The 277,424-nt window shown below is 43.5% G+C and overlaps 2 protein-coding genes and 1 pseudogene across 6 annotated transcripts; 1 reads left to right on the top strand and 2 right to left on the bottom strand.

The window, feature by feature from the left end:
• Nucleotides 1–37,599: 37,599 nt before the first annotated feature.
• ARRB1 (arrestin beta 1) lies at nucleotides 37,600–163,928 on the top strand. Of its 5 annotated transcripts, XM_043993271.1 has the most exons (17): nucleotides 37,600–37,904; nucleotides 125,537–125,567; nucleotides 126,542–126,602; nucleotides 131,195–131,239; nucleotides 133,168–133,361; nucleotides 136,757–136,816; nucleotides 139,311–139,378; nucleotides 141,563–141,698; nucleotides 144,951–145,035; nucleotides 145,561–145,633; nucleotides 147,817–147,954; nucleotides 148,812–148,895; nucleotides 150,381–150,404; nucleotides 153,951–154,021; nucleotides 155,635–155,686; nucleotides 158,475–158,521; nucleotides 162,347–163,928. In XM_043993271.1, exons 1-17 carry the CDS (start codon nucleotides 37,615–37,617, stop codon nucleotides 162,364–162,366), a joined length of 1,479 nt encoding a protein of 492 aa, XP_043849206.1. In that variant the 5' UTR covers nucleotides 37,600–37,614; the 3' UTR covers nucleotides 162,367–163,928. The 5 variants fall into 5 exon arrangements, with proteins under 5 accessions (XP_043849206.1, XP_043849208.1, XP_043849205.1 ...); XM_043993273.1 differs by lacking the exon at nucleotides 155,635–155,686; XM_043993270.1 differs by lacking the exon at nucleotides 162,347–163,928 and having other exon boundaries at nucleotides 158,475–161,349.
• Nucleotides 163,929–174,406: 10,478 nt separating this feature from the next.
• Nucleotides 174,407–175,353, bottom strand: LOC122747051 (annotated as a pseudogene).
• Nucleotides 175,354–205,076: 29,723 nt separating this feature from the next.
• On the bottom strand, nucleotides 205,077–210,215 carry TPBGL (trophoblast glycoprotein like). Its single transcript, XM_043996284.1, has one exon. It carries the CDS (start codon nucleotides 210,005–210,007, stop codon nucleotides 208,664–208,666), a length of 1,344 nt encoding a protein of 447 aa, XP_043852219.1. The 5' UTR covers nucleotides 210,008–210,215; the 3' UTR covers nucleotides 205,077–208,663.
• Between the last annotated feature and the right edge of the window lie 67,209 nt (nucleotides 210,216–277,424).

Raw genomic sequence — 277,424 nt, 5'->3', positions numbered from 1 at the left:
CAGGTTTGAACTCAGGTCCTCCTGACTCCAGGGCCAGTGCTCTATCCACTGTGCCACCTAGATGTCCTTGGACTGAACCATTAAGAGATCACTGATAACTTTGGAAAGACCAGTTTTGGTTAAATGATGGGCTTAGAAGCCAGATTATAGAGAGTTAAGAAGAGAGTGAGAGAAAGAGACAGACTTCTCAAGGAGTTTAGCCACAAAAAGTCAGGAGATAGATGGGATGACTGCAGGAACTGAAAGATCAAGTGATGCTTGTTTGAGGGCAGGAGAGACCTGAGCATGTTGATAGGCAGTAGGGATGTAGGCAGTGGAGAGGACAAAATTGAATATGTCAAAGAGTGGGAAGGATAGAGGGGGCCATCTTCTAGGGGAAACAGGATGGAATGGGGTCACTTATGTAGGTGGAGGGGTTTGCTGTGGTAAGGAAAAGGGTCACCGCTTTGTGTAAGATATATGAAAGAGGAGATAGTGACAAAAGGCATGTTAGTGTTATGAGAAAAAGGGGAGTTCTTGGTGAATGGCCTAATTTTTTTCAATAAAATATGAGGCAAGGTTTTCAGCTGAGAGGGTGGAAGGAGGAAGAGCCATGGGAAGTTTGAGAAGAGATGTAAAGGTTAGGAAGAGCTGCTGTGGTGAATGGGGTAGTGAGTTAATTAAGGAGATACAGGATTGCCTAGCATCAGTGAGGACCCAGTTGAGGTTACATAACATAAATTTGTAGTGGTCTATTTGAAACCCTCTCCCTTTCCTATATGATATATTTTGTGTAAACCTTGCATAGGTCTTTGAATACTAGTGACTGAATTGGAAAATCCAGTGAGTTAGAAAATCAGAACATATATTTTATAAATATAGATATAGATATTCTGATTATATAACATGTGAATTTTGCTATGATAAGTGAGTTATTAGACCAAGGCATGATAAGTTAATTATTATACTGCCAGCACAATAACTCACTGATCATACATACATGTTATAACATGTGACATATTATACATGTCCTGATTATCCAAATCCTTGGATTGTCCAATCCAAATCACTACTGCTCAAAGCCTTGCCATGGTTTATACCAAATATATCCTATTACTTGGATGGAGGTGAGAAGGAGACTCCAAGGAAGAAGTACTAGGCAGGAAAAGCATGGAAGGAAATCACAGTACTGTCACACTTATTAAATTCCTGCTATAATGGCACCCACCTGACGCAAGGATGGAAGCATGTCCAAAAATAGTTTTTATTGTGGGGGCACCTAGGTGGCGCAGTAGATAGATCACTGGCCCTGGAGTCAGGAGGACCTGAGTTCAAATCCAGCCTCAGATACTTGACACTTCCTTGCTGTGTGACCCTGGGCAAGTCACTTAACCCCCATTGCCCCTCAAAAACAAAACAAAACAAAACCAGTTCTTATTGCTAGAGGAGTTTATGAACTAGGACTCTTAAACACTTAAAAAATATTTCTGAATACTTAATCTCTCCCTTCTCTCAATACCTAGAATATCCTGAGGCAGGATGATTGGTCTTTCCAAGCACCAAATCCCTGCAGATAACATTCAATACAAGGTCTCCATCTCTTCTCACAGAGTATCTCCTTTCACCCTTAGGAGTATTCACCAGAGGCATCCCCCTCTCACCACCAAAACAAGGCATCCCTTTTTTTGGCTCCTATTTTCAATCCCTCCCTCCACCTACTCAACCATTCTTCTGAAAACTCTTTTTCCTTAGAGACTACCTGACTAAAGTCACATTATGCACTCCCCTCTATCCTCTTCCTCCTATGCACCCTCCCATTTTGTAATTTCATCCCACAAAATAAAACAAAACACTGATCCCACTTAGGGTACCTTAAGGTTCTTCAGTCCATAATGCCCCAGGTGTGCCTCTCTTCTATTACCTCCACCCAACTTTTACCTCTACTCCTTTCTCCTTGTGTATGTTTAGAAAAAAGACTCTCACTGGTCTCTCGATGATGTCACTGTTGCTATTGTTGTCTTTGGTGGCTGCATTGATTCACTCATCCTGTATTTCCATTGTCTGTGAGTGTTCAAATAATCTCCTCAGGTGTAGTTTTCTTTCTAAGAATGTTTCAAATTCCTCTTTATTATTGAATATGCATCCTTTTTTATTAATTGTTAACCTCAGATTTACAGAGCAGGTCACCTTGGATTACATTTTGAGCTCTGTTGCTCTTTAGAACACATTATTCCTTTCCCTCCTGTGTTTTCTGGTGGGTGAAGAATAGACTTGTGGTTTTGAATTCCCTTTCTATTTGAGGATTTTTCTCTTGGTTGTTTGTAGAACTAGTTATTTCTCGATGCAGTTGATAAACTTAACCACTATGTGTCTTGGAGTTTGTAGCCTAAGGTTCCTTCCTCCCTGCCCCTCAAGGTGATCTATAGGTTCTTTCAATTGGAGATTCATTTTTCTGTGTTCAGTCAGTCAATAAATAGGTATTAAGCACTTACTATGTGCTAGGCACTATGCTAAGCACAAATAAGAAAAAGACTGTTTTTGTTCTCAAGGAGCTTACAGTCTAATGGAGGAAGACCATACACAAAAGGAAGTTGGAAAGTGAGGTCAGAAGGGCACCAGAAGGTACCTGGAAGCACTGGGGCATGATCCTGATGGAATCCACACCAAGCATCACAGCTGATGGGAAATGAAGAGTTGGTTGGAAATTCTGAGTTCTCTGTAAAAGGAAGCTTTGGGAGGAGTTTTTTGCTCCATCTTCCACACTTCCAATCAGAGGGCATAGGCAATTGAGAATACTGAGGAAGTGTTGAGTATCAAAGCTGAAGCAATCTCTATGATGATGAAATTTCCGGTGATGAATTTGTCCTGGGAGAAGACTAATTGTTCATGGAGTTGAAACCAATCAGAGCAGCTAACAGGAAATGTTCAGAAGTCTTGGGCAATTTTCTTGTATTATTTCTTGCATTATGGTATTTGGGTTTTCTTTTTTCCATTTGTTCTCTGGGAGGCCTATAATCCTTAAGTTGTATCTATGCACACTGTCTTCAATAGCAATATGCTTTGCATGTATGGAGAGCCTGTTGTCTTTTAATGCCTTTTGTTTTTCTTCTTCCAAAGGGTCCTTCACTCCTGTGTATTTGCATTTCCTATCAGTTGTCTTCTCTTTGGTGTCTTTGGTGACACCACCATGAATTCAAGTTTTTCTATTTTGCCAGTCATTTCAGGCCATAAATTCTGCTCTCAGAATTCTCATTTTTCTTTTAAACCACTCAAGAACAGTGTGTTGTGGTTCCATGCTATCCTCAAAATCCACAAGGTCCTTTGCCTCATCAGGTGCTGAATCATTTTCCTTTGTTTTAAAGTATTTATTCCTAGATCCTCATGTACACGGGTGTATATTTTCTCACTGGGTACTATGTTCCTCCAGGACATAGAGAGAAGGGATAAACACACACACACACACACACACACACACACACACACACACACACAGGGATTTCATGTGACCAAGGTACACGCAAAGGGAATCTGAGGCCAGGGAACACATGCATAGATGAGACAACTCACTTATCCAATGCTGTCATCACTGATGCCCTCTGGTGGTGTCATCAGGCAAACCACTTGCCTCACTGAGCTGCGGTCCTCTGTTGCTCTAATCTCTCTGCCACACCATTCTCTGCTCTGTTTCCACTAAGCTATTCCCTGTCATTTGCTCTTTGCTGGTGGCTATGCAGCTTCTTTGGGTCCTCTGCTGGTCTCTAATGCCATCTAATGAATATGCCTGTCATTATGGCCTCCCTACAGAGAAAAGGGCTAAACTTTCAGTTGCCACCAGAGGCTGTTGCAGCAAACATACCCAGACAGACAGACAAATACAGTTAGTTTAAGCTTAGATGGTTAGTTTTTTCAACTCCTTTTCTCCTAGTCACCTTGAATCCCATAATCTGGCCTATGCTTAGGATAAGTATCTCTCTACCTCTGCCTAACAGAATTCCTCACCAGCTTCAAGACAGCTAACCATACTAAATTCCAAATAATGGCTTTTCTGATCCTGGCTCTCCAGCTAATCCCTTCCCTCTCTAACTATCTTGAATTTATCCTGTCTTAATCATGTTCCTATCCCCAGCTACTACCACACTAGAACAGTGATGTCAATGCCAAATAGAAATTATTCCTGTTAGAAAATCACAAATTAACATTATCTTTGTTGTATTTTAATTATTTAAAAAATCTTTTTTATATTTTATTTTATTGTATATTTTATAATTATATTTTAATCTGATTTCATACTATAGAGTGAATTTGATGCCTTTGCACTAGAAATTTTGGGGAATTGACCTTTGGGTGAGATCCAAGACACTCTTGGTTGAGCTGAGTTATCATCCTCCCAATGGGAGACTTCATTCACTCTGCGTTGGATGGTATATTTTCATATGTATGTATGCCTTCTCTGATTTCTGTTTTTCTACTGACTTGGATAAATGAGCTATTCACTATGTGCATTTATTGCACAGTTGTCTTCTCTTTCGTATTTAGAGACTCAAGCCTTGAATATATATCTGGTGGTGCTCTTTCCCCATTAGAAATGGTGATTGGCAGGTCAGCTTGCACCTTAAAGTTATTTCCTGCAGACTAACAATATTTCTTTTTCTTTTTTTTTCTTTTGCAGGGCAATAAGGGTTAAGTGACTTGCCCAAGATCACACAGCTAGTAAGTGTCAAGAGTCTGAGGTCAGATTTGAACTCAGGTCCTCCTGAATCCAGGGCTGGTGCTTTATCCACTGTGCCACCTAGCTGCCCCTAGTCTAACAATATTTAAGGGGGCAGAGATGTATAATTCTAGTCTGGAATTCCTACCCCCTCCTAGGAGAGTTAGAGTGGCCAGCCTCTGGCCCCAACCTCCTGCTTTCCTCCCCTAGGAGGAATCAAAATCTCTCTTGGAGAAGAGTGAAGGGAGAAGGGCTATTGCTATTCATGCCTCCCAGAAGCCATATCTAGCCAGATCCATGTGGATAGATACACATAACCCACATAGGCAACACACACAGCATAGCATATCCCCTTTACCAGTTTCTCTGAATAGATCACATTTGTAATTTCTTACAATTGCATTATGTTCCTGTATCATAATTTGTTCAGCCATTCCCCAGTTGATCGGTATCTACTTTGCTTCCACTTCTCTGGAGGAAAGCTAAAAAATGACAGGATGCGAATATAATAGAATATTGTGCTATAAGGAAAAATGAACAGGAAGGATTAAAAGAAGCACTTCATTAACATGGGGAAGGAACTCTCAGATAAGGAAAATCCCTCTACCAATGTAGGTCAGAGTAGAGTCTTAGACAGTTGCTTAGGTGAGTACTGAGGGAGAGGTTATACACTTGTCCTTTCTACATCGTGACTTGTCCCCATTGCAGTTTCCATATATAGATATAAGAAATTAAATGGGAATTTTGGGGGAGTTTTGCAGAAACTGTGGAGGACATGTGAAGGCCAGCAAATGACACAGAAAATTTTTAGAAACTCAGAAATGCATAACATATATGTATAGTATTATGTAATATCAATACAAATTTTTAAGATAAGATACTATAAACACCCCATAAAGGAAAAAGAAAAAGTTTAGACTTCTTCTCTGGTACAAAGGGAGAGCCAAAAAAAAAACGAAGGCCAAAATATTTTACATGGAGTTTCCAGATCACAAGGGCACTGCACCCCTAACCTCCGCAATGTGGAAGGGATAACTATACATCCCTTATTTTATTATGTCATTTTTCCCTCCTTTATATTGTTATGTGCCTGGGTACTGTGAGAATTGGAATGGCACCCCTGCTGGAGAGAGACTGTAGGGAAGCTCCACCATGAGGAGAAAGCGTGATTTAGAGACCATGTGACTTTAGCATCTGGAAGTTACATCTATAGACCCACCTGTGGGACTTGTCAATCAGAGCTACCAGCCAATTAGCTTGGAGCTGTGTGTGTGGACAGCCCAGCTTCCTGTTTCACAGGTGGCTTCTGGGAGAAGCCGTTGAGGATCGGTCTCTTTTCATTCAGAAAACGAGTATGGTGGCAGATGGAGAACAGGGGGGTCCCCTCTTAGTTGTTCAGACACCGGCATGGTGGTGAGAGAGTTCACATGGGCTACTAGGAAAGAAAGTTGCTTTCTTTCTCTCTGGTTATGCTGAATTAGATCTGAGCTAGGATTTCCATGCTATAAAGAATCTGTTCTCAATCTCTCTCTCTTCATTAAGTTATAATATATATTTTAATAAATCTTTAAAAGCCTAAACTCTTGTTGAATTTATTAGTGATTTTAGCCAGCTTCCCCCCAAGACTTGGGGGGGGTGCAGATTAGAACCCACAATTTAGATTTTAAACAACACAGTATCTCATTTGAATGGGCTGGGGTGCCTGTGAGAATTGGAATGACACCCCCTGCTGCCATGAAAAGAAACCATTTGACTTTAGCGTCCGGAAGTTGCCCAGTGTCTGGAATTTACATCTATAGAACTGCCTGTTAGTTGTGTCAATCAAAGTTACCAGCCAATTAGCTTGGAGCTGTGTGTGTGTGGATGGCCCTGTTTCCTGTTGGACAGGAGGCTTCTGGGAGGAGGAAGGAGGAGTGAGGTCTTTTTGGGCCCTGGACCTCAGTTTGGCTAGAGGAGAAATGCTGGCTCTCTTAGATAGATAGATGAAGGTGTCTTTGCCTCTTTCTCTCTGATCACTAGCTTCTGATGCACTTTAATAAATGCTTAAAAGTCTAAACTCTTGCTAAAGCTTCTAATTTAAGGTGACCACTCATTAGATTTTAGACATCATAGCTAGAATTATAGCCCCTTACATACCTTAGAGGTTTTCTGGGATAAATCAAAGAACCTTCTCCTTAAGAAACTAAACCAAAGGACAGATACACCTAAAGAGATAAGTGGCACTGGACCAGGACTGAGTTAACTCCAGGACCATCACTCTGTATCGGTTCATGTAAATCTTTCCAAGTTTTTCTGAAATCATCCTACTTATCATTTCTTATAGCACAATAACATTCCATTACAATCATGTACCACAATTTGTTCCGCCATTCCCCAATTGATGGGCATCCCCTAGATTTCCAATTCTTAGCCACCACAAAAAGAGCAGCTACAAATATTTTCATACGAATAGGTTCTTTTTCTTTTTTAAAGATCTCTTTGGTATACAGACCTAGTAGTATAATCTGGATCAAAGGGGATGCACAGTTTGATAGCCTTTGGGGCATAGTTCCAAATTGCTCTCCAGAATGGTTTGATCGGTTCACAACTCCACTGATAATGCTTTAGTGTCCCAGTTTTCCCACATCCTCTCCAACATTTATAATTTTCCTTTTCTGTCATATTAGCCAATCTGATTGGTATGAGGTGGTATCTCAAGATTGTTTTAACTTGCGTTTCTCCAATCAATAGTGATTTAGAGCATTTTTCATGTGACTATAGATAGCTTTGATATCTTCATTTGAAAACTGCCTATTCATATCCTTTTGTTTTTTGTTTTTTTGCTTTTTGTGGGGCAAGGGGAGTTAAGTGACTTGCCCAGGGTCACACATCACACAGCTAGTAAGTGTCAAGTATCTGAGGCCGGATTTGAACTCAGATCCTCCTGAATCCAGGGCTGGTGCTTTATCCACTGCACCACCTAGCTGCCCCCCCATTCATATCTTTTGACCATTTATCCTGAAAAAGGATTCAACTCAGGCCTTCCTGTCTTGAAATACACCACCTAGATGTCACCTTTTTGGAGGTTTTCAGACAGAGGCTAGATGACCATTGTAGGGTATTTTATAAAGTATTGGAAATCCTTTGGTTGTATGGATTGCACTAGATAGCTATCATAGTTCCTTCTAACTCTCAAATTCTGTGGTTCTGCAATAACTTCCTAACAACAAAAAACTGGAAACAATCCATTTGCCCATTGATTGAAGAATGACTAAACAGTAGTAAATTAACAGAACAGAACACTGTTGAGTCAAAAGAAATTAAAAATATGTTGATTACAAAGAAATGTGGCAGATATGTTGCGAAGTAATCCAGAAGGAAGAAAACAAAACCATGTTTTGGCTGCTCAGTCTCCCATCCCTGAAGTGCACTCTATTCCTATCTTGGATTTCATACCCAATTCAATGATGACCTTCTACATGAAGCCTTTCCTGATTTCTCTAGATGCTAGTGCCCTTCCTGATAAGCTACCCTGTATTGGATTATTTTGTATACATTTGGATTTGTTCTGCATATACATACATAAACACATGGTGTCTTAGCCATTCACATATATGTATATAATAGAGATAAATATGGATATAGATATTTATAGAAATATATATAGACATAGGTATAGCTACAGCTATACATAGGCATATGGATATAGGCACAGACATGAATACAGACACAGACACAGACACAGTATATATACTTGTTCTTTCCTCCATTAGAATGTAATCTCCTTGATACCAGGCATTATTTCACTCATGGCACCTGAATCTCCAGCTCCCAGAATAGTGCCTGACACATGGTAGGTACATTGATTGTGTCAGGGGGGAAATAGGTGGTGGGGGTCCTTAGGTATTCCTCTATAAAGAATTACACTATCACACATAGGCCAATTAGGATTAAAATGGTCTTTTATTGGGGGCACTTTAGAAAGTGACCCAGAGGGGAGTCAAAGACTAAGCATCAAGGGGAGGAAATGGCTTAGAAACATCTTCCTCCCAGAACAAAAGAAAGGCAAAAGCTTTTATATAAGATAGATGGAGTAACCACCTGAAAATGGAAAGTTCCTGGGGGGTGGGGGGTGAAGATTCCTGAGAGGCAGGGGTATTTTAGATTTGGAATGAAGGTCCTGACCTCTGTGGTTATCTCTGTCTCCAGCACCAGTCAGGTGGTAGCCATGCCTAATTGACTTTCCTGCTATAAAATTTCATCTCCCCTTACTTCTTAGGTGTGTCAGTCCTGATATCTAGTTGCCCAAGCTAAACTTTAATAGTCCCTTAATTCCTTAATGTCTGTCCTGTTATCTGGTCACCTTTCGTTTTGCTTCTCAAAGGAGAAATTTCTTCTGAGTTATGTCAATGTCCTAATATCTTAATTTTGCCCTATATCAATTGGTTGATTGAAAAGAACACTGATTGCAGGGGAAATAATAACATCAGCAACAATGACAACAACAATTCAGAAATGGACATGTGAACATGACAGTTTTATTATTTGCTTGTTAAAATGAAAGCATGCACATACAAACCAAAGTTCCTATTTTTAAAATAACTATATTATAAATAAAGCATATTAATGGTTTCATTTACAAGTGTTTATGGCCTTTTAAAAATCTTTTTTGTTTGTTTGTTTTTATTCTGAAGTTCCATGGAAAAGAATGAGCATTTCCATAAACACAGTAGAACAAAAAAGATTGCATATGAAACAGTAAATCTCCATTTCATAGCACTTGCCTTTGAAAAAGTGCAGTTTGTTCCCAAAAGTCTTAGTGCAATTTTAATATCTCAAGAACTATGACTTTTAAGACACCCTATGCAACACGGAAACAGGTTAATTTCAAAACTTTCCCATGTTTCTCTTTCTTCTGAAATTCTCTCTGTTCTCTTCTATGCATTAAAAAAAAATTCAGCAGACCTCTTTTTTGCATTACTATCTCTAACTTCACCCTCCTCCAACTTTGTAAATAGTAAGATCTCAATCAATGATTATTGTTTGAGGTGTTGGTGAGAGGGGAGTTTGATTATATTAGAGAGGACTCAAGCTGGGAGAATGGGAGGGAAGCCCGACCCTGATGCATGGGACCCTGCCTCTCCCCCTACCCCATTTAGATTGTAGACAGCCCTGCAGGGCCTACTTCACAGCACATCTGTCCCCTTAAACACACACACACACACACACACACACACACACACACACACACACACAAAGATTGGAAGGGGTTGGAAAAGGGAGATCACACCAGGGCTACATCACCCCATGCTGGAACCACATCTGCCTAGGTAGGAGCCATGCCTCTGCCTCTGCCTCTATGGTCTCTTTGACCTCCATGGACTATGTCCCATTCTGTGCCTAGGAGTGACATCAATGGGTCAGGGCCATTTTCCTGACACTGTTTTGTCCTAGTTCTCCTTATACCTATCTGACCCTTTCTGTTCTGGGGATCATCATCATCCATGGTCAGTTCCCTCTGCAAAGGTGTATACCAGTCTTGGTCCTAGGCTCCCTTCTCTTCTTACCCTTTCTCTAATATTTCATCAGTTTTCATAGGTCTAGTTAGCAATCTCCATGCAGATGATTTTCATAGCCAGTCCTTCATTTTCTCTAGAGATCCTGTCCTTGAATCACCAATTGCTTGTTGTGAAAAACACTATGAATCACTGTTGATTAGAGAAATGTAAATGAATGGCTGAACAAGTTGTGGCATATGATTGTTGTAACGATTGGAATGACACCACCTGCTGGAGACTTACTGTAGAAGAGTTCCACCCATGAAACGAAGGTCTTTGAGGGCAAGACCAGGAGTCTTTTCTTTGGCGTCAGGAAGTGACGCGGACTAGTGGGAGGAGGAAGGAAGAGACTGGCGCTCGCTCTCACTCTCTTTCCTTTGGACTCTGGTGGAGAGCAGAGCTAGAAATGTGCTCTCCCTTTAATAGATAGGAATCTAGGCCTTTCTTCTCTCTTTATCAAATTCTTATTCTCCTTAATAAATGCTTAAAAGTCTAACTCTTGCTAAAGCTTATAATTTATTGGTGACCACTCACTAGATATTTTAGACAGTTTAGCTAGAATTTTAGCCCTTAACAGATGGCGACCACTAAGGGATAAGCTGAACCTCAGTCTTCTGATCTTCTGGTTGGGTAAGAAATTTTTTTACTTAGTATACAATTACTTTTGCGAAAAATCAGAACATATTTAAATACAAGTTAAATCACAACACAATCTCAAAGAAAACCTCTATGAAAATAAACCCATACCATTAATTTCAAAATGCATATGTAATAGCATAGCAATCCTATGTAACCTTTGAACTGATACTATTACTCTGGGTGAATTCAGAACACTTTTGATTCCGATATCTAAAATCCCCAACACTCATATCAATACCTTGCTGCTTACTTCTACATTTCTGTAAAATATATACCCTTCCATGGCAAAAGAAGAGGAGTCTTGAACTATGTTGATGATTGTCATGCTTATTCAGCTTAAGTTTTTCTTCTTTAACCCCTCTATATTGTCTGTTAGTCTTTTCACCATACAAATGCCTTATAAGATTACTAATTAAAGACAAAAACAGGTTAGCAAAATTATGAACAAAATGAGCATATCTGGAATTTAAAGGGTTTTCTAAGGTTGTCTTAGAAGCACAGCCAGGCTGGGGAAGGGCTAAGCCTGAAGCTGCAAATGTAGTTAGAGAAAGTTGAGCATGCGCATCAGATTTCTGGACTTCCCAGGCAGGGGAAGCAACGGGCTTGGCCATGGGAGGAGTAGAGGGTGGGGTTTGGAGAGGAGGGGAGGGACCAGTGCAATTAGAATCAGACTTGATTTTGAACTCAGGCCTGGATTCCTCTTCCCCTACTTTGCCTCCAGGTGCTAGGGGATTAAAAGCTTCTAGAGGGTGGGTCATTGCCTCCAGACATGCAAAATTAGAGCAACAATTAGTGTTAGAACTGGGAAAAGCTGCAGGAATCTCTTCAGGTTTCTCTGAAAAAGCATGGTTGGGAGAGGGAGAAATATTTCCTTGAGTGAGTACATTGCTGGCTCTTCTAACAAAAATAAAAAGAAAAATAGAAATTCCACAAAAACAAAGCATTAACATGATCTTATCCCCAATTTGTCTGGTTAAACAGACTAAAATCAAAAATAGGGTAATTAGGGAGTTTAAAAGGTCCAATTGAAAAAATTTAAAGGGAAAACACCCGGCAATTCAGCAGTACTTCGGATTTAAAGGAATAGGGTAGGGAAAATTTCTTACCCAACCAGAAGATCAGAAGACTGAGGTTCAGCTTATCCCTTAGTGGTCGCCATCTGTTAAGGGCTAAAATTCTAGCTAAACTGTCTAAAATATCTAGTGAGTGGTCACCAATAAATTATAAGCTTTAGCAAGAGTTAGACTTTTAAGCATTTATTAAGGAGAATAAGAATTTGATAAAGAGAGAAGAAAGGCCTAGATTCCTATCTATTAAAGGGAGAGCACATTTCTAGCTCTGCTCTCCACCAGAGTCCAAAGGAAAGAGAGTGAGAGCGAGCGCCAGTCTCTTCCTTCCTCCTCCCACTAGTCCGCGTCACTTCCTGACGCCAAAGAAAAGACTCCTGGTCTTGCCCTCAAAGACCTTCGTTTCATGGGTGGAACTCTTCTACAGTAAGTCTCCAGCAGGTGGTGTCATTCCAATCGTTACATTGTGATGGAGTATACTCTAAGAAATGACAAAGGGGGTAGTCTCAGAAAAACATGGGAAGACCTATAAGAACTGATACAAAGTGAACTAAGAACTAAATGACCACTGTGCACAGTAACAGCAATGTTGTAATGATAATCAACTATGAAAAATGTGGCTACTCTGATCAATACGATGATCCATGACAACTCCATAAGTCAGTCACTTAACCTCTCCCAGCTTCAGGTTACCTATCTGTAAAATGCAGATAACAATAGCACCTACCTGATGGGATTGTTGTGAGGATCAAAAGAAATTTAGCACTTTGCAAACTTTGAAGTTTTCTATGAATGTGGGCTATTATACCTTAAAGTGTACTATATAAATCCTGGCTATTACTATTATCATACCACTTCTCCAGAAATCCCATTACACTTTTGGCTAGCTCATATTAGGCCTTTTTAGGGAGGTCACTCCTACCTATAGCTACTGGTTCTGCTCTCTGGAACCAAATGGAACAATTCCTCTTCAAATATTTGAAGGTAGGGGCAACTAGGTGGGTCAGTGGATAAAGCACTGGCCCTGGATTCAGGAGGACCTGAGTTCAAATCCAGCCTCAGACACTTGACACTTACTAGCTGTGTGACCTTGGGCAAGTCACTTAACCCTCATTGCCCTGCAAAAACCAAAAACAAACAAACAAAAAATATTTGAAGGCAAATTGAGTCTTCTCAGACCCAGGTTAAAATTCTCCAATGCTTTCAACCCACAGTACTTTTTAATAATAATCTACCAATTGGTGCAATTGGTATGACCCTATAGCAATCAACCAATATGAATTCATTGTTGTTGTTGAGTCATTATAGTCTTTTCAAACTCTGTGACCCCATTTGGGGTTTTCTTGGTAAAGATGCTGGAGTGGTTTACCATCTCCTTCTCTAGCTCATTTTACAGATAAAGAAAGTGAGGCAAATAGGGTTAAGTGACTTATCCAGGGTCACAACTAGTAAGTGTCTGAGGCCAGATTTGAACTCAGGAAGATGAATCTCCCTGATTCTACACTGGACACTTTATCCACTATATGACCTAGTTGCCCCTATGAATTTATTAAGTTCATAATATGTTAGTACTACTTAACATTGTGTCTAACAGTGTCAGACTTGGTCAGGGGTGGTGGGGGGAGAGGGGAGACCCTGGCTTATTGCTCTGGATTATGAATTTTGCCCCCTGCCAGATCCCTTATCTCAGGCTGGTTTAGTGCTTTACATACTTGAGAGCTTGAAGAATTAGCTTCGTGTGAGGAAGGTGGTCAAAAGCTTTTTTTTTTTTTGGAGCCACAAATGCTTGCTTTCTTGAGTTTCTAATCTGGTGAATGAGGAAGGGGGATTGGATTTATTATTTTTTGATTGTGAGTTTTTACTGCCGTTTTAAATTGGATTTTATGGTTCATGACTGCATGTTGAAACTTTACCAAAACAAAAACAAACCCCTTGAACCTTCTAGACTAAGCCAAATTTAGGTTTAGACCACAATCACGAAGATGAAAGTGAAAGTTTCTGCCCTCAAGGAATTTACATTTCAATGTATGTTATCTACAGATAAGTCTCCCCCCTCCAGTAATAATAATAGCATAGTCAGATCATATTTTCTAGTAATATGATCACCTAGTCAAAGGTTATGAATGTATTAATAAAAGCTGTTAACCTTTCACCCATTTAATAATAAAACTATTAATTTTCCTCTGTGGAACCTTTTCCCTCTGGTGAGATCCTACAGGAACCTCCCATTTGGGAGGAAGAATTCAAGCCGGCCATCCTTTATTCTCCAGACTTGGACACTATTTTTCCCCTTCCCTTCTCTTCCTCTGCCTTTTCAGTTCCCTTTTATGTATTGTTTTTCCCTCCCATTAGAATATAAACTCCTTGAGGTCAGGGACTGTCTTTTTACTTATATCTGCATCCCTATGGCTCAAGGATCATGCTAAATACTTTGGATACAAAGAAAAACTGAAACTAGTCCCTGTCCTCTAGGAAGAAAAAGATTACATGTATATAAAATTACATGTATATAAAATTAATAGAAAACAGATACAAAGTATATACAAAGTAACCTTAGAAGGAATGGTACTAGTAGATTAAGGGTTGGGGATATTTTTACATGAAAAATATCTCCCACCAAGTTCATATGGTTGGTTATTATTGCTGAATAAATCTCTCACAATGCAGAAATTATAGAGGTAAAAGCCTAGGTTTTACTATACTTAAGCACAAATTCAGGAAGTAGAAAAAGAACCCTGAATAAAGATCAGCATTCTAACAAGGCTCTTTCTAGACAAAATTATGGGAGATAAAGTTTTTTACATATAGCAATTTCAAATGTCCTGTTAGGCCATAAATGTTGAACAAATTTAGTTAAACAGAATCATAATCTTATATGTCCCTTAAGGAAAATGACCTAGTTAAACAGATTCTATAGGTAAACTAAGTCAGGCTAAAGATTAAATTCCATTTAGAGGTTGGGCAATGGGATGATTGAGAGAAGAGATAGACATCCTTCAAAGATAACTACAGTCAGTGCTAGTTAAGATCTCTCCACAACTAAAGCAAGTCAAATTACTTCATGAAGCCTTGACTTCCTTTCTGGCTTCTTTACCTGAGGAATGTTTGAGGCCTTAAGTAAATTTTCATGTCCCATAGGATAGATTTTAGCCAGGCTCAATAACCTCCTAACTAGGAAAAATGGCCATAACCCAAATAATACAAACAATAAAAGGAAATAAAAAAGAAAACATTCTCACAACTAGTACAAACTGGGGAAGGATTCAGGCACCAGATGGCACTTGAATGAGTCTTATTTCCTTCTCTGAGACATTTTTTAAATTTATTTTTTTCAATGAATAAGTATTTGTTTTTTCTCATTATTCCTTCCCTAACTGAACCAAAAAAGAGAAACAAAACCCTTGAAACAAACATGTATGGTCAAGCAAAGTGAACTCCCTCAATGACCAGCTCCAAAGACGTCTTATACTAAATTTTGAGTCCAGCACCATTTTGGCAGGAGGTAAGTAGCTTGCTTCATCTTCAGTCCTTTGGACTTCTAGGTTGTCATTGCATTGACTGGAGTTCTAAAGTCTTTGAAAGCTGTTTTTCTTTATAATGTTGTCTTTTTTTTTCCCCAGGGCAACGGGGGTTAAGTGACTTGCCCAAGGTCACACAGCTAGTGTCAAGTGTCTGAGGCTGAATTTGAACTCAGGACCTCCTGAATCTAGGGCTGGTGCTTTATCCACTGAGCCACCTAGCTGCCCCCTATAATGTTGTCTTAATTCTTTTTCTATTTCTAATCACTTTACTCTGCACTACTTCATGCAGGCCTTCACAGTTTTCTCTGAAACTTATTTGTTTCATAATTTCTTTTTTTTTTTTAAGTGAGGCAATTGGGGTTAAGTGACTTGCCCAGGGCCACACAGCTAGTAAGTGTTAAGTGTCTGAGGCCAGATTTGAACTCAGGTACTCCTGACTCCAGGGCCGGTGCTCTATCCACTGCACCATCTAGCTGCCCCTCATAATTTCTTTTGACATAATAATATGCTATTACATTAATATACCATAATTTGTTTAGCCATTGATCATTAGGTGGGCATCCTTTTAGTTTCCAGTTTTTTGTTACTACAGAAAGAGATGCTTTAAATAAATACTTTTGTACATATGGTTCCTTTCCTCTTTGATCTCTTTGGGGGTACATGATTGGCAGTGGTATATCTTGGCAGTGGGTTATGCATACTTTACCAACTTTTAGAGCATAGTTCCAAATTTTTTCCATAATTGCTTTTCAGAATGGCAGGTCCAATTTACAGCGTCACCAACAATGCATTCGTGTTTCTTATTTCCCATAGCCCTTCCACATAAAGCCAAGTCATGAAGCAATTATTAAACACTTAATATGCAACAGGCACTGTGCTAAGTCCTAGAGAAACAAAGAAAGGGAAAACCAGAAGGTTACTGGGAAAAACTTCTTGTGGAGGGTGGGATTTTAGCTAAGACTTGAAAGAAGTCAGAAAATCCAGAAGTCCTAGAAGTAAGGAGGGAGAGCATACCATGCGTGGGAGATAGCTAGTGAAAGTTCAGTTAGAATATAATGCCTTGTATGAGGAACAGCAAGGAGGTATAACTAGAAGGGATAAAGTATACAAAGACTGGCAAGTAGGAAGGGACCAGGTTATGAAAATTTTTAAAAAATAATAAACTTTTTTATTTATAGTTTTGGGTTCTAATTTTTATCCCTCTTTCCCTCCCTCCCCCTTCCCTGAGGCATCAAACAATTAGATATGGGTTATACATATATGGTTATGTGAAACGTTACCATATTTGTCATTTTGTACAAGCAAACTTGATTAAAAGAAAAAAATGAAAGTGAAAAATAGCCTGCTTCAGTCTGTTCCATCAATATCAGTTCTTTCTTTGGAGGTGGATAGAACGTTTCCTTAGTGGTCCTTCGGGATTGTCTTGGATCATTGTATTGCTGAGAAAAGTCAAGTCATTCACAGTTCTTCATTGAACAATATTGCTGTCTCTGTGTACAAAGTTCTCTTGGTTCTGCTCACTTCATAATACATATGAAAGGCTTTAAAAGCTAAACAGAGGAATGGAGGCAATAGTCACCAGAGTTGACTGAGTGGGGAGGGGGGCACATGGTCAGATCTACACTTTAGAAAGATCACATTAATAGCTAAGAGGAGGATGAACTGGAGTGGGGAGAGGCTTGATGAAGGCAGACCCACTAGCTGACTACTTCAACAGTCCAGAAGTAAAGTGAAGGCCCTTCACCAGGTTGGCAGCAGTGTCAGATGAGAGAAGGAGGCATTTACTGGAGATACTGTGAAAGTCCAACCTAAGTAAGACTTGGTAACAGATTGGATGGAGAGAGGTTGGGAGCGGGGGAGTTGAAAATCAGCCCTAGATTGTGAGACCCAGTGACTGGTAGGATGGTGATGTTCTTAATAATAATAGAGATGTTAGGGAGAAGGGAAGGTTTGGAGTAAAGATAATGAGCTTAGTTATGGACATGTTGAGTTTAAGATGTTTATGGTACATCCAGTTTTAGATGTCTAATAGGCAGATGCAAGACTGGGGGTCATTAGAGAGGTTACGGTTGGATAAACAGATCTGAGAATCATTCCCATAGGGATTATAATTGAATCAGTGGGCAGGGAAGCTAGGTGGCCCAGTGGATAAAGCACCGGCCCTGGATTCAGGAAGACCTGAGTTCAAATCTGGTCTCAGATACTTGACACTTACCAGCTGTGTGACCTTGGGCAAGTCACTTAACCCTCATTGCCCTGCCCCCCAAAACAAAAACAAAAACAAAACATAATTGAATCAGTGGGGGAATGATGAAATCACCAAGCAAAAGGAGACCCAGGATCGAGTCTTAGGGGACATACATGGTTAGTGGAAATGACCTAGATAAAGATCCAGTAAAGGAGACTGTCAGACAGTCAAGAAGAGTAGTAGGAAAGAGTGGCGTCATGAAAATCCAGAGGGAAGATAATATCAAGAAGAGGGTGTTTGACAGTTTTAAAGGCTGCAGAGAGGCTAAGAAGGATGAGGAGTGAGAAAAAGGTAGCTTTGGAGAGAGCAGTTTCAGTTGAGCGATGGGATTGGAAGCCAGACTGCAGACTTTGATAATTGTGATTTGTCTTTTTTGTCTGTTTGTTTCTTTGCCAATCTGATGGTTATGAGGTAGAACTTTCAGAGTTGCTTTAATTTACATTTCTTTTATTATTAGTGATTTGGAACATTTTAAAATAATGGTTGTCAATAGCTTCTATTTCTTCCTTTGAAAGCTGCCTGTTCATATACTTTGACCATCACCTCGATTAATCTTGAAGAAAGTCAGGGATTTTTAGAGACAGAGATGAGAAGGAGCAGGGAGAAAAGCATTTTTCTCTTCATCTAAGTGTAAACACTTGTGTAACTCTCCTAGTCTCAGCCCCAAAGCAGGAGATGCTCATTCTACCCTTTACTCATCTACCTATAATAATAATGATAATAATGGCTAATATTTACATAGCATTTAGGGTTTCTAAAGTGCTTTACATATATTAATTCATTTGATCCTCACAACAACTCTATGGAGTAAGTACTATTACTATTCATTCCCATTTTGCAGCTAAGAAAACTTGAGACACAGAGGTTGAGTGATTTGCTCAGGGTCACACAGCTAGAGTCTGAGGAAAGATTGGGATTCAAGTCTTCACAACTCCAAGTCCCATGCTCTATCTGCCACACCGCCTAGTTGTCTCAATACATCCATGAGTCCACCAGTCTGACCCCAGGGGAATACTAGTTATTCAAACCTAGCTTCTGGTTCCAGGAATAATGTTGACCTGTCTTCAGAAGACACTGAAGTTGTCCATTCTGGCCACCAGAGGGTGCAGTGGAATGGGTTTGATTCTAATTTGAGAAGAATCACAGTCACAGAATATCAGAAGGGAAAGGAGGGATATTTATTTATTTCAACAATCATATATCAAACAGCTTCTGTGTGCCAGGTCTTGGGTCTACAAAGAGAAACAAAACCTAAAGGAGCTTACATTCTATCCAGGGGAAACTAGATATGTGTGTATGTGTATGTGTATGTGTATGTGTATGTGTATGTGTATGTGTATGTGTATGTGTATGTGCATGTGTATGTGTATGTGTATGCATGTATATGTATATGTATGTGTATGTGTGTTTGTGTATGTGTATGTACACACATATATACATACACACAAATATACAAAGGAGATATAAAGTAATTTGAGAGAAGGGCACTATTAAGAGGGGGGTGGAGCAGGTAGGTGGCGGTCAGAGCGTACAGAACACTGGGTCTAGAGTCAGGAAGACCTGAGTTCAAATTTAGCCTCAGACACTTGATAGCTGTGTGACCCTGAGTAAGTCACATCACCCTGTTTGACTCAGTTTCCCCATCTGTCAAATGAGCTGGAGAAGGAAATGGCAAACAACTCTTTGCCAAAAAAATCCCAAATAGAGGCACGAAGAGTCAGACATGACTGAAATGACTGAATAACAGAAATGGGGAGATCCTTTGTTTAGGAAGTGGCTTTTGATCTGAGTTTTAAAAGAAGCTAGAGATTCTAAGGGATAGAGTGAGGAAGGAAGGAATTCTAGGAAAAGAAAGATCTGTACTTTTGAGTGCCTGCTACATGTGTCCTTAATCAACCAAGAATTTATTAAGTACCTACTATGTGACAGGCTAGCTACTGAGGATACAAAGAAAGGAAAAAAATAACCAATGCTCTCATGGAACTCCTAGTCTAATGGGGAATTCAATATGAAACCAACTACATTCAAATCAGCTATAGACAGGATAAAAAAGAGATAATCAACAGAGGGAAGGATGAACACTAAGGGGGGCCAGGAAAAGCTTTCTGCAGAAGGTGGGATTTTAGCTGGGACTGGAAGGAAGCCAGGAGGTGGGGATGAGGAGGGAAAGTATTGCAGGCACAGAGGGTAGCCAATGAAAATGCACTGAGTCAAGAGATGGAGTGACTTGTGTGAGGAATAGCAAGGAGGCTGGTGTCACTGCACTGAAGAGTGTGTGTGACCAGCACTAACCAACCTTAGAATAAGGAAGTACCAGCTTAGTGCAGTACAGAAGTGGAAGTCCTGGGCCTCTTCTTCACTGGAGCTTCCAAGCAGAGGACGCATGGCCATTTGTTGGGGAGAGGGATTCTTGGTCAGGTGCAGGTTGGATGAAGAAGTCCCATCCAAACCTAAGAGCCTTCATTTTACAGAAGATCCATGCACCACTCATGGAGGAACTGAGGAACAGAGGAGGGAAGAGACCCTGTCAATATCCCAGAGTTCATAAATAGCAGAGGCTAAACCCTAACCCTTCTTGTCTTACTCTCCACCAAGGACTCTTCCCAACTACCCTCCCCATTGGGTTCCCTGTACTTCCAGCTCCCACTAAGTACCTCCTCTTCATCCTTTCAACCTCAGTCTATGGCTGCCAGACCTCCTTGGATGATGGGGAAAAGAGTGGAAGGAAACAAACAGTAGCGAGATAACTGGGGGTTCCCCAAGCCTCATTCCCTGGAGGCCAGCTTTGTACACTCAACTAGAGAGATCTCCATGGGGAGAGGGAAAATAACTTTTATTGAATCAGTTTTTTGTCCTCCTTGTCAAAGAAACTTGTTTTCTCCTTTCTTTTTCAGTCTGTCTCTCCCCATTACTTTCTCTTGTTACATCTCTTTCTTCCCTTTCAATTTTCCCTTTCTTATTCTCCCTTCTTGTCTCTCTTGCTTTCCTTCTATCATTGTCTCTCTTCTTTTCTTTTTTTGTGGAACAATGAGGGTTAAGCAACTTGCCCAGGGTCACACAGCTAGTGTCAAGTGTTTGAGGCCAGATTTGAACTCAGGTCTTCTTGAATCCAGGGTTGGTACTTTATCCACTGTACCACCTTGCTACCCCCTTGTTTCTTTTTTTTTGTTGTTGTTCCTGATTTCTGTATTTCTTATCCTATCCTTTTCTAACTCCCCTTTGCTTCTTCTTTTTTTTTTTTAATAGGGTTCTCTCTTTTATTTATTACCTCTGGGAAGTGACTGCCTCTTGATGGACCTCAATTTGTTTTTCATCTATAAAACAAGGATCTTGGACTAGATGGCCAAGATTCCATTTCAGTTCTAAATTCTAGGACCACATTATTTTTCTCTCTGTGTACCACTCTTTCTTCCCATTTCTTTATCTATCTGTCTCTTCTGCTTCCTTTTGTCTCACTGTTTTCTACCCATCTTCCTTTGTTTTCCTATTAAACTCTAATCAGAGTCCACATCATCTCTCAGGTTTCCATTTCCTTTCTGAAATCAAAGGAAAAAGCCAATCCAGGGGAAAGTCCAGTAGGAGAGCTCATTTCAGAGACCCCAGAACCTCCTCAGAGATCTGTACTTCCTCATAGCCCTAATGGGGCATTAGTGGGTTTCAAGTTCTTGGGAAGGAAAATTGAAAGACAGTAGCAAGATAGTTTTATCAAAAGGATATGTTCGGCAATTCAGGAACTCAGAGATAGAAGAGGAAACTCTGGTGAGTTGCCTTCTTAGCCTAATCACTTAGGGGCTTGTTTCCTTTGGGGAAGTATAGCATATGATAGAGAACGTTACAAGACTTGCCAAACACCATTATCTATTTTTGGTGTTTTATGGAGGCATGAATGATACTGCCCGAAGGGGTCTAGAAAACATTGCTAAATACCCTTTGACCCAGCAATACCACTACTAGGTCTATATCCCAAAGAGATCATAAAAAAGGGAAAAGGACCCACATGTTCAAAAATATTTATAGCAGTTCTCTTTGTGGTAGTAAAGAATTAGAAATTGAGGGGATGCCCATTAATTGGGGAATAGCTAAATAAGTTGTGGTATATTAATGTAATGGAATCCTATTGTGCAGTAAGAAATGATAAGTAGATGGATTTCAGAAAAACATGGAAAGATTTAAATGAATTGATGCTGAGTCAAATGAGCAGAACCAAGAGAACACTGTACACAGTATCAACGACATTGTGTGATGATCAACTGTGATAGACTTAACTCTTCTCAGCAATATAATGATCCAAGACAATATCAAAAGACTTATGGTAGAAAATGATCTCCATGTTCAGAGAAAGAACTATGAAGTCTGAATGCAGATTGAAGCATACTATTTTCACTTTTGTTGTTGCTTTTTTGTTTTGTTCTTGTTTATTCTTTTATGCATTTTTCCTTTTGTTCTGATTCTTCTCTTATAGCACGACTAATGTGGAAATATGTTTAGCATGATTGTAATAACCTATATGATTGTATAACCTATATCAAATTACTTCCTGGCCCTGGGAGGGGGGAGAGAAAGGAGGGCGGGAGAAAAATTTGGAACTCAAAAAATTTTCTTTACATGTAATTGGGAAAAAATTAAAAATTTAATTTAATTTTAAAAAAAGAAAAAGAAAACATTGCTAAAGATGATAAAGATTTGGGCAAGACCTTGGGAGTACAGGTGATACTTTTGTTGTTGTTTCCTACTAACGGCAAGACCCTCAAAAGAATGAATCAAATATGGGAAATAGAAGATGCACTCCAGTTCTCTCGGTAGATAGGTGGAGAACCATGGGTTTGGGATATTGTATGTACTTTTTGGCTGAGTTAGTCAATAAACATCTATTAAGCATCTACTATGTGCCAGACACTGGGAATACAAATAGAAAAAAGACAGTCCCAACTCTCAAGGAGCTTACAATCTAATGGGGGAAGATAATACATAAAAGGAAGCTGAAAAGGGGGAGAGTGCCAAGAAAGGAGAGGTCAGGCAAGGAAGGTGCCTGCTGTGGGGCATGATGGAGAAGCCCAAAGGTAGCTGGTGGGTTGAGAAATAAAGAGATGATTGACCTGGGTGCTCTCCTTAAATGGCAATCCTGGGAGGAGCCTTCCACCCTCCAATCAGAGGGAAGGGCCCCAAAGGCATACAGTAATGATGGCATATGAATCCAAGGGCTGAAGAAGGAAGAAGTTCCTTGAGCCATGATGGAGTCCAGAGGAGTACAGCTGGGTAGGAAATGAAGAACTAATCAACTTTATTTAATTGTTTTTCTTTGTTATAAGAGAGGGTTAGGGGGAGGATAATAGTATATGGGGAAATAACTGTGATATAAAAGAAAAAAAATACATCAATAAAACCTTAGTATATGAGAATGGCATTTGGATTTCAGTGCTGTGACTTAAAATTTAGGAATGATAAACTACTATCAAGGCAGCTGGGCAGTTCAATTGAATAGAGTGCTGGGCCTAGAGTTAGAAAGACCTGAGTTCAAATCCAGCCTCAGACACTCACTGGTTGTGTGACCCTGGGCAAGTCACTTAACCTCTGTCTACCTTAATCTACTGGGGAAGGAAAGGGCAAACCATTCCAGTATCTTTGCCAAGAAAACCCCATGGATATCATTGGCATACTATATACTACTAAGAATATATTTGTCTAGGCTCTACGGCTTTTCTGCCTTTTCATTAGTTGTTTCCCATGCATGGAATACTTTCTCTCCTTATTTCTTGCCCCCTTGGAATTTCTCAGTTTGTTCAAGATACAGCTCAAAATCTATTTTCTACACAAAGCCTTTCTTGAGTCCCCCAATTATTTATTTTTGGTTTTTGTGAGGCAATGGAGGTTAAGTGACTTGCCCAGGGTCACACAGCTAGTAAGTGTCAAGTGTCTGAGGCTGTATTTGAACTCAGGTCCTCCTGAATCCAGGGCCGGGCTTTATCCACTGCACCACCTAGCTGCCCTGAGTCCCCCAATTATTAATGCTTTTCCTATTGGAAATGACTTTATATAATTTTGATATTCATTTATCTGCATATATGTTGAGTTTCTCCACACTGTTCCACCCCCAACCCCGTAGCAATGTTTTCTGGATCCCTTCGGGCAGTATCATTCGTGCCCCCATAAGATATCAAAAATAGATAAAAGCGTTTGACAAGTTTTGAGACATTCTCTATCATAGCCTGTGGTCCCCTGCAGGAAGCAGCCCTTCAGTAACTATGTTAAGAAGGCAGCTGACCATAAGGTAAATTCCTTAAGGATGGGAAATAGGTGTTTTTTTTGGGGGGGTCCTTCATATTCCCAATGCCCAGCACAGTGCTTGGTACATAGCATGTGCTTAATAGATGTATATTGAATTATTAAACTGAGTTCCTGAAAACTGCAAGTCAGATGTCCCAATCTTCTAAAGCAGGAAAAGAATAGAATCTGAAAAGTATAGTATATATACTTGACTCTTTTCTGAACCCCCCCAAACTATATTATTACTATAATATCTATTACATAGTATATATACACAAACATGCATGCATTCACACATACATACACATACAGTATTACTAAAGGGTGGCTAGTGAGAATTTAGAAAAGGAAGTGGTAAACACAAGCCAACATGACTTCAGCAAGAACAGTTCACACTACCAGACCAAAGCTCATTTCCTCTTTTGATAGGGCTGCTTGATAAGTAGATCAAGGGATAGTTGTTGATATAGCTTGCCTAGATTTTAGTAAAGTAATTTATAATGTTCTAAATTAGTATTTTTTTTTTTTGTAGAAAAGATGGGAAGCTATGGATTAGACAAGAGTAACATTGGTTTGAAATTGGTTGACTGCCCAGGTCCAAAGGGTAATGGTTCAATGTCAACATGGAGGGAGGTTTTTAGTGGAATGCTCTAGGGAGCTGTCCTTTCCCCACATTGAACAATGTTGTCAATGACTTAAGTAAATGGCACGCTTGTTGACATTTTGAATTACACAAAGATGGGTATAACTAACACATCGAAAGACAGAGTCAAGATCCAAAATTATCTCAGTGGTCAAGAATATTGGACTGAATCAATTAAGGTGAAATTTAGTAGGACTAAAGGTAAAGTTTTAGTCTTGAGCTAAAAAAAAAAGCAATGCCACATCTACAAATTGGGGTGCATGTGGCTAGATTATCTGAAAAAGATCTTTGGGGGTGTTAGTAAACTGCAAGTTCATTAAAGGTCCATAGTGTGCTAGGGCAACAATTTAATACTGAACTACATTCAGTGGGGACATAATTCCCATAATCCCCTAGATTCTGATCTGGTCAGATCACACCTGGAGGATGGTGTTCCATTCTGGATGTCACATTTTAGGAAAGATATTGAAGAACTATCCAGAGGAAGACAAACAAGATGATGAAGAGCCTTACTGGGATATCTTTTTTTTTTTTTTTGTGGGGCAATGAGGGTTAAGTGACTTGTCCAGGGTCACACAGCTAGTAAGTGTCAAGTGTCTGGGGCCGGATTTGAACTCAGTTTCACCTGAATCCAGGGCCAGTGCTTTATCTACTGCACCACCTAGCTGCCCCCTACCGGGATGTCTTATAAAAATTGTTGGAAAGACAGGGACATTTAGTCTGGAGAAGAGAAGAATGTATTGGAATAATTGGTTTCTGAGGTCCATTTCAACTTTAATATTCTGTGATATACTATATATATATATGCACGTGTATGTACTTATACATGCATGTACAATATACATGTGTGTATATTATACTTCACACACATATGTATATACCCACACACCCATACATATATATCAATAAATTTAAATAGATGGATAAATAGATAAATAAAAACATAAATTTAAATATATATGCCTCTCACTCTTTAAAATTTATTATTTTTATTTAGAATATGATTTTTTTCCAAATTACATACAAACCCAATTTTTAGAACTTTGTGTTCCAAATTCTCTTCCTTCTTCCCTCCCCATCCCTCCCATTAAGAATGCAAGCAATTCAATATAAGTCATACATGTGTAGTCATGCAAAACATTTCCAGATTAGTCAGGTTGTGAAAGAAAATGGACAAAAATAAAACTTAAGAAAAAGGAAATAAAAAAAATTATGCTTCAATCTGTATTCAAATACCATCAGTTCTTTTTCTGGAAATGGATTGCATTTTTTGTAAGTCCCTAAGAGTTGTCTTGGATCATTGTATTGCTGAAAACAGCTAAGTCATTCACAACTGATCATCTTACAATATTGCTGTTACTTTGTATATAGTACATTTCACTTTGCATCAGTTCATGTAAGTCTTTCCAAGTTTTTCTGATAACATCCTGCTCATCATTTCTTTTTTTATATAAATATTTTATTATTTTCCAGTTACATTTAGAGATAGTTTTCAATATTTGTTTTTATAAGATTTCTAGTTTCAAATTTTTCTTCCTTCCTCCCCTCCCTCCCCCCTTCCCAAGACAGCAAGTAATCTGATATAGGTTATGTATGTACAATCACATTAAACATATTTCTGCATTAGTCATGTTTTGAGAGAAGAATCAGAGCAAAAAGGAAAAACCTCAAAAAAGAAAAACAACAACAAAAACAATAGAAATAGTATGGTTCAATCTGAATCTAGATTCCAGAGTTCTTTTTTTTCTGGATTTGGAGAACATTTGCCATCATGAGTCCTTTGGAACTATTTTGGACCATTGTATTGCTGAGAAGAATCAAGTCTATCACAGTTGATCCACACTTAATGTTGTTAATACTGTACACAGTTCTGCTCATCTCACTCATCATCAGTTCATCCAAGTCCTTCCAGGTTTTTCTGAAATCCAGCTGCTCATCGTTTCTTACAGTACAATAGTATTCCATTATATTCATATACCACAACTTGTTCAGCCATTCCCCAAATGATGGGCAACCCCTCAATTTCCAATTCCTTGCCACCACGAAAAGAGCAGCTATATATATTTTTGCAAAGGACCCACATGTGCAAAAATATTTCTAGCTGTTCTTTTCATGGCTACTCATAATTTCTTACAGCACAATAGTGTTCCATCATAATCTCATCCCACAATTTGTTTAGCCATTCCCCAATTGATGGGCATCTCCTCAATTTCAAATTCAACTTTTTGTTTTTTGTTTCTTTTTGAATACTGGCCTAGTAGTGGTATTACTAGATCAAAGAGCATACATGGTTTTATAGCCTTTTGGCCATAGTTCCAAATTGCTCTACAGAATGTTTGAATCAATTTACAACTTCACCAAGAGTGCATTAATGTCTCATTTCCCCCATATCCCCTACAACATTTGTCATTTCCCTCTGCTGTCTGATTATCCAATTCAATAGGTATGAGGTAGTACCCCAGAATTATTTTGACCTGTATCTTTCCAATCAATAGTGAGTTAGAACATTTTTTCACATGGCTATAGATAGCTTTGATCATTTCATCTGAAAACTTCATATCTTTTGATCATCTATCAATCGGGGAATGGCTCTTATTTTAACAAATTTAACTCAGTTCTCTATGTGTTTGAGAAATGAGGCCTGTCAGACAAACTTGCTTCAACATTTTTTTCACATTTACTATTGCTAACTGTATTTCTCTCTATCTTATTCCTCTCCATAACATTTACTCTATTTTCTCACTCTCTCTCACCCTCATCATCAAGCTGTTGCTAAAGCCTACTGATTTCACCTTTGCAGCATCTCTCAAGTATGCCCTCTTCTCTCCTCTGACACTGCCACCACTTTGGTGCCGGCCCTCATCACCTCATGCCTGGACTATTACAATAGTCTGCTGGTGGCTCTGGCTGCCACAAGTCTCTCTCCCTGCTCCAGCTCATCCTCTATTCAGTCACCAAGGTGCTTTTCCTAAAGTGCAGATCTGACTGGTCATCACCATATTCAAGTGGCTCCCTATCACCTCTAGGATCAAACACAAAATGATCTGTTTGGCATTCACAGCCCTTCAGGGGCAGCTAGGTGGCGCAGTGGATAAAGCACTGGCCCTGGATTCAGGAGGACCTGAGTTCAAATCCGACCTCAGACATTTGACACTTACTAGCTGTGTGACCCTGGGCAAGTCACTTAACCCTTACTGCCCGCCCCCCCAAAAAAAACCCAAAACAAAACAAAGCCCTTCATAACCTGCCCCCTCCCACCTTTCCAGTCTTCTTCCACCTTCCACCCTCCCCATCCCTCTTCAGGTCCTCTTCAATCCACTGACACCAGCCTCCTTGCTGTTCCTCACACAAGTCACTCTATCTGACTCTGGGCATTTTCATTCACTGTTCCCCATGGCCTGGAATGCTCTTTGTCCTCACAGCCACCTCCTGGCTTCCCTGGCTTCATTCAAGTCACTGCTAACATCCCCCCTTTTACAGGAAGGCTTTCTTAACTTGGCTAAATCCTCAGGTCTTCCCTTTGTTAGTTAGGTAGCAAGGTGGCTAGAACTTTGGCCCTGGAGTCATTAAGAACTGAATTCAAATCTGAACTCACATACTTACTAGGATGAGTGACCCTGGACAAGTCATCTTTGCCTTAGTTTCCTCAGCTATAAAATGGGAATGATAATAACACCTACCTCCCAGGGTTGCTGTGAGTAATCTTATTTTACTTACAATCACTTGAGCAAGTTAATATTTGTAAAGCCCAAGGCACACAGGAGACATTGAATAAATCCTTGTTTCCTTCTTTTCCTTCTATTGCAGTGGTGAACACCATCAGAGACTAAAACGCCTACGAAGAGGTTACTTAGGAGCTCTTCCTAAAAACAAGTGATTTTTGCTCACACCAAATCCAAAGTCAATTGAAGTGCAAATTATAAGCAGTAGCACTATCTGATTTTTTCTCAAAAAAGGGGCAAACAAAGAGACCTATTTTCTCCCTACATTAAAGTGAAATACTTTCTGTGTTTGATGCAGACGGGCAATCATCTGTAATTTACAGTCTTAGGTTATCCTGTTGGGACATCGGTAGGCTACGTTCAATTCAATTCAACAAACATTTATTAAGTGAGTGCTATGTTCCAAGTAGGTGGATTAACTTGCCAATGGTACACAGTTTGTTTGTAAGAGAGGCAGGTTTTGAACTTAAGTCGGCCTGATTCAAGGCCCAGCTATTTATTCACCATACCAAGCTGCTGCCCCAGTTTGTGTTTACAACATTTCTCTGATAATGCTGACTCATGGGTTTGTAGATTCAGAGATGAAAGGGATCTCAGAGGCCTTCTAGTTGTTTCCTTATTTTACAGTTGAGGAAACTGAGGCTCAGGGACCTCTTATTCTTTTTTTTTTAAAAGGAAATTGTAGTTGTTATACCCATATATATATATATACATACACATACACAGACATGCACATATGCATACACACAGACACACATACACACACACACACATCCATATATACATAAAACTACCTGAATTTCCCATTAATTCCTCTTCCTGGAGTACCATCCCTCAAAATAAAGAACAAAAAAAAAGAAAGAAAAAAAAACCCAACTAACATATTGAAAAAGTTATATGCGTGGGGGAATGGCTCCCCCTCTCTCCCATGTGTCATCTTATATTTCCTCTTTGGGGACAAATTTGATCATTATAATTTTGTGGCATTGCTTCTATCTTTATTCTTTGTTTGTTGGTTCTTTCCATCTCCTTTGCTGTAAGTCATTGTGGATATTGCTTTCCTGGTTCATTTTCTCCATATCTATCACATTTGCCATTTCTTATAGAGTGGTAGTGTTTCATGACATTGATGCACCATAATTTGTTTAGCCATTTCCCAATGGGGGCGGGCACCTACTTCATTCCCATCCTTACTTCTGCTGCCTTTGCTTCCTTTCAGACTTAACTCAAATCCTACCTTCTGCCAGGGGGACTTTCCTGGTTCCCTTTGGCCTTATGCCCTCTCTAGTCTAGGGTCATTCCTTCCAGGATTGCCTTCCATCTATTCTGTATATACCTGGTGTTTACCTAAGTAGTTTTCATGTTTCTCTTCTTCCCTCCTCATGTTGGATTGTAAACTTCCTGAGGGCAGTGACTGTTTTTGCCCCCCCCCCCCTTTTTGTATCCCTGGGATAAGCACAGTGCTTGGTACATAATAATTGATTAATAAATGCTTGTTGACTGACTGATGGACCTTGAGAGCTGGATTGTGTGGCTACTTTATAACACAGACCACACATTCAGAGCTGGAAGGGTCCTTGGAACAAAATGACAGCTCACATTTACAAACATTTTAAGGTTTGTTTTTTTTTGGTTTGTTTGTTTTTGCAGGGCAATGAGGGTTAAGTGACTTGCCCAGGGTCACACAGCCAGTAAGTGTCAAGTGGCTGAGGCCAGATTTGAACTCTGGGCCTCCTGAATCCAGGGCCAGTGCTTTATCCACTGCGCCACCTAGCTACCCCCAGCATTTTAAGTTTTTCAAAAGATTTTTTTATATTATGTTATTTGAACTTTCACCTTATCTGCTCTTCCCATGCCTTTCAGGCATCTCACCATGTAAGTACCCTTCTTACATCTATCCAATGCTATCCCTGCCCCCCATATGTGTTATCCTCCCCTATTAGAATATAAGGTCCTTGAGGGCAGGGCCTGTCTTGATTGCTTGTATTGTATCTCCAGCACATAGCATAGTAACTGGCACATATTAAGTATTTAATAAATGTTTTTTCATTCATTCATTCACTTATTTAGTCAGTCAGTCCTTGTAACAGATTTGTGGGGGGTAGGTACTATGATTATTCCCGGATTATGGATAAAGAAATTGAGGTGCAGAAAGATTAAGTGATTTGCCCAAAGTCACATAGTAGCTATCAGAGGCAGGATTTGAATCTGGGTCTTCCTAACTGAATTTACTACTCTGTTCTCATTGGATATGAGAGCTGGAAGGAACCTTAAGAGCTGGGAGGAACCTTAGAAAATAGAGAACATATAAAGTCAGAGGCTATCTAGTCTAGTCGGCTCATTTACCAATGAGGAAACTGAGGCACAGGGAGAAGAAATGATTTGCCCAAGGTCCCACAGTGCAGAATAGGGAGTCAAATTAAGTTTTTCTGCTTCCCATTCCAGGGCTCCTTCTATCACACCACTAAGCTTCCCTCAATTTGGAGTTGGAGTGAAAGCAAAGTCAGTCCATGAGTACGAGGTAGATGGCCCCAGGAGTCCCTCAAGTCTTGCAGCTCCTGTTTCAGCGGAATTCAAAGGCTCCCATATTTCCAAACTCACCAGCCAGAAGCCCCAGGCAGTTCCCCCTAAATCACCCAGCCTAGTCTCTCAGGACTCCAGCCTAAGTCAATGGAATCTATCCAATAAAAGTGGGTGCAACCCTGAACTGACCTCAGCCCAAGGAGGGATCACTTCCTAGCCTCGGGGAAGGCAAAGCCAAGAGATGTTTATGTCATCACAGTCCTCCCCCTGTTAAGTCAGAGTAGGACCACTCCTGGGCACTTTATAAACCCTCCTTTCTTTGTCTGAGCCCAGATGCCTCACCCCTAGTGCTCTCTAGGGTCCCCTCATTTCTTTTTCTGTTCCCTTGGTCTCCCTTTGTCTTTATCCCTTTCCTTCAGCATTTGGCTTGGGCTTTCTAGCCAATTCAATTCACTTTGCCAGAGTTATTCCCTCAAAAGAAATTCCACTCTACTAGGGAGATACAAGTATGAGACAGCATAGGGTGTGAAGGGGGAAAAAATCAGGAAAATCTTAGAGAGGCAGCATAATATAATGGAAAGATCCAGAGGACCCTGTTTCCAATCCTTGCTCTGTCATTTAATGCCACTTATATGACCTTGAGGGGCAGCTAGATTGCTGGGCCTAGAGTCAGGAAGACCTGAGTTCAAATATGACCTCAGATACTAGCTGTGTGACCCTGGACAATTCATTTAATCCTGTTTGCCTCAGTTTCCTCATCTGTAAAATGAGCTGGAGAAGGAAATGGCAAACCACTCCAGTATCTCTGCCAAGAAAATCCCCAAAGTGGATCACAAAGAATTGGACATGACTGGAATAACCAAACAAGTCCATTCACCTTCCTGGGCCTCATTTTCCTCATTTTCAAAAGGAGGGTACAGGACTAGATAGCTTCTGAGGTCCTTCCAGTTCTATGATCCCATGAATAATTGAGGAGACTAATGGCTGTGGACATCAGGGAGGGCTATACAGAGGAGGCAGCTGCTGAGCTAAGCCTTTAAACTGCCCTTCTCCTTTATGTTGAGCTAGGACGTGGTCCCTGCCTTCTCTCAAAGAGCTTATGGGTCTGTCCTCCTGCCCGTGTAGTGCCCAAGGCCTAGTTAGGATCTGGGGGCAGCAGGCAGCTATGGCCTGGGCAGCCAGCCACCCAGTTACAGAAACCCTTGCCTAGAAGAAGAGGAAGGAGCCAGGAGGACTCCTTCCTCTCCCCAACTTCCTGGTTCCCTGGTCAAGGTCTCAGGGTAAGTACGCTGCCCATGCTCTTCTCCTCCAGCCCACTGTTGCTATGACCACAAGGCAGTTTTTCTTCTCTGTACTCCCCACCCCTGTCTCCATCATAGTCCAATCCAAATAATGAAGGGACAAGAAAATAGGTCCAGCTGCTTCTGGGACCTTGGAATCTGGCTGCGAAAACAAAGAATGAGAAGAGCTGGAGTAACCCTTGACTATGGAATGTTATTCCTGAAAAGACCCTTGGAACACAGAACATAGGTCAGAGTGGGGCATTAGAACATAGACAGGGTTGGGTGGAAAAAGTGTTCAATTTGAGGACCTAGGCATGAGCCCTGTATCGGCTACTTGCCACCTAGTCAAGCCTGGGCAAGTCATAGCCTTTCTGGCTCAGTTTCCTCATTTGTCAAATGAGAAGGTTGAATTTGATGGTCTCAAATGTCCCTCCATCTTTAGAGCTAGTAGGAACCTTTCGATGTTGGTATGTCATTTTTCAGTTGTGTCTGACTCTCTGTGCCCCCATTTGGGGTTTTCCTGGCAGAGATACTGGAATGGTTTGTCATTTCCTTCTCCAGCTCATTTGACAGATGAGGAAACTGAGACAAACAGGGTGAAGTGACTTGTCCAGGGTCACACAACTAGTGAGAATCCAAAGCCAGATTTGAACCTCATGAAGAGGAGTCTTCTTGATTCCAGGACTGCCTGATATCAGGGACCTTATAGACAACCTAGTTCAACTGCTTCCTTTTACAAATGGGGAAACTGAGGCCAAGAGGATGGAAGGAACTTGTTCAAGGTCACACAAGTCAGTGGTAAAGCCAGAAATTTTTGAACCCACATCTCTTCATTCTTTTTTGGGGGGGTGGGGCAATGAGGGTTAAGTGACTTACCCAGGATCACACAGCTAGTGTCAAGTGTCTGAGGCTGAATTTGAACTCGGGTCCTCCTGAATCCAGGGCCAGTGCTTTATCTACTGCGCCACCTATCTGCCCTATCTCTTCATTCTTTGTTTGTTTGTTTGGTTTTTTTGTGAGGCAATTGGGGTTAAGTGACTTGCCCAGGGTCACACAACCAGTAAGTGTTAAGTGTCTGAGGCCGGATTTGAACTCAGGTATTCCTGACTCCAGGGCCCGTGCTCTATCCACTGCGCCATCTAGCTGCCCCTATCTCTTCATTCTTAATACAAAGTCTTCCATATTTTACTTGATGGCATCATGGACCACAAGTGGGGCCAGAGAAAGGTCACAAAGATTGAAATCCACACGACAAGAGCTCAGTGCTCTGGTCTGACCACTGGGACAGAGGTCCTGTTCCTCACTCCCCTCCTGTTCTCCCCATCTCACTGGGATCACATCCCTGATTGAATTAGCTGGCTCTATAGACAAGGAGCAGAGGTAACTGTATGTGAATGTAATTACAAATGATGTTTATTACCAAGCCCTAATCGCATCAGTCTAAATGATGGCTTCTCTTCCTCCAGCTAATAATGAGATATTAGGCACTAATCAGGGCCAATTAGCCAAATGCCTTTGGTGGGAAGGCCTGGTGGGAGATCTGCCCAGGGCCAGGATTGGAGCTGGGCCCTGGGCTTTCTCCCCATTCAGGGAGTGCTTTCCCATTAAGAGAGTCAAGTGCTTGCAGGAAACGATTTCTCCCCTCTTCTCCTCCCTTCTTTCTTCTCTTCTTTCCCTTTTCTCTCTGTCTTCTCTTTCCCTCCTGTTCTTCTCTTTCTTTCCTCTCTTCTTCTTCTCTTCCTCCCCTTCCTCCTCCCTTCCCAACCTTTTCTTTGTCTCTGCTCCTCTCTTCCATCCATCTTTCCCTTCCCCTCCAATCTTTTTGAAAACAATAATTCACTAAATGCTTACTATGTGCCTGGTACTGTGCTAAGGGCCTTACAAATATTACTTCATTTGATCTTCACTACAGCTCTGGTAGGTAGGTGCTATTGTGATTTACAGCTGAGGAAACTGAGGTAGACTGAGGTGAAGCGACTTGCTCAGGGTCACACAGCTAGTATGGATCTGAGGTTGGATTTGAACTCAGGACTTCCCGACTCCAAATCTAGGCCTCTATCCTCTCGGGCTGCCTTCTCCTTTGCTTTCTTCCTTTTCTCCCCTCCCTCCTTCCTTTTCTTTCCTTCTTCCCTTCTCCCCTGCTTCCCCCTTCCTCCGCATCTCCTGCTCTTACTTTTCTCCCACTCTTCCCCTCCTCATCCTGCTTTCTCTTCCCCTTTCTTCTTTCCCTCCCACTCTCTCCTCCCACTTATTTCTCTTACTCTAAGCTGAGGAATTCATAGAATGTCAGAGCTGAAAGAGCCCCATAGAGACATAATAATACTCAGCATTTCTATAGCTCTTTCAGGTTTTCAAAATGATTTACATATTAGGTATACTCATTTCATCCTTACACCAACCCTGTGAATTAGGTGCTAGATAATTGCCAGCAATTATGCTTCACAGTTTAAGGTTTGCAAAGCACTTTACAGATATTGTCTGATTTTATCTTTACAACAACCCTAAGAAGGAGGTGCTACTATAATCCCCGTTTCACAGATGAGGAAACTGAGGCAGAGGAACTGTGAAATGACTTGTTCAGTCGCATGGCTAGTAACAAAAGCAGGATTTGACTCCTGAGCCAGAGCTCTATCCACTGAGCTAGAGCAATCCTCTCTATTTTTAAAAAAAGGTATCATATACTTGAATCGCCTAACTTTAATCCAATTCACTTCAAGTCATAATGTCTGTCATGGTCCTCCTCTCTGAGAACAAAGGACAAACAACAACAATTTTATAGTGGAGAAAAGGCAGAGTAAGGACTAGGACCCAAGTATCATGATTCTTGGTCCATCATTTCTGACTATCCCACTGAGTTCCTGAGCATCTTCCTTATGGGCAGTCTGGTACAAAAAAGAGAGTGAGAGATTTGTCCTTCCATCCTTGCTTTCCCCATCATTTGGAGCCATGGGCACTTCCCTCACACATACCTCTCACCAATCAACTTTAAAGCAATTAGGTGCTCCCTATGGCTTGTTGTTCAGTCATGTCTGATTCTTTGTGACCCCATCTGGGCTTTAGTTGGCAAAGATATTGGAGTGGTTTGCCATTTCCTTCTACAGCTCATTTTTACAGAGGAGGAAACTGAGGCAAAACAGGGTGAAGTGATTCACCCAGGGTCATACAAATAGTAAGTGTCTGAGGCCAGATCTGAACCTCAGGAAGATGAGTCTTCCTGCCTCCAAGCCTGACACTCTGTCCACTCAGCCACCCGACGTTCAAATTCTTCTGGGCATTCAAAGCCCTCCACCTTTATCTTCTTAGTTTTATAGCCCTTTTCCACAAACTACTCCAGTCACACTGGACAACTTACTTCCTGCTGCTCCCAACACCAAATAGATCATGGCTGCCCATAGTTATTTGCATGTCATCTGGCCCTTGAGATTGGGAGTTCCTTGAGGGAAGGGACCAGGTTTTTGCTTTTTAAAAATTTTATTCCTAGTGCTTAGCACAGTGCCTGACACATAGTAAATGCTTAATAAATGTTTGTTGACTAAATAACTGCTGTCATTGCTCCCTCTTTCTGAAATGTTTTCAATCTTCTGATTTCTAATTTCACCTACTGAATTTCTGCCTATCCTGTCATGTTCAACTTTATTCACTTCTTTCATGAAACATTCTCTGATTATTCCAGGTGATAACACTTCCCTCCTTGGACCTCAGGAAGCCTTTTTGTACCTCTCTGATACACTTTTCAAGAGATGTGCATTATTGTTATCTTTTGTTAGTGTCTTATCTCACTGCTGTATTATTCCTGCAATGTATTCAATGTATTCCCCCAAGGCTCTACCCGTCCATTCCCTAGCCAGCCCCCTCCCAGTCTTCTGCACTCTCTGGATAGAGGACAGGAGATATAGTATCAGATTTGGAATGCTCACTCAATGATTCTCAATGCACATCTATTTCCTCCTTCTGTCCAGGTGGTTTTCAACATAGGCCTAGACAATATCGCTTCTGTTTAGCTCTCTGATCACTACCCAGATGATTACTACCTGATAGAGCCCTGTAATTAGCTCTGTCCTTTCCCTTCTGGTCAGTCCTGTAATTAGCTCCCCACGTCAACTTCAGTGTTTTTGTATATAGGCTTGGGGGAGGGGCTCAGGGGACTGTCAGCCCTAACCTGGGTGCAGTCCTACCGTTGTCCTGAGAAATGGGCCAGTCATTCCCCAGACAAGCCTGATCCCCAGCTGGGAACCAAAGGCATAGCTTTACTTTGAGGACACCCCCAACTGCCTTGGTTGAACTAGACCTATGAAGTACCATGAAGTAACACCAAGGGGCCCCCAAGCAAGGAGACAGCGACCACCTCAAACTGCTCCCCGACTCCCCAAACAAATGAACTCTAAATTAGTTATGGCCTTGCCTTTAGTTCTTGGATTTCTTTAGACGTATCTTCACAATTATCGATTGTTACAACTGCATCCCCTTACACACACACACACACACACACACACACACACACACACACACACATACACACACACACCCTTTTTATCTTTTGCTCCTTTGAATGAGGAATAGTTTTCTTATGGCATATTCCATTTGAGTCCCGTTCCAACAAGTGTCTGTAATTTCTCAGGAATACCTATGAGGTCTAGATGAAGTCAGTTCCCTGAGGTCAAGCAGCAAATCTGGCAAAGGTCTGATTAGAACTCAAGTCCTTGAACACCCCCCCCCCCCCCCCCCCCCCCGCGTCCGGTGTTTCATCCTCACATCACTTGTCTTTTCTCTTCCAGATCCCTCCCCAGTCTAACCCCAGGAAGGGGTAGGGGGTGACCTTAACCTCACTCCTCCCCTCCCAGGCTCCCTGTTCTTCCAAGTTCTCTCCCGTACTACACCTATACACACAAACTTACCCTGAAACGTTATCGATCTTCTGGGAGGGGGGTTATCTAGGGCCCTTTCCAGTCAGTCGGGCCAAATGAGGGCAGGGAGGGAGGCGGCCCCGGCGGGAAGAAACTCCCGAGCCTTGTCCCCGCCCCCCGGCCCCCGCCTCCGCCCTCCTTGGCCGGCCAAGCCTGCAATTGGCCGAGGGGAGGGCAGGGCAGGGGACCTTGGCTGGGCACCGGCCAGGGACAGTTTAGCCCCTGACTCTCCTGTTGTCTCGGCTGGTGAGCGAGTGATTGAGGAGCTTAATCACACTCTTCTTCAGTAATCCCAGGTGTACATACAACATACCTCCCCGAGGGTGCGGCGTACACCCAAGTAGATGCCTTCCCGTGTAACACAGCCGTTGCGCACACATACCCATGTACGAACACCTTGTGCACACACTCATGTACACCCGCGTACACACAATCTGCACCCCAAGGTGCACACTGCCCCCGTGCACATACGCACAGACTCGCGCACAGACAGACACACAGACACGCGGACAGGGCGCGCGCGCGCGCACACACACACACCCAGACCCAGACACACGCACACCCACGCACCCACGCATGCACGCTCCCTGCCTGCCGGCCCCGGGCGGCTCAGAGCCCGAACCCAAGCAGGGTCTGTGGCGGGGCAGGGCCCGGGGTGCTGGGCTAGGGAAGGGAGCAGGCGGGGGCAGGGCGGGGACGGGGGCGGGGGCGGAGGAGGAAGCGGAGGAGGAGGAGGAGAAGAAGGAGGAGGAGGAGGAGGAGGAGAACGAGAACGGCGGGTGGCTCCTCCCGGCGCCCGCGCGGGGATTTTCCAGCCGTGGCTCTGACGCCGCCGCTACCGGGACCATGGGCGACAGAGGGACGCGGTGAGTGTGCCACGGCGGACGAGGGGGCCTCCGTGAGCCCAGGGTGGCACAACTGAGGGTCCTAGGGTGTCGGGGCCGGGCGGGGGAAGCCGGGCAGTGGACGGGGAGGAGGCGCCCGGCCCTTCCTGGGGATTTCAGGATGCTGCCAGAGCTTGAGTCTAGAGCTCACCCCGGGCTCCGGCTCTGGTTCGGGCTCGGTTCTGGGCCGTCTAATCGGCTCTGTTTCTGGTGGAATGGGGGGGGGGGGATGAGGAAGGGGGGGGCGGCACATATTCCTACTTACACCTTTGGAACCATGCATTGATTACCGCTCCCACACTCATTACACACTGACGTGCACACCGCATTCACGAACATCACACCCTGCCTCCCCCACACTGGGTCCCCGACTTCTCCCCCATTTCTCCTCTCCTCGACTCAGATTCTGCCCTGGGCCCCTCCCCCCAGACCTCCCTCCCGCATCCGTAGCCCTTTCGGTACTGTGGTTTGTTGGCCAGATGATTAATTGGGTGGAAAGGTCCCGTTCTGACTCAATTTCATCTTCTCCCTCCACTGCCTAGGAGGGAAGCCCCAAGCAAGTGGGTGTCGCAGAGTGACAGTCCCCGTTCCACCCCCTCCCCCCTCCAAGAATGCCACTGCATCCTTCCAATCCTCCTTCTTCCTCGATGTCGTCGGGGTTGCCCTTTCCCTTTCTGGAGGCCCAGAAAAGGGCAGGGCTTGGGACCGAAATGGGGTAACTCGATGTGGGGGGGATGGCTCAGGCTTTCGGGATTGGACTTGCTGTTAGCAGAAAGATCTTGCTGTTAGTGGAATTCGAACTGGCCTAGAATCCTGGTCACTTACTACCTGTTTGACCTTGGGCAAGTCACTTAACATCTGGTCCTCAGTGTCTTCCTATGTAAAACGAGAGGTTTCACTCCAGGTGATCGCCAAGGTCTCTTCCAGCTCAAAATGTCCTGGTTCTATTGCCTACCCCCTTTCCCCTCCCCAGAATCATTAGCCCCTGTGCGATGGTTTGTTGATGGGGATGGGGGTAGAAAGGAGAATACCCTGGTTGGGACTAGGCTGGGTTCTGAGTTTCCCTCATTCTTTCTTTCCCTTTCCCTTTTTAAGCAGAAACACAGTCACATTTTTATAGGGCTTTAATATTTCTAAAGTACTTTCTCTACAACAGACCTTTGAGGTAGCAGTAACAGTATTTTGAACTATTAGGGGACCTTGGAAATGCTCAAACCCCTCATTTTCCTGACCAGAATGGGGGCCAAGTGACTTATCTTCCATCTCAGTGAGAGCAAGTAACAATGCCAGAATTCAAACCAAGGTCCACTACATCTATTATCATTCACTTTTAAACATGAGGAACCTGAGGCCTAAAGAAGAAAATGACTTTGGCAAAGGTCTGAGTTGTAGAGCTAGTAGTTAGAGTCAGGATTTGCACCTAGGTCTCCTGTCTCCAAGCAGAGGGACCTTTCTGGTACATTTGTTTTCCCCTTTATACACCTGACACCCACCTCTCTCCGTCATCCCATTCCATGTTCCGGCCCCAACTGCTTAAACCCTCATTTCCTGATAAGGTCTCATTGGTCCTTATCTTCTCATTCTCCTTTTTTTCTTTTTTTCACTTCCTACAACAAAACATTCCCTGAGTTCTTAGACTGTGAATGGCCTTGTAATGGGAATTGGAGGTGCGGTGGAGATATGGGAGTAATCCAGGGGCCAAAGATAGATGAAATAAATCAACTTCCCTGCTCTTCCCTGAACTCACATTGATGGTGGTGGGGTCCTGATATCCAAACAATGATTTATAGTAGCAGCAGCAGCAGACCTCAGAGTGTGCTTCAGACTCCCTGAGACCCTTTCAGGGGCTACTTGAAGTCAAAATACTTTTCATTATCACAATAAGGCATTTTAATTTCAAATACCGTGAATATTGATGGCTAATGACCCACATAAATGAAAGCTCTGTTGAGGGGATCTTCAACAAACTTTATGAGTGTAAAGGGGTCCTGAGACCAAAAAAATTGAAAACTGTGAATCTAAAACTCCTTCATGAGTATCTGGTGTTTTTGTTTGTTATTAATACTTACGTGTGATTATTAATAATTAATTCACTTGCATTGGCCTGGCATTGGGGAAAGGGTGCTGGTTTTGGAGTCAGGAGGATCCGGGTTCGAGTTCTAGCTCCAACACTTAGTAGCTGTGTGACCATGGACAATTGTCTTCCCCTTTCTGAAGTGTTTGAATCTTTATCTGTAAAATGGAGATAATATCCACAGAAATGGGAACTGTAGTAGAGCCAGAATTTTTTTAAAAAGCACTTTTAACTCTTATCGAAGGATTCCCTTACAACCACCTTGAGAAGCAGGTAAGACAACCATTAATATTCCCATTTTACAGACTGGGAAAATCAAGCTTGGAGCAGAGAGCTGGTGTAAGTTGCTCAGGGTAAAAGGAAATGGAGCAGAAGGACACATATCTTCTGATTTCAAGTCCTGAGCCCTTTTCTCACTGTTGAACTGTAACCCAAAGGTTTTTGCACCAGACAGGCACCCCTTAATTCAGCATTCCTTGGCAGTAGGCAAGATGGAATGTCATTGTATCAGAGGGTGTAAGCCTGCAAGAGTTCTGAAAAGTTTTATTCTTTTGTGTTTTGCAGGCCATAGGATTGTAGGGTCATAGATTTAGAACCAGAAGCCATCTTTTCAACTTCTTTATTTACATGTAGGTAAACTGAAGTCTAGAAAAATTGAGCAATGTGGCTTTGTTCACACATCCTCACAGCAGAACTAGGATTTGAACTCGGGCCTTTTGACTCCAAATCCAGCATTTCCTATTCTTACTACTTTGCCTAATTTGTTCTATCCTTCCATTTTAGAGATGTGGAAACTGAGTCCTAGAGAGGAGAAATGACTAGCCCAAGGTTTCTCAGCTAGGCAAAGAATGAAAAGTGAGCTCTCCTGATTCCCTAGCTTAGGTTCCTCTCACTACCCTAGCTCGATCACCCTTATTGTTCTTGGAGAAATGGCCTTTGGAGTTGAGGAACTGGATTTTAAAAAATGTAGACCAGTGGAAAGCACCTGTTTTTAGGAGTAAGGATATGTGGGTTTTAGAGCTGGCTCTTTCACTTGTCTGTATGGCCTTGGACAAATTACTTCTGTTCAGTCAGTCAGTCAGCTAGCATTTATTAAGGGCCTCCTATGTGCCTAGGACTGTGCTGAGTTCTGAGAATGCCTCCCCCCAACCAAAAAAGACAAAAACCCCCAAATCCAAAACAACCCTATTCTTACTTTTAAGGAGCTCACATCTTAATGAGGGAGACAATATACAAACAACTATGTACAAGCAAGGTATATAAAGAATAAATTGGAGTTAATCACTCAAGGGGAGGGACTAAGATGAAGAGGCATGGGGAAGGTTTCTTGCAGAAGGTAAGATTTTAGCTGACACTTGAAGGAAGAAGGGAGTTGGAGCAGGGAGAGAGTTCCAGGCCCGGGGTCAGCCTCTCAGCCTCCTTTCCCTACTCAAATGAGGATGTGTTCATTAAATCTTCCTAGACAGATGCAAGATCACTTATAAGCTTGATACTCTTTATGCTAAAGAAAAGGCCAGAGGCCATGGTGCTTGCTAATATTCAACTCAATTTAATTTAGTTTTGTTGAATTCACTAACCTAGTACCAGGGAGAGTGTGCTAGGTGCTGGGCATAAAACAAAAAAAGACAAAAATGAAACAACCCCTGCCGCCGAGGATCTTAGAGATTTCTGGGAGAAGACAATATGGACACAGATAAATACAAAACATAGGTATGGTCATTTGGGGAGGGGAGGGGCCTAGCACTAAGACCTGGGGGAATATGGCAAGGCTTTTTGTGGGAAGGGACAGGTGAACTGTGTCTTGGAGGGAGCTGGGGGATTGCAGCTAGAGTGGCACAGTGGGTGGAGTTAGGAAGAATCATTTACCAGAGTTCAAATCTGGTCTCAGATACTTACTAGCTGTATGACCCTGGGTGAGTCACTTCACCCTTTTTGCCTCAGTTTCCTCATCTGTAAAATGATCTGGGGAAGGAAGTGGCAAGCCACTCCAGTATCTTTGCCAAGAAAACATCCAAGGGGGGCAGCTAAGTGGTGCAGTGGATAGAGCACTGGCCCTGGAATCAGGAAGACCTAAGTTCAAATCCAGCCTTAAGACACTTACTAGCTGGGTGACCCTGGGCAAGTCACTCAACCATGATTGCCCCCCTGCCCCCAAAACCCCACATGGGGTCATGAAGAGTCAGACACACCCAAAATGACTGAACAACAACAGGGATTGTAAGAAGCAGAAGTGAGGAGTGGGAGCATTCCAGGCATGGGGAGTAGCCTAGAGGTGGGAGAATTCCATGTATGGGAAGTCAATAATCCATTTTAGCTGAAGTGTAGACTGTGTGATGGGGAGCAATTTCAACAGCAATGAAAGTCAACAAGCATTTATCAAGCTCCTTCTTGGTGCTAGGCATCGTCCTAGGCACTGGGGATACAAGAAAGGCATAAAGCCATCCCTGCTCTCCAGGAGCTCAAGGGAGAAGACAACATGCAGACAACTATGCACAAACAAGACATAGACAGGCTCAAGTGGACGTAATACGAACTCAATCTAGAAAGACTGGTTGGAGTCAGATTGTGAAAGATGTGAAATGCCAGGCGGTGGCGGCTGTCTTTTATCCTGGAGGCCAGAAGGAGCCACGGGAGACACTTGAGAAAGCAAGTCCGTGTTTAAATTTTAGCTTTTGGAATGTGGATTTGGCAGCTGTCTGGAGGGTACCTTGAAGAGGGGAGAGATGGGAGTTGGGGACCCCTGTTAGGAATCTCTTTCTGTAGTCCAGGGGAGAGGTGATGAGGGCCTGAGCTAGAGTGGGAGCTGTGTGAGTCCAGAGAATGGGACACATGAGGGAAATATTGGGGAGGCAGAATGGATGTGATTGGATATAGGGAGTAGTGTTGAGAGAGAGAGAGAGAGAGAGAGAGAGAGAGAGAGAGAGAGATGATTAACTTTATGATAATAGGAAAGTTGATGGTGCCCTATGCAGAAATGGGGAAGTTAGGGAGAGGGCAGAGTTTTTTGGGGAAAATGAAAAGTTCTGCTTTGGCTGTGCTGATTTAGGGCATACCTATGGGACATCCAGGTAGAAGATACACAAAAGGCAGTTGGTGATGTGGGATGGGAGCTCAAGAGAGATGAGGCCTGGAAATGTAGCTCTGGAGAAGTCAGCTGCATTGAGATGGTTATTGAGCCCATGGGGACTCTTGAAGTCACTAAGAAAGAATGTCGAGAGAGAAGAGGGCTCAGGACAGAAAAGTCATGTCCCTTGGAGGGGATTGTTACTATTTGACTAAGTCTGAAAAAGGAGATGTGGACACAGAGAATGCTCATGCAAGAAGGAGGTTCTGTCCAACCCAGGGCACCTAGTTGGGCCCTTATCTATCCAGACGTCTGAGGGGCTCAGAGTCAGTAGACCAAGAAAGGGCAAACTGAGGCCTGTTGACCAAGGAGAACTCAAAAATCTGGGCCAGATTTGTAAAATTCCAGCAAACAAAAATTCTCTACTGCCTTATTGTGTTGGAATCCTCTTTAGATTGTTCACTTCAACTAACTTGTATTAAGTGCTTGCTATATGCAAGGCACTGAGTTAGATGCTAGAAATAAAGATAAAAATGAAATAATCCCTGCCCCCAAGGAACTTGCCTTCTATTCGAATTCTCTATTCTTTCTCTTTTCTCTTCCCTTCTCTCCTTCCCTTCCTTCCCCCTCCCTTCTTTTGTCTTCCCTTCCCTTTCTCCTTCCCCTCCTTCTTTCCCTTTCCTTAATTAGATCATAGTCTCTAGAGCCAGAGGGGAGCTTTTTACATAGGGAGAAAACTGAGGCATATAGAGGGCACATATCACTGGCAGGGGGTGAAGATTTGATTTTTTTCCAACTGCTTTTTGCCTAGTTTTGTGTTGGGTGCCAGAGGGATGGGATAAAGATGATGACTATGCTCTGTCACAGCGTGGCATGATAGAAAAGGCCCTGGCCTTGGAATCAGAAGACCATGGCTTTATGATCTTGAGACTGTGAGGGCCAAAATTTGATATATAGAGCATTAATTGGGTGACTTGCCTAAATATGAGGGACCTTTTAGGTTCACCCTCCCCTCTGAACTGCCCTTTTTGGATATTTCTCCCAGGCCAATAAGAAAGGAGCCTTTAAGCTTTAGTTCACAAAAGGATCAGATTTTATTACTTGGGAATTAATTAAACAACAAAGGTGAAACTAATAAAAATCAAAGACAATGAAATAGGAAAAAGAAATACAGATAAATACTCTTAACTCTAAATTTAGCCTATGCAATCCCCAGATTGTTTCCAATTAAGCTAATTCAAAGGAATTTAGGGTTCTCTGTGTTCACTCACCAACACCTGGAAAGTTTACAGTTGCTTCTGCCACTGGAAGAGCAGAAGCCAGAGAGAGCTAGAGAGCTCTCGAATTCTGGAAGAGCCTCTGCTTCCCTTCAGGGAGCGTTCAATCTTTTCCTCCCTCAAAAGGGGAGGTCCTTCAAAAATTGCCTTTGGAGAGTTCTCCTTCTGACCTCAGTAGGATACGTAACTTCAGGGTGGGCCAGGTGTGGCCCCTCCCAAATGAGTCAGCTAAAACTCCAATAATAATTTTTACCACAAATAATTTTTACCATATTCCCCCCACTTTGTTTCTTCAGAAAACATATGTTTTGCTCCATGAAACAGCCAAAAATAACAGAATATAATACTCTATGCTAGCAAACAATATGTTAATAACAATATAGAAAAGGGAGAGAGGAAAGTTTTGTCCAGAGGGGCTGTCCCTCATGAACCAGCACTTTGACACTGGCTTGCAGAGAGTACATGTTACAAATGGTGTATATAATAACAGAAGGAAAAAAGAAAAGCAACAAAACAAAACTGTTCATTTAAAGTCTCTGAGATCTTGTCTTCTTGGAGTGGTCATCAGGAAAGGCTGGACTCTGGTCTGGACTCATCAGGAAAGCTGGACTCTGGTTGTCTCTGGACTCTTCAGGAAAGCTGGATTTTTACTAATCCTTAGCATAGCATTGTCAATGATCAAATTAAACAGTGAGAGTTGTTCAAAATATAACTCATACTCAAACTTGAGATATATATATATAATATTACATTACAAGACTTTTTTCTCTATAAAAAGTGGATAAATTGAAACTAGAAGTTTTATAAAAACAAATGTTGCAAACTATCTCTACATGTAGCTAGAAAATAATAAAATACTTTTATGGGGAAAAAAAGTGGATGATGATCCTTGGAATCCCTACCTTGCAAACCTCAGAGTGCTGTGGAATTGGAAGCTGGGAGGGACAGTGGAGAATAGAGAAGATGGTCATTTTGTGGAGCATTTTCACACTCACTCTCTCAGTGGATCCTCCAGGATCCCTCATCCAGAGAGAGAGGCAGGATAGTGATTCATCTGCCCATTTTACAGAAGAGGAAGCACAGAGACCTCGAGGAGGAGAATAGACTCCCTGTATCCAGGTCACATAGTCTGTTGGTGGCAGATTCAGTGCTGGGGCCTGGATTTCTTACCTCCTGGAGCCAGCAGCTCTTTCCACTGTGCCTTAAGTCCTTAGGACTGCCGGTGCTTTTCTCAATATTTGCATCCTAGGACTGCCCCCAGTCTATGTGTTGGTTGCTTCTGGGCCTATGGTTTCCCCAATCTTGGGAGGGAAAAATCAACTTGCTATGCATTGAATTCGATTAGGCCCTAGGAGGAACTTCTGAGGCTTGTGGGGTGAAGTGGTCTAACAGATGGTGGAAATTTCTTATAGAATAAGAAAGATCTTCCCAGAGGATGGGTCAGTGAGGAGTGGAGCAGGGCTGCCAGGGTAGGGGCTCTCTTCTGCCTCTGATTCCACTGATGTTTTCTGGGGGACCTCCACTGCTAAAGTTCTTAGCCCAGGATGCAATGCTTCAGGAGCCTTGGCTGCTGTTCTCTCCCTTGGCGCTAGAGTACTGTGTGACCTGGCTTGGCCAACAGCGTGGGGAAGTCCTGTGGTTTTGGCTGGAGCATATCCCAGGGATGTACAGTGCTGGAACTCAGAAGCAAAACTAATTTTGTCTGTCCCCACCTGGGGCCAACCAACTTTGGCACACAGCTCCCCACCTCTTTTGTGCTGAATTCTCTTTGGTGTGTCAGAGTTGGGAAGGACCTTACACAGAGAACATCAGAGCTGGAAGGGAACTTAGAACTGAGAATGTCAGAGCTGGAAGGGAGCTTAGAACAGAGAATGTTAGAGTTAGGAGGGACCTTTGAACATAGAATGTCAGAGGTAGAAGGGAACCTAGAACACAAAATGTCAGAGTTGGGAGGGACCTTAGAACCCAGAACATCAGAACTGAAAGACACCATAGGACATAGCATGTCAGAGCTGGAAGAATCCTTGGAACCTAGATTGTCCAACTTATTGGAATCTAAAATGTCTATAGAAGGAACGTGACTGTACCAAGGCCACACTGTATGACAATGGCACCCCAATTTGCTGACTCCTGGGCCAGTGCAGTTTCCGCTGCACCATATTTCCCTTCCTCCAGTTCTCAAGCTTCTCCATTACCCTTCTTCTTTCTTAGCCTTTGCCCCTCTGGGGTGCAAACCTCAGAGATGGGACAGATGAGACCCCCAAGGACTCAAGCACATGGTACCATTTCAGGAGTCATGTCTATCAGGCAGAGTATATATAAGCTCCCTAAGAATGACTGGCCAGAGAAATTTGGGGGAGAAAACCCAAGTCAGTAGTGACCTAGGAAGTACTTGGAGCAGTGGCCTACATTCAGTTCTGCTATTCTAGGTTCTTCTGGGTGTCTAGTCCAGTCTATGGATCCTACTCTCAAGGCCTTGAACATGTCATCTTGTAGGAGGGACTTTGACAAGTTGAAGCATGCCTGGTTTGATTGGCCTGAAATCACACTATTAGGTCAGATTTCTGTGAGCCTTCAGGCTTTATGAAATGAATTCTTTACAACTCTTTGATGTAGTATATTGGTGTTATTATCTCCCTTTTACAAAGGAGGAACTCGAGGCCCAGAGGGCTTGTGACTCACCCAAGGTTACCTAGAAAGTAAGAGGTGGGGTCAGGAATTGGAATTAGGTCTTTTGACTCTTCCTGCTATGCCAGGCTGTGCTGGTACAGTGACAGCACTTAGACAGCTGATGGAACTGGGGGTGTAGTGCTTGGGAAAGAGAAGACTTGGGAGGTGGCGGCATCTTCCGGATAATGTCTTCAAGTCTCTGAAGGCCTGTCTTGGGTTAAAAAAAAAGAGTCGAATTAGTTCAGGATGACTACAGAAAGAAGGACTATGACAAGTCAGGAGATTTACAGGGAGGCAGATCTGAGGTCAGTATAAGCATCAACTTCCTGACAATCAGAGTTATCTATCCCACTTTGCACTGGACTGCCTTGTGTGAGTGAGTTCCCTGTCATCAGAGAGATTCAAGCAAAGAGTTCACATCATCTCCCTAGGGAGATTGTTTTGATTGGGACTAGCTGACCTCTGAGATGTCTTCCAAGTTTGGGATTCTGAGATACTTTGGTTTTGAGAATCTCTGCTTCTCTGATCTGAAAATTCTATGACTCTAAGGTTTGCAGATGCTATGGTTCTGTAATCTAGTTAGTATGGCTAGGTGGTTCAGCGGATAGAGTGCCTGGCCTTATGTCAGGAATCCTCATTTTCCTGAGTTCAAATACTGCCTCAGACACTTACTAGCTGTGTGATCCTGGGTAAGTCACTTTACCCTGTTTGCCTCACTTTGCTCATTTGTAAAATAAGCTAGAGAAAGAAATGGAAAACCACTCCAGTATTTCTGCCAGGAAAGCTCCAAATGGGGTCACAAAGAATCAGACACGACTGAACAACAACAATAATCTAGTTAGGTATATAAGACACACACATCTGAAACAATTAGAAAAGGAGACAGGTGTATGTATATAAACAAGTTTAGATATCAGTAAGGTGAAGTGTTAAATTGATGAGTGCAGGCAACTGAAGAATAAATAATAAACATCTGTCAGTCAATAAATACTTATTAAGTGTCTGTTCTGTGACAGACACTATGCTGAGTGCTGAAGAAGATAACATATGATAGGAGAGGCAGCATGGGCCAGTAAATACAGTGACAGTACTTAGAATGGTCAAGTTATGTCAACCTCTCTGAACCTGAGTTTCTTTATCAAGGGGTGATAATGCTACAACATCAAGTCCAGGAGGGGGAGTTCAGATGGGTGAGGGCTACAGTAGTCAGGAAAGGCCTGCTGGTGGGCCTTGAGGCCTTGAGGTAGGGCTTGTCTGTGCCTTGAAGAATGGCTGGGTTTGCATCAGAAGGGGATAGGTTAGTTGAGAAAACAACATAGGTTGAGTGTCTGAGGTTGGGATGAACCATGAGGGAGACTTTAATGGGGAGTGGGATGGGGAAGTATCATAGACTCACTCATTCACTTTGGGTGTTGGAAGGGACCTTACTGATCATTTAGTTCAAAGCTCTCATTTTACAGATGAGGAAGCTGAGTCTCAGATCGATTTAAGTTACTTGTCTGAGTTTTCCATTCAGCTAGTGATTAGGAAAGTCAATTTTCTACACCATGGCTGCTATGGTATAAGTCAGTAAATGAAAAGTAGAATGAGAAGGATCTGAGTGTGAGTGTGGGGAGAACATGGGAAATAAGATTTGAAGAGGTCTGTGATGGCCAGATGATGGAGAGTTGGCCAGTCTCAGGCAATGATGCTTACCCTTTTAACTGGGCAGGGTCTTCCTTCAAGATCAAAGCAAGGTACTATCTTAGGGAGGGAGTCGTGAGGGAGGGAGAGAGGGAGAAAATCTGGAACTCAAAAAAAAAAAAGTTAAAAATTGTCTTTACGTGTAATTGGAAAAAAGAAAATACTGTTAAAAAAGATGAAAGCAAGAAACATAAAGATTAGACATAAGAAAGAACTTCCAAATTCTTTTTTATTTATTTATTGGGGTTAAGTGACTTGCCCAGGGTCACACAGCTAGTAAGTGTCAAGTGTCTGAGGCTGGCTTTGCACTCAGGTCCTCCTGAATCCAGGGCCAGTGCTCTATCCACTGCACCACCTAGCTGCCCCCTAGAACTTCCAAATTCTAAGGGCTTGAAAATAGAAGAATGGCTTGACAGTGATATAGATCTTAGATCTCTTGAGGATGGGACTCTTTCTCCTACCTCTTGAGACTTGCTGGTTGAATCAGTGGTGGGTCAGATTGCTTTGTCTTGTCTGGATCTAGATAGGGCCATAACATTTGAGAAGTAGCCCTGGTAGAATGGAAAGGGCCCTGGATTTGGAACCAGATAATGTGGGTTCCAGTTCTAGTTCTGCCACTTACTTGCCTGACCTTGGACACACAGTGACTTGGACAAGTCATGTAACATCTTTGGGCCTTGATTATTATTATGATTATTTTTTTTTTTTGCGGGGCAATGAGGGTTAAGTGACTTGCCCAAGGTCACGTAGCTAGTAGGTGTCAAGTATCTGAGGTCGGATTTGAACTCAGTTCCTCCTGAATCCAGGGCCGGAGCTTTTCCCACTGAGCCATCTAGCTGCCCCTCCCCCCCCTTGATTCTTTATCTTTCAAATGAGAGGCTTGTGCTTGATGGCTTATGAGATCCCTTCCAGCTCACAATTTCTGATCCTATGATTTAGAGTTGGAAAAGGCCTTGGAGGTTATTTAGTGTATCCCTCAAATCTTATGTGAAGAAGACCCACAGAGATAGAATGACTTATCCAAAGTCACAGAGATCAAGTCAAACCAACAGGCTTTTATTAAGCACCTGCTATATGCTAGGCACCATGTTTAGTGCTGGGGATATGAAGAAAGTCAAAAAACAAAATGGCCCCCACTCTCAAGGAGCTCACAGTCTAATGGACAAGCAACATGAAAACAACTATGTACAGACCAGCTGTAGGGAGGCTAATTAGGGGTGATCTCTGAGGGGAGGAAGGCACAGAGATTAAGGAGGATTAGGTAAGGCTTCTTGCCAAAGGTAGGGTTTTCCTTGAGACTTAAGGAAGCCAGGAGTCAGAGATGATGAGGGAGAGAGGCACAGCCCTCAGTGAAGATGCCAAGAGTTAGGAGACACGGGACATGCATTTCAAGGGACAGCCAGTGTTACTGGATCATGGCATAGATGGAGGGAAGTCCTTTCTAAGAAGACTGGAAAGGTGATGCGGGTGGGAGGGGGGCAGGGATAGGTTATGAAGGATTCTAAAAACCAGACAGAATTTTGTATTTGGTCCTAGAGGTCATAGGGAGCCGCTGGAGTTTATTGAATGGGCAGTAAGCCACAGAGGCTAGAGTGGAATCCTTTCTCCAAATCCACTGTTCTTTCCACTGTCCTAATATATGTCTCTAAGATCGCTCTGTTAGTGAGTGAAGAGACAAAAGGAGGAGGAAGAATGCGTGGTCCCTACCCTGGGGAACTTACAGTCTATGTAGGGGTATCACACACACCCACACACACATCCAAAGGAGGGTGACCTAAGGAGGAATCTGCCCTAATCACATCCCTCCAACCCCTATTGGCAGGCTCTTCAGCCTGGCCCCATCTTCCTTCTCCACACTGATTTTTCACTGTCCCTCCTTACAAACCTGTGAGTCTAGGCAAACTGGTTGCCTTACCATCTCTGTAATACCACCCACCCCACTTCTTGCCTTGGATGCCCATCTTTGTTTTTCCTGTATCACCCAGCCTAGGGCCCTGCAATCAATCCATCAGCCACTTTATCAGCTGGTATTTATGAAGTGCTTATTAATGTGCCAGGCTTTGTGCTCGGCACCGAGGAGAAAAAGATAAAAAACAACAACCAAGCCCAGAGCCATCCCTTTCCTGAAGGAGCTTACATCCTTTAAGAGAGGCAGCAGGTACATATACGAAGTAGATACTAGGTGATTTTAGGAGGGACACACCAGCAGCTGGAGGTGAGGAGCGGACAGGAAAGGCCTTTGCTGAGCTTTGAAGGAAACCAGGTGAGGAGACAGTGCATTCCAGGCACAGCAGACACAGACAAGAGATGGGAGCAAGAGCAAAAAGGCCAGTTTGATTGGATCGTCATTGCTTGAAGGGGAGTAATATATGCTCAGCCTGGAAAGGTAGGTTGGAGCCAGGTTGTGAAGGGCTGTAAATGCCTAAGAGAGAGGACTTGGCATTTAACCCTGGAGGAAATAGGAAGCTGCTGGAATTTATGGAGTTGGGGGAGTGACAGGGTCCAGGTTGGGGCTTTTGGAGAATCTCTTTGGCCAAAGAGTAGAGGCTAAGGCGATGCTGGCCTCTTTGCAGTTCTTTGAAAACCATCCACTCCATCTTCTAGCTCTGTGCCTTAGCACTGGCTGGCCCCCATGACTAGATTTCCCATCTTACCTCCTCACCTTCCCCTCCTGGCTTCCTTCAAGAACCAGCCCCCATTCCAACTTCTGCACTAGTCTTTTCTTCTTTTCTTCAGCTGCTAATCTTTTCTCTGCTTAGATTACCTCTATCTACTCTCTCTATATTTTGCACTTGACTGGATTTGAATGCTATCTCCCCCACTTAAATGTAAGTTCCTTAAGAGTGGCAATCCCCCCCCCCCCCCCGCCACTTTCTTTCTTTTTCTTTTTATGGTGAAATTCCCAGGACTTGGTGCCCTGCCTGACATATAGGCAGTACTTCATAAATGTTTGTTGACTGACTGACAGACTGGATTGGAGAGGATTGAGATGAGGCTGGGAGACCAATTAGGAGGCAATTTTAATATCCCACACAAGAGGTAACTAAACTATGCTAGAGCCAAATGAATAGAAAAGAGGGTGGATACAAGAGATACCAATGGGGGTAATTCCACAGATCAGGAAACCTCATCTGTTGCAGAGAGAGGCAAAGGGACTGGTTCAAGGTCACATAGGTATTAGGTAGCAGAGAGGGAATTCCAGCCCAGGTTCTTTGATTTCACCCCCCACATCACAGCTACCTCCCCAGGCTTCATTCTCAATGCCAGGGCAACACAATGGGTCATTCCAACTAGGCAACCAGTGCTCAGACAAACAAGTTTTCCCCTTGTCAAAGAACTGACCTTGTGGGGGTGGTTTATGCCATATGTAGGAGACAGGAAAGGGCAGGGAGGCTCATCTCACTCCTCTCTGGCATGTTAAAGGTGCTCTGCTGTCCCCCCTGTTCCTAGCTCTTCCTTTCTCTCTCTGTGCATGCCCATCTTTGATTCTTTCTGTCTCTCTCCTGCTGCATGTTTGTTTCAGTCTCCATTCCTGCCTCCTTTCTCTCACAGAGTCTCAAAGTTGGAAGGGACCTCGGCGACCACCCCGTCCAAGCCGTACTTGACCAAGAATCCTCGACAAGTCAGCCGGGCTTTGCTTTGAAGACCTCTAATGAGGGAGAAGCCCCTGCCTCTGAGGGAAGCCCATTTCAGAGGCTCTAATTGCTAGGAAGCTCTTTCTCCTAACAGCTCCAATCCGCTTCTTCATAACTCTTGCCCATTGCTCCTAGTTCTGTCCTCTGGGTCCAAGCAGAACAAATCTAATCCTACATGGCAGCTTTTCAAGTTCTTGAAAACAGCTCTCCAGCTTCCTTGTAAGTCCTTTTTTTTTTTTCTGTTTTTAGGCTTAACATCCAGCTCCTTCAACCAATGATCCTCATGGTAGACTTAGGATTCTGTAACCTTCTTGGTCACCCTCCTTTGGATGTTGCCCACCTTCTCAGTATCCCTCCTAAAAAGTGGCACCAGTACTGAACCCAGCACTCCAGAGGGGTCTGTGCAGGGCAGAATGTAGAAGTACTTGGACCTTGTCATTCCTGGAATCTGGGCCCAAGATTATATCGGCCTGGTGGCTGCCATGTCATACTGTTGGCTCTCTGTCACTGTTTACTTTTTTCTCTATTTCTTTCCTCATCTCCTTCATTTCTATGACTAAATATTTTTTCTGCATGTCTTTCTACCTCTGTCTGTTTCTGCTTTCTATTACTGTCCCTCCCCTCCCCTCTCTCCTCCTCTTTCTTCTTCTCTTTACTCTCCCCTCTCTCCTCTTCCTTTTCTCCTCTTCCCTGTCTCCTCCCCTCTCTACTTTCCTCTCTCCTTCCTTTCTCTGTCTTTCTGAAACTCTCTCCCTCTCCCTCATCTGGGTCAGGGCCCATGCGTAGGTGACCTTCCTTCATAAAAACCTGATCCCATCTTCAAAACTTACAGGGTCCTAGTGGTCCTGGGCTTTTATTTATTTTTAATTTTTTTCCATCAATTGCCACCTCTTGGACAAAGGAGGAAAAAGCTGAAGGATGAAGCTATCTCAGATTGAGTCTGACCCAGGGCCTCCCGAGTCCTATCTTGAGGGAAACTCAGGGCTCTAGTCTTGACCTGGCTGGCCTATGAGGGGAGTCATAATCCATTTAATACAAACTGACTCAGAGGTTCTCAAGAACCTCAGAGCTGAAGAGGGCCTCAGAGAACTCATATAAAATTTTTTTTGGGGGAGGTGAGGCAATTGGGCTTAAGTGACTTGCCCAGGGTCACACAGCTAGTAGGTGCCAAGTATCTGAGACTGGATTTGAACTCAGGTCCTTCTGAATCCAGGGCCAGTGCTCTATCCACTGCCCCACCTAGCTGCCTCTTCATGTAGAATTTTAACATTGAGGTTACTCAGGGAAGGCTTCGTAGAAGAGATGGGACTTACGAGATCATAGGCTTTAGAGGTAGAAAAGCATCTCAGTAATCATCCAGTTCAAAGCCTTAATTTTACAGATGTGCGAAGCGAGGCCTAAAGAAATGAAATACAATGGGTCAGTGTCAGAGCCCAGCTTCAAACCCAGGCCTTCTGACTCACAGGCCAAGGCTTTTTCCACTGCATCAGAGGAGGGAGGAGTGAGAAGTGAGGACTTCCTCAGTTAGGTGCCAAGACAGCATCCCCAAATGTCTGAGCCCGAAGGGATGTTATTGATCATTTGAATGAGGACCCCAAAGCTCAGGGAGGGATGGTGATGTGCCCAAAGTTCTGCAGTTAGCACATTAGCAAACCCAGATCTCCTCCCTTCCAGTCCAAGGCCGTCTCCACTGTGGGCCACTGTCTCCCTTGGGATAGATTAGCTGGGAGTGGGGCTAGTGAGTCTCCTTCCCTAGAGTCCTGTAAAAAAAAAAAAAGGCGTTATCTGATAACAGCTGAAGGTTATGTGGTTTAGGGAAAGGGGGTGGAGTGTTAGAGTGACCTTTCTGGATGCCTCTGGGACTTAGGTTCAAGGGATCTTTTTAGTTCTTGGGCCTCATTTTTCTGAGAAGAGAGACATGTGGGGACCCTTGATTTCTTTTCTCAGTTTGGCATATCTGTGTGTTTTTAAGGCCTTTTCCAATTAAATCAGACTGCTGTAGGGCTTCTGGGCTGGCTGCCTGCCTGATTCGCACGAACTCAGTTTGCTCATTATTAATTTGTAACTCTTTTTCCGTCTGTCTTCAACCTCATCTTTGAGGAGGAGGGAGGCAGGGTCCTATCACCCCTGGGACCAGGATCTCCCTGAAGGCAAGAACCATGTCTCCCTGCTTAGGGACTTCCTGAAGGCAGCGGCTGTGTGCCTTCCCACCCAACCCGCCCCCCAGCCAGGGGCTCCCTGAGGACAGAGGCCATGCCTCTAGTCTTCTTTATCCCCCTTTTCTCAGAACAGATCTCTGCCCATGTTGCTCTGGTTAGGGGTTACTGGACTTAAAACACTTTCAAGATGAGAACAGTTAGACTCTGTTATTTCTGCTCCCTCCTCCCCAGAAAGCTCTGCCTTGGGGTCATCTCCCAGGGAACAGCTGCTTTTTCTCCTCCTGGGTTTTCCTTACCCTCTGTCCTAGTCCAGAGAAACTTTTTGTTCTTTTCCAGAGAACACTAGGTGCCAGACAGATGGCCTTGTGCGACTGGGTTTGAGGTGGGGGACCAGATCAGATGAATCCCTGTATTTCCATTAGGACTGGTGTCAGTCAGGACCAGGGCCAGGGCCATGACATGGTTAGACAGAAGCCTATCATCAGGGCATTCAGATGTCAGAATCACAGAATGTCTGATGGAAATGACCTTATAGATTATCTCTCTAGTCAAGCCCTTTATCCTTCAGAGGAAGAAACTAAAGCCTGGGGAGAAATGATGTGACTTGTTTAAGGCCACCCAGGTAGTGGAAGGATAGAGATTTGATACCAGATGGTCTGCCTCTCAATGCAGCTCCCTTTCTAACATGTTACACTGCTTGTCCTTTGGAAGTGACCGGAACCCAGAGCCCTGAGTTCAATGTTCTCTGTGTTACACCATGCTTTCTCTTCCCTTCCAACAAACTTGCCATGGCCCCAGAGACTTCTTTACACAAAGATTGCATCTTGGACTTCATTCTCAAGGTTATGTAATTAAACAAGATGAATTTGCTTATAGGGAAGGAGAGAGGTCAGTGTTTGGCCTTGTTTGGAGAAAAGGGTGTGATCTGGGAATAGGGAGGACCAAGAGTTCTAGCTTCTAGTGGCAGATTATTGGACATTGTGTGTGTGTACACACATGTACATGTACATATATGTGTGCACACATATGCACGTACACACATGCATGCATGCATATGTGGGGGGAGAGAGCACATTTCTTTCAATGTTGAATTAAAAAAACATTATTTTGAAGAGGGATCCATTAGTTTTGCTATACTACCACAAAGAATATTAAGAACTCTGGGGCCAAATGATGAAATGTGTGTATATACACACATACAAACATACACGTGTGCACATGCACACACACACAGACCTCTCTGAACTTCTTGTGTCCTATCTAGCAGTCACTAAGCTGCTTCCTTAGTTCCTTGTCTGTCTTTTCAGGTGGCTCATAAAACACTTTATCTTTGTTTTAGCCCCAAAGTTGTTGTTCTTCTTCTTTTTTTTTGGCAGGGCAATGAGGGTTAAGTGACTTGCTCAGGGTCACACAGCTAATTAAGTGTCAAGTGTCTGAGGCTGGATTTGAACTCAGGTCCTCCTGAATCCAAGGCCAGTGCTTTATCCACTGAGCCACCTAGCTGCCCCCAAAGTTCTTAATATTCTTTGTGCCAGTCTAGTGAAGACTATGGATCTCTCCTCAAAATAATGTTTGTTTGTTTGTTTAATTCATCATTGAAAGAAATGACAAATTTCATTTAGAGGTTAGTGAAGATAATGATGCAGGGTTGTTTTTTTTCCCCATTCAAGTTTTAGGACCTGCTGAAATGTTTCCAAAGATTGCAGGTTAGGAACCGTAGAGCACTGGGCCTGGAGTCAGGATCAGCTGAGGTCAAATTTAATCCCAGATATTTACTAGCTGTCTGACCCTGGGCAAATCACTCTATCTGCCTGCCTCAGTTACCTCAACTGTAAAATAATAGCACTTACCTCTCAGGGTTGTTGTGAGCCTCAAATGAGATAATATTTGTAAAGAGCTTAGCAAAGTGCCTGGCACATAGTAGGCACTTAATAATTGTTTGCTTCCTTCTTATGAGAAAATGGTGATTACTAAGAGCCATCATGGGTTCATAAAGAACAAGACATCCTAGCAAGTTCACTTAGTTTCTAGTTTTTTTCTTTTCTTTTTGCCATAGTTACCAGACTGCTAGGTAGGAAGAATGCTATGTCCATAGATCTCATGTTATCCCTGTGGATCAGATGTAAACTACATCATAATATAGTGAAGAGGCTTCAGGAATTGGATGAATGACCAGACACAAAGAATAGTATTTGTAGAGCCATTTATACCTGGAGGAGGATGGTGGCAACCATGGGGCTCCATCCTTGGCCTTATATTCTTCCATTTTTATCAGCGACTTGGATGAAAGCATAGCTTCCATAATGATCAAATTTATAGATTACACCAAACTGGGGAGGGGGGATAACTCATGTGATAAGTGAGAGTCAGGGGACAAATAGTCCCGCATGGTGGGCAATATCTTTATGATGTGACATTTACTAGGGATAAACATAAAGTTCAGCATTTTGGTACAGCAATGTCAACTGGGTAGGACATGGATGTGGATAATAGTCTGTGAAAAGGACCACGGGTTTTAGGACACTTTGAGGTCAAGATGAACTGATGGTGTTAGGTGGCTGACAAAATCACATGCCAGATGCTGCCCCTGGCAGACTGCTCTTGGGTTCGTGGGTTCAGTGCTGGGTCCCTGATTTTTACAAGGACATTGGCAAATTAGTATCTTCCAATGAAGATGGTGAGGGAGCTGGAGCTCAGTGCCACAGGAAGAGCATGGAGATTTAGGGGTACATGAGCTCTGTCTTCAAGGATGTGATAGCCTGTTTGGTGGAAGAGGCATCATTGGCTTTGTGCTCTGTGAGCCTAGAGGGCAGAAGTAGGAGCTGGGGGAGGAAGTTTCAGGGAAAGAGACTGGAATTCCATATATAGCAAAACTTGTAATAACTGGAGCTGCCTATGGTGGAAATGGGGAGATACGAATAATGAGTTCATTCATTTACCAACCATTTATTTATCAGTTATTGTATACAAGGCACTAAGCTGGGTGCTGAGCATGCAGTGACCAAAAAATGGTCCCTGCCTTTAAGAAAGTTACATTAAGTGATGAGAGAGACAGAGAGGTAGAAAGAGAAAGGGGGAGGGAAGGAGGGAGAGAGAGACAGAAAGACAGAGAGACAGAGACAGAGACGGAGACGGAGACGGAGATGGAGAGAGAGAGAGAGAACTAATATGAGAGCATACTAATGACAGGGGAGATTAGGAAAGGCCTGGTTTAGGAGGTAGCACCTGGGCTGTGCTTTGAAAGGAGCTAGGGCATCCATGAGAAAGAGGAGAGATGGCATCATGGCCAATGGAGGATCATTTTTGCAAAGGCTCAAGTTGGAGATGGAATGTCCTTTTCTCTGTGACTTGTTGGGAATTTTATGGAGAATAGGCTTTGAGCAATAGTTGGACTAGGTGGCCTCCAAGATGCTATCATTTTCTAATTCTGTGATCATTTTATTTAGTTTTCCTTCCTCTCTCATCTTTTCACTCGGGCTAAGGTTTCTGCCTTTCTAACCCAGAATGCTGAAATTCTTACCAGCAAGCCAGTTCAAAGCCAATAGTAGTGTTTCATCAAGGAAACACTCTGTGAAAGCGAGTTTGGGTTTGAGACAGCCCTTGCTAGAGCCAGGGAGATTATCCATTTTCCTTTTTCCCTATTCCCTTGTCCTTGACTATTAATTTCACCTTTGCTGTGTATTTTATTCCCATTAAATAAAACCTGATTTGTTTGTGAAAAAGAGGCTGTTAAGCTCCTTTCTTATTGGCCTGGGAGAAATAACTAAAAAAGGCAGTTCAGAGGGGAGGAAACTTTGGACCTAGAGGTCCCTCATTATTTTCTGAACCCCAATAGTTTGGTGAGCCACCCAATTAACTCTCCCCATATTAAATTTGGCCCCTACAGTTGAAAGAATTCTGGAAATTTGCTTTTATTTGAACCCCAAATCTTCCACTTGCTTGTGGAGGGATGTTGGTAAATCATTTCCCCCCTTGTGGGCCTCAGTTTCCTCCTTGGTAAAACCAATGGGTTGGGGAGTCTCTGCTTTCTAATTTCTTCCAAATCTAAGTTTCTGTAATCTGGGGCCTCAAATGAGAGGCTCCTAAGAGCAAGAACCCAGCAGACCTTGGGTATAATCAGCTAATTAGGCCACCCAATGATTGGGCCACCCAGTGGGCATGAGAAGGAGAAATGAAGATGAAAGAGGATATAAGAGGGAACAAGGAATGGGAATTAGAGACAGATGGAGGCAGGACCAGAAATTCAGATTTTAGGAAGGGACTAAGGAGAAAAGACAAGGGGCAGAGAGATGGAGGGGCAGCAGTAAAGTGGGCCAACCACAGAAGTGTGGGTAGATGGAAAACCTTTTTATTTATTTATTTTTTGGGGGCAGGGCAATAAGGGTTAAGTGACTTACCCAAGGTCACACAGCTAGTGTCGGGTGTTGAGGCTGGATTTGAACTCAGGGCCTCCTGAATCCAAGGCCAGTGCTTTATCCACTGAGCCACCTAGCTGCCCCCAGTAGATGGAAAACCAATGGGTTAGAAGTCAGCAGATCTGGGTTCTAGTCCCAGCATTGCTATGATTTGCTCTCTGACTTTGGAAAAGTCATTTCCCTTCTCTGAATTTCCTTCTCTTTAACATGAGGGAGTTGAGTTAGATGGATGCTAGGGTCTCTTCCAGCTCTGTCATTCTGTGTCTGAAAGAATAGGAAAGTGAGGGAGAGGCTGGGGGTGGGGTGGGGAAGAAGAAGAGAGACTGGAGGAGGGCTGGGCAGGGCTATGTTGGCCCCCAACATTCCTGGCATTGAGGAAGGTGTGGGAGGGCTGGGTTTCAGTTAAAGCTAATCTGGTTGGAGTCTAGCATTCCTAAATCCAAAGGTTAATCTGAGGTGAAGATAACAGCCTTGAATGTCTCATTGGATTTCCCAAACATCCAAGACTTTAAACTGAAGGTTCCTTGAACTACAGAGGGAACAATGCTACATCTTTCATCCCCATCTGTGTTTATATGAATGTCATAGAATGGCTGCCCTAGAAGCGCCTTTAGAAGGGAGAGCCTTAGAGCCTAGAGGGTTCTTAGAACAGGGAATGCTAAAGCTAGAAAGGGCCTGAGAACACGGAACAGGAAATATTCAAACTGGAAAGGCATTTAGAATGGCTAGTAAAGAATTGTCTTAGCATCCCTAATTTCCTTCAAATGAGCAGCTAGGTGGCACAGTGGATGGAGCAGTGGGCTTGGAATCAGGAAGACTTCTTCCTGAGTTCAAATCCAGCCTCAGACACTTGCTAGCTATGTGACCCTGGGCAAATCACTTAATCTTTTTTTTTTCCTTTTTGTGAGGCAATTGGGGTTAAGTGACTTGGTCAGGGTCACACAGCTAGTAAGTGTTAAGTGTCTGAGGCTGGATTTGAACTCAGGTCCTCCTGAATCCAGGACTGGTGCTCTATCCACTATGCCACCTAGTTGTCCCAGTCACTTAGTCTTGTTTGCCTCAGTTTCCTCATCTGTAAAATGAGCTAGAGAAGGAAAGGGCAGATTATTTCTGGATCCTAGCCAAGAAAACCCCAAAATGGGGTCACAGAGAGTCGGACACAACTGAAATGAAGAGCAACAATTTCCTTCAAGGCAGGGCTCAAACTCTATCTGGTGTATGAGACCTCTCTTGATTTTCTCTTCACCATCCTTCTGCCCTGGCTCCCAGTGCCTGCTCCCCTCAAATATCTGATTTACAGAAGAGAAAATTGCCTGAGCCCTCAGAGAGTTGAAACAAATATCCCATGCTAACACAACAGGACAACTGCAAGGGTTGGGATTAGCATATCCAGCCCAGTCCTCTTCCCACAGTGATTTGTCTCCACATGGATTTATCTGGCCCAGGTCTTCCTTATCTTTAGTTTTCTCTATACTCTGCTCCTTATCCAGCAAATTAGCAGAATAAGGGCCAGATTATAGAGTCTATGCATTTAAACAAATAATTGGCACCGGAGATTAGAAGAGGAGGAGGAACTAACTCCTTGAGGAGTTTATAGTCTAAAGGGGAGATACAACACACACACACACACATTTACACAGACAAAACAATGCTATGAAGCAGAATATGAGAAGTGTTAGAGAGGGATGAGAGAATTGGGGAGGGAAGAATCACTTCTAGATGGAGTAAACATGGAAGATTCCTTGGATGAGGTGATGCCTTGAGGGGAAGGGATGGATTTCAACAGGTAGAGAGATGGGTGGGGTCAAGCACAGTGTGTTCCTGGCATGGCAGAGTACCTGTGCTAATGCACAGAAGTGGGAGGTGACAAGGTGAGATGGGGGAACAGCTAAGAGCCAGGTTGGTTGGAATGAAGATTGTATGATTAATAATAATATATTGTTTTTAAGGTTTGTAAAACACTGTACAAATGTTATCTCTTTTAATCCTTAAAACAACTATGGCAAGCAAGTGCTATTATTATCCTTGTCTTACAGATGGGGAAACTGAGGCAGACAGAGGTTAAAGTGATTTACTCTGAAATACATAGCTGGTAAATGTCTGAGGTTGGATTTGAACTCCCATATTTATAACTAGCCAGGTGGCACAGTGGATAGAGCCCTGGGACTGGAATTAGGAAGACTCATCTTTCTGAGTTCAAATCTGGCCTCAGACACTTAGTAGCTGTGTGACCCCGGGCAAGTCACTTAACCCTGTTTGCCTCAGTTTCCTCATCTGTAAGATGAGCTGGAGAAGGAAGTGGAAGAACCACTCCAGTATCTTTACTAAGAAAATCCCAAATGCGGACATGACTGAACAACATTACTGACTCTAGGTTCAGCTAGAGTCTATCCACTGCGCCACCTAGTGGTCTCTGGATTGGGGCTGCCTCTAGATGCTTTTTGATTGGAGCTAGATTGTGAGGGGAGGGCATTGAATGCCAGTCTGAAGATACCTGAAGACAATGGAGAACCATCTAAAGGTTCTCGAACCGAGAAGTTCTTGACATATCAATGCATTAGGAAGATTGTTCTGTAATCTGTAAAAGATGGGCTGGAATGGGGAGGCAGAGAGATGAGAAAACAACTCTGTAACTTACTTGTTGGAAGGAACTTAGCTCATTCCCCCTGTGGAATAGGGAACAGAACAATGGATTTCCAATTGGGACTCAAGTTCAAATTGCAGCATTGCTTCTCCTCACCTTGGGCACTTCCCTCATGTCATAGTCTCTTCATCTCTGTATTAGGGGATTGGGCCAGATCATCTCTAAATTGGATATTGAGTTATTGGTTGAGAAAGAAGCCAGAAAAGCAGCAGCCAGGAAGGAAATGGAAGAGTGGGGAGTGGAGGATAGATGTGGAAATGGTGATTCACTTGTCAGCTTGGAGGTTGAGCTGTCTCTTTAAGGGGAGCTGGGGACATGAATACCCCCCCCCCCCATTCCCTCCATCCCCAAGGTTCAGCTCTGGCCCACAGGGTGTGGATCTCAGAACCTTGGGGCCCTGCCAGGGAAGCTGACCGGCTGCTGGTTCACACAGTTGGAAAACAACAGCCAGTTCCCCATTCCCAAGCCCAGGCAGAGAGCTGCCCAGGGAGATGGCAGCCCCATAGTCAGGAGTACTGAAGCCTGGGGGAGTGATGGTGGGTGGGAGTGGCAGGCACATTGCCGGCTCCTCAGCAGCCCTGGGGAAAGGGGGAGAGAAGGGAGCCCCACTTCTCTGCCTCCCGTGGTCTCTCCCCTGTAACTGAGAGAAAGTCAGGAATAACTCAGCTTGAACAAGCCAAGACTTCTGACTCTTCCTCTCTATTCCTCCCCCGCCCCAAGATTCTCAGCCTGGGAGAGTCTTGTCCTTTCCCTTTTCCCAATCTGTTGGATAGGTTCATGTTAGCTTGCTTGCATGGGCCTCAGGGGCCCTCGGTGGAGATGGGGGGGTCTTTCCCTCAATCCTGAAAATGTTCCAGGCAATCAGCATTGTCTACTCTTATCCTCTCAGTTCTCCCACCCCCTGCAGGGCTGAGAGGGAGGGAAGGTTCTTTCCCAGCGAGCAGCAGCATCTGCGTTTTGTTGGGCCCCCAAGCTCCCCGAGAACAGGTCTTTGTGTTGCAGTAAAACTGAGAATTCTCATTAGAGGAAACAGACCATGGCCTGCATTAAATTGTCTGCAGGCTCCCAGCGCTTTCCTTGGATACTCCAACGTCTTGGAGGGAATCATAACATTTAAGACTGTCAGAGGTGGAAGGGAATCTGACAGCAGAGAATGTCTGGGCCAGAAGACACCCTAGAGACCATCTTTTCCAACTGCTTCATTTTATAGAGGGGTAAACAGAGGCCCAGAGAGGGAAATCACTTGCTCAAGGTCACACAGCATTTGAAGGCAGAGTGAGGACTAGGACCCAGTCTGACTCTAGTCCCAGATTCTCACTTTCTCCTATACCATGCTGCCTCCTAGAACCTAGAAAGGTTTTAAGGGCAGCCAAGTAGCTCAGTGGATAGAGCACCAGTCCTGGAATCAGGAGAACCTGAGTTCAAATGTGTGACCCTGGGCAAGTCACTTAACCCTGAGTTCCTCCCCCCCCCCAAATCATTGTCTTCATCTCCCTTTCTCTGTTCTTCCAATAAGTCTAGGATAGTTGAGGTAAAGGGATCTGGACAAAATGTCCCCCCAAATTTAACTGTCTCGAGGCTAAGTCCTGATTGGAGAGCCATAACTAGCATGAGGTGAATGGGCTTTTTCTCCTGGGTTCCCATGCCTAGTGGGGCATGCTTCTTCCCTGTACCTTGCCTCATGATTCTCCTGATTCATGCCCTCTTCTACAAGCCCTTGCAGGAGTGAAAGCCAGGCTACTCCTTTCTCTGGCTCAACTGTACTTGTGGTCAGACCATCCTCTGAAATGCCCCTGCAATGTTGAACAATTTTTGTCTTAGGTTAAAACATTCCTGCTCATGCCTCTGCCCAAGGTTTCAGTTGACCAGAGAGAATCCATACTACCAACCCTGATTCTTGCTTAGGGGCTGAATAGGAGCTTCTGAGGCTCAGTAGATAAAGTACTGGGCCTGGAATAAGGAAGGACCAGAATTCAAATCCAGCCTCAGTCACTTACTAGCTGTGTGACCCCCTAGGTAAGTCACTTAACCTTTATCTGCCTCAGTTTCCTGTGAAATAGAGACAATTGCACAAGGTTATTTTGAGGACAAATGAGATGAAATTTGTAAAGCATTTAGTGCAATACTCAGCACATAGTAGGTGCTTAATAAACACTGGTTCCTTTCCTCACTTTTCCTTCCCTTCATGGAAGTGACTGAACCATCCCTTTCTGGGGGGATTTCCCATTTCAGAGGCACTGACTGGGGGCTTGCCTTGGGCTCCCACCACCATAGGTGAGCAGACCCATCCTGTCATCAGCATCATTAGCGTTAGCATCAGCAGCATAAGTAATTAGGCCTGATGCAGAAGAGCAAGCAGAGCATCAGATGGAGTCCCATCCCCACCATGAGCACTTTCCCTACTATTCTAGCTAAAACAGACAAATATAAAGCCAGCACCACTGGAAGATCTAGTACTTGAGTGCTAATACCATATGTAATCACCTACACCAATGCCTGCTCCTTTCTCGACCTGTTTTCTCATCTGTAAAATGGAGAGCTTGGATACTACATGATCTTTAAAGTCCAGTCCAGCCTTAACATTAGGTGTGCTAATGGCCTCTATTGGGGCAGCTAGGGAGTGAAATGGATACGGTGCCAGTCCTGCAGTCATAAAGACCTGAGTTCAAATCTGACTTCAGAAGCTTACCAGATGTGTGACTGGGTAAGTCACTTCACCCTGTTTGCCTCAGTTTCTTCATCTGCGAAATGAGCTGGAGAAGAAAATGGCAAATCACTCCAGTACCTTTGCCAAGAAAACCCCAAATGGGGTCACAGAGAGTCAGACACAACTCATTGATGAAAATTGACTAAAAACGAAAAACCCAAAAGGTCCTTCTGGGGCTGACAGTGTATGCTGAGCCCCCCCCCCCAACCATAACATTCTATATTCTTTTTTTTACAGGGCAATGAGGGTTAAGTGACTTGCCCAGGGTCACATAGCTAGCGTCAAGTGTCTAAGGCTGGATTTGAACTCAGGTCCTCCTGAATCCAGGGCTGGTGTTTTATCCACTGTGCCACCTACCTGTCCCCCAACATTCTATATTCTAAGCTCCATTCTAGCCCTAGCAGTCTGTTCTAAGGTCCCTTTCTGTTCTAACGTTCTCTGTTCTGAGGTCTCTGCCAACTCTGACTTTCCATGATCAAAAGACCCTTCAGAGTGCTGCCATTTCATATTCTCTGTTCTAACCCTGTCTTAAGGCTCCTTCTAGCTCTAATACTCTAAGCTTTATATTCTAAAATATAAACATTCTATGTCAGGAGCAGCTAGGTGGTATAGTGGAGATAATGCTGGCCTTGAAATTGAGAAACATTGGGAGTGATTTGTCATTTCCTTCATCACCTCATTTGACAGATTAGGAAACTGAGGCAAACAGGGTTAAGTGTTTTGCCCCAGGTCACATGGCTAGTGTCTGAGGCTAGATTTGAACTCATGAGGATGAGTCTTCCTGACTCCAGAGCAGGCACTCTACCCACTGTACCACGTAGCTGCCCCAGAAGACCTGAGTTCAGATTTTACCCCAGAAACTTAGTAATTATGTGATCTTGGGCCAGTCACTTTTTAGCTTCAGTTGTCTCAATTGTGGGTAATAATAGCACCTGCCTTCCACAGGGTTATTGTATCAAAGGACACATGTAAAGCTTATTGCAAACCTTAAAGTACTTTAGAAATCTGAGCTATCATTTTTCTTCTTCTTTTCAGGTCCCTTCTAGCCCTAACATTGTCTTCTTTGTGTTCCAATCATTTATATTCTCTGAGCCCTTCCAGTTGTGGCATTCAGTGTTCTGTGTTGTAAGATTTCCACTGCTCTGTCATTTTGTGTTCCAATACCCTGTGTTCTGAGAACATTTGGTGTTTGGGGGCCCCTCCCAACACTGTCATTCTCTGGTTCTGAGTTGGTGTGTGTGCTAAAAGGACACGTTATCAGGTTACCTGGCACCAGGGCCAGAGGCTTGGGGCTTGCTGGGTGTGATTCAGCCTCCCCATCTCCCAGACCGAGGGCGTTCCTCTCATTTGATTCCACTTTGCCCAGTGGGGAGGGAGGGGGAGAAGAAGGCCAGTCGCCAGGGCCAAACAACGACAATTTGTCTCTGCATCCACCCGGCTCTAAAGTGGATTTGCTGGTTTTAGCTTGGAGCTTCCCCTTGGGAATCCCGCCTGAATTCATCCGCCCACCTCAGCTAATCCTGGCTCAGTCAGACAGCGAAGGGGAGAGAGGCAGGCATACTCCAAACTGTGCTGGGGTGGCCTCTTGGGGTGGGGGGTGGGGGGGAATGGGATACGGGTCTTGCTCTGATTTGAGTTGGGAAGTCACAGCCTAAGCTTCAATGAAATCCTTAGAATCGTACATTTGGAGTTGGAAAGGACTTTAGAACCCATGACTGAGCCCACCCAGCACCACGGAGGCACAAAGAAGATCAAATGACTTGCCAAGGCTAGGAAGGATTTGAACCCACACCTGATTCCAGTTCGAGAGCAGCATACCAACCATACCATGCTGCCCCTGATCTGAAAAGACAGCTTCTGCCCCTGGAAAGCTCTTTGGTCGGCATCAAGAAACAACAGACAGAAATAGAGACATGGGAAATGAGCTTTGAGGACAAACACATCAGCTTTACTGGCTAAGAGCTGGTCTCAGAGTAAATAACATGATAAGCACTGGGTGTGGTCAGACCAGGAAGGCTTCCTGGAGGAAGTGAGTCTTGAGCAGCTGACCCCAAGGCTGGAGTCACACACACACAGTTTGACTTCCTTCCTGGCCCTAGGGACCACAGGAAGCTGTTGAAATAGTCTTTGGAAAGGAAAGTAATTAGTGGTTTAACTTTGGCCTGGCTGGCAGGCCCTCCTGGTCTGCTTAGACCCCAAGTTGGGCTGCACTGTGATAGTCCTGTCCAGAAGCCACAGTGAGACAGACTCAATGACCCTCTATTTTAATTCTGTAATACCTTTGTTCATCGCCTACAGAGAGCCTTCTGCTCAGGGAGGTGGCATAGACAATCATTACAGCTTCTTCCAGCTTGAACATTCTATGAGCCATGCAATACAAAGCCAGATTTGATAAGGGCCTTAAGAAAGGTAGAAAACTGACCTGCCTATCTGGAACATGGAGTAGTGAGAAATAAAGCTAGGGAGATAGATTGAGTCCAGACTGTGGAGGGTCTTGAAGGTCAGGATCAGGAGTTTGGCCATTCTGAAGGACAGTAGGGAGCCAGTGAAGGTTTTTAAGTAGGGGAGTGATGTCATAATGGTGCATGAGGAGGATGGCAGCTAGGTAGATAGATGGCATTGTGCTTAACTTAGAGTCAGGAAGACTTGAGTTCAAATCCTGTCTTAGGCACTTAGTTGTGTGGTCCTCTGGGCTTGTCACATAGCTTCAGTTACAGTCCCATCTGTAAAATGGGGATATTAGTAGCACCCACGTCACTTAATTGATAGTGAGGATCAAATGGGATAATGTACTTAAAGCCTTTGCAAACTTTAAAGTGTTATTAAAGTTTATCATCATGATCATAATGACTTAAGCTGGTCAAACCAGCCTTCTCACTCTATAGCGCTAGACCTATATTTCCAGTCTATATCTTGTTTATACATTGTTTTCAGGTCGCCTCCTACATTAGACTGTGAGCTTCTTGAAGGCAGGGACTTAGCATAGTGCCTGGCACATAGTAGGTGCTTTTAATAAATATTTATTAACTAGCTGGCGGACTAAGCATCTTTGTACCAACTATTCCCTCCATGCCTTCCTTCCCTGGAATCCCTCATTTCCTTAAAAACTCAACTCACTCATCAGTTTCTAGGGGGAGCCCTTCTCCCCACAATGATCTTGAATTTATTTTCTATGACTTTAGATGTACATATTTCCCGCCCTGGCTAGATTGTAAGGCTCTTCTCCTCCAGGGCAGATCCTGTTTCACTTTTCGTCTTGGCAACCTGCTGTCCAGAACTGACTGTGTCTGGCACACTCTAGGTCCTCAATAAAGACATGTTGATTGATTCATGACTGTAGCTTGTTGTTGGACAGACTGGAAAGGGGAAGGCCCGGAAGGCAGAAAGACCTGTTAGGAGGCCATTATAATGGCTCAGTTGAGAAGTGGTAAGAGCTTGAACTCAGATGTGACCAGGAAAGGATTCAGTGGGTATGGCAGAGGTTAGAATCTACTGGACTTGGAAGCTAGAGGAGAAGGATTCTAGGGCTACATGTGGAGGGAAGGGGAAGATTCCAAATTCCAAATTGCTTGGGAGGAAGGGGGTGATCAACATATTAAATTAATAAACATTTACTGAGACCTACTATGCACTCTTCAAATGAAGCACTGTAGCTTCGTAAATTGTGATGATGATATGATTATGATTAATTAATAGTTGATTAAATGAAAATGTTTGTCTAGGTCAACTCTAAGGTCCTTTCCAGTTTCAGCATTCGATATTCTGTGTTCTAAGGCCCCTCTGGACTCTGCCATTCTCTGTTCCAAGTTGTAGCTCCGATATTCTACATTCTATGGCCCCTCTCAACTTTATCCCTTCCAGACTGTGGTTATGAATGTGTCTCTGAAATACCAGATAGAATTTGTCAGGAATGGAGGGCACAGATGGGAGAGGAGGAGAAACAAATGCAGTGAGGTCACTGTGGGCCACCTGGGGAAGACGTTGAAGTCAAGCGTGAGGCAAAAAAAGAAAAAGAAAAAAGAAAAGAGAGAGACAGAAAGATAAAGGTAGAAAGAGAGGATCTCTTAGTCCTTGTGGAGGTGGGATCCAGGACCTGGAAAAAGAAGAGGTTTGGGAATAAGCTAGAGATAGAAATAGGCTCTGTATGGGATTGATGACACTTCCATCTTTGGGTCCCTGAGGGTACAAGGTGGGTTTGGGCCTTCCCCTAAAGAGCAAGGAATCCAGGCTTGAGAAGAAGGCCTAGATCTGAATCCTAGTTCTGCTGGTTACCAGCTAAGTGACCTTGAGTGATTTGTACAGTTCACCTTTCTGAAATTCAGTTTTCTTCCAGTAAAATGGGGGTAATAATTATTATTCCCAATAATAACTTGGACAATGAACCCAGCAACCTTGCAAAGAAGTTCTTTTTGTAAGCCTTGAACTAAGCCCTGTAGCAATGTGGGTTGTGTTTATTATTTTGTCTGACCTCTTCCTACCTTTCTAGTCTTTTTAAACCTTACAACTCTCTAATAACTCTTCGATCCTGTGATTCTTTGCTGTTCCTTGCACAAGACACACCATCTCCTGATGCTGGGCATTTTTACTGGCTGTCTCCTGTGCCTCGAATACTCTCCCCGCTCATCCCTGCCTCCTGGCTTCCTTCAAGTCCCAGCCAAAATCCCACATTCTACAAGAAGCCTTTTCTGATCCCCCTTAGTGTTAGTGTGTTTTCTCTCTAATCTCCAATTTTATCTTGTGTATATCTTGTTTGCACTTGTTTGTTTCCCTATTAGAGCTTCTTGAGGGCAGGGACTGTCTTTTTGCTTCTCTTTGTATCCCTGGTGCTTAGCATATTGCCCTGCACATAGTAGGTCCTCAATCAATGCTTGTTGACTTACCTTTGTGTTTACAGTGCCTCGATTGCATCCTGCATTCCTGTTGTTATTATGATTATTAATAAGAATTATTAGGGATAGGGGGCAGCTAGGTGGCATAGTGGATAAAGCACTGGCCCTGGATTCAGGAGGACCTGAGTTCAAATTCAGCCTCAGACATTTGACACTTACTAGTTGTGTGACCCTGGGCCAGTCACTTAATTGCCCTCGGGGAAAAAAAAAAAGAATTATTAGGGATGGTGGCCCCAACTCCTTCTAACTCTCCCCAGGTGAGCTCTCTGAGCCTCAGCTCAGGGTTGAGGGAGCCTTACTCAGAAGTCTCTGAGTCCTTCTAGCTGTTCTTTGGGATGCCAGTTGGGTCCCCCCAGGGAGTCTGTAATAATGAGGCCACGGCTTTGAGCCTGGGTTTCAGGCTTCAAAGGCCCCTCCTCCTCTTCCCCTGCAGTGATCTGGGAAAGCAGGCCAACACTTATTTTCACTTTAGTCACTCATTAGCTAGACAGTTCCCTCCCCCTCCTCTTAAAGATGGGAGACTGCTTTTAGGAGCTCCCGTTTATGGGATCTTGAGAGTGAGAAGGGCCTGCAGATGTCAGACTCCCTTCTAATAGCTGGAATTTGCTTAGTGCTTTAATGTTTACAAATTATTTACATATGTTGTCATTGCCCATTTTTGTAAAGATAGGGTCACACTGACTACTAAGTGTCTGAGGCAAGATTTGAATTCCGGTCCTCCTGATTCTGAGGCCAGCACTCTTATCTGCTGCACCACCCAGCTAGCCCTTATAGCCTGTCTGTCAGGAGGTCATCCAGCCTCTGCTGAGGCACCTTTAAGGATGGAAAGCTTCCTATCTCCTGAAGAAACCTTTCATAGGATTGTAGATTTAGAATCGGAAGGGGCCTTAGAGTTCATCTAGACCAATCTTCTTCTTCTTCTTCTTCTTCTTCTTCTTCTTCTTCTTCTTCTTCTTCTTCTTCTTCTTCTTCTTCTTCTTCTTCTTCTTCTTCTTTTCTTCTTCTTCTTCTTCTTCTCCTTCTTCTTCTCCTTCTTCTTCTTCTTCTTCTCCTTCTTCTTCTCCTTCTTCTTCTCCTTCTTCTTCTCCTTCTTCTTCTCCTTCTTCTTCTCCTTCTTCTCCTTCTTCTTCTTCTTCTTCTTCTTCTCCTTCTTCTTCTCCTTCTTCTTCTTCTTCTTCTTCTTCTCCTTCTTCTTCTTCTTCTCCTTCTTCTTCTTCTCCTTCTTCTCCTTCTTCTCCTTCTTCTCCTTCTCCTCCTTCTCCTCCTTCTTCTCCTTCTCCTCCTTCTTCTCCTTCTTCTCCTCCTTCTCCTCCTCCTCCTTCTCCTCCTCCTTCTCCTCCTCCTCCTTCTCCTCCTCCTTCCTTCTTTGCAGTGAGGGTTAAGTGACTTGCCCAGGGTCACACAGCTACTAAGTGTCAAGTGTCTGAAGCTGGATTTGAACTCAGGTCCTCCTGAATCCAGGGCCAGTGCTTTATTCACTGCACTACCTAGTTGCCTCCTCTCTTCTTTTACATATGGGGAAACTGAGGCCTCAAGATGTTAAGCGACTGGCCCAGGGTCAAACAGGTAGTTAAAAAAAAAAAGAGCTTGCTCTGTCATATGACACATAGGCAGTCCAAATCTACCTCTCTGTCATTTTCACTAACCCCAAGTTGGTATTTGTTTTGTTCTCTGGGACTGCGCAGAAGTACAAAATAATTTCCCCATTTTCCCTATTCACTTGTCCCTCAGTGCCTTCTAAGTGCCCTGTGCTTGTTACAAAAAAGCCCTGGGCACAGTTATCTGAATCCTTTCATTTTATATATGAGGAAACTGAGTCTCCAGAGAGGTTAAATGACCTAGCTAATGTCACACAGGTAGCAGACTCAGACCTAGTACTAAAACCCATGACCTTTGACTCAAAAATTTATATATATCAGCCACAGAGGAGAACTGGAAGCAGAATTTATGGAGGGAGAATTTTTGGGGAAATGAATCAACAGGCACTTATTAAACACTGTATTACCTGAAGAAATTTGGTGGCACCATAGTGCACAGAGTACTAGCTAGGGCCTGGAGTCAGGAAGACCCAAGTTCAAATGTGACCCGAAGACACTAGTTGTGTGACCCTGGGCAAACCACTTAACCTCTGTTTGCCTCAGTTTCCTTAACTGTAAAATGGGGATAACAGTACCTACCTCCCAGGGTTGTTGTAAGGATAAAATGAGATAATATTAGTAAAATGCTTTGCAAACCTTAAATTGCTGTATTCTTTATTATTATTATTCTGCAAAGGTAAGAAAGTGGTTAGGTTGTGAAGAACTTTAAATGTCAAACAGAGGAGTCTATATTTGACTCTGACTAGCTTGTAAGGATAGCTAGATGGAGCGGCAGATAGAGTACCAGCCCTGGAGTTAGGAGGACCTGAGTTCAAATCCAGACTCAGACACTTACTAGCTGTGACACTGGTGAAGTCACTTAACCCTGTTTGCCTCTCCCCAAAAAGACTCTGGTTGTAATAGGGAGTCACTGCCATCCATGATTAGACCTGCACTTGAAGAAACTTATTTTGATGGCTGCCTGGGGACAGACTCTAGAAAAGAGAGACTTGAAGTAGGGACACCAATTAGGAAGTTATCTGGGCAACAGGGCCTGAGCCAGGGTGTGGTGGCTATTTGAATGGAGGGAAGGGGACATATAAGAGATTTTAAAATGATAAGATATGACAATGGATCACACAGGTGGGGAGAGCAATGGGGAGGAGTGGAAGATGCCACAGGGGTTGCAAATGCCTGTTGATTGGAAGGACTGTAGTGCCCCAGATGCTAATGGAGAAGTTCAGATGAGGGGTGGTTTTGGGGGTAAGGGGAGAGGGATAGAGAATGAGTGCGCTTTTGGGCATGTTGAGTTTGAGATGCCTATGGAACATCCATTTTGAAGTGTCCAATTTGCAGGTGGTGATGTGAATTTTGGAGATCAGGAGAGAGACTGGGTCTGGATATATAGCTGCTAATCAAATCTATGGGAGCTGATGAAGTCACCAAATGAGAGATTATAGAGAGAAAAGAAAAGAGGACCCAAGACAGGTCCTTAAGGAATTTATATTCCACTGGTGGAGGGGGAACAAAGCAGGAGGGGAGGGGCAGAAAATGTATCCAAATAAGGAAATACAAACTCTGGACACAAAGTAATTTCCAGAGAGAGAGAAAGAGAGAGAGAGAGAGAGAGAGAGAGAGAGAGAGAGAGAGAGAGAGAGAGAGAGAGAGAGAGAGAGAAAAGCTGTTTGCAACAACAGGAAGTAGGCTGGACTGCATTCTAGAAATGAGGGACCACTTGTGTAGACACAAAGCTGTCTTTGGGGTATCATGTACAAGGAAAGATATATTAGTAGCAAACCAGTGTGACTGGAATAGAGAGTGTATGAAGGGGAATAATAGGAGGCAGATTGTGGAGCACTTTAGTTGCCAAGATGAGGTTTTCCTATTATGTCCTAGAGGCAATAGAGAGCCATTGAAGATGCTAGAGTGGGAGAGGGGGGTGTGAAATGATGGTGCATATTCTGGGAGTTTCAATTTGACCACGACTCTATCATTCTATGATTTTGTGGGCCAGTCATAAGGGCATTGAAAAGCTTTTCTTTTATCACGTGGTTAGGTTTTCCAGGGAGAACTGTTTATATCTCTATCTCTATCTCTATCTCTATATGTAATCATTGTTAACAGTGTCTTGTATGGCTTTAAGATTTGCAAAGAACTTTCCATACGTTTTATCATCTGCTCCTAAGGACTTTGTGAAGTGTTATTCCTATTTTGTGGCTAAGGACCTCATAGGTAGGTTTGTGGACCTGATTTGTCCAGACTTTAGCCTCCTATCCATCAGAGAACACAGGGCTCCCCCACCTCTCCCCGACGACCCCATAACAGGTGTCTGGATTTCTGTCCCAGGTGTTTTAGTCTAGGACCCCCACCCCCACCCCAAGGAAGGGGTGTGTGCTAGATGACTTGGCAAAGAGTTCGGGTGGCTTGGTGTCGCCCATCTCCTTGCCTGGAGAAACCCTTCAAAGGCCTGACTGGAGGATCAAATGTGTGTTTATTCATTCAACAAACACCAGCTGCCAGCTGCTGGGTTTAGGGCCCTGTGCTTCGGGCTGATGGGAAGGCAGATGGATAAAAACTCATCCTGTCCACAGGAAGGAGACACATGGAGGAGCTGAGCCCTGGAGACTGATGATTGTCCTATAAGGCAGGGTGTGCCAGGGATAGGAAAGGAGAGCTGGACATGGGACTGTGGGGACTCATAGGAGGAAGTAGGGATCCATTAAGATCAGGGCGGGGAGAAATCTGGGATAGCTCCATGAAAAAGAATGATTGGATCATGGGATGTAGATCAGAAGCGAGAGGCTCCACTGTGTGTTATAGTGGAAATAGTCCTGGGCTTGGAGTCAGATGTCTTGCTTGTAAGTGCCTGAGTCCCAGCACCACCAGTGACTGGATGTATTCCCTTGGGTAAGTCCCTTAACCACTCTGGGCCTCAGTTTCCTTCTTTGTAAAATGGGCATAATCCTTGCATTCCCTACCTCAGTGGGATACAAAAGATAAATTGTAAAGTGCTTAGCAATGGAAACCTATCAACTGGAACGATCAGGGCCATGAGTCTTTCTTGGTGGCTACTGAACTCAGGGTTGTTGGAGATTCCCTGTCTTGGGTAAGGGCTTAGCATCTTTCTTCTCTCTAAGATACCTTCCAGCTAGGAGTTTCTGGGATGGGAGGAGGGCTGTGCTCAGATTTGATCCTGCTTCCTCTTTGGTGGGTGACTCCCTTTGGGCCTGCTTACAGTAACAGCCTTCCAGGATCATAGCCTCAGAAGGTCAGAGCTCAGGCTCATCATTTCATTCTGCAGAGAAAGAAATTGAGGCCCACGGGGGAGGGGGGGATGGGAAGGGTTTTGCCCAAGGCCATGTAGCTAGTTGGCGGCCAAGCCAGCCCTTGAATCTTAGTCTTCTTTCCCGATTCAATACCCTCCCTCTAAGGCCTCCCTCCCGGCCAGGCCGGATGGAAGCAGCACTCCAGGATGGAAGCAGCACTCCAGGAAGGGGAAGATAACGACGGGGGGAGGACTTTCCATTCTTCAGGGACCCCTGCTACTCCCCCATGGGACGCCTGCCCATTTGGAGGCCCATGCACTGTTTATGCTTTCCATAGCACTCAGTTTATGGCCTGCCTGCTGCTCCTGCAATTAATTACAACCAAAGCAAATAACTTCTCCCCGGGAGGCTCAACTCCCTATAAACATTTATCTCCCTGGGGCTGGGGGAAGGGGGGAAGATGTCTCACTCGAAGCTGGGGACCTTGGGAATGAGGGATTAACCCCCTTAGTGCCAGCAGTCTAATTTGGAGGGAGATGGGGCCAAGGTTGTCTCCAGGGGTAAAAAGGGAGGAAAGAAGGTTGCTCTAGAGATTCCCTGAGGGATCAGGGCATCTCTAGAGGGTATGAAAAGACCCAGGTGGCCCTAGGGAGCATGAAGGATGCTGGTTATATGGGGAGTGAAGGGCCAGATCATTCCCCAATGGGTCTGGGAGAAGCCGCTGTACCCCTAGGACTGTGTCTGGATAGAGTAATCCACTTTATCTGGTCAAGGAGACTTGGGTTTGAATACCCAGTGTTCTGAAAAATAATAGGGATCATAAAATGACCTCACTCCAGGTCATTGAGAAGATCCAATGAGCTAATGTGGATCATACACTTAGCCAAGCTTAAAGGAGTGTATAAGATGAGCTATGATCATTTCTTCATCCCTCTCTCTCCTTCTTGGAAGGGCAGTTGGTCCTTGCCTTGAATTCCAGTTGTGCTGATTATGGGTACATCTTGACTGAGAGTGAGGAGAAAGGGGGAGGGGCCATGTTTTGCAGGGGTGGAGGGGAGGATTTTATGGACTGACTGGAGCATCTAGAACAACCACTGCCCCTCCCCTGGTACCTCTCTCAGCCCCAACTGGCTGCCTCCCCGGGGGGCCCCACACTCCCTTGTTGATTCCTACCCTCAGAATCCCATTGTCCTTGGACAGCCCTGAGCATCCAGTCCGCAAGCATTGGCTGCTCTGCCTGAGGCAGGCTGCCTCTGGGGACGCTGGGGACCCGCGTCTTTTTCAATGTTGGAGGTCTTCAAAGAAGGGAGGAAGGACCACTTGTTGGAGCGGCTTGTCCATTGAATCCTTGCTCAGGAATGGGCAGGGCTAGATGAGAGGCTGTGATTTATTTCTTGAGCCCGCCAACCCTTTGCCCCACTGTGAAGGAAGCAGCAAAACACAGCCCTGCCCGCCCTCCACCCTCAGGGGAACTCACCGTGTGGTCTGGGAGACCAGACTCACCCACAGGAAACAATTACAGACCAATTATTGGCTAAACCGTGCAGCTTCAGGAGCTCCGAGGAGGGAGAGCTCCATCTGTTGTGGGCTAGGGTGGGCAGGACGGGCTTCTGGAAGGAGAGGAAGGTCACTTAGGTGTGGGGAGCAGCCTGATCTATCAGGCTGGAGAAGGTGGGGATGAAGTGAGAGAAGGAGAGGTTGGGGGAGGGGCAGAGAGGACTAGCAGAACTCTCATTTCAATGGCACTTTAAGCTTTGCAAAGTGCTTTGCGTGTATTATCTCATTTCCCAGAACACTCTGGGAGGTAGCCAAGTGTAAATGTGATCCTTTTACAAATGAGGAAACTGAGGCCCAGAGAGAGGATGTGACTGGAATACCCTCCCTTATTGTTCTGCCTCTTAGCTTCCTTCAGGGTTCACCTTTTCCAGGAAGCCTTTCCAGGTCACCCTGGCGATTAATACTCTTCCTGCTCAGAAGATCTTGTATTTACTTTTCTGTTTAGTAAATCAAGGGTTCTAGGAAGTGATGGGGGAGATCATTCCATTCTTTGGGGACTCCTACTACTTCCTCATGGGACACCTGCCCCAGCTGGGGTTTCATGTACACTCATTTGATTATTTCCAAAGCCAAAAGCCAGGGGGAGATTCCTGGCACATAACCTCTCCAAAGTTCAGTAGGATGGGGCAGGTGGGATATCCTGTGCTTGCCAGAGCATTCCATTTGTTTATGGCCTTATTGTATCCTCCCTTCTTTTTGGCTTTGTAGTTCTCATTTTCAGAGGAGAGCCTTGTGCATCTTAGTCACTGCAGTAAATGGAGTTGCCTCACCCTGACTCATGCTGTTGGCCACCACTGGGGAGTTGAACTCAGATCTCTGACTCTAAGGCCAGTAAGGGAGCCAAAGGAAATGTGTAAAGTAGGAACGGCCACTTCAGACGGAGCAGAGGGTGTGTGTAAGAGAGTAAGGGAATGAAGGTAAGATGGAGAGGGAGGCTGGAGCCATGCTAGGCTAGAGAGGTTGGACATAATGTTGAGGCACTGAGTACAGAGATCATAGCATCAGAGACTTTAAGCCAGGGAATGGCACCAGCCCAGGAATCAAGAGGACCTGAGTTCAAATGAGGCCTCTTACACATATAAGCTGTATGACCCTGGTCAAGTCACTTAACCCTGATTGACTCCAAAAAACCAAACCAAAACCAAACAAACCCCAAAGACTTTATGCCACAAGAGATCTTGGAAGTCATCTAGTCCAATGCTCTCATTTTACCAACAAGGTTTGTGGGTCTGGAGTATGAAGGCCCTTCTTGCCCAAGGATAGATACTTGGGTCATAAATGGTGTGACTAGGTTTCTGGTAATCTGGCAGACATAACACCCAAGCAACCACTGCATCAAAATAGTGGGAGATCTATTCATTTGACAGTTGAGAAAAGGAAAGGGAATCCCTGCCTCTGTCAGTGACTGGCATGCCTCCATCCTTGACCTCAGTCTGGCCTATGCCTAAAGCTTCAGCATATATAGCATCTGCCTCTTCTGGAGGTTGTGGGTCATATGATTTAGAGCCAAAAGGTTATGTAGGATACAGAACACAGAACATAATATGTCAAAGCTGGAAGAGACCTTATTTAGAACACAGAACACAATGTTAAGAGTTGGGAAGAACTTAAGACACCAGATGGCCTGCCTGCTTCCCCTCATTTTAGAGAAAATGAGGCCGGGATATGGGGAGTCATTTTCCAAGGTAGACAGTGGGTTTTTTCCCCTTTTAATGGAAAGTTGATGGTAATACCTAAGAGGACAGAAGCAATTCTAGGTATCTGAAGACAGAACTCTCTTTTGATGCTTTCCAAAGTTGGAAGCTAGGTGTAGACTCCTGACAAGTAACCCTCAAAAGCATAGTTCAGTGGGATCGGGGGCAGTGGGGTATCCTATGCCCTAGGTTACCTCATTCCTTACCATGGCCGTATAGCTAATGGCTCTTCCTCCTTGTAGGGAGGGAACCACAGTGTTATTGGAGGTTAGACTTTGGCAGAAAGTCTGGAATGTCATCCTTCCCTGGACTCCGCCCTAGAGCTGGATTGGACAGACCTTTGTAAGGTTAATGGGTACTTGGACTTCTTCCAGTTGGATTCAGTGCCAAAGAGGAAACCCTTAGCTTCTTCATTCCATCCACATCAGGGACAGTCCATCCCTAGGCTTAGAGACCATGTGAAGAAATAGATTATCCTCTGCTACTATATAGTCAAGTTTGTATATGTTTAATTGAGCAGTGAGGTGGCAGTGGATAGAATGCTGGGCTTGAGTCAGGAGGACCTAAATTCAAATCCAGCCTCACACACTTACTAACTGGGTGACCCTAGGCAAGTCACTTAACCCTGTCTGCCTCAGTTTCCTTATCCATAAATGAGATGGAGAAGAAAATGGCAAACCACTCCAGTATCTTTGCCAAGAAAATCCCAAAAGGGGTCATAAAAAGTTGGACACAATTGAAAAACGACTGGACAACAACATGTTGTTAGACTATAAATCCCATGAGCTCATGGATGTTGTTATATAAACTTTACGTTCCATAGTCTAGTGCAGTACTGTGTACTCAGTAGGCATAATAATAAATATTTGTTGAATTGAATTGATTTGAGTTGGGCCTGGGCCCATGGTAAACTTATCTGAAGATCCCCCTCCTTGAGATCCCAGGCAGCAGCTTCATGAATTCTGCTAACAGTACTCAGGGTTCAGTTCTTTCACAGATTCATAGAAAATTACAACTGAAAGGAACCCTAGAATGTAGAATGTAGAAAGTCAGAACTAGAAGGGACGTTAAAACATATCAGAGGTATCCAACTAAGTGCCTGCAAAACTTTCAAGTGCAGTCTGAACTAGATTACAGTGTAAATTGAAAATGCATAACAAAATAAATAGAAATAAAATACAACATAGATGATGCTAATTTGTGGTTTTCTGAGCCAATCTATTTTATTTTGATACCACTGCCTTAGGATATAGAATGCGGGAGGTGAAATGAATCTGAGAATAGAAGTAGAATGTCAGAAGAAGAAAGGACCTTCATCAGGGGGTAGGCTTGAAGAGGCCTAGTGGGGACTGAGGAGGGCCTTCTCAGAGCAGGGGCTCATTGACTCCTCCAAAGCAGCTATCCTGGCCCTAGAGCTCCTGCAGTGCCCCTGCAGCTCTGGTCACTAATGAAAATCATTCATCACTTCCCATTTGTCCTGAGCAGATGAAATGGTTTCCTGGGAGGAAGCTGGGACTTGGCTTGGGCTGTGCCCCAGCTGCCTTCCTGACATAGGGCTGGGCCTTCCTCGGTTTCCTCTTCTGATCTCTAGTTCCCTCGGTATATGGAGCTTATTTTTAAATCCCTAAGCAGGACTTAAGGCTCAGAGGGGAGTTTTCTGAAAGCCAGGCCTTCTTAGGGTGAAGGTTTCCCAAGGGCTATGCCCCCCCTTCAGAGTGGGGGCTCCTTGAGGGCAGGGCTGTGCCCCTCCCCAGATTGCTGCTTCCTTAGGTTTGGGGGAATGTGCCTCCCTGCTCTTACCAGGAGTTCCCCAAGGACAAGGGCTCTGCCATTTCCCCTGTCTTTACCTTGAGCCTGGGAACATTTCCCTTTTTCCTCTGTTTTGACAGGGGAAGAAAAAGGTGGGAGTCCAGGGGTTTGGAGTGCAGAGAGGAGTGGGTAAAACTGCTCCAGATAGCTCTAGGCTGCCTTGTTTCTTGAACTATCTATTTGCTTACGTTGAATTTTTGGTTAAAAAAGGAGAAGAGAGAACAAATTCCTTCCTGGGCTTATTTCCTTGATCTCCTCCTCCTCCTCCTCCCTCCTTCTTCCCAATTAGCAGATGCTTTGATAAAGAAACAGAGAGAAGAAGAAGGAAGGTGGAGGATGGTAGCCCAGGGAGGGTGAGAGTGTTGGGGGACGAGGGGGTGGTGAGGCTGAGAGGATTGGGAGATGAAGGTATTGGGGGATGAGGGTCTTGGATGTGGGGATGGGAGGAGCGGCAAGGCTAGAAGCTGCCTTTGTCATCCAGTCTTGGGCCTGCCATTTCCCCCAGATTCTCTGCCAATGGGATTTTCTGTGGCCCAGGAGCCTGTAATGGGGGAGAATGGTGGTGGTTGTGGGTCCACAAATATAGGAATCTCTGTATCACCCTCAGGAGCCTGGGGACTGCATCGAAGTCATCCCACTCCTAGAATAAAAGTCAGACTTATCTTGTACATGAGTAAAAGACAAAAGTCTGAGGAAAGGAGCAGCTGATGGCCAAAGGGCCTGAGCTTCTGTGTCTAAACTCTGTTATCCTAAGCCTATGGTCCTGTCATTCCAAACTCTTTGTTCCAGGATTCTGATCGGATGATCCCCTATCCTACGATTCTCTGGGTAGAGGACTCTAAATGAGGTAACCACTTGGTTGGAGGATTCTCCATGTTCTAAAGTGGATTCTTCCTCCACTCAGAAACTTCATAGATCTAGGAATCCCAAGTCTGTGATACTAAGATGCTTGGGGGGTCTGGCTAACACTGAGGGTTCAGAGATTCCCTAGGGCTGGATTCTTCAAGTCTCTGAGTCTAAGTGTGTTTTGTTTAAAGCTCTTTGAGAAGAGCCTGGACAGGATCTCCCTGGGTCCTTGGCTGACTGGCCCTGGGAGGATCTGGGAGGGGGGAGGGGAAGAGAAATGTGTGGAAGGTGTACCACCCCCAGCGAACATGATTAGAGATCTGAGCCATTCTCCTCCCTAACAGGTAATAATGGGGTCGGCAAGGTCTGGGCTTTCTTTCTCCCTGACCACACTGTGGGGAAGAGCAGCAGAGAGGTAGAATGGGGTTGTTCAGATAACTTAGTCATTGTCTTTGACGCCAAGAGGACACGAAGTGGATATGTTTGAGCAAACATTTATTAACCACCAAAGGCTAGGTTTGTGCTTCAGGATACAAAGATGAAAACAATTCAGGCCCTGCTCTCAAGGAGCTCACATTCTAATAGGGGAGTAAGATTGTGGACAGATAACTATGATATGTCTGAGTATGCTTAAATATCTCACACATAATAGGTGCTTGAAAAAGACTTGCAGAACCGTTCTTGCATGAGGACCCAGGATGGTCGGGATAGGACATCTGAGGGGGGAAAGGTCACCTGTTATTGATTGGGGGGGGGTGGGGAAGGTGTTCCAGGGAAGAATATTGAGAAAGGTGGCATGTAAAAACTAGGCCTCCAACAAAGAGAAGTCTGTTGGCAGGTGCAGAATGGGGATAGGAGCTGGGGATTCATTTCAGTTCAATTTTTGGTTGTTGTCCATTCGTTTTTTGACTCTGTGACTCTATACAGGAGTTTTCTTAGCAAAGATACTGGGGTGGTTCGCCATTTCCTTCTCCAGCTCATTTTACAGACGAGGAAACTGAGGCAAACACTTAAATGACTTGTTCAGGGTCACACAGATAGCACATGTCTGAGAAAGGATTTGAACTCAGGAAGATGGGCCTTGTTGAATTCAGGCTTACTGTTCTATCCACTGTGCCATCTAACTGGCCCTTAGTTCAATAGAGCCAAGATTTATTTGGTACCTCTTATGGGCAAGGCACTGGGCAAGGAGTTGGGAATATGAAAATAACACACATCTTCTGCCTTTAAGGAAAGAACCTCGCACCTGGGAGTCAGGTTCTAGTTCTAGCTCAGTTCTAGTCCCTTCTGGGACACTTCGATTTTGGTTAACCAAGTTTTTTTCCTGGTTACTTGCTCAGGATGGGGTGTTGTGCTTTGCTTGACTGGACTGGTGAGGACGGAAAGATGTGAAGTGATGTAGGGCATCAGTTCTCAAACTGTTTCATCTCAGGACCCTTTTATACTCTTAAAAGTGATTGAGGATCTACATCTACAAATACTTATCACATTAGAAATTTAAACTGATATTTAAATGTGTATCTGTTAATTCATTAAAAATAACAATAGTAAACCCATTACATGTTAACATAAGTAATATTTTTATGAAAATTAACTATATTTTCCAAAACAAAAAAAAAGTAGTGAGAAGAGTGGTATTGTTTTATAGATTCTAGCAGATCTCTTTAATGTCTTATTTAACAGAAAACAATTGAATTCATGTACCTACTTCTGTATTCATTGTTGTGATATGTAGTTTTGTTGTGGATGAATACAATCTGACCTGTCATGGATATGTCGTTGGAATAGGGAGCATTTTAGTAGAGTGCCAGGTCTGGAGTCAGGAAGACTCATCTTCCTGAGTTCAGATCTGGCCTCAGACACTCTCTAGCTGTGTGACTCTGGGAAAGTTTCTTCATCTATAAAATGAGCTGGAGAAGAAAATGGCAAAACCGCTCCAGTATCTCTGCCAAGAAAACCCCAAATGGGGTCAGGAAGAGCTGGATAGGACTGAAAATAGCTGAACAACAATAACAACAACTAATAACAATACCTAGCATTTCTATTGAGCTTTAAGGATTCTGAAGTACTTTACAAATATTAGCTCATTTTATTCTCACAAAAACCCTGGTAGTTAAATGCTATTATTACCCCCATTTTATAGGTGAGGAAGCTGAGGCAGACAGAAGTTAAACAACTTGCTCAAGGTTGCATAGCTAATAAGTGTCTGAATATGATTATGAAAATAGTTTTGATCTCTGGGATCCCAGGGTCAAAGGGTGACAATCATTGGTGTAGTAGAAAGAACCCTGCATTTGGGGTTAGATGATCTGGATTCGAATCTTGCTTCTGCTAGTAACCTTGGGTGACTCACTCAACCTCTGGGACTCATTTCCTCATCTGTAAAATAAAATTAAAAAAACAAAACCCAAAAAACCACCAAGAAGAAGAAGAAGGAGATGTCTGTTCTCATCATAGGCCTATAATCCATTCCCTGCCCAAGGGGATAAGACAGAGCAAATATAGGTGGGATAGGCACTGGACCTGTGATTTATTGCTCTAGGGAACTCTTTCTACCAGTCCAGGTTGGGGTCTTCTCTGCCACTTAGAGTCCTACCCAGAGACTTGCTGAAAGCCCTGAGAGATGAAAATGACTTATCCACTGTCACCCAGTCAGTAGGTGTCAGAGGTAGGATGGTGACCCAGCTCCTTCTGAGGTTGAGGCTGGCCCTCAGTTGGCTAGGTTAGTCTTCTGCTCCCATAACTCCAAGGAGAAGGCTCAAGCAGACATGAGGCATGGGGGATGGGGGGCGGGGGATGGGGTTAGTGGGGCCGACTCCAAGGAGGAATCAGAGAAGGCCTCAAGTGAGATAATTGATGTAAAGCACTTTGGAAGCCAGGAAACACAATATAAATGTTTGCTACTCTTCTTGTTCCTGGAGGCAATAGATAGGAAAGTGCTTCATAAGCTCTGAAGTGTGGGATGGTGATGCTGATGTTGGCTTTTATAGCTGTGAGAAGTTATCTGATGCTTGGTTTCAATATTTCAACTGTGCCCTCACACCACCCCTTGGGAGGCAAGAAAAAAAGAAGGTCTGAGAAGTAATGAGCTCCCCATCATAGGGGGTATTGAAGCAGAGATTAAAAAAAAATATTTTTCTTCTGAAAGGAAGCCAAGGAAGGAAGGAGGTGGAGATGAGGAGGGAGGATGTTCCAGGCTTGGGGGCAGCTGTGGAAAATGCTCAGTCAGGAGATGGAGTGCTGAGTGTGGGAGGAACAGTAAAAAAGCCAGTGTCATTGGATTGTACAAAGGGGCCAGGCTATGACAGGCTTTCAAAAAGCCAAACAGAAGAGTTTATGTTGGATTCTGGAGGGAATAGGGAGTCACTGGAGTTTAATGACTATGGTGGGGTGGAGGAGGGAGTGGATTTAGGAAGATCACTTTGACCGTTGAGTGGTGGATGGCCTGGAGTGGGGAGACTTGAAACAAAGATCAAGCAGCAGCAGGCTATTTATTGCAAGAGTCCATGTATATGGGGGCAGCTAGGTGGTGCAGTAGATAAAGCACTGGTCCTGGATTCAGGAGGACCTGAGTTCAAATCTGGCCTCAGACACTTGACACTTACTAGCTGTGTGACCCTGGGCAAGTCACTTAACCCTCATTTCCCTGCCCCCCCCCAAATCCACACATATGTCAGGAGAGAGATTACAAAGGTAGAAATGAGAGGACTTGGCATGAGATGGGAAGTAGAACAGAAAGAGAGGTTTGTACATGAAGCTGTGAATCTATGACATAGAGCTTTTCTTTTTAAGCATTTAATAAATTCAACATGGAAATCTCAGAACTGTTCTGCTTACTGCTTCCTTCTGTTTTTCCTTTTTTGTTCTCTTCTGGGCATTTAAAAAGGCTTCAATTACCCTCTTTTTTGTGGCAGGTGGTGCGGGCATCAGCCTCCCTCTCCTCTTTACCCTTTCCCAATTAAAGAAAAAATAAAACCCAAACCTTTGCAACCAATGTAGAGGTGCCCATTTCTCAGGGATGTGGTTGAGGGGAATCCTAGGCCACTTAGGGTTGGACTGGATGTCTTGAGATGCCCCTCTCTTTTTTTTTAAATTAATGAAGTATTTTATTTTTTTCCGTTACATGTAAAGATAGTTCTCAACTTTTGTTTATACAAGCTTTACAATTTCAGACTTTTCTCCCTCCCTCCCCTCCCTCCCCCCTCCCCTAGACAGCAGGTAATCTGATATAGGTTATATATATATATATATATATATATATATATATATACACACACACATAATAACATTAATCCTATTTCTGCATTAGTCATGTTATAAGAGAAAAAATCAGAGCAATGATGAAAAACCTCAAAATAGAAAAAAACAACAGCACCAAAACCAAAAGAAATAGTATGGTTCATTCAGCATCTATACTCCGCAGTTCTTTTTTTTTTTTTTTTTTTTGGATTTGGAGATCCTCTTCTATCATGAGTTCCCTGGAACTCTTCTGTACCATTGCATTGGTGAGAAGAATATAATCCATCACAGTAGATCAACACTCAATGTTGATGATACTGTGTACAATGTTCTTCTGGTTCTGCTCATCTCACTCATCATCAGCTCAGGCAAGACCCTCCAGGTTTCTCTGACTCCTCCTGCTCATCATTTCTTACAGCACAATAGTATTCCATTGTATTCATATACCACAACTTGTCCAGCCATTCCCCAATTGATGGGCACCCCCTCAACTTCCAATTCCTTGCCACCACGTAAAGAGCAGCTATAAATATTTTTGAACATGTGGGTCCCTTTCCCCTTTCCATGATTTCCTTGGGAAAAAGACCCAAAAGTGGTATTGCTGGGTCAAAGGGTATGTACAGCTTTATCGCCCTTTGGGCATAATTCCAAATTGCTCTCCAGAATGGTTGGATCAGTTCACAGCTCCACCAACAATGAATTAATGTTCCAATTTTCCCACAGCTTCTCCAACATTTATTATTTTCCTTTTTTGTCATTTTAGCCAATCTGATAGGTGTCAGGTGGTACCTCAGCATTGTTTTAATTTGAGATGCCCCTCTCTTGATGTGTGATTTGGAGGGGGGGGGTGATAATATCGTCACTTACTGAGTTAGTGATCCCAGGTCCCATGACACCCAGGCCAGGCTTTTCTATGAAGTGGCCATCTCCCCGTCTCCTGGAGGCTGGCTGGTAAGCCTTGCTCAGTATTCCATGTCAATGGAAGAGAGAACAGGTGGAAACAGTTTTTAATTACAGTAGCAGGACTTGAGGTAGATGGGAGGAAGCCCTCTGTCACAAGGCTCCAGAGAAGATGAAGTCATCTATGACGGGAGGTTGGAGACCCCCCTGCACCCTTGTTTACCTGGTGGTTATTTTTTTTTCTTTTTTTTTTTGGTTTTTTGTTTTTGCGGGGCAATGGGGGTTAAGTGACTTGCCCAGGGTCACACAGCTAGTAAGTGTCAAGTGTCTGAGGCCGGATTTGAACTCAGGTACTCCTGAATCCAGGGCCAGTGCTTTATCCACTGAGCCACCTAGCTGCCCCCAAACCCGGTGGTTATTTTAACAAAAAACAAGAGAACCAATTTTATCTTATGCTAGTCTTGGTCACCTCCCTCCTCTGCTCAAAGACCCATAGACCTTCCCCATAGATGCCAGGATGAAGTCCAGATTCCTCAGCTTGGATGCAAGACCTTCCACTCCACCTGCCCTGCCTGCCTCACTCACACCAGGCCCTGCCACAAACCAGGCCTTCCTGTGTATAAGCCTTGTGATTTTCCACCTCTTTGCCTTTGATCACAGTCTTCTCTCTGTCTGCAGTGTCCTTCCTCTTTGCCCACTGACCTTCTACTCATCCTTGGAAGCCAAAATCAAATGCTACCTCCTCTGATAAGTCTTTCTGAGGATCCCCTCAGTGTCTGTGTTGGGGTGGACTGTGCCTCTGTTGTCATGTTGCATCTTCACTGTAAGCCAAATGGAGGCCAGGACTGGCTCATCAATAATAACAATCATTTATATTTCTATAACATTCTTTAGTTTATAAAGTACACTCACTCTTCACTAAGACCTCCTGAGGTAGGTAGTACATGTATTATTGTCATTCCCATTTTTTGTGGGGGTACCCAGATCTTTGCAGGCAAACTCTGGGTGTGGACAGTATCTCTGGCCCATGCTGCTCAGTAACCTGTAGTCTCAGAGTTACCCGATACTGAGAGCTGAAGTGCTGTGGCCAAAGTCAGCTGGCACTTATGGGACAGAGGCTGGACTTCAGGCCGGGTCTTCCTGGCTCCAAGGCCAGCCTGCTTTCCACTACGCCAGTCTGCTTCTCGCCAGGTCTGAGAGAGATGGGGAACCTGCCCAAGGTCACTCGGGTGTTTGTAGTCAAGCCTCCTGACTCCAGTCCCCAGACTCTCGCTGCTGTTTCCTATCTACCTGCAGTTTGCTCTGCACTTGGGATGTTCTTAATGTTCATTGAGTGGATGGATGAATTGATGCCTGAGTGAAGTTTTTGAGACTATCCTATAGCTCAGGATTTTTCAGTCTCCCTTCAGAGTGTTGGGGGCCAGGGGCATTGATTGAGGCCCTGGGGGGTGTAGGGGGAAGGGAGAGGTTGGGGAGCCAGCCTTGTGGAGTTTTCCTGAGGGATGAAGCTGTTTTCCCTCTCATGCCAGGGCTTCTCTGAGGACAAGGCCTCATCTCCCATCAGACTGAAGGTTCCTTTTGGCAAGGATGACTTCCTGCCTCAGGCAGGGGCCATGTCTTTAGACCTGGTGTCCTTGAAGGTGAGAGTCTTGCCTTTCCCCCCTCTAGGGAGGGACTATTGTAGCCCCCTTGGATTAGGAGCCCCCCTGAGGGCAGGACTGTATTTCCCCCTCAGACTGTGGGGGTCCTGGAGGACAGGGCCATATCTCTACCTCAGACTTGGGGCTCCCCGAAGGCAGAGCTAGGCCTCTGCCTCAGACTGAAAGCTCCCTCAGGACAAGGCTGTGTCTCTCTCTGAGGAAGGGCCATTCCTGCTTCCTGGATTAGGAACTCCCTGAGTATAGGGCTGCGTCTGTCTGCCCTGCAGATTTGGGGCTGCTTGCCCCTTTTTTGGGCAGCACGGTGTGTATTTTTTTCTAAGGGGGAGAATCAGGGTGCTGAGAGTCGGTATTATTGACCATGACTGAGCCCAGAGTGGCAGACAGGGCTCCACATTGGCTTGCCAACGCCAGCCCCAGCAGCTCTATTCCCTCCTCCTCCTCCCTGCTGTTCCCTGCTACTGTTCCCTTGGGGGCCTTTGTTTTGGTTGGAGAGAGGAGGCTGAGGTGTTTCTGTGTCTGGCTGTCTCCTGTCAGCCCTCCCCCCCTCCCCCCCTTCCCTCTCAGGATGCTTCCTCTCACCACTCTGGCTCCCGTCCAGGCTGGTCGGCTCAGCCAGCTTCACAGGACACCTGTGGGATGTGGGTTTGCAGAACCCTTACTGTTTGCCAGCCTGGTGGTCCCCTATTCTCCTCACTCTAGGATCACCGGGGCTTCCACCTCCCATCCTTCAGGCTTCCCCAAGCTTCTGGTAGACTGGAAGCCCCACCCTGCCATCAACCTTACCATTGACCTTGGGAGAGTAATCTCACCTGTCTGAGCCCTGTTGGCCTTCTCTGTAAAATTAGGGAGTTGGACTAGATGATTTCTTGAGGTTCTTTTCCATTATTTTGTTCTATGTCCTAAGGTTCCCCTCAGCTGACTTTTTTTTTTTGGTGGGGCACTGAGGGTTAAGTGACTTGCCCAGGGTCACGCAGCTAGTAAGTGTCAAGTGTCTGAGGCGGATTTGAACTCAGTCCTCCTGAATCCTGGGGCTGTGCTTTATCCACTGTGCCACCTACCTGCCCCTCAGCTGACTTTTAATGTGACATTCTCTTGATATCGACTGAATTGAATTTCTGGTTGTTAGAGGCCAACACAAAGCTGGGAGATCAGGAGACCTAGGTTCTAGTTTCACCATCTTAGGCAGATCCTTTTCCTTTTCTGGGCCTCACTTTTGAACTGAGATGATCTTAGATTGTTAGTCTTCCTGAGCGTAGATGTATCTACAGTCCATACTAGGAAGGACTGTCTGGGAAGCAGCTTCAGGGTGGCGTCCGGTATACATCTAGCTATGTATGTATCACTCTGTGTGTCTGTGTATGTTCGTGTATGTATATCAGACTATACAGCATGTATCACATACAGACAACATATCACATGCACATTATGTACATAATGTAGATTTAAAAATATATATGTATATATGTCTCACATATGGATGGGGCAGCTAGATATACAGTGCAGTGGACAGAATGCTGGACCTGCAGTCAGGAAGACTGAGTTTGAAACTGGCCTTGCACATTTAACTAGCCAAATGATCCTGGTCAAGTCACTTAATCTTCATCCTTTCAGAGTTGTGAAAATCAAAAGAGGTAATATTTGCAAAGTGCTTTATGAATCTGAAATTACTATAAAAGTACTAGTTATTATTATTATTTGTTGTTGTTGTTATAGGAGTGACTCTATTAATAAAAAGGTGTAGTAGAAAAAGCCTTGGGTTTGGAATCAGATCATCTGTTATTTACTACCTGTGTCACTTAAGGTCCTCAGTTTCCCTTTTTTGTAAAGTGAGAGGATTGGGCTAGATCTCTAACGGTTGTCCTAGCTCTGACATTCATTGTTCCAAGGTCCTTCCCAGCTCTGACATTCTGTGTTCTTTGTTCTAGATCCCTTCTAGCTCTAATCTTCAGGTTCTAAGATCTTCCAGCTCTAAATTGCACCAGGCTGTAATGTGTTCCTATATCACACCTTTGTTAGCAGAGGCAGAAGGATGCCTTTCAGGAGGATGATTCCCTTACACCAGCCATCATCCGGCTGGGGACCTCTCTCTCCTTGGTTAATTATAGTAAAAACGCCCAATGCCTTCTCTTACCCAGCCTCTGCTGGTCATGTGTTTGACAAAAGGTTTTGAATGGGAATTTATTGGTGTCTATCCCATGGTTGGAGCTGTGGGGAGATAGAAAGATATATAATTTAGAGCCCAAAAAGACTGTCAGAGGCCACCCAGGCCAAGCCTCTCATTTTCCATCCTCTTATAACATATTTCATTCATTCATTCATTCATTCATTCATTCATTCATTCATTCATGCATTTGGTAAGTGCCTACTCTCTGCAAGTTACTGTGCCTCCTAGTTCTTTGAATCCTTGCTTTATTTAAGCTCAGTTTAGTACCACCTCTTCCCCAAAGGCTTTTCCTGATCTCTTCTTTTGTTAGGGCTCTCTATTTTCTTAAATTATCTTGTATTTACTTCTCTGTGTACAGTTGCATCCTCCTGTGGAATAGAATTCTCTAGTGGCCAGGGACTCTTAAATTTGTGTTTTTTTCTTTCTATTCCCATTGCTTAGCACCAGGTCTTGTATAAAATAGGTGCTTAATAAATGTCCGTTCACTTGAATGGGATTCAGACCATGAATTCTCTATACCAAGTACTGTGTACCCCCCTGCCCCTGAATGCTTTCCAGTTTAGCGCTGTTTTATCATGCTCCAGCTGCTCCCCAACCACTGGGGCTGAAGCTTGGGTGAGGGGCTGAGGACGAGCAGGTGGTAGCCTGGCTCAAGGCCAGGCCTCCCTTCCCAGCTGTGTTAACACTTCCTTGGGCTGCCTCTGCACATGGTGTCATTAAATCCTGCTGAGGCTGGCTGCCTGGGAAGTGTCCATGTGGCAGTGAACAGCATCCTCAGGGAAACTGAGAAATCTTTGGAGGCAGGTCTGGGTCTTCTCCCCTCTGACCCCACAGCTCAGCAGAGCACAGCCGGAGGTGGAGTTTGGTACAGTCTGTCATTGATTTAAGTTGAGTTGAATTGAATTGACTTGGCTGTAAGAGCCTTTCCTGGGAAATGCTGGGTGGGGGGTTCGAGGGGGGAACGGAAAGCAGGGAGACCTATTTTCCTGTCTGTGCTTTGCCGTGAACTTGGCCAGGTCTGAACTTTGGCCAAGTCTCTTCCTGTCTCTGCCTTGTTTTCATGATCCACAATATAAAGGTATTGGACTAGATAATCTTTAAGGTCCCTCCTAGCTCTAGGATTTTACATTTTTGAGATGCTAAAATTCTAACAGTACATAGTCCCAAGACTCTAAAATTCAAACTTCAGTTTTATTGAGGCACTATGGAAAGAATGCTGGATGCAGAAGTAGGTGACCTGGCTTCACGTGTTGACTTTGATGTTTATCACTCTTGTGACCTTGTGAGTTAACCTCTGTCGGCCTCAGTTTCCTCTTCTGTAAAATGAAGGGATTGGACTAGCTGACCTTTAAATGACCCACTAGTTCCCAGTCTAGGGTTTGTGGGCCCATTGGTCTGATAGTTTAAGCTTCTAGAATGTTTGTTCTAAGGCAATTTGAGTCTGCCATCCTAGGATTCTAGGATCTCTGGCTAGCCAGAGGTCATTCTACTGACTTCCCACTCTCTTCCCAGTTCTTTCAGCACCAGCCTTTACCCTTTGTTCCTACCGTCCACCTTCCCATCTTTGTGGAAATGGGTTGGGGATCCTTGAACCTCATTCAGCATCTTCCAACACACACACTCCATGTGCTACACACCACACACACACACACACACACACACACACACACACACACACACACACACACACGGCATGAAGGAGCAGTTGTGCCCCCACAATGCCTACTGGAAGCCTCCTTGTGTGATTGGGTATTGGGTCAGAATGAACAAGATGCCCATCTATTCGTTCAGACTCTCCAGTGTCAGAATTGCTTAAGTGAGTCAGTCTTATTTCACCTCTTTGCATATCAGAGCCTTGTACAGGGTAACAGAGAGTCAGGAGCAGAACTATGGCCCATGTGTTCTGAGTCCCAGCCCAGGACTCATTTCACATAGAATTCTTCAGTGAGCATGGTTTTTATAGAAGCAAAGTGTGTGTGTGTGTGTGTGTGCATTGCAACTCTTTGGGGTCATTTAGAGTAGACATCCCCTGACTTGAAGGATTCATTTGGAGCTAGTGAATCTTTTCTGTTTTTTAAAGATGTGAGAAAGGAGATTCTTCCTTGGGCCCCTCTCTAACTTTATTTTGACTTGGCAACATTTCGACCTGTGAGATTTAAATGTTTGGGATGCTGGGAAGGGTGGGATGGTGAAAAGAGACCTGGATTTGGAGAAAGAAGACTGGGGTACAAATGCTAGGCTAGGGATAAGGGACTGGAGCCCTGATATGGGGAACTCTTAGGAACCTCCAGCCTTTACCAACACAGGTTGGCACTTTTCCTTAAGTTAAATAGTTGCCTAGAGGTGAGGTCACTCACCCAGGGTCCCCCTGCCAGCATATGTAAGAAGTAGTACTTCTTCCCATGTCTTCTTAGTTTTTTTCTTGTAATAAACATTTTTATTTATAGTTTGGGGTTCCAATTTTTATCCCTCCTTCCCTCCCCATCCCCTTCCCTGAGGTGGCAAGCAATCATATATGGGTTATACACATGTAATTATGTAAAACATTACCATATTTGTCATTTTGTATAAGAAAACTTGATTAAAAGAAAAAAATGAAAGAAAGTGAAAAACCAACTCTCTTATCTACTTTGCCTTTAAGCCTTCTCACTTTGATACTTAATAATAACCAAGACAGGTTTTAAAGTTTCCAAAGCACTTTAAGTATTCAGTTGTTTTCAGTCCTGTCCGACTTTTTTTTTTCTTTCAGGTCAATGAGGGTTAAGTGACTTGCCTAGGGTCACACAGCTAGTAAGTGTCAAGTGTCTCAGGTTCTCCTGAATCCAGGGCCAGTGCTCCATCCACTGCGCCACCTAGCTGCCCTTCTGCCTGACTCTTTGTGACCCCATTTGGGGTTTCAGGGTTTTCTTGGCAAAGATACTAGAGTGGTTTGCCATCTCCTTCTCCAGGTCGTTTTACAGATGAGGAAACTGAGGCAACCAGGGTTAAGTGACTTGTACAGGGCTAGTGTCTGAGGCTGGATTTGAACTCAGGGTTTCCTGACCCCAGGCCCAGCTCTCTCTATCCATTGTGCTACCTAACTGCTCTCTAGTTAAACATTGTCTCATTTGAGCCTGGCTTTGATACTTTGTGATAACAAGTGACATAAGCTTTGGTGTCAGAGGCTTCTGGTACACCATCTCATCAGAACCTCCTCACAGACAGACTTCCATTTTTAAAGATGAGGAAACTGATCATCAGAAAGGTGAAGTGGCCTCCCTGTGGTTATAAATAGTAAGTGTTTGAGGTGGGATTTGAACCCAAATATTTCTGACTGTTCACCACCTGACCCACTCTGACATCATGCTTCTCCCTGTACCTCTTAACTCCCTGTATGATCTTGGAAAAGTCACAGAATTTATGGCTTTAATTTCTTGATCTTTGAAATGAAGTGTTTGATTAAATAATCTCTGACGTTCCTTCTAGTTCTTGTCTTATGAGCCGTGATGCTCCCTTTTCTTTCTCTCCACTCATTTTTTTCCTCTCATTCTTCCTTAGCTATTATCTTCCTCAGTTCTCTTAGATTTGCAAAACACTTTGCACTTACCTCTTTTGATCCTGGAAACAAGGTAGAAGCTATTATCCCCAATATACAGAAGAGAAAACAGGCTGAAAGAGGTTGTGACCTACCCAGGATTACCCAGCTATTAAGTGTTTGAGGTAATATTTGAACTTTAGTCTTCTTGACTCCAAGTAGAGTGTTCTAGCCATTGTACCACCCAGCTGCCTGGTCTTCTTACCTTTCTTCTTCATTTCCATTCCTATTTCCTTTGTAATTATGGAAAGGACACTGGTTTTATAGTTAGAGAACTTGGCTTCCTCTCCGGACTCTGCTGTTTAGTACCTTGGACAGGTCCCTTCTCCAATCTCTGGGTCTCAGTTTCCTCATTTATGAAAGCTCCTTTCCAGTACTCAATCCTTTGATCCCTCTTCCTCAGTCAATCAATCAACAAACATTTATTGATCCTTCATCTCTATGGCCCTCCTTCCTCTTTTTCATTCTCCGCCTTCCATTCCCTTTCAATCCCATTCAACAATTTTTAAGCATCAACTATATGACTGGCATTCCCTTTCTCTTCTACCCCATTTTTCCTGCTGACCTATTGAGTGCTGAGGATTTCTTTGGCTGACTGTACTTTGAGCTCTCTGGAGGGAAGGTGCAGAAACTATTTAAATGATAAATAAGGTAAACATTAATGGGAGTTTAGACTCAGACCACAAAGCTAATCCCCATGTAGGAAGGGTGGGTTTAATGGGGGGGGAGGGCAGGGTGGAAGATCATAGGAGTTCAATTTCCTGCCTGTTGATATAGGGTTTGTTTTCTTTTGACAGAGTCCATAATGGTGGAAAAGAAGGGGTTCAGTAGGAACCTTCATGGATGGCAAAGAGAGAAAAGGAATACCCCACCTTCTGTCACTCTCCCTCTCATACTCCCTTTTCTTTCACCTACCCTCCCCACCTCTCTTTACTCTTATTCCTCTTGTAGATTACTTATCCATAGAATGGGGAGAATGGCATCTGTATCATTTCCCTCACAGCCTTGATGTGAGGATCAAATGGAATCTTAGAAACAAAGGGTGTCAGAAACTTTAAAATGTTCTCTTTGTGTCAGCAGTCATTAAGAGGCAGTTGTGGAGTAGTGGATAGAAAGTAAATTGAAGGCAAATTTGGATTTGAGTGGTGCTTCAGATACTTACTTGGGAAGTTACTTAATCTTGCCTTGGCCTCAGTTTCTTCATCTGAAATATGGGGATAATATTGCTGTGATGATTAAAAAATCAAGAGACATAGTTTCTGGGTAACATAATCATTTTGTTAATAATACCAGCAAATTATCAATAAAAGAAAGGTCATTGGAATCTCAGACCAAAGACCCATCATGGTGATGGAGTTCACAGCTTATATACCCTTGAAACAGTAGGTGGTTTATCAAACAGCAATCAAATCTAACAGGTTAAAGTAATTGGAGGTGGACTATATTAAAATAAAGGACTATACCAGACCACCCATAGCTTTAGGCTATCAATTCAAAGAATGTATACCCTTTCCAATGGGTGGGCTGAGCTATCTAGACAAAAAGGAACTGTCTCCACCCATTTTGAATAGAACACAATAAGCTTCCCCACTCTAGATTAGATTCCTTGCATGTTTGGGTGGAGTCTGACCCAGATGAAGAGAGTTAATGCAATTTTATTATCTAGGTGAAATGGGACCTTTAAAGTCAGGATTTAGGAAGAAGATGGGGAGCTCTGAATTTCCCCAAGATATTGCTTATTAATAATAATTTTTCACCCTACCTATTTTTCCACCCGAAGGAAATGGATTTAAATCAAGGGTGTGCTGGAACCAGCTCATCTAGGCTCCAAAACCATTATTAAATTTTCAGGGTGAGCATTTATACCTCAGAAATTGGCAAAAATATACAAATCAGGGCTTGATTGACTATTTGGCTGACTGTCTAGAATTAAGGAAATGTGAATAATTCAAATTCAACTTAAAGGTTTGTTGTCTGTACATTTCTCCCCTGGAGGACCGTTAAACATTTACCATTACATTACTTTGATTCAGACCCAAGATTTGCTACTTACTGCCTGTATGACCTTGGGTAAGTCACTTCTCTAAAAAAGTCTAGGTTTTCGTTGAGCCAAATGACCTTTGAGGTCCCTTCTAGCTCCAAGTCTCAGTGTAAAATACTTAATGTAACCTTAGGCAAGTCACTTTCCCCTCTCTGGGCCTCAGTTTTCTTACCTGTTAAATGAGGGTTCTATCTTTATTCATTCATTCATTTGTTTACTTATTTACTTACTTATTTATTTATTTATTTATTCATTCATTTATTCATTTATTTATTTTTGGCAGGGCAGTGAGGGTTAAGTGACTTGCCCAGGGTTGCACCAGCTAGTAAACGTCAAGTGTCTGAGGCTGGATTTGAACCCAGGTCCTCCTGAATCCAGGGCTGGTGCTTTATCTATTGCACCACCTAACTGCCCCCACTAAATGAAGGTTTTATAATAAATGATCTCCAAGGCTCCTTCCAGCTCTAATTCTTTGATCATATGAAAGGGTTACCTTGAAAGGTAGTAAGCTCCCCATCCCTGGAAGAGTTTGAAGTGGACGCTTGGTGATCACTTGTCAGAGATGTTGTGGAGGGGATTCCTGCTTGCTCTGGATTAGATGCCTTCTGAGGCTGCTTCCAAATGTGAGGTTCTGTGATTTTGGTGTTGAGGAGTCTGCTCTCTCCTTCCATCAGCCCTGCTGTGGCACTGGTAAACTCTGAATGATGCCTGTACTTCCCACCAGTCATGCTAGGCTTTGTTGATGGGAAGGACACTCCCTGGAGGCAGATAGAGAGGGAACAAAGAGAGGTAGAGAAGAGAAGGGAATGCTCTATAATGAATCCAGATTAAAGCACAACCATCTCCAGCTACCCTGGGCCCAAGACACTTGGAATGGAAGGAAGGGGAGAAGCTGAGAGAGGCTGGAAAGTGTGGCAAATAAAACTATATGTGGTCGCCTTATTTCTGTCCCAAGTTTAAGGAAAATTAGCTGGGGTTTCTAATATATTTGTTACTTATAAATTAGAAGGTTTAGCACCAGTTTTATGCATTAAGCATTTATTAAAGCATACCAAATATTAGTAAAGAGAGAACACTTGGCTCAGAAAGTTAAGAAAAGGCCTGTCTAGCCTAGAGTTCAGCCTGGCCTGCTTCTTCCTCCAAGTCCTCCACCATGAGCCTGTCTGAGAGCAAAACTGAGAGTGGAAACTTCCTCTGGGTCCAGAGGAGAGGTGGCCCTTCCACACTGATTAATGCTAATTGGCTAGCATCACTCAAATCAATTGACCCACTGGACCCGAGGGTGGTCCATGAGCAGAACATGCTGAAGTCAGGGTTCAGAGAACATACCCCCTGAGGTCCAGGCTCTCGGGTAGGTGTGGTTTCAATCAAGTCAACTTTAAATGAGTTAATCAGCAAAGTCAATCCAATCAATCCCAATATTATCTTCTTGAGCAGGGTCCTCTGGGCATCCCAAAATCCATTATTTTCTCACAAATCTCCCTGTGCTTTGTTAAGAAACATAGTTTTGGGGGCAGCTAGGTGGCACAGTGGATAGAGCACCGGCTCTGGATTCAGGAGGACCTGAGTTCAAATCCGACCTCAGACACTTGACACTTACTAGCTGTGTGACCCTGGGCAAGTCACTTAATCCCAATTGTCTCACCAAAAAAAAAAAAAAAGAAAGAAACATGGTTTCCTTAAATGAAGCAATAATATTACAAATTCTTGTAAAGGGTTCTATAATGACTATCAATGTAAAGGGGAATGAAAAGAGAGAAGAGAATTTGAGCAACGCATTGACAAAAAACAACAACAAAAGAACACTAAAGGGGGCAGTCTGCTTTAGGAGGTGGATATTAGAAATAGTGTATGTGGGGCAGCTAGGTGGTGCAGTGGATAGAGCACCGGCCCTGGAGTCAGGAGTACCTGAGTTCAAATCTGGCCTCAGACACTTAACACACACTTACTAGCTGTGTGACCCTGGGCAAGTCACTTAACCCCAATTGCCTCACTAAAAAAAAAAAATTAAAAAAAAAGAAATAGTGTATATAATGGGAAAAGAAAAACAGGAAAATGTCCATTTAAGTCTTTGAAAGTCTTATGTCAGATGGCAGCCTGTGCATTAAGATGGGAGGACAGGGAAGCTTTCCAGACGCTTCACTGGAACTGGGCTCTGGGTTTGAGTTTCCTTCTCTGTAACTGTGCTGCAGTAAAAACAGTGTGAAATCTGGAATCAAGCTTCAGGGCTGAGTTTGAATCCCAGGGCTGTGTCTTTCTAGCTTTGTGATCTTATTTTATCTCTCTTGTGACTATTTTATTTTTTTCTGAAAGCATCCTTCCTCTGGCCTAGGGTTATGTCAACAAGCATTAAGCACTTGCTAAATTCCAGTAAGCAACGAGGAGAAAAAAGTCCTGCTCCTGTAAATGCTTATGAACACAACAGTCTTCCAAGAGCTGGTGGTGGGAATATGCTAACCCTAGGACAAGGGATGAGTGGTTTCTCGCAGGTGGAATTCCTTTAGTTGATTGGAGCAGAGGCCAGAAATGGCAATGGAGGGAAAGGACCAAAGGTCAATGCCAGTGCTGGGACCTGAGCCCAAGTGTGCTGGATCCAGCCCTTTCTAGCACCCCAGATCCATTCCCCCAAGGAATCATGATCCTGGATGTGGTGCAGAAGAGAAAGAAAGGCTCATGTCCTGGCTATAGTTTTCCAGCCTTCATCCTTCTTCCCTTCATAGCCAAAGATGCTAACCCCAAGTCAAGGCTTTCATGCGAGTCCAGAGAGTTTTCTCATCTATAAAGCAAGGCAGTTGAACTAGACTGTTTCCTAGGCTTCTTTTGACTCTAAATCTTATGGTGTCATGATTCAGGAGGTGTTCCTTTGAGAGACTTTCCAGCATCACCCACCTACCTCCCCTGGATCTGGCACCTTCAGTGAGCTCCCCAGGACCTACAGAATAAAATTATGACTCCTTAGCCTGACATTCAGGGCCCTGCACAATTTGAGACCTCCTTCCTTTTCTAGCCTGATGTCACACTGCTCCTTATCACTGTCACCCAATGCCTCTGCTTCAGATTAGGGACAGTTCTCTGAGGAAGAGATTAAATATAAGGAATTCCTTTAGATTGGAGGCTCAGAATAACTTTGTAATTTAAACATTGTTTGTTAAATGTTGACTGTTTTGAGAGCCAAACTTAGGACTGATTCTCTGTACTATGAGAGTTGCGTAGAAGCAGAGTGGGGGCATCCTGGGAGGAGAGGGGGTTTGCCCTCATTGGAGATCTTGGAGCCAAGGGGATTTCAGGTATGGGACAAATTCAGTAGCCTCTAAAGTCCCTTCTAATGCTGAGGTTCAAGTGATGATGTGGGATCTTTTAAAGATGGATTATATACATCTCTGCCTTCTGGAGTACCAAATTTAGAACATATATATCTCTTTTGTGATGATTCAGGGGCAGTGTTATGAATATCTTTGATCTATGGCCTAGAATACAGTGGTGCCTTCCAGGACTACTGAGATATACACTACTGTATTCCTGCTTTTATGTTTCATGGCCTGAGACTAGTGGGTTTTATAAATTATTTTACTTGTGTTTCCCCACTAGGTTTTCTCTTTTGCTATCAACAGCAACAACAACTAGCACTCATGTAGTATTTTGAGGTTTGTAAAGTAATTTACATATGTTTTCTCATTTGGTTAAAAATAACCGTAGTGGTAGGTGCTATTACTATCCCATTTTACAGAAGAGAAACTGAGGTAGCGTGAGGGTTAGTATCTTGCCCAGGGGCACACAGCTAACAAGTACCTGAGGCAGGATTGGAATTCAGGTCTTCCTGACTCCAAGTCTAATATTCTATTCACTAAACCACTTGTTCCTCCTCCCTGCTGTCAGTGCTTGGGCCTCTTGTACACCTCCCATCTTTTCTAAGTGCTAGTGATCTGGGGTGTCAGAAAGCATCCTTTTTTTTTTTTTTTTAAAGATTTGTAGTTAATGTGAATCAATCATTCTTAATGTTGACTTGTGAATGAATAACCTGCATGAGATTAGGTGCAGAGAATTTGTGGTCTCTCTTTTGAAAGCTCAGGAGACCTCTCTCACTAGGTTTCTAATTCTTGGAGTTAGCATGCTAGATAGGCTAGTGACAGTTCAGTGAGATAGACAAGTGTAGCATGGGGAGTCAGGAAGCCTAGGTTCAAGAACAATTTTGTTACTAACTCGCTGTGTGATCTTGGATGAGTCACCTAACCTCTGTGGGTCTTATTTTCCTCCTCCGTAAAGTAAGGGGATTTGACAAGATGGCTTAAGATCCCTTCAAGTTTAAGATTCTGTGAATGTAGATTGTGCATGAGAACTCAGGATATAGAGAGAAAATTCCATTTACAATGATCCTTGATTAAAACTATTGATGTTTTCTGAATCAGTTAATCAATAAGCATTTGTCAAGATTGAGTCAGGTACCATGCTTAGTGCAGGAGGTACAAAGACAAAAATGAATGGGGAAAAAATATATACACATGAATATATACAAAACACATAAAAATGAATACCAGAAATATTTGGAAACAACACCATTAGCTGCGGTGGATTAATGATGAGAGCAATGAATCAAGGATCCATTGAGATTGTGAAGGCAGGGTGGCTGGAAGGATGCTTGTGCTCTAGGCAGTAACAAGGAAGTTGAAAGAGGGTTGGTTTTAGAAAAAGATAATGAGCCCTGTTTTGGGGATTTGAGTTTTGAATGCTTCCTAGCTATTCATTTAAAATATCTAATATGCAGTCAGTGATGTGGGATTGGAACTTAAGAGTTAGACCAGGCCTAGAGACGTCCATAGATCTTGGACTAATATGCTTAGAGATGATAATTGAACCCATGGGAACTTCTGAGGTCACTAAGTAAGAGAGTGTAGGGAGAAAAAAGTAGAGGTCCCAGGACAGAGCCTTGAGCTGCATCCACAGTTTGTAGGCATCAAATGGCCTATGATCAAGCCAAGGAGATGGAGAAGGAGCCTTTAGACAGGTAGGAGGAGAATCAGGAGAGAGCTAAGAGAAGAGAGAATCCAGGAAGGGACGAAGGGAGGTCAATAGTGTGAGAGAAAAGTTAAGAAGGATGGGATTTGAGGAATGGCCATTAGATTTGGTAATGAAAAGGTTATTAGAAACCATGAAAAAGAGAAGTTTCAGTTCAGTGATGAGGTTGGGGTCCAGATTGCAGTATTTAGAAGAGCATGCAAGAAGAGGAAGCAGAGGCAATGTGCAAAGACAGCTTTTTCAAGGAAGTTGGCTGAGAAAAAGGGAGGAGATGTATAGTATAGTATAGGACAGTACAGCTAGCATGGGTTGTGGGATTTTTAAGGGTGGGGGAGACTTGGATGTATTTGTAGGCAGAAGGAAAGGGACCAGTAGATAGGGAGAGGTCAAAGAATAGAGAGAAGGGGGATAATGAGGATGAGCAGCCTTCCAGAAAGGATGGCAGAATGGGATGGGATCAACCTGACTCCTCTGAGAGGAGAATTGTCTTTTGGAAGAAATTGTAGGGGATGATGTGAAGACTTTGTGAGATAAGGAGGAGGGGAGAAGAGGCCCCCATTTTCTCTATAAACGAAGATTTGGAACAACTCTTGTGGTAAGTGGGATAGAGGAGCAATGAGAGAGGCATGGAAGGATTGCCTTGCTGCAGTGAGGGTCCAGTTGGGATTGGATAACACAGATTTGTAGTGGCCCTGGTCATCCTGGTTGTTCCAATTAGTAGCATGGGAGTAGGGGTGGAGGAGGCAGAAGGAGTAATCCAGGGTTGAGAATTTGACAAGGCACAAGTGGCAATAGGACAAAGGGACAAGGGGATTCAAGGATAGAGGGTAGTATAGAGTTGAATTGATAAGAGGTAGAGATTGGGAAGGTGTGAGAGTGTTGCCACAACAAAGGTGATGATCTGGGAAAGAACTGAGGGATAGAGGGTGGACAACTAGCGTTAGGAGGAACCACAGAGATTCCATCTCCATCAGAAGAGATGGGATAATAGGAGGTTACATTCAGAGAAAGGAATTTTGGAGTTCTTGATCATGGGGAGTAGAACCCTTGTGGATCAAGGGAATGACCCACCATTCCTGTCTATAGAGGAGGTGACATTGAGAAGGTCATGGGAATTGAATAGATTGAGGGGCGAGGTTAGAGTATTTGAAGCTGCATGGTTATGTATGTTGATGGGATGGGAGGGCAGGTGTCAGGGAGTATGCTTGAGGCTAAGAAAGGTGAAGAGGGGAGCAGAGATGAGAGAAAGCTGATCTTTGCCAAATGATCCTCATTTGATCAGTGTTTTGGTTTAGAGATGTGTAGGAATGTGTGTGTGTGTGTGTGTGTGTGTGTGTGTGTGTGTACACAAGTGAGCATGAGCACCAAGGGACTGTCCTGCGTTACTGTATCTGTATTGCTAGTGTGAATACCTGTGTGTGATGTTCGTGACCATGTAAGTCTGTGTGTCTCTCTGCATTGTGTGTCTGTGTGACTGTGGGAGTGTCTGTGCCTGTGTATACCTCGGTATGTCTGTAAATATGTGTTTGTGTGCAAGAATAACAATAACTCCCATCTTTATGGTACTTGGAGGTTTCTATCAAGTGCTTTTTTCACTGTGACCTGGAGAGATAAGAAGTGAGAGAATTAATACCCCCATTTGACAGGGGAGGAAACTGCACTCCTAAAGGGCTTGAAACCTGTCATTCCAGGAGGTGAAATCTGAATTCAGGCTTCTTGATTCCAAGATGACTTGGATTCATTCATAGGTTGCTTCAGATACACAGTGTCACAACTTCACTTTCCTCATCCATAAAATGGAAGTAAAATGGTTCCTGCCTAACTCACAGGGTTGTGATGAAAGTGCTTTGTAAACCTTAGAGTGTTTATATAAATGTTATTGTTAACAAGAGTTCCTGCTAAAACATTCAGGGCAAGTGGTATTCCTGCCTTTGCTTGCAGATCTCAAGGGATAGGAAATCCATCACTTCAACTCAGCTGGGCAAGAAGGTCTCTGAGAGTTCCTTCTGACTTGGAGATTCTGTAATTCTATGACTTTTCTGCTCCTAGGGCAGCCTGTTCCACCTTGGTTCAGATCTCATTGCTACATTGAGTTCAAATTGCCATCCCCCCACCCTGTTTCATCAGCTGCTCTCCTGGTTCTGCCCTCTGTTGTCAAGCAAAATAAATATGATTTAAGGTTTCTTTCATTTGACAGGTGTCACCTCCCCCCACCCAAGTTCTAATCCCCTCTCTTGCCAAGTTTTCTCTTCTCCAGACTAACCCATCCTTACTTCTTTCAACTGATCCTTCCATGGCATGAATGGAGACGTGGAAGTAGCCTGGCATAATGAATAGAGAGCTGGTCTTTCACCCAGGAAGACCTGGCTTCACATTTTCCATCTAATACATACTGGTTCTGTGACCTTGGGAAAGTCATTTAACTTCCAGGCAACTCTTTAAGATTTTGAGTTGGAGAAAAAGTGCCTTCCTGCATCAGTACAGGGAAATTCCCCTAAAACAAAGAAATCATTCATGGTCCAATGCCTGTCCAGTGTGTGATCTCAAGGCCCTTCATCATCTTGGTCCCCTTCAGGAAACAGAGGTCCAGGAAGGGACAGAGGCTTGGATGGGGTGCCAGAATGTCAGGGGTAGACTGTTGTTTTCATGCCCTTTAGGAATGCACTTTGGGTAAGAAGGATGTGCTGAGTGCCAACAACCCTTCTCTGTTCCATAAAGCTGATGAGGCAGGAAGGCTACTTGGCAGCCTCTTGTTAGCCAAGGCTGAGTGTCTGCTTGTTCTTGGAAGTAAAGCAAATGCATTTCTTTCTGAGAAGCACCCCTTTACCTCTCTCCACAGCCCTTTCCCATCCATTATCTCATTCTGTCCTTAGGGAAGAACTCAATTCAATTCATTCAGTCATGTATTGAGTGCCTACAGTGCTCTGTGTGTGTGTGTGTGTGTGTGTGTGTGTGTGTATTTTATATTTTAAAGTCTCTATGATTCTATTGATGTGCCCCCCCCCTTAAAGCCTGCAGGCTACAGCCCACCTATGTCTCCTTATTCAGGGTGACTCTTGTCCTCATCATCCCATAAATGGGTCCCATCAATGTTCTAAGGGTTATTCTCTCTCTTACAATTGCATGGATATCCATGGATACCAGTAGGAAAGAGGGCTGCCTATTGGTCATCCCTTGCTCTGTAACCCATGTACCTTCTTTACTAGTAATACATCTCTCTGAGACAGTGTAAAATAAAAGGGTACTGCTTTTGGAGCCAGGGAACCTGGGTTCAAATTCAATCTCTGACATTTACATTTAGTTTGTGTAATTTTGAGCAATTGACTTCACTTTCTGGTCCTCAATTTTCTTAGCTGTAAAAGGGAGGGGGAAGGGCAATGTTTTCCTTCCATCTGTGAATGCAGGGTCCTTTACACAGTTGAGCAGTTCTTGACTTCATGAGGTAAAGGGAACTGTCCAGCTACCTTCCTGGATGCTCATTTCCTTGGAATTGCTCTCATGGAGAGGAAGTTTCTCCAAAAAGTAAGCCCTCCCTTCGTTGATATGTAATTGTGTTATGTGAGAGTTAGAGAATTCCTTTCCCTTTATATTACAGGTGAGGAAACTGAAGTCCAAAAATCATAGACCTAGAGCTAGAAGGGACCTTAGTGCTATTTAGTCCCAATCCATCCCTTTATAGATGAGATAATTGATGTTCATGAAGGTTAAATGATTTGTCCCAAGGTCACATTGGTATTAGATGTCAAAAGTGGGATTTGAACCCAAGTCTTATGAATCCACTCTTTCCACTAGTTGCCCTTTGCAGGCACAAGGAACAAATCTGCTCCCTCTGCCCTGTTATCCCTTCAGATATTTGAAGGAAGCATCATGTTCTCCATTAAGACTTTAGAACCAGAGGGACTAGTTCTCCAAAGGCCTTTATGGTGAGGTAAATAAAGTCCATAGAGGGGGTGATAACTTACAAGGTCACACAGAAAGTAGAAGAGCTGTGATTCGTACTCAGGTCCTCTCGTTCCCAATTAGTATACTCTTTCTACTATGCTGTGCTCTCCATCAGCCTAGACAACCCCAGCCTTCCTCATTGGACATGATTTCCAGCCCTAAGATGTGAGTCCCTGGAGGGCATTAGTCACTGGGCTCAGCCCCTCTGCCCAGAGGAGGATGGGGAGGCAGACATGCCAGGACCTGATTTCTTTGCCATTGAGAGCTAGAGGAACTGATCTTTTAAAAAAACCTTTGAATTTTTTCAATCAAGTGACCCTTGAGTATTAATCTTGGGTGTTTGTTTATGCCTCTGCTAAGGCTGGGGCATCATCTCCTAGGCTGCCTGAGGCTGTCTCTAGCAGGCCAGGCTGTGGGGCTGAGCAGCAGGGGGTTCAGCCTCCAGCTGCTTCTTTCCCTGCCTGGCTAAGGACCCCCTGGGAATCCTCCCATATCCCTCCCTTAGACTCCACCCTGCAGCTCTGGGAGGGGGCAGGGGATGTCATCACTTGAAGGAGGCCTGCGGCTTGTTTTCCTTCAGGCTTAGATGCAAAGCTTCTCTTCATCCCTGTTTTCCCTGGAAATCATTTAGAGATGGAAATGGGGTGACTTCACTTCACTTCACTGGGCCCAGGTCACACACGTAGCAAGAGACGGGATTTGAACCCATCTTGTTGGGACTCCAAGCCAAATTCTCTTTCTGCTCTACTGTGTGCTCTGCCGTGCTTTTTCTGGGCAGCATCACCAGAGATCACCTGGTTGATGCAATTCTGTGCACGGTGCCCTGAGCTTGGAGTCCAGAGTAGAAATCTGGGCTCCACCGACTGAGCAAGTCCAACTTTCTGCTTTTCAATTTCCTCTTCTTTGAAATGAGGATAATAATCCTCCTGGTACTGCCTCCCTCGCAGGTTTATTATGGGAAAAGCACTTTGTAAAACCTGAAAGGGCTATAGAGATGTCGGTTTTATTATTGTCTGATTCACCCTCTGGTCTCCAGACTCCTTACCTCGCAGGCAGCCATCGCCCTCATATTGTTGCTGTTAGGACCAACAAATGTGAGCTCCTTTGTAAACTGTAGAAGCACCATGTAAATGTCATTTCTTTTTGTTATTCCCCCTTGCAGAAAGAGCTCACAAGTCTAATAACCCCTCTGATTAATAAGGGACCTTAATGACTCTCCGGGCTAGAGATTCTTAACCTTTCTTGAGTCATAGACTCCTTTGCCAGCTTGGATGCTCTCTGAGAATAATGTTTCTAAATGCACCAAATAAAATATATAGGATTACAAAGGAAGATAATTATGGTGAAAGACTTTTGTCAGACTGTATTAAAAATATAAAGAAAAACAAGTGCACAGAATCCAAAGTTAAAAGTTCCCGACCTAGTCTGACCCTTCCATTTTACAGAAAAGAAAATTGAGGGCTCTAGACGGAAAAGGATGCACCTAGGTCATGGCTGAATGGGGCCTAGAGTTGAGCATTCCTGCTTGCTAGCTCAGGTCTTTTGCCTCTCTCTGTCAGTCCAGTTCAGAATTTGACTGACTAGATTAGGGAAGGAGGAGACTGTGAAGTTAGGAGAATACTGGTGGGAGGGAGTAAGGTTCTGAGTCAGTATGGGCCTTGTGAGTGGAGTTAGAATGGGAGCATTTTTAAAGAAATAGAATCCGAGGCAGTTAGGTGGTGCTGCAGTGGATAGAGCACCTGGCCTGGAGTCAGGAGGATCTGAGTTCAAATGTGGCCTCAGACACTTACTAGCTGGGTGACCCTGGGCAAGTCACTTTACCCTCTTGTCCTCAGTTTCCTCATCTGTAAGAAGTGGCAAACCACTCCAGTATCTTTTTTTTTTGGGTGAGGCCATTGGGGTTAAGTGACTTGCCCAGAGTCACACAGCTAGTAATTGTCAACTGTCTGAGGTCTGAGGTCCTTCTGAATCCAGGGCCGGTGCTCTATTCACTGTGCCACCTAGCTGCCCCTCCAGTATCTTTTCAAAGAAAACCCCAAATGGGGTCATTAAGAGTTGGTCACATCCAATCAACTAAATGACAACAAAGAATCCTATGTGTTTTTATTTTGCGCATTTCAAAACATGATTCTGAGAAGGGATCCAGAGATTTCATCAAACCATCAAAAGGGCCGTGGTATAAAAAAGGTTAAGAACTCCTTTCTGGAGGTTATCTTTCTGTATGTCATGGGGTCATTGGCTCCTCTCAAGTCCATGACTATAGGACCCTGGTCTGTATCATGATAGCTAGGTGGATAGAGTGCTGAATCCTGGGTCTGTGTTCAAATCCTGCCTCTGAGCATTACTAGCTATAAGGCACTTTAACTTTGTTTGGCCTCAGTACCCTCAGCTACAAAATGAGGGGGTTGGACAGGATGGTTTCTAAGACCCTTCCTGGTTCTCAATCTATGACCCTTTGAGATCTTATACCTCCTCCCCCTCCCCAGCTGGTCTCTAATCAGGGCAAGGCAGAACTCATAAAAAGGATGGCAAAGCACTTTGTGGACTAATGCTCAATTGTAGCAGCTCAGCAGGGGCAGCTTTATCAGAGGAAGCATTTGACCTGAGTTGCTTGGAATGGGGAGTGGGCAGGAAGCCATGGGGATGTGGGCCTGGATCTCCTGTTCACAAACTCCCTTTACCAACTTCTTAGGCACTGAGCCTGAGCTTCTCAGAAGAGCCTGAAGCATGGGGTCTGAGCCATGGTCTCAGGGACGCTGAGCATCATCCCAGATCCTCAGCTCTGCCAGGGCCTTGGGAGAGCACCATTCAGAGGGTCCCTGGATGGGACCTTGGGCTTCCTGACCCTTTGCCTCTTTAGCTCCAAAGTGAGGGAGGGTAGAGTATTTGCTTTGAAGGGTGTGTGGCTTTACTGGAGACACTCAAGGGCATGAAGAAGGAGGGTCAGGATATGTGTGGAGCCCAGAATGACCAGGATGCAAGTGGATTATGGAGGGGGCAGGCTATGAAGGAGCTAGGCCTCAGAGAGGGGAAGGTGGAGGGAGTACATAGAGGGCCTCTGAGGTCTCTTCCAATTCTAGAGCTAGTATCCTCTCAATTAGTCCAATTCCCTTTTTAAAATTTTGTTTATTTTTTGTTTTGTTTTGTTTTGTTTTTTAGTGAGGCAATTGGGGTTAAGTGACTTGCTCAGGGTCACACAGCTAGTAAGTGTTAAGTGTCTGAAGCCGGATTTGAGCTCAGGTACTCCTGAATCCAAGGCCGGCGCTCTATCCACTGCGCCACCTAGCTGCCCTGATTCCTTTTTTTTTTTTTTTAAAGAAATTAAATTAATTTTTTTCTGTTAGCAAAAGATATTTTTCTCCCTCTAACCTCCCCCATTCCCAAATTGGGGGTAGGGTGGCGAAAAAGAGGAACAGAGCCCATGGAACAAGTACACATAGTGGGGCCAAGCAAATTCCCACATTGGCCACGTCCAAAAAGAGCCCCTTCCATAACCTGCCTGGCAAGTGGTCACTCAGCCTTTCCTCGGAGTCGCACAGCCCCTTGTGGCAGCCCCGGCTGCTTTTGGTCAGTTAGGACATTTTACCTTTTAACCAACCTCATGGCAGCTTACCCCCACCCTGCTCCTGGTTCTGGTCTCTGGGGCCAGATTGAACAAGTCTGATCTCTCTTCCACATGTTGCCGTTCAGTCGTGTCTGCCTCTTGGTGACCCCAATCTTCCACATGACAGCTTTGCAAATAATTGAAGAAAGCTACCCTCAGAGACTCCTCCTCTCCCTCCATCCTTTGCCCTCTTCCTTCTCCCCTAAGAGATGCCCGGGAAAGGATGGAATCTGAGGGCAGAGCCTCACCTTTCCTTCTAATGGGGCAGCAGAAAGGGTATCAGCGGGAACACCTAGAAAATTGGCCTCTTGGAAGCCACGGCGGGGGGCACAACCAGGTGAGGGAGGCTGGCGCTGTAGGGGGATGTGAGTCAGGGTTGGGGTGACTATCTCCCTAGTGACTCCCTGTACCCAAGGCTGATATGGATGTTGTTGTCATGCCACATTTGTTGCCTCTTTGGCCTGAACCCCTGGTGTTCAGCGGTAAATGAGGGGGGTGGGGGGTTTGCAGGGGGACACCAATGGGGCAGCACCCCATTAGGGGGGTAGTATGCCTAGGCCCTTCCTGAATTTAAAAGGGACCTCAGAAAAGAATCAGATAGCCCATATTGCAAAGTCTCTTTCACCCACTGCTCCTGGTTCTGCCCACTTGGGCCAAATGGAATAAGTGTAATCTTTTCCATGACAGTCCTTAAGTGTTTGAAGACAGGGGATCTATCTTGTCCCTTTCTGAGCCTTCTCTTCTTCAGGCTAATTATCCCCAGTTCCCAAATATCTCCTAGCTGGTGCTCAATTGTATAGCACCTATCTCACAGGGTTCTTGTGAGGGTCAAATAAGATAACATTTATAAAGTGCCTGGCAAATAGTAGGTATTATATAAATGCCTATGGGCCCAAGGACACCAGACCTGAAAAATCAGAGTTTCCTTTTCTTCTGAATCATCCTAGGGGGAGATGTATCCTCTGTCCTCAGGGAACCCCAAATCTAAGGTGGAGACTGGGCATAGGCAAAAGAGATGGCCTCAGTGGTTCAGAGAGAAACTGGGGTACCTGAGTGCTTAGCACAGTGCCTAGCACATAGAAGGCACTTAATAAATGTTATTGATTTGGATTGATGGAAGACCTTTGTCTCATAGAGCATAGAAAGTTCTACTCTTCATTCTTAGGCTTTGAGTCCCTGGGGTTTTCCCCAGCTGTCAAATCCTCCAGTGCAAATGAACACAGTCCCCTCAGAGACCCTTAAGTGCTAGGGGTGGGGTATGAATAGAAATGTGCTGCATCACAGAGGGGTGTGGTCAATCAGAAAATTAGTCAACCAATCAATAGACTTTTGTTAAGCCCCTACTGTGTCTCAGGCCCTGTGGTCAATGCCGTGGTCAAAAAACCAAAAGTGAAGCCATCCTTTCCCTCAAGAAGCTTGCATTCTAGATAGGTCGACAACGGGACATGCAGATATATACAAAGTAGATAGAAGGTAATTTTGGTGGGGAAGGCACTGACGCTAGGAGGATCAGGAAAGGCCTCAATCGATGAATCAATTAACAAGCATTTGTTAAAGCCTAGGTACCGTACACTGGGAATAAAAAGACAAAAAAGGACACACAGTCCCTGCCCACAGAGAGCTTAGATTTTGATGGGAAAAACAACATGTTCGTAGATGACATGGAGAAAACAAGCGTTTATTAAGCACTTACTATGTGCCGGGCTCTATGCTAAGTGTTGGGGTTACAAATACCCACAAAAAGAAAGAAGGCCCCTGCCTTCCAGGTGCTTACATTCTAGTAGGTCCAGGGGGTGGGAGGCAAAGGTGTTGCGTACAGTGGCCAGATCAGAAAACAGGACTGAGACAAGAATGAAGGCAGGCTGGCCCAGGCCCCTCCACAAAATGGAGACTTCAGGAGGAATGTGTCAGTGGGAGAAGTGGGAGCTTGCAGAGGGTTATTTCAGGCTGAGCAGGCTATAGGAGTGGTGAGCTGTTCCAGGATGAAGCTATATTTATAAGTATATACATATGTATATGAATGCTTAGCTGTATGTGTGTGTGTGTGTGTGTGTATGTATACACACACATACGCACATACACACACACATATATGGGGAGGGAGAGAGAGAATATATACAATATGAATGCAAGGTCGTTAGTGGAGAGAAGGTTCTAGCAGCTTCATATAGAAGGTTAGACTTTAGCTGAGTCCTAAGGGAAAGCAGGGATTCAGAAAGAGAGAAGGGAGGGGGGACTGCTTTTTTGGCATGGGGGACAGGTGGGAGATGGGGTCATGTGGTCAGAACTTCTAGCAGGAGGCCCATATGCCTGGATTGCAGAAGGTGAGCAAGAAGTCTGTACAAGAAATCTGGAAACAGAGGTGCAGGTTGGGTTAGAAGACCCTCGAGGTTCCCACTGTTTCTGAGAGTAGGGGATTCTTCCTGGTGCTAGGGGCCTAGCCACAATGACCTCCCAAGACTATAGATTCAGGAGGGAAATAAAGAATTCTGGGTTGGGAAGAAGTAATTCTCCTTGCCTCCTTTCGTGGGATGGGGATTGTCCAGGACTGGTCGGTGAGATGAATTTGCAGTCATGACTCAGCCGCCAACCCACAAAGTAAAAATTTTATAAGGCCTTTTGACTCCAGGAGCCCCGAGGGTTTGTACATTGCCAGAAAAAAAGAAAAGGTTTCTTTAAGAAATCCAGCTCTTCCCTTTCTGCTTACTTCTACTCCCCCTAGGTTTTCTCTTTCCTCATTAGCCCCGAAAATCTTCAGAATTATGGATCGTGGCTTGTGGTAAATTTGGCCAAAGAAGTAATTGAATGAATGAATGAATGAATGGACAGAGAGCGAGAAGGAGGGATTGACAAATTGTTCTTAGCCTTTGATGCCTCAGGGATCATCTAAATCAAGGAAACTGGCCTTGAAGTGGGGCTCCTTTTCCCACGTTTGTAAGATCTGATGGAAGCTCTGACCCTTTAAAAATGGGGTCATGCATTGGAATCATCTCTTGGTTATATAGAGCCTGAGGTTGTTGGGTAGGCTTCAGTGTTATTATTATATTTTAATTTAATTTTTGATTACTAATGTAAACATCAACAAACGTGAACTTTTCAATATAGTTTTGCTATTATTCAAGGGGCAATCAGATTTCTTCCTCATTCCTCAACCTTCAATCTCATTCAAGAACCTCTCATTTGGAGGATGATTGCAGGGACGGGAATCTGGAGACAAGGCATCTAGCCATAGACAATAGGTTCATAGATTTAGAGCTAGCAGGAACTACAGAGATTGTTTTAGTCCTTTGTTTTACAGATGAGGAAACTGAGGCTGTAGCAGGGAGGTTTAAGTGATTTGTTTGCCCATGGCTACACAAGTCTGTGCAAACCCAGATCTCTGCTGACCCCGGCTGGTACTCTTTCTCCAAAGTACCACCCACACTGATTTGCCAATAACTAGCCATGTGACCATGGGCCCCTTGCTTTGGTTCTGTCACAAAGATCCCCTTTAGATCAAATGTTTTGTGTACCGAGGACCCTCATGGATCTGGCTTTTTATTGTTTCACTCTTTGTATTTATCTGCAGTGTCTAGCATATAGTAGGTGCTTAATAAATGCTTATTCATTCATTGATTCTCTAGGCTCTAACATCCCTTCCAGCTCCAGCATTCTGTGCTCCAAAGACTCTCCTAGTTTTCTGTTCTAAGGTCCCTGCAAGCTCTGACATGGTATTCTAAGGTTCCTCCCAGTTCTAACAGTCTATGTTTTAATGTCTCTTCTAACACCAACATTCTTTGTTCCAAGACTCCGTTCATGCCTGACATTCTGTATTCTAAGGCTCTCCACCAGCTTTGCTAGTCTATGCTCCAAGGTCCCCACTCGGCTCTGTCTTGATCTGACCCCTCTGGGCTTCTTTGATTTTGTACCATCCTTCTGGGACTGTTGTACAGAAAGCACCTTACTGTAAACCCTAAAGCCCTGTATAAAAGCAAGTGGTTATGGGAGTAATTATGAAGACCTCAAAAGCCTTATTGCCTCCAATCTAACTTCTGGTGTATGAGGCCCTTCCCACAGTGGCCTAACTCCCATTCTTCACCCGAATGCTCCCTCTGCTTCAGCCAGGCTGGGCTGCTCCTCAGCTCCCAGCATGAACCAGAATCCGTACTTTCTCCAGCAGTGTTGACTTGGGGAATTCCTCTGCTTTCAGTAATTCAGGGCTCTTGAGGGTGGCTTTTGGCCATGTCTACAGCCTCCAAATGAGAGAATAAAAGAGATTAGACCTAAAGAAGAACTTCCTGCCTAAGCAGGAGGTTAGATGCTTTGATGGGGGCTTAGATTAGGGATTTTTTTTTTCTTTAAAGAGAAAGATAACTTTCCCTTTGGTGTGGAGTAATAATATAGTTCATATTTATGTAGTGCTTTTTTAGTTTGCAAAAATATATAGTTTTTCAGTCATGCCTAATTCTTCATGACCCCATTTAGGGTTTTCTTGGCAAAAATACTAGAGTGGTTTACCATCTCCTTTTAAAGATGAGGAAACTGAGGCAAACAGGGTTAAGTGACTTGCCCAGGGTCACACAGCTAGTAAGTACCTGAGGCTGGGAGATGAGTCCTCTAGATTCTAGGCCCGGAGCTCTATCCACTTGTGCTACCCAGTCCACTTGCCTCCCCCATTCTCTGCCCCTCCCCAAACCCTCCAAACCCAACAACATGAAGTTACCTACATCTAGATATACGCCTTGTAGTCTTGTTCAGGAGCATAGGATTGGTTGTAGACACTGGGAGATGGTCAGAGGAAAAAGCTTGGGTGGGGATGGAGCATGATTGTTGTATTCAAGTCTTGCTGGTTGTCCCAGAGAGGAGGGTTAGACCTGCCCCTCCTGGCCCCAGAGCTAAGAGCAGTGGGCTGAGCCACAGAGAGCCCATTTAGGTTTGATGGAAAGGAGAGCTTTCCAACAATCAGAGTTGTCTAGATGTGCAGTGAATGGCTTGCCCTAGGAGGTCCTGAGTTCTTTTTGCTGGAATTCAAGTGGAGCCAAGGTGGCCACTTGATGGGAAGGTCGTAGAAGGCATTCCTGCTCTGATGACAGGGGTTGGACAAGGTGAAGTTAAGTCCCTTGTAATTCTGAAATTTTCGGATACTGTGAGAAGGCTAGATGTGAACAGAGAAACATTTCCAGAATTTCTGCTCTGTGCTTGCTCCTATGTTCAGGGAGATAGACAGATACCAAAAAAGTCATGGCCTTTGCTGTCAGGAAAATTACATTCTGGTGGCAGACACCAGTAGCAGGCAGGCTGGGCACCAGACTTGAATTCAGAAAATTTCGGGTTGAGACCGATGCCAGGGCTCTCTAGCTGCGTGATCTGTAGGTGTCTCAGTGGATAGAGTGGTGGACCTTGGAATCAGGGAGACCTGGCTGCAGACATTTACTGATTGTGTGACTTTGTCATCACACAGTCACTTCACCTCTGTGCCTCAGTTTCCACATCTGTAAAGTGGAGCTAAATAATTGCACCCACCCCCCAGGGTGGTTGTGAGGATCAAATGTGATGATATTTGTAAAGCATTGTGATAACCTTTAAAACACTATGGAAATTATAGCTTTTTTAAAAAGATCATTATTGTGGAATGGAGATAATGATATGCATACTGCCCACCTTCCAGAGCTGTTGTGAGAAAAGCACTCGAAAACTTTAAAATGCCTGAGAAATATGGCTTCCTTCAAATCTCGCCTTCTGCAGGAAACCTGTTCCTACCCCTCTTTGTGCCAGCCCCTTCCCGCTGCTGATTATCTCCAGTTTAGCCTGTCTGCCTCTACATGGTTGTTGGCACGTTGTCTTCCCCCATTAGACTGTGAGCTCCCTGAGAACAGGAAACCATCTTTTAACTTTTCTTTGTCTCCTCAGGAAATTAGCCCCCTTCCTGGCACACAGAAGGCATATAATCAATGTTTGTTGTTTTGGGAAAGTTCAGTATGAAAAATCAAGGATAGGATGAGGTGGAGACTGGCTGGAGGCTTCAAGGAAGGCTTCATGGAAGAGAGGTAGCCCCTAACCTTGATGGATATGTAGGGAGTCAGCAAATTTGCTGATGCAAAAGGCCTTAGATGAAAATCTTGGCTTTGCTAACTACTTATCTTTGTGACCTTGGGCAAGTCACCTCTTCTCTCTCAGCCTCAGCTTTCTCCTCTATAAAATGAGGAAACTGTACTTTGGGGTCCATCCCTAGGTTCTCTTCTAGCTCTAGACACTGTGATTGGTCAGAGATTGGGCATGGTGGTTGGCAGGTAATGAATTGCAGGTATGGGAAATACCTCCTGATTCTAGGAGGTGGAATGGGCCAGATGTGCAATGGAGTCGATCAGGAGCAGACAGCATGGAGGATGGGGGCGGGGGGGGGGGGGGAGCAGGGAGAAATGATCATGACATTATCCCTTTTTCAATTTGAGATGAACAAAGTGTCTTTCTCACCACAGCCCCACAAGGTATGTTTGCAAAAGGATTATTGTCCCTATTTTAAAGATGGGGAAGCTGAGGCTCTAAGAAGTCAGTGATGGAGTTGGAATGGTGGTAGAACCATATTTTGGAGGCCCTTGAGGGGCCTCTCTCTAGGGAGATGGCTTCTGAAGATCCCTTCCTGCCAGAGCATTTTAAGTTTTACAAAGTGCTTTACAAATAATTATCTCATTTGATCCTCACAACGACCCTCAGAGGTAGATGCTATTATTATCTTCATTTTACAGTTAAGGAAACTGAGGCAGACAGAGGTGAAGTGACTTGCCCCGGGTCACACTAGCTAGCGAGTGTCTGAGGCTGGATTTGAGCTTAGGTCTTCCTGACCCCAGGTCCAGTGCTCTATCCACTGTGCCACTTAGCTGCCTATAATCTCTGTTCTTCCAGTGCAGGGAGAACTTCCAGGGATAGAGTACAGGAGCGAGCTCACATTCCTATAGAACTTGATGGTGGTTATAAAAGCTCTTTTCTTCCTTTGGGTTCTGGGATCATCACACTAGCCCAGTGAAGGAGGCAGGGCAGGAATTCAGTCAGAGAATCTCTGAGCTGGACCAGCCAGTGAAGGAATCTCTTGGACTCTTTACCCTTATTAGACTATTCCCCAGTTCAGAAACTCTCAATGGACTCCCCACTGCCTTCTCAGTCAAGTTTTAAGTCCTGAACCTGGCATTCAAGGTCTTTCACAATCTGGGTCCAACCTACTTTCCCAAGCTTATCTCAGAATACTCCTCCAGGTACTCAGCATTCTGGTTCCTAGTGGATTACCTTCTGCCCTGTACTGATGTCCCTAGTCCTCTGAGGTTTCTGCTCTCCCTGTCTGGGATAGACTTCTCTTTCCTATTAGCTGAAGATACCTTACTTCCTTTAAGCCTTAATTCAAATGCGACCCCCGCCCCCTTCACTTGTTGTTTGGGAACTGGCACCTCCTTAGCATAGGCTTGCCAAACTTGGAGTTCTTATCCTGCCTCAGAAACTTACTGGCTGTGTGATCTTGGGCAAGTCATGTAATTTTTCTTAGTCTTGGTCTCAACATCTGTAAAATGAGTATGATAATACCCAGGGTTGATGCCAGGATCAAATGAGAAAATAATAAGCATTTTGCAAACTATAAAGTTCTATATAAATGCTTATTGCCATCATTGTTGTTGTTAGTGAATCCTTCCCTTATTGATTTCCCAATTGAAAGGATTTTCTTCCTACTCAAGTTTCCCTGGATTCCTTATTCTTATCAATTCTATAGCGTGTTGCAGTAGAAAGTGCCTCTGGAGGCAAAGGACGTGGGTTCAAATGCCACTTCCTACCTGTGTGACCCTGGGCAGTTGACTTTACTGCCTCAGTTTCCTCATCTGTAAAATGAAGGGGTTAGACTAGATTATCTCCGAGGTCTCTTCCAGCCCATGCCTCTACCTGGTATCACAACTATCGGTGTAGACATCATTTCCTCCCGATTGGAAGATAAATCTAAAGTGGTCCCCTCCTTGGGGCTAGGAGGTGTGTGACTTTCCAACTTTCTCTATCTCCAGCACCGTGCATGCTACTGGCATTTAACAAATGAGTGTTGAACTGAATTGAATTCAAAACACCCATTTTACAGAAGGCAGCACTGAAGCTCTGAAGGGGATGGAACTTGTCAAAGTCACTATCACACCTGCACAGGGGTCACAGGTTATGGAGCCAAGGGTTTGATCCATTCCCACTCCCTCCCCCCTCCCTCCTCCTCCCCTTCCTCTCCCTGGCAAAGAAAGCAGGTCAGGTCTCACCCTTCTCCCAAAGTGGGGCACCCTAGGGGGTTAACACCAATCCCTGTTTGTTCCAAGCAGTGTTTTCAGAGCTACCACCTCCTTTGGATGCCTTCACTATTCTCTCCCTACTGGAGAATTAGGTCAGAATCTAGGGCAACAAGTCCCGTAGAGAAAAAGCCTGGAACCCCAGGGGTGTCAGAGCCTGCAGCTGAGGTCTGGGGTGGCCCAGGGATCCTGGGGGGGCATCGGGGTGCCACACTCTTTGACCCTTAGGGCCATCTCTCTGCCCTGCTTTTTAGTGGGGTTGGGATCCAACATGGTGGGGTTTCATGGGAAGAGCACTGGCCTTACATTCATGAGACTCTTAGTTTCTAGGTCTGGTTCTGCCACTGATTCCCCGGATGACCCCTGTGAGCTATGGTTTCCTCCTCTGTCAAATGGGGAGGGGGGGAGGTGTTAGACTATATCTCTAAGGTCCCTTCCAGCTTGAAATCTGTGACTCTTAGAATTGTAGAAAATGAACTATAGGATCCCCGGGCCTGGAGTCGGGAAGACTCATCTTCCTGAGTTCAAATCTGGTTTCAGACAGACACTTACTAGCCGTGTGATGCTGGGCAAATCACATAATCTCCACTTGCCTCAGTTTCCTCATCTGTAAAATGAGCTGGAGAAGGAAATGGCAAACCGCTCCAGTACCTTTGCCAAGAAAACCCCAAATGGGGTCAGGAATAGTCGATCATGGATGAAAAATGTGTGAGCAGCAACCAATTCATAGAACCTTAGAAAATTTGATCCAGGAACCTTAGAATAATAGAATTCTAGAGGACTTGAAGTCTACCTCCCACCCCCACCCCCTGGTGTAGGAATGTCTTCCACAACTTCCCCGATGGGGAAATCCTCTAGGCTCTGCTTGGTAGCTGTTAAATGACTTACTCCAAGTGACACAGCTAATAAATGTCAGAGGTTGAATTTTACCTTGAATCATCCTGACTACTCACTCTGTCTGCCCCATTTGCCTCAGCTGTTATTGGGTCAGATAGTAAGAGGACCCTAAGGCCCATTTCCCAGCACCAGCAGGAAAGGTGAATTCAGTTTGATCATCCAGAGGGAGCCTCACCGCGGCATTCACTGTTGTTTCTTACACTCAGACTATCAAAGCTGGGAGGCCTTTGGAAATGTCGTCGTCCCAGTTCTCTGTGACCCGGAGGGGGAGAGAGACTTGCCTGAAATCCCAGAGTGCTTCTTGCCCCAATCTCCTAACCCCTAAACCCTGGACCTTTTCCTCTCCAGACACTTCGATGGCCTCTTTTTAGTAGAGAGCACAGCTTCCTGAGCCCAAGGCAGTGCTGTTGCGGGGTCTCAACTCCTGCCTTTGGCAGCTGCCTGAAGCCACTCACTGGGCCCAGAGCCAGCCCTGGAACTGTCTTTCCGAGGGGATAATGCAGCCTCTATTTGTTTCTCACTTTTAGTGACAATCTCACCAGCCTACTGGGCATCTTCACACCTCCAACAGGATATTAATAAACATTTATGTAGAGATGGAAATACCTAGCTCATTCTGGGAAGAGAGACTATATCCTGTCTCTTATGTAGAGAACTCCTGGCCCCCTCCCCCCTTTATTCTCATGTGTTGTGCATGTGGGTGCCTGTATACCCATTTGTACACATGTGTATTGTGAGTCAACGTGTGTGTGTGCGTTTTTTGGTATGTATTGAGCTTGCAGTTTCACTGGCATTAGGAAATATTGGTGAGGAAACCCTTTCTAATGAGGCAGCTCAGTATTGGCTCTGCAGTGTGTAATAGTGTTCTATAAATTCATTATCATGGTCTATGGAGAGGGAACCTCATTTTTATGGTAATAGATGGTAATCTATCCATTCTCTATTGGTCCTTACATTCAAGGAGCGTCAGAATCTGAAGGGACTTGGCTCATGTAGTCCAGTCCCCTCCAAGGACAAATGAAAGAACTGGGGCCAAGAGAAGGGAAAGGACTTGTTCAGGGTCATGCAGCCAGTAGATACCCGTGTCTTCCTTGCTTGGAAACCAGCTTTCTAATACTGGCAATGTGTTCTTCTGCATAGGAATTCTGCATAGGATTTAGAACTGAAGATAAACCTCAGAAATCATCTCTTCCAACCCCCCAATTTTACAAATGGGAATCCTGCAGCCCAGGGAGGGAAAGGGGTTTGCTCAATTTCACCAAAGCTAGCAAAGTGGCAGTGCCAGGACTCAAACTCAGAACTTAGAACCCAGATTTCCTGGGTCTTAGCCCAGCATTCTGTCCACTGCACCATATTGGCTGCCAAACATCCAAGGCCGTTTTTTCAGTGTTCCCAGTGTTCTTCCCTTCTGAGTTCCATGGCTTCTTTGCATTCAGATCGATTTAACAAGCATTTTTGCAGCTGCCTTGTTTGTGCAAGGCACTGTAGCATCTAGTGCAACCCTGTCATTTTGCAGAGGAGGAAACTGAGGCCCCAAGAGGCAAAGTGACTTGCCCAGCTTCACACAGCTTGGTAACTGGAAGAGCTGGGATTTGAACCCACGCCTTCTGACTCCAGATCCAATGTCCTTTGCAGTATGCCGCCTCCATATGGGTATGTTGTATACGCATGCTTGTACACGTGTGCGTTTTGGGGGGAGGGTAACTGTGTGCGTGTTTGTACTATGTGGGTGGATGCATGTACGTGTGGGTTAGCGTGATGCATGTGGTTGGGCGTTTGCTCATCCTGGCCAAAGTGCGTCTAGGAGGATTCAGGTGCCAGTTTTGATTCATCTTACCTCTGCAACATCTCTTGAGTCTGTCTTTTTCTTTCTACTCACATGCCCACCACCCTTATTCTGGCCTTCATCCCCTCTTTCTTGGATTATTTAATTTTTTTTTTTGAGGTAATAGGGCTTAAGTGATTTGCTCAGGGTCAACAGCTAGTAAGTATCTGAAGCTGGATTTGAACTCAGGTTCTCCTGACTCCAGGACTGGTGCTGCTCTATTCACTGTGCCACCTTGCAGCCCCCTCTTGCTTGTATTATTATAACACCTTTTTAATTAGATTCTTGGCTTCCTGTCTCTCCTTACCCAAATGCACCTTTCACACAATTGCCAAAATCGTCTATCTAAAGCAAAGCTTCTTAAACTGTGGGTCAATATTCCACATGGGGATGTGTAACTGAATGTGGGGTTGCAAAAATGTGGCAACAGTAAAAGGTTATGTATACCTATTTTATATACCTCTATACTCAGGGTCACATAAAAATTTCTTGGGTGAAAAGGGCTCATGAGTGGAAAAAGTTTAAGAAGCCCTAGTCTAAAGCACATGTTTCACTATGCCTAACCAGCTAGGTAGCACAGTGAATAGAGGGCTGGACCTGGAGTCAGGAGGATCTGAGTTCAAATCTGACCTTAGACATTTACTAGCTGTGTGACCTTAGGCAAATAACATTTCCTTTCCGTGCCTCAGTTTCCTTATCTGTAAAATGGAGATAGTAATAATAATATCTGCCTCCCAGGGTTATTGTGAGGATAAAAGAAGATATTTAAGGCAGCTAGGTGTCGCAATGGATAAAGCACTGGCCTTGGGTTCAGGAGGACCTTGAGTTCAAATCCAGCCTCAGGCATTTGACATGTAAGAACTGTGAGACCCTGGGCAAGTCATTTAACCCTCATTGCCCCACAAAATAAACAAATAAAATCAATTTTAAAAAAGGAAAGTATTTATCAAGGGCTTTGCAGACTCTCAAGTGTATATATGTATATATATATATGTGTGTGTGTATGTATACACACATATACACACATATACATGCATACACACATGTATATACCTACACATATATACTATGTATACATAGATGCATACATAAACACACATATACATATACATGCATATATACATTACTCCTTTGTTATTATTATTATTATTATTATTATTTGGTGAGCCAATTGGGGTTAAATGACTTGCCTAGGGTCACACAGCTAGTAAATGTTAATTGTCTGAGGCCAGATTTGAACTCAGGTCCTCCTGAATCCAGGGCCAGTGCTCTATCCACTGTGCCACCTAGCTGCCTCTGTTGTTATTATTATTAATCAGTAGGCCACTCTCTGACTCAAGAACCTTCAGTAGCTCCCTCTTGCCCCTGGGATAAAATACAAGCTCCTCAGTGTCACATTATGTCTGACTCCAGACCACATCTCTAGGCTTATTTCACATTATTCATAAGTTCATAGATTTAGAACCAGAAGGGTCATTAAAGGGCATCAAGTTCAACCCCTTATTTATAGATGAGGAAACTGAGGCTTCAGTTAAGTCACTTGCCCAGATACCTAGCTAGTATCTAAGATAGGATTTGAACCCATGACCTTCTGACTCGAGTCCTGTGCCCATTCCATTAGGCTGTGTTCCCTTCTCTTTAGGCCACCTTGATCCTTTTGCCCAGGTTGCCCCTCACGACCGGGGTGTGCTTCCCTCCTCTGCCTCCTCTTGGAATTTCTGGTTTCCTCCAAGTCAGGCTCAGGGAGAGCCTCCAACAGAAACCCTTTAGTCGTCCCTCTCCTTGTTAGTCTGGCTCCGGATCCTGGATCATGGTATATTTACTGTTTATGTTCCCAGCCCCACTGCAGTACGATGTAAGCATCTTGAGGGAAGGGAAGAATGGGAAAGGAGGAGGCGGGGGAGAGAGGGGAGAATTCAGGATCTGCTAAGGTGTCAGCCCGAAATGAACTGTCAGGGACAGTCAGTGCAGGCTTTGGAGGGAGCTTGTTTCAATGCATTGTTGGAATGGATGCGTGTGTGTTTATGTGTTTGCACAATCACAGATGTACACACGCATAAGGGAACTGTGCTGCTCATTGGGTATGAAAACACAGAATGGAAAATGAGCCCTGCTTCTCAATGGCTTATGTTCTACTGAGGTGTGTGTGGGGGAACAGGAATATAACATGTGTGTATGCACATGTGTATGTGCATATGTGTATATGCATATCTACATCCACATTTGTATATGTGTGTTTTTGTTATTGTTTAGTCGTGTCTGAATCTGTATGACCCCATTAGGGTATGTATGTATATGCATGTTTACATGCTAGGTGTCCCAGAAGTCTTAGTGCAGCTTTAAATGTATTAGAGCAAAAATTGGGGGCAAGCTGGGTGGCACAGTGGATAGAGCCATGGCCCTGGAGCCGGGAGGATCTGAGTTCAAATCTCACCTTAGACACTTACTAGCTGTGTAACCCTGGGCAAGTCACTTAACCCCAATTGCCTTAAATATCCGGGGCCATCTCCAGTCATCCTGATCTATGTCTCGCCACTGGACCCAGATGGTTCTGGAGGAGAGAGTGAGGCTGGTGACTTTGCACAGCCCTCCCTCACTTAAATCCAATTCACAATAAGTCATGACATCACCCTGATGTCATGGTCCTCTTCGGGAACAAAGGACAAACAACAATGACAAAGCTAAAACTGCACTGAGCCTTTTGGGATGCCCTGTACATGAGATACTTCTTCTGTGTGTGTATACACACACATATTCACATGCACAATGCACACTCCTTTGACTGATTCATAGTCTGGTTCAACATAAAGAAGAAACCTCGCTAATACTCAGAGCTTCCCAAAAGCGTTAGTTAGTTGGATGGAGTTGCCTTGAACGGGCTGCCTCCATTATCACTAGAAGTTGTGGGAGGCTGGCCCACAGAGGATGTTGTAGAGGACATTCTTGTTCAGGTGCGGGCACATCAGGGGACTGTCTTGAGCGCCCCTTCAGCTTTGGAGAGGCAGAGGCCTAGAGTTCAAATCCTGGCTATTAGCAGCTAATAGTCCCCACCTGCTTAGCCTCAAGCCATAGTTAGGATAAGAGCTGGGAATGGTAGGCAGGGCTTCAGGACTGACTTGGAGCAGGGATGCTTGCTAATGTGGGGATCATGGGTTCTCAGAACTAGATGAGGCCTCAGAGGAAGAGGCTGCTCCATGGTGCAGTGGATAGAATGTTGGGCCTGGAATCTGGAAGAACCAAGTTCAGATTCTGCTTCAGACACTTACTAGCTAGCTGTGTGACTGTGGGCATGTCATTTAACTTCTGCCTGCCTCAGTTTCTTTAACTCTAAGATGGGGATAATAATAGCCCCTACCTCCCAGGGTTGTTGAAGATCTCTAGTGACCAGGATCTCACAGGACTGCTTAGTCCAGTTTAGAAAAGCTCGCTCCTCCACAGCTGCCCAGGGCCAGGCAGGCCTGGGGGGGGAAGGCAATCCCATGCCTGGAAAGTTCTCCCTTCTCCCCTCTGCTTCCAGCTTCTCCAGCTTCCTTCAAGTCCCAGCTCAAATCTCACTTTCTACAGGAAGCTTTCCCCAACCCCCTTTAATTCTAGGCTTCCCTCTGTTGGTTATTTCCTGTATGTATCTTCTTTGTGTCTATTTGCCTGCTGTCTCCCTCATTCCATTGTGAGCTCCTGGAGGGCAGAGAATGTCCTATGCCTTTCTTTGTATCCCCAGGGCTTAGCACACAGTAGGTACTAAACAAATACTTGTTGACTGACTGACTGAATTGGAGTAATTTGAAAAGTCAGCTCCATGAGTCTGTGGTAGGAGAGGTGACTAGATAGCAGCGTGTGTGAAAAATATCCAAGGGGATAAGGCACTGGCCCTGGATTCAGGAGTACCTGAGTTCAAATCCGGCCTCCAACACTTAACACTTACTAGCTGTGTGACCCTGGGCAAGTCACTTAACCCCAACTGCCTCACCAAAAAAAAAGAAAAAAAAGAAAAATATCCAAGGGGTGTACCCGGATTGCATTTGCACTTTACTGTGAGTAAAAGTGGGGCATTGACAGAACAAACACTAATGTTATCCTTGGTGTCCCAAACTAGGGAGGTGTCTGGAGGCTTAGTGCCATGGCCACACTTTAGAAAGGACATTGACAAACAGCAGTCCAGATGGAGGACAGAGATCAGGTTGAGGACGTGGACAGTAGGAGGGTGGGTCGGAGGACTAGTGATGTTTAGTCTGGAGAAGAGAAGATTGGGGATGGGGGGAGGCAGGAAGGGTGGAGGACACATAGATATACACAGGAGAGGTGTTTTCAATCAATCAGTCAATCGATGGACAACATGAAGTGTCAACTCTGAGCCAGGCACTGTGCCAAGTGCTGGGGATACAGAAAAGCAAAAGCCCCTGCTTTCAAGGAGCTCACAATCTCAGAGGGAGAAAGCAACCTATGTGTAAACAAGCACCTATACAGGATAAATAGGAAGTAATTACTAGAGGGCTTAGGAGAGTATCTGAAGGGTGACCCTGTCTGAGAAGGATCGGACTTGTTCTCTTTGGTCCCAGGGAGCTGAAATGGGAGGGAGAGGGCAGTTACTGGGAGTCTGATTGCTACTGAGGACACAAAGCCTTTCTCACTAGCAGCCTGCAGGAAGCGATGAGCTCCCTCCTACTGGAGCTGGCCAAGCAGGCTGCCCAGGGGATTCCTGCACCAGTGGGAGGGGAGCCGGGATATGTTCTGAGCTGCCTTTCTACCCCCAGAGCCTGTGATGGCTTGAAGCTTAAGGAGCCAGAGGCTTGTACAGCGTGGGGACTTCTGGAGTTTAATGTCACTCACATGTTTCTCTGGTGACACCAGGGCTTTTCTGGAATCACATGGAGGAGAAATCCAAGACAAGAAACAACTAGTGGGTGTGCAGCGCTCTCGCTCTCTCTCTCTCTCTCTCTCTCTCTCTCTCTCTCTCTCTCTCTGTCACTCTCTCTCTCTCTCTGTCTCTCTCTCTCTCTCTCTCCTTCCCTCCCTTCCTCCCTCCCTCTCTCCCCCTCCCTCTTTCTGCCTTTCTCTGTCTTCTCTCTCTGCCTGTTTTCTTTCTCTGTCTTCTATCCCTCCCTACTTCCCCCTCCTCTTCCTCTCCCTTTCTCCCCTCCTTTCCCTCTCTTTCTCCCTCTCCTTTCTTTTCCCCTGCTCCCTCCCTCCTCTTTCTCTCACCCTCTCTTCTCTCTCTCTTCTCTTTCTCTATCCACCTCTTTCTCTCCTGTTTTTCTTCTCTTCTTTCTCTGTATTTCTCTTTTGTTCTTGTTCACTCTCTTTCTTCATGAATTCCTTCCAGTTAGTTTTATGGCACTGATCATTTAATTCAGCTTTTAAAAGTCCTATTGATTCTAAGTGGTATAATGAATAAAGCAGTGTCAGAAGACCTGAGTTCAAATTCTGTCTCAGACACTGTGTCTGTGGGCGAGTCTCTTACTCCCAGCCTCATTTTCCACATCTGGAAAATGGGGACAATAACAGCAACTACCTCCTAGAGTGTTGTGTGAGGATCAAATGAGATAATATTTGTAAAGTGCTTTGCAAACCTTGAAGTGCTATATAAATAAATGCTAGCCATTATTATTGTTGTGGTATTGCTGTTGTTATTGTACTGAAGTCATTTCCTGGTATAGCGCTCCCAATATATCCCTTCCTTGTAACAAAGAAAAATAAACAGAATCATCTGGAAACTAACAAATAAAAAACCCCTTGTCTGATAGTGTAAGAACTTTCTTTAGCTGTAGTCCGTCACTTCTTCTGAGAAGGGTGAAATAGGTTTCAGCATCTGTTTTCTAAGACCAAGAATTGGACATCTCATTTAAGTTGAGTCCCTCTCAATTGCCTCTAGTGTTATCATGTACATTATTGTATTTAGGAGCAGCTGCTGGGCACAGTGGGTCATCATCCAGCACTGAACTTGGGGCCAGGAATACTTGAATTCAAATCCAGCCTCGATAACTTCCTTAGCTCTGTGACCCTTAGTGTCCTCATCTATAAAATGGGGCTGATGATAGCTCCTGCCTAACAGGGTTGTCATTGAAGATTAGATTGGAATAATACATATAAAAGTGCCATGTAAACCTCAAAGCACTACATAAATGCTTGTTACTATTATTATTACAAATACTATTATATATATATACATATATATATACATATATATATTTTGCTCTCCATGTTCTTCTCTTTATGCCAGTCCATGCAAGTCTTTCCCATTTTTTTGAGTTGCTTCTATTTGTAGCTTCTTACCATTCAGTATTATTCCATTACGTTCACATATCATGATTTGTTTAGTCATTTATTTAGTTGGTGGGCACTCAGGTGTGTTTCATTTTGTTACCACTGCAGAAAGTGTTGCTATGTGTATCCTGGTGGATTTAGAAATTGCCTTTCTGTCTTTGACCTCTTTGGGTTTATGCCCACTGGTGGGATGGCCAGGCCTAGGGGCATAAACCCTTGGAGGGACTTCTCAGATAATTCCAAGTTGTTTTCCAAAATGGTTTGCCCAATTTCCTGCTTCTCTCACAGCACATTAGCGTTCTATCTTCTCACATTTCCCTCCGGCATTGACTATTTCTGTCTTTCATCATCTTTGCCAATTTGCTTGGGCGTTAGGTGAAACCTCAGTTGTTTTAATTTGCATTTCGTCGTTCCATCCAGTTCAACAAACATCTGTTCAGTTCATGATATGATCTGGGCCCTGTGCCTGAAGCAGGAGGCAGGAGGGACCTTTGGACAGGGAGGGGTGGGGCAGTGTATGTGTGTGTATGTGTGTGGAGGGGGGCTCAGGGCCTTCAGTGCTATTCCTTAGAAAGAGCCCTGATCCAGGAGTCAGGAGTTAAGGGCTGGCCTACTCAGCCTCAGCCGATGACCTGCTGTGTGATTACTGTATCTCTTCTGACCTCAGTTTACTCCTCTTGTCAAATGAAGAGGTAATTTTCTGATGGAAGGAATCATTGCAAATGACTTCTGGACAGTTTGTTTTGCTTGACTATGCAGATTTATTACAAGAGTTTTTTGTTTTTCCATAGTAAAGGAGGTGGGAGGGAGAGGAAAATAGATTTTTGATGATTGAAAAAAAATGAAACAAAACAAACGCAAATAACAATTAGCATTTATATAACAATTTATAAGCAATTCAGTTTAATTGCAAAACACTTTACAAATATTCTTTCATTTTACTCAACAACCCTGGGGATATAGGTATTATTAGTATCCCCATTTTTCAGATGAGGAAACTGAGTTTCTGAGTGGCTAAGTACCTGCCTAGGGTTACACAGCTATCAAGCGTCTGAGGCAAGATTTAATCTCAGGTTCTTCTGACTCCAGGACCAGCACTTTATTCCCTGGGCCACCCAGTTGTCTAAATGACTTCTTGACAAGCCCCTAACCCCATCTTCTTGTTCCTATAGATAGGCAGGGCTGCCCTTCACTTCCTTCATGTCAGGCCCTCTTAACATCTTATCCTTTTTTCCTTTCTTACAGAGTATTCAAGAAGGCAAGTCCAAATGGAAAGGTGAGTACAGTAAATCAAAGTCACTCCTTACCCTCCTCTTCCTCACTGAATAATAATAATAATAATTTTTCCCTTCCCTTCCCCATCTCCCTCCCCCCACCCCCTTCAGTTTCTGGCTGTTCCCTATGACCCAGATACAAATCTACATAGTTAGTGACCTATCTAAGAAAACTGGAGGGACTGGAGCTGGAAAAGGGGAGTTATATCTCCTGTCCTCAGGGAGTCTCTAGTCCAAGGGTTTGTGCTGGTAAATATTTAACAACTAGTTCTCTGAGGGAAAAAATGTAGCCACAGCACACCTTTAAGTGTGACCTGCTTTATTAACATGTTCTTCATCCTTTTCTTCAGTAGAGATGATCAACAAAACAATAAATCTAGCCCAGATTTGTAGCATTTGCCCTGGTCTCTGCCCCCAACCACCAAGTCTACAGCTCACCACTGCCTCAATCTGAGAGGGAGGCACCTTTAGGGAGATCTGGTCAGGAGATTCAGAGGCAGGGCCTCAAAGAATGAATATACTGTCCTTCAGAATCTCTATCTATTCCTTTCCCTCTTTCCTAGGGGTTTACCCTGCCTGCTAGTCTAGTTTCCCACCTGTAGCCTTGGGAGAGGGATAGTGAGGGTAGATGTTGGCAGTAGGGTTGGGGGTGGGGAGGGGAAGAAGCAGAACAGGTTAGAAGATTCAGAAAGAGCCCTGAATTTGGAGTCTGAGGTCCTGGGATTTAGCTGTAGGTTTGCTACTTACTGCTCATGTGACTTTGGGAGGCCCCTATCTGGGCCTCACTGTTCTCATGTGTCAAACAAGGGGCTTGGACTAGGTGATCCCCAAGGTTCCTTTCAGCTTTAAATCCTCTGAGTCAAAGGGATTCCAGAGTGGCTTTAGGATTTTGGTGAGGACCCCTATTGGAAGCTGGCCAGAGCATCTGGCTTCTTGGCCCACAGTCCCTAACTGTCTCATTGTCTCTCTCCCCTAGCTCACAGTGTACCTGGGAAAGAGAGACTTTGTGGACCACATTGATGTCGTCGACCCTGTTGGTAAATCCCTGTTGGTTCGGGTATTTGAAGGCTGAAGACTTGAAGCTGAGAGACTTGGGAGGAAGGAGCTGCTCTCATTCCTCCCAGAAGGATGGGGGTCAAGGGCAGCATGTCTTCATCCTCAGAGCTCTGTCTGGCCGCTATATGCAAGAGGGGGACTCTGCTGGCCATCAGCTTGGCCAAGGCCAACTTCCTTAGGAGGAAGGGCCTGGGGTGGTGCTAGGAAGGATCGAGGTCTAGACACAGAGAGGGTTTCTTGGAAGCATGAGCTAACAGCAGACTAACCCTAGGTGCGTTTTGGTGGAAAAAGCCCCAAGCCTGCAAGTCAAGACACCTAGGTTCTGTCCCTGCCTCTCCAACTGACCCTGGGCAGATCACTCCTCTTCTCTGAGTTTGTTCCTTGCACTGTAACATAGGGGTAGGAATTGACCTAGATGGGTAAACAGTAAAATCCAATGGTGAGGACACTGGCTCTGGAGCCAGAGGACCAGAATTGAGCCTATAGGATGACGGGAAAGGGACCTCAGAAGCTATCTACTCCAACCCTCTCATTTTACCAATGAAGAAACTGAAGCCCTGGGGGGTTGTGATCTGCCCATAGTAGTAAGCATTAGAGATGGAATGTTAACTCAGGGCCTCTGCAGAGCCAATATTCTTTCTTGCCACTGTACTATATTTATCTTCCATGTTCCTAACCATGGGGTGATCTCTGACACTCCTTCTCCCAGACCTCTTCATCTGCAGTGCTGCACAATATCTGCACCATTTCTTGCATTTATTCCTTCCTGTATTCCCAACGTTACCATTTTGATATATGCCCCTGTTGCTATAATGATGATAAAAGCTTAGACAATAAGCAAAGAGGAGGTAGGGGTCCTAATGAAAGGGCTCAAATTTGACTTCATAGGGGTCATTAAGACTTGGTAGGCTAAGCCACCTGCCTGACCATGACTCTGGATATAAGGCTTACCTTATTTATTTATTTTTGGTGGGCAATGAGGGTTAAGTGACTTGCCCAGGGTTACACAGCTAGTAAGTGCCAAGTGTCTGAGGCTGTATTTGAACTAAGGTCCTTCTGAATTCAGGGCTGGTACTTTATCTACTGTACCTCACTAAAAAAAAAAAAAATAAAATAAAATAAAAAATACTGGGGCAGCTAGGTGGTGCAGTGGATAGAGCGCCGGCCCTGGAGTCAGGAGTACCTGAGTTCAAATCTGGCCTCAGACACTTAACACTAGCTATGTGACCCTGGGCAAGTCACTTAATGCTAATTGCCTCACTAAAAAAAAAAAAAAATTATCCACTGCACCACCTAGTTGCCCCTACGGCATACCTTATTAAAAAGAAATAAGGTAGGTAAAAAGGGGGAGTGGCAGAAAGAGTAGCATACTGTAGCATATTAAGAAGGCATGCTCAAGTGCAGTCATCTTTTTTATTATACTATGTTATAGAAATGCTTTCGTATTCCATAAATAAAAAATTTAATTAATTAATTAATTAAAAAAATAAAAGAAGGCATACTCATGTAATGAAATCCAGGAACCAGAGTATTTCAGTGAAGATCAAAGGAAGTAGATGTAGAAGTGACTTTGTCGGAGGAGCATCTGACAAAGCAAAGCCTGACCTCTGATGCTTACCACTTGGGTAACCTCGCTGGGCCTCAGTTTCATCTGGACAGTCAGAAGACTGGACTACATGGCCTTGCTCTTAGCTCTAGGATCCTGTTGCCTCTAAGATTCCTTCCATCTCTGAAGGTCTTTGACAGTGAGGGAGAAAGAGATGGGTGAGATATCTGCATTTGTATATGCACACATGCAGAGAGACACAGGGGTTTAAACAGGGGAGGATTTGTATTTAATATTTATCAGCATTTAATAATACTTATATATTAGTATTAACATTTAACTACAAATTGACACAAGAAAGACAAAGGGGGTTGTAGGTGAGGAGAGAAAGAGAAAACACGTTACAAAAAGAGATGAAGATGGGAGAGAAGGACACAGGGAGAGACAGATGTGAAACGAGAGATGAAGCTGGGTTCTCTCTCTCTATTACACACACACACACACACACACACACCCTATCAGAGAAGAGAGAGAAGATAAGAGTGACAGAGAAAAGGGAGACAAAGACAGGAGACCACACAGAGGGAGACCAAGGGGAGTGGAGAGACACTGCTGTTGTGTTATCTTCTGTCCCTGGGGATGTTTTGGAAACATATTTAATTACAAATCCTGCTGATTATACATTTGCAAAAGCTTTTCATTCTCTAATTTCTCTCCCCTGCAAGAGAAAGAGAGGCAGCTGGTGGCCTGGAAAGAGCACTGGCCTGGGGATCCTGAGACCTGAATCATGGTCCCAGCTCTAACCCTTATTAGTTGTGTGACCTTGGACAAGCTTCTTTTCTTTTCTGGGCCTTGGTGTCCCCATCTGTAAATTTAGAACATTGAACAAGATGACCTCTAAGGTTCCAGCCCTGAGATTTTGTGTCTTTTGTTCTAAGCCCCGCCCCTCCAACCCTGACTTTCTGAGGTCACTTCTAACCCTAATAGATCAGCTGTTATCAATCATGGTGTAGCAGAACTTGTAGTGAGGAAGGCCTGGGTTCAGATCCCACCTTTGCCACTTTCTAGTTAGGTGACGTGGGGCCAGTCATTTGATCCCTCCACTGTAAAATGGGAATGCTAATATCTATAGCACCTACTTCACTGGGGTCATCGTGAGGCTCAACACGCTTGGTGACCTTCCAAGCCCTCCTGGTCCCTTCCATGTGGTCCCTTCCAGCTCTGATGTTTCCATGTCCCATGTATATTCTGGTGTGTCTATCATTTCACCCCTTTCAGAAGCCCTAGAGCCAGAGCCTCTCTGGGCTGCACTAGCTGGGGAGTTTGACTCGGCCCAGGGAGCAGGAGAAATCAGACTGTGGGATGGCTGGAGAACAGCAGCCTTCCCACCAGGGACTCCCAATCTTCTTTCTCTCATGGCTTTTCTTGGCGCTAGTGTTGTGGTATCTGGGGAGGGTGCCAAGGGAGGTGTAGGGCTTTAGCATTAGGACAGGGAACTCAGCCAGGCAGGAGAGAGGGTCCTGTCTGTTCAGAGGCAGTAGGACAGGAGGCAACCCATGAAGGACCGCTCTGAGCTTTTAAGGATACCCTAGGAGGCATCTCCAGGGCTGGACTGAGGATGGGCTGAGAGTGTGGGAGTCAGGCTGGTAGGTTCATGGTCCATTTGCTCACTCATTCATTCATCCAACAAACATTCACTGAACATCTGCTCTGTGCATGGTCTTATGCTCAGGGCTGGGGCACATACTGAGATAAATGAGAAACCATCTGGTAGGGGGAGATAACGCATAGACAGAAAAATAGAATGTGAATTAGAAAAGGACAGACACTTAAAGAGGACTGTGAGGTGCTATGCAAGCCCGAGGAAGAGGTCACCTGCAGTTAGGGGAGAAGAGAGACCCTAGGAGACTTTCTAGAGGAGGTTTCAGCCAAGGTTGGCCTTGAGGAAAGATGTCAGCAGGGTCAAGGTAGGTTTTACTGATCCAGGGTAGAGTTACTGGGTTTGGGGGAGGCGGGGTACAGTTTTCCGGGTAGGATTGGAAAGAATTATAGAAAACAACCCTAAGTCCTGGGTTTGAGTCTCAGGTCTTGCTTTCAGCAGCTGTGATTTCTTTATCTCTAACACAAGATAGGGCTTCACTAGATGATCTCATCAGATCCCTCCCAGATCCAGCATTCTGGGATTCTGATGGCCTTTGGGTAATGGTAGCAGGTTCAGAGGTCAAGAGTCAGTGTAGAATTAGAGATTTGATTGGTAGATTAAAGGTTTGAAGTTCAGAGTAGGGATGGTGGGTTTGGTAGGGGTTGGGATCATTGTGGGGGTGATGATGTGTTTGGTGATGGGGTAGGCTTGGCATTTGGCTTAGGATCAGTGAGTTCCTGGTGACATTGGTGGGATTGGGGTGATTGGGGTTTGTAGCAGGGATGGTGGGTACAGGATGGGGTTGAAGAGGTGGATCTGGCATTGGGAGCAGCAGGATTGGCAGGATTGGGGTTTAAGGATAGGTGAAGATGTGCTGATAGTGGTATTGGTGAGAGTTTCTTATTGGGTTCATGAGTTTGGAACCCTGGGTTGGATTGGCAGGTTCAGGGTGGTAATGGTAAATGTAGGGCTGGATTAGTTTTGGTGTAGATGGCATACTCAATTCAATTTGATCTAATTGAACATGCATGAATTAAATTAACAGCATGCCAGGCTAGGTACTAGGGATAGACAAAAATCAAGTCTTTGACTTCAGGGAGCCTTCACTGTATGAATTTGGGGTTAGGTTGGTGGGATTGGGGTCTAGAATCTGGTTGTTAGATGCAGCCTGGCTTGAACATTCAAGATGAGGATGATGGGATTGGAGTTGGGGTGAGTTCAGATTGGGGATGGTGAGACTGGATTTTGGACAGTGAATTCAGGTTTGGAATGTGATGCATGTGGTGTAGTTAATGGGTTTGAGTTACAGGGTCGATAGAGGGCTAGGGAGCACTTGGGTTGAGAGTTTTCCCTCTTTCCCTTCTTCACTGTGTCATTTCTCTCAGATGGCGTGGTTCTGGTGGATCCTGAGTACCTCAAGGAGAGGAGAGGTGAGTTTCCTGCCCTGTCCTTCCTCCCAAACCTCTTTTCTGTGGATTCTTGTCTCTCCATTCATTCTTTGGTACAGCCCCACTCCTATCCTCCCTCACACTCTCCTGTCTCAAGGGGACCTCAGTATTGATTATCGGTTCCAATTCTTTTCTCCTCTCTTCTCCCCTTCTCTTTGACCTCCCTTCCTCCCATCCAGCTCCACAAATGAGGGAGAAAGCAATCCTCATCCTTCCCTATTCTAGCCTTACCTCCCTTGGACCAGCCTATCTTCCCCCATCCTCTTTCACTATTACCTTTCTCAACCCTGCTCATTCAAGCTCAACTAAGACCTGCCCCTCAGACCAGAGCAGCCTCTCCTCCATTCCCTTAGTCCTTCCAATGCCATTCCTCCCTGAGAAGGCTCCCAGTCTCACCCAACTTCCTTTAAACTCTATCAACCCCCCTGAACTCAGACCCCTTTCCCATTCTTCTTCTGGCTAACTAGTCATCTCCTGTGATTCTACTAATCCTTCTGTATTTCCTGGGGACTCCCCCAGAATCTTCCAGCTTCTTTTGGCTTTAAGCTTCCCAAGCTCATGCCCATTCTCTGGCTTTAGCCAGCTCACAAGGGCCCTCTGAGTCTCCTCCCTCCTCAGTTCTCACCAAACCCTTAAGGTCTCGCCAGTCCTTTTTAGCTTGTAACCCCTCACTGAGCTCCTAGAACTCAGACCCTCCCCAACTTTTTCCTGTGTAGATAGACCTCAGTTTCTCATCTGTAAAATGGGGATAATAATAGCTCTTACATCACAGGGTTGTTGTGGGGAATCAAATGAGATGACCTGTATAAAGCACTGTGGAAAATCTTAAAGCACTATATAAACCCCAAATATTATTATTGTTGTTATTATTCATTGTAGTAGTATTCATATTGGCTTCCCTAAACCCTCCCAGACTTCTTCCAATAACCTCTCTCACCGGGCCCCATAGTAGCAGCAGCAGCATCCCCCAGCCTTATCCAACTTCCTCTAGGCTCCTCCAGGCTTCTCTGGCTTCCCCTAGCCTTTCCTAGCTTCATCCAGCCTTACCAAATGTCCATTCTCAGGCCAGTGCTTCTTGACCTAGACAAATCTCCCAATAGGTCTTCACCTCTTCTTTCTGGAGTATTCCCCTTTCTGAGCTCCTTGGCACCATCATACTCTCTGAATTGTCTTTAGCCTTTCTCAGTTTCTTTAAGCCCTACCAAGCCCCACCTACCTACTTCCCCCCAAGCCCTGATGTGGCATAGGACCGGGGACATGTTGGGAGGAAGGGAATAAAGAAGGGAGAAAGGCTTCTCTAAACTCCACCCTCCCTAGTTTTTTCTTCGTGGAACCCACATCACCCGCTGTATACATCACCCTCCTTCAATTGCCTTGTCTCAGAAAAGTCCTATCAGCCTTCTCCAGATTAGACAAGGTCCCTCTAAATCCCCGTAACTCCTCTCACTTCTTTCCCTCCCTGGGTCTCCCAGTCCCTCCATTCTCCTCCAAGTTCCTTGAACTCAGATACTTCCCACCTTTAAGACTTCCTGAACTCTACATCCCTGCCATCTCCGTCTAGTTTTCTAGTAGGGGAAAGAGACCTCAAGGTCTAATACATAGGATATTATAGTCACCCTTTTCTCCCCTCCCTATAGGTCCACTGAAGCTATACATAGAGGCTTAGCCCTTATCTGCTTTCTCCCTTTGGGAAAGGAATAGCAGGCTATGGTTTCCCTAACCTCCCTGTAGTGAAAGAGCCACCCCCCCATCCCCCGCCTTAGGATGTTGCAGGGCTTGGACACATTTCATGGGATATCTCGCTGTGGCCATCCCAGGGATGGACGTAGGGCATTCATGAAACTGTGGTTGCTGGTGCCCAAGGGGACCAGCTCACTTTCTGACTCCTGTCATTTCCTTTCCCCCAACAGTGTACGTGACTCTGACCTGCGCCTTCCGCTATGGCCGAGAGGACCTGGATGTGCTGGGCCTGACTTTCCGCAAGGACCTATTTGTGGCCAACATTCAGTCCTTCCCACCTGCCCCTGAAGACAGGCCTCTCACTCGGCTCCAAGAACGGCTCATCAGGAAACTGGGAGAGCACGCCTACCCCTTCACTTTTGAGGTGAGGGATGCCTGGGTTCCCTCCTGGCCCCAGGGATTTCCTTTCTGGATTTTACTGTTCCCTGGAAGTCATCCATTACTGATACTGCCCAGCCCATGAAAGTCTAGATTTCAGGTCTGGACTCTTTCCCCTTCAAATGAAATGCTAGAATAAATAACAGCATCACCCCAACAAAGAGCTGTGCAGCTTTAGCTGCTGCTGTTTTTTGACTACTACCTAATACTTGGAAACTTGCCTCTTTCATTAAAGCATTTGGAGAAGACAGTGGTGATTCCCAAGAGACAACATGGTTTCTTCAAGAACAGGTTCTGCCAAACTAACCACATTTTTTTGTTTTGACACAGGGTTAGTAGACTGGGAGAACAGGGAAATGTCTTAGATATCATATGTCTAGATTTCAGCAAGATATTCCACAAAGTTTCTCACAATGTGTCTTCCTTGTTAGAATGTGAGGTCCCTGAGGGCAAGGATGATTTCATCCCTATCACTTGGCACAATTCTAGGCACATATTAGGTGCTTAATATACACTTGTTTATTAACTGATTCGGTAAGTTGGAGAGATATGGGCTGGATGCTTACATACTTATATTCTCTTGGGGAGAAGGATGGTGATTTGTGGGTGATAGATGTGGTAGTTGGGAGGGGGTGAGTGGAAGAAAAGAAAGGAAGGAAGCAAACAAGCAAGCATTTATTAAATGCTAACTATGTACTAGGCACTGTGCCAAGTTTTGGGGACAAAATTTAAGCAAAAAGGAAGGTATTCCCTGCCCCATAGGTGTTTGCATTTTCTTGAAATTAAATTTTATTTTCATATTCACATTCTTCTCCTCCCACATCCCTAGTTGAGAAAGTAAGAAAAACAAAACCCCTGTTACAAACATGTATAGTCAAGTCTGACAAATTCTTGCATTGGCCACGCCCAAAAGATAAATCCTAATCTCTATTCTGAGTTCATCACCTTTCTATCATGAGATAGGTCACATTTCATCTTGAGTCCTTGAGTCAATTGTGCTTGGTCATTGTATCCATCAGAGTTTGTAAGTCTTTCAAAGTCGTTTGTCCTTATGGTATTGCTGTTAGTATATAAATTGTTCTCCTGGTTCTGCTTACTTGACTCATAGATGAACCATCAGTTCATGCAAATTTAAGTAGTTTACATTCCAATAAAGAAGGCAGTGTACAAAAAGGGAGCTACAAAGGGGGCAGGGAAGGAATAAAGATACCTGGCACAGGACATGATTTTAAAGTCCAGAGAAGGTCAGGACAAGGCTGGAAGGGGAATGAAGGAGGTTGGCCTGGTAGTTGTTCAGTTGTTTCAACTCTTCATTACCCGATTTGTGGTTTTTTTGGCAAACATACTGGAGTGGTTGCCACTTCCTTCTCTAGTTCATTTTACAGATGAGGAAACTTGAGGCCCCGTTTAAGTGACTCTCCCAGGGTCACACAGCTAGTAAGTGTCTGAAGCCAGGGAATGAGGCTTACTTCAGGCTTGACACATTTATCTACTGCACCACCTAACTGCCCCTCAGTTGGCCTGGGCCTCTTCGTCCACAAAATGGAACCTTTGGGTAGATTTCACTTGTGGTTGAAGGGGAGGTGGGCCTTCTGGAAGGACTTCAGGATGAGCCAGCAGTAGAGGGGAGTATGGTTTTAAATTCCAAAGAAAGCCAGTAATAGAACTGGCAAGGAAATGAAGGTAAAGGAGGAGGGAGAAAGGGGAAAGCAAGGGGAAGGAAGTACGCAGAAGTATCTGGATGATTCACAGTTGACAAGGGGTATTGGAAAGGAGCACAATGAGGAAACACTGAATTTGAATTCAGAGGATCCGAGTTCAAATTCCATCTCTGTTACTATCTGTGTGACTGGCCGGACCCCCTCTCTGGACCTCATTTGCCTCATCTGTAAAATAAAAACCTAAGGGCAGCTAGGTGGCGCAGCAGATAGAGCGTTGGCCCTGGAGTCAGGAGTACCTGAGTTCAAATCCAGCCTCAGACACTTAACACTTACTAGCTGTGTGACCCTGGGCAAGTCACTTAACCCCAATTGCCTCACTAAAAATAAAATAAATAAAATAAAACCTAAAATGTTGAAACTGATCATCTCTGAGATCTCTTCTAGCTCTCAATCTCATAATCCTAAAGAGGGCGGTCTTTAGAAACTGCCCCAGGGCTCCATCCTTATTCAGCTCTGGGCTGGTCACCCTTTTTGGTCAGTGGTTTGGGTGAAGGTAGAAATGGCACCCTGAGTAGAAATGTAGATGATGCAACACTGGGATGAGGCAGCCAACACGTTGGATCGATGAATCGAGATCTAAAGAGATCTGGATCAGCCAAATGAAGCGGGCATAAAGGGAAAGTCATCTGTACAGGTAGGGGAAGGCATGTCTGGACTGCTAGCAGTTCATGTAAGAAAATCCTGAGGCTTTTTCTTCCTTGGCCAGAAACTCAAGATGAGTCAACAGTATGGTTGGCGTGACAGCGCCAAAAGCTAATGATCTTAGGCTGCGTGCTCAGAAACAGATTTAGGCCATAGATTTAGAGAGAGGACCCCAGGAGTGATCCAGTCCATCTCTCTTATCCTACAGGAGGCGAGGTGAGATTACTCACCTGCGATCCTATAGATTTAGATCTAGAGAGGAAATCAGAAGTCATTTCGGCCATGCCTTGATTTCACTCATGCTCAGATTTGGGAGAGAGCTTAGAAGACCTTACCCCACAGTGTCTCAGGCACAAGGAATGTTAAGAGCATATGTTATGAGAGTTTGGAGGGATCTTAGAGTTGGAGTAGACCAGCCACATTTTATAGATGACATTAGAGGGAAAAAGGCAGTTTCGAATTTACACATAGAAATCTCAAGTGGAGCCAGTGGAACCAAAAAGGTTTTATGGGTACAGTTCTGTCCGAGCTCACACCAGCCCAGAACTGATACCTCCCTAATTCAAAGCCCAACTGTAGGGTCCTGTGGGGAGCAGGGCACAGGGGGAAGGAGGAAGAAGAAATTCAGCTCTGTGAGAGTTCAGTGATTGCTGCCTAAAATTAGCCCGAGGGCCATCAACACCTTTGGATCAACACCACAACTGTGAGAATGTGCCCTATTCAGCTGAGTAGGACTGTGGGGATGAGACACTGGGAAGGGACATCGGCGTTGCCATTCTCGCCAGCACCACCATCGTCCCCACTGTGACCACAGAGTCTTTATTCCCTAATGCTGTCTGGTGCTGGTTTGGGCAGAGTAGAGTGAACCACGGTGTCCTGGTCTCATGGGGGACAGATACTATATGTTTTCCCTTCTGTCAGGTAGTACCTGGATTAAGGGAGTGACTGGGCAAACCTCGGTCTGACTTGGGAGCTTGTACTTTAAGCCTTTGCTAACCCTGAGCTCTTCTCTCTGCAGATCCCTCCAAATTTGCCCTGCTCAGTGACACTGCAGCCAGGGCCTGAGGACACAGGGAAGGTAAGTCCAGCTTTGCTCATTTCTTGATCATCTCCCCCAAGGTCCTGATGGGAAGTGAGATGACTACATCTAGGCAGAAAAGGGTGGTAGTAATTTAGGCGGCCCCCAGGACCTTAAGGAGGATGAAGTATGAAGTACTAGGCCAAAGGGAAGTGAAATTCAAGGTAGCAATAGAACTAACTCATTAGGTAGTGAGATCCTCGTCACCGGAGGGCTGGACGAGCACTTGTTGGGAGAAGGTGGAGAGATTTTTCTGTTAAGACACACATTGAACCCAGTGCTCTCTCTGAACCTTTCAGGTATTGATATTCTAGGATTCTGGGAAGTAGGTGATCTCTAAGGCACTTTCTGGCTCCACCATTCTATGACTCTGTTGAAACATTTGCAAAATGCTCTCTGGGTTACATTTGTTATCTTAAAATCACTTGCCCAAGGAAAAGATCAGTGAGGCATGAGTAGACAGCAGCTCATGTGAAAAAGACCTGCAGCTTTTCATGGGTTGCCCTACTCCATGTGAGTCAGCAAAATGAAACCAAAAAATAAAAAACAAACCCTGAAACAAAAAAACCCTGAACCCCCCCCTCCCTCAGCCCCAGTGTTCAAGAATGGGATGCTGGGCTAAAGGAATAGGAATCTAGTGTCTGGAGGGAGGGGAGAGATGGCCCCACTGCCTTCTGTGCCGGCCAGACCACACTAGGAGCATTGTGTTCAGTTTCGGGTGAGGGAGGCGGGTGGGCTGATCATGGGGAGGGGTCTGGAGACTATTTCACAGCAACCTTGATTCAGGGAGCTGGCAATGTTTAGCTGAGGGGGATATGGGGTGGGTAGAGACTTGGAGCGACTGGCCCAGAGAAGAAAAAGGAAGGAGATTTATCTCACTCTTCCCCAGGGAGGGAAAACTAGGAACTGTAGGGAAAGGAGAGAGGTTGGGTGGGATATGTGTGGCTACACATGAGGAAAAACGTTCATGTGATCTGAGCTGCCCACAGATGGGATCGGGCTGTTCGAGAAGAGGGTGAGATTCTCATCACTGGGGAGAGAGGGAGGGTCTTCGAGCAAAGGCTGGATGGGGGATTCTTTGTCGGGGGGACTGTGGAGGGAATTTCTATTCATTTGCCTGGGTGCCCCCAAGCCCCCTTCTGACTTTGAGGGTCTGTGACTCTGAGGGTTTTGGAAGCACCGGCCCTGTACTAATGGAAAAGAAGAGGGTGGGAACCATGTGGATTGAGAGGGTCAAGAAGACTTCTTGGGCCTTGAAGGTTGGCAGGCCAGGGATTTGCAGAGATTTAGAGGGAAGGAAGAGAGGAAATCTTCCACATTTGTATCTATCAAGGAGTGGTTGGGGAAGGCAGATTCATCCTGATAAGAGCCGGAGCCTGACAAAGTCAGGATGTCCTGTAACCAAAAATTATTATAATCCATTCCAAAGTTAAATAGACCTGGTTTCATTTTGATTTATCAAGTGGTTTGGATTATTTGGGCCACTGTTCCCCTCCCTGCCTTGGCGAACCAAGAGTAGCCTGCATTTGCCTATGAAAAGGAGGCTGCTTTTAATTGGATGACCTTGGGGAAGTCACGGATTCCCTTTTTCCAGGCCTCAGTTTCTTCAGCTGTGAAATGAAGGGTCATGCTAGATGACCTCTAAGTGCCCTTCAAGTTCTGCCCTGTATTTCTAAGTATCTTCCAGGTGTAACATTTTGTGCTGAATGTCCCTTGTATTTGATATTCTATGGTCTAAGGTCTCTTCTAGCTATGACATTCTATGTCCTTTGTTCCAACATTCAATGCCCTAATGTCTCTCCCAACTCAGATATTTTGTGTTCTGAGGTATCTCCTGGCTCTGACATTCTATGATTCTGTAACTTGACCCTAGGTCCCTATTGGTATTTGGCTCCTGAGGTTCCTGGGAAAAAAGGAAAACAATTCCTTTTCCCCCCTTCTGGTCTGTCACTTTCTTCATCTGTCAAACAACTACCAACCCTCTCATCTCCTAGGGTTGATGAGACAGCTTCTGTGTTTTCCAGCACATTAGAGATGATTTTTGTAGCCTGAAATTTGTTTCAGGATATTTCTGTGTCTAATATAGCAGAATAGAATTAGGCAGTAAGAATGGTCTCACCCTGGGTGAGCCCTGGGTCCTCTGAGGGGCAGAATTGGCATGGAAACTATCCATCTGGAGAGGGCCTGCTCAGAGTTAACCCTGCCTGTGAGGGACCCAAGTTAAGAGAACAGAAATTCTTTTAATAGAACATAGGATGTCAGAACTGGAAGGAATCTTAGAGCATAGAATGTCAGGCCTAGAAGGGATCTCATCTTTACAAATGAGGACACTGAGTCTTGAAAGGTGACTTGCCCAAGGTCACACATTGGACTGGAACCCAGTCTCTCAGCCTTCCTGTCCCGCCCCGGTCCCTACTTCCTCACATGTGGGAGGGCTCCTTGTGCCTATAGCCGGGGCAGGCCTCGCTCCCCAGTGTACACCATCTTCTTTCAGGCCTGCGGTGTGGATTATGAAGTCAAGGCCTTCTGTGCAGAAAATCTGGAGGAGAAGACTCACAAACGGTAACCAGGACCCAGTGTCCTCTCTGTCAGCCCTGCCTTGGGGCATCAAGCAGAGCTCAGAGCATTATGAACGTGGAGGGTGGTGGTGGGAATCCTGGATGGGAGATGGGAGCAATGGGTTCTAGTCTTCTATCAATCACTGACATGCTCTTGTGACTTTAAAGAGAACACTATCAGGGCAGCTAGATGGCGCAGTGGATAGAGCACCGGCCCTGGAGTCAGGAGTACCTGAGTTCAAATCTGGCCTCAGACACTTAACACTTACTAGCTGTGTGACCCTGGGCAAGTCACTTAACCCCAATTGCCTCACTAAAAAAAAAAAAAGAGAGAGAGAGAGAACACTATCCCCTTTGAGTCTCCGTTTTCCCCATCTGTAGCATGAGACCCTAAAGAGGAAATGAGAATCTCTATGGCAGAAACTCTGGTGGATTCTAGAGTGGATTTGTCTCTAAGACACCAACTGAATCCAGGGAGATAGGAAACACATCCCCTGCATTCTGGAAGCCCCTGATCTGAGGGGAAATACATGACCTTTGCCCTGAAGAAACATCTTATCTGAGGAGGGGCCACAAGGCCCTTTTCCTCAGGGAATGAAAAAGTCATCGCTGAGGGTAGGTGGGGGCTAATGAGGGAAGAGACATCCAAGAGGAGACAGTATCAAACACGATTTGGCACAAGGGAACAATAGAACAGAGGAGAAGAAGCTGATAGGCATGAACTCCATGCTGGCAATTACAGGGCAGTGGTGAGGTTAAGTAATGGTCTCCAGAAGGCAAAAGGAGGTAAGGCTCGGGCGGGTGGTGATGGGTCTTTTTATTCTAAGGTTATGAACCCCAAATAGGAGCAACTAATAATACTCCTGTGCAGCCCACGTGTGTGGGTGAGGGTGGTGCATAAGGAGGGAATCTGGAAACCCAGGAATCCTCGGCGGGGTGGTGCAGGCCAGCTTCACCATCTGGTGGACACTTCTCATATTGCAGGCAATTCTCTGGGCAGTATTAGCTTGAAAGAGCCAGCCATTTACCCTCAGTCAGTTCCCTGAGCCTTCATCCCCTTCCCAGAGCCCTTGTCCCAGCTCATCCTTCTGGCTGAGTGATCCTTCACCCTGACTCACTGAGCCCTTGTACTTGGCACTGAGTCTCTCCTATAACCACTGGGCTTTCATGCCCCTCACTAAGCACCCTATGTCCTCTGTAAGCCTTCATCCTCCTCTCTTTAATTAGCCCTCTTCCCTGACTGACCTCTCCATCCCTTGAGAATCATGGTATCATAGACTTAGAGCTGAAAATCACCTTGGGGGTTATTTAGCCCAGCCCCCTAATTTTGCGGGTGAAGAAACAGTCCAGAGAGAGGTAAAGTAATTAAAGTGTGGTCATCCTGGGAGGAAGTGGCAGAACTGAGATTTGGATGCAGGTCATCATTATTATTTTCACTGAACCATGCACCATCTTTGTTCCTCTCCACTGAGCTCCCTCACCCCCCTGATTGAGCCCCCACTCTCCTTTAGTGATTCTCTATTCCCACTCTTTCCCCCATCTCCTCCCTGAGCATCCATGCCCTGCCCCAAGTCCTGTATCCTCCATATGAACCTTCAGCTCCCCCTCCCTGTGCTATCGTCATCATCACCTTCACTAGCTGCCTTATGCCTCAGCCTTATGTCCCCCCAGCAGGGGGAAGAGAGGACAGCATCTCTCCAGGGCAGATCACAGAGATCCAACTGAGACTCACTGGAATAGATGTGGAAAACGAGTCCTCTACTTTGTGGTTAGGACTAGAAATCCCAGAGTGAGGAGTTGGGTGGTCAGGGAGAGAGCTTCTTAGAGAAGGTAAACCTTGAATTAGGCATGGAAAGACAACTGGGATTTGGAGAATTGGAAATGTTCTGGACAAGGGGACTGGTATTAACAAAGAGACAGAAGGAAGAAGGGATGCGGTATATTCTGAGTTCCTAAAGCATAGAGTATGTACAGGGGAGATAAAGGGAAGATAAAGCTAGAAAGTTAGGGTAGGTTCAGATCCTGGAAGACCTTTGATGCTAGACTGAGCAGCTTGGTCTTGATCCTATGGGACATGGGGGAGCTAGAGAATGTTCTGGAGAGGAGGAAAGTGTTGGAGAGACTTGGGAAGAAAACTGAGCTGTCTGACCCCAGTGGCATTGCTTCTTCTTCTCCCTGGCTTGTTCAGGAATTCTGTGCGCCTGGTTATCCGAAAGGTCCAGTATGCCCCAGAGAGGCCTGGTCCCCAGCCCACGGCTGAGACTACTCGCCAGTTTCTGATGTCTGACAAGCCCTTGCATTTGGAGGCCTCTCTGGACAAGGAGGTAAGGGCCCTGGGTCTTGGTGGCTGAAGAACTAAGCTAGGGAGGGCAGCTTTCACAACAGAATTAGGACTTTCCCATGATCCTCCAGGGTTTTAAACTCAAGACTGAGAGATGATTTTGTTTTTTAAAATTTTTGTAATCATAAAAGTATTTTATTATTTTCCAGTTATGTATAAAGATAGTTTTCAGCATTTATTTTTATAAGATTTTTAGTTCCAAATTTTTCTCTCTCCCTCCCTTCCCTCCCCTCTCCCCAAGACAGAAAGCAATCTGATATAGGTTATATATTTACAGTCACATTAAACATATTTCTGCCTTAGTCATTTGAAAGATGATTTTTGTGGAGACAGGCTGTCCGTCTCTGAACTTTGTTACAAGGAAGAAAGACTAGTTTTGTTTTGGTTGGCCCCAGAAAGCCCAACTAGGACCAGTTGGGAGTGGGAGGGAGATGGGAAGAAAATATAAACTCTTTGTAGGGATTATTTTATATCTATCTCTAGGGCTTAGCACACACTTAATACAAGCTTGTTGATTGATTAATTGATTGATTCAGTTCAATATAAAGGGAACTAACCTCCTAAGAGTGAGAGCTATCCAGAGTAGAATGGAGTTCAGCTGCCTTGGAATACAGTTATCCCTTTCACATTGTGACTTTCCCCATCATTATTTCCATAATATCTTGGGTTGGCATAAGAAGTTAAGTGGGAGGGGCAGCTAGGTGGCACAGTGGATAAAGCACCGGCCCTGGATTCAGGAGGACCAGAGTTCAAATCTGGCCTTAGACACTTGACACTTACTAGCTGTGTGACCCTGGGCAAGTCACTTAACCCTCATTGCACTCAAACAAACAAAAAAATTAAATGGGCATTTCTGGGGAGTTTTGCAGAAGTCACAGGTGACATGTGAAGGTCAGCAGACAACACAAAAAAGTTTAGAAACTCAGAAATGTATAAAATATATATATAGTATTGTATAATATCGACCCAAATTTTACAATAAGGTACTGTGAACACCCATTAAAAGAAAAAAATCAGACTTCTTTTTTGGTACAAAGGGAGGGCCAAAAAATTATATGCAGATTTTGCATAGGGGTCCCACACTCCTAACCCCAGTGATGTGAAAGGGGTAACTGTAATGAGTTCCTCATCACTAAGGGAGGTCTTTAAGTGGAGGACGGATGACCGTTTGTTAAGGATGTTGAAGAGGGGGCATCCTATCTACCCTCAGGTCGGAGATAGACTAGATGACCTCTGAGCTCTCTCCCAAATCTTAGATTTTCTGCCTTGTGTGTGTGAGGTCTTGCTCCCTTCCCCTTCCCCCTTCATTTCTCTGCATGTTATGAGTATATGAAGGCAACAAACTCTCCAAAAGGGTAATGAGAATTTCCTCCTTAGACTGGATAGTTCAGGGTAATCCACTGGTGAAAGGGGAAGTACATTTCCTCTCATAGCCGTGTGCTAGGAGTCAATTAGGGCAGCAAACTGCTGAAGGATTGGGATTTTTCTCCTTTACCTCCAGAGTTCTGTGAATAATTAGTAAGGGCAGCAAGCACACTTTAGCGAAAGTAGTTGTTGGGGATTTATGAGAATCATTAGTAACGTCCCCCCTCCAACTTGTCAATTTCTGTGTTGGCTTCCCTTTAACTTTAGGGCTAATAAAAGCAAAGACATGTCCAGGGATGTCCCCTGAGTTAGGACATTTTGAATTCATTCAGTGCAAATCAGCATAGGTCTTTTATGTGTCTACTGTTCATGCATTCAGTCCTTTAACAAACAGGAATCATCTAGCGTGTGTAGTCCTGTGTGTTGGGGGTAGGGGAGAGGAGATGATATGGTGAACACTAACCCACAGTCTCTGCCTTCATGAAGCTTACAGTCCATTAGTGATAGAATATAGAACAAGCGGGTGCATGAGAGAGAAGAACCCAAGTCCTGTCTGAAGCCATATTATGGGAGGCTTATTTCTGACTGTGGGATGAGGGAAGGCATCTGCAGGAGGAGGCATTGGAGTCTGGCCTTGAGGATTTCAGCTTATGGACAATTTCACCTTAGCAGACACTGGCTACCCTCCACTCCTTCAGCTTCCAGTCCCACACGTCTCCTGCTTCTACGTGGTTCGATGGCAGGATGCTACCTATCATTGTAGGCTGCATTGAGAGGCCTAGCTTCTAGAATGAGGGAGGAGATGCTCTCACTGGCCCCAGCCTTGGTCAGATCCCATTTGGAGAATGATGTCCAGTTTGGAGGGCCACAAGTGTGTTTAGAAGAAGGCATGAAGATGGGGAGGGGCCACTTGAAGGTACCGGGGAATGTTTAGTCTAGAGAACCAAACAACATGAACTTACTGAGTACCAACCATATGCCAGGCACCCTGCTAGGCACTTAGTATGTCAAAGACCCCAAAGCAAACCCCCAAACTCAAAACAAATGGAAACAGCCTCGAATCACTTACATTCTATCAGAGGAGGCATATCAGAGAAGGGATTTCTGTTTAGGTAAAGGTTAGACTACATGTCCTCTGGTAGATCAATAGGCCTCGGGGTCAGCAAGACCTGAGTTCAAAGACAGATCCAGTCACTTACTAGCTGTGCACCCCTGGGCAAGTCACTGCCAGTGTCTGCCTCACTTTCCTCATCTGTAAAAAGGGTTGTTGTGAGGATCAAATGAGATAACATGGTAAAGTGCTTCGCAAGCCTTAAAGTGCTGTACACAAGCCTCTTGTTAGTACTGTTATTTTCTAGGGAAGAAATGATCCCAATTCTTGGTGGCTTCAGGACCAGCCCAGTGCCTGTAGGAAAACCCGTCAGTAGGTGTCTGGTAGCTCTGGGGAAAGAGGCAGCTCCCCAGAGGAGGGCGGCCCCTTAGGCTTCACTAACAGAGAGTGAGGGCCGTGATAGTCCTGCTGTTCATTCTAGGAGAGACAGACTGGAGGGGGTCTAGAAGGAGGGCTATTTTCTCTCCCTTCCTCACCCCCTTCTGGCATATTGAGATCATGGGGTACGGTGGTTCTCCTTTCTGATTGGGACAATGTTGCTGATCAAAAGAGGCAGAAACAGAGACAGCGCTCAGAGAAGTGGTGAGGATGCGGCCCCACAGAGAAAAAGCGTTCCCTCAGAGTACAGATGTGGGATCTGGCACCCCAGCTGCAGATCAAATGAGATGGTATTTGTAAATTGACAAACGCTTGTTCCCTCCTCCTACCTGACTACAATGGACTCTTCTACCCTTCTCTCTCCACTCCCCCTTCTCTCAGATCTACTACCACGGGGAACCCATCAGTGTTAATGTCCATGTCACCAACAACACCAACAAGACAGTGAAGAAGATAAAGATTTCAGGTACCTCTAAGGGGGAATGGGGAGGGGGTGCGGTTTAGACCTGCATGTGAGGGTTTGGAGAGCACGTTTTAGGTGGGGTCGGTAGGGAGGGCTCTACCTTCTTCACCCTCTTCCTGGAGTTGGTCCTGGTTAAAGGGTTCTCCACATGGGCCTTGCAGCTAGCTCCTTGTTCAGTGGTCCAGGGGGAGGCATCGGGCATGCATGACAATGAATGATTAAGGCCACGAGGGCCCGTAACATGGGCTGCTTCTCTTCCAGGGTGTGTGAACCAAACAGGCTTAGTAGAGTAGACAGACCTCAGCTGGTTGTATTCTGGGTGGAGTTTGGCTTATAAAGGCCAAGGAAGTTAGAAGGAAGGGGTTATGTGTGCTTCTGGGCATTTGTAGGGTGGTTGCACTATTACAGCTGCCCTGGAAAAAGGTGTGCTGCCCCACAGGCCAGTGGCAAACAGGCCCTGCTGAGGCCCTGTCCCATCCAGTGCCCTGGGCTTTCTCCCTTGTGAGGTATGTTCTTTTCTGCCCACAGTACGCCAATATGCTGACATCTGCCTGTTCAACACAGCCCAGTACAAATGCCCGGTGGCTGTGGAAGAGGCTGAGTAAGTTAGCCCTAAGGGCCCTGGGATGGGAAGGAAGAAGCATTTTGGTTCTGATGGCTGGCCTTGCTCCTTGGTGCCAATGAAGGGTGGGGGAAGGAGGGGAGGGATCAGGCCCTGGAGCTCCCAAAACAGAGATCAGTACAAATTCTCCCAATTTCCACATACTCATACAAATCAGATAATCCTTATGCCATAGATAATAATAATAATAATTTAAAAACAACACTAGACAGTAGATAATCCCTTAAATAACCAGTGGATAATAAGAGATAATAAGATATGCTGGGGATAATTTTTGAAAATCAGATAATCCAAGAATGGATAATTAAAGAATGAATAACATCTTAATAATAAACACTTCAAAATCCCAGTAATTAAAAAATAAATGATGCAAAAAAAGGTTTTTTCTGTTGGTATAGCCCTTCAAATTCTTCCCCATGGGGTGTTATCTGGTGTGAAAATTCTCTCCTCCAGTGTACATAGGTGACTCACCTGCTATTTATAGTCTTAAAGCATTGCTATTGGCACTGTAAGGGCAGATAAATGGCCCAGCTGATAGAGTACAAGGCCTGGAGTCAGAAAGAATTGAGTTCAAATGTGGCCTCAGACACTTACTAGCTGTATAACCCTGGGCAAGTCACTTAACCCTGTTTGCTTCAATTTCCTCATGTGTAAAATGAGCTGGAGAAGGAAATGACACAACACTCCAGTATCTCTGCCAAGAAAACCTCATGTGGGGTCACAAAGAGTGGGACAGGACTGAACAATAACAAAAGGGAACTATGAGGTTTAAATGATTTGTCCAGGGTCCTGCAGCCAGTATTTGAGGCTGGTCTTGAACTTAGGATTCTTTGATTTCCCTAGGCCTACTTGATCTCTGTGCCATGCTGCTTTTTGGTGTGAAAATAGCTAGATGATTTTTTTTTTTAAAAAGCAGCTAGTCGGGCAGCTAGATGGCGCAGTGGATAGAGCACCGGCCCTGAAGTCAGGAGTACCTGAGTTCAAATCCGGCCTCCGACACTTAACACTTATTAGCTGTGTGACCCTGGGCAAGTCACTTATCCCCAATTGCCTCACTAAAAAAAAAAAAAAGCAGCTAGTCCAGAACAGCAGATAATTAATGGAAAAAAGTGTGGATAATTTTTTTTAAAACCTGAGCTGATAATACCAAAGAGGGAATGATAAAAGTGTGTCTCATGTTAGATCAGCCCATAATCCAAACAATGGATTAAAAAGCCCCACTTACTAGCTGTGTGACCCTGGGCAAGTCACTTAACCCTCATTGACCACCCCCCCAACACACACAAAAAAGCCCCAACAAGCAGAAGATGACTTTTTTGAAAAGCAAGATAATACAAAACAGGATATAATTTGAAAGATCAGGTAACTTTAAAACCCCGTCTTCCCAGCTGTCTATCCCCTCATTTTCATCTGTGGCACCCAGCTTCTCTTCCCTGCCCATGGGGCCCAGGCAGGTTATGCTTGGTTCCCTGAATATCAGGTCAGCTTGCTACTGTGGAAAGAACTTATGCACTGATTCAAGAGGACTTAGGCTCAAAGTTACAACTCTTCAATTTAATGCTTGTGTGACTTTAAGCAAATCACTTAATCCCTCTGGGCCTCAGTTTCTTTATCTGTAAAATGAGTGTGGTTGGATTAGATGGCTTCTGAGCTCTCTTCCAGCTTTGACTCCATCTATCAATCAATCATTTGTTTAGAGCAATTCAGTTCCATTAAAAACATTTATTAAACACCAACTATGTGCCAAGGAGCTGTGCTAAGCACATCCATTCCCCCAAGGTGGGGGTTAGATTTAGTAGGTAGAATGTAGTCTTTGAATTTAGAGGCAGTGGAGTTGGACTATCTTACTTTACAGATGATACTGAGATCCAAAGAGGTTAAGGAACTTACCCAATGTCACACAGGCAATAATTAGTGTCCCTTTCACTGTCCCACCTGGCCTCTCTTTCAAAATCTCTCTCATCCTCCCCAATTGATAGTCTGAGGGAGGAAAGGTATGAGTGTGTGTGTGTGTGTGTGTGTGTGTGTGTGTGTGTATGAGAGAGAGACAGACAGACAGACAGACAGACAGACCTGGGGTGTAGGGGGACTTACCTGCCTGTCTGCTTGGGCCATGGGAGGGAGGGAATCTTCCTTTATCACCCACCCAATGTTTCCTCCAGTGATATGGTGGCTCCAAGTTCAACATTCTGCAAAGTCTACACCCTTACTCCATTCCTGGCCAACAACCGAGAGAAGCGAGGCCTGGCTTTGGATGGCAAGCTGAAGCATGAAGATACCAACTTGGCTTCTAGTACCCTGTGAGGATACCCCTGATTCCCCTCCCCTATGTGGGCCCATTCCCCAGGCTTTCTCTGGATGTATGACCCACACTTCCCTTCTCTGGCCTTGACTGGTTGTTTTCTTTTCTTTTCTTTTTGTCGGGGCAATGAGGGTTAAGTGACTTGCTCAAGGTCACACAGCTAGTAAGTGTCAAGTGGCTGAGGCCAGATTTGAACTCAGGACCTCCTGAATCCAGGGCTGGTGCTTTATCCACTGCGCCACCTAGCTGCCCCTTGGCTGCTTGTTTTCTACCTCTAAGAGAACCTTCCTCACAGTTAGAGCCATCCAAAATGGGAATGGATTGTTCTATTTGGTGGAAGGTTTCCCCCTCTACCTGGAGGTCTTCAAGCAAAGGCCAGTTGGTCACTTCTTGGGGCAGCTGGGTGGCACAGTAGATAGAGCGCAGACCTGCAGTTAGGAAGACTTGAGCTCAAATCCTGCCTCATATACTACCTCTGTGACCCTGTCTGCCTCAGTTTCCTCACCTATAAAACGGGGTTAACAATAGTACCTACCTTGCATGAGAGGATAAAACAAGATAACATGAGGAGGAGGGATGTTGTAGAAGGCATTCCTGTTTGGTGCAGGGTAGACCAGATGGACTCCTGGGTTCCTTTGGACTCTGAAATGCTTCCGTTTTACCCAGGGTTGCACACTGAGTGTAACCGCAGAGGCTGAGCAGACACTCAGCCCCAGGTGTGGGACCCATTCCTCCATATCACCATGCTCGCCCTTCTCTCCACCCCCTCAGTCTTCCCCATATATCCGCTGCTGCATAGTCTTCCTCCCCCTACCTCTTGTCTTTATGACTTGTTTTTGTCCCCAAACACTGCAGGTTGAGGGATGGCACAAATAAAGAGATCTTGGGAATCATCGTGTCCTACAAAGTCAAAGTGAAGCTGGTTGTTTCCCGAGGAGGGTAAGTGGCCCCCACCCTTACTTCTCCCCCATTCCCTGCTCTCCCCATCTTCTACCTCCCATCACAAAACCAAGTCCTTCCCAACTCCCTTTGGGGCATCATCCTCCAGCTGGGCAGGGTGGAGGGAGGAAGGAGTAAGCCTTAGCTCTGGTCCATTCCACAAGTGCTCCCTCCAACCCCTGCTGGGTTGGGACATCATCTGGGCTACCTGGGGGGCCCAAGGCTGGGTTCACCCGGGGAGAATGAAAGGGGTGTGGTGTCTTCCTCCTCCATCTTTTCTTTCCTCTCTTGTCCTTCATCCCTCCTCTTCCTCTCCCTCTTCTCTAAGCACTTTCTGTTCTCCTCTGATCTCTCCTGTTCTAATCCTTCCTCCATCTTCCTCTTCCTCTTCTTCCATCTCTTCTTCCTTCCCTATACCACTGCCTCATGCATATTCATCCACTTTCTCTTCCAATGTCCTCCCCTCCCCCTCCTGTTCCTTCCATCTTTCTTCTCCTCATCCTCTTTCCTCCTCTTTTTTCCTCTCTCTTCCCATTCCTTTCCTCCCTCTTTATCCCCACTGCTGCTTTCTCTTTTTCTCCTCCCTCTTCTCTCTTCCTCCTTTTCCTTCCTTTGTCCCCTTGTTTTATCCTTGTCTCCTTCCTCTGCCCTCATTCCTTCTCTCACTGTCTTCTCAATTCCTTCCTCCCTCTTCTTTCTAGCCTTCTTTCCTTCTTCTCTTCTTCTTCCCTCCTTCCTCTTCCTCCTTCCTTCTTCTTCATGTACCTCTTCCTCCATCTCAGACCTCATGGAGCCTTTCTCTGCTCGGGGCATGAAGTTTACCAAGTGATTGATATGTCCTCAGGTCCTACCCTCAGAGGCTAGGACAGTACAAGGTGGGAGGGGTCCCAAGCCAGGGGTGCCCCAACGGGCACTCCTCCATTCAGGTGTGAGCCAGGCCCACCCTGCCTCCTCCCATGGGCTCTTCCCTTCCTTAGACAATTAGGGCTGGGAGGGACCTTGGGATACAGAAGGTCAAAGGTGGGAGAGATTTAGAATACAAAATTTGGAAAGGACTTTAGATCAGAGAATGTCAGAGCCAGGAGGGACCTTAGATTTCCGAATATCAGATCTGGAAGGTCCTAGAACACAGAATGTCAGAGCTGGAAGAGACCTCAGACCACCGAGTGTTTTAGCTGGGAGGAATCTTAGAGATCACCTAGTCTAACAGCCTCATTTTATAGCTTAGAGGTAAATTGATTTGTTCAAGGACACATTGGGAGTCATCACCAAGAGTCACGAATCCAAAGAGCTTAGGACTCTTTGCACTCTGATTTTATTATCGATATCATGATTCCATATCTAACATAGAGAGCTAGCAGTCCAGGATGGTCTCAACTCCCTTCTTTATCCCCACTGGGGGCCACAGATATTGCATGGATGACTTTGTTGGTCTCTCCCACTCTGAACTCTGCCTTCTTCTTTGCCTCCTCTGATCTGCACCAGCCTGTTGGGAGATCTCGCATCCAGGTAACTCAACTCCTTATGCCCCAGTTGCGCCTGAGTTGGGCCAGGCCCATTCTCCCTCAGTAGCAAGACACTCAGGGCCCATCATTGGGTTTTGGGTGTCTTGCATTCTCAGAAGTCTAGGCAGGTCCAGGGTTAGGTAGACCTGTGGTCAAGGTAGGGGGATCAGTAGTTGGTCCAGGTTACATAGGAAGACAGGGACAGAACTCTAGCTCCTGACTCCTGAGCCTGGGGCTCATTTTACTACCCTGGGACTATGTGATAGACTTAAACTTGATTATGCTTTATGTCCATCTGCTGAGGTCCAGCTCAAGTGCTGTGTCCTGGCTTTCCCAAGCTGAAAGTGATCTATTGATGCCTTTACTTTTTAGATCGCAATCATATCCTAATACATTTCTCCTGTCCTCCCCACCCAAACCGGTCCTTATAACAAAGAAAAACAGTTTGAAAGAATTACCTGACATCATATATAATTTTATAAAACCATGTTTCCCCATCTTTGAGGTATTTTCTTTTGAGGTTCTTTCTATATTCTAGGACCAATATTTAGTGTCATTTTCATTTATATTCCTGTAGACCATGTGTCTATTGTTTTGCTGGGTTTGTTTTTCTCATTCCATATCAGTTCATGCAAGTCTTCCCATGCTTCTCTGAATTCTTCATATTGTTATTTCTTATGAGGTAAAAACACCCCATTACATCCAAACTCTCAATTTGTTTGCCCATTTCCCAAATTAATGGCATCTGTTCTATTTTCATTTCATTGCTACTGTCAAGTTAATTAGTTCGCAAAACATTTATTAAGTGCTTACTGCATACTAGGCACTGTGCTGTGTTGGCAACATAAATAATAGCACTTATATAAATATAAATACATATAAATATAAATAATAGCATTTATATAGCACTTTACAAATATCATCTCATTATTATAAAAAAAAAAGCAGTCCTTGCTCAAGAAGCTTACACTCTAATGAGGAGATGATAGCTTAATTAAGAGGTTTATATAGGATACTTACAGAGTAGAATGAAGGCAGCCTTAGAGGAGGAAGCACTAAGCTTAGCAACTGGGAAGCTGCATGGTAAAAGTGATATTTGAGCTGAGTCTTGAAGGAAGCCGAGGATTCTAAGAGTCTAAGGGGAAGAAGGATAGCATTCCAGCCACAGGGCCATGGGGGGTTTACTGAAGAGGCAAGTGACATGGTCAGAGCTGTCCTATAAGTAAATCACTTTGGGTAGGAAATGGATTGGAGTGGGGAGAGACTCGAGTTAGGGAGGCTAGTTATAGGAGGTGACTGCAGTTGTCCAGGTGTAGGTAGTGAGGGCCTGGACTGGAGTGTTGACTACTAGAGCAGGAAGATTTGTCAACTGATTGGATGTATGGGGTGAATGAGGGAGGAATCTGAGATAACACCAACGTGGCAGAGCTGGGATACTAAGAGGATGATGGTACCCTTGATAATAATAGGGAAGTTTGGAAGAGGAGGGGTGGGGAGCTGATTATGATTTTCCTTTTGGACATGGGTTTGAGATGTTTATGGGACATCCACTTTGATGTGTCCAATAGGCAGCTGGTGATGTGGGCTTAGAGCTCAGGAAGTATACTAGGGCTAGGTATATAGATGTGGGAATAATATATACAGTGCTTGAACCCCTGGGAACTGATGGAGATGATCAAGTGTAGTAGAATATAGAGAGCAAATTGAAAAGGGCTCTGGAGAGAGTCTTGGGGTGGAGTGGGGTGGGGAATGGGGTCTATCTATAGTGAGTGGGTGTGGGATAGATGAAGCTCTAGTGAAGCAAACTGAGGATTGATCTGGTGAGAGGAGATCCAGGAGAGTGATGTATTATGAGAGGATTTCCAGGTGAAAAGGGTGGTCCACAGTGTCAAAGGCTGAAGAGAGGTCAGAAAGGATGAGGATTAAGTAAAAATCTACAGGCCTGGCAATAAAAAGACCATTGGCAACTTCAGAGAAAGTAGTTTCAGTTGAATAATGAGCTTGAAAACCAAAATGTGTAGAGGGTTTAGAAGAAAGTGAGGAGAGGCAGTGAAAGTACCTATTGAAGATAGCTTTTTCAAGGAATTTAACAGAAGAGAAGATTTAGAATATATAGGAAGTTAGCTGCAGGGTCGGAGTGGGGGGAGGTAGAATCTAGTAGGAGTTTGGAGGAATGGCTCTTATTCTTATATTTGTTACAATTACTTAGATGCCTTTGATATTAGTCTTTTATTTGAGAAATTTAATGCAAATATTTTCTCCCTTATATTTATGTATTAGAATATATAACAATAAATATAATAATAGTCTCAGTTACTAAAACTGCATTTATTTTGTTTTGTAAAAGCATTTCAAATTTACACAATCAAAATTTTTTAATGTTGACTTTTGGGATCTACTAACTCTGTTTCTTGGTTGGTTATGAATTCCCTTCCTTATCCTAGATTTTGAAAGATACCTTTTTCTTTCTTCTGATTTTTAAAAAATGATGTGATCTTATACATTAAATTCATCTCCTTTCTTTCTTTTTTTTTCATTACTTCCCTTATAAGTCTAGGCATTTCTTCTTCCAAATGAATTTTGTCATAATTTTTTCTAATTATATAAAAAGTAACTCCTTGGCAGTTGGATTAGTTTGGCATTAAATCTGTAAATTAATTTAGGTAGTAGCTTTCTTTTTGTCATATTGACATGGTTCAACCATAAACAGTGAATATCTCTCCAGTTATTAAAATCTTCCTTTATTCTCCTTAATAACATTTTTCATAACATTTGGCCTGGAAGTTACATGTATTTTCCTCTCTCCTATCATTGTTATTTGTGTACTACCCTGCCACCCTTGCCCTGTCATGTCTGACTCTTTGTGACCCCATTTGGGGTTTTCTTGGCAAAGACCCTGGAATGGTTTACCATTTCCTTCTCCAGCTCACTTTACAGATGAGGGAAATGGAGGCAAACAGGGTTAAGTGACTTGCCCAGGGTCACACAGCTAGTAAGTGTCTGAGGCCAGATTTGAATCTAGGAAGATGAGTCTTCCTGATTCTAGGTCTGACACTCTATCCAACCTGCCCTCATTTAATTATAGACTCTTTGGGAGCAGAATCCATTATATATCCATCTTTATAAAGTAGAGGCCTCATCAATGTTGGTTGAATAGTTATATAATGATTATATACTCATCATCTCTCATGTGCACATCCCTCTGCACTCTATAGTTTTCTCCTCATTCATGATCTCATTTATTTTTCACAGCAGCTCTGGAAAGGAGACAGTGAAAGGATTATTCTTTGCATTTTACAGAGGAAGAAACTGAGAGACAACCCTGGGGGAGGGGGGAGGATATTACTTTCCCCAAGATCATACAGCAAGTCAGAGGTAGAGCTGCTGCTCAGACCTAAGACGTCTGACTCCCAGCTGCTTTATTAATGTTGAACACAGAAATGCTCCCTCCCATCCCCCATCCCTCCAGTCTCAGAGGGAGGCCTGAAGGAGAGGTAGGCCAGGAGAGTCAGTGGGACCTGAGCTCAGCTCATATCTACATCTATTTCAGTGATGTGGCTGTAGAACTGCCCTTCACCTTGATGCACCCGAAGCCCAGGGAGGAACCTGTGCGTCGAGAAGGTGAGTGTGTTTGTGGGAGTCTGGATAGATTGGGACCTTATCCACTAAGTCAAATTACAAGAGAAATAACATCCCTTTCTATAGTGCTAAGGTTTCCAAAATTCTTTCCTCACAATAACCCCGTGAAGTGCAGCAGGTGCAAGTTTTCCCATTTTACAGATAAGGAAACTTGAGGCTTGGGGGGGAGGGGTTGTGGTGAAGTGATTTTCCCATGGATACATAGTTAAGAAGTGGTAGAATTTGTATTCTGTCTTTAGCTCCAGCACCTCTGGATTATTAGTGGGAAGGATCACTAAGACAAGGATTTTTGCTACTTCCTCTTTTGGGGTCAACCTAGGGATTACCTTGGCTCCATCTTTCATGTCCACCTCTGCCCTGTGCTAAGATTAGGGCTGGGGGTGAGCTATAGAAAATGGCACTGGGCAAAAGCATTGTAACTGGAAGGTGCCTTAGACCTCAGCATGTTAGAAGGGAAGTTAGAATGCAGGGAACTAGAACAGAGAAAACAGAATATTAGTGTGGGAAGGAAGCTTAAAGACCAGAGGGATAAACTGAGGCCCAGAATGTCTCACCAGGTGTCCTATAGTGAGTTAGTGGTATCTCCTGACTGAGTGCATTTGTAAGTGCAGACTCCTTCTACTCCCCTGCCTTTCCCTTCTAAGTTTGGAGGATCATAGATTTCAAGCTCGAAGGCACCTTAGAAATTATCTAGTTCATAAAAAAAGAAATTATCTAGTTCAGCACCTCCTACCCCATCTTAAAGATGAAGAAACTGAGTCCCATTGAAGTGACTTGCTGAAGGGAATATCAGCAGTAAGAGACAGAACCAAGATTTGAACCTAGGTCCTCTTAACTTTAAATCCATGCAACTTTTCCCTACCCAGTCTGAGCTCCTCAAACTGAGTTTAGCACAGGCTAACTTGGGAGAAAAGGGTTGGGTATGATGACCTCTGACACCTACCCTTTGGGATTCCAATGCTTGCAGGGACCATACTGAGAGCAGGCTCTCTCCATATTCTAACTTTTGTAAATTCTCCAGTCTCATGCTGGGCTTAACATTGGGAGTTGGAGTAGGGGGTGCTGGGAATGAGCTCTTACATGGTACCATTCAGAGAGGGACTCAGAAAAGGTTTTTTTGGGAGGATGCACACAGCTGCCCCATGGAACTCAAAGGAAATACTAACTTTCAGGTAGAGATTAGTGAAAATAAAGGTGCAATTTTTTTTTCACTATTTAAATTCACAGACCCACTGAAATCTATCCATAGACCTTTTGGGTCCATGGACTCCAAGTTAAGAACCCCTGAGCTAGACTAGTGTCTTCATTTTGTAGTAGGGAACTGAGTCTCATAGAGGAAAAAGGATTCAATCCAAGGTCCTTCAGCTAATAAGCAGTAGTGTCAGAATTTGAACATAGGCCTTCTCACTTCAAGTCCAGTGTCCTTTTCACTAAATTTTGCTATCTGTAGACAAGCTATAGACTAGTCCTTGTTTAGTTCTAAAACCCTCCCTTCCTGTTTCCTTCTTTGTGTGTGGCTATTGTTGCTGTGACTTGGGCAGCCAACCATTCATGCATAAACTCACTAACCCCATGTCCTAACTCCCTGTGTTTAGTTCCAGAGAATGAAGCGCCCATAGATACCAATCTCATAGAACTTGATACAAAGTAAGCTGAACCCTGACTTTGGATGTCCATTTGGGGTGGTGTGTGTGTGTGTGTGTGTGTGTGTGTGTGTGTGTGTGTGTGTGTGTGTGTGTGTGTGTGTAGGAGAGTGCTGCTGTGGAAAAGAGAGGGAATGGCCTGGCTCATTAGCATATTAACCTCTAATGAGTCAGGCCAGTCCACAGCTAACTCAGTGTTTCCCAAACCACTTTGGCCATATGGGACTTTGGGGCCTGAAATACCATATTGGTCTAAATGTAGGCTGCTCCCTAAATTTAATGACTCTCATTTACAAAGCACTTTAATTTACAAAGTACTTTCCTCACATCAAGCCTCTGAGGTCAATGCTTGGTATATAGTAGGTGCTTAATAAATGCTCATTAAATTAAATTGAATGGTGATTTAATGTGGGGGTGAAGCAGGTTTCACTCAATAATTTCATCCTGAGGTGAATGTCTAGTATAGATGCTCTCTCCATCAATGCATATGGATGGTTACTCTATAACTCAGATAAAGTCTTTATTATGCACCTTTTTATGTCAGGCACTGTGATATATAGTCTGGGGATACACATATATGCAAAGGAAGAGACAAACCCTTACCTTTGGAGAATTTCTATTCTAAGGGGGGCAGAAAGACAACTCATTAATATGCTCTTAAAGAGTTGTCTTGGGGTACTGAAAAGTTAAGTGACTTGCTGAAGGTTAGTTATAGAGCCCTCAGCAGGGGCAAGTGTAAGCCCAGCATTGCCTTACTCTAGGCCAGCTCCCCGGTCTCCATGCCACAAACAAAATGTCTAGGTAAACACTGAAGAATAATACCTATTATGGGTTACTCTCAGGTTTTTGTACTCGCCAGGTCTAGAGCACTAGACCTACCTTTGGTAGTGGCCTACCTTTAGACCAATACTGTGTGTGTGTGTGTATATATATATATATATATATATATATATATATATAAATAGAACCTATATGTGGTGAGTAGGAGAATCTAGGGGTATCCTCTCCCCATAAATATGGGGCAGGAAAAACTTTGGAACATTTTCAGATGGCCATTTTAAAGGGTTTTTAATCCGTAATTTCAAAATTCATGTTTTAAGTCAAGGGAGAATATGGCTCAGTATTGAAATTTTCTTATTTCAAAACCCCAGGGTTGCAGTGGACACGGTTTGGGAAATGCTTGGCCTAATGCACCTGCAAGGAAACCTGCCTGGCCTGGCATGTCCAGAAACAAGCTTGGCTGCCTGAAACCTTTAGCATGCAAGCTGGGGGCCCTCTCCTTGTCCTTGTGTCATCCTGTCCTGATCCTCCACCCTTCACCCCCAAGGGGTGTCCCTGAGCTAGGAAAGCTGCAAGGAGACATCTCATCCTATCCCTGAAGCCCTTCGCCTTGCCCACTCTGCCCTGCTTGGTTCTTGCTGGTACCGCTGCCTATTAGGCCATGCTTTGGGGGTGGGGGGTTGCAGTTTTTGATTTTTCCCTGACTCCTGAGAATTGGTCCTGGCTTCCCAGGAATCACAGAATTTCAAAGGGCATAAGGGGTTTCGGAGTGCATGTAGTTCAACCTCTATCCAAAGACAAATCTCTGGTAATATCGCTGATGAGTGGTTGTCCAGCTTCTAGTGATGGAGGATTTACTGGGTCAGTGGTTGAACATCTAGGGTGAATGAATAGCTTATGGTGAGGGGAAGAATGATCACACTAAAGAGAGATATTTGGGTCTGTCTCCTGACAGCTTTTATTGTTAGGGGATTTCCCCCTTATGTTGAAACAAAACCTCCTTCTCTTTAACTCCACCCATTGCACCATGTTCTGTCCACTGGGGCCGAACAGAATGAGTCTAATCCCTTTTCTGCACCTTAGGCCTATTGATCCCCAAAGATAGCTGTAACATAACACCCTTCTCTGTGGGTAAACAACATACCCATCCCTTCAACTCTATCTCACGTAGCAAGGTTTCTAGCCCCCTTCCCATCCTCTGGATGTTTACCCTCCTCTGGATGTGCTCCAGTTGGCCCTGCACCAAACCCACCACTCCCAAAAGCATCTGTCTAGAGCAGAGGGCAGCAGAACTATCATTTCTGGACTCTGCACCTCTATTAATGAAGCCTAAACTTACATTATTAGTCTTTTTCAGTGGCAGATTACATTGTTGAATTTGTGGTCTACTAAGAACCCCAGATCTTTTTTTTTTTTTTTTTTGGTGAGGCAATTGGGGTTAAGTGACTTGCCCAGGGTCACACAGATAGTAAGTGTTAAGTGTCTGAGGCTGGATTTGAACTCAGGTCCTCCTGACTCCAGGGCCGGTGCTCTATCCACTGTGCCACCTAGCTGCACCCCCCCTCCAAGATCTTTTTTACATGAAATGCTTCCTACTCCAGAGCATGAATACATTCTGTAGCCCTTGGCATGCACATTGTCAGAAATGTTGTAGAGAGCATTCCTGTTCAGGTGGGGTTTGACTTACTAGATCTCCAGGATTCCTTCTGCCTCAAAGATTCTGTGATTCTCTTCCTATTTCCACAACAATTCACAACTGGTTGTGAATTGACCCCAGATGCCTATCCCCTTCACATCAATTCCTTCCTAGCTTTCATTATAGAAAGCAGTGTCTGTCTATTTTTGACACACCTACAACTACCCTATGGGCTGTAGCCATGCCTGGCCTGGCCCCGGGGGCAGCTGGCTAGCCTGTCTGGTACCCTTCCCCCTTAGTTGCCCTGGTTTCTGCCCTTCTGTACAGATGTCCCTTCCCCTAATGATGGCTCCTTTCCCCTTCTCTCTCCTGCCAGCGATGACGACATTGTGTTTGAGGACTTTGCTCGACAGAGACTGAAAGGTATGAAGGACGACCAGGAAGAGGAGGAAGTCCCAAACTCGCCACACTTAAACAACACATAAGACTGGACTCCTCTTGGCTCTTCTTCTTGGGTGGTTCCTGGTTAACTCTTGTGAATTAGGCTGCTTGTTATCGTTTCTTCTTTTTCTTCTCCCTCTTCTTTTTTTCTGGTATTTCTTTCCCCCTCTGTTTTTCTACTTCTACCAGGGGACTCCAGAGAACTTATGTAGGTATCATCAGGGATCCTCAACACCCATCACCATATCACTGAGCCTCCCCAGTGGACACCTCATTTCCACCCTGAAGAATGAATGAATGGCTTACTACTCTTCTTCCTACCTTCATCCAAGCCCTTAAACCAAGCCTTCTCTGTTTCTGCCTCACCTTCGATGCCCTCCAGCCCCCCAGTCTTCAGCCTTCTCCACATGGCCAGTCTCTAGGAGTTTCCCAATCCACAATCTTTCGATTGTGTCTCTTCTGCACACATTGTGTGGAATCCATTTGATGGGAACTGAGTGTGTAAATGTAGAGTCTTGTTGAGAGAGAGGGGGAAAGGATCACCAGTATATGTGTATTTTGGAGTGGGAGCAGGGGGATGGTTCTACAGCTGCTGATGGTGTGGCAAGTGACAAGATGAGGGTGATAGGGCTGTTTATAGTTCTAGTCACCGGCATGCTCAGAACAGTTAATGAGATCTGGCTGAACTACCTTGGGACAGAGAGATAGAGGTAGCAAGTGTGGAGCCATGCAGTGGGGAAGGTGGGGAAGAACCCATGGCTGGAATCTCTGTCTTTCCCCTTCCTTCCCCTCCCCAACATTCTCTTCTCTTTGCCATCCCTCTTCCCAATATTTTGATATTTTGGACAGTGATGATGTTATAATGGTTCAACAAAAGCAGTCACATTGATGTTCTTACCAGCAGTTACCAAGTTGAATGCAGGTCACAAGAACTAGCACAAACATTTAATATTGTCAGAACATAGTCTCTTAAGTGATATGTATCTTCTATGTATTAGAGGGACAGAGGAAGAGAGAGCTGGATGTATCATTTTTATATTAGGTTGAGTATTGTCCATGGTCCAGAAAAAAAAGACCCTGTGTCTGGGGTGAGAGGAAGCATATCTTTCTCCTGAGTCCCTGGTAGCAAAGGGATCAGTGTCTCTGGGAGAGACTTCTCAGAGAGATTCTTCCCTCATGAGTGAGGCATTCATCCATGCTAGGACTGGCAAAGTTTTCATCTTCCATTCAGTGATGCAACGAAATTAAATTCAACAAGCATTATTAAACACCTACTATGTGCAATGGATAGAAAGAAAAAAGGAAACATCCCCTGCCCTCAAGAAGCTTATATTCTAGTTGGGGGGGGGTTGGGGGAGGGAGCTTATATCTTTCCCTTTGGTTTATCAGTCACAGAATTGCCCTTGGATCATATGTAGGGGTGGAAGGATAGTTGGGTTATATGGTAGGTTCAGACTTCACCCATCTTTTTCTCTGGAAAGTCTCTGGGTGTGGTTCCTGTTGTGGCCATGTGGGGACACATACGAAGAGGACATAGCTGGTCCTCAGAGGAAGAGCTAGTACGAAGGCCCAAATTTGGTTTCACTTACCTCTTCAGAAACAGAAGGAAGCAATGTAGAAAGGCAGGTTTATTGCCTATTAACACTTAGGGTGCTAAACCTCAGAGATCATGTACTCTAAACTGGCTCCTTCTTTCTATTTTACAGATTAGGGCAGTGAGGGCCAAGGAGACTGATTGACTTGTCCAAAGTCACACTAAGTAAAAATAGAACCACAATTCAAACCCAGGGTCTCTGATTCCCAATTCATTATATCATGGGCAGGGAGCTAGCTGCCTTCCAAAAGTTTTCTCTCGGACTCAGATTTGGATTACTAGACCAAAAACTTGTTTCTGATCCCCTGAAGTCATCACCTTGCCAGCAACTGGTAGTGTTCTTCTGGGTTTCTTCCCCAAAAGGAGAAGTTACTTTCTTAGGGAGAAACCAAATTGGATTTCTGCAGAGTGGCTGCTCTCTTCAGCCACACCTATAGATTGAAGCTCAGCAGATTCTTCATCTTTCTTCTCTTGGATCCTGGAAAATCTCCAGAGCCACAGAGGGAGAATTGAAGCAGAGGATGGGGTCTCTCTCTGTTGATCTAGAGATTATAGAGAACACATTTTGACTCCAATACATGGAATCCCTCCCAATGGAAGGAACCTAAGAGTCATCTAGTCCAACCTCCCACCCGATTTGAGACTCTTCCCTGACAGCCTTCGTGATGAGGTCGGTGTCACAGTGTGGTGGAAATGTCCCTGAATCCGGAGTCGGATGAGCTCCGATTTGAACCTCTAAGAGTTTGAAAGTGCAGAACAAGGAATGGAGGCCATATCTGGAGCATTAACTAGGAGCTTTTACACCAGGAACAAAGCAATAGGGGAAAGAGCTCACTGGGGGAATAATTGCTGGGGGGTGGGGTGGGGATGGAAAGTGCACCCTCAAATGGTGCTGTTAGCATCCAACAAATTTTGGTACCCTAAGACAGACCTTCTTTTCATCCCTCAATTATATCTCTCATCATGTCGATTGACACAGGGGGTGCATTGGGATATAGGACCCCTGGTCCTGCCCAGTTGGCATTGGTTGCCACAGAGAATTCTGTAGTTTCTTCTTAAGCATTATTTGAGCCCCTGGACCAGAGCATGTTGTAACCCAGCCGATGCACTGTTTTTTCATCTCCTGATTAGCAAGATTAAGGGACAAAGGATTCCCAGAGTTCCCCCCCCCCCCATCCTGACACCTTTTTGTTCACAAACTGTGGCATCCTCAATAGAGACTAAGGAGCAACCTAGCTCCCAAGGCAGATTCCCCCAGAAGCAGCCAGAAGGACAAAGAGCCTAGAGGTCTCACCCTGTTCCTGTCAGTTCCAATGCTCCATGTGCCAACACACCCTTCCCAGGAAAATCCTTGGCAGTCCACTCAAGACCTCTTCAAGAAGTTGGCAGCATGCTTAAGGTCTGAGAACTGAGCATAGGAAGCAACAGGGGAGGAATGGTGGATAAACTAGACGTCTACTTGCAAACGTTCCAAATCTCTTCCTCAGCTTGAAATTATAAGCCACAGGGATGGAGAGCCCACAGAGTCACAGAGGCTTTATTAAGCTATTACTAGAAGTAGTAGACATTCTAGTACTAGATACTACTTTAGGTGCTGGGGATACAAACACAAAAATGAAACAGTCCCTGTCCTAAAGAAGCTTACATTCTATCGGATTTGGAAAGTACCTCAAAAACCAACTAGCTCAGTCTGTACCTCAGCAAGAATTTCTCACCCTCTCACCTATTTAGCAGAAGCTAGATAGTCATCTAGCCTCTACTTGGTCTCCACTAAATGGGAATCTACCACTACCCACCAAAAATCCATTTCACTTTTGCATAGCTCTCATCATTAGCAAGTAATACTTATATTAAACTGAAATTTGCCTCTCTATGACTTTTACCCATTGGATTGGTTTTCCCTCTGGGCTCCAGCAGAACCAATGTCTTCTACCTGGTAGCCCTTCAATTAATTAAGTGAAGAAAATTTTCATGCCCCCTCTTAAATATTTTCCTCCATGTCAAAAAAAATCTTCAGAGTCCTTAGCCAGTATTTGTATGACGTGGTCTCCACTCATTTTCCCATCCTAGAGACCTACGCGGACAAGTTAAGTTAGGATGTGGAACTGAGAAGGTCTTAGTAAACTGATACCTCTTACTATTGAAGATGAGAGTGAGGAACGAAGACCCCCTCAGCTTGGCCAGGCATCCCATTGTGTATCATTACCTTCTAGGACCAGAAAAGGCCGAGTAAGCACACCAGGAGGGAGATTTTTTTCTTTAGATGACTGAAGAGACCATTGGATGGAGGAAAAAATGGTCAAGTCTTGGTTCTCGCCTTGAAGCCCTCTCTTTGCAGAAGATTCAGTGTATTGATTTTTCCTTTCGCTTCATTGCTAAAGCCTGAGGTATTCCAAAAACTTTGTTTCTCCAACATGGTCCTGATCCCTATGGACATTTCCACTTCACTTTCTGAGTCCCCTGCAAGGACCACACCACTACTGTGTGCCAGGGTCTCTCTACAGCTTGTGGATAAGCTGGTGCCACTTGTACTGTGTGCAGAGGGAAGTGGGGGAGCTGAGTTAGATCACTGAATGCCGCCAACTTTTATTGAGTACCTGCTCTATTGCAAGAACCTGTTCCAGGTTGTGGGTATGCAAAGAAAAAGCTAAAATGGTCCCTGCCCTCAAGGAGCTTATGTTCTAGTGGGAAAATGCAGCATGTATATGGATAAGTCAATAAAAGGTCATTTGAGGTACCTGAACTTTGAAGGAAGCTATGTATTCCACTAGAGGTATAGTGCATTCTAGGCACGGGTGGGAGTGTGAGGGTGGAGAGAAAACAGCCAGTGCAAAGGTTTGGAGATGAGAGATGTCATATACAAAAAACAGCTACTAGTTGAATTTGATTGGAACATAAAATGTGTGAACATGAAATCAGTCTGGAAAGGTAGGTTGGAGCAAGACTGTGAAAGGATTTAAATGCCAGAATGAGGTATTTGCATTTCTATCTGGAAACAATAGAGGAGTGCTGAAGATTTTGTGACGTCTTAATTTTGACAACTTTGGAGCATGGATTGGAAAGAGGGAGAGATTGGAAGTAGAAAGATCAATTAGGAAGCTAGCCTTAAGTCAAGAGAATTGCCACTGGGAGAACAGGGAGTATGGGATTTGGAGGCAGAGGACTCTAAAACAAGGAGGTTGACCTCAGTGGTCTCTTAAGATCCCTTCTGACTTTAAACCTATTACCATATGAGCAAATAACATCTCTCATTGTTCTAATTTGGCACATGCTTCGCTATGGTTGGTCCTGTTTTATCTCCTGTTTTATCAGGAAGGGAAGCAGGGTTTTATCAACCCATGTTTTAGGAGGGAAACTCCAAAATTGCCCCAATTTTCCTAAGAAGAGGTGAAACTAGAGCCTCTCATGGCCCAACATTCTTTCTCCTGGATGACATCATCCATCTCTCTGGGACAGATTCATCAAAAGATCAAACAGAATGAGCACAACTTGATTTATCCTCATAGAAGAGAAATAACAGATCAAGAAAGAGTCAATCTAGTGCTTCTAAATATGCATTCACTGACAAATGGAAAGGATCTGAAGAGCCATCTGATCCAATTCTTAGCTAGATCATGGACCCCCATCAATACTATTCCTGATAAATGTTCATCATTTTGAAGACCACAAGTGATGGGGAACTCATTAGTAGCAATAGCTGACATTTACATAATGCTCTAATGTTTGCAAAGAGTTTTACGTGTAGTGTCTTGGTTGTTCCTCACAATAATCCTATGAGACAGGTGCTATTATTATCCCATTTTACAGTTGAGGAAATTGATGCTAAGAGAGTGACTTGTCCAGGGTCATAGACATAGTAAGTATCTAAAGCAGGATTCAAACTAAGCTCTTCCTGGCTCCAGGTCCAGTGCTCTCTCCACTAAGACCACCTTGCTACCAATTATCCTCCAATGCAGTCCATTCCATTTTTGGACAATTCTAATTCGTAGGTGCTTTTCTCTCACATGGGAAAAAATTCTGCCTCCCTCCCATTGCTCCTAGCTTTATCTTCTGGGGCAAAGTAGGACAAGCAAATCCCTCTTCTCCATGACAGCTCTTCAAATACTTGAAGACAACCACCATGTGCTCCTTCAGTCTTCTGATTAAGCAGTTACAGTTTTTCTACTAATCCTTACGTGGTATTGTTTCCTGTCCCTTCATAACATTGTCCACCCTGTTCTGGACAAGACTCACCTTGTTATTGTCTGCTAAAATATAGCTCTAGGAGTGGTTGGTTTGGCAGTAATCAGTGAGGCTGTCAGTGAGAGGCCCATCTCATCCACCATCTGGGAATTGGACTTGAAAATAGAAGGAGTGATAGGATGGGATACCATGGCCACACAGTGTTCTTCTTGGGGAAGCTATCACCTGCAGATTCTGCTGAATTTACATTACCTCTGACATCCTGCAGACTCCATCCCCACTGTGCTCACCCTACCATAAATTCATTCGAAAGACAATACAGGTGTTTGAGGTTTCAGCCCTTGCCATTGTTGGAAGCAACTGAGAAAGGAGTATTTTGCCAAAAGTCCCATTTTCTCCCACTGATTTCCAATTTACTTTGAGCATGAGCCTCCTCCAGTCTTTCATCAATTCCAGCACCAATGAGTCTCCCAGTCATTCAACCAAACAATCATTAAGTGCTTTCTATGCGCCAGACACTGTGCTGAGTGATGAAGATGAGGATACAAAAGAGAGACAACAGTCAAACAACCATGTGCATATGAGATTTTATACACGTGTGCACACAGTGAATGAATGAATGAATGAATGAATGAATGAAATGTAATATCAAAGGAAAGGTCCTGGGAGTAAGGGGAACAAGAGAAGATCTGCAGAAGGAAGGATTTGAGCCGAATCTTGACATACTTTGTTTTCTGCTGTCTCACTCTGGCCCCATCCTAGAGTAAAATTGGGACTTCAAAGAGATGCTATTACATGACAGTATAGCAGGGGCTGATGCCCAGGAAGGCTGAGGTCTTGTGTTCCTGAATGAAGGGAACCCTACCTATTTCCCTAGAGAGAAGCTATGCCAATCTTCCTAGTCTTCTTTGCTCCCATTAGGGACCTGTATACTGGAAATTGCAACCACATATAAAAGGAAGAGATTTGGATTTTAGTCTTGAAATATGCCCCCAATAATTCTGCTTTGCTATATATTTTAAAATTTACTCAGATAAACAACGACTGCCCATTGCTTTACTGGATGGTTTATTTCACTACCCAAAGATGTTCTATGCTTCCATTGACAGGATCCCATGACTGCTGACACAGCCACACTTGAGAGACTAGTGCAAGTTCAGAGGGTGTTGTCTGGGATGCAGCTGTCCCTGGTGGATTGACAGACTTAGGATTCCTTGGCTCTTTCACATTCTCTGTGTTCAGGCCCTCAGACAGCTCATAGCCTAGCCTAGCACGAGGCTTTCCCAGAGATACATGTAAGACAAGGGAATGTGGGGAGAAACTATGCAGGAACATGATTCCCTAGAGTCTATAGAACCTTCCTCTTTCACTCTCCTTTCAAGCCAGTCGTCTTTGAAACTACAGTGTTGAGGGCAGCTAGGTGGCGCAGTGGATCGGGCACCAGCCCTGGATTCAAGAGGACCAGAGTTCAAATCTGGCCTCAGACACTTGACACTTACTAGATGTGTGACCCTGGGCAAGCCACCTAACCCTCATTGCCCAGCAAAAAAGAAAGAAAGAAACTAGTGTCATGGGCCAGTATTGAGCACTAGTCCAGGTCAAATACCCTATCTCCCTGACACACTGTAAGATACCCATATTGGGCAGAAATTGTACCTCCCATGTCCCCACCCTGGATGGCTTGGGACCCTGCTCATAGACTCTAAAAGGAGGCCCTTCTGGAGGGCATTTCCCATACTCCACCTCAAAAGGCAAATGAATATAACTCATGATTTCTGCGTCTCAAACTTAAATCCCAGAGGCTTCCCTAGATTTGGACCGTGCAGGTGGGTACCAAACCTAATGCAGGGCTTTCTCATTCAAATTCTTAGTTTGATTATTGGAAGAACTTCAGGGACAATAGTCCTCTAGCAGCCATTGCATCTATGCCTCATTCTCAAATGTAGGCAGGCACATGACACTCGGCACATATAGTCACTTATTGCCTTGTGACCTTGGGCAAGGGACAAGCTCTCTGAGTTTGTTTCCTGATCTCTAAAAGAAGGGGTTGGACTAGACGATCCCTAAGGTCCCTTCTAACTTTAAAGCTAGGAGCCTAGGAAGGACTTACAGACTTATAGATACATGCATGAACACGCATGGCCCTAAACCCATAAATGGGGATGTGCACAGAGCTACAGTCACAACTACTCATAATCACAATCACATACCAGTTACAATGTGGCCAAATGCATAATCTCACATGTTCATATAGAATCTTGGAACATGGATTGCAGCATGTTTGTTGTGTGTGTTAATGCACCATGCCTACAAAGCCAGATTCAGCAGCATGCACGGATCATACAAAATCATGCACAAATCTGTTTCCAGTGATTCTGGCCAACCTGCCCAGAAGCCTAGGTTGGGGTTTGTCATGGGGTTAAAGGCTCTCCCTGGGTCTCTTTGAAACTCCTGGCAAGTCTTGGATTGTGTGAAGCAAAGTGATGGACAGGAGAAAACTCTTGGCTTGATTTGACAGGTTTGTGCTGAGTCTCCCTGACTTGGGCTCCAGAGACGACACTTATCTAGCATAAGTCACTCTTGGGGATGGAAGATCTTTCCTCTTAGGTCCCCCATTTGTGCCCCTTTTGGGATGCAGAGAAGTTGAAGGGAACAATTTAACAATCAAGTACTAAGCACATTTCTTAAACATACTATGTACAAGGACACCCACTCTGCTGTGTGCCGGGGTTACAGGATCATGAATGGTCCCTACCTAGGAGATCTCTCAAGACAAAAAAAAAGTTTTTGATTGCTGCCCAATGTGCTAATTGGCCTCTGTCCCTATGGAATCTTTTGCCTGAGGTGGGTTTACCATCATCTTCAGTACCTCCTGACCTGAAGGTAGGCCAAAGGGGAGATGACTTCTCTACCCTCAGGGAGCCTCTAGTCTAATGGGGGTACAGGATGCTGGCCCTCAAGAAAGCTCCTGGCCTGATGGGGGAGATGTGACCCCACCTTCACCTTCAAGAAACCAATAGTCTGAGGGGGGTAGAAAAACACCTTTTATGCTAAACTGACTATATGAAATGCCAGATTTACACAAAGGAGAAATTGTATCTTCATTTAGCAGAATGACTATTTTAGAGAAGGTTTCTTCACCTCCCATCCTCATTTCTTTAATAGCAATCTCCCAGTGTAGTTTAAAAAGGATGTACATGCAATGACCATTTCTGTACATGAATTGTGGTATAGCTGAAGGAGAAGCATTGGATTGGAGTCAGCCTGGATTTAAATCCTGGCTCTGATACTTAACTATATGCAGGACTTTGGGCTAAACCCTTTTCTTCTATGAACCTCAGTGTCTTCCCTGCAAAAGGATGGGATTGGACTTCATGGCCTTTGAGGTCTCTTTTGGTTCTAATCCCAAAGTCTGATGACTTCTCATCCTCAAGAAGATCTGCATGTGGCTGATTTGGAGATCATGCTGGCCTGACAGTGTCATAGAAAGTTCCTGTCAATTAGGGAGGCCTAGAATCTACCGGGCTGAGGCGTCCTCCCCAAGGGGCCCTAGAGCCTTGCTTCTGCCCTCAAGTCCCTGGCCCTGGCGACCAAGGGGAAAACTAGCCAGCTTGTATTATACTGTGTCATCATTATGCTGCAGCAGTGCTACACAGTTTCCTGGACCCAGCTGGAAGGGACTGTGACACTGTGGAAAGAGCTCTGTATGGAGAATCAGGAGACCTGGCTCCCAGTTTCATCCCTATTACTGGCTCACTGTGTAACCTTGGTCTCTGCCCTTACCCTCTCTGGGCCATCCTGACAATAAGACAATATTCTCTGCCTGCCCAATCTCCTTCAAAAGGCCACTGTAAAGATCCAATAAAAAATAAAGCATGACTAAGAGCCCTTTTTGGATGGGAGGCAGTGTCTGGAGTGAATCACTTCAGGAGTAAATCCAGTTGGGAAGCCACACCAGATGCAGGGCTCTGGCTGGCCACCACCCTGCCCTTCATTTCTTGCCCCCCCCCCTCCACGATGGCACTGTGGCTATCCTTGCTCACTCCAGGCTGCCTCCATCCTTTGCTTCTACTTTTGAGGTTGGTGTTTGGGGATGAGATTTCCAGAGATTCTTTGTACATACATGTAAAGAGATATAGAGATGGAAGAAGGGAGCAGGAGGGAGGAGAGGTGACCCCCTGAGGATCATGGTCATCTTCAGGGCCTTGAAAAGGGATATTTGCACCCACTGTGGGCCCTGCCTGCTCAGTTTCTTTGTTGTACTGTTTCTGTGTCTGTCACATAAATTATTATAGTTTATTAAACAACAAAAACAATCAGCACAAATGGGGGCTTTTATATTTTTGTTTTGGAGGGATGCAGGGGCTGGTTGCATTTTCCCCATCTATTGTCAAAGCATGAACAGACCCAGGCAAGAAAATGCTATTAATTCTGGGTCCCTCCTATATTGTATAGCAAGACAAGCCCCAGTGTACTCCACTCCTGAGTCATTTAGTAAGACATGTAACCCTCAGGCTGTGCCTTTTATGCCTTCATGGAGTCTGACTTGGGTGAAATTCCCCATTCCTTCAGCTCATCTTCCCTGTCTAGTTCTTTAGCACAGTTAAGCCTTTCTCCCTCTGAGAGTTTCCAACTGGGGCCTCACTCATGCTGCCGAGGCAGAGGTCTGAGCTCCTAATTCCATTTTCCTTCAAATCACAGTTGCTCCAGAGAGTTTAAGGTTTCTAGCCAATCAAGAAGGGACACATGGGGCAAAACCATTGAAGTGGGGGGGGATATGGTTGGGGGAAGCTCTGAAATTCCAATAAGTAAATAAGTAGAACTAGTAAGGTCCCCCCAGCCCCCAACCTTCACTTAAACACTGTCCATCATTCATCACTTATAGGAGAAGGACCAAATTCCCATCTGGCATTCTGTTTGATTTCTCCTGTGCCCCCTCACATCTCCTATGCTTTAGTGAAACTACATGAACTTGTGGGGCATTGGACTCTTCCTGATTCCATACCTTTTCTCATGGTTCTTGCTCCTTGCAATTGGCACCACCCCACCCCCACCCCAGGGCAATAACCAACTCCTCCAGGAAGTTTTCCAGCCACACGTGATCCATCCTTTCCCCTGGTCCACTGTACCTTGCCCCAAACCCCACTCTTTGTTGTGAGTCCCCGAAGAACAATGACTGTCTTTTCCATCTCTGCCTTCTGAAGGGCTCTGCACACAGGAAAGGTTTCACTGAATTTGAAGCAAAAGGGAGGTGATACCTCCCCTTCCCCCTCCCCTAAAAGGTTCATATTATGTACTTAGGACCACTATGCAGTGAAATAGGTTATTCCCTGCATGATTTTCCTGGAGTTCATGTTGCTCCCCCCCCCCCCCCCCGCCTGCTGTGGCCTTTTCGGGCTTGATCCTTATGCCTCCAGTAGACTTTGTTTCCTTATTTGTGAAATGAGGGGATTGGATTAAATGATCTCTAAGGTCCTTCTCATTTCTGATATTCTATGTTTTAAGACCCCCTCCCAGCTTTGATATTCTGGGCTTTAAGGCTCCTCTGAGTTCAGACATTCTGTCTTCTCAAACCCTTCCCAGCTCTGACATTCTGTGGTTTAAAGCCTCTTCCATTTCTGATTACATTCTATCCTTTAAGGCCTCTCCCAGCTCTAATATTCTATCACTACCCCCCATCACAATCTTCCACATCTTCCTTTCATTGTTTTCATCCTCAGTTTCTTCCTTCTCAGGCATACCACCTTTAATTCCATCCAAAACATTTGAAGAATAACTTCCCAAACCCTTAGCTTTGAGTAACAAACATGGATTAAGTGCCTGCTACTGTGAGGAGCTATCCTAGGTACTGAGGGGGAATAGAGTTAAGACCCAGTCCCTGCCCATAGGCTAGAAAGGGTGATAACATCAGCGGGCATATAACTACAACACTGTCCAGTCCCAGCTGAGTGAGAAATGCTGCTTCAAGGATCTGTGGTTATGGGGCTTTTAGGGCCTTAGTTATAGAATTTCTACAATGGAAAAGACCTGGAAGTTGATCTAGTCCAATCCTCTCCCCCACCACAATTTTGCATATGGAAGAACCAAAACACAGAGAGTTGGCCAGAATCACACAGATAATGAGTAGCTCCTGGATGGGACTGAAATCTAGAGACAAGGTGGTGTTGTGGAAAGATCATAGGACTGGGAGTCAGGTACCTAGGATTCTTTAAGTTCACCCATTTGTAAAATAAGGGGCTTAGACTAAGTGATCTCTAAGATCCTTTCTGATTTGAAAGGTCTAAGGCCATAACTGTGTTACTAAGGGGTGGCTGACTGGAATAATGCCCCAAGGTGCCAAAATTTAAAGTTTGGGGGCAGCCCTTGCAGCCCTTCAGTGGCACAAAACACCCTAGCCCTGCACCTAACTGGTAAGAATATTTAGTTAAAATAAGAAATTGCTGGGAAAACTGGAAAGCACTGGCAGAAATTAGCTTTAGCTAATTTATAGGTAGCTCTTTATATAGAACTAATAATATAGCTCTTACTATATGCCATAAAATCTCCAAATGAATAGATGACTTAGCTATAAAAGCTTATATCATGAAAAATTTAGAGGAGCAAAGAAGAAAATAACTCTTAGAGCTCTGGATGATGAAGAGTTCATAACTAGATAAGGGATAGAGAGGATCAGAGAAGATGAAATTCACAATTTTGATTACATAAAACTGAAAGGGTGTTTTTTGCACAGATAAAATCAGTGCAGTTTAAATCAGAAAGGAAACCCTTATCTGAGAAAAACGTCTGTGTGACAAGTTTCTCTGTTAAAGGACTGATACCCGAGATATATGGGAAACTGATTCAGATATGTCAGAATTACAGCCATTCCCTAATGAACAAATGGTCAGAGTATATAGACAGGCAGTTTCTCAAAGGATTAAATACAAGCTAACAACAGCCATATGAAACATGTTTCAAAATATTATAATTAAAGAAATGCAAGAGGGCCGCTAGGTGGCCGCAGTGGATAGAGCACTGGCCCTGGAGTAAGGAGTACCTGAGTTCAAATCTGGCCTCAGACACTTAACACTTACTAGCTGTGTGACCCTAGGCAAGTCACTTAACCCTAATTGCCTCACCAAAAAAGAAAAGAAAAAAGAAATGCAAACCAAAATCCCCTCCAAGGTTCAGCTTCTTGCCTATTAGATTAGCAAAGGTATTTGGAAAAAGGGAACATGATTCCTGAAGAATCTGTAGAAAGACAGGCACCTTGGTGCACAGTTGATGGAGCTGTGAATTAGTCCAGTCTTTCTGGAAAGCAATTTAGAATCTGAATAGATAGACAAAACATTTATTAAGTGCCAAGCACAGTGCTATGCACTGAGGATACAAATGGAAGCAAGCAAGATTGTCCTTGTCCTCTAGGAGCTTACATTCTTTTTATTTTTTCAGATTTTTCCCCATTTATTTAGAATTTTATTTTTCCCAAATTACATGTAAAAGCAATATTTAACACCTATTTTTACAACTTTGTGTTCCAAATTCTCTTCCTTCTTCCCTCGCCACCCCCTCTTAAAAATGCAAACAATGCAATATAAATTATACATGTGTAGTCATGCAAAACATTTCCATATTAGTCAGGTTGTGAAAGAAAACAGACAAAAAAACTTAAGAAAAAGGAACTAAAAAAATTATGCTTCAATCTGCATCCAGATACCATCAGTTCTCTCTCTGGAGATGGATTGCATCCCTCATAAATACTTCAGAGTTGTCTTGGATCACCACATTGCTGATAATTAGGAGCTTATATTCTAATGAAGGAAGGTAACACACAAAAGGGACCATGAAAAGGAGAATATGTACTCTGGAAATGGTATGGAGACCTGGTTCCCAGCAAGATGAGGCAAAAACTGACCTATCAGAGGCAAAAGATCCAGGGGGTGGAGACAAAGTTTCTAGTGGGGGAGAATCTAGAGTTGATGGTTCAGAAAGAGGAAACATGATGTAGAGAAGGCTGGGAAGTGTCCTCAAACTATATCCCCCAAATTACTAAGCTGTTCATACTATTTGATCCAGCTATATCACCATTAGAGATCAAATAAAGAGGAAAATCCCATACTTAGAAATATATCTATAGCATCTTTGTTGTTGGAGCAAAGAAGTCAAATTAACAAGCATTTATCAAGTGCTTACTATGTATCAAGCACTGTGTTAAGTAGTAGAGGTTACCAATAATTTGGAGAATGGATAGACAAAATATGGTATGAATATAATGGAATATTTTTGAGCTGTAAGAAATTATGAAGAGGGTGGTTTTAAGGAAACCCAGGAATATTTGCAATAGCTAGTATTTGCATGACATTTAAAAATTTGCAAAGTGGTTATTTTTCATTTGATCCTCATGGCAACCTTATGAAGTATTATTCCCATTTTACAGATGAAGAAATTGAAGATGAAAGAGTTAAATGACTAACTCAGGGTTACAGAACTAGAAAGTTCTCTGAGGCAAGACTTGAACTAGGTCTTCCTGATTCCAACTCCAACAACTAAATGACATTATATAGTGTGAAGTAAGCAGAACAATTTACATAGTAACAACTTCATAAAGGAAAATGACTTTGAAAAACTTGAGACCTTGAATCAATACAATGAACAAATGAACATGACTCCAGATGATTAATGATGATGCAAACTATCTTCCCCCTGACAGAAGAATTATGGACTAAAAAAAGCAGAATAAAAAATACATTTATCAACATGGACAATGAGGGAAATTGTTTAGATTAATCATACTTATCTCTTACAAAAAAGACAATGGAAGACATAGGGGGCTATAGCTTTCTTTCACTATTTGGAGGATGCCCATTTGGGAAGGAGGATTATACTTCTTGAACCCAGAGGGCACATTCAGGAGTAATATGGGGAAGGCAGATTTAGGTTCAATCTAAGGAAAAACATCCTTAGTAAGAAAGCTTCCTCACTAAGAGAGTGAAATAGGTTATCTCAGGAGTTAATATATTCCCTGCTAATGAATGTCTTCAAGAAGGTGCTGGATGGGTCAGTCAGGAAAAACTTGGAAAAGTTGCCCTCCAAGGTCCATGCCAACTCAAAATGCCTTGGTTCTAAGAAAATAGAGCAATATATTCTTTTTTTAATCATAAAAGTATTTTATTATTTCCAGTTACATGTAAAGATAGTTTTCAACATTTGTTTTCATAAGATTTTTAGTTCCAAATTTTTCTCCTTCCCTCCTTTCCCTCCCCCCTCCCCAAGACAGAAAGCAATCTGATATAGGTTATATATGTACAATCACATTAAACATATTTCTGCATTAGTCATGTTGTGAAAAAAGAATCAGAACAAAAGGGAAAAACCTCAAAAAACAAAAAACAAAAGTAAAAACAGTATGGTTCAATCTGCATTCAGAATCCACAGTTCTTTTTTCTGGATGTGGAGAACATTTTCTTTTTTTCTTTTTTCTTTTTTCTTTATTTTTTTTTGCCTATACATATTTAAACTTTTTTTAAAAAATGTTTTTCTATGGTATAGAGAAAATTTGGATTCAGCCCTGAATTTCTTCATTTATATACTCTAAAAGAGGACTGAAATTTCTAATGATTATCTTGGTTTAGACAAGATCTTGTGTCTTTAGAATTATCATTATTATAATAGTTATCATTATGGGGGTTAGGGGCATGGCACCCCCAATCATCAGGAAAATCCATGTAAAATGTTTTGGCCCTCCCTCCTTTTGTACCAGAGAAATCTGAATTTACAATACCTTACTGTAAAATTTTGATTATGTATTTGGTCAGAGGCTCTGTGTCATCTGCTGGTCTTCTCATGTTATCTGTGGCTTCTGCAAAACTCCTCCAAACTTTCCACTTAATTTCTTATGCCTACCCTCCAGACACATTGAAACTCCAATGGGGAAAGTCGTGATGTGGAAGGGATAACCGGACACTATGTCTTATGCAGGAAAGCATATGAGTGCACATGGTGCTTGTTGGATTGAAATAGTCCGTAATGCTTGGAAGTTTTATTTACTCCGCTTTGTCTTGGCTCATCTCCCTGGGTTTCTGGTAAACTTGATGGTCGAAGAGGGCTGGAAACTAGAGGTAAAGCTTGATGAGATCATCACTGACCGCTGAGGGCCTCAGCACCCCAAGGTCTGTAAACAGTAGTGTGATTAAGGAAGGCGGGGTGTAGTCAATCCAAGGGTGGTGTTCTTTGAGATCTTGTCCAGTTTCGAGAGACTTCAGTGTGTCTGCCTTGTACTTAAACTTTTCCCGCACATCTTGCTGATTCAGAGGAAAAAGTCGGACAAACTTGAAACTTTCTGCGACTACGTAGAAGAGCTTGTTCTGTGCCTTGGCGCACACGGCTGCCTGATTGGTGCCAATCTTGTTAATAGTGCCGCCATTTTCAACAACTCCTTCTGCAGCAACTATCACGAGATCCACTTTCTCCATGATGTAGCCAACAGCAGCATCTAAAATCACAGTGACTGGCACATTCAAACTGCTGAGAGCTTTTGCCATTTTCACCCCAGATAAGTCAGGCTGGAACTCTGTGATATACATGCTGAAGCGTTTCTTGGCGGCAGCTGCTTTCTCCAGGACCCTGAGCGCCATTCGGGAGTAGGCATGAGTTAAGGTCCTAGCTCCATCTTTGATGAAGGTGTGGCACAGGTCTGCAATTTTACTTCCAGACAGTGAGCTCCTCCTGAGGAAGAGCTCTCCTCGCTCAATCATGATCTTTTTACACTTTAAGTAATCTGAGTACTCCAGCTAGGTGAGACTGATGAATCGAAGGAAGAGCTCTCCACCCGAGGAGAGGCCACAAAAGAGTCTTCACTGCACAGGACTGTGATGGCATTTTTGAGATTTGCTCTCAAACCCTGAATTGTCTCCCCTTTGTCTCTCTTCAAGAACTCAAGCAAGGTGCGGATGGCAGCCACAGCAGAAGCCACATCAGGATCTTCTTTCATTTGGGAATTAAAGTACTTGATCAGTTCCTGGTCGTCCATGGCGTCTCGGCGACAATGAGAAGCGCGACGCGGCCCGGATGCCGTTGGCGCTCTCACCAACCTCTCCCTGGGCGAGCGACCGCCGAGAGCAAAAACATTTTCCATCATGAGTTCTTTGGAATTGGGACAATGTGTTCTTTTCCTCGATCTTCTTCTGATTCTCAGATTTTGCAAAAGGCACACACTGTTTCCCCTTCCTTCTTTTTATGAGTCCAAAACTTGTTTCCCAAGTGCTATAATTGAAGACATCCATTTCATCAAATACCCCCAATCTCTACCTTTGACAAGCTTATGGAGTTAGGAGAGACTATCTTGGAAGTGTTTTCTTCCATTTGTACTGACTCCCCCATAATAATATAAGCTCCTTGGGGGCAGGGAATGGCTGATTTTTGCATTTGTACCCTTAAGATCAAATGAAATATTATCTCAATATAAAGTGCTTAGCTCAGTTCCTAGAGCATAGTAGGTGCTATAAACATACTTATTCCCTCCCTTCCTTGAGATTAGAACAGTATTTGGCCCATAGTAAGCATATAATAAATTCCATTCATTTATTCATTCATTCACATACCTTTTCCCCCTATCAGTGGTGGTCATTCTCCTCCCCTGCCCCCAGCGCTGAAGTGATCTTTTCTTTGCCCACTTTGTCTTTATCTAGGAAACTTGCTCACAGGAAAAGATCTGAAACTGCTTTGCTAATGTGTGAGCCACAGACTCAGAATCTGAGCTAGAAGGGACCTCGGAGATCAGTTCACCCTTACCTGAATGGAATCCCCTCCATAATATTACTGAAAAGTGGTCATTTAACTTAGGCTTGAAGCTCTCACCTACCCTGCTGTGAGAAACTCACCACTGCCTCCTCTAGCTAATTCTACTTTGGGATCACTTTAGCTTCTTTCCCTCCCCTCTCTTCCCAGGTTTTTGCTCTATTATCCTTCCCCTACTTCATTACTCATTGGCCTGGGGAGGTGGAACCTTCAGGGGTTATGTGAGGTCAACCAGGATATCTCTGTAGGATTTCCAGACTTCAATACACTGAATAGAACTGACGCTATGCAGGGTACCATTCCAAGCTAGGAGAGAAATCTCCTGCAGTCACCCAGAATGGCCACCAGGTGTCTCTGTAGCTCCTCCTGCAACCTTTAGCTTTTCTGTACAGCTAGGCTTTTGGACTGACTGGAAATGGGATGGGGACACTTTCTTGAGCCTGGGAATCTTAGGGCAGGGATCTCACACCACTCTAAGGTCTAGAAAGAGATAGGGTCCAGTATATCTGTATGTATTGTGTCGTCTCTCTGTGTGTGCCTGTCCTATGGAACGAATCTGTTGTGTATGTTTATGTTTGTATGTTAAAGTGTTTGTAACTGCTGGGCTGGCAGCTGACCCCTGTCATTCCTGCCACTGGAGTGGTGGAGGCTGGTGGATCTATTAAGCTTGGGAGTTTTGAGCAGCAGTGGGCTGAAATCCATGGGGTGCCCAGTGTTTAGCACTAACATCGTGATTCTCTGTCATCTGGAGTTGGGGTGGGAGGATCAGGCTACCTAAGGAGGAAGGAACCTTCTCAGGTCAGAAAATGCTGAAGATTACAGCTCCCGAGCCAATCAATAATGGAGTCTGTCCGTGAGTGGTCACTGCACTTCCAGTCTGAGGGAGAAAGGATAACTGAGTCAATAAATAAATGAATAAACACATAAATGGAAGTGTGGGTGTGCTTTTATGTTTATAAACATGGATATGTGTGATATCAAAACAATCTAAGTAAACAAATATTTTTTAAGCACTTCCTATACATCAGGCTCTATATGAAGCACTAGGGATGCAAAGAAAGGCAAAAGACAGTCCCTGCTCTCAAGAAGTCCCCAGTATAATAGGGGAGGGGAAGACATGCAAACAGCTACATATAAACAAGATAAAAACAAAATAAATTGGAGTTAAATCAACAGAGACAGTACTAGCACTAAGGTGGATCAAAAGAGCCTCCTTGGGGCAGCTAGATGGCACAGTGGATAGAGCACCAGCCCTGGATTCAGGAGTACCTTAGTTCAAATCCGGCCTCAGACACTTAACACTTACTAGCTGTGTGACCCTGGGCAAGTCACTTAACCCCAATTACCTCACTAAAAAAACAAAACAAAACACACAAAAAAGAGCCTCCTTATAGAAGGTTGAATTTTAGCTTGGATTTGAAGGAAGCCAGGGAAAGTTAGAAGGTAGAGATGAGGAAAAATAACATTCCAAGTGTGGGGGACAGTCAATGAAAATGTCTGGAGTCAATTGTTGGGTGTGTGAAGAACAGCAAGAAGACCAGTGTCACTGAATCTTAAAATATATGGAGGGGAGTAAGGTCTTAAAGGAAATAAAGTAAGTGGGGAACAGGTTATGAAGGGCTTTAAAAGCCAAACAGAAGATTCTTTATTTGATTTTGAAAGTAATAGAGAGCCACTGGCTGGAAGTCAGACGAGAGGTTGGGAGTGGATAAATAGATCTAGGAATCAATTTGCATAGGGATGATAATTAAATTTATGGGAGTTGATGAGATTATTAAGTGAAATTGTATAGAGAAGGGGAAAGACCCAGGAAAGAGCTTTGGGGGACACTTATGATGGAGGAGGCAAAAAGGGGTTAATAGATAAACTAAAGCTTGAGTTCTTATTAATTGTAGCTAAAAGGGTTAACAGAAACCAAGATTTGTGTTCGTACAGTAACCAAGAGGGTTTGTCTATCAACAGAGACAGTAACCAGGGACCATTAACCATTAGTAGCCATTAATATTCCTAGATGACAGGACACCTAGAAACCAGATCTTAAGTAAAGAGATATCAAAAACACAGAGACCCTCTGGGTCTGACAAGTTTAAGCATGTCTTTAGGAACATACGCAGAGAAGGCCAAATGTGTCCTTAGGTTCACCTTATGATATGTAAACCCCAAAAACACACCTCCAAGGAAAAAGGTGCCCACCTTGGAGGTTGTCTTAGGACCCCAGGAAATCCAAATTAGGATAAGACCTCCCATGAACCTCCCACAAAGAGGAGATTAAGATAATGTGGAGATAACCTACTTTTTCTCACTATAAATATAACCATTTCTATCTCCCTATTGGAGACACCTTTCTCCTTTTTATGAGTCTTGTAATTCTTTGGGATGCCTCACGATCAATTTGATCAATTAACACCACCCCCACCCCCCCACATCACTTATGCTTAATGGTGTGAGAAATGAATATTTATCTCTTACGTTTAGTAACTAATTATTGTATTAGGACCAAGGTTTTTCTCCTTTTCTACTTTCTCATCCAGGAACCAACCAGTGTTAGAAATATCTCTTAGAGATCTCCTGCCGTTAAACCCCTCCTCCCCTTCTTTTATGTTTAGCTAGGACATAGTCCTTGCTTTCTCTTGAAGAGCTTATGGGTCTGTCCATTTGCCCATGTCACACCCAAGGCCTACTTTTCATCAGTGCCAGGCCTAGTTAGGATCTGGGGGCAGAAGACTGTAGGCCAAGATTTAATCATAGAGTAAAAGAAATTCTAAGTTTAGGCTAATGAGCGTATTTCTTGCTCATTATGTTTGCTCAGACAGGTGGTAGTGGGGGAAAAGGTTGATTCTCCCTATTATGAACTCAGGTGATATGGAAATTGATGTCTCTTTGACTAAGATTTGTGTGACCTAAGTCACACACCCCAAGATCTTCATTTTAATATAGCCCACACCTGCCATTGTGTTAACCAGAGTTGATTGCCACCTCTTAGGAACACCAGCTCTTGGAAGGGCATATAAACTGTAACCGCCCACTGCCATTAGGGGTCGTTGGTTTAAGTGAAATGACCAAATTACCATCGTTTTATTAATAATCTGTTGACCTTATCAATAAAATGATTAAATTACCCAGAAACTATGTCTCTTGAACCTTTCTAATCCTCACAGTTAGTATGAACTGGATGAAGATCCAGCAAAGAAGACTGAAAAAAATAGCTGTCAGGTAAGAGGAAAACCAGGAGAGAGGCATATCATGAAATCTTAGAGTGAAGAGAGTATTAAGGAGAATAGGGTTATGGAAGATTAAATGTTTCAAAGACGTCAAGAAGTATGAAGATCAAAAAAAGGACATTTGAGCTGGCAGTTAAGAGATTATTGGTAACCTTATGATATGGGGGGAAGTGGGGTACAGGGTTTGGGTTAGGGGTTGGGGTTCTTAGGAATTCCTCTTTAAAGAATTACACCCTCTTGCACACAAAAGTAGTTAGAATAAGGTGGTAGTTTATTTAGGAGCAAGGGAAGGGAAGGGTGGGGGGAGGGGAACCATGAAAGAAATCCTTGGACTTTTCATGGGGAGATTGGCACAAAGCACATGGCTCAGAGGTACCAAATCTCCTCGAACAGGAGACTGGAAGGTACTTTTATAGAGGCCTGATGGGGGTGGACCATCTGCCTGTGGAAAGTTCCTTTAGTGAAGGTGGACCATCCCCCACTGGTGGTAGCTGGGGGAATTGGGTGAGGAGTGGAGGACCATCCCCCACTGGTAGTGACTAGAGGAATTGGGTGAGGGGTGGCTACAGATCCCTCTTCAGAACACAAAGGCCGAAGCCACACCCAAATTTATCTCCCCGGGATAAGGGAGACCGGAATGAAGGGTAGGAATCCCAAGCTAGCTCAGTCCGATTTGGTTCCTCTAGGCGTTATCTGTCCTCTGGTTTAGTTTCTCAAGGAGAAGATTCCTCAGTGTGCCCCAGAGAAATTCTGGGGTGCTCTGCGCCCCATGACACCTATATGTATCACAGCATAGGTTTCCCATACTATGTGAATATGTTATGATTTGTGTCAGTCATTTTATACTGACCACTATCAGCATAAGATTATTCTTTCCATTCATTCATTCATTCATTCATTCATTCATTCATTCATTCATTCATTCATTCATCTATTCAATAAACATTTACTAAGTGCCTATTATGTTCAAGGTGTAATGTCAAGTTCCTTGATGACAGGAATTATTTAATTTTTGTATTTGTATCCCTAGTGTCTAGTATATAGTCCATGGCACTTAATAAATGTTTGCTGGTTAGTTGATTCATACAAGGATAAAATATGACACAATCCCCATTGCAAACACCTACATTTTATTATCTGGGTACAACATACAAAGAGAAGTATAATATAAGGTAGAGAGGGGTAGGGGCAAACAGACAGAGAAGGCTTTAGAGTAAAACTGATTAAAGAGAGTAAAATTTCCCATTGCTCTCAATATCTCCATCATCCTCAGAATGAAAGATCCATAGATACTCACAACTGGAAGCTACCTTGGAGGTCGCCTCATCCAATCTACACCTGAACAAAGATCTTTATAATATACCTGATGGTTGACCATTCAGCCTTTGCTGGAAGGTCTCCAATGAATGGAAATGCACTACCTCCAAGTCCTATTTGTAGTCATAACCAATAACACAATCATGGGATTACAGATTTAAATTTTGAAGGGGCCTTAGAGATCATCAAATTTAATACCCTCATTTGACTGAATGATGATCTTGAAACCCAGAGATGTTGATTTACTTCCAAGATAACACAAGTACTAAATGATAGAACCTGCATTTAAACCTAGGTCATCTGGCTCTGAATACAGCCATCTTTCCACTGCACCACATTGCCACAAGTACCAGCATCACCACCATCATCACCAGTAGCATGGTAGAGTGGAAAGAATGCTGATTTTGGAATAAGAGAACCTGAGTTCAAATCCTGATTCTACCACTTATTATTTTTATTACCTTAGTGAAGTCACTTCACTTCCCTGTGCCCTGGTTTTCTATTTTGTCAAATGAGGGGGTTGGAGATGTTAAACTCATGGCCCATGGGCAGCAATTGGCAAAACAAAAACAAAAACAAAAACCAACCCTAACAACCCCAAATTCTTGAAGGCATGGGAACCAGATTAAAATATAATTGGGAAATGTTTAATGAAATAAATAAAAACACAATCCAACATATATGATGTTGATTTGTGGTTTTCTAAGTCAATATGTAGCCTGCAAGGATCAATTTTTATTTGAGCTTGACAGCCCTGAACCAGATGACTTAGAACGTCCCTTCCAGATTTATGATCTAAAGATCCATCAACATTACTAGCATCAAAATATTCATCATTCATCTTACTCACATGACATTGCCATATGTTAACCATAATAATAAATATAAGGAAATACTTTTAAAGAACCAGATCAATCCCACCATAAAATGGTCTGCCTTGATAGGAATCAAATATCCTATCATAGGAGGTGTTCAGTAGGAGACGGATCACCTCTCTGTCAGAGAGGCTGTATAGGGGATTGTCATTGTCATAATCAAAGCAATCACTATTATCATCTTCATGGCTGTGTGTGCTTATATACCACATAGATATGTTATCACTATCATACATATATTCATATACATGTATGTACATACATACAATATATGAGTGCATTGACAATAGAGAGAGCTGGCCTTGGTGCTAGGAAGACTTGGGATAAAAGTCCTTCTTCAGGTATATTTCCTTTCAGTGTTCCCAGACAACTCTCTAAGATTTTAAATTGCTGAACAAGTGCTATTGAAGAGAGTTTCCTCACCTGGAGTTCCCTATACCAAGGAGATCACAAGTATAGGACAGAAAAAAAAAACTATGGGGTATTTTATAAGTATATATGTTTGTGTGTATGAATATTTGACATATTTTGTAGTTCAGTTGTTTTTCAGTCATTTCTGACTTTGTGACCCTATTTGGGGTTTTCTTGGCAAAGGTACTTTGGTGGTTTGCCACTTCCTTCTCCAGCTCATTTTACAGATGAGGAAACTGAGGCAAACAGGGTTAATTGACTTGTTCAGGGTCACATAGCCAGAAAGTATCTGAGGCTGGATTTGAACTAAGGAACTTTCCTAACTGCAGGCCCCACACTCTATCTGCTGCATCACCTGGCTGCCCCATATGATAATACATACATACAGACACACCAATTTATCTTGTGCCTATATAATTCTATGTCACATACATGCCTATATACTGACACATATACAGGATGCCTTATGAATGTCTCATGAACAGAATGACAGTATCAGAGCTCAAAGGGACCTTGGTCATCATCTAATCCAACTTTTTTCCCGGTGTAGTACAGGAAACCCCCCATGCAGCCTCTCTGATAGGTAGGTGATCCACCTTCTATTGAACACCTCCTATGATAGAGAGCATTTGATCCCTATTCATTTTTCTAAAATATTTTATTTTTTCCAATTACATGCCACTTGAGGGGCAGAGTTGGTGAAGGCTTGAGAGAGAAATGATCCTTGGGCTCCTGGCTTCTGACTTGGGAAACAGGACATGAGGTGTTCTGAGAAAAAGTCTACATCATCAAGGTGCAGCTCTTTTATGTGCTTTATCATTCATTCCCTGGAATTGTGGTTGGTCTTTCAAAGTTGTTTGTCTTTACAATGTTATGATTGTTGTGAAAATTGTTCTCCTGATTCTACTCACTTCACTCTGTATCAGTTCATACAAATCTTCCCAACTTGCTCTGAAAGCATACCTTTTGTTATTTCTTGGGGCACAATGATATTCCATCACATCCATATCATAATATTTCCGGCCATTGTCCAGTTGATGGGCACCCTCTTTATTTCTAGTTCTTCAGTAAGACAAATATAAATGATCATGTACCTATAAGTCCTTTTCTGTAATCTCAATGGGATATAGGCCAAGTTTTTGAGTTCCAAACCATTTAAGCTAATATGCCATTTTCACTGTATTTTCATTCAAGGAAAGTTTTTAATTAATTTCATTGTTTGTGATTCACTGTTGAGTCAATGCCCATATTTAAAAAAAATTAACTTAATTGATTCTTAATTCAAAATTCATTTCCATGTTTTTCATGTCCTTACTTTAGCCATTCTTGGCACTGGGATGGGGTCCATCTACAATATCGCTGGTGATGAGCCTCTCTATTTGTACAGTGCTCTTCAGATTAGAAGGTCTTTTTTCCCATTATGTTATTGAATCATCACAACAGCCCTTGGAAGGAGGAAGAAAAGGAGGAAAGGATAAAGGAGAGAAGTAAGTTTGTCCATTTTATAGAGGGCAAGTGATTTGACCAGAGTCATAGCAGGCATAAAGGTAGAACTAGAATCAGAAAGTTGGTCTTCAGACTTTCAGGCCAGGTCTCTCTTTGACTGGCCCACCTCAAAAAGTAGGCTGAGGGAAGAGAGAGAACCAAAAACATCATGCTAATGTAGGAGGGTTCTGGCAGGGGTGTTCTGGGAAATGTTTAACAACTTAACAACTTCTCTGGGGAAAATTCACACAGGACACACTTTAAAGCTTAATCTGCATTATTAATATTTTCCACCACTTTATTAAGTCTAGATGATCAACAACACAATAAATTCAGCCCTAATTTGGTAGCTTTGCTGATTTCTAAGGTGTAAATACTCACATCAAAAATGTAACAATTGACTTTCATTAGCCAGTTAAAGTTGGTTCTGGCAAACCCATGGGAATAGGATATTGTGATGAGTCAACTGGAAAGAGCATGAGAGTGAGAATCAGGAGATCCAATCCTAGTCCTGGCTCTGAGACTGACTCCCCATGAGACCTTGGACAAGTCACTTCCCAGAAAATCTAAGAGCTGAAAGGCATCTCAGAAATCCTCTAGTCCAACCCCAAACTGATCAGTAATCTCCTTTACAACATCCTTGACAAGCCATTCTTTCCCCTATCCCCTACCACACACAGTATGGGGACCTACTACTTCCCAAGGCAACTCTTTGACTAGCTCTAATTGTTTGTGTTGCTTGAAACAGAACTATGCAACTTCAACCCAGTACTCACACTTATGTCTTCTAGGGCTAAGAAAAATAAGTCTAGCCCATTTTCTACATGAAAGTCATAAGATTATATCCTTGAAGAAAGCTATCCTATCTCCCACTAGGCTGACTCTACTTCTCCAAGCTAACCATTTCTAGTTCTTTCAGATAATCCTCATATTATGGAGTTGACAGTCCCCTCATCATCCTCATCCCTCCTCCCTGAAGATGCTTTACTTTGTCAGTGTACTTGCTAAATTGTGGTCCAGAAATGAACATGATTTCTTGATTTTTTTCCCTCTGGGCCTCAGTTTCCTCAGCTGTAAAATGGTTGTTGGGAAGAAAGTATTCATGAGCTGAAAGCATTATATAAAAGTGTGTTAATAAAATAGATTAGGTAATGGGTTTTTAACCTGGGTTCCATGAATTTGTATTTTTTAAATTGATAACATATAATTAGTTTCCTCTGTAATCCTCTGCATTTTATTATATGTACTTGAAAAACATTATTCTGAGAAGGCATCTAGGGGTCTCTCCAGCCTGCCAAAGATACTCATGATGCACAAAAAGGTGAAAAACCCCTAGATTGAATGAACTTTAAGGTCTATTCCAAATGTGAATGAATGCAGACCTGAATGAATCTATCTGGATACCGATGGCTCCACCATTCCTGACACAGCTATTGCTTCATTCTCATTGATTTATACTCAGTCGTTTTCAGTTTTCCAATCAATGAACCTGTCCAGTACCTGTTTGCCTTCAATTGGAAGGGAACTCAACACAGCCTGAATGAAGACAAAGAAACAACTCCACATCATACTAGGAGCTACAAGTTAGTGTGGATGGTGTATTCCATCCTTTGGTGAGACTGTTAAACCATTAACTGCTCTAACTAAAGACTCTGTTCTGCAACTTCTCCCTCTGCTTCCTGAACATTGAGGGGTTTCTCCAGCCTGCCAGAGATACTCATGATGCACAAAAAGGTGAAGAACCCCTGGATTGAATGATCTCTAAGGTCTGTTCCAGATGTGAATGAATGCAGACCTGAGTGAATCTATCAGTCAAGCAGGCCAGGTTAAGCTAGCTTCTAATGAAGTCTCTAAGCAGTCCAGTGGCAGGTGTCCTGCAACAGGAAGCTCTCATGAGATACTACAGGAGGGTCACTATTAGAAGTCCAGAAAGGAGAGGGAGGAATACTAGACAAAGAGGCACTGTTGTGTTGGAGACTTGGCAGACTGGGAAGGTTGGTCAGGAAGAGGCCAGAGGGAATGAGGTGAAGAAAGGAAAAAGATCAAGAATCAATGACTTGGGGCAGCTAGGTGGCACAGTGGATAGAGCGCTGGCCCTGGAATCAGGAGTACCTGAGTTCAAATCCGGCCTCAGACACTTGACACTTACTAGCTGTGTGACCCTGGGCAAGTCACTTAACCCCAATTGCCTCACTAAAAAAAAAAAAAAAAGAATCAATGACTTGACAGCTTTGCTCTGAATTGCCTTGCTAAGCTTTTATTAGTTATAATCATCAGGATAAGAAATAACTATGTGATTTGTAGTAAGAGCATCGTCCTAGATAGAAAAAACCTGTGTGTGATCACACTGTGATGTAGTCCCAGGAAAATTCCTGTGCTAGTTGACTTAAGGAGTGTAACTGTAATCATTATAAGGCATGTAATATTGTAACCACAATCATTATAGTAGTGTGTGGCTGTATTAATCATCTTTATGTTAAAATGTAGCTGTTTAGGGTCAGCTAGGTGGCAAGTGGATAGGGCACCAGCCCTGGATTCAGGAAGACCTGAGTTCAAATCCTGCCCCAGACACATGACACTTTCTAGCTGTGTGACCCTGGGCAAGTCATTTAACCCTCATTGCCCCATCCCCCCAAAAAACAGAAAGAAAGAAAGAAAGAAAGAAAGAAAGAAAGAAAGAAAGAAAGAAAGAAAGAAAGAAAGAAAGAAAGAAAGAAAGAAAGAAAAAAAACCTGCGTGTAATCACACTATGATGTAGTCCCAGGAAAATTCCTGTGCTAGTTGACCTAAGGAATGTAACCATAATCCTTATAAGGAGTATAATATTGTAACCATAATCATTATAATAGTGTGTGACTGTATTAATGATTTCAACTATATTAATAATCTTTATGTTACTATTCAGCTGTTTAATCTGATTTCTTGCAATAAAGGACTTCCTTTTTCACAAGAACTTGCTTGAAGTCAAAAAGAACAAATTTATGTAATAGCAGATTTTTTTTCCTTAGTAAACAGAGACCAAGAAAACTATAAATAACTATGAATTCTATATGTCAGGTTTCAGACCATACCAAGCAGACTGTAGACCTCACCTTTGTTTCTTTTAATACAGGTTGGTTTCTTTGCCAAGAGAGACTTGGGAGTTCCTTTTTTTTTTTTTTTTTTTTTTTTTTTACAGTGAGTGTGGGTGGATGGAAGCCCTGAGAAAAGGATTATGAAGCTCAAAAGGAAAGCTTTGCCTTTTTCCACTGCAGGAGAGAACTGTGGTCCCTGCCCTCAGGGAACTTCTAGTCTAAGATGACTTTTAGGTGGATATTTTCTTTGCAGCTTCATTCCCAGAGTGGCTGCTGAATAAATGTTGCTTGATTAACTTGTTGACTTATTGACTAGATAATTGATTCATTGGACAATAAACTCCTTGAGGGCAGAGCTTGTATATTATTTCAAGACTGTTTCTGCCTCAGTTCTTTGGCTAGTTAGGTGGCACAATGGATAGAGCCCTGACCCTGGAGTAAAGAAGACCTGAGTTCCAATCCAGCCTCAGACACTTACTAGCTGCATGATACTGGGCATGCCACTTAACATTTGTCTGCCTTAACTTCCTTCACTGTAAAACAGAGATAATAATTGCATCTACCTGGCATTATTGTGAGGATCAAATGTGATAATATGTGTAAAGTGTTTAACATAGTTATTGATACACACTAGGTGCTTAATAAATACTTGTTTCCTACTATATGCAAGACCCTGAGTTCAGAGCTTTGCATGTAGTTGGCACCATATCTATCTGTTGAACTTCGTTCATTTATTTGACAACCATTTCTTTTTTGCCTACTGGCATCATAGAGAGGCAGTGAGACAAAATGGATGAAGAGGGGCAACTAGCTGTCACAGTGGATAAAACACCGGTCCTGGATTCAGGAGGACCTGAGTTCAAATCCAGTCTCAGACACTTGACACTTATTAGCTGTGTGACCATGGGCAAGTCACTTAACCCTCATTGCCTGCCCCCCCCTCAAAAAAAGGACAAAGAGCTGGTTCTGGAGTCAGGAAGACCTGGGTTCAAGTCTGAAGATTGTCTGTTTGACCAGGACAAGTTACTTACCCAGTCCAGCAAATGACATATAATGAGTGATTAATAAATGTTTGTTCAATAACTTGCTGCTTTCACTTTTTTTTTTTTGACGGGGCAATTGGGGTTAAGTGACTTGCCCAGGGTCACACAGCTAATAAGTGTTAAGTGTCTGAGGTCGGATTTGAACTCAGGTACTCATGAATCCAGGGCCTGTGCTCTATCCACTGTGCCACCTAGCTGCCCCCTGCTTTCACTTTTTAGTGGCCAAGCAACTCTCTAAAGAGAGTCTGCTAATGATGTAGGAGGTGAAAAAAGGGTTAATAGAAAAATCTAAGTCCCAAGCTCTAATTCAGATATTAGCTCCAAAAGGGAGTTAGATCCCAGTTAATGGATAACTTACAAGTCAAAATGCTAGGTTCTCATACCCACAGTGATCAGCATCCATAACGGACCAAAACGGGTCAGGTCAAAATAACAATAAAGGAAAAGACAAGACTATAGAAATTCTAAAGAAAAATGATTATATTTTGAAACTAGCCATGGGAATCAGAAGAGACATGTGCAGAAAAGGCCAAATTTGTCCCCAGATTCACCTTATGATGTGTAAACCCCCAAAACACACCTCCACTGAAAAAGGTACCCACCTTGGGGGTTGGCTTAGGACCCCAGGAACTTCAAATCAGGATAAGTTCTCCCCTGAAACATCCATATGTGGAGAATATTATAATGAGAAGGACAGGCCCTCCCCTGTACCTCCCCAAGGTGGAGATTATTATAATGAGACTGTAATCAATTTATCCATACTATAAATATAACTGTCTTTCCTTTCCTTACTTGAGAGATACCTTTCCACTATTCTGGTTCTCTCCCTGTGGTTGCAATAAAACTTGGGAAACTGAGTCACTGAGTCTTGTAGTTCTTTTGGGACGACACACAATCAGTTTGACCCCAAATTCCATCCCACATCACTAATAGAAGGAGTTCCCTTACTGAGAGTTCTCAATTCCAGTGAAATCACAAATCTTGATTGAAAAAGAATCTCAGCATTGTAGCAGAGGATGGTCTGAGAAGCATCCAGCCAGCCTTCATTTGAAGACCTCCTTTGCAGGGGAGCTCACTACGTACTCAGGAGGCTCATTTCATTCTGGGACAACTCTAGTTATTAGGAAAGTTTTTTTCCTACATCAAGCCAAAAATTAATTATGAATTTTCTCTCAGTTGCTTCTATTTCTTCTCTCTGGGGCCAAGCAGAATCAATTTAATCTTTCTTCAATGCCAGTTCTTCTGAGATACCCTCCTAAGTATTTTCTCCTCCTGATCAAACATTCCCAGTTTCTGAAATCGATCTTTTTCTGAATGTTTCCAAGTCCCCTCAACAAAGGAATTTCAAAAAAAAAACAACCATTTATTAAGCACCTACTTTGTGCAGGCAGTAGAGGGAGATACAGATTTAAAAGTAACAATCTCTGACTGCATAGAGTTCACAGTCTAGTAGGGGCATAGTAATGCAATAATTGAATGCAGAATAGAGTAGAATAAGGGCATGAGAAAGTGTCATGTGTGAGGTCCAACAGGGAAAATGATTGTTTACAACCAAAAAGATCAGGGAAGGTTTCTTGCAGGAGGCATCATTTGAGCAGAGCTCTGACAGTTAGTTGGCTTCAAGTATTTGGCTAGATGTTCTGCCCTGGCTCCAATCTCTAACCTAAAGCCAGTGGTGTCAGGCAGAGACCCAGACAATATTTATCCTGCTGACTTTTGTTGTTGAGCTCAAAGGGGATAGGGGCTTATTTCAGGTGTTAACTCTATGGGAAACTGGGAGTGGCGAAGCATCTAACCTTCAAGGGATTCTCGGAGAGATTTCTGGGTGGTCCATGAACTTGGATAGAAAAAAAAGTTTATTTTCATTCACTTCTCACTGGAATTTTGTGTTTCTTTTCAATTGTGAATGAACATGATTCTCAGAAGGGATTCCTAGGCTTTCTCATGTGAGAAAATAATGGGATTTGGCAGATATTCAAAGGCCCCACCTTGAGATTAATCCAAACTGATTGAATTAAGTGAGAGTGACTGACTTTGCTGATTAGCCTACTTCTAGTTAATTATATTGTAACTACACCTGGCCAGCCCTTAAGAAGGTATTGTTCTCAGAAGCTAAGGACTTTGAACTCAACTCGAGACCACCTTCAAGTCCAGTGAACCAATGAATTTGGATGACACTAAACAATCAGCTTCAATCAGTGTGTAAGGACCACCTCTCTTCGGACCTATAAAAAGCTTCCACATTCAGTTTGCTCGAACTTGTGATGGAGAACTTGAGGAAGAACCAGACCAGGCTGGAATTCTAGGCTAGATAGACCTTTTCTTAACTTTCTGAACTCCACTTGTTCTCTCTCTCTCTCTCTCTCTTTTTTTTTTGCAGGCAATGGGGGTTAAGTGACTTGCCCAGGTTCACACAGCTAGTAAGTGTCAAGTGTCTGAGGTTGGATTTGAACTCAGGTACTCCTGAATCCAGGGCTGGTGCTTTAACCACTGCACCATCTAGCTGCCCCTTGTTCTCTTTTTACTAATACCTAGTATGCTTTAATAAATACGTAATGCCCAAAGACTGGTGCTAAAGCTTTTAATTAAGCTTTAATTTTAATTTTAATTTAAGGTGACCACACATTTAGATTTTATTTTATATTATTATTATTATTATTATTTTTAGTGAGGCAATTAGGGTTAAGTGACTTGCCCAGGGTCACACAGCTAGTAAGTGTTAAGTGTCTGAGGCCAGATTTTGAACTCAGGTATTCCTGACTCCAGGGCCAGTGCTCTATCCACTGTGCCACCTAGCTGCCCCACACATTTAGATTTTAAATATCACACTTAGACAGCCAGAGGGTCCCATGACACAGTAAACCCCTCCAGATTCTAATGAGTGATTAGTATGATGAAAGAACTGGAGACAATATCATAGGTAGATAGGTTAGGAGACCTGGGGACTCTTCATTTGAGAGGAAAATAATGGCAAGGTGTATTGTGTGGAAAAGAGATTTAAAAATGCACGGATTTGTGTGTGTGTGTGGGGGGCAATGAGGGTTAAGTGACTTGCCCAGGGTCACACAGCTAGTAAGTGTCAAGTGTCTGAGGCTGCATTTGAACTCAGGTCCTCCTGAATCCAGGGCTGGTGCTTTATCCACTGCACCACCTAGCTGCTCCCCCCACCCCCATACACAGGATTTAAAGGAAATGCCATTTATATTTTAAATTATTATATTATACTACTATGTCAAAAAAGACAAGAAAGTGTTTTAATCATAACAATAATTACTGCTAAGATTTGTATAGTGTTGTAAGGTTTGCCAAGCACTGTTCATAGATTACCTCATTTAACTTTTTCTATTTTTTCCCAGAAGAAAAAAACAGGAAGAATGTGGGGAAGTTACAAAATATCAGATTTAGACTTGATTCAAGGAAAAATGTTCCTAACATTAGACCTATCTGAAAGTGGAATGGTTTGCCTCAGGAGATAGTGGGCTTCTAAGCAGAGGCCAGATAATGATTAGTATTTGGACAAGAAGACCTCTTGGAGCCCTTTCCAACTCTATGATATCCAACACTCCTCACTAATGAGCCTGCTGAAGATGTGTGGCTCCCATGAAAATGAGTGCAGTTGTGCACTGGGGCCAATAATTCCAGGAGATCCAAGACAGTTCTTGGGGGCTGATTGGGTACCTGTATAATAGAAGGGAGCCCAATCTAGTGGTCCAGCATATCTCTTCTCCTGAAGACATTCAAACACCAACTCCAGAGATGTCTCCATCCCTCCTGCCACCAGCTTGTTCTACCCACTGCAGGTCAAACACAGAAAGAGAATTTGCAGTTTTGCTTATTGACAGGTCTGAGCAGATCTTAGTTTAGTGGTTAAAGCACAGAATAAGAAAGGCCAAAGCTTCAATATATGACCCAGGCCAGGGTTTATTCTGGAACTAGGCAATATGGTCAGGACTAAGTCAGAGATCTGTCTGGGTCCAAGGTCAAGCCTCAGTTTAGGACTAAGAGCAAGGCTCAGTCTATTTAGACTGAGGGTTTAGAATGCATTCTGGGTCTGAGGTTAAGACTTGCATCCTGTGTACTTGTTCTCTAATCTCTCACAGACCCTGGCCCCTTATCAAGGCAGCTTTAAGGAATAAAAAAAAATCCCCGTAATTGCTGGGCTTCCTGTAGAAGGTCAAAAAGTGAAGTTTACCAATGATGGGACTCTCCATCTTCTGCTCACTCTCATGCCACTGAATCTGCATCTTGCTCTGAAGATCCCAGATAAAGTTCTCATAATCCTCCCATTTCCTTTGCTCGCCTTTCTGCTGGAAATTATTTCTGTGCCAGAGGAGGCAGTTAAGACCTACTCCCTCCCTCCAACTTTTACATAAGGCAGCTTTGGGACACAAAGTCCCTTCTTGAGATCTTAGAGGGTTGAGATGACATCATTGGAATCATAGTCTCAGAATGAGAATCACAGCCTTTACCCTGGTCACAGACTGACTCTGACCTCAACCCCAATCTGAGACCTGACCCTAGGCAACTGCCTCACAAATATTTGTGATTGCTCATGAAGTGGACCAGGCCAGAATTAATGGATACCTCAATGCACACCCATGCCTAGTATTGGAAAATTCAGTTAGTATTTACCAAATGTTCAGCCATGTGCTCCCTACCTCAGGTCTATCAATGACTGTAATAATTGGACACATTTGTCTCATGTATTCATACATATGAAATTGGACTAGATTACTTCTGAAATACCTTTCAGCTCTGAAATTTTATGTTTCTTTGATCTCCCATATTATCTTTATTTGGGAATAGATAGGAATAGAATAGGGGGAAACCATCGCCTATGACAAAATAAATCTCTGGATCTTTCTTCCGTGAAATGAAGCAGTTGAACTAGATAGCTTCTGAGGTTCCTATTAGTTCTGACATTCTAAGTTCTAAGGTTCCTTCCAGCTCTGACCTTCTATGTTCCAAATTTCTTTCCAGAGCTGACTTTCTGTATTTGAAGGTCCTTTCCAGCTCTGACATTCCAAGTCACTTAACCCCAATTGCCTTAAACATCTGGGGCTATCTCTAGTCCTCCTGATGTATATCTTGCCACTGGATTCAGATGGCTCTGGAGGACAGAATGAGGTTGGTGACCTTGCACAGCCCTCCCTCACTTAAGTCCAATTCATTGCAAGTCATGACATCACCCTGACATCATGGTCCTCTTCAAGAACAAGGACAAACAACAACCATCTCTGACATTCAATATTTTATGGCTCCTCCCAGCTCTGACGTTTTATGTTCTAAGGGCTCTCCCAGCTCTGACTTCTATGTTCCAAAGTCTCTTCCTTAAAGATCTTAGGAAGGTTGCATGGTATAGTAGATGGAATGTTAGTTTTAGAGGTGGTAAGACCTGAGTTCTAGTCCCATCTCTGATTCAGATTGGTTGTGTGACCTTGAGCAGGTCAATTCCCCTCTTATCCTCTAGGTAACTAAGAATATAAGTTGCAGAGAAGGTGAAGACTTGCTTCAGCAGATGGTATTTCTCAAGCCAATGAAATCCCAGGTTTAGTCCCTACCCTAGATGCCCCTTCCAGCTCTGATACTCCATGTTCCCAAACCCCTGCCAGCTCTGACATTTTGTTCTGAGCTCTCTTCCAGAACTGACATTCTATTTGTCTAAGAGACCTCATGTTCTGTTTTCTATGCCTAAGATCCCTCTTCACCCCTTGCATTCCTCCAAGGAAATTACCCCTTTGCTGAGGGGAAGTCCCTGTAGGTCCCACTCTGTGGGTCAAGGCCCCCCAACCCTCCATCTGGGGGAGTCAGGATCATACCAGTGATTTGTTGGTCTCGGTGCTGGAATGTGAAGGATCCAGCACTACTTCTGTGGGGAAATTCATGGTGCCAGTCACTCTTCCCAGAGGATGGGAAAGGTCATGTGTATAAATTAAAGCTTCAAGAGCATAGGCCACCCTACAAGTTAATAAAAAAGGATTTAGGCTTATAGGATGATAGAGCTGGAAGAGACCTTAAGGAATGAAGACATCTCAAACTCCTGTTGTTACAGCTGTGAGTTTTACTGATCTTTGTCCTTACCCAAGCCCTGTGAGGTAAGTAGGCCATTATTATCATTCTCATTTAATTGAGAAGACTGAATTTCAGAAAGGGAAAGAGATTTGCCTAAGGTTGGACACATAGCTAGTTAATGTCGGAGACAGGATCTGAATTCAGGTCTCCAGGTTCAAAGGACTGGGCTGTTTCCACTAAACCTTGCTGCAGAAAGTACACAAAACAAATAGTGTTAGAGCTGGGAGGGATTTTAGAGACCTTTTAGTCCAATCCCCTCATTTTGGTAGGAGATTTAGAGAGTGGAAATGACTTACCCTCTTAGCTATTCAGTACAATTGCTGCTTGGTTTCTTTTTTTTTTCTTTCCACTTTGGGGTTAACACAACCCTTTATAGTGTTGTCTTTTCCCATTAGAATGTAAACTTCCTTCAAAACAGATGCAGGAACCATGTAAACATAAACACAGAACACTTTTGATACAAATAAAATGAGATCTAAATAATTGGAGTAATATTTGTTTATAGGTAGGTAAAGCCAATATAATTAAAAAATAACAATTTTACCTAATTTATTTATTCAATGCCATCCCAATTAAATTACTAAAAAATTAACTTACTGAATTAGAAAAAATAATAACAAAGGTCATTTGGAAGAACAAAAGGTCAGGAATTTCAAAGAAACCAGAGGGGAAAAGATGTAAAGTAAGGAGATTCAGCAGTATCAGGCCTTAAACTATATTATAAGGTGAAAGCATTGTTGAAGTGTAAAATGGATAATTTTGATTATTTTAAATAAAATTTTTTTGTATAAATAAAATCAATGTAGCTAAGAATAGAAGGGATCTTGGAACATAGGATGATAAAGTTGGAAGAAAATGTAGAGACTTTATTTAATTGAATTCTCTCCTTTTAGAGAAGAGGAAACTGAAGTCTAAATGAGGGGAGGGATTTCCCTTGCATGAAAAATTGGTGTTAGAGGTATAAGCAAGGCCCTACTCTCTTCCAGCTCAGGGCTCTTTCCAGACTAGTAGGCTGTGTCTCCTTTCTATCACTTCTCTCTGGGAATACCTTAGAGTGTTTGAAGTTTCCCAGATTTGGCTAAATCACAGAGGACTTCCTAGAGGAAGGGAGATTTGAACTGGGTCTTTATGGTTAGGGTGGGCTCCTAGCCTTGTGGATGCCATCTGAGAAGAAGAGCATTGGGTCAATCCTAGACCCAGGACCAGTGGACCAGTTCTGTCTCCCCCCACCTCCCACTAGATATACCAGAGAAGGAACAGAAGCAGCTAGACCTGGAAAGCCTAGGCTGAACCCAGACCCAAGCCTGGCTGATGGGTGGGGAAGGACCACTGTACCCTGCTCTACCCCCACTTCTTTCCCCACTCTGCCACTGTATCATTTCCTTCTATCAGTCACCCCAATAGAAGAAGGTTCAGGTCTAGTCCAACTTCCTTTGCAACATTCTTTAGAGACTGAGTTTCACTCTTCATCTGTCTCCTATTATTACCTCCTTGATTCCTCCTGTTTCTCTCCATATTGCTATACTAATCAATGCTAGTGTGATGTGTAAAATTAAATGTGTGGTGAACTTATTTCTGTCCCAAGTTTAGGGAAAATTAGCTAAGGTGTCTAATATATTTGTTACTTATAAATTAGAAGCTTTAGCAACAGCATTTAGCTTGAGCATTTATTAAAGCATACCAAGTATTTGTAAAAAGAGATCACCTGGGTAAGAAAGTTAAGAAAAGGCCTATCTAGCCTAGAGCTCCAGCCTGGCCTGGTTCTTCCTCAAGTCCTCCACCATGAGCCTGTTCGAGAGACCCACTCCTAGTTATAGCCTCCTCTGAGTCTGGAGGAGAGGTGGTCCGTACTCACTGCTTAAACCTAATTGGCTAGCATTGCCCAAATCCATTGGCTCACTGGACTTGAGGGTGGTCCCGTATTGAGGTCAGAGTCCACCTCCTCTGAGAACACACCCTCTTGAGGGCCAGGCAGGTGTGTTTTTTTCCATATAAGTATTTTATTATTTTTCAGTTACATGTAGAGATAGTTTTCAACATTTGTATTTATAAGATTTCTTGTTTCAAATTTTTCTCCTTCCCTCCCCAAGACAGCAAGTAATCTGATATAGGTTATATATGTACAATCACATTAAACATACTACTTCTGCATTAGTCATGTAATGAGAGAAGAATCAGAGCAAAAAGGAAAAACCTCAAAAAAGAAAAGCAACAACAACAAAAACAATAGAAATAGTATGGTTCAATTTGCATCCAGATTGAACAGTTCTTTTTTTTTTTCTGGATTTGGAGAGCATTTTCCATCATGAGTCCTTTGGAACTATCTTGGACCATTGTATTGCTGAGAAGAATCAAGTATATCACAGTTGATCAACACACAATGTTGTTGATACTGTGTACAATGTTCTCCTGGTTCTGCTCATCTCACTCAGCATTAGTTCATGTAAGTCCTTCCAAGTTTCTCTGAAATCTGCCTGCACAATAGCATTCCATTACATTCCATTACAAGGAATTTCAGAGGGCACAGTGGAAATGCTGTGCAGGGTAAGAGTGGGACATGGGTGGGGTTGGGATAAGAAGAATGGAGATGGGAGAACAGGAGGGGGAGGAGGAAGAGGAGGAGGAGGATAGTTTTCTAGTGTGAGAAAATAATGGGTTTTGGAATGCCCAAAGGCCCCATCTTGAGGAGATTGATTAAATTGACTGAATTCACTGATTAACTCACTTTAAGTTAATTCAATTAAAACCACACCCACCTATTTTCTAATGAAGAAATCAAAGCTATCTATTGCCATATGAAAAAATGTTCTAAATCACTATTGATTAGAGAGATGCAAATTAAAACAACTCTGAGGTACCACCTGACACAACTTGTTCAGCCATTCCCCAATTGATGGGCATCCCTTCAATTTCCAATTCCTTGCCATCACAAAAAGAGCAGCTATAAATATTTTTGTACATGTGGGTCCTTTTCCCTTTTTTATGATCTCTTTGGGGAAAAGTCCTAATAATGGTATTTCTGGGTCAAAAGGTATGCAAAGCTTTATAGTCCTTTGGGCATAGTTCCAAACTGCTCTCCAGAATGGTTGGATCAGCTCTCAGCTCCACCAACAATGCATTAGTGTACCAATTTTTCCATAGCTTCTCCAACATTTATTATTTTCCTTTTTTGTCACATTAGCCAATCTGATAGGTGTCAGGTGGTACCTCAGAGTTGTTTTAATTTGCATCTCTCTAATCAATAGTGATTTAGAACATTTTTTCATATGGCAATAGATAGCTTTGATTTCTTCATTAGAAAATAGGTGGGTGTGGTTTTAATTGAATTAACTTAAAGTGAGTTAATCAGTGAATTCAGTCAATTTAATCAATCTCCTCAAGATGGGGCCTTTGGGCGTTCCAAAACCCATTATTTTCTCACACTAGAAAACTATCCTCCTCCTCCTCTTCCTCCTCCCCCTCCTGTTCTCCCATCTCCATTCTTCTTATCCCAACCCCACCCATGTCCCACTCTTACCCTGCACAGCATTTCCACTGTGCCCTCTGAAATTCCTGCTCCCTAGTGAAGAAGCTCCCTTCATCTTGGAACCTTTCTCTCACACCCTTCTATTATCCCTTACTCAAACTTGGCTTCCATTCAATGACCAGCCCATCTAGCATTGTACCCTCTTTCCTGCTTCCCCCATCTCCTCAAACTGGTCCTGGAGGAGAAATTGGCTCTTCCACACTCTACTTCTTTCACTCAGCAACATTTCCCCTTCAATTCAATACAAATTATGATGACTGTAATATAATGACTCCAGATCATTCTCTATCCCTTTTCAAGGAATTCAGCTCCTAGCATACCATCTTTCTGCAAAAAATTCTGTCCTTAGTACTAGGAGATTTGAATACTCACATAGATGCTTCTGCAAACTGTCTAACCTCCCAATTCCCCAGCTTCCTTAAGTCCCATGACCTATTCCTGCACTCTACCTCAGACATGGTCACACACTAGATCTCACCATTACACTCAAGTATTCTACTTCCTTTTTTGGATGATCTGACATTCTCCAACCTTATCATGAAATCCTATCATCCCACCTCTTCTTATGCCTCATCCCTTCTAAGCCTATTCTTCACCCCCATCAACCTTCTTTTCCTCCATCCCATGTTACTTTCTCAGGCCATTTATCCCTGCTCTAATTTCACTTTCTCCCTGTCTATTACAAAGACAATAGTTAGACATTTCAGCTCTATACTGTCCCTTGGCCCCTTGTTTTACTGGCCCACATCTCTTGCCAAACCTCGGCCCTGAACTCCTTCCACTATCTACCTCTTCTGCTCCTATTCATGAGCTAATGAATTCATCCAGAGGAATCTCACAGCCATGTGATTGGCTATCTTAGAAATGTATGTTTTCCACCCTTAACTTTGCCTTCGGTGTCAAGGTCAATCCCTCTACATATGCCCTAGATTCCAGCTTCTTCTTTCTTCTCCAGAGGGGTGAATCTTCAATCACCCCTCCAATATCTTTATTATTTCCCTATCCACAGCTTCCTTCTGTATTGTCTTTTCAAAAAGCCTTCACTTGGGGGCAGCTAGGTGGCACAGTGGGCAAAGCACCAACCCTGAATTCAGGAGGACCTGAGTTCAAATCCAGACTCAGACACTTGACACTTACTAGCTGTGTGACCCTGGGCAAGTCACTTAACCCTCATTGCCCTGACAAACAAAAGCCTTCACTAGATCCTACCAACCCCTACCATATCTTTCTCTCATGAAAATTGAAAAGGCTTTATTCAGTGACTTGGCTTCCTTTCCCCTCCCTTGATCCTCAATCCTTTGCCATTTGGCTTCAGCTTCATCCCCTGACTTCATTTGCTTTCTCCAAAGTTGCCAGTGATCTCTTTAACTGTCCAATCATATGGTCATTTCTTGGTGCTAATACTCCTTGACTTATCTGTCTAATGTGACATTATTGATGACCCTTTCCTCTTGGATACTATGGATTTTTGTGACCCTACTTTTTCCTGGTTCTCCTCCTTCCTGTCTGAACACTTCTTCTTAGTCTCCTTTGTTATTTCGTCATGTCCCCTAACTGTGGATGTACCCCAAGGTTCTTCCCTTAGTTCTCTTCTACTCTCTCTCTCTCTCCACCCTCTCTCTTGATAATCTCATCAGGTCCTTTGGGTTTAACTACTATCTCTACATAGATGATGATGATAGTGGTGGTGGTGGTAGTGTGTGTGTGTGTGTGTGTTTGTGTTTGGGATCTGACATATGCATAGATCACTTTCAATAATTCTCTATTACTCAACACATGGAAGGGAGTAGGGACTCATGGTAACATGGAATAGAAGTGCCTAGGAGAGAAGTTTGTTCCTGTGTAGACATACTCAGTAAGATGCTCTTTGATTGGCTGTAGAGACAATCAAAAAGGCTTAGTAACTACAGCCTCTGCCGTTTCCTCTTCAGCTGCTCACTCTTGATTTGATTTCTTCCCTTATGGCATATGGAAAGGCCTTGAAGAGTCTTTTTCCTGAGTCTGATATGGCTCTATGAAAAAAAAAAACCTTCATAATTTCCCCTTTGTGATATGTTAGTCTTCATTAAGTGAAAATATGGGAGATTCCAACCTAATGAGATAAAAAAGGTCAGGAAAGCACCTATGTTTTGCAACTAGTCCCCTATAAATATCTAGAAAAGCAAGTAGTGACTTTGGGGACTTAGCTCAGTGGTAGTTGAGGCAGGGACTTATTCAGTAGCAATGCTGCATTTAGATATGAATTTGCTGAGGCTGATTGTATGTAGCAATTGAATTGAATTCACCATCCCTAGGAGCCAAGGTAAAATAAGGGAGAGTGTGCCCATAAGATGTTGGGAAGAAATATCTGTACTTTTGCTCTTGCTCTATCTTCACAGCAAATGTTCTTTTCTGAAAGCTAATTGATCTTACCTGATTAAATGGAAATGGGCACTATTCATTGTCACTGCATAGTGGGAAAAACACAGTTGATGGGGGCTTGAGCCAATGCCATTAGGGATGAAATACCCCTTATACCCTGAGGATATTCCTGGAACCCTGACAAGATGTATCAGTTCTTACTGTGGTAGAGTGAGACCAGAGCATACTTGCTAAATATATGTTTATGTATATATCTGTTCTTCAGTCATTCAGTTGTGTCTGACTGTTCATGACCCCATGGACCATAGCATGTCGGGTCCTTCTGATCTGAAGGGTTCATCTTCTGCTGTCATATATTTTATCATCTAAATGCTGTCCATGGAGTTTTCTTGGAAATATAATTTCCTTCTCCAGTGGATCACCTTTTGTCAGAACTCTCCATTATGACCTGCTGTCTTAGGTAACTCTGTATAGCATAGCTCATAATTTCCACAACAAGGCAGTGATCCAAGAGGGGATTATGTGTGTCTGTGTGTGTATCTATATCTATATATCTATATTTATATCTATATCTATATCTATATCTATATCTATATCTATATCTATATATCTGTGTATGTGTATTTCTAGCTATCTAGCTCCAGTTTCTCTCCCTCAGTCTCATATGACCAGTTGCCTTTGGATACTCAAACTATATGTCTTAGAGATATTATAAACTCAACATGTCCAAAATTAAAATCATTATTGCACTTTATCCAATCTTTCACTATCCAAAATTTCTTATTTCTGTATGTCACCACGATCCTTCTAGTGTCCCTGCTTTGTAGTTTCAGCAATATTCTAGTCCCCTAATTTTCTCTTACTGCCCATGTACAATTAGTTGCCAGATTGTGGCATCTTTACTATCTCAACACCTCTCAGACCTGATTCCTTCTCTCCATTTCCATGGCTACCACCTTAGTTGAGCCCCTCATCACTTCTCACCTAGATTATTGCAACAGCCTTCTAACTGATTTCCCTGACTAAAGTTTCTCTCTATAATAGTCTGTCCCTACATAGAGGGGCCAACATAATTTTCTTTAATGGTTGGTCTGACCATGTGACTCAGCTCCTCAATAAACTTCACTAGCTTTGTATCAATAAAATATAAATACCCCCGTTTGGTTTCTGAAGCCCTCTAAAACCTGACCCCAACCTACCCTTCCAGCTTCATTGGACATTACCTCTCCTCCACTTTGGGATCCAGTCAAACTGGCCATCTCTCTGTTCCTCATATACAACATACCATTCCCCACTCTCCATGTATTTGCACTAGCTGTCCTACATGCCTAGAATGTATTTTCTTTCTTTCTCGACCTCATAGAGTGCCTATATTACTTTTTTTTTTTTTAGTGAGGCAATTGGGGTTAAGTGACTTGCCCAGGGTCACACAACTAGTAAGTGTTAACTGTCTGAGGCTGGATTTGAACTCAGGCACTACTGACTCCAGGGCCGGTGCTCTATCCATTGCACCACCTAGCTGTCCCAGTGCCTATCTTCCTTTAAGATGAGGTTCATTTTCTGCATGAAGCCGTTTATGATTCCCTCAAACTGCCAAGTTGTTGCAGTGGATAGAGATCTAGGTTTAAAATCAGGAAGACTCACCTTCCTGAGCTCAAATCTGGCCTCAGACACTTACTAGCTGTATGATTCTGGGCAAGTCAGTTTAAACCTCTTTGCCTCACTTTCCTCTTCTATAAAATGAGTTGAAGAAGGAAATGGCAAAGCACTCCAGTATCTTTGCCAAGAAAATCCCAAATGGGGTCACAGAGAATCAAACACTGCTGAAAATCAACGGAACAATAACAACTGCTAGTGTTATCACCCCGAAACTACATCATATGTATATTTTTGTATTCATTCATTTTATATATATACTGTATATAATTGTACAAATACAATTCCATATACTTCCATCTCCCATTAGAATGCAAGTTCCTTGTGGGTAGGGATTGTTTTATTTTTTTGTACATGTATTTGTAGCACACAGAATAGTGTCTAGTACATAGTAAATACTTAATAAATATTTATTGATTGATTAAGGACAATTCTGTCTCCAAGATTCCACAGGCACCAACCACTCCATTCCTCCAGTCTTTTAAATCATGGATCAAAACTTGTGTCCTCCAAGGACCCTTCCCTAGTTGACCTCAACCAGTTAGCATCTATTTGGCTTTCACATCCACAGCAGATTCTGGCTCCCTGAGCAGAGATGAGCAGTAATTAAGAGATTACTTCTTATTACAAGCTTGCCAAGACTGAATCATGGGGCAGCAGTGGGTTGAGATTTCAGGGCTCAGGGAAGATGGAGTCTAGGCTGCTCTGGGTGATGCCTCATAGATCAATAAAATGAAACTGCCTTCCTGATATGAAAGGGAGATTGATGAGCCAAAGGGAAAGGGAGGGGGGAAGACTCGGCATTCCTTTAAAAAAAACAACTCTCATATTTATGTCACTGTGACTGCATCTGGACTTTTCCTCTTATTGTCTATTTCCCTAATGGCCCTCATCTGAGGGAGAGTCATACTATTTGACTTCAGGGAGCCCTGTATATGAGAGAGGGAATGCAGTCCTTACTCTCAGTAAGCTCATGGCCTGAGGAAACAAGACTCTGCCCTCAGAGAGCCCCTGGTCTGAATGGGCAAGTCCAACCCTCAGAGAACCCTCATTCTGAGGAGGTAAAGACTAGGGGGATGGGAAAGTATAGGGAGGAGAATGTGTTCCCATGGTAACAGATACTGCACATTGACCTCAGCACAGAAGGAAGGAACACTGATGAGGCTTAGGGCTGCTAGACTAGGGAGAAAAAGTACCAGAGCTAAGGTCTGTAAATGACTTTAACTCTTACTGACCAATCTTCAGCAGCTGGAAAGGGCATGTAAATATATGTGTGTGGGTGTATATGTGAGTATGGATGTGTGGGTGTGAATATGCATCAGCGTGTATGCATGGATGTATATGTTTAGGTATATGTAAGGGTATTTGGGTATGTGTATGTAGGCATATGTGTGGGAGGTATATGTATGGGTGTGTTTAGAGGCTGCCTTGTTTTCTGAGGAGTCTGTGTGAATGGGAATACCAACCTTAGCCCCAGCACTTCTGAAGGTGCCCCAAAACAGCAGAGTCCTAGAGAGAAGAGAGGGAAGCCCACCTTGGGGCATTATTGGGTAAATAAAAACTGGTTTTGGTACCAGACTTATAACTTCAATAATCTACAGCACTCCCAATAAGGAAGTTCCTCTGCTGATGTAGACCAGTATCTGAGCCAACATGTATAGCCTTAGAGTGATCTTGGAAACTGAGACATTCAATGATGGAGTGATTTCCCCAGGTTCACACACACACACACACACACACACACACACACACACACACACACTCTCTCTCTCTCTCTCTCTCTCTCACTCACACACACTCACATGCACACATACACACACATACACACATACACATACACGCACACTGAAAGTATGCCTCAGAGGCAGGATTTGAATGTTAGGATTCCAAGGTTGCCTCACTGATGTTAATACAGTGCTTTATGCCTCAGTTTCTTTATCTGTAAAATGAACGCAAGATTCATACTATCACCTACCTTACAGGAAATGTTAACAACAAAGCACTGCACTCTTGGGAGCCATTAGCATTCTTGCTGTTAATAGTAATAAATATTATGGGCTGAGCCAGACTTGACTGGGGTGCTACTTTTCCAGGTTCTGTGAAGGTAAGAGTTGGACTGGGAGACAGAAAATTCTGTCTCTGTTTTCACTGTTATATGTGTTGATAGTCAATAATAGTCAATAAACATTTATTAAGTGCCTACTATGGGTCAGACACTGGGTTAAGAACTGGGGATATAAATCCAAAAGAAAGCAGACATTTCCTCCATTCAAGGAGTTTACAGTCTAATGGGGGAAGATAATGGAGTGTGACCTTGGACTCATGTCTTCCCCTCCCATGTGCTGTTTCTCTATCTCTAAAATGAGGGGATTGGACATGGTGACTTTTAAGGGCCTTTTGGCCCTGATATTACACAATTCTGTAATTTCTGTGTCAATTAGGCCTTTATCAGTCTGAAAGGGAAGGTTCTCAACCAGAAATCTGGTCCCACTCATTTCTTTCAATGGCTTCTTATAGCCTGTAGGATAAAATACAAGCTCAGCCTTTAAAACTCTCCACGATCAGGGGGCAGCTAGATGGCGCAGTGGATAGAGCACCGGCCCTGGAGTCAGGAGTACCTGAGTTCAAATCCAGCCTCAGACACTTAACACTTACTAGCTGTGTGACCCTGGGCAAGTCACTTAACCCCAATTGCCTCACTAAAACAAAACAAAACAAAACAAAACAAAAAAACAAACCTCTCCATGATCTGGCTTCACCTTCCCCCCCCCCCCTCACCTTTCTAGCCTTATTTACAAATCCTACATTTCAGTGAAATGGGACTACCAGGTATTCCTGAAAGTGATACTTTGTCTTTTGCCTCTGTGCATCTGCAAGACTATCCCCCATAACTGCAAGGCACTTCCTCTTCATTTTCATCTTTGAGGCTATCTAGCTTCCTTCAAGGCTTAACTAAAGCACAGCTTCTACCATAAGCTCTCTCTGCTTCTCCCACCTCAGTGCTCCCCCCATCCTCAATTTTTCCTTTGCTATAATCATTTGTGGATGTTGTATCCCCCTGGGAGAACATAAGCTCTTGAGGGTAGGGGCTGTTTTGTTTTTCTATCTCCAGGGCCTAGTAGAGTGCCTTATACATGATAGGTGCCTATCATTCATTGAGTTGAATGAACTCTAAGGTTCTGTGATTCTAGGACAAAAAACAATTAGGTCGATATATTGGGAGAATGCTATTGTCACATAGAAATTCACTGGATTTCAGGGAAATATTCTTAAATTTTATGGTAATCTTGTGGATAAAATACAGATGGACTAAATGGTTCAGTGACTGGACCCAAAGAGTAGCCATTAAGGGATTGATGTCAATTTGGAGGGGAAACCTTGGTGGAGTGTCCCAACAATCCATCTTTGGCCTCTTCAACACTTAAAGTTCATAAAAAGAGCTGGATAAAAACATCTAAGGTACATTTAATACATTTCCAGGTGACACTAAAATTGGAAATAGTTAATAGGTTAGAAGCTGGAGTTAGAATCCAAAAAGATTTTGACAGCCTGGAATGTTGAGTTTAGCCTAATAAGATGAAATTTTATGGGGATAAATGTAAAGTCCTATGCTTGGGTTAAAAAAATAAATAGCATAAATAGGGAATGGCAGATGGGAAAACAATGTGAGGTTTTTAGTGGATTGCATGCTCAATATAAATCAACAATGTGAAATGTGGGAAAAAAAAAACACTAAGTGGATCTTAACCATCTGGAATATTGTTTTCATTTCAGGACACCATGTTTTCAGAAAGACACTGACATCCAGAAAGAATTCAGAGAAGTTTAACAGTTTTGAAAAAAGGACTGGAGACCATACCATAAGAAGCTGGATTGTGAAACTAGGTGTATTTATTCTAGAGAAGAAAAGAAAAAAGGAATGAGATTACTTTCATTCTTCTTGGTCGCAGGAGACAGAAAAAGGGAGCAAACTTCAGCTCAGTTTAAGGAAGAACATTGTAATAACATTCTCCTATAATGAAACTGGTTTCCAGGGTAGGTGGTGAGTTTTCCAACAGTGGAAGTGACCAAAGCTATTGATTCCCCTCCACTCCTAGGGAAGTCTAAGAATTCATAATTCCAGACTTATAAACCTAGTAGTGACCCTGCCCATTGGGAATTATAATATCCATTCTCCTGCATCCTTGGAGTCTTTGATTTAAGCTATGTTGGACCTGTGTGGTTCTCACCTCCAATCATAGAATTTTAGAACTGGAAGGGAACTCAGATGGCCTCTGTTCCAACCCCTACCTGAGCAAGAGTCTTTTTTAAAAAAACAAGCTTATTGGGGCAGCTAGATGGTGCAGTGAATAAAGCACTGGCCCTGGATTCAGGAGGACCTGAGTTCAAATCCGACCTCAGACACTTGACACTTACTAGCTGTGTGACCCTGGGCAAGTCACTTAACCCTCATTGCCCCACCAAAAAAACAAAAAACAAAAAAACCCCAAACACATAAAAACAAGCTTATTCCACTTTGGCACAGCAAGTATGAATGAACTGCAAAATTATGACATCTCAGAACTAGAGAGGATCTCAGAAGACATGGAATCCAACCTGTACTGCAAGCATCAATTCTCCCTGACAGGTGGCCACACATCTTCCTCTTCAAGATCTCTAGTGCTAAAGAACTCACTATGTTCTGAGGGAGCCCATTCCACTTGGGGGCATCTATAAGTCAACTCTTCATTATCTGCATTAGTTAGAGAGAGCAGTATCTGTAATCATCAAAAGGAACCAATCATTGCAATATTGAAAACAATTCAAAATTTTTCTTGATAGACATAAGGTACACACCTTAGTATTTTTACTTTATTCAATCAAATCGTTCCACACCTGCCCATCCATTTGATGTCTCCGTTGTGTCTATATGAGGCTTGTTTAAATGCTTTGCTGAAATGCAGTTAAACCACATCATTGAAATTTCTAAGTGAAGTTAGTCTTCGATCACCTAGTATTACTGAATTTATCCTGGGTCTTAGTGATCACTGTTCTCCTTTCAGAATGCTCATAAAGTATTCATTCTAGATTTTCCCCAGGAACCAAAATCAAGCATTCAGTCTTATAGTTTAAAAAATCCACATTCTTTCCTTTTTTGAAAGGAAGTCAGTCACCACACTACCTTTAATTTATATGTGTGACATTCTCCTGATCAACTTAATTATATATCCTAGAATAACCAAATCCTATATTCTGGAATCAAGGGCCATAGATTATGTCAGAGTAAGGCTGATTTTGCAAGGAGTCTCTTTGCCTTTCCTTTTGGATAATGATGTAAGAGTGAAGGGGCTGGGGAGGATGGGAGACAACCAGCCTTGGAATTAACATTAATAGTACACCTTTCTATTTTCCTCTCACTTCTCCCTCACTTGAAATATCTTTCCTCTCTTTCATGGAAAATAGAATGTTAGAGTTAGAAAGGCTGGTGGAGATCCTTTCACTTTAGACATTCTTACACTTTAGAGCTTAAAAAGTGCTTTTGTGATAAGTGTGAATATTGTTACAGGTGAGAAAAATGAGGCTCAGTGAGGGGGAGTGATTTAAGCCCAGATCACATAGCTAATGAATAGTGGAGCAGGATTGGAACTCATGTTCTCTGATTTCCAAGTCCAGACACTATGCTACACTGAATGGCTGTGAGTTTAGGCAAGTGTTTTCCCTTCTCAAGGTTTCAATTCCCCCATTTGTAAAATGAAGAGATTCAATTATATCTCTAAGCCCCTTCCACATCATTATACTTAGAGATCTTTTTGTTTTTCTCTTTCTGAGTGTATGTATGTGGCTCACTCCCACCCCTAGTCTGTGAGCTGTCCACCCCTGGGTCCCTCCAAGATCCGGTGAAGAATGACACAGGCACTTCCAAGGGGAAACTGGAGGGTCCAGAAATTATTGCAAGCTTTATAGAAAATTGACCACTCAAGAGACCGAACAGGTAAAGGGGGGTTGGGTCTCAAGGGCTGGGTGTGGGGCTGCTCTCTGTTCCACAGAGTGGACACAGTCTGTTGTCATAGCCTGACCTATGGAAGGGAGAAATCCCAGGGAGAGGGGATTCCAGGATTAGGCAGTACCCCTCCCCACAATGGGTGTGCTTTGAGATCATGCAAGTGGCTGACAGACAGACCCCAGATTTTTAAACAGTTTCACTGGGGCCATTGAGGAGGGAGCAGGGGAGTTTGTGCCTGAGAAAAGAGGGGAAACTTGTCAGATTGACCAAGGTCCCCTAGAGGAGGGAGGGGTTTAAGGAGGTGAGAAAGAGGAGGTGAGAAAGAGGAGGTGACTGATCCAAGTTTGTTTAGTGGGTAGGAGTGGGGAAGCAGGGGTGAAGGAGGAAGTGAATTGGAAGAGGAAGAGGTAGAAAAAGGAGAAAGAGGAGAGAGAAGCAGAGAGAAGGAGAAAGGAGGGTCAAGAAAGGTTTAGCTTAGATGGTCCTTTGTAGCTCTAACATTCTACCTTCCATGAAAGGGAAGAAAGAGATTTCAGTTGAGAGGAAAATGGGAAGAGAGGAAGAAAGGGAAGGAGGAGAGGAAGAAAAGTTGGAAGGAGGTGGATGTATAGGGAGTACAGAAAGAATAAAGGGGAGGGGGAGGGAATAAGCGGTTAGATAGTGCCTCCTATGTTCCAGGCACTGTGCTAAACGCCTCACAATGATCTCACTTGATGAGAAGGGAGAGAAGGAAGAACTGGGTGGGTAAGGGAGAGAGGACTAGATGGGCTGGGGTGGGGTGGAGGCACCAGTTTTAGCAGCAATGGGCCCTGAGAGCAGTCCAGCTGTCTTTTCAGGGAGGGCGTTCAAAGTCCTCTATTTCTGCAAAGCCTTAAGATGAGATTTCTCTCCTCACCTTTTCCTCCCTCCAAGTCAGTATACTAATGACTTCTCCCTAGCCCAAAACCAAAGGAGGAGAGAGAGAGAGAGAGAGAGAGAGAGAGAGAGAGAGAGAGAGAGAGAGAGAGAGAGAGAGAGAGAGAAGGTGTGGGGTTGCGGTGGAAGATGAAGGGAATAAAGACAGGAAGAGAACAGGGAAAAGAGGAAGAGCAGGAGTGAAAAGTGGAAAAGGGAAGAGGGAAGAAAAGAAAGGAGAAGGGCTAGGAAGCAGAGGAAGAATACAAGGACGAGGAAGAAGAGGAGGAGGGGAGAAAGTATAGGAAGAAGAGGAGGAAGAGTGTGGTGTACTTCAGGCTGAGTCCTAATTTCCCCAGGCCTGAGGGATAGTGGAGGGGGTGGCTAATAAGGGGGAATATTAAGTGCCTAAAACCCAAGACTAGGGTTTGGGGGCCGGGGAGCGGGGTGGAGATGAGTCGAGAAATAGGCAGGGACTAAATAACAGGTTTACCAGGTGGAGCAAAGTGCCTAAATTTTGACAGGAGCGTTGGGGAATAAGTGATCAGGTGGGAAGGGATGGGCAGGGGGTAAGAGCAGAAGGTTGGGTGCGGAGAGGAGCTAAGTTCCCCTCTTCTCCCTAACAGCCCAGTCTGCCTGACCGAGAGCGCTGCACTCAGAGCGTGCCTGACGAGCTGGCGGTGCCAGACCTCCGGGGGTCGGCGTCCTGTTCATAGCGGTAGTGGTAGCCTTCCATCTGGTCTCGGCACGCCTCGCGCAGGTTGCGCGTCCAGCGCTTGATGCCTCGCCGGTTCAGGTAGAGGACCATAAGGAAGACTACACCGATGAGCGCCAGAACGATGCCGAAGAAGACGTAGGACGCTTCCAACTCCTCCCCAGTACCCGGCTGCCCTTTCTCATCCCCTCCCTCTGTTCCCTCCTCCACATTCCCTGCCGCCCCCTCCCCCTCTTTCCCCCTTCCTTTTTCTTCCTCATTCCCTTCCCCCTTTTCTTGGGGACCCTGGCCGCAACTCAGCTTTGACTCGTTCAAGGCCAGTAAAGAGATGCCTTGGAGTGCCTGGGGCGCAGCGCAGCGCAGAAAGCGCGCGTCTGGCACTCTCCAGGGGGTCTTGTGGAGCAGGGTAAGAAGCGCCCTCGCCCCACAGTCACAGAGCAGCGGGTTTTTTGCTAGGCACACGCTCAGCCGTCTGGGGCCTGGAGCCGTCGGGGTAGTAGGGGTCCCCTGGGTCTCTCCTCCCAACGCGCGCAGTTCAACCGGCGCCAGCCCAGTCAGCGCGTTGCTTTGCGCGTCCAGCAGCTCTAGGTGCGCCAGCTCCAGGGCGGAGGGGGGCAGGTGGGTCAGCTCATTGGCTTGCAGCTCGAGGCGGCGCAGGGCGGCCAGGCCGCGGAGGGCGTCGTCCAGTTGCTCGGCCAGCCCGCGCGCCGCGGCATTGAGCCTGAGGACACTCAGGGCGGGCAGAGGCCGGAAGGCAGCGGCACCCAGGGCGCCCAACGGGTTGTGGCTGAGGTCCAGGGAAGCCAGGCGGGGCAGGCCCCAGAAGGCGCCGTCCTCCACCACCTGGATGTTGTCTTGGTTGAGCTGCAGGGACGTGAGGTTGGCCAGGCGTACTGGCCAGCCCTCGCCGCCGCTGCTATTGCCCTCGGCCGTGGGCAGCTCCTCCCCGGCGAAGGCAGCAGCGCGCAGGACCGTCAGGTTGGAGCCCACGATGCTGAGGTTGTGCGCGTCGGCGGGCAGGTCGCGGGGCAGCTCCTGGAGGACGATGTGGCTGCAGCGTATCGTCTCTCGGCTCCCCAAACAGTAGCACTGGAAGGGGCACGGAGCGGCCGGCGTGCTCAGCAGGAGGAGAAGCAGCAGGAGCAGGAGCAGCGGCGGAGGGGCGAGCAGCAGCGGCGGGAGCCCGGGCGGCGGCGGCGGCGGCGGAGCAAGACCCAGGACTCCTGACAGCCCCGAGCCCCGGGCGGCGGCCGGAGCCCTGGGCGGCGGAGGGCGCGGGACCATAGCTTCCGCCTCCACATCCAGGCCCCCCAGGGAAGGAAGCTTGGACGGCGTGGGGGTGGGGGGAGAGTAGAAAGCTCGCGGTTCCTCTCGGAAAGTGAGTTGGGTGAAGAAGGGAGGGGCCCAGCTAGGCTGGGCTGGGCCGGGCTACCTTGTTTCTCCGCAGCTGGAAGCCCCAGTTGCCCTTCTGGGGAATTGGCTGCGGACTGGAGATCTGTTCCCCGGAGAGATGTGAAGCACGCCCCACCTTCCTCTCTACCCCTTACCGCGCCGGGACAACCCCGGTGTGGGGAGGACTTTACTACTGGACCACTCTGCCCTCCCTCTCCTCCCTCCTCCCGGGCCTCGAGGACACGCCTTCTTCTTCCTGAGGTCCCGGGCGGGCGGGGGAGTTGGGGAGGTGGCCCAGACTCTGGACTCTGTCGAGTTCTCCATTTTCCCCGTCCCTCTTCCCCCTTCTATTCCCTTTACTTCTCTCCCCCCACCCCGACACCCCCAGAACTGTGGCTCCATCACATCGGTGGAATTGATCTCCTCCACTCTCCAACCATTTTCTTCTGTTCCTTTAAATCTCCCTGTCTTCTTCCAACTGTGGGGACAGTAGGCAGTCTGGGAGCCCCCAAGGTAGAAGGTTCTTCCAGGGTGAGTTCGGGCTTAGGAATTTGAATGATTCTCCCCTCCCCTCTCCTTCCCTCCTGTCAAGAACTGACCTTCCCGAACCAGGGCAGTTCCAGCAGGGGAAAGGGATGGCAAATTTGGAAAGTTACCTTCCTGATATATCAGCTTCGAGAGTCTTTCTCGAGGTTCCAATTGGGGTAGGGATAGGCGAGGGTCCTGACATTCCCTTTAACCCCACTTCATTGTGTTAGCTCTGGCTCTCCTCCCTAACTCATGTATAACCTTGGACAAGTCATTTCTCAATCCATTGAAAAGATGAAAAGTTTGAATTGGAAGGACACTTTGGAACCCTTCTAGCTCTGATGGTCTGAGTCTTTCTCTCTGGTATCTCCCTGCCCAGCTCAGATGTCTCCTCTGGGAAACATTTCTTGACCACCCCACCAGCCAGACTAGGCTCCTTGAGGGCTTAGGTGCTTTGTTCTCTTGGAGTTCCTCCTCTGCTTTGCCTTCCTCTTGTCCTCCCATTGGTACAGGCCCTAGCATACAAGAGGAGCTCAAAGAAAGTTCGGTGGGCAGTCAGTGACTCAGCTTTCACTCATCTGTGTTTTAAATTTCCTAAATCGGCTTCATGGTGTGGGCTTATTATATTGGTAACTCCACTGAGCCTGGGAGTTTTCTCAAGATGATCCTGAATTGCCTTTATACTAATATATGAATACTAGTAATTAGCAAGTCTCTATTTTGTGGAGGAAAAGTCCTAGTCTGTAAGTCTGGGGGTAAAGGGGAGGGTGGGAGGTGTTTTTAATTGAAGTTTTGCCACTAACCTGCTGTGTTATCTTGGGCAAATCACTCCCTATTTCTGGCCCTCAATTTTTCCCCTTTTTAATCTATGAAATGGGTGTCATAATGCTTGCTCTGCCTCCCTGCCAGGAATACTGAGGATCCTGTAAAACAAGGGCTTATCTGAGAAGGTCCTTATTACATAAAACATGGGAAGGGACCATCTGGCCCAACTGTCTCATTTTACAGATGTGGAAAATTAGGGAATGTATTTTAAGGAAGAACTCTGCTGCATCTAGGCCAGAAGAGACAGATATCTGAGCATATCGAAGTTGGGGTGATCAGCATAGGTTTGGCCCAGTCCCAGAAGATTGCCAAGGGGAGTTCATAGAACTTGAATCCTCAAATGCTAGGATTAGAAGACACCCTGGAAATCACGGGGGCTGCTGCTTTGACCCAGGAGGAAAATGAGGCCCAGAGAAGTGAAATGACTTGTCCAAGGTAACTCAATGAGTCTGTGTCAGAGCTGAGATTAGAACCTATGTCTCCTGACTCCTAGCCCACATCTCTCTTGTTCACTCTACTATACCGTATAGTTTATATTCTATGTGCAGGCTTTATATAAATTGACAAGTGTCATAGGAAGGAATGTTTTAGTGGCTGATTTTTTTTCTCAATTGTAGCAAGTCAAGAAACCAACCTCCATGTTGTAGAGGGTCTGAGATATGGATCTGAGATATAAGTACAGAGAGGAGAAGATACAGTGAAGAAGACCTTGGGAGGGTGGGGGTGGATACCTTCAATTGCATAGACAGCTCTAGGCATAGACCTTGGGATTCCCAGTCTGCGGATATCAGGGTGTGTCTGTTTGGGGGGGGAGGGCGAGATAAGGAGAAGTGGGGAACAGGAAGAAGACAAAAATGTTTCTCCAAGGATTCTTTAGTGGGGAGGAGCAGTAGGCTGAGAAGCAGGGAGCAGCATCAGACAGTGGTGGCAGGGAGGAAGCTTCTTTCATTCGCAGAGCTCAAAGGGCCTCCCCACCATCCTATCTTCCCCAACAATTGATTTAAGGAGACAGAAAACAGGCTCCAAGAAGCCCTAGGACTTCAGTCTCTCCCTGGCTCAGCTATGAATTATTCAGGCCCCAGCAGACATCTGATCCTGATCCAGCATTGGAAACTGGGGCTGGGATGGTGGAGCTTCCCCCCACTTTCTCTCTCCTCTCTCCCCTCCACTTTCCCCACCGGGAGGAGCTCAGGAGTAGAGCATACAGCTTGGACACTCAATTCTGGCCCTCCTAGGGATGGAGATGCTTAGTGGCCTTGATTCTTTGCTTGTGGTTATATTTAATGGATCAATAACACTTAAGAAGGAGAGGCTGACCCTGTGGTTGCCCAGGGTCCCCCACCCCCATCCCCAAATGGCCTGCATTAAGCCCTGCTGATGCTTCCTTAGAACCAGGCCAGATGCCTAAGCTTTGTTCTGCTCTGGGGGAGAGAGTACCTTTCTGGTCCAGCTCCTCCAGTTACAGGGTGGACTGGTCACTTATCCTTAGGAATTCATGTAGAAGAGAGCATGTCATCCACTCCAGGAGTGTGAATCTAGTGCAAGATGCTGAATTAGAACTCCTTGTTCTAATTCTATAGGGCAGCTATTCCTCCTTCCTCCCTCCTTTCCAAGCTCCCAACAGCCATTGTCCCACAGGGTCAGCTCTGTCCCTTTGTGCTGGATCCTTCTTTTCCTTGGGTCAACTGTTCTTCCAGGCCTGCTTCCTCCATGTCAATTACAGCAGTAATGCTCTCTTCCCTTCCCCCATTGCAACTACTTTACCATACCATGGGTATGACAACCATCCTAGGCACTAGCCCAAGACAGCTCTGAAATTGATTTGAGAAAGTACTGCTATGCTCAGTAACATCTGGGAACTTGCCCTTAGGATAGAAACGTACCGGCTAACGTGTTAAAACAAAACAACCGTACCCAACCCAATTTTAAAAGAAAACCAGTTCTGGGCACACCTTTTTTGTTCTTCTGTGTCTTTAGATAATTCGCCTTTCTGGAAACCTATTTTAGATAAAATGGGGATAATCATATCTGCCCCATTACTAAACTGCCCAGGGATGTTTATTTATTTTTTTTTAAGTGAAAAGCTTCAGAAAAAGCCCAATCTGTGTAGATAGATCTGCAATTTGATTCTGTGTCCAATCTCCTGTCATTACAGCGGGCTTAAGGGGTGGTGTGTGTGTGTGTGAGGGAGAGAGAGAGAGAGAGAGAGAGAGAGAGAGAGAGAGAGACCTTCAGGTGGGTGAGAGAGGTGGAGGAAAGGTATTGCAAAAGAGGTGGTGAAATTGGGGGGAAAATGAACGAGGACCAGATTCAAGAGACTTCTTCTCTCTGAACCCTGGCTAGCAGCCTTCAAATATTCATATACTCTAATGGCTATTTTTGAAAAGAATGATTGGTTGTCATTTTGCATACCTCGCCTTGCCAAGGGGACATTTATCTAGAGGGGGGGAAATGATCAGTTCAGACTTCCAGGGACAGCCTTTTAAAGAGATATGGGTGATACAAATTATCTCTCTAAAAGTATTTACAAATTCTAAGAAGGGAACTAAAATGGCCAGTGAAATGTTTACTCACCTACTTGATAGGATAGCTGTGAGGATCAAATGAGATTAGATATAAAGTGCTTTGCAAACTTAGAGTGCTATATATTCAGCTGTTTCTGTCATGTCCAACTCTTCCTGACTTTATTTGGGGTTTTCTTCCTTCCTTCCTTCCTTCCTTCCTTCCTTCCTTCCTTCCTTCCTTCTTTCCTTCCTTTCTTTCTTTCCCTCCCTCCCTCCCTCCCTCCCTTCCTTCCTTCCTTCCTTCCTTCCTTCCTTCCTTCCTTCCTTCCTTCCTTCCTTCCTTCCTTCCTTCCTTCCTTCCTTCCTTCCTTCCTTTCTGTCTTTCTGTCTTTCTTTCTGTCTTTCTGTCTTTCTTTCTTGGTGGGGCAATGAAGATTAAGTGACTTGCCCAGGATCACACAGCTAGTAAGTGTCATGTGTCTGAGTTCAGATTTGAACTCAGGTCCTCCTGAATCCAGGACAAGTGCTTTTATCTACTATATCACCTAGCTGCCCCCTATTTGGGATTTTCTTGGCAGAGATACTTTCCAGCTCTTTTTACAGATGAGGAAACTGAGGCAAACAGAGTTAAGTGACTTGTCTAGGGTCACCCAGCTAGTAAGTGTCTGAGGCTGGATTTGAGCTCAGGAAGATGACTGCTATATATGTGATAGATATTATATGTTACAGGCAACACATTAATTATAGATGAGCCAAGCATATTGTAGAGCTCTTATGGGAGGGAGTGTTGTGTGTACACTCTATAGTACTTGGTGGGGCATCTGGGTGGCACAGTGGATAGAGCACCAGCCCTGAAGTTGGGAGGACCTGAGTTCAAATCTGACCTCAGACACTTACTATCTGTGTAACCCTGGACAAGTCACTTAATCCCAATTGCCTTAAACATCCAGGACCATCTCCAGTCATCCTGATAATATGTTTTACCACTGGATCCAGATGGCTCTGGAGGAGAGCGTGAGGCCAGTGACTTTACACAGCCTTCCTTCACTTAAATCCAACTCATTGCAAGTCATGTGGTCCTATTTGAGAATGAAGTATAAACAGCAACAACAACTTGGAGGGGACCTGTTTTAATTCCACAAACATTTGAGGACCTACTCTGTTGGTTAGCCCATTTTGTCCTGTCTATATCTATAAATATTTGTTTATGTGTTGTTTCCCTTATTGGACTGTGAGCAACTTGAGAGCTAGGATTGCCTTTTTGCCTTTCTTTGTACCTCTAGGGCTTAGCACAATGCTTAGTACATAGCCCTTAATATATGCTTGTTGAATGACTGTATAGCCTAATACTGGGGAGAGAAGTTTAGAAAAGACATGATCCCTGCCCTCATGGTTCTCACAGTCTAAGAGGATTAAAATGTATGTACAGTCTGTCATAATAGGGCCCAATTTCTCTAATGCTTCCAGATCTCTTTAGTAAGTGTTAGCAAACAAAGATCCATATCAGTGATTCAGTGGGGTGGGCTTGTGGGGGGACAGAAAGAAGGTCGTTATTGACTGGGTAGATCAGGAAATCTTTCTTTAAAAGACTTTAAAAAAAGGACTTGAGCTTTAAGGGGTAGTATGAATTTAAAAGGGGATTACAAGGAGGGTGTTCCAGGCAAAGTCATAGAGGTGGGAGTGTGTGGCCTGGGAGGATAGAGGTGTATGATTTGATTGCAGTGTAGGGTGCACAGAGGGGAGTAATATGAGATGAAGTTAGAGTGGTGCCAGATTGTGGAGGAACTTAAATGCCATACAGAGAAGTTTGACCTTTATTTAGTAGGGCATTGAGACCCACTGAATTGCAATGGGATCCCAGATCTAAAGCTGGAAGAAACTTTAGAGGCCATTGAATCCACCCTCCAACCCATTTCATGGATAAGGAAACTGAGTCCCAAAGAAGTGATTTGCCTAAGTTTATACAAGCAGTTAAGCATCATAGGCAGGATTTGAACCCAGGTCCTCTGCCCCAGAGCCACTCTTTCTATTGCACTATGATGCTGTTTTTTTAAGCAGAGGAGGGATGTCATTAGCTTCATGTGTTGCAATCTATTTATGTATATTTATGACACTGAAAGGACAATTGTTTTTGAAGGGAGCACAAAGGTTTGTAGGATCATAGATTTAGAACTGGAAGGCACTTTTATTTTGGAGAGAAGGAAACTGAGGCCCATAGAGGGGACATGGCTTTCCTAAAGTCACACAACTGTTAAGTGTCAAACTTAGGATTTGAATCCAGATCTCCTGATTCAAGATCAGGAATTCTTTTCATGGCATCTTGGTCCATACATGATAGATCTTTGTCTCTCCAGCATGCTGTGAGAGCAATTGGATTAAGGCCAAATCCTGTGTCAGGAGTGAGCCCCTTAGGCATAACATGTTCCTATGGGAAATTAGGGTTTACTTTATGGTGTGCTTTCCATGAATGTGTGAGAAAAAAAGGAACTGTCCATGGTCTTACATTGTTCTCCCAGTCATGGCTATTTGCCTACTCTTGTGGACTGAACAGTCCTGGCTTCAAGGCCCAGCTCTGCCACTTTCTATCTGTGAGACCATGGGCAAGTCATTTCTTATGAGGTGAGCCTTTCTTCATCTAAAAAAAATTGGGATAATAATATTTGGATTATCTATGTCATGGCCTTATTATGAAGAAATTGTTAAGCAGACCTCAGTGACTGCTAAATGAATGAATGGATTGCTAGAGGGTGGAGCCTTCTGCTAGTAACATTCCATAAATGAACTCTATAGCTTTGACATTCGTCTCTTCACCTCTGTGCTTCTCAGTTTCCTCATCTGTAAGTAAATTACTTTCCTGACACAGTTGTCAATAAAGTGCTTTGCAATCAATCAACAAGCACTTATTGAGCACCTATGGTGTGCTGGGTACTGAGGATACAGGCAAAAAAGACAGTCCCTGCTTTCAAGGAGCTTACATTCTATCCAGGGAGAAATGTACACATAAAAGTCTATGTGGGGGGCAGCTAGGTGGCATAGTGGATAAAGCACTGGCCCTGGATTTAGGAGGACCTGAATTAAAATCTTGCCTCAGACACTTGACACTTACTAGCTGTGTGACCCTAGTCAAGTCAATTAACCTTCATTGCTCCACAAAAACAAAACAAACAAACAAAAAGTCTATGTGAACCTCAGTGTACTATAGTGAAATGAATTATTATGATCCTTTACTCCTCAGAGAAGGAAGAGGACTCCCCTGTAAGCTTTTTAAGGACAAGACCCATGTCTTTCCTCAATGAGACCATCTCATGACTGAATACAGAGCAGAATGGAGTTGGGAGTGGTCAGTGACTTACCACCATGAAAACTTTGCTTGAAATCCAGCCAAGGGTTGAAGGGTAGGGGGTGGAGAGGAGTTTGCACAGTTGTTATTACTGGATCTTCATGCTGATGATCACTTGGGATATGGTAGAACAGTGGTTCTCAAATTGTTTGTTCTCATGACCCCTTTATACATCCTGCACTGATGGCTCTCATGGTCTAGGGGATCCTCAAGGTCGAAAATATTTTCATAACATTAAGACATTATTTGCCTATTGAAGCATTCCTCTCTTTTCCAGCTATATATCTTCAGGAGGCCATATTTTCTTCATTTTTGTTGTTATTCAGTCATTTCAGTGATGTTTGACTCTTTGTGACCCCATTTGGGGTTTTCTTGACAAAGATACTAGAGTGGTTTATCATTTCCTTCTCCAGTTGATTTTACAAATGAGGAAACTGAGGCAAACTGGATTAAGTGGCTTGTTCAGGGTCACACAGCTAGTAAGTGTCTGAAGGGGGGTTTGAACTCAGGTGTTCCTGACTCCAGGCCCAGCACTCTCTCTACTAGTTGCCTTTTCTTCATATACTCCAATCAAAACAACATATCCCAAGATATGCTTTCCAATAAACTTGGTTATGCCAACTGTGATGTGTCTCCTGGAGCTGCCATAAGTATCTGGGGGAAGGTTTGGTTTATTTCACCAGAGCAGGTCACCCCAGCAAAGTCCCACTGAATTTCTCATAGGGAACTTTGTTTGCTAACACTTACTAAAGATCTGAAAGCACTATAAAAATGGGAGTATTATCTGTGTATGCATTTTATTCCTGTTAGACTTATTCCATCCTCTGTTGCTATGTGTGTGCCCTGGATTTCTGCTAACATAACACTTCTTTGAACAGTAGGTGGTGCAGTGAATAGAATGGTGAGTCTGGAGTCAGTAGGACTCAAGTTCAAATCTGACCTCAGACACTTAGTGGTTGTGTGACCTTGGGCAAGTCACTTAACCCTGTTTGCTTCACTTTCCTTATCTATAAAATGTGCTAGAGAAGGAAATGGCACACCACTCTAATATCTTTGCCACATGACTAAACAATAACAACATAACTCATTCCTTTCCCTGACCTTCCCTCTTTTTGGATACCCTAATTCTGGCTTCCCAGTTGTACTTCACAATGTTGTTCTGATGTTTGGTCCCTGGGCATTCACCCCTCTTCTCTTTCCCTGACTCCCCAATCCCAGACTGCTCCATAAAAAAGCAGATAATAATCCTTGTACTTTCTGCCTCCCAGAGCTGTTGTAGGGGGGACGTGTTTTGTAAACATTAAAGCCCTGTAGAAATGAAAACTATTATTATTATCATCAAGGGCTCAGGCAGTGTTTATGGAATGAATAAGTAAATCTCTAAGAGGGCTATGCCTACCACTGATGATGCTCCATAAAAGAGTCCTGCAATTCAGAGTCAGAGTTGGAATTCCAACAGATCCTGCAAAACAGCTGGGTTTGAATTTCCACTAATATACCCTGGCCGGGTGACCTTGGACAAATGATATTAGCATGATGTCAGGTGCCATGGATTCTGAGCTAGAGCTTCTGGAGAATCCCAGCTCCCATGTTTACTTCCTGTGTGACAACTCTTTGTCACTGTTATTCACTCGTTTTGGTTGGGTCTGACTCTTTGTGACCTCTTTTGGAGTTTTCTTGGCAAAAACACTGGAGTGCTTTGCCATTTCTTTCTCTAGCTATTTTACAGATGGGAAAACTGAGGCAAAAAAGGTTAAGTGACTTGTTTAGGGTCACACAGCTAGTTAGTGTCTGAGGCCACATTTGAACTCAGGAAGATGAGTCTTCCTGATTCCAAACCCAGTGCTCTATCCATTGTGCCCCTTCCCTGCCCCAGATACTCTGTCTCCTTTGTATCTCTTTTAGGTGCCTATTTATTTGCATGTCCTCTCCCTCAATAGAATGTGAACTAATTGAGGGCAGGGGCCAGGTTTTTGCCTTCCTTTGTATCCCCAGGGCTTAGGCCAGTGCCTGGTAGGTGCTAAACATTTAATAGGTACTTGTTGACTGACTTCTTCGGGCCTTTGCTTCCTGATCTGTCAATAGGGATAAGCAGGGTAATAGCCTAGCTAAAGTGGAGGAAACTTTCAGGCTCTGGATCCTGTGATCCAAAAAGTGCTTAATATAAATTTGATTGAATTGATTCTTTTGTCTGCAGCTGCCTCCAGGAAAATGGGGAGGATGGAGCCATTGCCTCTCAGGGTAGAATGTCCCTTCAGGGACCTTATCATTTGTGTAATGGAAACAGACTAGGGATTTAAGTAGAGTCTTAAAGCAGAAGCTGGATGATCACTTATCAGGAAGGCGGAGTGAAAGATATAGTAGAAAAAAGAATGGATTTGATGTTGGAAGATCTGAGTTCAAATCCTGACTCTATGTGTTGCTGTGTGACATCAGGCAAGTCACTTCATCTCTTTCACCCTCAGTTTCTTTTCTTTTGAAATGAAGTTGGATGAGATGCCTTTTAAGGCCCCTTCCAGCTTCCAATCTATGGTTCTATGATATTGTGGAGGGAATTCCTGATGAGATACAAGTTGAACTAAATGGGTTCTTTCCAACTCTGAAATTCTAGGAGTATAGGTGCCTAAATTGCAATGGTAACTGCCTTTTGCCCTGGTCAGACTATGGCTGGTGTATAAAATCTACTTCTTCAGCCATACCGATAAACGAGCAAAGACAGAGGGCATGATCAGGTTGATCTCGGAAACTGGGGTGGTAAAGAGACTGGGGACTATACTATATGGAGATCAACTGAAGAAAATGGAGATGTTTAGCCTGAAGAAGAAAAGATTTGGGTGGGAGAAGGATGAGGTAGAGATACAACAACTTTGTTTAAGTATGTGGAGGGCTGTCATGTGGAAGGGGAAGGGAGATTAGACTTGGCCTCAGAAGGCATAGCTAGGCTTGTCAAACTATTCCTCATCCTAAAAACCATAAACACATCTTCAAACCAATATTAAAGGAGATGGCCTTACCACTACCACCACACTAAGGCCTATCAGGATAGCCATATTAAAGACACAGAATCATGGAATTTTAGAGCAAGGAAAAAATGACTTTAAAAAGACCATCTAGTCTATTACTTGATGAGAAATTTCATCTACAATAGCAGTTCTAATAGGGAAATTCTTGAACCTTTAGGGGATGTGGAACACAGCTAATTGGGCAACCCAGAGTTAGGGCATCCAAAAAGAGGAAGGCTCAGGACAAGGAGTGAGTCATGCCAGCACGAGCCCAGGTCACACACATACCAGAGGATGGAGCAAGGATGTTAATCAACAATCCAGGCAAATAGTCAAGCATCAGATCTTCAGTCATCAGGAGGGCAGAGCCTTGGGAGTGACCAATAACCATGATCAGAACCAACATAAAGACACCATGGTTTGTAGCACCTTATGCTCAGAGCTACTGGAAAGACAAAAATTATTTATTTTTAAAATAAAAAATCAATTAACAAGAATTTATTTTTCTCTTTCCACCTCCTCCTGGTAAAAAGAGGAAAAAACCCATTGTAACAAATATACATAGATAAGAAAAAAATAAAATTTCCACACTGACCATGTACAAAAATGTATGTCTCATTGTGCATCTTGAGTCTATTACCTCTCTGTCAGTAGGTGGGTAATCTGCTTTATCACTGGTTCTCTGGAATCATGGTTGGTCATTTGATTGATCAGTGTTCTTAGGTCTTTCCAAGTTGTTTGTCTTTACAATGTTTTTATCAAATAAATTGTTCTCCTGGTTCTGTTCACATTACTCTGAATCAGTCCATACAAGTCTTCCCAGGTTTCTCTGAAACCCTCCTTTTTGTTACTTTTTATAACACAGTAGTGTTCCATTACATTTCTATACTATAATTTGTTCAGCCATTTACCACTCGATGGACATTCCATCAGTTTCCAATTCTGTCACCATAAAAAATGCTATTATAAATATTCTGTTACATATGAGTCTTCCTTCCTCTTTATTTGACCTCTTTTGGGGCATAGCCCTAGTAGTGGTATTACTAACACATAGACTCCAAAAGCTGTACCTAATTTAATGTCTTTTGGGTTATAGTTCCAAATTGCTTTCCAGAATGGCTGGATCAATTCATGACATCCCCAACAGTTCACCAATATGTCTGTTTAACTATAGCCCTGCTACTAGTTGTCATTTTCTTTTGGGGAGCAGGAGGAGGGTCAACTTTGACAATCTGAGTATAAAGTAGAACCAGACAATATTTAGATGAGACACAATTCTTTCCCTTACAGCTCACAGTCTAATGGGAGATGAGACACAGACATAGATAACTAAATTATGTATATGATAAATTAATCTGAGAGACAAAGCAAAGGGCACTGGAAGGTCCTAGGGCTAGGGTTCTTATGGCGTATGTATGTGGCACTGGGAAAAACCTCATAGAGGAGGCAATATTGGATCAGGGCTCTAAAGAATAGGTAGAAATTTAGCAGGCAGAAGACAGTAATAGGGCACTTCAGGCTTAAGTAACAACACGTATAAAGGCAGATAGAAAGGCAAACGTGTCAAATGTTCAGGGAGATAGAACATCATCTGGTTTGCACCATAGTGTATGGGGGGGCCATAAGAAAAGATGGGCAAGCTAGGATGACACTTACTTGTGGAAGGGCTTGAATGCCAGGTTTAGAAGTCTGAACAATAAAAGATTTTTGGAGTGATTAGATTTTGAGTTGAAGAATGGTTCTGGTAGAGCTATAAAGCTTGATTGAAGCAGGGAGAGAGTGGCAGCAGGAAGTCTTGTCAAGAATCTCTCACAGTAGTCTAGGAGAGTGATAATTAGGACTTTTATTAGGGTGGTGGCACTAGGAATAAAGGAAGGTATGGATGGAAAAGATGGTGAAGAGGTGGAATTGACAGGAACTAGCAACTGATTGGATTCAAAAAGTGAGTGTGAGAGAGAGAGAGGAGAGCTGTCTCAGCCAGGGGTCTTTTATGTGCTCCTTATCTGAGTCACAGAGTCAGACTAAGAGCTGGGAAGGACCTCAGCTGGCATCTGTTTCAACCCTTCTCTTAACTAATGGCCACCCAGTTTCTGCTCAGAGACCTCCAGTGATGGGGAGCACACCATTCCCCTGAGCAAGTCCATTCTGATTCAGGACAACTTTGATTGTTAAGGTTTTCCTTAGGTTAAGCCTAAATCTGTGTCTGTAATTTCCTAATTCTATTTTCTGGGACCAAGTAGAACGTGTATTCTTTTCTCCACAAGGCAACCCTTCAAAATATTGAAAATTGCTATCCTGAAGGAATGAGAAGGCATGGGGGAGGGCAATACTCTCTTCTCTCCCTTTGTGTGCACCTTCCTCTCCCCTTCCAGTTCTTACTTCTCCCTTTTCTTTTCTTTTTATTTCTTTTTTTTTTTTTGGTGGGGGGAGGCAGGGCAATGAGTGACTTGCCCAGGATCACACAGCTAGTAAATGTCAAGTGTCTGAGGCTGGATTTGAACTCAGGTCCTCCTGAATTCAGGGCTGGTGCTTTATCCACTGTGCCACCTAGCTACCCCCATTTCTCCCTTTTCTTATCTTCTCAGTCTTCTCTCTCTCTCCCCCACCTCTCTCCCTCTCTGTTTCTCTGTGTGTATGTCTGTCTCTCTCCCTCTCTTTCCCTCCCTCCCTCTTTCCCTTCCTCTTCCCCTTCTCCTTTCCCCACCTCTCCTCTCTTGCCCTGCCTCCCCACATGCTGTACACAGTCTGATGGGTTCTAACAGGGTCAGCACTGGACAGAGGCTATGATTGCCACTGGGAAATCTCTGTGGATCTGGGACCTGGATGCCCAAGGGCATTTCTGCAGGATTCAGTTCCTAGTGTGTCCCCAGTTTTGATTTGGATGGGGGTGGAGGAGATGTTAGATCAGCCCAGGAACCAAAAGGAACCCTGTGGACAGAGCTGAATTAAATTCATCACTACACCTGAGTTTCTTATCTCACCCAGAGCCCAATCTCCCCTTAGTGAGCTGGTGCCAACTTCCCCTCCTACCCCTCCAAAGCAGGCAAGATCGCAAGGCAAGCACTTGGGTCATTTAATATTTCTTTCCTCCCTCCCTTTCCCTGACATTAGAATCCGACTGTAAATCAGCTGCATGAACTCATTCCTGGGCCACCATCAAAGCCTCTCTCCTTGGTGTCATCACTCACCCTCCCCTCCCCCCCCCATCTTTCTCCCTCTCATCCTTCTCCAGTTTTATAACTCACAGCAACAGCAAGAGGCTAATTTTCTCTTTTGGATTAGTCCCTATCATTCTGCCTCTGAGATGACTTGGGTTTGGCTCCAGAATGCTGCACACTATTCCGGCTTTCCATGGGGATAGTCTTTCCTAAAGATTCAGCCATAGTACAGCTGCCAGAACTGGGGAGAGGGTGTTAACAGACCAGGGATTCATCAGACTTTGTCACTAGTTCCCTGTTCAACCTTGGGCAAATCATTTCACATTCTCTCTCTGGGCCTTATTTTTGCAAGCTCTGACATCCTAATGCTCCCTTCCATCTATGTTTAAACAGACTGTGTTCTAAGGTCACTTCCAGCTCTGATATTCTATACTCTAATGCTTTTTTTCCAGGTCTGAAATTCCAAAGGAATAAAGACCTAAGCATCTTCACTTCTTCCAAATGACTTTCACATCATTCAATAATGTAGGGAGCCTCCCAGAAACCTCTGCACTTCAGAGAAGAACACACCACTCCTTCCTGTCCAAGGGCCATTGCCTCCTTCCTCCCCATCCTCCCACCCTCTCTTCTTAATGCCAATTCGTCCATCCTCTAATGTGTTTGTGCTCCTAGGATGTGGAAATGCATGTTGAATTGAAATGGGAGGAAAGGAAACTGTGTATGTGGCTTATACTTATTGGTCAATAAATACTGATAGCTATTTTGCAGCAGCTGAGTGGGAAATTATTGTTTGTGAAACACACTCAAAGACACACAAGACACAAAGATACAACAGTGATGTGAACACACAGAAATTGCTTTGCTAAAAAAGGAAAAAAAATACCTTTTGTTTTATGGACCATTGCATGGGGCCCTATATTTCTGAATTAAAATAGAGAAGGTTTATTATAGCTATCGAGGGTAATACAGGGGAACTCTGCCATACAGCACAACTATATCCACCAGATTGGACTTGATTGTGGATCAGATCATTGGGAAAGCCTCTATCATGGGTGTTAGCCTCATCCTCCTGCGACCTGAGATTATCCCCAGCAGTTGACAACAGCTTTAATGCAGCCTTATGTTAGGTTTCCATTTCCTTAGGCACCAGCATGTTATACACACACACACACACACATATACATATACACACACATACATACATACTGTAATAGGGTTACCTCTGCCCTGACCCCAGAGTTATGACAGAAAAAAGCTTCATAGGATTAAGAGCTGGAAGGAGCCTTAGAGATCTATTCCTTTACATATGGAGAAACTGAGGTCTGAAGATGGAGGGAAACCTGCCCAAGGTCACACAAGTAGCAAATAGCAAGCAGGGTTAGAATCCAAATATCTTGATTCCAATTTTAGTGCAACTTCCACAATACTATGCTTGGAGTTGTCTTTGACCTTGGAAAATATACTTATAATTGGGTTATCACTCTATCCCCCTCAAGAATAGTATTACATGCACATAATGGAGTTATCTTTGTCCCTCTAACATCATGCTGGGAATAGTTCTATCCCTGCCATGAGGGTTATACTCGTGTGTGTGTGTGTGTGTGTGTGTGTGTGTGTGTGTGTGTGTGATCTCTAGCTTCTGATACCAATGCTATAATAGGGTTATCTCCATCACAACAGCATTATACTGGGGCTATCTCTATTCCTCTCATGGAGATTATATTTAGGGTATCTCTGTCCTTTGATACCAATGTTATAATAAGGTTATTTCTAACTCCTGCTACTGGTGTTATGATGGGGTTATCTTTTCCCTTCACACCAGCTTAGGTGGGGCTATCTCTCTTTTTCACACTAGGATTATAGTGGAGATATCTCTGTTTCACACCAAGATCATGAGATAAATCCCAGAAGGCAATGACCTCCCCCCAAAACAACACTATTATAATGAGGTTCAGTTTTCTCAATCTTTCCCAGGCAGGCTTTGCCTGGGTGGCTGAAGTTTAAAGGAGGAAAGGGATATTGTGTTGGGTTGAGTTGTTGGGAACTAGAGAATTGTCCTTGAGGACACCTAAGCTCAGAGAAATCTTGGAGAACACACCTGGGCTAAATCATTAACCTAAAGACTCTGGTGAATCTCCAGGTGAGAGCCGTGATGGGAACATTTGGCAACTCCAGCGGCTTTGCCCCCATTGCCCTGACAGCTGGACCCTGGGTATTTAGGACTCTGCAGATTTTTATTTTAAAGAATCTCTGAGCTGGAATAGATTTTTAGAAGATATTGAATCTAAATATGCCTGAAACATAGGTCTTTTCCATGGCTTCTGGAACTAAATGCTTTTTAGCAACTCAAAGACCTTGGGCAAGTCAATTCTACTTTCTTGGGCTTCAGTTTCTTTATTTGCACAATGAGGGTGTTAGACTAGATAGCCTCTGAGGTTCCTTCCAGCTCTAGGTCTGTCCTTATGATACTATGATCTTCAGTATTGGAGGAAGTGGCATAGGGGCATGATTCATTATCTTCAGAGGTAGATGATTCCACTTATTCATTAGAGAGAAGATAAGCAATGAGGAAATTGAGGCTGTAAGTGTAGACTAGTCTTCTACTCAACAAAATCAGCAAACACTTTAAAATGACCTACTATGTATAGAGAAAAGAGAAAAGGTCCCAAGACAGATACATGAAGGCATCGTGCCTAGAGGTTGGGAGGGATATAATGACCCCACTTAAGGAATGTTCAGTCTAGTAGGAGGAGCATTGGGAGAGAACAGCATCAGGAAAGCCAAGAGAAGCATTAATTAAGCACCTGCTGTCTTCTTGGCACAGTGTCAAATTCAGCCAAAGGATTAAGGAGGATGTGGGCTGAGAAAAAGGAAATAGTTATTGATTTTGGGAAGAGGTCACTAGTAGCCTTTGAGATAGCAGTTTCAGCAGAGTGGTGGGATCAGAAGCCAGACTGGTGAGATATAAACTCTTTCTAGGAATTTCTCAGGAAAGAGAGGATGATAATGTGAAGGGAGGTGATAGCAACAAGGGGAGGCTTTTTGTAAGAATGGGGAGGCCTAAGAATGTTTGTTACAAACCAATAGACTGAACAAAGGCAAGATAAGAAAAGGAGAATAATCAATGAGACATATTCACAAAGGAAATGAGAAATGATCCAGAACACAAGTTGGAGAGGTGTTAGCTTTGGCCAGGAGGATCCTCTCTCTGAGGCTAGAGTAAAGGAGAAAAAAAGTTGAAGATGTAGAGAAGTTTTGAGCTATGGAAGGGGGAGGAATTGAGGGAGCTCTGGATGGATGACTCGATTTTCTCAGTAAAGTGGGAGTCAAGGTCATCAGCTGGGAGGGTGCAGATAGAGTGGAATTATGGGTCTGAAGAAAGAGGGCAAGATTTGGGATAACTGCTTTGGGAAGTATGATAGGGAGATATGATTCCAAAAATTGCCTGTAGCAGTGAAAACCCAGTTGAGATTACACACCATGAATCTGTAGTGGATTTATCCAAAACAATTTTGCAACTCCCTCTGGTAGCATTCAACAGGTCCAGAGTAGGAATGAGGAAAGTAGATAGTGGGGGTGACCCAGAGTTGAGGATTAATAGGGTGAGAACAATGGAAGAACAAAGAGGCAAAGGATTAAAGGGTAGAGGATGATGCCTTATTGACTGGTTGACTGTAAGATCACAGCTATGAAGAGAGAAAACTGAGATCAGTGGACGGGTGATAGAATGGGAGAACAGGAAGAACAGACCCTGGAGGCAGAAGTGAAGAGGAAAGGTAAGTTTAAAAGAAATGAATTTGACCGTGAAGGGGAGGGAAGACATGGGTTGACGGATGGTTGGCAGTCAAGGGAAGGGTATTTTTAGGCTAGAGAGACCAATGCTGGGGGGAGTGAGAGACAAAGAGACACATACAGAATAGAGAGAGACAGAAGAGAGGGGGTTGAAGGGGAGAGAGAGACAGACAGACAGACAGAGAGACAGAGACAGACAGACAGAGATAAAGACAGAGACACACAGAGAGAGGTCAGATTAAAGATGTATGAGGGAGAGGTGATGACTACTGATCAGAGAAGATACAAGAGGGGATGGGATCAAGGACAAAGATGGAGGGATTAATTTTGGCAAAGAGAAGATCTAGCTTATTGTCTAAGTCTGGAGAGAAGAGGAATTGAGGTGCAGAGATGAGGGAATATGCTGATGGCCCTCATACGTTCAGTTAGGCCATTGACATTAGAAAGTTAGTGGATAAAGCACCAGCCCTGGGTTCAGGAGGACCTGAGTTCAAATCCAGCCTCAGTCACTTTACACTTACTAGCTGTGTGACCTTGGGCAAGTCACTTAACCCTCATTGCCCTGCAAAAAAAGTTAAGGTAATTGCCATTAGAGAGAAGGTTGGGGATGAAGTTAGGGCTTAATAAGAGAACAAAAGACTTGGAATATCAAGTGTGGGAAGCACAACAGAATCAAGAAGGTTTGAATATAAGGATCGCCTGGGCTACTCCTTACTACTTGTGAGACCTTAGGTGAGTCAGCTAACCTCTCCCAGCCTCAGTTTTCTCATTTATAAAATGGGAGGGTTGGACTAGATAGTCTCTGATATCCTTTCCTAGTGGCGTCATTTCCTTGCACAATTCCTTCACTCTCCACTCCATCTATTGCAGTTCCTCCTTTCCTTTTAGGTGCCAGCTCAAGTGCCACTGACTACCTATGTGTTCCAGGTGAAAAAGATCCCTTCATCTCCAAATCTTTCATAGCCCTTTCGATGGATCTCTCTTTCATTCCTATCTCTTTCTCTTGTATATTATAATTATTTTTATAGTTATCTTCTCCAACCAGTCTCATTTGATGGTCTGTTCTTTGAGAGTAGGCCCTGTGTCCCACCTACCATCTACCATGTTTGTTCAATTGAATTGAATCTCTATTTCAGACAAAATCATCATGCATCCATCACACATTGAGAATTATTGTTCTGTATCAAACTGAGCTGTGACCTCAGTCCCAGACTCATGCTGATCTCTTAATCCAGGTCTAACCTGAGCTCTCTGATCTTGGCTCCAGGCTGATTCCTGAATCCAGTTCTAGACTGAGCCCTGACCTTGACCCCTGTATGATCCATGAAACTACTTCCAGGTTGGGACCAACACTGGCCTTGACCCTGGACCCAGTCTGATCTCTAAATCTAGCCTGAGGCTGAGCCCTGAACCCATTCCCAAACTAAACTCAGGCCTCAAATTGAGCTGTGACCTTACCAGCTTCCTTGTAAATGGGTATACATGGATCAGAGGGAGTTGGGGGATAGATTGCAGATGGTTCAATGTTGATTCTCCCCTTTTCTCCCGACCAGAGACACAGCTTTGCATTCCAAGCCCTAGAGCACACCGGCACAGGGCATTCCCATTTGGGTTGCAGTGTTGTCTCAGCTATTCTTTCCCCAAATCCTTGAAAACTGAAATGGCCTGAACCCTTGGAAGGAGTGGGCCTAAATCCAAGGTGTCCCTGAGGACAAGAGAGAGGGTATAAATAGTTACCCTATACACCAGATTCAGTCTAATGGCTCTGGGTATAATTCTACAAGCAGCATGACCAGTCTCACCATCCTATGTAGGGCATCTGGTCTACCCTTAATTATGTTATTTGAAGATCAATGAACTGGATATCCTTGAACTTGGGTTCTTAGTCCTTGTTCCACCACTAACTTGCTGTATGACTTTGGGTAAGTCAATCAATATGTCAACAAACATTTATCAAGTGCTTACTATGCACAAGGTGTCTCTAGAGATGAAAAGAAAGGCAAAAGTGTTTCTGCCTTCGCAGAGCTTACATTCTAAAGAAGGAGACATGTACATAAATAGGACCATACAAGGAATATTCAGAGGAGAAAGAAATAACCTTAGAGAGAAAGGATCTAATCACTTGGAGAGACTATGAGAAGCCTTCAAAAGGAGGTGAAATTCAAGGTGATTTTCTGATTCCCCACCTTCAAGAGGTGGAGATCAGAAGAGGGAGCATTCCAGGTGTGGGGAACCCCAAGCTCAAAGACACAGTGGTGGGAAATGGAAAGTTGTGCGTATGAAATAGCATGGTTTTTGAAGGAAGAGTACTTGGAAGGAGCTAATGGGCATAAAGACTGGAAAATGAAGAGGGGGGCTAGGCTTCAAGGAGTCTTACATGCCAAACCAGAGAGTTAAAATTTCATCATGGGGTTAATTGAAAGCCCCTGGAGTTTAGTGTATGTGTGTGTGTGTGTGTACATACATATGGATGTGTGTAAGGTGGGGATAACATGGCCAAATCAGTGCTTTAGGAAACTCACTTTGTCAGCTGACTGGAGAATGATTTGGAGTGGAAAGAGAATTGATGTAGGAGAGACCAATTAGGAAGCTACTCTAATAGTCCAGGCAAAAGGTGAATAGGACCTTCCCATAGAATGGGAATGAGCATTTACTTAACCACTGTGTATCTCAATTTCCTCTTCTGCAAAATGAAGGACTTAGACCATAGATGAATACTAAGGTACTTCTTGGCTCTGAATTCTGAACTGGATGTTTATGGAATTTAAAGCTTAAAACACTTTAGGAGATAATGTCCAATCCTTTCATTTAACACAAGAGGAAACTGAGGCCCAGAGAAGGGACGTGATTTCCCCAACATCAAACAGATAGCTAATGACAAAGCTTGGATTCACATCCAGGGATCTCACCACTATACCCCACCTCTCCAAGTATCCCCCTCCTCCTTATCCTTGGTACTAGTTCTACTTATGGGGTCACATGGGAATATCTGCTTTCTCTGCCCTGGGAAGGTAGTGACTATGTCTCTCCTAAAGTCTTCTCTTTCCTCTGATAAACACCCCACTTCAACCAGCTGAAATTCTTAGAGTGGGGCACTCCTTCTTTTGGCCTGGGATGGCCAGAAAGAGGCCTAGAAAACTACTGGGTTTTGTCCTTTCTTTGTATCTATCCCTAATGCTTAGCACAAGACCTGGCACATAGTAGGCATTTAATAAATGTTAACTTGACTAGAAGAAGGAAGGCACTTGGGCCCCTTTGTTTTGCATGCCCTTTCTCTCTTTTTTTCTTCCCACTTCCTTGATCTTAAGGTCTGACTTCAATCAGGAAGCTCTTTCTACTTATACTATTCTGTGCTCAGAATAACCACCAATTAATTAGCATTTATTAAACACCTACTATGTGACTGGAGGCTGTGCTAAGTACTGGGAATATTGGTAAAAAGCAAATCCAATCCCTACCCTGAAGGAGCTTACATTTTAATACGGAGACAAGTACATACATTAAACAAGCAGACAGACAGACATGTGTGTGTGTATGTATGTCTGTGTGTATGTGTATGTCTGTGTGTGTGTGTGTGTGTGTGTTCTACTCAGAGTAGAGACTTTATAAAGTAACCTTATAACCTTATAAAGGAAAACATTAGGAGATGGACTTAAGACTCAGGAGATCTGGATTTGAATCTGAGCTCTGCTACTTACCAGATGTAGGACCCTGGACAAGTCACTTAACTGTTAAGAATCATAGAATCTCCAAGTTGGAAGGGAGCCATCTAGATCAGAGGTTCTTAACCTTTTTTTTGTGCATGTCATGGATCCCTTTAGGAATCAGGTGAAACCCAGGGACCCCTTCTCAGAATCATATTTTTGAGTGCTCACATAAAATAAAATCCACAGGATTACAAAGGAAACCAAGCATATTGCAATACAATTATCAAATTAAGAAAAAAAAACTAAGTTCATGGTCATCTGGTTAAGGACCCCTGAGCTAGGGGCAGCTAGGTAACATAGTGGATAGGGCACCAGCCCTAGAGTCAGGAGGACCTGAGTTCAAATCTGGCCTCAGACACTTACTAGTTGTGTGACCTTGGGTAAGTCACTTAACCCCAATTGCCTCCAAAAAAAAGAACCCCTGTTCTAGTCCAACCAGGGGATATCCTTGACAGGTGGTCATCCAGCTTCTGCTTGAAAACCTCCAGGTAAAGAGAGGGTTGAGAATCTCTGTTACCCCCAAGGTTGTTCATTCTACTCTGGGACACATTTGGTTGTTCAGAAAGGTTTGCTACTTGCCTCCCTATAACATCCTCCTGGCCCTGTCCTCTCCAGTCAGAAGGAATAAATCAAGTCCCTCTTTCACACAGCAGGCTTTCAAATACTTGAAGACAGTCATCATATCCCCTCGAGTCTTCTTGATGCTCAATAGCCCCAGTTGCTTTAACAGATCTACAAATGGCCTATTCATGAGTCCTTTCCTCATCCTGGTTGTACCTCAAATGTCCTACTTGTTCATGCCCTTCCTAACATGTAATGTTCATAACTGAACCCTGTTCTCCAGTTGTGATCCAATTAGGGCTGAGGGGAAATGGGGCTGTAGGCTGTTAGATTGGATTCTTGTTCTGATATGTGGTGGAGTAATTGACCTCCAAGATTCCTTCCAACTCTGAAATTCAGTGACTCGGATCATTGGCTCCCTCCTTCTGGACTTTATGTCCCTCAAAAATTGTTCATTTTTCCCTTCTCAAGTTCTGGCAGCTCTTGGGATGTGAAGCACAATTTAGGCTTTAAAAGTATCTTACTGTGTTCTATCCTTGCTTAATTGTGTGATTCTTGTCTCTTTAACCAGAACTCCCCAAGGAAGGGCCTGCACAGCCAGAAAGTGGTCAAGCCTAGAGGTGAGGTACATGCTTGGAACTCAGCATGGATAGGTTGATGGACAGATTGATGGCTGGAATTTCCACCAAAGAATCCTCTGGGGTGGGGGTGGGGTCTTTTACCCATCATAAATGGAGCATGGACAAATACTATATCTCAGAATTACTGGGGCTTTAAATGGTTTCCCTGGCTTTATGTCAAATGATACTGGCTCCTAGAGTTGGCCAACTTCTCTGGCTTAGAGGATGAAGTGAGAGAGAGAGAGAGAGAGAGAGAGAGAGAGAGAGAGAGAGAGAGAGAGAGAGAGAAGAGAAGAGAAGAGAAGAGAAGAGAAGAGAAGAGAAGAGAAGAGAAGAGAAGAGAAGAGAAGAGAAGAGGAGAGAGATTGTTTTATAGTTTCCCAGAAATAATTATGCTTCCAACTGATGTGACCTCTCTTCACTGTTTCTTAATTTGGTTTTCTTTTCACAACAATTTGATGAATGCAAAACAGAATGCCAGAGATGGAAGGGCCCTTAGTACATAGAATATCAGAGCTGGGGTGGGGATGGTTTAGAGTAGGTACTTTAGAGCATATAATGTCATAGCTGGAATGTCACAGAATGTCCAAATGTCTTCTGGATATGTCTACCTGGATGACATTCCACTGATTAGAATGCAACATGTCCAAAACCAAACTTATCATCTCCTTCCCTAAATCAGTCCCTCCTCCCAACTTCTCTATTTAGGGTCCCTCTATCTCTGATACCAAGGTTAGAAAACACTGAGTGCCTTTGCCTCTTCCCTTCCTCTCACATTCCACATCCAATTGATTGCAAAGTCATATCCATTTGATGTTGGTAAGATTGCTTGAGCCTCTCCTCTTCTCTCCTCTCTTGTTCTCTCCTGTCCTGTCCTGTCCTGTCCCATCCTTCTTTTCTCCTCTCCTCCTCCTGCTGTCCATCCAGAAGCCCCACTGGCCTCTCTGCCTCCTGTCTCTCTTCTCTAACCCATTCTTCAACTGCTGCCAAAACAATGTTCTTAAGGCATATATCTGATCATGCCACTCTCCTGCTCAAGAACTTTTAGGGACTCCCTATTTCCTTTAGGATAAAGTACAAATTTCTAACCCTGGAATTTAAGACTCTCTTGAATATTCTCTAAACTACCTTTCTAGTCTTATTTTATACCACCTCTATGCATGTTATGTTGCAGCCATATTGGGTCACCAGCTGTTTTTTTTCTCTTATTTTGGCATTCCTGTCATCCCACATTTCTCCCATGATAGCATTCCTGTAGATCAAGCTCTAGATGCAGAATATGATCCTTTTCCATTATTGCTTCTTCTGTGAAGTCTTAAAAGATAGATTCTGGATATTTTTGAATGCCATATAAAGGAGTTTGCACTTTTTCTTTTAGGTAATGGGGAGACATTGAGGATATTTGAGCAGAGAACTGATGAGCTCAGAGCTGGATTTTGGCAAGATGATTCTGGCAATGTGTGCAAACAGGAATGGCAAGGGGAGATATTCTAAGGAGGGAGAAAAAGATAAGGGCTTAGGGAGAAGACAAGGATTCTGGGAAGGAGGTCAGGAAATGAGTGTCGCAGTTTCATCTTGATTGCATCACTGATCTGGAGTCATCCCCCTCCATCTCCTACTGTCTTTTTTCAAGACTGGTGTATTCTGTCTCTGGGCAAGGGGAGACAGGTCTCTGTAATTGCTACATCATTAGTTTTCACCTTCTTTCTGATTAGAGGAAAAGAGACTGAAACTCAGGCTGTGGTGAAGCTCATGATCCTTAATTTGAGCTTTTCCCCTTGATGGAACACATCACAGTCACATGCAGACACACAGTCACAGACACTCATGTGCATGCGCGCGCACACACACACACACACACACACACACACACACACACACACACACACACACACACTTGACTCCTCCAACCATCACTTTCAATTCTCCAGGCCGATAGTGGATGAATTCTGTCAGATGGGGGTACAAATCCTTGGGGACAAATGGCTGGAACAGAGGAGACTTAAGCCAGCATACAATCATTGTGGTAATCTTTTCCAGGTATCTAAAGGGCTGTCATAGGGATTAAACCAACATTCCTGCCTTGTTTATTCCACCTTGTCCCACAGGATAGACCTAGACACCACAGGGAAGAGTTGCTGAGTGGCAGATCTCTACTTGATACAAGGTAGAACTTCCTAACCAAGCTATCTGCCAAGTAGAATGAGATGCCCTGGGAGGTGGTGAGTTTCTCATCCCTGGAAATCTTCAGAAGGAGGCTGGACAACCCTTTTGAAGTATGTTTCAACCCTGAGGTTCTAGGAGCCTTGGATTCAAATTCCTTCTTTTCATGCAATGGAGAAACAAAGCTGCTGTAGCCCCTGAGAATGGGTGGGATCTAGGAGCCTGAGCTTTAGGCCAGGGAACAGTCAAGGCCACAGCTGGGTTATATTATTTATTATTCTGCAACAAAGGTGCCAACCCTTACTGATTTAGCTTTTGGTGAGACCTTGGGCAAGTTGTTTGCCCCACTTAGGTCTCACTTTCCCCCTTTGGAAAATATGGGGCATGAACTAGGTGGTCTCTAAGGTTCTTTCCTTCCCTAAAATTCCATATTCTAGCATCCCTTTCACCCATTATATTCCATTATTTGGTGTTCTAGTGTTCCATGTTTTGAGTTTCTTCTTATCTATGCTCTAAGCCCAGACATTTTCTGTTCCATGACCCTTTGACCCCACCCTCTCTTGTCCAACATGCTTCCCTGACTTTTGGGTGAAGGGGGATGATTACTATAAAGAACGTTTAAAATTATAAAATGCATCCTTTGTAACCTGTAAATGTTTTACAAAGGTGTTGTTTAGTTATCTTTTTTTGGTCATGTCCAGCTCTTCATGGCCCCATTTGGGGTCTTCTTGGTAAAGATACTGGAGTAGTTTGCTAGTTCCTTCTCCAGCTCATTTTACAAATGAATAACGAAGGCAAATAGGGATTAAGTGACTTGTCCAGGGTCACACAGATAGTGAATGTCTGAGGCTGGATTTCATCTCAGGTCTTCCTAACTCCAGGCCTGGTGCTCTATCTCACTGAGGTTTCTAGATATTATTATCTTTGAAGAATCATAGAACCTGAAAGCAGAAAGGGACCTTGGGGTCACCAGTCTATCTCCTCAATTGGCGGAGATTAGAGCTCAGGGTAAGGTTGAGTGAGGGTTCACTCTGAGACATAGTGTCTGCCACATAGTAGGCATGCTTAATAAATGCTTGGTGACTGCCTGAAATGGGGCTGGGATCAGGGCTCAGGATAGGATCAGGGGCTCAGTCTATGATCAGGAACAAGGCTCAGTCTGCTGCTAGCATTGGGTTTCTATCTGAGGTAGGGTTAGGGCTCAGCCTGGGTCCGGGAGTTAAGGCTACTTGACCTTGTCTGAAATGGAAACTTATCCTCATTAGGAATGCACTCTAATGACTGAGCTCACCAGCTTGGCAATGGCCTCTTAGAGGAAGGACATCAGATGAATCAATGACTTGGAATTTCTCCAATATTGACCTCAAGGAAACAAGTATTCCTTTGGGAAAATGAATTGTTCAGCCCCCTTCTCTGTTCCATGCTCAAAGCCCTATATAGAGAAGATATGGTTTTGACCTTAAGAGGTCTCTGGTCTGAAAGGGGAGGCATGGCCTCCTGCTGTGGCCTGAGACAGAGCCACTAACATAGGCACTTAGGGCACCCATGAGAAGTAGAATAAAGGCACTGGCCAAATAGATATTCACATGGCCTCTGTTGATTATTTTATTCATATGACAAGGAAAAGCCTAATTTATAAGATCAACAGAGAGGGGATCCTGTCAAACCTCATAGCCAAGAAAACGTCTAGTGAGAGAAGGTCTTTCATGAATAATGATGATTATTCTGAGCAGAAGACTATGAGGAAATGGGACATACTCCACTTCAGTCTTAGAGCAAGGGGCAATCTTTGGTAAGGAAATGATGATGATGGTGGTGGTGGTTAGCACTTATATAGTATCTCCTATGTGCCAGCTATTGTGATAGGTGATTTACAAATATCTCATTTGATCCTTACAAAACCTGGGAGTTGGGTGCTATTATTATCCCCATCTTACAGATGAGGAAATGTTTTCCTTTTCTCTCTCTCCCTTTCTCTCTCTTTCTCCCTCTCCCTATCTCCTCTCTCTCTCTTCTCCTTTTTCTCACTCCCTCTCTCTGTCAATTATCTCTTTGTCAACAAAATGAGGCAAATAAAGGTTAAGTGACTTGTTCAAGGTCACACAGCTAGTAAGTGTATGAAGCCAGATTTTGAAATCAGTCTTCTTGACTCCAGGCCCAGCTCTCTATTGCTTTACCTAGCTCCCTCTCCCTCTCTCTCCCTCTCCCTCTCTCTTTCCCTCTCCCTCTCCCTTTCCTTTCTTCCTTCCCCCACTCTCTCCCTCCCCCTTTCCCTTCTTCCTCCCCCTCTCCCTCTCTCTCCCCTCCCTCTCCCTTTCCCTTCTTCCTTCCCCCACTCTTCCCCTCTCTTTCCCTCTCCCTCTCCCTCCCCCTCTCCTTCCCCCCTCTCCTTTTCTTTTTTCCTCTCCCTCCCTCCTCTCTTTTCTCTCCCTCTCTCTCTGTCAATTATCTCCTTGTCAACAAAATGACAATAATATAAATACAACTGACAGCTCACTTTTCCACAGTACTTTACAAAAGAACTTTTCTCCTAGTAGCCTGGCAAGGTCAAGAATATAAGCATTATTCTCCCCATTTTACAGATGAGGAACTTGAAGCTTGTAGAGATAAAGGCATTTGCTCAGGGCACTACAGCTGGTGAGCCCCAGAGCTGGAACTGAAACCCATGCTTCCTGACTCCTAATGCAGCACTCTCTCCTCTTGCCCTTGCTGCCTCTCTCCTGGTCCTTGCTCTAGGCTCACCTGTGTGGTGGTTGTTCCTTATAACCAGTTCTGTTTATTTCCAGGTTGAGCTCTTTTCCCTTAGCTCCCTTGCAGTGCTCAAAGGAACCCATTTCTCTTTCTGTCCAGACCACAGTCCCAGCCTCTTCTTGAGACCTTGGGCAAGTTCCTTCTTCTCTTGTGGTCTCAGGTTCCTCCTCTGTCAAACATGCAGATGGTGGTCTAGATGGTGTCTTTGAGTTCTAACAATCTCTGTTCTAAGGCATTGTCTTTTTCTGAGTCATTGATCGTGATGCCCATCCTCAGTCTCCAGACCTTGTTCTTAGATCTGTCCAGCAAAAGCTGGGGATCAGCGTATCCTTGGACCATCCTGGCACTAACAGCTTACATTCCCTTAGGACTGTGTGATGGCAAAGTGCTTTACAATGAAGCTCTCATGAGACCTCACAGCAGCTCTGGGAGGGGACACAGACAAGGGGATGTTATTATGCCCATTTTATAGAAGAGGAAACTGAGCAAATGCATGTGACATTTTGTGTGCGTATGTATGTATGTATGTGTGTATGTGTGTATGCATGGATATGATATAGGATTATTAGAGTCTGAAGAGACATTAGAGAGAATTAAATCTAATCTCATTGTACAGAAGGGGAAAGTGAGCCAGCTAAGTGGCCTCTGGATTGAGCTTCAGATCTAGAGTCAGGAAAACTTGAGTTCAAATCCTTCCTTAGATACTTACCAGCTCTGTGAGCAAACCTGGGCAAGTCACTTGCCCTCTGTTTGCCTCACTTCTCCTTATCTATAAAATGGGGATAATAATAGTATCTACCCTACCAGGTGGTTATGAGGGTCAAATGAGACAACCCATGTAAATTGCTTTGCAAATTTTAAAGTGCTATGTAAATGCTAGTTAACAAGTGGCCCAATGGGATCTCAGTCCAAGTCTCCTGACTCCAGATCAATTATATAAATGTGTATAGACTTATATGTGTACTTAACAATAGGGATGGCCCCCATTTCTGTAGCTTACAACCTGTTTCCCTCATAACAACCTTGTGAGGTAGAGTACAAGTCCTATGCTTCCCATTTAACAGATGAGGAAACTGAGGCTCAGAATGGGGAGGTGGTTAAATGACCCATATTTGAACCCAAGTGTCTCTGATTCCAGTTTTGTAATCTTTTCACCACACCCTGAAGTTGCCCTACAGAAATAATCAAGTTATATATGTATATACAGGGTGTCCCAAAAGTCCTTGTGCAGTTGTAAGCCTCAATAACTTAAAGTCTCACTAAGACTTTTGGGACAATTAAAAAAATTACACTCTAGATTTAAATTTAAAATTTAAGTTCTCTTTTTTATATTATGAACTTTACAAACATTGGCAAATACGAGCAGTTTAATTTACAAAGAACAGAAAAGAGCATGATATATGAAAATTTGACCTGTTACCTAGTTTGTTTCCTTAAAGTATATATTAAATTTAATGTGATAGTAATCCAATTGCCCTGCTTGTTGGCATCCATTTCTGAACTTCCTTAAGCTCTCATCTGCATGGTTTTTAATGCTTCATTGAAGATTTTTTCTTTCTTTTTTCATCATTATTTCTATTCACCAGCTCCCTCTCAATAGCTGCCCAGAGTAGCCCTTCCTTGTAACAGATAGCATTATGGTCTACTATGAATTTAGCAAGCATATTCATCTCTATTGGTCTGTGAACCAGATGAAAACAGACTGTTTTATCTAGACTTTTGCTGTCCCCCAGCATTGAGCATTATGCTATGTACCTTTAAGTAAATGCGTAGTAAACATGTTAAATTGTTATCGTTAATAATAATAATAATAATTCACATTTATGTAGCCCTTTGGACATCTATCAAGAGCTTTTCTTACAACTCTGTATGGGAGACAGGGCAAGGATTATTATCCCCATTTTATTTATTTTATTTTATTTTATTTTATTTTTTAGGCAATGGGGGTTAAGTGACTTGCCCACGGTCACACAGCTAGTAAGTGTCAAGTGTCTGAGGCCGGATTTGAACTCAGGTACTCCTGAATCCAGGGCCGGTGCTTTAACCACTGCGCCATCTAGCTGCCCCATCCCCATTTTATTTTAAAAATTTTATTTTATTATTTTCCAGTTACATATTACATATAAGGATAGTTTTCAACATTTGTTTACACTAGATTTTTAGTTCCAAATTTTTCTTTTCTTCTCCCTTCCTTCCTTCCCTCCTCCCCAAGATGGAAAGCAGTATGATATAGGTTGTATATGTACAGTTACATCAAACATATTTCTACATTAGTCATCTTGTGAAAGAAGAATCAGAGCACAAAGGAAAAACCTCAAACGAGAAGGAAAACAAAAACCAGTTCAACAGTAGAAACCGTATGATTCAATCTGCATTCATAATTCACAGTTCTTTTTTCTGGATGTATCCCCATTTTAAAGAGGAGGAAACTGAGGGCTTGGAGGAGGGGGAGTGATTTGTCTAAAGTCACTCGGCTTGAAAATGTTAGAGCTGGGACTCCAACTTAGATTTAGATTTCAAATCTAAGGTCATCCATCCATCTTCATGGTCATATTTGGGGGAGGGGACAGCCAAGTGAAGGCAGAGGATACAGGATGCAGATCTCCCTTCTACTCCCTTCCCAAGTCCCAGCCTCAGCTTCAACTACCCAATCCTGCCCTTCTCCCCTCCCTTTCCCAGGACTTTTTTCTCCAGCCCCCAGATGGTTAAGCTGTAAATTACATGCAAAGGTCTTTAGCCTCCTCTGGAAAGATGCCACCAAGCTGCTCCAGCCAGGGACAGATCAAGGGCAGACCCAGCTGCCTTCCTGTCCATCAGCCCATCTGTCAGGCAGGGGAGAACCCACACCCAGCTGGGTCCCAGTTGAGGAAAAGTCATTATTGATGAGAAAAGTTGGGGGGGGGGAGATAAGGGAAGCTAAGATGAAGATGAAGGGACCTCACAGGGTGGGGAGAAAGGGCTATCTATTCTAAGAAATAGGGTCCTCTTGGTGGCTTGGACTGTCCTTTTGAGGAGGTGAATGCTTTCCTTATCCCCAGAACCTTCCCTCCTCTAATTTGCTTGGCTCTGGAGTTATGTTAGAGAAAGATTCACTATAAAGGAAAGAACACTGGACTCCAGATATTGGATCATAGAACCAGACCTTAAAGAGATCTCAAAGTCCGTATAACCCAACTCCCTTTGCACTCCATCCATTGCTCCACTTAACTGCCACCAATGATGTATGCACATAAATGAAGAGACTTCATGCCTTTGGATAGACACCTATGCTTATATGCTAATAATCATCAAGAGAATTCCCTTCAGCAATGCAGATTTCAGTTCATGAATGCCTTCTTATCCATGTCCTCTCGTGGGTTCTCTACAGCAAGGTCCATACAATGGGGCAGGGAACATCTTCCCATTTTCTGGACATTCTGAGGATGTTAATGAACATGGATCGATAAACATTCCTACTGGGGAAAAAAAGAAAACAAAGTTTATGTAAGAAATCTGCAGTCAAGCAAAACAAATTCCCATCTTGATCATGTCCAGAAACATGGGTCTTACTCTGCATCTTTAGTCCATCATTATCTCAGAAGGTCATTCTTCTTTCTCAGGGAGTTCAGTACCTTTCTCACAGTTACTGTCTCCACCTAAATCTCTGCCATAATATTTTCTGTTGTTCAGTCATTTTCGTTTTTTTTTTTGTTTTGTTTTGTTTTGTTTTTTGCAGGCAATGGGGGTTAAGTGACTTGCCCAGGGTCACACAGCTAGTAAGTGTCAAGTGTCTGAGGCCGGATTTGAACTCAGGTACTCCTGAATTCAGGGCCGGTGCTTTAACCACTGCGCCATCTAGCTGCCCCGTTCAGTCATTTTCAATGAGTCAATGTTTGACTCTTTATGACCCCATTTGGGGTTTTCTTGGAAAAGATACTGAAGTGATTTGCCATTTTCTTCTCCAGTTCATTTTCCAGAAGAGAAAATTGAGACAAAAAGGGTTAAGTGACTTGCCCAGGGTCACACAGCTAGTAAGTGTCTGAGGCCAGATTTGAATACAGGAAGATAAATCTTCCTGATTCCAAGTCTGGTACTCTATCCACTGCCTCACCTCCATATGCTCCACCATAATATTTATGTATTTCAATTTATGTGTTCATGTCCTTCCCTTCAAATAACCTTGCTTTATAGATCATCTTTCTCTTCAACTCTTATGATCTGTACTACCTCAGCCCCACACAGTAATGGTTATACTTCTCATCCCATCACCACTCACAAGTGTTCCACCTCTGCAATCCATAACTTGGAAATTCCTCTCTCTGACTGTAGCTTCCTGTTCTCCCATCTCTCCCTGTGCCTCACCCATCCCAAGTCTAATTTTCTACCTCACTGCTATGTCTTCACATTCCACCCTTCTCTACTTTCCCAGGTTATCCATCGCTCATGCCCTGACTCCACTTTCCTCCCTTCAAAATCTCAAACTTGTCATTAATCAGTTTAACCTCACATTTCCTGGTACCCTTGGAATCCTTGTCTCACTGTTATATTGCTGTTCATCCCTTTCAAATCATGACCCTGTCTTCTCTGCTCCTGCTGGTGTGAAGCTGAATACCCCCCCACCCCCACAGAAAGTCACACAGCCATGTTGACAGTACACATTTATGTTATTCAATCTTATCAGGATTCTCACTGCTTCACACTAATTCTATTGCTTTTTCCTGATTTACTCTCTCTTTCCTCAATCAATCAATCAATCAATCTCTCTCTTTGTCTCTCTGTCTTTCTCTCTTTCCCTTCCTCTACTTCTGTCTCTCCCTCCTTTCCATCTCTCTCTCCTTTTCTCTCCTCCTACCTGCCTGCTTACTTCCCCCCCTTCTTTCTGTCTCTGTAAGTTTGATTTTCCTGATTACCTCCACCCAGGAGAGCTCTCTTGTAATAAGGACAATTAAGCAAACCTAACATTACAGTGCCTCATGTGAAAGTACACATTCCATACCTGTAGCATCTTCAAACCTCTCTATTTTTTGCGTGTATTTTTTTTTAAATGAGTAGAAATCCATTTTCTCTCCCTCCCATCTCCCACCCTCTTGAAAAAAAAGAGAGAAAAGAAAAACGATTACTTGACTATATGTATAGTCAAATAAAACAAATTCCTTCATTGACTGTACACAAAATGACTATTAGATTTCACCCAGGGACTGTTCCTAACATCCCCCCCCCCCCCGTACTCTTTTCAAGATACCTCCATTCCCTTCCCCTTGCCACTCAGGAGAAGGAAGACCTTGTCTCACACCTCACCAGGAAAAGAAAAGAAAAGAAAAAAAGGGAGGCCTTCTGTTGGAGACTCACTCTCCTTCTCAACTGCATACTTCAAACCACATCAGCACCATTCCTCATTATTTCTTCCATTGATTGTCTTGAAGAATTAAGTGGATCTTCTGCTTGAGTTCTTTGCCAATGCCAACCCCTTTACTTGTACCCTTGATCCCACCCTTTCTATTCCCTCAGGCAGTTTACCCCTTTGTTCACCACACCTCCTTAATAGTTACCTCCTTCCCTACTGCCTTCTCAAATTTCCTCATCCTTAAAAAAATCATTTAACCCTACTATCCCCTCAAATTTTCATCCTATATTTCCCCTCACTTTCACAGCCAAACCCCACTTTTCTCCACTTGCCTCCACAATCTCACCTCCCACTTAGCTCCTTATAACTGACCATCCACCCCCAGCAGTTAGGCGTCCATCCCAAGCAGAATTTTAGGATGGATTTTTAAAGGCATGGTTTTGTTAGCTCTCAGAAATCAGTCCTTGTGATCACTAGGAATTAGAATGAGTTCATTAAAAACCAGGTCATTCCAAACTAACCTAATTTCCTATTTTTGACAGTATGAATAGAATCCTATGGGGGTGCCACAGACAGTATACCTGGATTTCTGGAAAGCATTTGACAAGGATTTTTATGATAAAATTATACATAACATGGAGAGAGGAGGGCTAGGTGGTTTTAGAGTTAGGTGGATTTAAAATAAAAATAAAATAAAATATAGTTAGGTGGATTTAAATTGGTTCAAAGAGCAGATCCAATGAACAGCAAGTCAGTTAGGAAACTAGAATTTATTAAGTGCCTACTATGTGCCAGGCAATGTGCTAAGCCCTGGAAATATAAAGACAGGCAAAAATCATTCCCTACTCTCAAGGATCTTATAGGTTATTGGGAGAAGAAAACCAATGACTTGCATAAAGGGTAGATAATATCCTTATCAAATTTATGGATGATGATACAAAGTTGGGAGAGAGAGTTAATATATCTGATGAAAGAGTTAGGATCTAAACAGGCCAGCTCTAATAAGATGAAATGGAATAAGGATAAAGTTAAAACTTTGTATTTGGGTTCAAAAATTCAACTGTACAAGATGGGGCAAATCTACTTAATAACAATTCATGTGAAAAAGGTCTTAGGGTTTAGTAAACTATAAACTCTATGTGGGGTGGCTAGATGGCACGGTGGATAGAGCTCAGGACCTGGAGTCAGGAAGACATCTTCCTGGGTTCAGATCTGGGCCTCAGACACCTACTAGCTTTGTGACTTTGGGCAAGTTGCTTAACCCTGTTTACCTCAGTTTCCTCATCTATAAAATGAGCTGGAGAAGAAAACCACTTCAGTATTTTTGCCAAGAAAACCCCAAATAGAGTCACGAAGAATCAGGCATGATTGAATGACTGAATAACAAACTTGTTGTGAGTCAATATTGTGATATTGAAAACAATAAAGCTAATGTGATCTTAAGCTGCATGAACAGAAACACAATGTCTACAGACCAAGGGGGCTGTCAGTCCTGTACTTCTCTGCCCTGGTTAGGCCACACCAGGGGTGCTATAACCAGTGCTGCACATCACATTTAAGCAGGGATATTGAGAAGCTGAAGCACACCCAAAGGAGAGCCACAAAGATGGTGAAAGGGCTAGAAACCATGTGATTCAAGTATTGGCTAGAGAAACTTGGAATATTTGTCCTGCAGAAGAAAAGACCTGTGGGAGGGGGGGACATTCTCACTGCCTTCAAATATCTGAATGGCTATCCTGGGGAAGAAGAGGCAGACTCATGTGTAGCCCTGGAGGGCAGAAGTAGGAGCCATGGGGTTGAGGGATGCAGAAAGTTACAGGGAAGTCCATTTCAGCTTAGTATAAGGAACAAAACTTTAGTGGTGAAAAGCTGTCTCACAATGGAATGGGAAATCTGAGAAGGATGGGATCTCATTGGATCTGGAAGTATCCAAGCTGAGACTGGAGGATGCATTCATTATAAGGGAGGCTTGCAATGGGTTGGAAACTGGGCTAGTTTTCTGAGGTTCTGAGCATGCCTGTGAAAGTTAGACATTTTCTTTTTTCTTCTAATTAATTTTAATTTTTTTTTCAGGGCAATGGGGGTTAAGTGACTTGCCCAGGGTCACACAGCAAGTAGGTGTCAAGTGTCTGAGGCTGGGTTTGAACTCAGATCCTCCTGAATCCAGGGCCAGTGCTTTATCCACTGCACCACCCAGCTGCCCCCTTAATTCTAATTTTTATTCTGAACTTAACAAACACCAGATAGAAAGGATATTTGCATATACATAGAACAGAATGAATTTTACATGAAACTTCTGGTCTCTCAGTTTAAAGTCAGCCATGACTTCCCAGTGTGGGTATCACCTTCATCTTTCCCTCCTCCCTCCTTTTCTTTTTACCTTTCCTTTTTTTTTTTTGCAGGGCAATGGGGGTTAAGTGACTTGCCCAGGGTCACACACCTAGTAAGTGTCAAGTGTCTGAGGCCAGATTTGAACTCAGGTCCTCCTGAATCCAGGGCCGGTGCTTTATCCACTGCACCACCTAGCTGTTCCCCTCACCTTTCCTTATTCCTGGCCCCGACTCCTGGAACCTGCCTTCCTCTTCTATCCATTTCCCCCTTCTCCTTCCTTCTTTCCTAATCCCTCCCTTCTCCTTCCCTTTTCCTCATCTACAACCTCATCTGTCCCTCTTCTCTTTCTCTCCCCTTCTCTCCTTTTTCCTGAAATCCTTTCCTCCCTAGCCCTAGCCCCAACTCCCATCTTCCTCTTCCCATTCCTCTCCCTTTCCTTTTTTCTCACTCCCCTCTTCTTGCTCCCTCCCTCCTCTCTTCTCAGCTCCTCCTTCCTTACCCCTGACCTCAGTCTCCTTAAGCCAAGTAGATCTCTGTTCCAGGATCCTTAAGGTAGCTAGAGATATGATGACTCAGGCTAAAAGGGGGTGGGGGAGGGAGGCAGCCAGGTCAAGGCAGGAGAGTACAGTGGTTCTTCCAACCAGTCCAGTAGAGCTCTAAGTTCTAACCAAACAGTCAGCCAATTCCCACATCAAAAAATCCTCCACTTGGGTGGCAGGGCTTGACTTGGCTGGACTCCGGACCCTGGCTCAGGAGGAGCCCTGTCAGCATCTGCCCAGAGAATGGATGGAGGGAGGGGTAAGGGAGAGCTTTCTGCTGAGGTCAGCACTGCTTCTACCCACAGCCCTGGTCACCTCACTAGAGGTGTAATATCATTGTATGCCCAGCCCCAGCAGGGTGGAGACCTGGCTCTGGTGAACAGGGGCATCCCTCACCCCAGGGCTATGGCCCCCACTTGTTCCTGTTCTTGCCTCTGAGTGTAGGGGCTGTCTTCTCATTATTCTAGGGGCTTTCTAAATATAAGGGACAGACTTGGGGCTCCCTGAGGGCAGGATTCTTGGTTGTCCTTTAATTAACTTCCCTTTCCAACCCCAGTCTGGAAGTACATCCTGCCCAATGAAATGAGGCCAGAGTTGGAATGTGGGGGGCCTCTACTAATAGCCATACAATGGAAGGAGTACTAGCTTTGAAGCTACGGGACCCATATCTCCTCCTGACTCTGTCCCTGACATGTGACTCTAGGCAAGTCCCTAAGCCTCAGATTGTACATCTATAGAATGAAGGGTTTGAACTAGAAGGCCTCCGAATCCCCTTCTACTACTGTGAGCCTAAACTAAGGATGTAGTTTGGCCTGACAACGACAGAGATGGTTGTCAAATGCAAACCGTATCTATTCACAGTGAGGCTGGGAAAACTGCCTTGGGAATACTTCTGACCTGGGAAACTAGAGCTAATATAAGGAGGGCAGAAAGGTCTAGAAATACCTGCCCTTACAAGCCCGGGAACACAGGAAGATGAGCAGGGAGGATAGAGGTCACAATGTTCAGATAAACTGAACAATAGGTGGTGTTACAAGGGATGGAATGTTGGGCTTTGTTCCCAGTCAAGGACTCGGAATCATTGGTCCAGGGGCTGATGTGACCACAGTGACCTTTAAATAGGTGAACATTCTTCTTGGCCATAGTTAAAGGGACCAAGGCACACACTGGACGTTTCCCTAGGCAAGAAGGTGCTTTGCTGGTGAAGCCTTGAAATAAAGGTATAATGAACAAACTCTAGGCCTGTCTCCACTGAGGCCAGAAACCTTGTGACATTGGATGATTCTTTTCTTTTTGGGTCCTTAGTTTATTCCCATCCTTGCTTTAATAGTGCGGGGACCTGTGGTTATGTTATTGTAGGTGCCTCCTTTTCATTAATGTAGATTCCAGCCCCCTTTATAATTTAGAAGGTTTCTGAGAGTATCTATGGCAGAAAAAAGTCACTTTGTGGCCAATATGATGATGAAAATCCTGGAATCCCAATTTATGCCTTGGTGACATTAGCACCTATGAGGTCCATATAGACATAATTATTGCTTAAAAGTGTTTCTTCCTCCACAATAGGAAAAATCGATTCTGTGATAACTGTCTCCCGTGAATGTAAACTGGATGTGAAAGGGCTTGGGGGGCAAGGGGTAACGATGCCATAGAATGAATAGGCTCTTAATAATAGGCTCTAATGGGCCACAAAATCAAACCCCATCTTTCTAGGATATTGTTACTTCCAAGCTGTGTGACCTTAGGCAAGTCACTTCCTGCCTCAGTTTCCCCAAAGCTCCCTTCTAGCTCTAAATAGGGTGAGAATGATATCAGATGAATGTCTAAGTCATTCAGGGAAAAGTCATTTTGACTATTACTAGTCCTGAGTCTGGTCCTTTTTATTGTCATGAAGTTTTACTTGAGTTGAAATGTAACTTATCTCCTATTAGGTACTCTCATAAGCTCTGTAATGGTTTTTCCCTCTTAGGTCACTACCCCTCCTAATGGAAGGGGAGAAATGACTCCTGCTTTAAGGGGTGGGGAGCAGGTGACGCAGCTCCTACCTCTAGGGAGCACCTGGTCTGAGAAAAGAGGCATGGCCTCTGTCTTCAGGGAATTCTTGGTCTAATAGGGGAAACAATAATTATGTAGTTAACAGCCCCAGAGCACTTAACACAGTGGTTCTGGAATCAGAGGGTATGGGTTCTAATTCTGCTTCTGCTACCCTTTATCTGTGAAACCTTTGGAAAAATCACTGAACCTAGTCTGTGATCATCTCAGAGCCTGGAACCTTGAATGCTATCTTTGGCAGGAAACTGAGAGACAGTATGCTATGGGGGGAAATGCTAATTTTGTAGCCAAAATTCATGACTTTAAACCCTAACTGACACTGCTTCATTGTGTGACCTTGGGTAAGTCACTTCCTCAAGTTGGACCTCAGTTTGATCAGCTAAGTCATGCAGTTGATAGAGTGCTGGGTCTGGGATCAGAAAAACTCAACTTCTTGAGTTCAAATCTGGCACTAAACTAGCTGTGTGACTCTGGGTAAATCATTTAATCCTGTCTGCCTCAGTTTTTTTATCTGTACAATGAGCTGGAGAAGGAAATGGCAAACCACTTCAGTATCTTTTCTAAGAAAACCCCAAATTGGGTCATAAAGAATTGGATATGACTGAAACAACTGACCAATAAGAACAAGAAAATTGTTCATAAAAATGTGATCCCAAGATCATGGTAATATAACAATAATTTCACCATTTACTTTAATAGGGTTGTTGTGAGGCATTCTCTTTGGAAGTCTTCAGGTGCTATAGAAATGAAAACTATATATCACAGGTAATGGTACGAAAATTCTCCATAATTTCCAGGAAGGCCATGGAAAAACTTTAGTGTCTGTGAATGACACAATGTTCTTATTTTAACACACATTTAATATACTTTCCATTGTCTAGTTCCTGCATAAACCAGGATCACCCCACTACCACTACCACCACCACCACCATCACCATCACCATACTCCCCATCTTTACCCATCCCAGTTATTGTCAAAGGCTCTCCAATCAGTCCCCTAAAGATTTCCCACAGTGGGATGTGGTAGGGTAGTAGTACCTCAGAAGATGAAGACTAAATGAAAATTCAAGGACTCTGGTGACCATCCTCCCCAAGGAATTTGGGGAACATGGCACCTCAGGGGAGGCCCAAATATACCCTTGATGTTACTTGTTTGGTGTTACACCAAATATACTTGGCATTGCCCACAGATCCAGGCACTGAGGGTTTCTAGGCAGGTTACTTCCTCTTTCTAGGCCTGTTTCTTCTCAAAGACCAGTGGATTTATAAATGGGAAATTTGACCTGAACCCCCAAATCTGATACATATTTGTTCTGTGGTCCTGGCTGTCATGCACCTCTCTGTACCTCATTTACTTAATCTGTAAAATGGGGATATTGTCCTTGCATTTTATATTTCATAAGCTGTTATGGAGTCAGGTATTTGTCAAGAACTCTAATCTTATTTTTGTTAACACATAGTTAATTAAATATTTTTAACTTGTACCAAGAGAGGAATATGACACTACATATGAGTTACCTCAGCTATAAATAGTTTGACCACTAGATTACCTCACACCGGAATAGAAGTGACTTGTGTCTCTAAACCAGGGGTTCTTAACATTTTGTGTGTCATGGACCCCTCTGGTAGTTTGGTGAAGTCTATGGACCCCTTCTCAGGATAACGGCTTTTAAAAATCTTAATTGGGGGCAGCGAGGTGTCACAGTAGATAAAGCACCAGCCCTGTATTCAGGAGGACCTGAGTTCAAATCTGGCCTCAGACACTTGACACTTACTAGCTGTGTGACCCTGGGCAAGTCACTTAACCCTCATTGCCCCACAAAAAAGCTAAAAATCTTAATGAAAAGAAATGCTAAATTTCAGTTAATGGTTTATGAAAATAAATATTTAAATTTACCACCCAGCTTGCCCCTGTAATCCCCGGACCCCCTGGAATCTAAACCCTAGATCATTTAGTCACCCTCCCCTATATTACAGATGAACAGACAACAAAAACAACAACAACAACATCATCATCATCATCACCACCACCACCACCCTTTTCTTCATTTATCTCCTAAAATCTCCCACCATTGTGTGAAGGGGACCATGTTTTTTCTTTTTTTTCCTTTCTTTTTTTTTTTCGATAAGGCAATTGGGGTTAAGTGACTTGCCCAGGGTCACACAGCTAGTAAGTGTTAAGTGTCTGAGGCAGGATTTGAACTCAGGTCCTCCTGAATCCAAGGCCGGTGCTCTATCCACTGCGCCACCTAGCTGCCCCGGGACCATGTTTTTTCAAAGGCAGCTCCAGTGAAATGCAAGCACTGACAAGTCTTCCAAAACTATTAAGATTTTGAGGATGGGCCTAGTAAGGACTGTGTATCTATGCTTCAAGAACCAATGTGGCTAAGCTCAGAGAGGGGTCGCCACTGGGGGATGCATTTTCTTGTCCACTACAATTCATTAAACTATCTGCCAAGGTTGAATCAGTGTCAGTGTAGGGAGGACCCTCCTTGATGAAATCTTAGATCCTTAAATTATTGAAGAAACACTATTGTTACTATTAATAATATCACTCCCTAAATGCCATGACTATAAATCCTGTCTCTGATATTTATTAGTCATGTGACCATGGACAAGTCACAACTGCTTTGAGTTCAGTTTCATCATCAGTATAATGGGGCTAATAATACCCAGAGCTAATAAGGGGATATGTTCCCCTACCAATACAGATTAGTAACTATCCTGCAATTTATAGTCTTAGAGGGTAGGCTGGGGGCACTAAGAGGTCAAGTAATTTCCTTAGCCAGTATGTGTCAGGGGCAGGACTTGAGCCCAGGTTTTTCAGGTTCTGAGGTTATTCCGTTTCTCTTAGATGTTGTCATCACCAATAATGAAATGAGGAAGGATGGCCCAGATGTTTTATAAGGTCCATTACAGCTCTGATATACTATTACTTAATGAATTTATGCAGGAGATTACAGAACCAGGCTTATCATGACAGGTCATGGCTTTTTAAGGCTGAGTAGTGTCTAACTCACGGCTGGCCTTATATATCTGGACTTTTTTCATTTGTTTCAGAAGGTCCCTGAGGCCCATCCATGGTATTTTCCCCCTATTCCAGTCTTCCCTGGAAACTACTTGGTGCCTAAACTCAAACTGGTTCTTCCTTGAGAACTTGCTATAGTTCTGATCTCAGTTCTTGGCTTATGTAGGAACTTTCCATGGTGCTGGCCTTTGGCCCTGTCTTTCATTGGGAACTCTCCATCAAGCTGTCCTGATTCATGTCTTCCTTGGGAGTTCTTTATAGTGCTGATCTCAGACCCCAGGCTCACTGGAAGTTCTCCATGGTGCTGATTGCAAACCTGCCTCCCTGGAACTCTCCATGGTGATGATCTCAGACATTGGCTTCACCCAGAACTCTGGCACTGCTGCTCTTAGATCTTGAAAAAGAACACTTCCTTACCTTGTTAAAATAAAATTGCCCAATCCAAAAAGCGCTGAATCTTTCGGAATAGAAAGGACTCGCAAATATGATTGTTGAGTTATTATCAATAATATTGGAAAGACTTTAGAGAATGGGAGAGGTGCTACAAAATTGGAGAAGAACAAATGTGCCAGTTTTCAAAAAAGGGAAAAGAACAGACTTTGTAAAATACAGGCTGGTGGTTATGACCAATCCCTTAGAGGATTCTGGAATGTATCTTTAAAGAAACTGTAGGTGAATCAGAGGTCATCCCCCCCAACACACACACACACCCTTTGAAGGTCTTAAGAAGAGGCTTGATAGCCACTTGTATGGGATTCCTTTCATATATAGGTTGAACTAGATGACTACCAAGGTTCTTTCCAACTCTCAAAATTTGTGACTCTGGCAGATGAAGGGAATACTATAAATATAGTTTACCTAGAATTTAGCAATCTTTTGATAAAGTATCTTGTACTATTCTTGTGGAGAAGATGGAGAGATGTGCACTTGACAATAAAGCAGTTAAATTGCTTCAGAACTAGTTGAATGGCTGTCAAAATGATGAGGTCTCTAGGGAAGTGTCTCAGGGATCTGTGGGTGGCTTGCGATGTCAAATATTTTTGTCAGTGACTTGGATGAAGATATGGCTGGCATGTTTATAAGATTTACAAGCAACATTAAGTTGTCAGTGGATAAGAGACAATGCTTCAAAAGATCTTTATAGCCTAGATATTGGGATGAATCTAATAAGATGGAATTCAACAGGGATAAATGTAAAATCTTACATTTGGGCACAAAAATACAAATTTTCCACATACAGACGGGAAAGTCACAGATAGATAGAACTTTGAAAAAGATTTAGGGTATTTAGTGGAGAATGAGAGCAACATGAATCAGAAGTGTGATATGGTAGCCAAGAATACTAATGTAATTTTGAGGTGCTTTAGAAAAGGTGTAGCTTCCAGAGTTAAGAGGGTAGCTCCTTTGTACTCTGTCTTCATCAGACCTAACCTCATGTATTATGCTTGTTTCTGGGTACCAAAGTTTAAGAAGAAAATTTATAAGCCAAAGAGCATCCAAAGAAGGTCACCTGGAATAGCAAAGGGTCTTGAGTTAATGTCTTATGAGGGCAAGTTGAAGTAACTTGGGATATTTAGCCTGGAGAAGAGTAGACTAATGTGGGAAATGAAAGTTCTATTAAAGTATTTCAAAGACTATCATGTGAAAGAGAGACTAGTCCTGTTCTATCTAGTCCCAGAGGGAAGAACCAGAAGCAATCATCAGAAGTTCCAAAAAGACAAATTTAGATGTGTTGTTATGAAAACAGTCCAACAATTAGAGCTGTCTTACAGTAGAATGGACCTCCTCAAGAGGTAGTGAAATCAGATGTTGGATGACCACTTGTCTGGTATGAGATGGTGGGGATTTCTTTTGTATATTAATTGGACAATATAGCTGTTGAGATTCTCTTTCACCACTCATATTCTGTGGTTCTGATATGGTCTGTTTAGGTTTTTTGACCTCACCCACTTCACAGTCCAACTTTTCTTCTTCTGGATGACCTCCCATCAATGTCAACAATATGTATGTTTCATGTTATTGCTCTATTTATACAGAAAATTAAGGTTTACCAGCTCTTTCCTCACATCAGCCTTGTGAAATTCAAGCAACATTATACCCAATTTATAGTTGAGTAAGTGAGCTTTCAAAAGGATAAATGACTTTTCAGGGTCATTCAGATAGTAAAGATCAGTCCACCAAGCCTGTGGCTTTTGTCTTTTCAATACCTCTGCCTGTTTCTGACCTATCCCTCTCTACTCACATTTTTGCCTTTCATAGCCAGGATCCTACCTAGTCTCCAGTCTCCCCAATTTAGCTTCTATCTGAGATATGTTTCCACCTAGACCTGCTACCTTTCTGAGGCATGTTTCCTGGTCCCCCTACATCAGGTGTTCCAACTTTTCTGTGAGAAGGAATAACAACTTCCTCTTAAACCTTAGGGTTTGTGACAGATTTTTTATGGTCTTTGCCATAAAAGAGCAAGCCAGCCACCTTAGATTTCCACCTTACTGAAGACATTGGAAAATTCTGATGAGATGAAGTTGGGGACAAACTGGGAACATGGTTGATGGCAAGTAACTTTCAGATGTACTAAATAAGACTTCAAGAGCTATAGGAAGTATTGTAAATTGGGAAAACATCTTTATATTGAATATGTCTGATAAGGATGTGATATCCAAGATATATAGGGGACTAACACAAATATCTGAGGCTCAAGAGGCATGACCCAATTGATATATGAACCAACAGAAGGGTATGAATTAACAGATCTCAGCAGAAGAACATCATAATTTTAAAATTGCTCCAGAGGTATTCTGCAGCCACTTCATACTCTCTTCCAGGAGCTGGTTATTAAATTTTCAGCATAAATATTTTTGCCTCAGCAATTGGCAAATGCTACAAATAAGGGCTTGATTTATTGTTTTATTGATTGTCTAGATTTAAGAAAATGATGGACCAAATGTTAATAATGTAGATTATATTTAAAAGTGTATTGTATGTTCTTGTGTTTGTTTTTCTGAAATATGGTTGTTGAACATTTATCAGTACACCCTTGGATTGCTCCAACTCACTAATAAAAGAAACACAAATCAGAATAACTTTGTTATCTTATAGCACAACTAGCAAATTGGCAAAGATGACAAAAAGAAGAGAATAGTCAACATGAGAGGAGTTATGGAAAGACAGGCAAATTAAAACACTGGTAGAGCTGTGAATTGGTTTACCAGTTCTGGAAAGCAACAGGAATCATGCTAAAAAGGTGACTAAACACCCATGACCCAGCCCCAGACAAATGACCAAATGTCATTTGACACAGAAATCCCACCACTACGTCTATATTTCAAATAGGTAAGGATAGAGAGGAAGGTCCATTGTATATCAAAATATGTATTGCAACTTTTTTGTGGTATTAAAGAACTACCCCTTGATTGGGTAATGGGCTACACAAATTTGGTACCTGAATGTAATGGAATATTGCTGCCACATTTGAAATGATGACTATGAAGAATAGAGAAAAACAGAGGAAGTCTTATATGAACTGATGCAGAGTAAAACAAGAAGAAGCTGGAAAACAATTCAAAATGACCCCCCAAATTGTGATGGAATGAACAGCAACAATAAAATGTTTGGTTTTTTTTGTTTTTTTTTTTTGCCGGGCAGTTGGGGTTAAGTGACTTGCCCAGGGTCACACAGCTAGTAAGTGTTAAGTCTCTGAGGCTGCATTTGAACTCAGGTCCTCCTGAATCCAGAGCTGGTGCTCTATCCACTGCGCCACCTAGCTGCCCCTGCAGCAACAATAAAATGAAAATCAAAATGGTGTAAAGACAAAGACCAAATTTGGCCTCAAAGAATAGATGAGAAAATGGATCTCATTCCCTACTTTGCAGAAGTGGGGAGACTATAGATATGGAACATTGCATATATTGTTGGAATTTGTTGGTGTGGTGATTAGTTTTGCAGAACTTTAAAAAAATTTCTTTTAAGAAAAGTGGTTATAAGGATTAGTTCTCTGGGCAGATGAGAGTCAGGGATATATTGACATTTGGAAATGAGAATGACAATAAAAATAAAAATATTACCAACATGTATAGTTAGATATTAATCTATTGTTTTAGGATACTGTTCCCTCAATTATTCAATTAGATTGAACCTTAAAGAATAAGTAGAATATACCCAGTGACAGGGTTCTCATTGCCTCTCAGGCAACTTATCCCATTGACAGTAATATCTGGTTATTATGAAGTTTTTATTCTTATATCAAGCTGAAATATGCATCCCTGTAACTTTCCCTTGCTGGTTCTGCTTATGCCCTGATTAGGTGGCAATTGAGGTAAGTAAAGTGTTGGGGCAAGCATTCTAGGCAGGAGGAAGTATGGAATCATGGAATCCCCAAATTGGAAGAAATCTCAGAAATGTCACATCCAACATATGAATTTCATTTTTAGCATTCACAGCAAATTGTAATCTAGTTTCTGTCTGGAAAGTTTCAGTGTTTGGGAACTCACTATCTCTTGAAAGCAGCCCAATCCATGGCTGGACATACCTGAACACTAGAAGGTTTTTCCTTTTATTGTAAAATCTGCTCCCATGTAACTTTTCCCTATTGGTTCTAGTTCTGCCCTCTGGGACTGCCTTTTCTTCAAGACAACCTTTGAGAGATTAGAAAAGAATGATTATTTTCTCTTCCCTCACCATCCCACCAAGTCCTTTCTTTTAGGAGTTAAATATCATTAGTTCTTTCAGCCAAATCCTCTGATGACATAGTTTTAAGCTTTCTCAGTATTGTGGTGGCTTTTAACTTGTCCCTTCAGATTGTTGCCCAAGACCTGTACATAACACTTCAGATATTGTTCCTTTAGCAAAGAGTTGTTATGTTGACCATATGGAGCCATGGGAAAGAGAAGAAATGTGGTCATGCCTGGACTTTAGGAATAACAGTACATATTGACATTTATATAGCACTTCAGGTATCTTATCATGTTTGATCATTATTACATCCCAGTGAAGTAAATTCTATTATTATCACATCTATTTTACAGAAAAAGAAACATAGGTTTGTAGAGGTTAAGTGACTCACCTGTGACCATACAATTAGTAAGTATAGAAGGTGGAGATATGTTATTTGAGCCTGATCTAATGCTCTCTTCAATACATCTTGTTGCTTCCCATTATACAAGATATCTCAAAAGTCTTAGTGAAGTTTTAAGCTATCATTATTAGCTATTGAGACAACTTGAATAAGAAGAAGATTACATGACTGGGAAAACTGGAAAACATTATGGCAAAAACTATGTTTAGGCCAACATCTTATGCCATATATTACAATAAATTCCAAATGAATAGATCATTTAAAAGTAAAACATAATGTAATTAAAAAATTAGAGGAAAAATGAGTATGTACCTCTCACAGCTATGATGGGGATGGGGAGTATTCTTATCTAACTGAAGAGTCTGCACATAGAAAATAAATTCAATTATAATCAGAAGGGCAACAATTAATGGGAGGGTAAATCATTACTGCAAATTTCTCTGATAAATGTATGGTATTGAAGATACAAAACAATCAATTACATATACATATATACACACATGTATACCTACACACATGCACATACATACAATATCTGTGTGCCATTCCCCAATTTGTTGGTGGCTAAGAGATATTAGCAGTCAGTTCTTAGATAAAGAAATGCAAGCTATCAACAACCATATGGAAAAAATGCCCCAGATCTCTAATAATAAGAAATATGCAGCTAAAACAGCTGTGAGGTTCACAACCATCAGTTTGTCAAAGATTAGAAAAAAGAGAATAATAGCAATGATTTGGGAGGTTGTAGAAAGATAGGCTGTACCATTGGAGGAGCTGCAAATTAGTTCAACCATTCTGGAGAACAATTTGGAAGTTGACCCCCCAAAATGACTAAAGTGAATATACCTTTCAAACCTACATCATTACTATTAGATATACCCCCAATGAACTCAAGGACATAGGGTAAGGACCCATAGTTATAGCAGAACTTTTTGTTGTAGTAAAGAATGGGAAGCAAAGCAGGTGAACATCAAGTAGGGAGTGTCTGAAGAAATTATGGCATATGTATATAATCAGATTTTATTTTACCCTAAGAAATGATGAATATTATGGAGTTAGAGAACAATGGAAAGACTTACAGAAAATGATAAAGAGTAAAATAGCAAAACCAAGGGAATAATTTGTGTAAGGACCTTAATAATTATGGGAGGGGAAATGACTTTGAAAGATCTCAGAACTCGGAGTAAAACAGCAACAGATCAAGACTTCAAAAGACTGACAATAAAACACACCTTCTGCCTCCTGGCAGAGGGGTGATAGACTAGAGGAACAGAATGAAATGTGCCTTCACAGGCATGTCCAATGTGTTGATTTGTTTCACTTGACTATACATATTTGTTTCAAGGGAGGACTTTCTCTTGGAGATGGAGATAGGGAGTGGGGGGAAGGTGGGTTAGTGAATAGTGATAGATATGGAAAAAGAGCATCAATAAGACATCTTAAAAACACACAGAAATAAAACAAAAAGGGGAGGAAACAGAGCAATTTTGTTACCACTTTAACTGTCTCTTTCTATGTCTTCCCCCATCTCTCTCTCTCTCTCCCTCTCAAACTCATACTACCATAACTGAAGTTCACAACTTCACAGTTCTTTCCTATTCTTTGAATTTATAAATTATTGTGTTTGTTGATGATTTCTAAGTTCAAAATAAAAAAAAATAAATGTTACTCTGGCAGTATGTGAATAGTATGGAAAGAGACCAGAAGCAGGAGGGACTGTTAGTAAGCTGTGGAATTATTAAAGGCAAGAAACAAGGTCAGGAATGGAAAGGTGGTCAGGTAGATGGGAGATAAAATAATTGGGGATTGTTGATGTTGGAGACCATAATTACATCTTCAGCCACAATAAATCAGAGAGTAAGTACTGAAAAAGTAGAAGGGACATTGGGGGCATCTAGCCTAATCTATATTTATACAGAATTCCCTCTCTCACACCCCAATGGTCATCCAGCCTCTACCAGAACATTTCCAATAATATGGAACTCACTCATACCTCCCACTTCAGACAATTATTGGTGAGAAATTTTTTCCTTATATGGAGCTGTTATCTGTATCTTTGCTACATTGGTTCATTTATTGGTCCTTGATTGCTCCCTCTAGGACCAAGCGGGGCAAGATCATTCCTTCTCCCTTCAGAAGCAGTTTGGTATAGTGGAAAGAGTGTTGGATTTAGACTCAGAAGTTGCAGTTCTTATATATGCAGTGGCCTGCATAGGTATATTTTTCTCTCTGAACTTTAGTTTCTATATCTGTAAAATGGATACAATCTGCTTCATGCACTGTTGTAAGGAAAGCATTTTGTTAACCTGAATTCACTAAATAAACATAATTTATTATTCTCTATCACAATCATTTAGATACTGGTAGGCAGGGGAAGCTAGGTGGCTCAGTGGATAAAGCACCAGCCCTGGATTCAGGAGGACTTGAGTTCAAATTCAGGCTCAGACACTTGACACTAGCTGTGTGACCCTGGGCAAGTCACTTAACTCTCATTGCCCTGCAAAAAAGAGCTGCTATAAATAGATACTAGTAGGCAAGTATTTTATTCCTCCTCCTCCACCTGACCCCTCAAAAGTCTTCTAAATCTTTTCTCTTCAGGACCACATTCCTAATCCTTTTGCCTAATCCTCAAATGATATCATTCTAAAGTTTACTTCCTCAGGATGCACTATGATTTCCCCAAGTACCTTCTGAACTATGGACCCAGAACAGAACCCCTTGGTCCAGATGTTGTCTAGTTCTGGCAGAGGAGACTGAAACTGTCAACTCCCATGTTCTGGACACTATAACTTCCTTAATGTGGCCTAGGATAGTAGAAAACTCTTTGACTGCCATGTCCCACTATTGATTGCCATTGAGTTTACACTTTACTAAGACCCTCAGGTCTTTTTTACCTTTATTACCTGTGCTGATATGCACAGGTGTGACCAAAATCTTAGCCTTAGATTTGGATACCTCTGGGGGAAACCCATAAGTGATCTTTGGCTCATTGGACATTTGGGGGGACAGGGTGGAGTTAGGGAGCAATCAGACCTTGAGTCTCTTAGCCCACCTTTATGAGGATGGATTTAGCCAGTTCAGAAGAAGGTTCCCCCAGAAGACAGGCTCATGTCTTGATTATAATGTCACCTTGCCTATTCTCCAGCCTGCTGAGTGCTTGCAACAAAGGATACAGTCCCAAGGCTCCCGGAAAGATCTTTGACATTTCTGACTGTGGGTAGGAGTAGCTTTAGGATTCCTGCTGCCTTTTGACATGTCAAGGAGCATATGGTTCTGGGCTTGTCTCTTGCCCTCATTTTTTAGGCTGCTGATCTGGGTGAGAGGATACACAGAATGGTATATTCTGAGTACCAGGAGACAAATCTGACCTGCTCTTGTTTCCTCTTCCTCTCTCCTCTCACCCTGGTCCCTTTCTTCAATGTTAGACAGATACTCTGAGCTGCAGTTTTGAAAACAGTAATATGCTTGTACAATTGAGGGAGAAATGAGGACTGGGATCAGGATGATGGCTCAATTTGGGGCCAGGGTCAGGGGTTATTGTAGGATGTGTTCAAAGCTCAACCTGGGCCTGGAATCAGGGTTCAGTCTGCAGGCAAGATCAGAGTTCCGTCAGGAATCAGGTGTCTCAATCTGGGACAAGTGTCAAGACTCAGTCTCAGGCTAAGTGTCTCAGTGGGTAGGCAAAATCAGGGCTCAATCTGGGAGAAAGGGAATAACTCAGACTGGGATCAGGGTTAGGGTCCAGTCTGGAGCTAGGACCAAAGCTCACCCTGGGAATATATGGAAGCATGGGGAATTGCCAGTGTAAAGGTACAGAGAATGGAGATGGAGTGTCACATCCAAGGAGTTTCAAGGAGGACTCTGATGAGAGGACTGGAGATGACATAATAAAAGGATCAGTTGAAGGATCAAAGGCAAGATGTGAACCCAGGTCACCCTGACTCAAAGTCTGATCAATCAAGCAACATTTATTAAATACCAACTCTGTGCCAGGCACTGTGCTAAGTGCTAGAGGCACTGGCTAGCACATCATCCACTATGCTGTGGCACCTGGAAGGTAGAGTCTGCTTTCTTTTGCAGTCAGTGTATCTCCAGCACCAAGCACAATTTCTTGCACTCAACAGGGGATTAAAAACATGTGATTGGATTCTGTGACACAACAGATCTATTGGGATCATCTTTGAATGACTGTTGATTTCCCTCCTCCCCTCTCCACAGTCTTTCTCACTCACATGGAGGAATCAACAACAAACTCTGAAGGCGAAGCTCATCTTCCCCCTTCTTCTCCCTAGGAGTTTTCATTGCCTGATGGGGCCTCGTCTGCCAAGCACAAACCCCAATCCTTGGTTACATAAGTGAATTATTCCCTAACTCCTTGTTCTGGTCAGACAGGCCCCCTCCTCTTCCTCTGCTTAATTAATTTAATCTTCTCTTCCTGAGTCAAGTCCAAGCTGGGGAGACAGAGCTTAATGGGCTCCAACTCACTGTCGACTTGAGTCCTCATTCATTACAAGGCTTGGGTCTGAGTCTGTGGGGCTGCCCCTCCTCACAATTCCTTCTCAATGCCTCCCTGTGACCCTTGATGACAGAGGGGCTTTGAGGGACTCTCTTTTTTATTTAATTGACAGCAGCATCACAATAGATAGACTTGCATTCTTGGGGGTAATGGGAGGCCTCCCCTCTCCAAGTCTTCTTCCCCACTGCCTTTTTTCACATTTACAAGTGAACTCCAGATCACAGTGGTGAAAACTGATTTTCCTGACTATAGCTGGGAACTGAATATGTGTATGACTACTGGAAGGGGAAGGAAAGGGGAAAGAATAAGCATTTATATAGCACCTACTATGTGCCAAGCTTTGTACTAATGGCTTTGACAATTATTATCTCATTTGATCCTCACAACAACCATGGGAGGTAAGTACTATTATTATTCCCATTTTACAAATGAGAAAGTGAGGCAAACAGAGGTTAAGTGACTTGCCCAAGGTCAAATAACTAGTGAGGTCAGATCTGAACTTAGGACTTCCTAACCCTAGACTTTCTCCTTGTGCCCTTCTTCCCAAACTACTTCATATTAAATTATTTTGCATATATTTTTAGTTACATTAAAATTATTCTGTATATTTACAAGAATACTTGTTGTCTAATCCATGGAAAAAAGGGAGTCCTCATCAAAGTGGATTTAGGTCCACTCAAACATTTAAAAAGTTCCTGCCATATGCAAAGTGTCCTAGGTGCTGGAGATACAAGGAAAAAAATGAAATCATCTCTGCTACTAGGCAACTAGTATTGCTCTGGGTATGGGGTTGGATATAACATATACACAGGTAAGCAAACGCTCTTCAACTTCTGAGTTCAGGGAAAGTTTCATGGAGTAGATGAAAATTGAGTTGAGGGCAGCTAGGTGGTACAGTGAATAAAGCACCAGCCCTGGATTCAGTAGGACCTGAGTTCAAATCTAGCCTCAGACACTTGACAGTTACTAGCTGTGTATCAATGAAATGTGATAGGAACCTACCCTAAGGTGATATCCATGTGAGTGGAGAGAAAGATACAGCTTTGAGAGCTATAATGGAAGTAGAATCAATATGATGTGACACTTGATGATATATGAGGGGACTGTAAGAGTGAAGAGTAAAAAATAACTCCTATACTATGACACTGATGAACTAGGAAGATAATGATGACCTCAACAGAAATGACAGAGGTTGGGGTTGGTTTGGGGAAAGGGTTCTTAACCTGGGGTCCATGAACTTTTTTTAAAAATTGATAATTATTTGTCAATATAATTGATTTCCTTCATAATTCTATGTTTTTTCTTTTATTAATTAAAAAACCTTATTCTGAAAAGAGATCTATAGACTTGACTAGACTGCCAAAGGGGTCCATCATTCAAAAAAGTTAAGAATCACACCTAGTTGAAGGGAAAGGAATTGGTTCCATTTGATTGGACATTAGATATATTGAGATTGAGATGTTGACTGGACATCTATGTGGAAATGTTCAAAAGTCAGTTGGTACTGTAGGATTGGAGGAGGAATGTGATGGACCCATGTTTTAGAAGACTGTTTTGTCCATTTTATGAAGGAAGATAAGGGGAAAAGACTTGAAGCAGGAAGACCAACTACTATAGAAGGCTATTGAAATAGTCCAGGGGGCAGCTAGGTGGTGCAGTGAATAGAGCACCAGCCTTGGATTCAGGAGGACCTGAGTTCAAATCTGACCTCAGACACTTAACACTTACTAGCTGTGTGACCCTGGGCCAGTCACTTAAACCCAATTGTCTCATTCCCCCCCAAAAAAAAGTAAAAAGAAAAAAGAAATAGTCCAGAAAAGAGGCCTGGACTTGGGTGGTGGTCATGTCAATGGAGAAAAGGCAGATCCTAGGAATGTAGATATAATTGACCAAATTTGACCATTGGATGGAATTGAGGGGAGGGGAAGGGAGAGTTAAGAGTAAAATATGACCCTCAGGTTATGAACTTGGAGTAGAAGGATGGTAATGTCCTCAATAGAAATGTAGACATTTGGAGATGGGTCAGTTTTGAGGGAAGTTAACAAATTCTGTTATGGATGCAGAATGTGAGATTCTATAGGAATCTAAGCGGAGAAACCCAATAAATAGTTGTTGATAGAGGGGTGGAGATCAAGAGAGAGAGTATGACTTAGATATATAAATACAGAAGTCATTTCCACAGTTACTGAGATCAAGGGAGAGGATGTAGGAAGAAAAGAGGTCTGGGATAGATCTTGGGGGACATCCATGTTTAAGGGGGCAGAAGATGGAGAATAATCTGGCAATGGAAAGATTCAGTTATACAGGAAGGAAGAGTAATCAGGGAGAACAATATTAAGGAGAGTGACGATAGAAAGAGTTTACAAATGATGGGCTGGTTGATAAGTGCCAAAAGTTGCAAAGAAAAATTAAATTCGAGTCCATTGCATTTAGTCCAGAAGATATGAAGTAATTGGAGGATCTTGGAGGCCAGACACAGTCTGGTGGTATCAGGAGAGCAAGACAGATGAAACTGACCCCTAGTGGCTTTGGGGTAACCAAGAATGAAGGTCCTGAAAGGCAAAGAAAAGGAAGAAAGCCTCAGGTAGAATTTGAGAGGCACATGTAGTATAGTGGAAAGAAGCTTGGCTTTTGAAATTGGAAGACCTGTGTTTAGGTCCTAGTGTTAACATTAGGCAAGTTGCTTCCCTTCCGGGAGCTCTAATCTTCTCATCTGTAAAATGAGTATCATTCCTGTCCTGCTTCTCTCAAAGGGTTGGTACTTTGTAAACCTTATGGTAGTTATAGAAATGTTGAGATGAAATTGCCATTATTATTGAAATAACAGAATCTACTTTCTGCTTGGTGTTCCGTTTTCTTACAAATCCCACTTTCTTGACATTTCCCTTTTTCTTCAATAGGTCTTCCATACTCCAGATGAAGGCTGATATCTATAGGAATCCCAGTAGCCTTAATCATATTTGGTCTGTGGGATTGCTGTGACTTTTGATCTCCCCTGTCCTGACTGTGGCCAAATAGAATGGAATTGCAGGATCTAGAATATTAGACTTCAGCACATAGAATATTAAGGGTAGGGTCCTAACTAACCGGTCCAACTCCTTTTTTTTTGGCAGGACAGCGAGGGTTAAGTGACTTCTCCAGGGTCACACAGCTAGTAAGTGTCAAGTGTCTGAGGCCGGATTTTAACTCAGGTACTCCTGAATCCAGTGCTGGTGCTTTATCCACTGCACCACCTAGCTGCCCCCCAACTGCTTTATTTCTAGAGAGGAGGGAACCAAGGCCCATAGAAGAGAAGGCACTAGCCCAAGGTCACATACTGAGTCAATCCAATAATTAAAACCTTCTCAACAAAAGAGAAGGGGAAACAAGAAACCCATTTGTATGACTACAGCCCAAGGGAACATCTTTTTAAAAAGAGATTGCTAAAATAATCGCTATAACAACATCTGCTTGTTTCTCCCAGCCACAGAGGCAGATGGTAAGGAGTAAAGGGAAGTGGGTTGGGATTCAGGATATGAGTTCTAATCTGTGTAACCTTGGGTAAATATATTTCTTTCTTGAGTTTTTATTTTATTTGCAAACCCCCTCAAACTCTGCTCTTCTTTGTTCTAAAAGTCTATTTTCTAAGTTCTGAGAGTATTTCTTTCTCATGCATTCCACAACTTCTTCCTTTTCCTCAACCCATCCATACCTATGCTGTTTAGACTGTCTCACCTCCCCCAAAACCCTCCTCCAATGGCTTATCATGGTTGGAAGGGGCCTTAGTTTCACAAAGGCTATGCCAGGGGGTACAAGTTCTGGCAGGTCTTACAAAGCTGTAATGTCTTTGTAGTTGGGCTGCACAATGTGAAGCATTACATGCCTGTTTTTTGAGGGCCAGTCTACTTCCAGGTATGTAGAGGCCTAACACAGAAGGTTGACCTCTTTAAAATGGAGAGTTTGGCCCGAGAAAACTGTGAAGCTTCCCTGTTAAGACATGGAGGGGTTAAGTCCTCTGCAGCTGAAGGAGCACCTAGTGATGAAAAGGGATGTTTGAAATTAAGCCAGATTGATGATCTGGTGATGACTTTGTTTTTCTCTACCTGTAGGATGCTGAGTCAGTTCCTTAATGGCAAGGTTTCTGTGAAAATGTAGTTGGAAGGTCTATTCAGTCCAGGATTCCCAGGGGGCATTCTCAAGCCTTTAATCCACCTGTATAGTGGACTTATACCACTCAATTCCCCATTTAGCTTTAGAGCCATCAGACATTGCAACTGGACAGGACCTTAAAGGTCAATTACAAACTCTTAAGTTATTACATTGGGCTCAGAAGGAGAAGCCACTTGTCCAAGGTCACAGAGTGAATTAGTGGCAGAACCAGGACTAGAATATAAACCTTCTGAGTGTCATTTAAGGTCTCTTGTCACTAAAATGAGCTGTCATATGGTCCAATATTAGTTCCCAACTCTACCATTATATTATTGGAGTAGTGAGTTCACAGTCACTGAAGGTGTTTAAGCAGAATCTGGAGGATCACTTGAGTATCTTGCTTGAGGTCAAGGTTTTGGATTAGGTGGCCTATGGTATGGTATGGTAGAAAGAGTTCTAGACTTGGAATCAGGAAATGAAGTCAGGAAGACATGGGTCCAAATCCCACCTCTGGAACTCACTAGCTGCGTGGTCCTGACCAAGTGATTTAGCCTCTCTACGCCTTAGTTTCTTCATTTACAGAATGTGATCTTTGAAAGTAAGGATGCTTGAAATTAGAAGCCTTGATGGCCTCTAAGACTCTTTCCAGCTCCAAATCTCTAATTCTATTATATATAATCCAATGACCTTGCTCCATGCCCTGCTCTTATACTTTCTGGTGACTGTGGTTACATCACTTAAACTTTCTCAACCTTATCTTCATCATCTGGCAGATGAAGATAATCATGCAAGCACAGTTGACCTCACAGGGTTGTTCTAAGGTAAGGACCTGGCAACACTTCAAGTGTCATATGAATATATGTGAACCAATGTTATTATCTCTATGATTCTATGATTTCCTCTTTGTCTTTATAGGTCTCACAAACCCATTGACCTTTTCATCCCCCCCCTAAATCCCAGGGGTACCACTTTTCCTCTCCTCTCCAGCCAGAGGACAGTGTAAGTCTCCTAGCCTTCCTAATCTTCCTATCCTTAAGATTTCTGGAGATGAGGGATTTCGGAGCATTCTCAGACTAAGCTGTATAAATTGAGTTCATCAACAAAGAGGGGTGAAAAGAATAAAGATAAGGCCCATGCTCAGGACCTTAATCAGAAGGGGGGAAAAGGCAATATTCATCACTGAGACCAGAGGAGACAAAAAAACTCATTCTTTTCCCTGGGCTGAAATCAGAATAGTGAGTTGGTCTCTGTCCAACGTCCTGACACTGCTCAAAGTCATAGATTGTTAGAGTTGGAAAGGTTATTAGTAGTGATCATCTAATCCAACTCCTACTCCCTGATTCCTTTATTCTACAGATGAAGGCCTAGAGAAGAGAAATGACTTGGTTAGGATCACACAGCTGATTCATGGTAGAGCTAAGAAATGAACCCAAATCACACTCTAGCCATCTTCCTGCTGTGATCCACCTTTGACTTTAGATCTGGCACTCCAGTCCCCCCCATGCAAACTTTTACTTTTTATCAGTGAGTGTTCACCATATCTAGTGGTACCCAGATCCATCACACTGCAGTCTGACTATCTTCCTGCCTTGCTTTGCCCTCATTCCTCTCTTCTGCCTCACTCTCTGGGAATAATAATTAAATCAACAATACCATTCCTGGAAAGGATGTGTTGATCAGCTGCCATATGACTGCATTTACCATACCTGTTACTTTCCAGACCAAAATGCCCTTATTTGATAACCACTCTACTAGGTTTCCTAGGTTTCCCTGTTGTAATGTAAAATCCAGAAGATGTCTTGCTTTTTGTATTTCTGCATCTAACACTTAGCCAAAAGCTTGACCCATAGTAACCTATAGTAACATAGAGGTCTTCTGGTCTCAGCTCCTAATTGTACAGGTGAGGAAAGTGAGGTCTAGAAAGGTTGAGCAACTTTTCCAGAGTCACATGTTGGGATTTAAACCCAGATGTTCTGACTCCAAATTCTGCACTACCCATCCCAACCCTCCATCCATTCAGTCCATCCAGGGAAGGCTTCCTGGAAAGAATGAGATTTTATTCAACAGTGTGAATAAAATGGATAACTGGGTTGCAAGACTGTGAGTTTCCTAAGAGCAGAAATCATCACCTATTTATCCCTGTCCTATGCATGCCATTCTTGGCCACCTGAGTCCTAGCTCTGCCACCAATTGGCTATGTGATCATTCAGCCACACCTCTCCAAATCTCATGTTCCTTAGTAGGGAACCCTCTCCACCAATTCATCCATCCATTCCATCATGCAAAGCAAAATTCCTGAGCACCTACTGTGTGTTCAGTGGCAGAAATAGGGGGAGGAAAAGGCAGAATGATCACATAGCCTCTTGTCTTGTACCACAATTCTGGTAATTGATCTTTGATTCTATACAACTGACCTGGTACTTCTGGACCCTCGTTGAACAGTGTCCTCTCCAACATGTCTTTCTACTTCCTCAATGCTCTCAAAATGTCTTCCTGTCCTACAGGGGATTCCCTGCATCTACCTCATGGCAGGTCCTGACCTTGGCCCACCTCTGGATTGCACTGATACACAGTACATGAAACTATTTTATTTAGGTTCATGAAGAATTTTGTCATTTACTAAAGGTATTCACTGTTTCTTGGGGGTGGGTGGGGCAATGAGGGTTAAGTGACTTGCCCAGGGTCACACAGCTAGTAAGTGTCAACTTTTGAGGCTGGATTTGAACTCAGGTTCTCCTGAATCCAGGGCCAGTGCTTTATCCACTGTGCCATGTAGCTGCCCCCAGGTATTCATTGTTTTTAAAGGATTTTACAGTTTACACAGAGAATTGTGGTGCTGGGGAGAAGCTTGAGTGACCAGTTTTCGTTCTGCTTCTGACTTTCTGGACTTTAACACCATGCCTCAACTGCATTCTCACCTTTAGCACTTGGGTTCTCCTCTATCTGGAACATCCATTCTTTCCTGGAGCCTTCTTGCCCTGGAATATCTGTCTGTTATGTTGGCCCTCTTCTCCCATTGGTGAGTTTGTCCAGGGGCCACTTTAGGGAGAGGCCTAGGTTGGTCAACCTTCATTCCCCTCTTGGCTCTGTTTGGCTTTCTAGATTTAAATCCCATGCCTGGGCTTTTATTACTCTTCCCCTCCTCTGCTTCATCCCATTTTCAGCTTTCTTTTTTGTATTGTCTTCCCACATTAGCTTGTGCTATTGTTTATCCTTCACTTTTGTAGAGGATCAATGACATCATGGGATTATGTCTTGACTTTCTCATGAACTAGATTTATGTGAAACAGAATTGTGCAAAGTAGTCAGCCTCACTCTCTCTTCCAGAGTCATTGAAGTCCAGTGGAAAGACAAAAGTCAAGATGACTGGCAATGCCCCAGGATGAAGAGGGTGACCTTGACCATAGGCTCCCAGAGGATAGGTACTATCTTCCTTTTTTATTGCATTAAAACCCCAGCACTTAGCATAAGGCCTGGCACATCGTAAACACATATTGTGGTTGTCTTCTGGACATTGGATTAGAAGAACTGTGTTCAAGTTTTACATCTGCCATTTACTAGCTATGTAGTCTTTTTAAAATAGTATTTTATTCCCTCCCAGTTACATGTAAGATAGTTTTCAACATGCATTTTTTAAGATTTTGAATTCCAAATTTTTCTACACCTCTTCCTTTCCTCCCTCATCCCCAAGACAGCAAACAATCTGATATAGGTTATATATGTATAATCATGTTAAACATATTTCCACATTAGTCATGTTGTGAGAGTAGAATCAGAACAAAAGGGGAAAACCATAAGAAAGACAAAACAAAACAAAAATTCAACTAATAAAGTGATAATAGTATGCTTCGATCTGCTTTCAGACTCCATAGTTCTTTTTCTGGATGTGGAGAGCATTTTGCATCACGAGTCTTTTGGCATTGTCTTGGATCATTGTATTGCTGAGAAGAGTTGTCTGTCACAGCTGATCATCACACAATATTGCTGTTACTGTGTATGATGTTCTCCTGGTTCTGCTCACTTCACTCTAGCTGTGTAGTCATTTTTTTGGTGGGGCAATGAGGGTTAAGTGACTTGCCCAGGGTCACACAGCTAGTAAGTGTCAAGTGTCTGAGGCTGCATTTGAACTCAGGTCCTCCTGAATCCAGGGACGGTGCTTTATCCACTGCACCACCTAGCTGCCCCTAACTGTAGTCTTGAGCAAGAAAGTTACTTTCACTCTCTGATCCTCGGGCTTTTTTCTTTCAAGAAAATGGAGGAATTTTACCAAATGATTTCTAAGATTCCTTCCTAATTTAACATTTTGTGATTTCAGTAAGTGGATTCTACACTAAAACCCTCCAAAAGGGCCTTCTAGTTTGCAAAGAACTTTCCAGAGTTCAATGTGCTTTATAGTTTGAAAATGCTTTCTTCTTCTCAACAATATTACAGTGACATTGACAAGGCAGGAATTATTGTCCCCATTTTACAGATGCAGACCCAGAGAACCAGAGAAATGAATTCAATTTATTTTGCCGTTTAAGCCAAAGGATTGTCCTTGAGTTGTCACTGACTGTGAACCCTGGTGAAGGAAATACAGCATGTCCAGATGTAACTTCACAGACTAAGCCTTTCTCAGAGTATCAGGGTCTTCTTACTGGCAGACACAGGGGCTGGGAAATGATGGAAAATCAATAAAAATGTAAATCTTATCAGTTAAAGCCTGCCCCAGCCTGAGCTCTGGCTGTGGAGACAGATAAGACTGTACTGGACAGGAGAGGCTCAGATTAGTCTGGGTTGAGACAGAGGAAGGGATGGAGTTGGGGCTGGTAAAGAGGAGGGAGAGGGAGAAAAAAATCTTTTAAGCTAAGGAGACATGAAGGGAGTGGGAAACAATGAAGAAAATGATGAGAGGGGAGAAATGATCAGGAGATTTGAGTTCCTCAGAGGTTTCTCAAGATCAGGGTCTCTCTCCCCTCATATTAGGGGCTTCTTGAAGGGGGGGCCATGTCCTCCCCCAGAAGAGGAATTCTTAGGGGACAGAGGCCATTTTTCCCCAATCATATGTGTGTGTGTGTGTGTGTGTGTGTGTGTGATTCCCTGGGGTCAGGAGACTGTAGAAAGTTGTAGAATCTCAGAGTTGGGAGGAACTTCAGAAGACACCTAATACAACCTTCATCTGCAGCATCTCCAATAAGTGGCAGTATCCCTGTCCTTGAATATCTCCAGTAATGGGGAGCTCAATACTTTCCAAGGCAGCCCCTTTAATTCCTAGTAGCTCATATTCTTTTCAAACTCATAGTTCCATTGAGATGAAATCTGCTTCCCATTGCTCTTGTTGCTGCTAGTCCTGAGTTCTGGAGTCACATAGAAATTTGCCCCTCTGCTCTATGATAGCCATTCAGGTACTCGAAGGCAGTTATCCTCCCACTAGAGTCTTCTCTTCTATAGGCTAGACTGGTCTCCTGCTGATTCACTTCTGGTTTGATCTTCAGGACTTTCCCCATTTTGGGTTCCCCTTTTCTGAAAATATTCCATTTCATCAATGTCCTTCCTAAATTGGGACCAGAACTGAACACAAAACTATTCATGGGTTCCTGGGGGTGGTGAACCAGTTTAAAAAATATTTTAAATATAACATGAAAATGAAAAATATTTCCAATATTATTAGTTTTCTTTGTAATTGTATGCATTTTTATTCATTAAAAACTTTTTCTAAAAAGTTTCACCCAACTGCCAAAGGGATCTATGAAAGAAGAAAATGATCATTTATTAAGCACCTACTATGTACCAGATGCTGTGCTAGGTGCTTCACAGATATTATTTCATTTGATCCTCACATTCGATCCCTGGGACTATTATTATTAATCCCATTTTTACAGTTGAAGAAACTGACAGACAGATAGATGTTAAAAGACTTGCCCAAGGTCACAAAGCTAGTAAATTTCTGAGGTCAGATTTGAACTCAGGTCTTCTTGACTTTAGGTCCAGTACTCTGTTTGCTGCACCATCCACTTTGTGTCTAAGCCACAAACAGGTTAAGAATTTGTGTTCTAGGTAGTCTGGTCAGGGCAAAGGATTTTCATTTCCCTTTCTCTGGATGCTAGATGTCTAATCATAAAAGCTAAGATTGAATTAGCTATTTTTAGCTGCCATTTCACATCATTCAGTCATGTTGAGCTTGTGGTCCATTAAGACTCCCCCAGATATTTTTATTTATTTTTTTTTTGGTGAGGCAATTGAGGTTAAGTGACTTGCCCAGGGTCACACAGCTAGTAAGTGTCAAGTGTCTGAGGCCAGATTTGAACTCAGGTCCTCCTGACTCCATGGCCAGTGCTCTATCCACTGTACCACCTAGCTGCCCCCCACCCCAATCTTTTTAAATACAAACCATTATTATGTGTGTGTGTGTGTGTGTGTGTGTGTGTGTGTGTGTGTGTATATATCCTATATCAGATTACCTGCTGCCTAGGGGAGGGGGGAGGGAAGGGAGGGAGGGAGAAAAAACTGAAATTGGAAAACTTGTATAAACAAAAGTTGAGAACTATCTTTACATGTAACGGGAAAAAATACTTTATTAACAAAAAAAAGATATTTGCTAAAAATAATACAAACCATGCCAACCCCATTTTATATTTGTGAAGCAAATTTCTAAACTTGAACATACATGTATCTTTACTTAATTTTATCCTACTAGATTTGGCCCATCATTCTGTTGAGAGTTTTTGAGATCCTGGCTCTGTTACTGATAAATATGTTGAATGGTGCAGAGCCAAGGTCAAACCCCTGGAACACTCAATTAGTGACTATTCTCTAAACTGACTTCCTGATAATGGCATTCATTAATTATTACTCTTTGTATTCAGTCACAGAAAGGTGTCTGACCTACATCTATCCATCTTGCCCATAAAGAGAATATATCACTTTCATGTAACCCCAACTTGTACAGTAGGTCCCCTAGATAAAGCTACCCTAGTTTCAAGGTATTCTTTGAGTTTGTATCTACTCAAAACTATAGCTTTTGAGCCCCAATCAATGTATTTATCTTTACTAGTTAGCCAGTGGTCACAATGAATTCAAATGAAAGGCATTTAATGAAAAATAAATAAAAAGAAGAAAAATAGCAATGAAATATTTCCTCCCATTAACCTGATGTATACTCTCACAAACGCACATACCATCAATGGGAAGAATGGAAAGACTTAAGGAATGTTTATGGAGTTACTCACACATGTAGTCAACATATGGTTGGCCAATATGTTTGGAGGGGAAGCCTCTGGTGCTACAGGGCTGACGATGTCTTTTGGTGAGGTCATTGCACTGGTCCCATCAACCCTGCTACATTCTGATCTTGTATGGAATGGTATCTCTGCTATGCAGCCTCTGCCAGGTATTGTTCACCAATATTTTCACTGTATACTACTCAGCATTACTTCACTAGTCACATGGCCAATGCTGACCATTACCAGGCATGATTTCATGGGCACAAAGTTGTCGAGCTTCTTCACCTATAGATTTTGTAAGAGTGTTATCTGTTTCTCAGAAAGAAAAGTGGGCTCTGCTATCACTTTTTAAATATGAAGGGTTTTTGCTTGCTTTTGTTTTGTTTTTATAAAAGTAGGCACCTTACAACCCAGTTATTATAATATAGAAAAGACCCTTCAAGCTTTTTTCTCATAAGGAGGGACCTTTCTGTCTCACAATCTTGGCTGGAATGGTTCTTCCTTTCCAGAAGGAGAGTCCTTGCTCTAGATGCCAAACTCACTGAACTCTAGAAGAGACCCCTAGCAAATCACTGTCTTCAGGCTTAAATTAATTTTATCACCCCTATTTTCTTTTCACTAAAGGCAGACAACACAAAGCAAGAAACATTTTAAAAGCAATTTAGCATATGCCAGTCCCTGTGCTAAGCAATGGGGATACAGATACAAGCAAAAAGATATCTATGCCCTCAAAGAACTTACATCAGAATGGTGGAAGACATATTCCTCAATTTATTTACCTGTGGATATATTGTATCTCCTCCTTCTCCCAACTAGAACATAAGCTCTTTGAGTGGAGAGTCATTCATTTTTATTTCTATATCCCCATCACATGATCTTATATGACTACTTCTCATCTCTATATCTTTATGAGAATATAGATAGAGGCTGTCTTCTATGGAAAGGGGGAAAACCCTGTTTTAAACAAATGATTCTTGATAGCATATCACACCTTTTCAATTACACAACTAGTAAAAAGGTGCAGAAAATTCCTCTTACTGATATGTTTATTGTTTGTGGATTACAAAAAAAGCATTTGATAAAATGCAGAGCCAAGCATGGTCCCGAAGGCTGCTGTCCAATGAGGAGGCTCTCATACATACTTTCAAAATAATAATAATCTTCCCTGACAAATACAACCACAGAGAAAATTCTCATCGATGACTATGCATACCAAGCATAAAATAGAGGCTCTCACCTAAGTCATTTGCCACTGCCATGGAGGATGTTTGGTAAAAGGTCTAAAAGGGAAAGGGATCCCTATCAGTGCTGAGGATCCCAAGATGCTCCAGTTTGTGAAAAATATTCTGTTGATTCAATCAAGCCCCCAAATATGACAGGAGCTCCTTAATGAGATAAATGAATATGAAAAGGAGATCACTCCAAGAAATTAATATAGAACAACAACAACAACAAAACCCACGTATACAATAATAGTTTAGACTATGACATAAAGCTGTATGGCCAGACCATTGACTTAGTTATCAGTGCATATATTTGGGATAAAAGCTTTGTCAAAAATGAAGAGGGGGCAGCTAGGTGGCACAGTGGATAGGGCACCGACCTTGGATTCAGGAGGACCTGAGCTCAAATCTTGCCTCAGATACTTGACACTTACTAGCTGTGTGACCCTGCGCAAGTCACTTAACCCTCACTGCCCTGCAAGAAAAAAATAATAAAAAAATGACATAGAGGAAGGCCTCTGGCACATGTAGAGGACCTATAGAAGAACATGGATGACTATTCTATCCATTTTGGATATTGGAGATCTATCCATATTGATATTCCAGATCCATGGAATTGTGTGTGGGATTTAGCTCAATCCTGTGGTTTGGATAGGCTACAATTCTAAAATTCTACTGAATAGGGAGTTGGCAATTAGACTCTAAGTAAGAAGAAAGGAAAGAAGAATTTATTAAATGCCTACCATGCACCAGACATCATGCTAAGCACTTTACAAATATCTCCTTTTATCCTCACAATAACCCTGTGAGATAAGTGTTGTTAATTATCCTTGTTTTACAGCTGAGAAAACTGACACAAACAGGAATTATGAGACTTGCCCAGGGTCATAGAGTTTAGTAAGTGTCTGAGATTAAATTTGTGTTCAGGTGTTTCTGACTCCAGGCCCAGTACTCTATCCACTATGCCACCTAGCTCAAGAGTCATTAGGACTTTCTAACCCTATGTCAGATAGAGCTTTCAGACAGAGACATTGTCCTTAGTGATCAAGAAGCTAAGGTTTAAAAAGGTTGACTTTATGCTTGTGGATGCCACTTAACTTTATGACAGTTCTATGTGCAAAAGAACTTGGTTTCTGGAAAGAAGTCTCTTACATTTATATTTCATATACTTCCATATACATGCTGTTTTCCCTGGAGAGATTGTAGACCCCTTGAGGTCAGTTACTGTTATCCCTTTTGTCTTTGTATCCCATGTAGTTCTTGGTGTTTACTAATTTCTTTTTTATTGATAGGAGAGAAAAAGCCTATCACAGCTTTTTGTGTGGTCTGATAATCTCTTTTTATGGGGGGGGGCAGGAACAACTAAGGTTTTTTTCTCCATAGCCTGATGACTGGTTGTGTGAGGGCCCTGTCTTTCTGAAAGCTGTTACTTAAGCCTTTGAACTTTAAGCTTAAAAAGAAATAACAGAGTCCAGTGTGGCACTATTGCAGAAAATGTGACACTTCAGCCCATGACTCTAGCTGAAGCCAGAAGCTGGAAACAGAAGCAACACTAGCTCAAACCTGGTGGAGTGATGACTGGAATGGACCAGAAATGGTATCTATAGTATCTCTGAAAGAAAGGCCAACAAGAAGCAATGTCCCCCCACAGATGATATGACTTGCAAGACCATCAGGGGCAGGCCAAGTGGAAGCAAAGTGATGACATTATCAGAAGACTAATCCTTTGGCATCAGAGGTGGGAGGTGTCTTCCACATTTGCCCTCAAACTACACATTCCCTGTATGTATGTATCCCCACCCCCACTCCCCCACCAGCTGTATATGTTCCTTATACTGTGCATATATCTTAATTAGTATACCTACTCTTCCTACAGGTGGCATGTGTATTCGTGGGACAGTGTGATTCAGGTTTATGGGGGAAGTGTTTTTGGTACTTTTTAATTATCTTATGTCATTTATTTAATTACATCATTTCATTGCTTTGAATTAACTTTGCTCTCTGGCTGGCTCCTAAAAATAAACACACTTGTAAGCTTTGTCTTTCAGTGGTTGAAGGTACATTGAAATAGTCTGACAATTTGATACACATAGCATGTGTGAGTTCTCTGACCCCTCACCCTTTTACATATAGAAGTAGCATCAGTGCCTACAATATAGTAGATGTTTAATATGTGAGAAATAATTCATTTGGACCCCTACTCTATTACAATATGCTTGAGCTTTTCCATGAATAATACAGGGATAATTAGATAAGATAGCTTCTTATATAGGCCTTTATAATGGGCCTCAAACTTTAATGTACTGTTCACTACTTGTTTACCAAGTTATGTAGGTCACTTGCGCAACCACAAGAATGCTGACAAAGATATCTCCACCCTGTTTTGCTCAAATTCCATGTACAAACCCAGTAGGAATGGGAAACCTTGATGCTTTGGAAGGTGCCCCAACTTATTTTTGTGCCTCTGGACCACTCTTTCATCCAACGTGAGCAGGTGACAATCTTATGACCATTTTGTGACCACTTAGTCATTGGAGATACTCTTTGCTTCATCCAACCTGTGACTCCTCCTGCTGATATGTCATTTTTGGCCCTCAAAAGCAAGGTTTATCAACCAAGAAGATTCTGTGTTTTACCATGCCTCTTTTGCATATATGGGTATCAAATCCTACAAAAACAAGGTCCCGGGAACCAGGGGCATCTCAGATGGTGAAGAAGATCTGAGGTCTACTACATTAGAGTGGACCATAGGCCCTTTAATAAAGTACTATTGGCTCAGAGCTCTGCCTCAGTGCTTTTTCTTGCAGATCAGGAGATTATAATCCCCACAAGTAAATGCTTCTTTGAACATAGTGGAAACTTAAAAGTTTGTTAAACTGAATTTTTGGTCTGTCCTTGTCTTTCATCTGTTTCCCTGTCTCATTCAGTATGTTCTCCATTCTCTCTGTCTCTGGGGAAAGTAGGTGGCAAGGTGGATAGAGCACTGGCCCTGAATTTGGGAGGACCTGAGTTCAAATCTCACCTAAGACATTTACAAGCTGTGTGACCCTGGACAAAACACAACCTCAATTGCTTTAAACATCTGGGGCCCTACCCAATCATCCTGATACATATCTTGCCACTGGACCCAGATGGCTCTGGAGGAGAAAGTGAGGTTGGTGACTTTGCACAACCTTCCCTCACTTAAATCCAATTTCATGCAAGTCATGACATCGAGATCAAAGGACAAAGAGCAATGACTCTGTCCCTTCCTTTTCTCTGTCTCTGTCATCAGGAGCTCCAGCTAGTCTGCCTTTGTTGTAACTACTCTTCCCACCCACCCTTCTCTTTGCACCCCTTCTTTCCTCTCTCCTTCTCTTTCTCAATCCTCTTTCTAGCTTGCCAGATCCTGTCCCTGAGGAAATGACAGGGACATAAAGGCTTCAGAGGAAGGAATTTTCTCTCTAGTGGGATCAGCCCTATGCTTATTTACACAGACAGATGGGGTCAGTCAGCCAGGAAAGAAGTCCTGCCCTCAAGGCCTCAAGGAAATCAGGTGGCTGAACAGAAGAGAAATCAGGCAGCCAGCCAAGAAAAGTCACCAACCCAAAATCAAAGAACATTAGAACTGGCAGAGCCCTTAGAGATCATCATGTAGTCTAATTGTACAGAGGGAACAAAGGCCCAGAATGGGGAAATGACTTCCAAAGTCACAAACCAGTCAACGGTGAGCCCTAGCTACTAAGGACTCAGGTCTGAATGCCAGACCAAGACACTTTCCATTGCACTGGGCTCCTGCCTGTCCTGGGTTGTTTTGTTTTGTTTTTTTGGTCTCCTTATGAAAGTTTTGTCTCCTTAAAGAGACTGGTCACTCCCCATCATAGGATGGAAGGAAGGTTGGGGTCAGGATTGATTACTATACAGGGAGGTCAGATTCAGCCCTACTCTGTTTTCTTCCATCTCCTCCCCCAACCCTCTTTCTCCAGCACACAGTCTCCTAGGTGCCCATGATCCATTTCTCTCTTAAATCACCATTTCCACCCTCTGCCCCCTCACACACCTCTGAAATCACACTAAGCCACTGAAACAGTCAGATAGCTGATATTTCTTTTTCTTTTTTTTTAGTGAGGCAATTGGGGTTAAGTGACTTGCCCAGGGTCACACAGCTAGTAAGTGTTAAGTGTCTGAGGCCAGATTTGAACTCAGGTACTCCTGACTCCAGGGCCGGTGTTCTATCCACTGCACCATCTAGCTGCCCCGATAGCTGATATTTCAAGGGCCCTTCTGACTGAATAGATAGTCTGGTTAGTTGATCATCAGAGGCCTAGTAGAGAAGCTCTCTGTCTACTCTGTCAGGGACCTGGTACGGTAAGACTGACAAATAGCAGGCACTACACAGGACTTGGTATGAGACAGAACTGGTAATGATACAGAAGCAGACATTTCATAGAAAAGGGTGGGGGACAGGAACAAGTAACTTAGGACCAGATGTGACAATGAAGGACAGATGAAAAATAGGATTTTTTTTTCCAATGTGGTCCTTTGTGAATGTAGCCCCTCTCTGCTCCCTTCCCCCCTCCCCATTTCCCCCTTGGAACTTTAGAGACCTTGGAGAGACTGGAGGTGGAGTCTGTTCTTGGGATATGTACGTTCTATTTAGAGTTCCCCAAGCTGACAGGGATCTTTGACTTGGTAGGGCTTTCCTTTTGCTAAGAACTCATGCACCAAGCAGCAGAAAGGCCATGTTGTTGAAATGGGAGAGGGTGGACTTTCAGTTGTTCCAAGCTACTATGTTCCTCCAGGTGTGCTGGCAGAGCATGGGGGTGGGCTGTGATAGTGGGACTAGTCATTATTACTGTGACAATAATCATAGAAAACAAATAGAATGGATACTTCATAGCCTCATACATCCTACAGGAAGATAGGGAAGAGACATGATGGGATAGCACCCTATGGTTAATGTGACTAC

The sequence above is a fragment of the Dromiciops gliroides genome, chromosome 3, assembly GCF_019393635.1.
Source record: "Dromiciops gliroides isolate mDroGli1 chromosome 3, mDroGli1.pri, whole genome shotgun sequence".
In the NCBI taxonomy this organism is placed as follows: domain Eukaryota; kingdom Metazoa; phylum Chordata; class Mammalia; order Microbiotheria; family Microbiotheriidae; genus Dromiciops; species Dromiciops gliroides.
Note: the sequence above shows the minus strand (reverse complement) of the source record. Positions and strands in the feature narration are given on the sequence as shown.

Bases quoted from the DNA above. Each gene is read 5' to 3' on its own strand.
- ARRB1 (XM_043993270.1), top strand. From the start codon at position 37,615: ATGCACGCTCCCTGCCTGCCGGCCCCGGGCGGCTCAGAGCCCGAACCC. The intron at 125,568-126,541 runs GTGAGTACAGTA...TCTCTCCCCTAG, and splicing joins AGGCAAGTCCAAATGGAAAG to CTCACAGTGTACCTGGGAAA. The intron at 145,036-145,560 runs GTACCTCTAAGG...TTCTGCCCACAG, and splicing joins GAAGAAGATAAAGATTTCAG to TACGCCAATATGCTGACATC.
- TPBGL (XM_043996284.1), bottom strand. From the start codon at position 210,007: ATGGTCCCGCGCCCTCCGCCGCCCAGGGCTCCGGCCGCCGCCCGGGGC.